Here is a 288,358-nt window from a genome sequence, read left to right as displayed (position 1 = left end):
CAAACTAACTGTCTGTGATGTAGATGGGTAGAAATAATAACTTTATAAATTAACTGTCTGTGATGTAGACAGATAGAAATAATAACTTTACAAACTAACTGTCTGTGATGTAGACGGATAGAAATAATAACTTTATAAACTAACTGTCTGTGATGTAGACGGGTAGAAATAATAACTTTACAAACTAACTGTCTGTGATGTAGACGGGTAGAAATAATAACTTTACAAACTAACTGTCTGTGATGTAGACAGATAGAAATAATAACTTTACAAACTAACTGTCTGTGATGTAGATGGGTAGAAATAATAACTTTATAAATTAACTGTCTGTGATGTAGACAGATAGAAATAATAACTTTACAAACTAACTGTCTGTGATGTAGACAGATAGAAATAATAACTTTACAAACTAACTGTCTGTGATGTAGACAGATAGAAATAATAGCTTTATAAATTAACTGTCTGTGATGTAGACAGATAGAAATAATAACTTTACAAACTAACTGTCTGTGATGTAGACAGATTTAAATAATAACTTTACAAACTAATTATCTGTGATGTAGACGGGTAGAAATAATAACTTTATAAACTAACTGTCTGTGATGTAGACAGATAGAAATAATAACTTTACAAACTAATTATCTGTGATGTAGACGGGTAGAAATAATAACTTTACAAACTAACTGTCTGTGATGTAGATGGGTAGAAATAATAACTTTATAAATTAACTGTCTGTGATGTAGACAGATAGAAATAATAACTTTATAAACTAATTATCTGTGATGTAGACGGGTAGAAATAATAACTTTATAAACTAATTATCTGTGATGTAGACGGGTAGAAATAATAACTTTACAAACTAACTGTCTGTGATGTAGACAGATAGAAATAATAACTTTATAAATTAACTGTCTGTGATGTAGACGGGTAGAAATAATAACTTTACAAACTGTCTGTGATGTAGACAGATAGAAATAACAACTTTATAAATTAACTGTCTGTGATGTAGACAGATAGAAATAATAACTTTACAAACTAACTGTCTGTGATGTAGACAGATAGAAATAATAACTTTACAAACTAACTGTCTGTGATGTAGACAGATAGAAATAATAACTTTACAAACTAACTGTTTGTGATGTAGACAGATAGAAATAATAACTTTACAAACTAACTGTCTGTGATGTAGATGGGTAGAAATAACAACTTTATAAATTAACTGTCTGTGATGTAGACAGATAGAAATAATAACTTTACAAACTAACTGTCTGTGATGTAGACAGATAGAAATAATAACTTTACAAACTAACTGTCTGTGATGTAGACAGATAGAAATAATAACTTTACAAACTAACTGTCTGTGATGTAGACGGGTAGAAATAATAACTTTACAAACTAACTGTCTGTGATGTAGACAGATAGAAATAATAACTTTACAAACTAACTGTCTGTGATGTAGATGGGTAGAAATAACAACTTTATAAATTAACTGTCTGTGATGTAGACAGATAGAAATAATAACTTTACAAACTAACTGTCTGTGATGTAGACAGATAGAAATAATAACTTTACAAACTAACTGTCTGTGATGTAGACAGATAGAAATAATAACTTTACAAACTAACTGTCTGTGATGTAGATGGGTAGAAATAATAACTTTATAAATTAACTGTCTGTGATGTAGACAGATAGAAATGATAACTTTATAAATTAACTGTCTGTGATGTAGACAGTAACAAATAATAACTTTATAAATTAACTGTCTGTGATGTAGACAGATAGAAATAATAACTTTATAAATTAACTGTCTGTGATGTAGACAGGAAGAAATAATAACTTTATAAATTAACTGTCTGTGATGTAGATGGGTAGAAATAATAACTTTACAAACTAACTGTCTGTGATGTAGACAGATAGAAATAATAACTTTATAAATTAACTGTCTGTGATGTAGACAGGTGGAAATAACAACTTTATAAATTAACTGTCTGTGATGTAGACAGATAGAAATAATAGCTTTACAAACTAACTGTCTGTGATGTAGATGGGTAGAAATAATAACTTTATAAATTAACTGTCTGTGATGTAGACAGATAGAAATAATAACTCTACAAACTAACTGTCTGTGATGTAGACAGATAGAAATAATAACTTTACAAACTAACTGTCTGTGATGTAGACGGGTAGAAATAATAACTTTACAAACTAACTGTCTGTGATGTAGACAGATAGAAATAATACCTTTACAAACTAACTGTCTGTGATGTAGATGGGTAGAAATAATAACTTTATAAATTAACTGTCTGTGATGTAGACAGGAAGAAATAATAACTTTACAAACTAACTGTCTGTGATGTAGACAGATAGAAATAATAACTTTATAAATTAACTGTCTGTGATGTAGATGGGTAGAAATAATAACTTTATAAATTAACTGTCTGTGATGTAGACAGATAAAAATAATAACTTTACAAACTAACTGTCTGTGATGCAGACAGATAGAAATAATAACTTTACAAACTAACTGTCTGTGATGTAGATGGGTAGAAATAATAACTTTATAAATTAACTGTCTGTGATGTAGACAGATAGAAATAATAACTTTACAAACTAACTGTCTGTGATGTAGACAGATAGAAATAATAACTTTACAAACTAACTGTCTGTGATGTAGACGGGTAGAAATAATAACTTTACAAACTAACTGTCTGTGATGTAGACAGATAGAAATAATAACTTCACAAACTAACTGTCTGTGATGTAGATGGGTTGAAATAATAACTTTATAAATTAACTGTCTGTAATGTAGACAGATAGAAATAATAACTTTATAAACTAATTATCTGTGATGTAGACGGGTAGAAATAATAACTTTATAAACTAATTATCCGTGATGTAGACGGGTAGAAATAATAACTTTACAAACTAACTGTCTGTGATGTAGACAGATAGAAATAATAACTTTATAAATTAACTGTCTGTGATGTAGACGGGTAGAAATAATAACTTTACAAACTAACTGTCTGTGATGTAGACAGATAGAAATAACAACTTTATAAATTAACTGTCTGTGATGTAGACAGATAGAAATAATAACTTTACAAACTAACTGTCTGTGATGTAGACAGATAGAAATAATAACTTTACAAACTAACTGTCTGTGATGTAGACAGATAGAAATAATAACTTTACAAACTAACTGTCTGTGATGTAGACGGGTAGAAATAATAACTTTACAAACTAACTGTCTGTGATGTAGACAGATAGAAATAATAACTTTACAAACTAACTGTCTGTGATGTAGACAGGTAGAAATAACAACTTTATAAATTAACTGTCTGTGATGTAGACAGATAGAAATAATAACTTTACAAACTAACTGTCTGTGATGTAGATGGGTAGAAATAATAACTTTATAAATTAACTGTCTGTGATGTAGACAGATAGAAATAATAACTTTACAAACTAACTGTCTGTGATGTAGACAGATAGAAATAATAACTTTACAAACTAACTGTCTGTGATGTAGATGGGTAGAAATAATAACTTTATAAATTAACTGTCTGTGATGTAGACAGATAGAAATAATAACTTTACAAACTAACTGTCTGTGATGTAGACAGATAGAAATAATAACTTTACAAACTAACTGTCTGTGATGTAGACGGGTAGAAATAATAACTTTATAAATTAACTGTCTGTGATGTAGACAGATAGAAATAATAACTTTACAAACTAACTGTCTGTGATGTAGACAGATAGAAATAATAACTTTACAAACTAACTGTCTGTGATGTAGATGGGTAGAAATAATAACTTTACAAACTAACTGTCTGTGATGTAGACAGATAGAAATAATAACTTTACAAACTAACTGTCTGTGATGTAGACAGATAGAAATAATAACTTTACAAACTAACTGTCTGTGATGTAGATGGGTAGAAATAATAACTTTATAAATTAACTGTCTGTGATGTAGACAGATAGAAATAATAACTTTACAAACTAACTGTCTGTGATGTAGATGGGTAGAAATAATAACTTTATAAATTAACTGTCTGTGATGTAGACAGATAGAAATAATAACTTTACAAACTAACTGTCTGTGATGTAGACAGATAGAAATAATAACTTTACAAACTAACTGTCTGTGATGTAGACGGGTAGAAATAATAACTTTACAAACTAACTGTCTGTGATGTAGACAGATAGAAATAATAACTTTATAAACTAACTGTCTGTGATGTAGACGGGTAGAAATAATAACTTTACAAACTAACTGTCTGTGATGTAGACAGATAGAAATAATAACTTTACAAACTAACTGTCTGTGATGTAGACAGATAGAAATAATAACTTTACAAACTAACTGTCTGTGATGTAGATGGGTAGAAATAATAACTTTATAAATTAACTGTCTGTGATGTAGACAGATAGAAATAATAACTTTACAAACTAACTGTCTGTGATGTAGACAGATAGAAATAATAACTTTACAAACTAACTGTCTGTGATGTAGACAGATAGAAATAATAACTTTACAAACTAACTGTCTGTGATGTAGATGGGTAGAAATAATAACTTTATAAATTAACTGTCTGTGATGTAGACAGATAGAAATAATAACTTTACAAACTAACTGTCTGTGATGTAGACAGATAGAAATAATAACTTTACAAACTAACTGTCTGTGATGTAGATGGGTAGAAATAATAACTTTATAAATTAACTGTCTGTGATGTAGACAGATAGAAATAATAACTTTATAAACTAACTGTCTGTGATGTAGACGGATAGAAATAATAACTTTATAAACTAACTGTCTGTGATGTAGACGGGTAGAAATAATAACTTTACAAACTAACTGTCTGTGATGTAGACAGATAGAAATAATAACTTTATAAATTAACTGTCTGTGATGTAGACAGATAGAAATAATAACTTTACAAACTAACTGTCTGTGATGTAGACAGATAGAAATAACAACTTTATAAATTAACTGTCTGTGATGTAGACAGATAGAAATAATAACTTTACAAACTAACTGTCTGTGATGTAGACAGATAGAAATAATAACTTTACAAACTAACTGTCTGTGATGTAGACAGATAGAAATAATAACTTTACAAACTAACTGTCTGTGATGTAGATGGGTAGAAATAATAACTTTACAAACTAACTGTTGTGATGTAGACAGATAGAAATAATAACTTTACAAACTAACTGTCTGTGATGTAGATAGGTAGAAATAATAACTTTATAAATTAACTGTCTGTGATGTAGACAGATAGAAATAATAACTTTACAAACTAACTGTCTGTGATGTAGATGGGTAGAAATAATAACTTTATAAATTAACTGTCTGTGATGTAGACAGATAGAAATAATAACTTTATAAATTAACTGTCTGTGATGTAGATGGGTAGAAATAATAACTTTATAAATTAACTGTCTGTGATGTAGACAGATAGAAATAATAACTTTAGAAATTAACTGTCTGTGATGTAGACAGGACGAAATAATAACTTTATAAATTAACTGTCTGTGATGTAGATGGGTAGAAATAATAACTTTACAAACTAACTGTCTGTGATGTAGACAGATAGAAATAATAACTTTACAAATTAACTGTCTGTGATGTAGACAGATAGAAATAATAACTTTACAAACTAACTGTCTGTGATGTAGACAGTAGAAATAATAACTTTATAAATTAACTGTCTGTGATGTAGACAGATAGAAATAATAACTTTATAAACTAACTGTCTGTGATGTAGATGGGTAGAAATAATAACTTTACAAACTAACTGTCTGTGATGTAGACAGATAGAAATAATAACTTTATAAATTAACTGTCTGTGATGTAGACAGATAGAAATAATAACTTTATAAATTAACTGTCTGTGATGTAGACAGTAAGAAATAATAACTTTATAAATTAACTGTCTGTGATGTAGACAGATAGAAATAATAACTTTATAAATTAACTGTCTGTGATGTAGACGGGTAGAAATAATAACTTTACAAACTAACTGTCTGTGATGTAGACAGATAGAAATAATAACTTTACAAACTAACTGTCTGTGATGTAGATGGGTAGAAATAATAACTTTATAAATTAACTGTCTGTAATGTAGACAGATAGAAATAATAACTTTACAAACTAACTGTCTGTGATGTAGACAGATAGAAATAATAACTTTACAAACTAACTGTCTGTGATGTAGATGGGTAGAAATAATAACTTTACAAACTAACTGTCTGTGATGTAGACAGATAGAAATAATAACTTTACAAACTAACTGTCTGTGATGTAGACAGGTAGAAATAATAACTTTACAAACTAACTGTCTGTGATGTAGACAGATAGAAATAATAACTTTACAAACTAACTGTCTGTGATGTAGACAGATAGAAATAATAACTTTACAAACTAACTGTCTGTGATGTAGACAGATAGAAATAATAACTTTACAAACTAACTGTCTGTGATGTAGACAGATAGAAATAACAACTTTATAAATTAACTGTCTGTGATGTAGACAGATAGAAATAATAACTTTACAAACTAACTGTCTGTGATGTAGACAGATAGAAATAATAACTTTACAAACTAACTGTCTGTGATGTAGACAGATAGAAATAATAACTTTACAAACTAACTGTCTGTGATGTAGACAGATAGAAATAATAACTTTACAAACTAACTGTCTGTGATGTAGACAGATAGAAATAATAACTTTACAAACTAACTGTCTGTGATGTAGACGGGTAGAAATAATAACTTTACAAACTAACTGTCTGTGATGTAGACAGATAGAAATAATAACTTTACAAACTAACTGTCTGTGATGTAGATGGGTAGAAATAATAACTTTATAAATTAACTGTCTGTGATGTAGACGGGTAGAAATAATAACTTTACAAACTAACTGTCTGTGATGTAGACAGATAGAAATAATAACTTTATAAATTAACTCTCTGTGATGTAGACAGGTAGAAATAATAACTTTACAAACTAACTGTCTGTGATGTAGACAGATAGAAATAATAACTTTACAAACTAACTGTCTGTGATGTAGACAGATAGAAATAATAACTTTACAAACTAACTGTCTGTGATGTAGACGGGTAGAAATAATAACTTTACAAACTAACTGTCTGTGATGTAGACAGATAGAAATAATAACTTTACAAACTAACTGTCTGTGATGTAGACAGATAGAAATAATAACTTTACAAACTAACTGTCTGTGATGTAGACAGATAGAAATAATAACTTTATAAACTAACTGTCTGTGATGTAGACAGATAGAAATAATAACTTTATAAATTAACTGTCTGTGATGTAGACAGATAGAAATAATAACTTTACAAACTAACTGTCTGTGATGTAGACGGGTAGAAATAATAACTTTATAAATTAACTGTCTGTGATGTAGACAGATAGAAATAATAACTTTACAAACTAACTGTCTGTGATGTAGACAGATAGAAATCATATCGTTATAGGTTGATTGTCTGTGATGTAGGTAGGTGTATGTATATATACGCTACATAGCAAAAAATGTATGGACACCCCTTCTAATTAGTGAGTTCGGCTATTTTAGCCACACCCATTGTTAACAGGTACATAAAATTAAGCATACAGCCATGCAGTCTCCATAGACAAACATTGACAGTAGAGTGGGTCGTACTGAGTAGCTCAGTGACTTTTCATGTGGCACTGTCATAGGATGCCACCTTTATAACAAGTCAGTTTGTCAATATTCTGCCATGCTGGAGTTGCTCCGTTCAACTGTAAGTGCTGATGTTGTGAAGTGGAAATGTCCAGGAGCAACAACAGCTCAGCCACGAAGCGGTAGGCCACACAACCTTACAGAACGCGACCGTCGAGTGCTGAAGCGTGTCAAATTCGTCTCTTCACAGTTGCAACACTCACTACTGAGTTCGAACTTCAGCACTAGAACTGTTCGTCGGGAGCTTCATGAAATGGGTTTCCATGGCTGAGCAGCCGCACACAAGCCTAAGATCATCTTGCGCAATGCCAAGCGTAAAGATCACAGCTATTAGAGTCTGGAGCAGTGGAAACGCTTTCTCTAGAGTGATAAATCACGCTTCACTATCTGGCAGTCTGACGGATGGTTCTGGGTTTGGCGAATGCCAGGAGAACGCTACCTGCCTGAATGCATAGTGCCAACTGTGAAGTTTTGTGGAGGAGGAATAATGGTCTGGGGCTGTTTTTCATGGTTTGGGCTAGGCTCTTTAGTTCCAGTGAAGGGAAATCTTAATGCTACAGCTTACTATGAGATTCTAGAGAGTTATGTTCTTTCAACCTTGTGGCAACAATTTGGGGAAGGCCCTCTTTTTCTTCAGCATAACAATGTCCCCGAGGTTTGCCGAGGTTGGTGTGGAAGAATTTGTGTAGCCTGCACCCCATCGGACATTTTTGGGATGAATTGGAACACCGACTGTGAGCCAGGCCCTCTCGCTCTACAGCAGTGTCCGAATTGGAACGCCGACTGTGAGCCAGGCCCTCTCGCTCTACATCAGTGTCCGACCTCACTGATGCTCTTGTGGCTGAATAGGAGCGATTGGGGAAGCAGCCATGTTTCGAAATCTAGTGAAAGGCCTTCCCTGGAGGCTGTTATAGCAACAAAAGGGGGTACCAACTCCATATTAATGTTCCTGGTTTCGGAATGAGATGTTCAACAAACACATATGAGTGTGATGGTCGGGTGTCCACATACCTTTGGCCATGTAGTGTATGTTAGTTATACGGAAAATAAACATATTTAAATGTCATTGTTTATAGGTTAACTCTCTTGCCACTGGTTGGAAATTTCAATTTTTTCTTTAGAGGCTAGTTAAGTAATTTTACAAGGTCGTTTAACCCACTCATTTACTTAGTTCTTTTTACCATAACAGACTTAAAAGGAATTATTTTAATAATTCGGGTAAATTCCAAAACTTAATATGATATTTTGATGCTTCTCAATTCACACTTACTGTGTCTTTAGGGTCGTTTATATTCAGGGCCGTTTTAAAACACTGAGTGTTATCGGCTTTATATAACTGTTTATAGTAGTGACTCACCAGGAAAACTTTCCATGGAGTCACATTAAGGAAATAAAATATTGTTACGATGTGAACAAAGTAAAACTCTTTAGTGAAGAACAGTTTATTGTAGGTTGTGTGGGAAACAGATGATGCTGCTTATTGTGTATAAACACACACTGGGAGCTGTGATAATATATTTACGTAGAAACGTTTTGTTATTAACTATTATAATTTGACAGAATAATACCATAAGATCTTATATTTCTAGTCTCGTCAACGATATACGTCACTGAAGAAAATTAATAATAAATTCATATTAGAACGTGTCCTTTTTTTAATTTATTTTTTATGTGGGGATTCTATAATTAAATGTGTTCCAGTCCTTTCTATTTACTTGTTAAGCTGACTTCATAATTTCGAACACCAACTCTGTAACAACAGTATTTCATATTAAAGTTCACATATTTCATCCTCACATTTAATTTTTTTCCCTTTATTTTATTAATAAGAAATCCCTGTTGTCATTCTCGCGACAGAATTATAAACAGATTTTGAATATAGGGGTTATTCTGATAGAATAATTATTGAGTGGAAGATGAGCAGGCGCGTTCCTGGAATGTCCATTTTCCCTTCACTGTTGCCTTGTTAGAAGGGTGACGTAAGAAAGATTAAGATGGTTGACCCTTGCTACTAACTTTGTGTTAGTGGGAAGAGCATGGCATGTCAGATACCTGTTAAAAGTTTCCGCTATGTTCGGAATAAGATAACAAACTTATATATTCGTAATAATTTGTTAAAGAATGTTCCAATGAAACTGCTTAGTTCTTTATCCAAACAGTATAACTTTTCTTGCGTTCTCTGGAGATTTTGCGAATACTTTATGCTAAATATAATTTTATGTCTCATGTTTATAATATGATTAAATACAAAGTATTATTACGCGCAAATTCGTAACTACAGAACAAATTGCTTAGTAAAGGGGAAAACACTTGAAAAGTACACTATTTTGAAAAACAACTTATAGCAAAAACATTTGGATTTTATTAAAATTATATGGCGCTCAATCGCGAGTAAAATTACATTATTTCTGTATTAAAAACATCTGGGATATTTCGTTTTCACGTGCTCCATCATTAAACACAATAAACTAGAACAATAAACTTCTCCTTGCTTTATTTTTTTTAATAATCATAAATTTAAGTTTCTGTAATAAGGTTTCGAACTCGGTATCAGTATTTGTATTCTTATATGAAATAAACTGTATCTTATCACAAAGAATAGAGACACACGATACGCTACTCTGATGAACTTTAAAATTTATTTAAGATTTTCTGTATTTAATCGGTTTGATATAAAACTCGAGTTTATTAAAATAGGAAAATATTATTACTCTTAATGGTTACATTGAATGGAATAATTGCGTTAAGTTTCATCATCAGACAAAGTAAACTCAGTATAAATGTAAGTTTCATCATCAGACAAAGTAAACTCGATATAAATGCGTTAAGTTTCATCATCAGACAAAGTAAACTCAGTATAAATGTGTTAAGTTTCATCATCAGACAAAGTAAACTCAGTATAAATGTGTTAAGTTTCATCATCAGACAAAGTAAACTCAGTATAAATGTGTTAAGTTTCATCATGACAAAGTAAACTGAGTATAAATGTGTTAGTTTCGTCATCAGACAAAGTAAACTGAGTATAAATGTGTTAAGTTTCATACTATGACGCTGTTATTAACAGAGAAATTAAATTCAGTCAACTTGAATATTTTTGAGACCTGTATAGTTAAAGTTTTAGAGATACATGTTATTAAACTGATAATTTTATATTTGTTTGTAGTTAAGCACAAAGCTACACAATAAGCTATCTGTGCTGTGCCAAACACGGGTATCGAAACCAGGTTTCTAGTGTTATAAGCCCACATACTTTTCGCTGTGCCAAACACGGGTATCGAAACCAGGTTTCTAGTGTTATAAGCCCACATACTTTTCGCTGTGCCACTGGATCTCACTACATTTAGAAAGAACTATCATATAAAAATGTCGTGCCTTGTTCGTCAGTTAAAGTAACTTACTGAAGTAGGTTTAGTTATGAATTAAACTATTTCATGGCAACTAAGCCCTCGAGGGCTCAGAAATATCATCTAGAAGACGTTAAACAAACACACTCTCGCAACAATTATTATGAACATGTACTGTGGTCGAGATTATGAAATAAATTGATAAACTAATGTGGCTCCATAGAGCACGTGAACACTTTTGCCATGAAAGTTTAATTTTCACTAAAAAATGTAAACATAATGTTTCTCGAATCAAAAGCAAAAAATAAAAAAATAATGACGTCAGTCCTGTGTATTCTAACGTATTATTAATAAATACTCTTTCTTATGTTATTATTATGAAGTAACTAAGCCAAGTCTGGTTACAAAATAATGAATGTTGATGTTAAGAGGCCGTAAAATTAAAATTATTAAAATTGATCCAGGAACTTACGTTTGTGGAGTTGGTGCATTCCCGGAAGTGACGTGCAGTGTTATAAAGTGGGCTAAACATGACTCATAAGTCAGAACAGGTTCAGCTAAAGAAAATTAGACTAGTTGTAATGTAGGAGGACTGGGAGCAAGGACTACAGATGTCCTGGAGATGGTTGACAGTAGGAACACAAGAGAAAAAAAACTAAGGTGAAGTAAAGTTTGGGAGAATGTTCGAAACTATTTTTAATTGGAATACAGTGAAAAAGGGGCAGAAGTGTTATTGAGAAAGTTCTGAAAGTTTTAAAACTTGTTTGGTGTTGGTAAAGTTCTAAACAAAATCCGAAGGTCGCGGGTTCGAATCCCCCTCCCACCAAAAATGCTCGCTCTTTCAGCCGTGGGGGTGTTATAATGTGACCGTCAGTCCCACTATTTTTTGGTAAAAGAGTAACCCAAGAGTTGGCGGTGGGTGGTGATGACTAGCTGCCTTCCCTCTAGTCTTACACTGCTAAATTAGGGACAGCTAGCGCAGATAGCCCTCGAGTAGCTTTGCGCGAAATTCAAACCAAACTTTCTAAACAAAATGTGTTACGTTGAACGTAGTACATGCCATTGTCCACTAGTTGGGCTTTGCAGAGTTCAGACAGTGTCTGGAAAAAAATCTACAAATACCTATTAAGAGAAGAGTTAATTACCATGAGGGCTGATTTGCATAGACAGTAATTACCGCGGAGACTGATTTATATTGACAGTTATTACTATGGAGCATTATCTAAATTAACACATCTGTCAGTAATTATTATGGAAGCTGATTTACATGGACGATAATTACCATGGTTGTTTGACCTACTTGGACACATTGGACAATAATCGCCCTAACGATTGATTTACATGGACGATAATTGCCATGGTGGTTGATTTACGTGAACAGTAATTACCATGGTGGTTCATCTAAATGAACACATTGGACAGAGGAGAGGTGAGCTTTAGACGTATTATGAATAAGTTACTACTGACAAAGACATATTGATTTTTTGTTTGTTTGTTTTTGAATTTCGCACAAAGCTACTCGAGGGCTATCTGTGCTAGCCGTCCCTAATTTAGCAGTGTAAGACTAGAGGGAAGGCAGCTAGTCATCACCACCCACCGCCAACTCTTGGGCTACTCTTTTACCAACGAATAGTGGGATTGACCGTAACATTATAATGCCCCCACGGCTGAAAGGGCGAGCATGTTTGGCGCGACGGGGATGCGAACCCGCGACCCTCAGATTACGAGTCGCACGCCTTAACACGCTTGGCCATGCCGGACCGACAAAGACAGAAGGAAGACGAGGAGGTCATAGAAAAACACCTATGGAACACAGTTGTAGGAACATCAGGAGTCGAAGAGATTACGTATTGGATCGGTGAGAACAGGTGGAAAAAAAAAAAAGTTGTACCAAGGGAAAGTCTCACAGAATAAACTTTTGGTAATGGATTATGCAATAAAAGGCACAGGAAGAATTGTGTTAAAACAAGGTGTTGGGGTCTTAGAGTAACCAGGTATATCATAGGAGCTGTTTGGTAAGATGGTCAGGCAGATTGAATGGTCTTTGCATGTGCATGAGATATGGGGTAATGGATGGTTAAAATATGTATTAGACGTGGTGACCAAAGTTGTGAGAAAAACGATTCTCAAATAAAATTATGACTATGAATAATACTTATATTTTGAAAGTTACTCTGGTGATATTTTATATCTCTGTCTGGAAGAAAAGTAATATTTAATGGCTAATTATTTCGAATAAAAGATTCAAATTATAACCAATCTTTATCAACCAGTTAAAATCAACTTGTGAAAAGTTTACAACATTTGTAATGAACGCACTACAGTTAAAGATTCCGTGATTTTAGACTGTTAGGAAGAAAATCATAAAACCGTCGTAAGACCAATTGAATCGTGAATTATTAACGAGTTATTTAATAATGTTGTTAAAACACTATTAATATGAATATTGCCTTACATTATATGCTGGTCTTCTAATTTGTCCCTTGTGATAATACAGAGTTTGTTTTTTATTATATCTATATCATGTAATGTCTCGTGTAGTCTGATCTATTAATTAGTATTTTATATCGAAATAATATGAAGGTTGTCTTACATTACACTGCATCTCATCAGAATTTTCGGAACAGTATATGCAGTTTGTCTTAGTTGGTTTATATTTATTAAAATAATATGAAGTGTTGTTACGTGAGCATTTCTTATTATGAAATGAAGTATATTTATTATTCTGTTTATTTTAACACATTCTATGTTCACAAATTTTCAAACAATAAGGTTCACGTCACTGCGAGAGCCAAACGTCTCTCTGGTCTTCGTTATGGTTTTATCTTTCTTACTTATTCGAATAGTTATTCATTGATCTTCATTAGTAGTTTAATTAATTATTTTTTCCTTGAATAAATGGTATGTTCATCTCTTTCACCTTGTTCAAGTTTGAAGATTTGTACAATGCTCTGTGAACTTTAATCTATACGAATTATAAGTTCTAAACGAATTTGGGATTTTGTATGAATTTTTTCTTGTAGCAAAGCCACATCGGGCTATCTGCTGTGTTCAGTCAGGGAAATCGAATCCTGATTTTAGTGTTATAAATTCAAAGACTTACCGCTGTCTCAGCAGGGGCCCTTACCGAGTTATGTACATTGTGACGTCATACTTTGTATTTTCTCATTATTAATTCCTTCAGTATTCCTCAGTAGTTGCCCTAATCATTAATAATTGTTAAATTATTGCCGTAATCATTAATAATTGTTTAATTATTGCCATAATCATTAATAATTGTGTAATTATTGTTAAATTATTGACCTAATCATTAATAATTGTGTAATTATTGTTAAATTATTGACCTAATCATTAATAATTGTTAACTTATTGCCCTAATCATTAATAATTGTTTAATTATTGTTAAATTATTGCCCTAATCATAATTGTTTTGCGTCAGTATGATTGAAAAAGCGCTTGAATGGAACTCTCTCCGTGGATGTATTAATCTGTTGCTTAAACTCTTAAGTGTGTTAATTAGGTAGAACAAAACTTGTTCTATTAACTGTTCTAATCATAAGATATTAGACTTTTTATCTTTCGTTTGTAAAGATAACAAACCCATTCTGACTAATGTTCCATCTTCTCTTTGTTATGACGCAGATAGCCTGGTTGCTTTGCGCCATAAAACTCCAAACCAACCAACCAACCAGTCTATTGGTTACAAATAAAGTGAAACACTACAATTTATAAAATATCTAAATTCTGATTTCAGTGTCTCCTACTTCTAATTGCTCTAATCTGTTACTTTTATCACGACTTGCGTTTTCCTTCCTTTATTATTCGTTCTATAAAAACCGATCATTGTCTGAGTTGTTTGATTTTCTTAAAATAAGCCACGGTTATGTAGCGTAAAGCATAGAAATCCTTTCGAATATATATGTGTTTTCCTTCCGTTGAGTACTGTTAAAAGGTAGCAATAAGACTCAATCAACATTATTATATTTTACTTTAAGGTCTTACAAATTATTAGCTCCTCCAGTGCTCTCGTTTGAATAAAGATCAGCTGCTTTTGTTTTATTTCTATTGTATTTCGAAGATTTTACCTCTGGTAGTTCACTGATTGTCTGATGGTTATTTTAAACACAATTCTGTTAAAAGAGAGGAGTGATTCCTAGGGCAATGAACATTGTATTTTGTATTTTTTAAACAGTACGAGCTTATTGTGTTTGGTGCTAATCCAGAGTTCCAAGCTTTCCACACTGTCGAGTCAATATGGCTAAATAAAACGCTATTTTTTATGTTTTTAACAGGTATTTTTGTACAACTTACTTTGTAAGATCATTATCTATGTTCTGTGGTTAAAAGAAAAAGTGCAAATATAAAAGAACGTTGTGACTTGTAAGTGAAACGATAAGTTAATAAAAAAAACTGTTCCTAAAACACTTACTAACTTAAGGTTTTCCGTTCTGGTCTTTCTCTAATAGCGTGTGGTTCTCTTTCTTCTGTGGTCCGCCAGATGGATTAAGGCGTTCGACTCGTAATCCGAGGGTCGCGGATTCGAATCACGGTCGCATCACACATGCTCGCCCTTTCAGCCGTGGGGGCGTTATAATGCGACGGTCAATTCCACCATTCATTGGTAAAAGAGTAGCCCAACAGTTGGCGGTGGGTGTTGATGACTAACTGCCTTATACTGCCAAATTATGAACGGATAGCGTAGATAGCCCTGGAGTAGCTTTGCGCGAAATTCAAAACAAACCATCACACCAAACATGTTCGCACTGTCAGCCGTGCGGGCGTTATAATGTGACGGTCAATCCCACCATTCTTTGGTAAAAGAGTATTTAAGATTTACTCCTGTGTTCGTATTTTCATTACAAGAAATAATGTTTTATTTTTTTCCTATTTTTGAGGATTTCTGACTATCATTTTTACATAAGGTTGAATAATCCAATAATTAAATTTACCTTGCACAATAGTTAACTCTGGTGTATTTAAATTATTATGTAAATAACGAATTTAAAAGAGTACCTTGATTAAATGGTTAGATTCAGGTGCTGAAATTGTAACAAATTCTGGTAAATAGTTTAATATAGTTATTTTTAGTTAATCATACGTGATAATTGTCTAGTTTAAAACGGTTTATATGTGTTTTCGATGGCCCGGCATGGCCAGGTGGGTTAAGGCGTTCTACTCGTAATCCGAGGGTCGCGAGTTCGAATCCCTGTCGCACCAAGTATGCTCGCTTTTTCAGCCGTGGGGGCGTTGTAATGGTGCGGTCAATCCCACTATTCGTTGGTAAAAGAGTAGCCCAAGAGTTGGCGGTGGGTGGTGATGACTGGCTGCCTTCCCTCTAGTCTTACACTGTTAAATTAAAACTGTTTGCGACTTTGTTTGTTTTTAATTTCGCGCAAAGCTACACGAGGGCTATATGCGCTAGCCGTACCTAATTTAGCACAGTAAGACTAGAGGGAAGACAGCTAATCATCACCACCCATCTCCAACTCTGGGCTACTCTTTCAACAACGAATAGTGGGATTGACTGTCACATTATAACGCCCCCACATCTGAAAGGGCCAACATATTTGGTGCGACGGGGGTTCGGACCCGCGACTCTCAGACTTCGAATCTAACGCACATATTGTTAAATGAATGTTATTTTCAGTCGTGTTTGTACTGTGTAAAGGCGTCTCTGCTTCGTGGTTTTAAAGACACCTTACACCGATTATAAAACAGTTGTTTTTGAAGGTATATTACGGGAATTTCAAGTTGAAAAAAAGTTTAATTATATCAAAGCTTGAAACTAGTTACTAGAAGAAGTTGTCGTCAAGTTTATAAAGTAAATAATTAACAAACTTAATTATTCTACAAAGGACAGCTTAACGGACGGTACGACTTTCCACTGTACCTAACAGTCGTGCAGTATTGTAGCGTTACTGATGTATTTATGTAGTGAACTCTAAATTTGAAAAGAAAAGAAAAGAGCATTATTTGACGTCTCTATTATAAATGAATATATCTTCTGAATACATATAACGGAATGTTAAATGAATTTTCCCACGAGAGGAGCCAGTACCATTCGTGAAGCAGGTTTAGAAAGATTCGGTGCCATAAATCCTCTTAACTTAGAAACTGAATGTCAAGGATAGTGTAAATTATAAATACATTGTATCCTAGTCTGTGCTTATTTTGAAAGTAAACACTTTAATTTTATTATATTATGCATATGGAATGTTTCGATTCTCAGATTCATCCAACCTTTAATAACTATAACTGATATAATGTTCATTGTGATGGAAGTAAATATTCCAATTTTATTCGGCAGCCACCATGTGACGTCAGTGTTTCTCCTTATTCAAAGAAAACCTCTCTTAAAAGTTATATTTCTCAAAAATCGAAATATTCTTTATTTCAATTTTATGAGTTTATTGTTCATAACTTAATGTTCTGTTTTTATCACATTTTACAAGAACTTTCCAAATAAGTCCTATCTCTGTGTTTAAAGTTAAACCACTGTTTACAGGAAGTTTCCAAATAAGTCCTATTTATGTGTTTAACGTTACACTACAGTTTACAGGAAGTTTCAAAATAAGCTATATCTGTGTGTTTAACGTTACACTACAGTTTACAGGAAGTTTCAAAATAAGCCGTATCTGTGTGTTTAACGTTACACTACAGTTTACAGGAAGTTTCAAAATAAGCCATATCTGTGTGTTTAACGTTACACTACAGTTTACAGGAAGTTTCAAAATAAGCCATATCTGTGTGTTTAACGTTACACCACAGTTTACAGGAAGTTTCAAAATAAGCCATATCTGTGTGTTTAACGTTACACCACAGTTTACAGGAAGTTTCTAACTAAGATATATATATGTGTTTAATATTATACCACAGGTTTTATAAAAATACCGATGTATAGAATTGATTTAAAATATATATAGAGTGCTCTAGTCAGGTTTCTCTCAACATTATATGCCACTGTTCGAAGGGAAAACATCAGGGAACTTATTTTATTTTTCTATACAAATGTTTTCCAATTTTATTTCGTAGCGCTGTGGCGAGATAGATAGATGGACGTTAAGCGCTTCTAGTTTTCATAAATTACATTCACATTCAGACAGAATATATTTCAGAATTAGTATGGCGAGAAGTAAAAACTACCAGACGATGGTGTGAACAAACGGATCGATTGTAGTATCATACCAAAACTGAAACCTTTCTCTTGACAATGATGTGGTTTTCGTTTGGATCAAGATAGATCGTAAGACTAAACACACTAAGTAATGGTTTGTTTTTATTTTTAATTTATTTCTGAGTATTAAGTTAATTTTAATTCAGTTAGTTTTTACTATCTAGTTTCCTTTACGTGGCCTTTGACCGTAGGATAAACGACAAGTCTGAAAGTTTATAGGCACTTATTAGTTATCTTCAAGATGAAAGAGAGATATAAAAGTAAAACAGGAAAGAAAAGCGTAAAACATTAGCGGAACTGCGAATTTTATGGAAGTGTTTTTCATAGATCTATAGATGTGAGTGGAAGACAGCATGATAAGATGTAGCAACATGAAGAAACATATATGGATGATTGGATGTTACTTGATGAACAACCTTATTTTACAGAGACAAACACTCACCTAAGCTTGTCTACCTAACTAAACATCAAACAAAAAATGACTTTTCTGTATCTTCTACAACTAGCAGCCCCAGGTCTGGGAGGGGGAGAGAACAGTAGCTCATTACCCACAATTTTTGCTTAGCTTGTCTTGCTCGTTAAGGAGTGACTTTAGAGACCTGCCTCCAGCTATTCCTCGTTAATCCACGTGAACATGTCAGGTGCAGGTCTAGTTTGCTAAACTCTTATCAAAAACTGACCTTTACTCATGTCTGTAAACCTATCTTCCCAGTTTCATTTAACTGACTTATGGCACAACAGCATCTAGAGGAACTAAAACGTTTTTCCATGTCCCTAATTCTTGAAGTCATAAACTCGCTGCCTTGCATTGTCTAGTTACATTCAGTTTTTATTCAACTCAAAGTGTACTCTCGCTTAGCCAAAAAAGGTAAATAAATGAACGTTGTGTGAGATTGTTAACACCTCGAATCGTGTTTCACCTCAAAATTAATATAGCATTATAAGAGAGAGTTTTCAACCAGGACAGCAACTTGAGTGGAAGTGGGATAAAAAATAAAATCCCATGTCACAGGCATTTATGGATCACTTATAATCATCACAGACACTTAGAGATCAGTTGTAATCTTCACAGACACTTAGGAATCAGTTCTAATTATCACAGACACTTGAAGATCGGTTATAATCATTACAGACACTTAAGGATCAATTACAATCATCACAGACACTTAGGGATCGATTATAATAATCACGGACACTTAAAGATCAGTTATAATCATCACAGACACTTAGGGATCGGTTATAATCATCACAGACACTTGAGGATCGGTTATAATCATTACAGATACTTAGGGATCAACTACAATCATCACAGACACTTAGTGATCGGTTATAATCATCACGAACACTTAAGGATTGGTTATAATCATCACAGACACTTAGGGATCAACTAAAATCATCACAGACACTTAGTGATCGGTTATATTCATCAGGAACACTTGAGGATTGGTTATACTGATCACAGACACTTGAGAATCGGTTATAGTCATCAATGATTCTCAGCTACTTTCCAACCGTAAGGAAGCCAGCCAAGTAATACCAGTCGCCACAGGGGCTTTGTCTATTTCGAACCGAATAATAGAATTGACCATCACTTCTGTGTGAGAGCGACTTCCGAAATGTATAGTTAAATAATATTTACACAACAAACATTTTGTACACTTGACAAAATTCTTAAACACGATCATATAAAAATCTGAAGTGACTTCTTTACCGTACTTTACCGTACAAACATTACAGTATATCAAGAAAGTGTAACTGTTTGACATTCACAATTAAATAACAATAATAAATCTTCTTCGTACCAAGATGAAAGAAGCTTCACGTTAAATCAGAAACGTAAATGGTCTAGTACCATTAGATTCGTTATATTTCTAAGAATATGATCCTTTTCAACGTAAATGGTTTAGTACCATGAGACTGTCTAGAAATATACAAGTTTTGAGCTTAAGTTATTTACTTTTACCAGTTATATTTGCGGGTTGAAATATTGGACTTTTGAATCTGCATAAATTTCGTAACCCGAGATTGTTAAGCTGTTAGATATAGGCTACTATTAACTATTAACCTTTAATGATCTTATATCATTAGATTTCTATATTATTAGATATAGGTTACGATTAAACTTGAATGATTTGGTATCATTATATTATTATGCTTCTAGATATAGCCACTGTTTCGTACAAAGTGGATATTTCTTAGCTGAATCAAATGTTCTAACAGATATTAGTTTTATTCCAGTACTTTTGTGTTAACCTTAAATGTGTTTGTTTTCTTTCCTTCCTTTGTTTTTCGCTTCGCTTTTCCCTTTCCTTTATTTCATATAGCAAAAAAACAATAACAAAAAGAAACGCTTCAAACAATGACGGAACAAATTATTCACTGTATATATATTTTTTTCTTCATCTTTATCTACTGACGTGATACAACTACCAGTTTTGGATCTAACTTGACATTCTACACAAAGGCTATAATATATCAAAATTTATGAGCTTATACGAGGAAGGTACTCATTTTTACGAAGATTCATACCTGTTTCATCTCTATTGTTACGTTTCGTGTCAGTAGTTTATTACCACGAAATTAAAGTACTGAATAGTATGTGTAGATTTAGAGAGAATTTATTCTAAGATCGTTACTTTAGTTAAATTTAGACAGCTTTTCAGACGGGTCGTATTCAAAAGGGACTAAGAGACTGAATTTATTTATTTTATGGAACACTAGGCGGATGACATCAGATGATTAGTTATATGGAGTCCTGTGTATAGCGTTTTGTTACACTTCTTCGAAAGACATAACCTAATAAAACGTTGCATCTCCCTCTGGTATTGTGAATAACGTTAAGGAGTCGACAAGTATATTTTTTGACCATCCAGTAAAACAATAATACAAACAACTGTGTGGATGGTTCTCTCTCTCTCTTGTCAGTCTAGGGTATGTGATTATATAATAAAGAAATATTGATAAATTCATCTGAAAATACGAGAACTCTTTAATCCAATAAAAAATATTTACTTTGTTGATACTTATATTTAACTTGTTTTTGTTTGTTTTTCAATTTCGCGCAAAGCTACTCGAGGGCTCTCTACGCTAGCTGTCTCTAATTTTGCAGTGTAAGACTAGAGGGAAGGCAGCTAGTCGTCACCACCCACCGCAAACTCTTGGGCTACCCTTTTACCAACGAATAGTGGGATTGACCGTCACATTATAACGTACCCATGACCTAAACACCAATGATAAGAAAATAGACAAAACAAAAACGAAATAGATGCTACGGCAGTTCTGATAGAAAGTGACGTACTAATAGAGCCAAGTATGCCCACGTATCATTTGATTCTAAGACTTACAGTAACTGAGGTGTTATTGAAATAAACTAACAACACTTGAATAACATATTATTTAGTTTTTTGTTAGAAGACAAAATAAGAGAAATTGATAGATACAATGAAAACGCGACAATATGGTATTATTCAAATATTATCTAAGAATGTCATTGATTTTCCTTTACTTACATTTTCCAACAGTATGGTATTATTCAAACATTATCTAAGAAAATTATTCATTTATCTTTACTTACATTATTCCACAATATGGTATTATTCAAATATTATTTAGCAAATTATTGATTCATCGTTACTCACATTTTTCTACAATATAGTATTCTTCAAATATTATGTAAAAAATTTATTGATTTATCTGTAGTTACATTTTCCCACAATATGGTATTATTCAAATATTATTTAAAAAAAGTTATTGATTTTTCTTTAATTAAATTATTGAATAATATGGTATTATTTAAATATTCTCTGACAAAGTTATTGATTTTCTCTACTTTAATTTTTCGACAGAATGGTATTATTCAAATATTACCTGAGAAAGTTATTGATTTATCTTTACTTACATTTTCCAATAATATGGTATTATTCAAATATTATCAATGAAAGTTATTGATTTATCTTTACTTACATTTTTGAACAATATGGTATTATTCAATAATTATCTATGAAACCTGTTGACTTTTCTTTACTTACATTTTCCAACAATATGGTGTTATTCAAATGTTATCTAAGAAAGTTTTTGGCTTTTCCGCAGTTAATTTTTCAACAAGATGGTATAATTTAAATATTACCGAAGAAAGTTATTGATTTTTTTACCCTAATTATTCAACAACATGTTTTTATTCAAATATTTTTCACAACGTTTTTGATTTTTGTTTTTTTACATTTTTGAACAATTTCATGTTATTCAAATATTATCTGAGAAAGTTATTCATTTATCTTTACTTACATTTTCCAACAATATGATATTATTCAGATATTATGTAAAAATTTCTTGATTTATTATTACTTACATTTTCCAACAATTTGGTTTTATTCAAATATTATCTATGAAAGTTATTGATTTTTTTTATTTACATTTTTCCACAATATGGTATTGTTTAAATATTCTCTGACAAAGTTATTGATTTTTCTTTTCTTACTTTTCTCAACAATGTGGTATCATTCAAATATTATCTCACAACGAAATTGATTTTTCTCTACTTACATTTTTCAACAATATGGTATTGTTCAAATATTATCTGAGAAAGTTATTGATTTATTTTTACTTACTTTTTTCAACAGTGTGGTATAATTTAAAATTATCTATGAAAGTTATTGATTTATCTTTAATTACATTTTCCAACTATATGATATTTTTCAAATATTATCTTTGATACTTATTGATTTTTCTTTACTATCATTTTTCAACAATATGATATTATTAATATATTATGTAAGAAGGTCATTGATTTATCTTTCCTGACATTTTCCCACAATATGGTATTATTCAAATATTACCTGAGAAAGTTTTTAATTTTTCTTTACTTACATTTTTCAACAATATGATATTATTCAAATATTTTTGTTTTTTTTGCCTTACACGTTTCAACAATATGGTATTTATCAAATATTACCTGAGAAAGTTTTTAATTTTTCTTTACTTACATTTTTCAACAATATGATATTATTCAAATATTATATAAATATTTATCGATTTATCTTTGCTTACATTTTCCAACATTATTGTATTGTTCAAATATCATCAATGAAAATTATTGATTTTTCTTTTATTTACATTATTCCACAATATGGTATTATTTAAATATTATTTGAAAAAGTGATTGATTTATCTTTACTTACATTTTCCAACAATATGGTATTATTATGGTATTATTCAAATAAGTTATTATTTTTCTTTACTACAGACAATATTATTATTTATCTTTATTTACATTTTCCAACATTATGGTGTTATTAAAATATTATTTATTAAAGTTATTGATTTCTCTTTACTTATATTTATCAAAAATATTATATTATTCAAATATTCTCTGAAAATGTTATTGATTTTTCTTTGATAAAATTTTGAACATTATGGTATAATTTAAATACTATATAAGAAAGTTATTGATTTTTCTTTACTTACATATTTAAACAACATGGTATAATTCAAATATTTTCTTAGAAAGTTACTGATTTCTTTTTACTTACATTTTCAACAATATCATATTATTCAAATATTATCCATGAACGTTATTGATTTTTTACTTACATATTTCAACATTAATTTATTATTCAAATATTATTCTAGAAAGTTATTGATTTTATTTTTCTCACATGTTAAAAAATATAGTAATATTCAAGTATTCTCTGGCAAAGTTATTGATTTTTCTTTACTTACATTTTTCAACAATATGGTATTATTCAAATATTATCTGAAAAATTTATTGATTTATCATCAATTACATTTTCCAACTATATGGTATTACACATATATATTCTGAGGAATTATTGATTTTTCTTTACTTACATTTTCCAATAATATAGTACTTTTCAAATATTATAAATGAAAGTTATTGATTTTTACATACTTTTTTCAACAATACGGTATTATTCAAATATTCTCTGAAAATATTATTCATTTCTTTTTACTTTCATTTTCTTACAATATTGTATTATTCAAATATTATCTATGAAATATATTGATTTTTCTTAACTAACATGTTTCAACAATATTTGAATAATCAAATATTATTCAAAAAATTATTCGTTTTTCTTTACACACATCTTTCAAAAATATAGTATTATTCAATTATTCTTTGACAAAGCTTTTGATTTATTTTTATTTACATTTTCCAACATTATGGTATTATTCAAATATTATCTATGAAAGTTATTAATTTTTTTTCTCATTTTCCCACAATATGGTATTACTCAAATAGTATCTGACAACGTTATTGATTTTTCATTACTTACACTTTTCAACAGTATGGTGTTATTCATATATTATCTGAGAAAGTTATTGATTTATTTTTACTTACATTTTCCAACATTATGGCATTATTCAAATATTATCTATGAAAGTTATTAATTTTTCCTCACTTTCATTTTCCCGCAATATTGTATTCTTCAAATATTATTCAAAAAAGTTATTGATTTTTCTTTACTTTCATTTTCCCATTATATGGTATTATTCAAATATAATCTGAGAAATTTTTTGATTTTTTTTCGTGTACATTTCTAAACAATATGGTATTATTCAAATATTATGTAAAAAATCTTATTGGTTCATCTTTATTTACATTTTCCAACGATATAGTGTTATTAAAATATTATATAAGAAAGTTATAGTTATTATTTTACTTTCAAATTTCAACACTGTTTTATTACTCAAATATTATCTATGAAATTTGTTATTTTTTCTTTACTTACATTTTGCTACAATATGGTATTTCTCAAATATTTTCTGACAAAGTTATTGATTTTGATTTACTTAAATTTTTCAACAATATGGTATTATTCAATATTTTTGACAACATTTTTGATTTTTTTCTTTTCCTTTTTCAACAATATGGTATTATTCAAATATTATCTGAGAAAATTATTAATTTATCACTACTTACATTTTGCAACCATATGATATTATTCAAATATTATAGATAAATTTATTGATTTTTCTTTATTTACATTTTTCAACAATATGGTATTATTCAAATATTATTCATGAAAGTTTTTTTTATTTTTCTTTACTTACATTTTTTTACAATATTGTATTATTCAAATATTCTCTGACAAATTTGTTGATTTTACTTCACTTACATTTTTTACAATAGTTTATTATTCAAATATTATCTAAAAAGTTATTGCTTTTTCTTTCCTTTCATTTTCCCACAATGTGGTATTACTCAAATATATAAAAAATTATTGATTTTTTCTTTACATAAATTTTCCAAAAATATGGTGTTATTCAAATATTATCTGACAACGTTATTGACTTTTCTTTACTTACATTTTTAACAATATGTTATTATTCAAATACTATCTAAGAAATTTTTTGATTTTACTTTAATTACATTTTTTTAACAATATGGTATTTTTCAATTATTATATAAGAAAGTTATTGATATTTATTTACTTACGTATTTCAACTATATTTTATTACTTAAATATTATTTAAGAAAGTTATGAATTTTTCTTTACTTACATTTTTCAACAATATGGTATTATTCAAATATTTTCTGAGAAAATTATTCATTTTTCTTTACATACATTTTCCAATAATATGGTATAATTCAAATATTATCAATGAAAGTTATTGATTTTTCTTTACTTACATTTTCCAATAATATGGTATTATTCAAATATTATCAATGAATGTTATTGATTTTTCTTTACTTACATTTTCCAATAATATGGTATTATTCAAATATTATCAATGAAAGTTATTGATTTTTCTTATTATACATTTTCAAATATATGTTATTATTTAAATATTATCTGAGAAAGTTATTGATTCATTTTACTTTTATTTTTCAGCAATATTGTGTTATTAAAGTATTATATGAGAAAGTTATAGTTATTTTTTTACTTACAATTTTGAACATTATTTTATTACTCCGATATTATCTAACAAAGTTGTGATTTTTTTCTTTACTTACATTTTCCAACAATGTGGTATTATTCAAATACCATCTAAGAAAGTTATTTTAATTTTCTGTTGTTAATTTTTCAACAGTATGGAATTATTCAAATATTATGTAAAAAAATTTATTGATTTATCTTTAATTACATTTTCCAATAATACGGTATTATTCAAATGTTATCTATAAAAGTTATTGATTTTTCTCTATTTCCATATTCCAACAATATTTTATTAGTCAAATATTATCTAAGAAAGATATTGATTTTTTTCACTTTCATTTTCCCACAATAAGGTATTATTCAAATATTATCTAAAAAAGTTATTGATTTTTCTTTACTTACATTTTCCAACAATATGGTATTATTCAAATAATATCTGAGAAAAATTTTATTTATCTTTATTTACATTTTCCAACATTATGGTGTTATTAAAATATTATTTATTAAAGTTATTGATTTCTCTTTACTTATATTTTTCAAAAATATTATATTATTCAAATATTCTCTGAAAATGTTATTGATTTTTCTTTGATAAAATTTTGAACATTATGGTATAATTTAAATACTATATAAGAAAGTTATTGATTTTTCTTTACTTACATATTTAAACAACATGGTATAATTCAAATATTTTCTTAGAAAGTTACTGATTTCTTTTTACTTACATTTTTCAACAATATGATATTATTCAAATATTATCCATGAACGTTATTGATTTTTTACTTACATATTTCAACATTAATTTATTATTCAAATATTATTCAAGAAAGTTATTGATTTTATTTTTCTCACATGTCAAAAAATATAGTAATATTCAAGTATTCTCTGGCAAAGTTATAGATTGTTCTTTACTTACATTTTTCAACAATATGATATTATTCAAATATTTTTGTTTTTTTCGCCTTACACGTTTCAACAATATGGTATTTATCAAATATTACCTGAGAAAGTTTTTAATTTTTCTTTACTTACATTTTTCAACAATATGATATTATTCAAATATTATATAAATATTTATCGATTTATCTTTGCTTACATTTTCCAACATTATTGTATTGTTCAAATATCATCAATGAAAATTATTGATTTTTCTTTTATTTACATTATTCCACAATATGGTATTATTTAAATATTATTTGAAAAAGTGATTGATTTATCTTTACTTACATTTTCCAACAATATGGTATTATTCAAATATTATCTAAAAAAAGTTATTGATTTTTCTTTACTTACATTTTACAGCAATATGTTATTATTCAAACATTATCTAAAAAAAGTTACTGATTTATTTTTACTTGCATTTTACAGCAATATGTTATTATTCAAATATTTTGTCAACGTTTTTGATTTTTCTTTCCTTACATTTTCCAACAATATGATATTACTCAAATATTATCTGTGAAAGTTATTGATTTTTTATTTACATATTTCCACAATATGGTATTGTTTAAATATTATCTGACAAAGTTATTGATTTATCTTTACTTACATTTTCCAACAATATGGTATTATTCAAATGTTATTTATGAAAGTTATTGATTTTTTTACTTACATTTTTCCACAATATGGTATTGTTTAAACATTCTCTCACAAAGTTATTGATTTTTCTTTACTTACTTTTCTCAACAATGTAGTATCATTCAAATATTATCTGACAACATAATTGATTTTTCTCTACTTACATTTTTCAACAATACGGTATTATTCAAATATTATCTGACAAAGTTATTGATTTATTTTTACTTACATTTTTCAAGAGTGTGGTATAATTTAAAATTATCTTTGAAACTTATTGATTTATCGTTAATTATATTTTCCAACTATATGGTATTTTTCAAATATTATCTTTGATACTTATTGATTTTTCTTTCCTATCATTTATCTACAATGTGGTATTATTACTATATTATCTAGGAAAGTCATTGATTTATTTTAACTGTCATTTTCCCACAATATGGCAAATATTATTCAAATATTATCTGAGAAAGTTATTGTTCAAAAATGTAAGAAAAGATAAATCAATAATTTTCTTATGTAATATTTGAATGACACCATATTGTTGGAAGATATAAGTGAAGAAAAATCAATATTGTATTATTCAAATATTATCTAAAAAAGTTACTGATTTATCTTTACTTACATTTTCCCACAATATGGTATTATTCAAATATTATATATGAAAGTTATTATTTTCTCATTACTTACATTTTCCAATAATATGGTTTTATTCAAATATTCTCTAACAAAGTTATTGGTTTTCCTCTACTTAATTGTTTTAGCAATATGTTATTATTCAAATATTATCTGACAACGTTATTGATTTTTCTTTAGACACATCTTTCAAAAATATGGTATTACTCAAATAATCTCTGACAAAGTTATTGATTTATCTTTACTTACATTTTCCAACAATTCGGTTTTATTAAAATATTATCTATGAAAGTGATTGGTTTTTTTATTTACATTGTTACACCATATTGTTGGAAGATATAAGTGAAGAAAAATCAATATTGTATTATTCAAATATTATCTAAAAAAGTTACTGATTTATCTTTACTTACATTTTCCCACAATATGGTATTATTCAAATATTATATATGAAAGTTATTATTTTCTCATTACTTACATTTTCCAATAATATGGTTTTATTCAAATATTCTCTAACAAAGTTATTGGTTTTCCTCTACTTAATTGTTTTAGCAATATGTTATTATTCAAATATTATCTGACAACGTTATTGATTTTTCTTTAGACACATCTTTCAAAAATATGGTATTACTCAAATAATCTCTGACAAAGTTATTGATTTATCTTTACTTACATTTTCCAACAATTCGGTTTTATTAAAATATTATCTATGAAAGTGATTGGTTTTTTTTATTTACATTGTTACACAATATGGTATTGTTTCAATATTATCTGAGAAAGTTATTGATTTATCTTTACTTACACTTTCCAACAATATGGTATTATTCAAAAATTATCTATGAAAGTTATTGATTTATCTTTAATTACATTTTCCAACAATATGGTATTTTTCAAATATTATCTTTGATACTTATTGATTTTTCTTTTCTATTTATTTTCAACAATATGGTATTATTAATATATTATCTAAGAAGGTCATTGATTTATCTTTACTGACATTTTCCCACAATATGGTATTATTCAAATATTATTGATTTTTCTTTACTTACATTTTCCAACAAGATGGTATCATTCAAATATTATCTGAGAAAGTTATTGATTTTTCTTTACTTATATCTTTCAACAATACGGTGTCATTCAAATATAAAATAAGAAAATTATTGATTTATCTTTTCTTACATTTTTGAACAACATTGTATTATTCAAATATTATCTAAAAAAGTTACTGATTTATCTTTACTTACTTTTCCCCACAATATGGTATTATTCAAATATTATATATGAAAGTTATTGGTTTTCCTTTACTTAAGTTTTTTAACAATATGGTATTATTGAAATATTATCTGACAACGTTATTGATTTTTTTTTACTTACATTTTTGAACAATATGTTATTATTCAAATATTTTTGACAACGTTTTAGATTTTTCTCTCCTACACATTTCAACAATATGGTATTTATCAAATATTACCTGAGAAACTTATTGATTTCTCTTTACTTACATTTTCCAACAATATGGTATTATACAAATATTATCTGTGAAAGATATTGATTTTTTTATTTACATATTTCAACAATATTTTATTATTCAAATATTATCTAAGAAAGTTATTATTTTTCTTTACTTACATTTCTGAAGAATATGGTATTATTTAAATCTTCTTTGACAAAGTTATTGATTTTTCTTTCATATTTCAACAACATGGTTTTATTCAAATATTGTCTGAGAAAGTTATTGATTTTTTTTACTTACATTTTCTTACAATATTGTATTATTCAAATATTATCTATGAAATTTATTCATTTTTGTTAACTGACATGTTTCAACAATATTTTAATAATCAAACATTATTCAAAAAAATATTCGTTTTTCTTTACACACATCTTTCAAAAATATAGTATTATTCAATTATTCTCTAACAAAGCTTTTGATTTATTTTTACTTACATATTCCAACATTATGGTATTATTCAAATATTATCTATGAAAGTTATGAATTTTTTTACTCATTTTCCCACAATATGGTATTACTTAAATATTATCTGACAACGTTATTGATTTTTCATTACTTACATTTTTCAACAGTATGGTGTTATTCATATATTATCTGAGAAAGTTATTGATTTATCTTTACTTACATTTTCCAATAATATGGTATTATTCAAATATTATCAATAAAAGTTATTGATTTTTCTTTACTTACATTTTCCAATAATATGGTATTATTCAAATATTATCAATGAAAGTTATTGATGTTTCTTTACTTACGTTTTCCAATAATATTGTATTATTCAAATATTATCAATGAAAGTTATTGATTTTTCTTTACTTACATTTTTCAACAATATGGTATTATTCAAATGCTATCTTAGAGAGTTAACGCTTTGTCTTTACTATTATTTTTCAACAGTATGGTATTATTAAAATATATATAGAGAGAGAGCTATTGATTTTTCTTTACTCACATTTTTCAACAATATGTTATTATTCAAATACTATCTTAGAAAGTTTTTGATTTTTTTACTTACATTTTTCAACAATAGTTTATTATTCAAACATTATTTTAAAAAATTAGTGATTATTTTTATTTACATTTTTTCAACAATATTATTTGATTCTATCATTATTTATAAATTTATTGATTTTTCTTTAGTTATCTTTTTCAACAGTGTGGTATTATTGTAATAAATATATTTAAGAAAGTTATTGATTTTTCTTAACTTACATTTTCCAACAATATGGTATTATTCATATATATATAACTGAGAAAGTTATTGATTTTTCTCTACTTACATTTTTTGCCAAAGACCGCTTATAAAGGTGTAGACACGTCAGTATTAAGATGTATCTCTTAAGAGTGTGTAATTCAAAACTTCAGAGCAGAAATTAAATTCATTGTTTAACTAAGTAGTTATTTATAATTCATACACAAAGTAATCTGTTACCACACTGTATTATCGAAGATTTCCCGTTAAATATTTGTTTATTTTGAATTTCGCGCAAACTACACATGGGCTATCTGCGCAAATGCCCCTAATTTTGCAGTGTAAAACTGGTGGAAGGCATCTAGTCATTACCACCCACCACCAACTCTTGGGCTACTCTTTTACCAACGAATATTTGGATAGGCCCTCACATTATAACGCCCCACCGCTGAAAGAACTAACATGTTTGGTTTCACAGGGATCCGAACCAGCCACCCTTAGATGGAGACCCCATTTATTTTTTTCACTTTTATTGATTATTCTACTATTTATTTCAGAATATCAGGTAATAAATACACAGTAAGTATTATTAATAGCATAGGGAAAACAACAATATAATATTAATATCCATATCAGAAAAGAAGTAACAGATATTCAACCATTTATTTACAATACAAAATAAAAAAATAAAATATAGTATTAAAGTCCTTGATGGTGCATCTTTAGTTTCTGTTATAATACACAACAAGAGTTATGAATGAAGTAATAATCTTACAAAAATAATTTATAATCAGAATGTAAATTATATTTTAGAGAATGTACACTTTTAATCAAAAGAGTCTTGTTCATGTCAGAATATTTACTCAAGCCTTCAGTCTTGTACCATAAGACACAACGTATATCTTTATTATTTTCGAAGTAGAAAAAAATATTTACTTTTAAACTACAAATAATTATTATTCAAATAAGAAGCGAAAAGGAAAAATAAATTTGTAATAACGTAGTTACACAGAAAACAAAATCTGCTTTCCATGACCCAGCATGGCTTGGTGGTTAAGGTACTTGACTCATAATCCGCGGGTTCCGTGTTGGAATCGCTGTAACACCACACATGCTCGCCCTTTCATCCGTGGGGAGCGTTATAAAGTGAGAATCTATCCCACTATTTGTTGGTTAAATAGTAGCCCAATAGCTGACAGTGGGTGATAGTGATTAGCTGCCTTCCCTCTCGTCTTACACCACTAAATTAGGGACGGTTCGTGCAGATAGTCATCGTATATATTTGCGCGAAATTCAAACCACACTATTCTCATATTTGTTATTTTATTTTGTTTAATTATTTCACTTCCAGTTACTTATTGATATTTATTCTTTGCCATTGTTTTTATTATGAAACCACTCATTTATTTGCTTAATTTGCCACATTAATTCTTAAACCAACACATTATTGACTTTATTTTTTTTCTTAGTTTACGAATATCCATTACTAAATTATTTAATTTGTAATTTCTTCTCTTATAAAAACTAATTATTAAATTGGTTCCTTTATTACTTCTTGGCTAATTACAACCCATTATTTAGTTTTCGTTTTCATTTCTTGTCTTAAAATAAGCCATCAGTTAATCAATTAACTTTCCATTCTTTGGCTAATTACAGCTCTATATTTAATTGACTAATTTTTTGTTATTTGCTAATGACAATACATTATCTTATTGCTTAACTTTCTATCCCATAGCTTATGACAACCCTTATTTAATTGTTTTATTTTTAATTAATTAACTTTCCATTCTTTGACTAATTACACTCCATTATTTAATTGTTTCAGTTATAATTTATTCTCTTATGACCTCCCACACATATTTGTCTCTTATGCCATTCCTTCTCTTATGACAATAAGTTATTCAATTATTTTATTGTGTTAAAAGAATCATTTATTTGTTTTTTAATTTTTGCCCCATCTCTTATAACAATTCATTATTTAGTTTCTCTTTTCTTCTAACAATCTATTTACCGAAACATGTGTTTAAGTTTTGTTGTACTCACCACTCTTGTTTCTTTCCTTTCTAATACTTTATGATATAGTTTTCTTAATATTTTACTTTCTAATACAATTTTCCAAGAATTTCTAGTATCCGTGCACCCTCTCACAATAATAATCATTTTTGATACTAAATATTTTACAAGCTTTCTAAGTTCCAAGAAATTAAGCACAAAGTGAAGAGAATCAGTCTTTATTTTCTAAATATAGCTAAGTTGCCCGTAGAACGTAATTTTTTTCCACGTTTAGGTACCAATAAATCGGTTGATACGGATGCTATATAGAGATGTATTTTATTCACATTGATAAATAATAAAAGTGAACTTTAAAATCAATTCAAATTATCGCTTTTCCGATTTCTCGCAAAGAATACAAGTGTATCTCATATTGGCATGAATTTGGATGGATTACTGGATGTTTACTTGTGTTTGCCAATATTTTGGCAAATCTTATAAGGAATGTCCATCGTTTTGGCCCAAATATTTAGTTGTTTTAAAATAAAATTTTCCTTTTCTTCATTTTTTTCTAATTTTTATTTGTGTAATTGTCATTTTAAACTAAAATGAAATACCTTACTTTAATTGCTATTTGTCACTCCATTATGATCACTTTTGTTTCTAAACATAACTTTAGAAATATGAGGAACTTATTGGAAGACGAAATTAAATCTCGGCAGTGAATTTCGATCAAACCTCGGTTGTGCGAGACAACTGACATATTGACAATCATAACACAGACTATCAAACTAGAAATAAAAGTTTATAATAAACCTTACTTATCTGTGCTCAAATCCTGTTTGTGAAAAATAGCTTATGAGTTTACAGTTGTAACAGATAAACTATGGCTAAATCTTAGTGATTGAGTTTACATGTCTGTGAACAATATTTTAAACCATAAGAAAAGTTCAGTTAACTCGTGCGTGTCTGTAAGGTAAATATGGTCAGTGATTAATTCCGGTTCCAGTGGCACAAATAGATACAAGTAGTCAAACTGTTTTATAGATTGGATGCCAGTTCATCACATGTTAACCCAACTTAAGTAGTTGGTATCCAGTTTACAGATAGGTAAATATATATTGCTGAAAAAACGGCTAGGCCGCGCTGGATGGTTAAGGCATTTGACTCGTAATCCAAGGAACCCGGTTCGATTCCCCGTCACATCAAACATGCTCGACCTTTCAACTGCGTTGGTAAAAGAGTAGCCCAAGCGTTGGCGGTCATAACTAGATACCTTCCCTATAGTCTTACAGTAAGCGCAATTTTAAAAAATCTAATCCACCTTGCAACCACTTGATAACGCATACAAAGCGCTAACCATTAGTCTACACCATCGCGGGTAATTTTAACAGAGACAAGGCTGAACTATAAGTATCTATAGTGGGCGATTAGGTGGCTGTGGTAAAGTCGTGGGTGTGTGTGATGACCAATGAGCTGAAACCCCCAAGAAATGGGATAATGAAATAAAAGTGAAGTTTAATACAGTAGAACCTGGATTAAGGGGTACCTCCAAACAATTGTTACCGCCCCAATAAGGGTAGAACTTTTCAGTGTCTTTCTTTTATTTTCACTATTTATATCCAAATTAAATCTGTCAATAACAGGAAACTCCATATTCCGGACTAGGGGCAATGTCTTCAGTCTCGTTTTCTATAAGAGCAATCTATAAGTCCGGTAGTTTGCTGTGGGCACGTTAAAGTTCGTATATTATTGCCCTTTAGAAAGTTATTTTCAAAAGTTTATTTTAAAATTTTACTATTATTCATAACACTTTAAGTACACAAAGTGTTTGTTTCCTGAATAGTTTTTTATTTATTCTTCTACGTTTTAATAACAAAAAACAATTAAAATTCAAGAATTTCTGAATAAAAGTATGTATGGAACACTGACTGTCCAGTAATATTCCTCTTTTCTCTTTTGTTTAGCTGCTTTTATACAAATCACATACATTTCTCGAAGTTTCAACAATGTTCTAGCGCGTTTTCGTGAAAAAAGTGTTGTTAATTCTTACTCTCAAGAATCTTCTACAAATTTCGAGAACAAACGGGACTTGTGCAATACACAGTCTATAATATACGTCATATTCATAAAAAAGAAAACTACACTGAAACAAGCGTAGATATTAAAATAAACGCATTATGATAAATCCGTTACAACTATTTTTCTTTCTGTCAAGAAACCCAACTAAGTCAGATTGTCCAAAATGTTTGTGAGGCTATGATTTTAAATCTCCTAAATGGCCCGGCATGACCAGGTGATTAAAGCACTCGACTCGTAAACTGAAAGTCGCGAGTTCGAATCCCCCTCACACCAAACATAATCGCCCGTTCAGCTGTGGGGCGTTATATTGCGACGGTCAGTCCCATTATTCGTTAGTAAAAGGGTACCCGAAGAGTTGTCGGTGGACGGTGATGACTAGCTGCCTTATCTCTAGTCTTACACTGCTAAATTAGGGACGGCTAGCACAGATCGCCCTCGAGTAACTTTGTGCGAAATTCCACAAACCAAAAAATCCAAACCCTCGTGTAGCTTTGTGCGGAATTCAAAAACAGACAAGCCTTCAAAACCAGATAAACGTTTCCAAGTGCCTCAAAAACCGCTGTTTGTTCTCTTGTCACTGGAGCTGTAAAATTATTTTAAATTATATCGTTTGATGAAATTATCCGATTTTTCGAAGTTTTTGTACATTTTATGAAATATCCACGAAATGTTTTCAAAGTTAATCCATTACCATATCTTATATCACTGAAATTAGTATTCTTATGTTGTATCAGGTTAAAGATTTCTTTAAAGAAGTAATTACTTGAAACAATGTGTTAACTCTAACGAGTTCTTGACAACGTTTTTGTTGTTTTGTTTGTTTTCTGCTGTTTTAACGACGTATTCAGAGTGGGCAAGCAACGTATTTCAAGGAAGTAATTCCTCCATTTCTTCTCAATGAATTGAGATTGAATCTATCGATCCACGCCGTACATTCTTTAACATCGGATCCACTGACCCTAAAAACTTAATGGGTCTTTATCTAGCAAATACTCCATACATATATTTTACACCACGAGCGGAACAAAAGGGAATTATTTAATTTCGAAAGACTCCGGGTCTCAAACCCGAATAATGTCTACAATGATGATAATGAGTTACGAAAATCATGACAACAAACTCTATAAGCTTTTGTGGATGTAATTTTGCTAAATTAGGGACGGCCAGCACAGATAGCCCTCGAGTAGCTTTGTGTGAAATTCAAAACAAACAAACAAACTCCTCCTCTTATCCTGAATGACATCTACTGGTCATATCTGTTCACAACTAGTTTTATAGTTAAGACATTTATTACATTTGTCTATGCGTGGTAAACAGATGTTGATACTTCAAGCAGATAACGTTCTCCATCCATTTTAAGGAGATTTACGTCAAAATTCCTTTGTTTTAATGCACATGTCAAAATTGTGTGGACAATGTACATATGGCTATTCCAGAAACACGTGATCCTTTTTACAATTATTATTATGAAAATGAATAATGTGATATCGTTGCTGAAGAGCTAACATGAATTCTATTATTATATTTTCATAATAATTCCACCTACGTTTCTGATACAGCATTTATCTGGAAAGGATTGATTGCCCGATTTTACGAATCCATTGCCTGGATTTTCGAGACTGTCCCATTCCGACTAAACTTCTTGCCTACATTTTAAAGATGTCTTATCATGATAAAACTACTTATCTAGATTTTATATACTGCCCTTTTGATGAAACTCTTTAGTTTTATAAATAAATAAAGGTGCAATTTACTTCGTCTAAGGTGTTGATTTAAAATTTTAATTATTTATAAGTAAAGACTTCGGACCATGTTACCCAAAGTAAGCACGGTTTGGAGATACGCTTTATAGTAAAGACTTCGGACCATGTCACCCAAAGTAAGCACGGTTTGGAGATACGCTTTATAGTAAAGACTTCGGACCATGTCACGGTTTGGAGATACGCAAAGTAAGCACGGTTTGGAGATACGCTTTATAGTAAAGACTTCGGACCATGTCACCCAAAGTAAGCACGGTTTGGAGATACGCTTTATAGTAAAGACTTCGGACCATGTCACCCAAAGTAAGCACGGTTTGGAGATACGCTTTATAGTAAAGACCATTCGGACCATGTCACCCAAAGTAAGCACGGTTTGGAGATACGCTTTATAGTAAAGACTTCGGACCATGTCACCCAAAGTAAGCACGGTTTGGAGATACGCTTTATAGTAAAGACTTCGGACCATGTCACCCAAAGTAAGCACGGTTTGGAGATACGCTTTAAAGACTTCGGACCATGTCACCCAAAGTAAGCACGGTTTGGAGACTTTATAGTAAAGACGGACCATGTCACCCAAAGTAAGCACGGTTTGGAGATACGCTTTATAGTAAAGACTTCGGACCATGTCACCCAAAGTAAGCACGGTTTGGAGATACGCTTTATAGTAAAGACTTCGGACCATGTCACCCAAAGTAAGCACGGTTTGGAGATACGCTTTATAGTAAAGACTTCGGACCATGTCACCCAAAGTAAGCACGGTTTGAGATACGCTTTATAGTAAAGACTTCGGACCATGTGTCACCCAAAGTAAGCACGGTTTGGAGATACGATAAAGACTTCGGACCATGTCACCCGACGGTTTGGAGAAAGTTACCCATATTGCGTACAGAGGAGAATGTTTTAACTACATTATGGATAATTTATGGTTTCTACTGACATCTGAAAGTTAAAGCAACTTAGAATCTCACTGCTAAAGTTGAATGTGAAATACTTGTCTCTCTCGAACAATAAATACAAAAAAAACATATTGATTATAGTTTATTTATTTACCAGAAGAAGAATTACGTAATTTGTGAATGCTCCCTGTATTATCCAAACTTGGATCGTGTTAAATTTACTTTATTATTGTTTGGTGTATATATGCGGTTGTGTTTGATTAACTGTTATAAATCTTGACCGTATTGTTGTAATAGGTGCTCTGTTATCCATCTGTGCATCATTGGTCAGTGAAAATTGGACTGTAATTACCTGAAACGTGAAAGACTCCATCTGAACGAGTTCAGTCCACACATCTCTAGCTTTTGTTTTTAAGACTCTATTAGAAAAAAAAAAAAACGTTTTCTTTTTCTCATCTAGAATTCTTTTCTAATCTTTCTCGTTTTCTAATTATTTCTTCTTCTTCCAGGATTCAATGTCTACTCAAGCTGTAGTGGGTCTCGTGTTAATTGAATGTTCAGCACCAGCTGAAAACGGGGTTTCTATCGCAGTTGAATTTCCATTTGAGATCAAAACCTTAAAATGTTGGACTTAAATCTCTCAGATAAATTTGGTTTCCAAGAACCAAGATTTCTCACTATTCCACCTTGAATATTTTATATCCAATTTTCTTACAATTATTAAAATCTTTGCGCTTATTTTCTTAAGTATCTAGATGAACTAAGGTTCAAAAATTGGTTGTTTTTTGTATCCATTACCTTGGCAACTATCACAATTATGTCATTTAATAAATGAAACGTAAAGCAAATGAGACATGAGGCAGATATACTTTGGAGTTCTACTATGGTATACTGAGATTTTAAAATAATTTTATAATTATAAACGAGATCTGAACATGTAAACAGTGAAATAAGCTAATGAGACGTATATGAAACATGAATATTCGAGAGAAAATATACGTTGGTTTAGATCCAAAGGTTATTTTTATTAATACACTGAAAGAGTATAATGACTGAAAGATTAAGAAACCGATCTGTATGGAAGTTGAAACATTCAAGAGTGACATAAAAATAAGAACCTTACATTAACAGCAAAATAGAACACAATTCAGAGAAGAGATCCTTTAATTTAGAAGCAACAGAAGTATAGCATGAAAACGTATATCCATATTTTAATTACAATAGGGTTTGATGTCTTAAAACACTGCATCACATGGCGAGTAATATAAAAATAAATCTCCAGCCTAGCTTAATTGTAGCCAACAATTTATTTTTAATTAAATTTATATATTACATAAAATGGGAAAGAAAACCAGCTCTTATGCTTCTAATAAGATTACAACTGTTTCTCGTTTCGCTTGAAGAAACCCCCCACGAACCTACTGCCCTTTAAAGCGTACTATAAATAAGCAAAATGTATTGTTATTCTGTAGGTATAATTATTTTACTGTTTTGCAGTTGAACACTTGACGAAATACGAGCAGTAACAATACTCTGGTTATATAGACGTGAACTAGGTTTAAATATGTCGCCATTTTCTTGCGTCTAATAACCTGAACTAGTTTAGGTGTTTAAATAATGTTTCACGTATTTATATGCAAAAACGGCTCGTTTGGGTTGAGAAAATATTTTACATAGAAGGTCGAAACGTTGTTCGCTCTTCTATGTAAAATATTTTCTCAACCCAAACGAGCCGTTTTTGCATATAAATTTCTCAACAAGTGGGTTTCTCGACATCACTGATTAATGTTTCACGTAATTACATAGTTACATGTTAGTGGGTTAGATGGTTATTCATTTATTTGTTAAATTCTCTGCCTCATGAAAACGTGAATTTCAATAAACAAAAGAAGTCTAATTTATTCTTCGATTCACTTCCATCTGTGAATTGCATCAGTTCTGTAAACTTCGTAGTCGTTTTCGTGATTTCTGAAACTCCTGTATAGAGGGAAGGAAACACGATTTTTCCCTCTAGTTTTATTGTATTTTATCTAGTTTTTAACAATCTGCCATTATTGTGAAATAAGTTTCTAAACAATTTTTTACTCTTTCAATAATTTTAAACTGGAACAATAGTGATGACGTCATCAGAGTTTATCTTTTGTTAATGAATGGTGTTAGGATTGAAGGTTTGTAACGAGAAACGTGAATATTACTCGGCTGACGTAATTATCTTAACTTATTTTATCTGCCGAATGTCTAATTTCGCGAAAAGACTTGGTACTCGAATCTTTATTTTTACCATAACTACGTCCTATTATATTCTGTGTAGTAGTGTTTTAGCTATGTTTATTCTACTCACTACAATAAAAACGTTAGCCATCTAAATGCTTACGAACTTACGTTCGCGTTTTACAGTGCATTGCATCGTCCTATATTTACCCTAGATGAAAACAGCGCCACCTGTGGAAATGTGATATATCAACCTATGAAATGCTACGACGTCTTTGCTGTCATAATAAGGTTCTATATGTAATAAGTAACTGATTCACTGTTATTATTTGATACATATTACAGTTAGTAAATACAATTTCATTCATTAACACTGTGCTCAGTAGAGTACAAGAGAAAATACGTCACGTAGGGGCAGCACTTCCTATGTACGAATGGCTTGGACTGCTCATCCAAATGGTATAGTTCATGCATAACATTACCATGCTGCACAGTGTTTCTTTATAGAACAATGTCTGTGTAATGTGTAAGTTACAAGTGCTGAGAACGTCTGTAATAAAAAGGTTGAATTACTTGTTCTTCTTTCTTCTAATTATTTTTGTTGCATAATAACTAAAAAAAACAAAACAAAGATGTCAACCAGTTTAACTGAGATGACGTAGTTACAGAGAATATCAGTTTTTATCCGTATTATTATCTAGTAGTAATTTTAACAAAATATAATTATGGTGTAAATTGTGTTATCACTATACCTTGAAGTCAGCTTTCCTACAGAGTTTCTTAGAAAAGCTCTTGTATATATTATAGTTAATAAAGTGAATTATTGTCCTCTGATCAATACTGTAATTAAAGTCTTCTGTACGTTACGTTTACTTTTAAAGGTTCCTTTCTCGTTCTACACAAACACACATATTTAGATGTTATTTTGTTTACAGTTAAACATACAAATTCTGTCGGATATTTCTAAAACACTAAAAACTGGATATTCTGATATTAAAAAACGTTGAGGATCGCACAGTATTTTTTTTCCAAATTCATTCCTCAAAGAGAAAAGTTCGGTAAAGCATGTATTCCTGTTCTTTTGAAAGCTACGTAATGGGCAATCTGGACTCTGTCAGCCACGGGGAATATAACCCCGGACTTTACAGATGATTCACTTGGGAACCCTGTTTTTGCATTTATAAGAGCATTTCTAATCTAACCTTTCTGATGAAGACAAAATCAGATGTAGTTATTTTACTTAAAATATTATCTTAACTTTAAAATATTTACAGTTTTTAAGCCGTAACATTATTAAACACAGAGACATAATTAAGTTATGTAAACAAACACTCGTATTAACATTTTAAAATAAGATAATAAAAATATTTTCTATAAGGAAGTTAAACATTTTCAGGTTGTTAAATAATCACGGTTTGTATATAAAAATTGAAGGTTTATTAGTTAAATAACAAAATATCCTAATATCTACTTGTCTATTACAAAAAACAAAATATTAATCATTTCCCAAGATCTGTTTCCTCCAAACATTTAGTTATCTATTCCCAAAATCTTCCTATCTTTTCACAATATCTACTACCTATTTATTCCCATGAACTGCCTGCCTATTCGTAAGATCTAATGATTCCTATATGTGAGATATTCGTAAGATATACCTATTTAATCCCAAAATCTACTTATCTGTTTGTGAGATATAATTAGCTTTTCCCAGTCTATTTTCAATTTCTTAAATACTCCAAGAATAGCTGTATGAGAATAAGTTACAGTGCTTCTGATGTACCAAATAATTATTTTGAATGTTATTCGGTCATTCAATACCTACGGAACGTGATTCAGTTCTTTAAGATGTACTCTTCCTCTATGGCTTCTGTTTTGATTGGCCAGTAGTAAACAGGGACACGTAACACTGTATTTGATATTGTTTAAAAAAAAAAAAACTTACCCTTGGGTGAATATCTAATACTAGAAAATAAGAAAGGATTATGAATATATGAAATTACATATCCGAGGTCTATTGTCCATTTTTCAGCACACAAAGTTACACAAAAATTAGTTTTCAACAAACCATGATACAAATATGTGAAAACGACAGTTGAACGTATATGTCTATATGAATTGGTTTCTGTGTGTGTGTGTGTTTCTCGTATAGCAAAGCCACAAAGGGCTATCTGCTCAGCCCACCGCGGGGAATCGAACCCCTGATTTTAGCGTTGTAAATCCGGAGACATATCGCTGTACTAGCGGGGGGGGCGAATTAATTTCTATGATATTATTAAAGCTTTATGGCAGAAGTACAGCTTTCTTCATTGGTTAAATAATCAAAAGGGAAATATGTATAACATATTTCCGCCTGATATACTGTGTAAACTTAAGAAGTGTTCATTAAGTTATGAGAAACCAGCAGATTCAGAGAAACGGATTTTTTTTTTATTACAAAGTTGTAAAGTACATGAAATTAATTTTCTAATTTTAATTACCAAATTGCCTTCTTTCTAAACTTAAAAATCATAATTTTAAATAATTAGAATGAATTTATTTAAAAAGGAAAAAAACTGATTTGGTTGTGTTAGTTCTTTCCCGCGTATACTGGCAAATATAGAAGTTTGCGATAATCGATATTACAGTGCACAGATAGCAGCAAGACAAGTGTTAGCGTTCCACTATACTTGTGGTAAACCAGCAATGTTTCGGGCCACAAGACAAATGCTGCTCTCTCCACTCGAAATTTCAGCCGCAAGGAAACTGTTGTAATGGCCGTGGCTATTTGATTAGCAAACTGAAAAACTAAGGTTTTGTGTTCGGAGCTCGTCATTATATAATTCGTAGGAGAATAACGAGATATTAAACTAAAAGCAAATGGAGGTCACCGAAAAACACAAATATAATGCTTACACATACAATGTATATAATTACCATTCTATTTTTAACTAACACATTAGGCATAATATTCTAGATTTTCAAATCAGAAAGAAAAAAAAAATATCAAAAATTTCGTAACAAAACAAGTTAATTTCATTTAAGATTTTGTTTACTATTGGGTGGACAGTAGGTGTTGAAACTTCAATGATAATTATATCTATACTTTATCATCATAACGTAAGACCGGCATGGCCAGGTGATTGACATTCGACTAGTAATCTGAATGTCGCAGCTCCGAATCCCCGTCACGCCAAACATCCTCGCCCTTTCAGCCGTGAGGGCGTTATTTTGTGACGGTCAATCCCACTAGTCGTTCGTAAAAGAGTAGCCCAAGAGTTGGCGGTGGGTGGTGATGACTAGCTGTCCAACAGTACTAAATTAGGGACGGCTAGCGCAGATAGCCTTCATGTAGCTTTACGTGATATTAACAAACAAACCAAACCAAATTATTATGCTTCCTATTTCTGACAACACTTAACGAAATACTTTCACTAATGAGCATTTTGTTAAATCCATTATTGAATACTAAGAGAACCAAGTCCGCAGATATACCGCTGTGCCATTGGGATCACCTTTATAAGGAAGGGCCCAAGTAAAATGTACTTAATTAACTATTTGTTTCTTTGTTTGTTTAGAATTAAGCACAAAGTTAGTTTCACAATGGGCTATCTGTTCTTTGCCCATCATAGGTGTCGAAACCCGGTTTTTAGCGGTGTGAGTCTGCAGACATACCGCTGTGCCACTGGGGGGCTTAATTAACTATGCTATTACCACTTTGTTTTGTATGTTGTTGTTTTTTTAAGTTTTGTTCTAAGTTGTTAACTTGCTCTAATCGGAAGTTAATATTGGACCTCCATTCTATTTTTTCCCAATAAATTAATCACTGGCTCAAAAGGAAAGGACCGACTCACGTGTTTCAGATATATATATATATATAGATTTAGTATCATTATTAACTTTTATTAATGTTTAAAATCTAATCCAAACATCTTATAAATATATATTTGCATAGCCATGCAGAGCGTTATCGTTCGGTCTGGAATAATTAGCCAAGGCCTCCTTAAGCCTGGTTCATAATAATATCAGATTTTGTTCTGGATTTAGGGCGTAACTAGTGAGGAAGACACGCACGAACTGTATGCAGTCTGATCAATATTGTTGTAATTGCGTTTATTTCCTCCAATAATTAGCACTTAACAGTTGCTAAGTAGCGTTGGGTTTTAGGCCGCAACCTGACAATACTTGAGAGCTGTCGATTACCTCACGTGCAGTCTGACATTATCCCAAGAAAACCCCAGGGAATTATGATCTTATTTCAACTGAACTCTTTTGAAATAATTTAAAACACCATGTAAAACGACAGTAGAAGTAATTATTATAATTTAGGGCTTAAGACACTTTCGAATTTTTAACTAGGATGTTAAACGTTTCATTTAGGGAAATTAACATTTCCCGAAAAACTTTTAACTCTCAATACTTATTTTAACACCTAATGCTTCTTTAACTCTAAATACTTTTTAACACATAATACTTATTTTAGCCCTAAATATTTTAATCTCTAACACTTATTTTAACTCTAAACACTTTTCAACATCTAATATTTCTTTCACTCTAAACGCTTTTAACATGTTTCTTTCACTTAAATATTTTTAACAGCTAATATTTCTTTTACACACATTAGTCCTTTTAACCTCTAATGATTCTTTTAACTGTAGATATTTTTCACACCCAGTACTTCCTTTAACGACTTTTACTTTTTGTGAATAACTCTTGAGCTATAAAGATTTTAAAATCTAATAAGAGAACAAGAAACAAGGCTTAGTCACTGAAGCCGTGTTTCGTCACCATTGTTACACTTTTCACTTTTCAGTTGATGTGTGCTGACCATAATAATCTCAATTAACTGTAATCTAAATGCTATATTTAAACAAGGCCTAACACTAAACTAAAAAGTATTTGACTATTGCTAGAAAGTATAGCATTTGATAAGTTATTCATTACTTACGATCTCTTTCGTTTTTAAGACACATATTTTCCTAAATCTAGTTATTACCTTATATTTATTGTTAAAGATTTAATGCTTACAATAATAAGTTTCAACGACAATTTTTTTTAGTTCTCACGCGTAACATAGTTTGCTTTGTCTGCCACTAGGTGTCTCTTAGTATATTATTATAAAAAAAGAAGGGAACTGGCAATGTATGTCACATAAAAAATACTGTTTTCTAACTCACTTGAATATTGAAAAAGGGACAACATATAATTTAAAAGAAATAATATAATATATTTTATTCCTAAATGTTCCAATCCACCTATGACTGAAGCGACACTATACGTTACATGGAGAGATCTGGTGAGGAAGATGTATGCAAATATGGATAAAAGTTCGTTTGTTTTGAGTTTGCGCAGACCTACACGAGGGCTATCTGTGCAAGCCATCCCTAATTTAGCAGTATTAGACTAGAGGGACGGAAGCTAACCACCGCCAACGCTGGGGTTACTCTTTTACCAACGAATAGTGAGTTTAACCGTAACGTTATGACACCCCCACGGCTGAAAGGACGAGCATGTTTGGTGTGACGGGGATTCGAACCCGCGACCCTCGGATTATGAGTCGAACGCCTTAACACACCTAACCATGCGGGGCCCAGTGGATTAAAGTAAACAATGGTACTTACTGACTAAACCTCTTATTTCTGCTGATAAATATACCTTCAGACTGTTTTCTGGGATATCTCCTTTCTGTTTTCTCCTCAAAATTCGATTATTTAGAGATCTACGAGAGAAATCTTATAGCCTAACACTGCAAAAAGTGAAAAACGAAAATTTGTGCACAAAGAAAAATAATAAAAAAACACTTCTAAATATTGTGGATATAAATAGGTAGAACACAATAACATTTAAGCTTCATACACCAAAGTGCTGCTAACATAAATAAGAAAAATCATTCGCAGTAACAACACGTGCTTTTGTTAATTTCATTAATTTTTCCGAACACATGAAGTATTTCAAATCAATATCTTCTTTCACTTCGTTTTCTGTAGTGGGAAGAAAGTATTGAATCTTATAGCAAATAATTTTTGAAAGGGGAATTTTAAAATAATAACACACCAGCAAAAACATTGAATCATAAACATTATTGACTTAATTAGAACATTCTTTTATATTTATAGGTTATAAAAAATACGTTTGCATTTCTCAGAGCTGAGCCTTTTCCATTTTTAAGACTGTTTACAGAAATAAAGACCTAATTAGAAATGTTTTGATAATCTAAACTTTCTGTGAATGTTTTAAAATAAGCTTTGGACAATTTAGTTATTCTGTTTTAATTACAAATAAAACTTAAAGAAAAACAAAATTGTTTAAATGGTAGACTGTGTTAAACAACAGAGTTGCAAATTTTATCATTTTTCCACAGACACAAGTTTTGTTTGTTGTTTTGAATTAAGCACAAAGTTTCGCTATAGGTTATCTGTGCTCTGCCCACCACGGGTATCGAAACCCGTAAGTCCGCATACATACCGCTGAACCACTGGGGGGAAACACAAGTTTTCTAAGCTTTCTGGATTGCTATAACAAATTAGTACACGATTTGTGCAGTTATGCTGTTGATATATATTTTTAATTTTTCAGCAGTAATCTTAAAAGCTTTTCATGCTAAAATTGCGGGACTTAAGCTTGCAAAGAGCACAGTGCAGAAAGTCTGTTCTGTAGCCTTGCCCTGAGAAATAAACTACTCGGTTTCTTGAAAACTGTTTGTTTTGTGTTTTTCTCCAAATATGTAAAGGCTGAAATTTTTTTTTTTAGTTAACTTATCTGGAAATAAAAATACAAATTTAAGTACAATGAATTAATTGGCACTCGCTTTGGTTAGGGCGCTCGACTCGCGCGCCATCTGTGGGTTCCAATCCCGTCACCAAACATGCTCGTCCTTTCAGCCGTGGGGTCGTCATAATATGAAGTTAAATCTTACTGTTCTTTAGTAAAAGAGCAGCTCAAGAGTTAACAGAGGCTGGCATTCGCTAGCCGTCTTCCCTATAATCGATGGATGGTGATGACCAGCTGCTTTCCCTGTAGTCTTTTACTGCTTTATTAGGGACTGTTAGCATAGATAACCCTCGTGTAGCCTTGCGTGAAATTGAAAAACAAACAAGCAAACAATCCTCTAGTCTATCATTTCGAGTTTAGGAATCGAAATAACAGATAACCGTGAGGTAGTTTTGTTCGGTATTCAAGAAGGAAGGAAATGCTCGCTTGTTCATCTCTGAAATTAATGAAAGGTTTGGGGTTCGATCCGACTACGGAGGCTACAACGTAATTAACCCATTGTGTAGTTTTGACCTTACATGAATAATGTTATGAAATCAATAAGTTTTTCCTTAGGAAAATAGGTTTTCTGATTTATGTATTATATCGGCTAATATTTAACCACCAGTATGGGAGAACGTGTGTGTTAAAGTTTGAGATTATTGAAACTTTTAACGTGGACAATGCAACACTGTGTTAAAACGCCCCCTATTGGAAGTACTTTCGTCCAATAAAGTGCTGACCTTGACTTTTTTTTAGCCAAAGTTACAAAGGCAGCTTTTGATTGGAGCTATAAAGTTACACAGAACGTCTCGTTAAATATTGAGCCCATAAGTAAAAAGTATATTTATTAACCTATTCACGTGCAATTAAACCACCAACAAAAATCAATAATTTCTTAATAATTTTGAATGATGAAATTAAAAGTACCGGTCGTCCACCCTACTGCTAGTCATCAGAAACTGTGTCCCACCATTTTCATTGTTGTTCCTCATCAGTATCAATCTTCGTGTGGCTAATTCTTTATCAGAAGTAAAACACTGGTGGTTTAAAACTTTTAAATGAACGCATCAGATCCTTCTGTCACGTCACGAATATTGTTCGTGACTTCGAGATATAACAAGTAATTTTTCCATTGAAAATAATACACAACCAGTACAGAAAGATTTATTTTGAAATGAATAGAAATGAAACATAAAGTTAACATAATGAAACACTGTCAGATTAGTGTTACTATTGTTACCTTTGGTTTGCTGCGTCAGAAAGTATTCAAGGATACTACTTTATCATTTTACAACAGATATGTAAGCTTGTTTCTTTATGTATTCAAGGATTGCCTAAACATATTAAAACTATGAATACGTATAATTACCATAAAGATTGCATTGGTCGATTTCCTTGCCTTAGGACTGATTCTGAACTAGAAGATAGTATATTTACCGTGGTCACACTACAATTGGCCCATCTAAACAGAAACATGAGCTATCTTTATATTTTCTGTGAGAAAATAAAGTTAAAACTCCATATTAGCTACATTATTAACTTCAATTGTATCTAATCGAAACGAATAGTTCAATACCTCTTAACTAGTAACTAGAACATCCGAAGAAATCGTGAAAAAACAGCAACATTTTTCCTTTTACTATTATGTAACCAAGAAATTTTTCATTGACTAGGCTTAAGTATGTATCATCAAAAGGTTTTTTTTATTTTTTACAAAAAAGTCACAATAGGGTATCTGCTGCGCCCCCTGGGGTAAATCAAACCCCAAATCTTAGCTTTGTAAGTCTATGGACTTATCACTATTTCACCAGAGGAACGTCATTGAAAGAACTAAACTGAGCTATATTGGAACAAAGACTGCTAGTCACACTGGCCAGGTATCAACTAACAGTGGACTACATAACAAAGGTATAGTGTTTGCTTGACATATTGAAGGCATTAATTAATTCAATGTTCGTGATCTTCCGACAAAAATAAATTTTTTGATGATAAAACAAATATGCGTCATAAAGAAAGATATCACCCCTTAGTGGCACAGAGGTATGTCTGCTGACTTACAACGCTATAATCCGAATTTTGATATCCATGGTGGGCAGAGTACAGATAGATAGATCATTGTATAGCTTCATGCCTAATAATTACAAAGAACAAAAGAAAGATAAACGTTCTATTTCAAATATTTATCGAAACATTTGAATTGTTTGTTTTAAAATAAAAGGTAACAAAAGATTTCCAAAGACCTACAGAGGTCTCTGACCTCAGAAGCAACTCAAGCATCTGCCCGTTTTCATTTGTCAAGTATCACTGAGTGAATAATTGATATAAGTTTTGTGAGCACTCCGTGATAGGAAGGATAAGTTTCCAGAAGCTCAGGATTTCTCTCTTGGGGCTGTTCATGGGGCGTTGTACTAGTTAAAACACATGATTGTGTGAAAGCAATACATATCTATGAACATTATCTTTATCCCAAATAGTAAAAGGAAGTGTAACACTGTGTGATATTTGAAACATTACTGAATTAGAGTAAATATTATTAACTATGATGAATAACGTATTACAATGTGTTTTACCACGGTGGTTATTGTGGGTATGTTATTACAATGTGTTTTACCACGGTGGTTAGTGTGGGTATGTTATTACAATGTGTTTTACCACGTTGAGTTAGTGTGGGTATGTTATTACAATGTATTATACCACGGTGGTTATTATGGGTATGTTATTACAATGTGTTTTACCACGGTGGGTTAGTGTGGGTATGTTATTACAATGTGTTTTACCACGGTGGGTTAGTGTGGGTATGTTACTGCAATGTGTTTTACCACGGTGGGTTAGTGTGGATATGTTATTACAATGTCTTCTACCACGGTGGGTTAGTGTGGGTATGTTATTACAATGTGTTTTACCACGGTGGTTATCTGTTTTGTGGGTATGTTATTACAATGTGTTTTACCACGGTGGTTAGTGTGGGTATGTTATTACAATGTGTTTTACCACGTTGAGTTAGTGTGGGTATGTTATTACAATGTGTTTTACCACGGTGGGTTAATGTGGGTATGTTATTACAATGTGTTTTACCACGGTGGGTTAGTGTGGGTATGTTATTACAATGTGTTTTACCACGGTGGGTTAGTGTGGGTATGTTATTGCAATGTGTTTTACCACGGTGGGTTAGTGTGGATATGTTATTACAATGTGTTTTACCACGGTGGGTTAGTGTGGGTATGTTATTACAATGTGTTTTACCACGGTGGGTTAGTGTGGGTATGTTATTACAATGTATTATACCACGGTGGTTAGTGTGAGTATGTTATTACAATGTTTCTACCACGGTGGATTAGTGTGGGTATGTTATTACAATCTGTTTTACCACGGTGGGTTAGTGTGGGTATGTTATTACAATGTGTTTTACCACGGTGGGTTAGTGTGGGTATGTTATTACAATCTGTTTTACCACGGTGGGTTAGTGTGGATATGTTATTACAATGTCTTCTACCACGGTGGGTTAGTGTGGGTATGTTATTACAATGTGTTTTACCACGGTGGGTTAAAGCGGATATTTTATTATCTTGTCTTTTACCACTGTTGGCTAATGTGAATAATTTATTACCGCCTTTTTACCACGGTGAGTTAATGTGGGTAATTTATAACCAGGTTTCTTACCAAGCTGGGTTACTGTGGGTAATTCATTAGTAAATTTATCACGGTGGTTAATGTAGGTACTTTATTATAATGTCTTTTTCCACAGTAGGTTAATGTGGGTAATTTATTAGTAATTTTACCTTTCTAGATTATTGTAGGTACTTTATTACTAAGTACTTTACCAGGGTGTGTTAATATAGGTACTTTATTACCATATCTTTTACCATAGAAGGTTACTGTGTGTAATATATTAACTTGTTTTTTTGTTTTTTTTACCACGGTGAGTCAATGTGAGTAAATTTTAGTACTTTTACTATCGTGGGTTTTTGTGGGTAATTTATTACCTTGTCTTTTACCACAGTAGGTCACTGTGTGTATTATATTACCATGTTTGTTTTTACTACAGTGGTCCATTGTAAGTAATTTTTAGTACTTTTACCTTGGTGGGTTTCTGGGGTACTTTATTACCATGTCTTTTACCATGATGAGTTTCTCTGAGAACTTGATTACTCTATTTTTTAACACAATTAATTACTTTGAGTTCTTCATTACTATGTCTTTTGCGTTGTCGTACAGATACAGTCATGTGAAAAAGTTAGGACACCCTGTGAAAGCCTGTGTATTTTTGTAACATTTTTGGATATATAGATATTTAATCTCAATTTCAACAATACTGAGAAATTATAGGAATATAACTAAACAATTAAAACTGAAGAAAAGACTTTTCAAGATCTTCTGTAAATGTAATTCTACAAAAATGCATATTATAACTGAGGAAAAAGTTAGGACACCCTACCCCCTAATAGCTAGTGTTACCCCCATTAGCTGAAATAACTGCAGTGAGATGCATTCATCGGTCTGAAGAAAGTTTGCTCCACTCCTTAATGCAGAATTCTTTCAGCTGTAAAATGTTTGAGGGGTTTCTTGCATGTACAGCCTGTTTCAAGTCACCCTACAGCATCTCAATGGAATTAAGATCTGGGCTTTGACTCGGCCATTCCAGGACTCTCAATTTCTTAGTTTTCAGCCAGTCCTTGGTGGATTTACTGGTATGTTTTGGGTCATTGTCGTGTTAAAGGGTCCAGTTCCGCTTCAGCTTTAGTTTTCGTACAGATGGTCTCACATGATCCTCAAGCACCCTCTGATACACAGTAGAATTCATGGTGGTTTCTATGATTGTGAGCTGTCCAGGTCCTGCTGCAGCAAAGTAGCCCCAAACCATGACACTTCCACCTCCATGCTTCACAGTTGGTATGAGGTTTTTTTCCTGAAATACTGTATTTGGTTTACGCCAAACATGTCCTCTATTCTGGTATCCAAATAATTTAATTTTGGACTCATCTGTCCAAAGAACATTATTCCAGAAGTCCTGGTCTTTGACTACATTCTCTCTGGCAAACTTCAGTCTGGCCTTGATGTTTCTCTTAAAAAGCAAAGGTTTCCTCCTTGCACACATCCCATGCAAGTTAAACTTGTGCAGTCTCTTTCTTATTGTAGAGGCATGCACTTTCACATCAACAGTAGCCAGAGCATGCTGTAGGTCCCGTGACGACATGTTAGGGTGTTTGGAGACCTCTTTTAAAATCTTGCGGTCTGCTCTCGGGTTGAACTTGCTTGGACGACCAGACCTGGGCATGTTGGCGGTCGTTTTGAAAGCCCTCCACTTGTTGACTATTTTCCGGACGGTGGAATGGCTAATTTCAAACTCTTTTGGGATCTTTTTAAATCCCTTTCCAGACTCATAAGCTGCTACAATTTTCTTTCTGAAGGCCTCAGACAGCTCTTTTGCTCTCACCATGGTGCTCACTCTCACTTCAACAGTCAAGAGCATACCAAATTAAATGTCTGAGGTTTAAATAGGGCAAGCCTCATTCACAATGCTGAGTAACGATCTTCTAATCATGTGCACCTGGTGAGATACACCTGTGTGTGAGTTGAGCCGTTTTATGTGGGTATAAATGTGGGGGTGTCCTAACTTTATCATCAGTTTGAATATGAATTTTTTACATTTACAGAAGATCTTGAAAAGTCTTTTCTTCAGTTTTAATTGTTTAGTTATATTCCTATAATCACTCAGTATTGTTAAAATTGAGATTAAATATCTATATATCCAAATACACAGGCTTTCATAGGGTGTCCCAACTTTTTCACATGACTGTATAAGGTTGTGTGAGCATTGTTTGTACTGTTTCTCATGTGTACTTTTAAAAGACTAAGGAAATTTCTGTTATATTGCTAAGATACTGTACGTATTAGAAAACAACCATATATTTCCATTGTAAAGCTGTGCAATGAGCGATATTCAATCAGTTCCTAAACAACCATATATTTCCATTGTAAAGCTGTGCAATGAGCGATATTCAATCAGTTCCCAAACAACCATATATCTTCATTGTAAAGCTGTGCAATGAACGATATTCAATCAGTTCCCAAACAACCATATATTTCCATTGTAAAGCTGTGCAAAGAGCGATATTCAATCAGTTCCCAAACAACCATATATTTCCACTGTAAAGCTGTGCAATGAGCGATATTCAATCAGTTCCCAAACAACCATATATTTCCATTGTAAAGCTGTGCAATGAGCGATATTCAATCAGTTCCCAAACAACCATATATTTCCATTGTAAAGCTGTGCAATGAGCGATATTCAATCAGTTCCCAAACAACCATATATTTCCATTGTAAAGTTGTGCAATGAGCGATATTCAATCAGTTCCCAAACAACCATATATTTCCATTGTAAAGCTGTGTAATGAGCGATATTCAATCAGTTCCCAAACAACCATATATTTTTATTGTAAAGCTGTGCAATGAGCGATATTCAATCAGTTCCCAAACAACCATATATTTCCATTGTAAAGCTGTGCAATGAGCGATATTCAATCAGTTCCCAAACAACCATATATTTCCATTGTAAAGCTGTGCAATGAGCGATATTCAATCAGTTCCCAAACAACCATATATTTCCATTGTAAAGCTGTGCAATGAGCGATATTCAATCAGTTCCCTTTCCTTGGTTCTTCTATTTTCAGCTACAGTCTGAAATATAATGAAGACTCGTTCGTCTATTTATGTCATTGGCAGGTTTCTATAATAAAATACCTGACGTTATGATACTGAGGCTCATATAAACCAGTTAGTGGTGTGTTCTGTTACTGAGGCTCATATAAACCAGTTAGTGGTGTGTTCTGTTACTGAGGCTCATATAAACCAGTTAGTGGTGTGTTCTGTTACTGAGGCTCATATAAACCAGTTAGTGGTGTGTTCTGTTACTGAGGCTCATATAAACCAGTTAGTGGTGTGTTCTGTTACTGAGGCTCATATAAACCAGTTAGTGGTGTGTTCTGTTACTGAGGCTCATATAAACCAGTTAGTGGTGTGTTCTGTTACTGAGGCTCATATAAACCAGTTAGTGGTGTGTTCTGTTACTGAGGCTCATATAAACCAGTTAGTGGTGTGTTCTGTTACTGAGGCTCATATAAACCAGTTAGTGGTGTGTTCTGTTACTGAGGCTCATATAAACCAGTTAGTGGTGTGTTCTGTTACTGAGGCTCATATAAACCAGTTAGTGGTGTGTTCTAACTGCGGTCAGTTTTTGTTAGAACTCTGCTGCTAAGTATTTTGTTCTAACAGTTATTGTTGTTTCTCTCTAGCTTCATGTTTCCTGTGGTTAGTTACTGTGAGAACTGTTACTGTATTTTACTAAGTATTTTGTTCTAACAGTTATTGTTGTTTCTCTCTAGCATCATGTTTCCTGTGGTTAGTTACTGTGAGGACTGTTACTATATTTTACTAAGTATTTTGTTCTAACAGTTATTGTTGTTTCTCTCTAGCTTCATGTTTCCTGTGGTTAGTTACTGTGAGAACTGTTACTGTATTTTACTAAGTATTTTGTTCTAACAGTTATTGTTCTTTCTCTCCAGCTTCATGTTTCCTGTGGTTAGTTACTGTGAGAACTGTTACTATATTTTACTAAGTATTTTGTTCTAACAGTTATTGTTGTTTCTGTCTAGCTTCATGTTTCCTGTGGTTAGTTACTGTGAGAACTGTTACTATATTTTACTAAGTATTTTGTTCTAACAGTTATTGTTGTTTCTCTTCAGCTTCATGTTTCCTGTGGTTAGTTACTGTGAGAACTGTTACTATATTTTACTAAGTATTTTGTTCTAACAGTTATTGTTGTTTCTCTCCAGCTTCATGTTTCCTGTGGTTAGTTACTGTGAGAACTGTTACTATATTTTACTAAGTATTTTGTTCTAACAGTTATTGTTGTTTCTGTCTAGCTTCATGTTTCCTGTGATTAGTTACTGTGAGAACTGTTACTATATTTTACTAAGTATTTTGTTCTAACAGTTATTGTTGTTTCTCTCCAGCTTCATGTTTCCTGTGGTTAGTTACTGTGAGAACTGTTACTATATTTTACTAAGTATTTTGTTCTAACAGTTATTGTTGTTTCTGTCTAGCTTCATGTTTCCTGTGGTTAGTTACTGTGAGAACTGTTACTATATTTTACTAAGTATTTTGTTCTAACAGTTATTGTTGTTTCTGTCCAGCTTCATGTTTCCTGTGGTTAGTTACTGTGAGAACTGTTACTATATTTTACTAAGTATTTTCTACTGTTACTAAGTGTTTCAATTGTATAGTTACAGTTAAAGTAGCTACTTACTAAGTTACTATGTTGTCAGTTGTTTCATGAACTCTATTACTGTGTCATTTAAGCGGTCAGTTGCTGTGTAAACTACTATTGCTCGCTTGTCTTTCAGACATTCGATACCTGCTGGTTCTCTGTTTGGTAATGAAAAGATTAAATTTCTGGGTTTCTTGATATCGTAAAATATGACACTAGTATTTACAAAATGATTATTTGAAACACTTAAATAAATATGACAAGAGCGTGTAGCTATATTAGTTGAAAATAATTAAGTTCCAGAAAAACAGAAATCAACACAAAAATTAAGTCATACGTTAAAAATGAACAAAATGAACATATTCACAAAAACAGTTTTCAACTGAATTGATCTAATTAATTATTCATACAATTTAATAATGCATTAACGTGGTTAGTGTAGAAATTGAAAATATTAAGTGTTCTGTGACAGAACTGTTATATGGAATCTACTAGTTTCTATCCGACAGAATAAATATACGTTCAACTCAAAATTAAACTGACTATTCAAAACTTCATAACCACATTACTAAAATATTAACTTTTTATGCAACATGCTCGACCTCCCAGCCATGATAGCGTTATAATGTGACGGTCAATCCCACATTTCGTTAGTAAAATAGTAGCCCAAGAGTTGACAGTGGGTGGTGATGATTAGCTGCCTTCCCTCTAGTTTTTCACTGCTAAAATAGGGACGACTAGCGCAGATAGCCCTCGAGTAGCTTTGCACGAAATCCAAAACAAACCAAACTAAATCTTTAATGTTGGTGATGTAGTTTTGTCGACTGAAACAGTTATGAACACATAAAAAGGGTGAGTGGGTTTCACGACGTATAAACTCAGTATTTTTAACGCCTTTTATCAACTGTAGTATTGACTGCCTTTCTGTGGCATCACTCAACTCTTCGTGGATATAACACACACGTATTCGATCTATTGTAAAGTTTGTAAACGTAAACTTTGTACTATTTTTGAGTTTCGTATGATTTGTAAATTATTTTGTAGCGCTTTAACCTGTTTCCTAATTAATTTCAAAGTTTAAATACAAATTACTTTTTTTAATAATATCTGACCAAACACTAAATAATTTATGCTTGAAAGTTTATAGGTCTTAAATTCTATGTTCGAAACCCACAGCAGCCTATCGTGTAGCTCAGAAAATGATCACGAACAAACAAAGACGCTAAATATTAATGCGAAATTAATTAAAACTCTGCAGTGAAGCCTTGTTTTAATTTATAACAAAGTCGTCGCCCAGATGGCAACAAATATTTCACGAGAAGAATTTTCTTTGTTGGTGGATTTTTTTTTTCTTATCTAAAACCCTCGTGTGATTTGGTTAAGATTACCCGCCTGCTGCTTATTCATAAGCGCCCCAATAGTTCAGCGGTAAATGTGAAGGCTTATAACGCTACAAACCGGGTTTCGATACCTGTAGTCGGGAGAGCTCATCTAACGCACTGTGTAGCTTAACAAAGAGCAAAATCAACAAGTTCTCTATATCACACGCTAAGCATGATGGTTGTTGTTAGCTTCGGTTTCGTTATATTTAACTGGGTGTCATGAAGATTTTTTTGTGTGTGATTAATATAGAACACGTGGTGTCCTGGTTTATTAACTGACTATTCATTCATCACTCAAGGCTATTTTTAAACACTCTCATGAATAGAAGTGCATAGCCTTACAGAGCAAAAGAAAGAACTTAAAACTTTCCAAATAAGCACGTATGTGCTGTTACTTTATTTTTGAAACAGTTTTAGTTATGACCATATTGGACTGATATTTATAGGAATAATTACTATGAAATCGTGTGTATCTATTTCAGCACTAGACTGTCTCACTTTCATGCTATAAATATTTTAGTAAAATATTTATGTAGTTGAATCTTTCAATAAAACAGCTTATATTGCCGAGCTTATAATAGTTATTCCAGACACCTATCATCCATTTTCTTATGTTCTTTTAGATGCATTATGTAGGTTTTAAAAACCTTTGTATCGTTTATTTTAGTTTATTTTGAATTAAGCACAAAGCTACACAATGGGCTATCTGTGCTCTGCCCACCAAGGGTATCGAATCTCGGTTTCTAGCAGTGCAAGTCCTCTTTGTATCGTATCATATATTGAATTCTCTGGACTAGAAATCCGTGGACTTGCTGTTCGAGTACTGTTGGGACAATTGGTGTTCTATAAGTGTGATAGTCTTGTTGTTAGACAAGAGGTAGTCATAGAGTAGGCGGTGGGCGGTGTTTACCACCTACCTTCATGCGTATCAGTTAGTTAAAAATTCGAAAATGACATGAACAGTGTCGGCGGTTAGTGCTGTTTAATACGTACATTCATTTCTATACATTAGTTCGAAATTCGAAACTGGTATGCGCAGAGTTGGTGACGGGCGCTGTTTACTACCTGTCTTTATTTCTATTAGTTTAAAATTCAAAATTAGTTCTGAAAATGATTTCTTGTTAAATTTAGTTCTTTTTTTTTCTTGTTGCTTACGAAAGTTTCACATGAAACCATGAGTCAAACTGCTTGACTTTAGAATCAACCATCTTCTTCCTTGTATTGTTTTATAACGTTTTTATAGTCCACTCGTAAAATATATTCTTGTTAATGTTATGAAGTTAATACGAAACAGTTGGGCGAATTCATGTTAAATATATCTATAAAAAGTTTATCATATATTCGAAAAAAAATATTATTTTAAGATAGTCATTTGTGAAGTGATACTAATACAGCTGTCTCAGCATTCTAATAAAGCATTAGAATAATTATTCATTACATTAACTCTACATTTCTCAGACTAATACTTATAGGTCTATTGAAAACGAAATCCAAATACATCTTTACGTCTTATTCTAGAAGATTCCAGCAATCAATGGTACAGTATTAAAACTACACTTTCGAATGAAAGTTATTTAAAAAGACTTATTTGTGAATTTTGCGCAAAGCTACACTAGGGCTATCTGCCTTGGCCGCCCCTAATTTTGCAGTGTAAGGCTAGAGGGAAGGCGTCTGGTCATCACCACCCACTGCCAACGAGTAGTGGGATTGACCGTATCATTATAACACCCCCACAACGGCTGAGAGGGCAAGTACGTTTGGTGCGAAGGGATTTGAACTTGCCATCCTCAGATTACGAGTCGAGCGCCTTAACCACCTGACCATGCAGGGCCTATTAAGAAAGAACCTCAAAGCAAAAACGAACGTGTAATTCATAAGTAATCACCAGTAAGTAGAATGATATACAAAATGCTTATACTTCTATTATCATTTTGTGTTTAAATTTTGAATTTTGGTAAATTCCATACTTTCCCTAAACGTACGTAGTAATCGTGTAAATATGAACATGGCGGCCATTTCTAGCTGAAAAATGTTATTATCTCTGAATTTTATAGAAAGGGAAATAAGCACTTACACAATACACTTGTCTAACATATCACATATTTCATCAGGGTTACTGATGAAATTATTGTGCTTTATAACCATAACTACAACATAACACGTGTAAAAGTTACAAAACGTTTTGCATTTAGATGAACGCCAGATGTCAGTTTATCTTTACTTATGCTATAAATCTTGTTTTAATTCTTTTCTTATTAAAATATACATAACGAAATGACGCCAAGCTAACTATAGAGGGCAGATAAAACAATGAGTTCGAATGAAAACAGCTGATCAAATTATGACCATTGTCAATTGGTTGTGTTTTGTCAATATATGCAAAATTTACCAGGCTGCTATCCCAAAGCCATGTGATTTTATTTATTTGATTAATAAATAAATTTCTAAGCAATAAGACAAACAAACCGACTTCGTGCCAAATGAGATAAGACACTGGTGGCTCCCTCATGCTTACTTTTATTTTTAAGAAAATATCCTACAATTTAACAAAAAAACAAATTAGTGAAGGAAACAGAAGCTGTACATTTGTTTTACAAAATGGTTTATAAGTTAAATACAAAATGGGTTATTATTACTCTGCTCACCACGAATATCGAAACCCGATTTTTAGTATTATAAGTCCTCAGATATACCGCTGTACCACTGGGAAGGTTATACCCTTCCTTTTTTTTATTATTTATTATTATACCCGCAAGGCTCAGTGGATCCTAAGCAGCTGATCATTTGACCAGTGAATAAAGCAACCCTGTAAACGATGACTTAATTTAGTTTACAGTAATCATTTAGTTTCTAGCATGAATCGGTTGTCAGAAACGTTTTGTGCGATTCAGATTAGAAAAACAAATATAAATGAATCTAATACCCTACCACCAACAACAATTTCACCCCACCTTCCTCAAACGAGCTTGTTTAAATTTTACGGTGATACATTTGGTATTCGTATAAATCTAAGCACACTAATATATACACATATATAAAGGAACCGAATTTTATCCTTCAGTTTTTACAACAGAAAAATAGTTATTCGTACATTTTAAATACATTAGAAAATCCTGATTACATTTAACCTATTTTACATTATTTTAAATCAGCTCTTGAACTCTAACTAAAGATACGTGTCTGGTTTCTCAACTTTAGGATGGCTCCTGAGCTGTCACTGTAGATATATGTAACTTCTTAGCCTGAAGATGACCTAGGAAGGTCGAAACGTTGGTCTCTCCTTATCAATAAAAGTGTTAATACCCATACCAGCCGTTCTGAGATACATTTTTACATCAAGCGGAGTTTTTCGTCATCAAGAATCAAGCCTATCCTCATAACTACATATATTCTCATTTCCTATGCTAAACTGCACTTTTCCTCTTATTTTTTGCATTTTGTTTGTCCTGAGCTTCACCACTGGCTAGTCCTAGTTTGAAACTTCCCTCACAGTTATGTTAATAGTCTTAACAAACAAGCCAGCCCCTAAATTATTTAAATGCAAACCATCCACTCCAAAAAGTTCCCTTCTTACTTTCAACTGATCTCACAAGTCCAACGAGCCAAATTATTCATACTTACATACTAACCTAAGCCTAGCATTTAGCCCTAGTGACCTGCTTATAACTTCATCCTCACAGTTAATTCTAGACAGTAACCCTAACAAAAGTAAACCATTACCTTTTTCTCAAACAACCATTTGTTCTTATCAATTAGCTTCTCTGACTTATATTCCCCAGAATCTCGAGCCCTTACATACACGACAAAAATTGCATTTCTGCTAACACCCTGCTCTATCAGTTATATCCTCCACCTGTGCTCCTGGGTAGCATAGCATGATTCTTTACTCCCTATTTACCCCACAGGCTTGTCCTATCCGGATGCCTCGTCAAGGAATAACCTACAACTTTAACTTCGTTTTCATCCACATATTTCTCTGATCCTTTATTTCCTACCTTCTATTAATAAATAATGCTCATTGCGAAGGTTGAAATTCAACAGTTGTTTTAATACCACATCGAATTATAATATTCAACTACATACTTGTCAGTTCTCACACAGACCGTGTAGCTCTAGTAGGATTTTGTGCTTTTGATCTGCTGAAGATCGAAGACGATTTACAGTGAAACGTTTGCCAAGATGTTTAGTCTAATATTGACACATGAGCTTATTGGAATAAAAGTTAGGGTTACATTTATTAGTATATTTGAAAGACATTCCATTGTATTGCACAATCAAAACCCTCTGTACGTGATGTGTTAGACTGTTACTAAAGCACTATAAATGCAGTTATGACGTAATTATAGTGCAGGAAAATTTGAAGATTCTACCATAGTCAGAGGAATATTATGGCGGATAGATGTCTAGCGAAGTTATTGTTATTAAATTTTAGCTATAGCGACTATCAAAATAACTATATTTGTTAGTAGGTAAAACGGATGTGATCAGCAAACTAAGAGAAATGGCAATTGGCCAGTCTATTAAATACAACAACATCAAACTGTTTCTTAACTGACCATTTCTTTGCACAGTTTTAAGGATTCATATTGTTTATAGGAGGCTACAAAAATTATAACTTACCAAATAAAAAGTAGTCAAAAAGCCACTGATATTAAATCCAAACATTGGAGTTTTTTTTGATAATTACAGTAGTTGAAATTAGAAAAAACTAGACAGTAAAACCACATTAAAGATTGTTGAGTCCTAAGTTCCCACAATATTACAATAAAATTAATAGTTCAACATCTCTTTTGCAATTCACACAAAATTGCAAAGTCTGTTAAACATTCAAATATACTTTAATTTTTTTAAACATTACGTTTTCTTTGCACCCTTTATAATATTGTTTTATCAGGTACAGCAGAAACTAGATCAAACGTGCTAAAAATTAAAAGTAATACAGCTTGGCAACATAATTGAAGACACATCAACTGATTTTTCTTCAAAACGTATTAGCCAGTTGTAATAAAAATGGAAACGATATAGATTTACTCAAAGCTGTGATTGAACTACATAATGTTTAACCTACTTTCATTGTTGTCAAACTTCGAACTTCAAAGTATGATCACACAAAGAATTTTCATATATTTCATAAATAAAAGAAAACGAACTTTCAAATATTCATTGTGATATTTGAAATTAAAATATTAAATTTTTCATTTACTCAAAATATACGAATAATTGCTAGAAATTGGAATAATAGTTAATAAAATAAATATATATTATGAAAAGGAAATGTCATAGCTGTTAAGTTGATAACTAAATCAAAATGGACCAATTAAAATATTCAACAGCAAATTTAAAAAAAAAATGTTTTTTTAAAGATTTGTATTTTCATTGCTTTTGTTCTGTATTTTTATTTGCCTAGTTTTATAATTTTTTATCTCAACGCTAGAGTTTTGTGGCTTGATTTAAGATCTTTGGCCTATTTCTTGTTTATCTAAGGGTGACGGGGATTCGAACTCGCTATTCTCTGATTATGAGTTGAGTGCCTTAACCATGTGACCATGCCGGTCCCGGTGTTTTTTCGAAATTCACTTAGACAATTATGCATATAAAACCTGCTTTGGTTACAACCACTACAAGTGTCTATTCGTATAAATCATATAAAGCAAAACAAATTATAAACCCACGCCAAGAGGTTTCAATTGCATAAATAGTTATCGGTGAACAATTTTTTAAATTAAACACAAAGCTACACAATGGTCTATCTTTTCTCTGCCCACCAAGAGTATCAAAACTCGGTTTTTAGCGTTTTACCTTCCACTGCGTTCCGCTGTGTCACTAGGGGGCGCATTGTTTGACTTTTGACGAAGAAAGAATTTGATGAGATGAAAGGAATTAAGAGAAAGCTAATTGTGTGTCAGTCAAACAATATGGTTTGATGTTTCATTAACTGATTGCTACTGTTTTTTTAATAGTTACTAAACACATAAATGTTTGACTATTCATGATGAAGATAAAAAATAATCATACGATATCATTTCACTAAAGGGCAATTTGAAAATATGAAATAAGTAATTAAACCACTGGTACGAAGTTTTATGTTATGTAGAATAAAACAAACAAAACCAGAACATAAAGTCCCTGTAATTACGATAGAGATTCACTAAATGCAGCAAGGTTCGTACTTGTGATATCGAGCGAAAGACAATAAGTAAATGGCGTATGTATGAAAACAGTTTAATGCTTTTGTCGGAAAAGAGAAAACATGATGTTATTCTAATGACAAGTTTGGCTAAAGTACAATATTAATTACAAGTGAACTAAGATTATTCAGTAGGCAATAGAAAAATGTATTAAAAACTCAAGCAGCCAATTAAAGGTATTGTTTCTGATTTACAATAATATAAAGCGTTATTTCCAGAATACTCAGCTCACATTTGCACTTGCAAAAGAAAGGAAAAAACAAACAAACTCCTCTGATAATGGTTACAGAACACGATTAAATCACCTTATGTTTGCATATTAATTCCACTAATAGCATTTATCCGTTTGTTTGAAATTCATCACAAAGCTGCACATTGGGTCGTAAGTGCTCTGCTCATCAGGAGTATCAAAACACGGTTTCTAGCGGTGTGAATCCGCAGACATTCCGCTGTGCCACTGGGAAGGGTCAGAATTTAAGGATAAAATGTAATGAGGGGGTCTAGTTTAAGTGCTAAAACTATTCCTTGGTAAAAATATCTGGGGCAATCGCTTTAGAGAAACGAGGAGAGGAACGTTTGTATAAGAAACAAAGTAAATGATAGGTTTAATAAACCAGGACGAAATTAATGCTTAACCCCTTTCGTTTTGGTAAGAATCTCTTAGCATATATAGGAAGCAGTAGCAGTCATCGAACCACGTTCATGCTACACGACTCCATAGACGATTTAACTTGTTTGCTGAGAGGTGGGTCCATCCAATTATCCGAAACCAGCAGACGCTACCGTTTAATCCACGGGAAGAATGACAAGGACGTAGAGAGCAAATCCAAACGCCGTTCCATAGATCACTTCCCAGTGGGTTCCAAAGATATGGTCAGATTTGGTGACAATCAGACCAGATATTCGCCAGTTATATTGAAAATACACACACATATGTTTGTCACGTGACGGATCAGATATCAGATTTTGGTTCAACTTACCATTCTGACTACGTTGAAAAAACTTTCAATTTTTTTTCAAAATCATTTATTATCAGATCGTAATTTAGCTTACCTTGTCACCCCCCTCCCAATGGCACAACGGCATGTCTGTGGACTTACAACTGTAAAAACCGTGGTGGGCAGAGCACAGATAGCCCTTTATGTAGCACTGTGCTTAATCACAAATGAACGAACTTTTTCTTTTCCTTCCTGCCCAGTATGCCCAGGTAGTTAAGGCACACGACTCGTAATCCAAGGATCGTGGGTTCGAATGCCGTCACACCAAACATGCTCGCCCTTTCAGCCGTGGGGGCGTTATAATGTACAGTCAATCCCACTATTTGTTGGTAAAAGAGTAGCCCAAGAGTTGACGGTGGGTGGTGTTGACTAGCTGCCTTCCTTCTAGTCTTACAATGCTAAATTAGGGACGGCTAGCGTAGATAGCCCTAGAGTAGCTTTGTGCGAAATTCAAAACAAGCCATACCTTCTCATTCCATTTGTAATAATAATAGAATTTTTTAGTAAATTCCATAGATACATCATGTTATAATCGGAAGGAGAAATTAAAATTACCAGTTCACCTGGAGACAGATAATAATATATTTGAACCGAATTAGTAAAAGTTTCACTACAAAGTAATTATGTGTATCTCGTGACCACCTAAGTTCTTTTGGAAGTTGGGAAAGTTTTTTGTTTTGTATTTCGCGCAAAGCTACACGAGGGCTATCTGCGCTAGCCCCACCTAATTTAGCAGTGTAAGACTAGAGGAAAGGCAGCTAGTCATCACCATTCACCGCCAACTCTTGGGCTACTCTTGTACCAACGAATAGTGGGATTGACCGTCACATTGTAACGCCCCCACGGCTGAAAGGTCGGCGAACATGTTTGGTGCGACCGGGATTCGAACCCGCGACCCTCGGATTGCGAGTCGAACGCCTTGACCCACCTGGCCATGCCGGGCCATAAAACAAGGAAAAGAAATCTAAGTCTATTAAAAATCTATATATTGATCTAGGTATTAAAAAGATCTGCTCTAAAAGGTTTGTTGAAACTTAATAAATATCTGTTTATGTAATCAGTGTTTTGTAATAAGATATTTAAATTGTTTGAAGTCATACTTTCCCCTTTTTATATACTGGGCGTGACCTTGTATGCTGGTCGAAAGGTTCAGGGTTCGAATCGTGACATGACTTTAAACACACTCTTTGCTTTCAGCTTATAACTGTCACGCCCTATATTCCATTATGAGTAGTTTTATAAGCTGTGGATGATTAAGGACTTTTATCTTCCATAAATACGTGAATACTTACGTGTTGTCTAAGTAACGTTCTAATTACTAATATCAACATCAACTCCTCTAACGGCCAAATATATAAAATGTGACTTACCCATCGACGTTATAAGGTAAAACATTATATATTAATTGTTGTTCGTTTTAAAGCAAATCCATATTGAGCTGTCTGGTGGGTTTTCCGCTAGGTATCGAACTTCGGATATTATTGTTGTAAGTTAGTAAATTTACCAGACTTTGCAAAAGAAATAAAGTATAAGAATCCTGAATATACTAAAGAGTATTTGATAAAAAATAGTTGACCAGCTCTCTGGCTCATTAATTAGAGAAATATTTTAAATGTTTTTTTCTGTATATGTTTTAGACAGATGCGTCATACGCTAACAAAATTTTTAATCGTAAAATACGTGACGCATCTTTCTTCCTAAATAAGAAAATCTTTAAATCAATACTTCTATTATTAACTTAGAGAAGATAAGATCAAGTGAACTTGTGTAACTGAGCTGTTATCGTATGCTTTTTACACCACTCTCTCGGTATCCATTACGTCACAGATGTTTTCAGTTCCACTTCTAGTATATCTAGATTACTTCACGTACTTTTACGGCAATAATTATTTCAATTTGTTTCAAATTGCCGTTCGATAGTAATTAACAAGCTCTGTAAATTCTAAAAATAGACACGAATTTTTGTTTCCTCAGCATAACTGATCCTATGCATTCAGTCCACCTCAGGAATCGAGCCCAAAATGTTTGCACTGCAGGTTCGCGAACTTATTTCTGGCTTACCGAGGAAGAAAACAGAACAGTTTTTATTTGTTTGAAATTTCGCGCAAAGCTACACGAGGGCTATCTGCGATAGCCGTCCCTAATTTAGCAGTGTAAGACTAGAGGGAAAGCAGCTAGTCATCACCACCCACCGCCAACTCTTGGGCTACTCTTTTACCAACGAATAGTAGGATTGACCGTCACATTATAACTCCCACATGGCTGAAAGGGCGAGCATTTTTGGTGCGATGGGGATTCAAACCCGGATTACGAGTTGAGTGCCTTAACCATCTGGTCACGCCGGGCCCGATTTGTAAAGTTCCAATGACTTGGATATAAATAAATATTAGATCAATAGACGTGACACGATGCAAAAAATATTGGACATGTGTCATCAAACACTATCGATTATTTATAATGTACAGCGTATCCGTCTTAAACCCATATCGGTTTAATACAAATACACAACAAATACGTTGTGTTTCTGGGTGCCGAAAGTGATACGGGTCAAATGCGAAACGTTTAAAGAAAACAGTCGATAGTATATAGTAGCAGCAATCGGATGTTAGATTTCTCGTACTTTATCTGTACCCCGAAACGTGTCCTTACATCTTATTGTTATCTTTAGCTAGTTCGAAGTTATTTTTACGTTTTGAAAACGAATCTTTGTCTGTAGCCACGCTCAAAAGAGCGTTCTTCGATTTAAATCAATACCAAACCATCTGCAGAGACTGTCGGCTCACGCCTCCACGTTCTCAAGATACAGCAGTAAGACCTTTGCTATTTTCAGCCACAGACCGACTGCCACTTCGGTTTTCCAAATAATGAAATTAATATCGCAAAACTATTGGAATCTTCAGTAAGAGTGCTTATTTACAGAGACGAAGACGCGGACCTCAGTGTAATACTCATCTTATCTTACGCTAAACTACGTAAAAGGTTTAGTAAAAGATGGAGGAAAAATATTAATTATGAATAATGGCAATCTTATTATTTTACAAGAATTAGTCAAAATTAATTAATTAATCAAATGATTCCAATTAATATTATCACATTTCTAGTTATCTCATCCGCTTTAGCCAGATACAGTCAAGTCTTTCCACGCTAAAGATATATATATATATATATCACCTTTGTCACTATTAGTTTATCATGTTGTTTTTCATACTTTTAGTGAAGCAGTTTTCTAACTTCAAGATTTAGATCAGTTCAACCATCTCATTTTTTTTTTATATTTTCGACTGCACTATTACATTTAATCACACTTACGAAGCGTTTTATTCGTGTATACTACTCGATTACTGCACTTTCCACGTTTCCATTATCAGAATTTTCCCTATGGACACTAAGAAACTTTTCACACTTACACTATCAGACATTCTTACACTTCTCCTGTCAGATTACTTCTCTTTCACTATCAGACATATTTGCATTTACACTAAAATATTACTTCACTTTTGTGCTAACAGATTACCTCACATATATGCTTTAGTCGTATATTCGATATCTGCTTATAAAGCAATCTATACAAGCGAAAGTACCCAGCTTTGCTCGGATTATTAGGTTGACATATTCTAAATAACTTAACCTATCTTAGCATCCTGCACATAAATTAGTCTTTAACTCGGAGCGCCCTTTTGTTTATTCGAATGGATCGCAGCCTTTCTGTTTTAATTCTGGAATACGTTACTATTTTTCCATACGGTATTAATTACTGGGTGAAACGGTTCCGTGAAACCTTGTAAGTGTTGTGGATGTTGGTATTGTTTAAAGAAATATAGAAAGTAAAAATATCGATTCAATTTTAAATTTAAATCGCTTCTAAATTAAGTTACTTTCTGTTATGTCATCAACATTTTTAATCCACGAATACACTAAAGTAAGAAATCAACAAATATCATTCCAGTTTTAATGTCTATACATTTCAGTTTATAATTTCAGTAAATAGCCTAACAACAATATTAGATAACGTTTGATTACTTTGACTGCGCTTTTCAGCCTCTATTGGTCAACCTTGATTTCGTTAAATTTATTTCAGGTAACAATGAAATGTTAGGTTAGAGTAAACAATGAAATATGAGGTTAGAGTATACAATGGAGTGGGGGTAGTAGTATTTGCCCCGTCATGTTTGTCTGTCATTTCCATTTATAATACAAAGAACTACTTTTTTCATGTAGTTTGTCGCTAGCTTACCTCATTAGAAACATGCGCACACATTTGCAGGTTTGTTTTTGACTTCTATTTGTAAGATAAGGAGCCTCTTCTTTTCTGTGAGATTTTTCGCTAACTTGTCTTATTAAAAAGACGTGCATGCACACGTGAATAAGTAATAATACTCACATGCACACCCTCAGGTTCCATTTAATATGAGTGCAAAAATTTTAGGTTTTAAGGGTTTTTTCCTTTTGGTGCTGTGACGGCCATACAGACGCGCCCGTTTATTATTATTATAGACTAGCGAAAGTACCATGTTTCGCACTGGTTATTTGATTGATGTATTTTAGTTGACTATGTTCTATTATTAATTATAGGTTGACGAACTTCGCTAAACAGCGTTTTATACTTTGTAATAATAACTTTATTTGGTCGTAATCTGTTACGTTTACATTTTTATTCCATCATTCACTTCGTTTTCATTTGATATTCTTCTTGAGTGTAGAGCCCAGCAAAGCTAGGTACTAAAGATACTAGACTCGTAATCTGACGGTCGCAGGTTCGAATCCCCGTTACACGAAACATGCTCGTGCTTTTAGCCCTGGGGACGTTATAATAGTTGTTGTTGTTAAGCACAGAGGGCTATCTGTGCTTTGCCAAACACAGGTATCGAACCTGGTTTCTAGCAGTATAAATCCACAAACCTACCACTTTGACACTTGGGGAGGGGCAGCTAAATATTATTATACCTTTTGTGATATTTATCTATGAAGTAACAAAACTCAATATATGTATGTATATGTGTATATATATTAGCAATCCTCTTCTGGTACTTATGCCCCTCAATCAGACAGGGGTAAGTCTACTAATTTACAACGCCAAAATCAAAGGTTCTATTTCCCTCAGTGTATACACGCAAACTTATGGTATTCGCAACATATCATATTTAATTGTGGAAGCAGTGTTTCGAACAAAACGTACCTGCAATATATCATTATGTTTTTTTCCATGCGTTACACAATATCCATTTAACACAGGCCTTAAACTTCGCGCAATCAACCTAAAATTCAAATGAATCTATAGCAGAATAATTTAGATATCGATATCACATGAATAGCTCTCTGTCTTAAAAGGATTCGACTTATAATTAGCTGCATTAAGTACATGTTACACATGTGACACATTGCACGTGTTCTGGTGACACTGGAAGCCATGAAATAAACACAAGAATAATATGTTGTAACACTGTCCTTGCCCTCAACGACCTTAGAAACACCAAACACACACACACAGCGTGACCAACTGAAGCTATTTCGTAGAAGATCAATATGGAGGAAGCCTTTGAAGTTTTCGGAGACAGTTCTCCGAGAAACACAGAGTTGACATTTATCAAAAACTATCGTCTCCAGATCTATAACACTCCCATATATCTCATTTGTACCGTATATAAGTCCATGACAAACCAGATTATGTTGCATACTGTATTAAAACCCAACATATTAATGCATGCACAATATTACCTGTAAATATAAGACCCATACTTGGCTGGAGGCCACTTTTGGTCAGGTTTTACCGTTTTCCATATACCTGATTTCTTAACCCACAACATGGTACCACGTGCTAAACATTATCTGTAAGTAAAAGAAAATCCTATTCATGACTTCTAGAACTTAACGAAGGAACAGTGATGAGAATATAAAAATGATAAAACAATTATCAAAACGAATTTTGCTTCATTATGAATGCACTGGAGTGAGAAATGCAGATAAAATAACATTTAGATTACGATGAATGGATTAGACTTAAAGAGAACAGGTAAGCTGTGACATACATCATGATGAATGGGTTGGACTTGAAGAGAACAGGTAAACAATAACATACATCATGATGAATGGGTTGGACTTGAAGAGAACAGGTAAACAATAACATACATCATGATGAATGGGTTGGACTTGAAGAGAACAGGTAAACAATAACATACATTATGATGAATGGGTTGGACTTGAAGAGAACAGGTAAACAATAACATACATCATGATGAATGGGTTGGACTTGAAGAGAACAGGTAAACAATAACATACATCATGATGAATGGGTTGGACTTGAAGAGAACAGGTAAACAATAACATACATCATGATGAATGGGTTGGACTTGAAGAGAACAGGTAAACAATAACATACATTATGATGAATGGGTTGGACTTGAAGAGAACAGGTAAACAATAACATACATCATGATGAATGGGTTGGACTTGAAGAGAACAGGTAAACAATAACATACATCATGATGAATGGGTTGGACTTGAAGAGAACAGGTAAACAATAACATACATTATGATGAATGGGTTGGACTTGAAGAGAACAGGTAAACAATAACATACATCATGATGAATGGGTTGGACTTGAATAGAACAGGTAAACAATAACATACATTATGATGAATGGGTTGGACTTGAATAGAACAGGTAAACAATAACATACATTATGATGAATGGGTTGGACTTAAAGATAACAGGTAAACAATAACATACATTATGATGAATGGGTTGGACTTGAATAGAACAGGTAAACAATAACATACATTATGATGAATGGGTTGGACTTGAAGAGAACAGGTAAACAATAACATACATCATGATGAATGGGTTGGACTTGAATAGAACAGGTAAACAATAACATACATTATGATGAATGGGTTGGACTTGAATAGAACAGGTAAACAATAACATACATTATGATGAATGGGTTGGACTTGAAGAGAACAGGTAAACAATAACATACATTATGATGAATGGGTTGGACTTGAAGAGAACAGGTAAACAATAACATACATTATGATGAATGGGTTGGACTTGAAGAGAACAGGTAAACAATAACATACATTATGATGAATGGGTTGGACTTAAAGAGAACAAGTAACAATGACCTTTACACTTTTAAATTACATGTATATTTATAGGTTTACATATGAGGAGTTAACCTTACACTTTAGTTTCCAACTAAGATTAATAGATGAAGTTGTTTATGAAGTTAAAGAAGTGACTGAACATTGTGAATCTACATTTCAAATATATTGATGAATTCAAAATTTAGCTTTGCTGTGATTTAATACAACGTGTATTTCAAATGAAGAAATTACATTATTATGTAACCTAATATGATCTAATATAACCTAATATATCCAAATTAAAGAAAACTAATTCCGTCAATATGAAAAAACCCGAAAAGAATACTCACTAATTTTTAACCTGTAATGAATTATGGAATAAAAACATTGAAAAACAAACCAAATGAAAACGGGCAAGACAAAAGCCATTTTTGTATCATAAGAAGTTATATCAGACATGAACTAATGAAATTTATGGGTAAACACATTGAGAAATTAATTCGGAATATCACTTAATTGAAATCCAATTTAACTTTCGAAACGTTTTTCAAAGATCTGCTGTTCCTGTAGACATGGTTAGCAATACGTGTTTTCAGCGAAATTTAATATGTTGTTTATCCTGTGTATAAAGGTATTTGTTTATTGTTAGAAAGTCTAATCATTCTTATTTTGAGGTGTTTTGAAGAAATACCAAAAATATAGACATCCGTATTTAACTCAAAACCTAATAACTGTAGTTTGGAAATGAATTCTCAGAGCTTCAAGAAATTAGACACTTACATCGTCAAAACAGATTTAAGAATCAAACCTATAATCGAAACAACAGAATGTAATAAGTGAGAAAAAGGCTTAATAATGGAATACACGTACAACTTTATTAATCTGTTTTGGTGTATCTAAATCAACTTACCAAAACACCGCGTTCCATTCTAGAAGTAGGGAAAAGAACCAGATAACTGACTGTGTTTAAGTGAATCATTTGCTTTTAAAGAGTGAGGGGGAGTATGAAATTAATAATCTAAGCAACAGAAAGATGAAAGGAGAAGGTTAATTGGATAATGTGTAGTGAACAAAAAGATGAAAGGAGAAGGTTAATTGGACAATGTGTAGTGAACAAAAAGATGAAAGGAGAAGGTTAATTGGACAATGTGTAGTGAACAAAAAGATGAAAGGAGAAGGTTAATTGGATAATGTGTAGTGAACAAAAAGATGAAAGGAGAAGGTTAATTGGATAATGTGTAGTGAACAAAAAGATGAAAGGAGAAGGTTAATTGGATAATGTGTAGTGAACAAAAAGATGAAAGGAGAAGGTTAATTGATAATGTGTAGTGAACAAAAAAGATGAAAGGAGAAGGTTAATGGATAATGTGTAGATAACAAAAGATGAAAGGAGAAGGTTAATTGATAATGTGTAGTGAACAAAAGATGAAAGGAGAAGGTTAATTGGATAATGTGTAGTGAACAAAAAAGATGAAAGGAGAAGGTTAATTGATAATGTGTAGTGAACAAAAAAGATGAAAAGGAGAAGGTTAACTGGATAATGTGTAGTGAACAAAAAAAGATGAAAGGAGAAGGTTAATTGATAATGTGTAGTGAACAAAAAAGACGAAAGGAGAAGGTTAATTGATAATGTGTGAAAGAAACAAAAAAGATGAAAGAAGAAGGTTAATTGGATAATGTTTTGAGAAAACAAAAAAAAGATGAAAGAAAGAAGGTTAACTGGATAATGTTTTGAGAACGAAAAGATGAAAGGAGAAGGTTAATTGGATAATGTGTAGTGAACAAAAAGATGAAAGAAGAAGGTTAATTGGATAATGTGTTGAGAACAAAAAGATGAAAGGAGAAGGTTAATTGGACAATGTGTTGAGAACAAAAAAGATGAAAGGAGAAGGTTAATTGATAATGTAGAAAACAAAAAAGATGAAAGGAGAAGGTTAATTGATAATGTGTAGTGAAAAAAAAAAAGATGAAAGAAGAAGGTTAATTGGATAATGTTTTGAGAACAAAAAGATGAAAGAAGAAGGTTAATTGGATAATGTTTTGAGAACAAAAAGATGAAAGAAGAAGGTTAATTGGATAATGTTTTGAGAACAAAAAGATGAAAGGAGAAGGTTAATTGGATAATGTGTAGTGAACAAAAAGATGAAAGAAGAAGGTTAATTGATAATGTGTTGAGAACAAAAGATGAAAGGAGAAGGTTAATTGGACAATGTGTTGAGAACAAAAAGATGAAAGGAGAAGGTTAATTGGATAATGTGTAGAAAACAAAAAGATGAAAGGATAAGGTTAATTGGAGAATGTGTAGTGAATACAATTTTTTGGAATTAATTAGAAATAACAATTCATTTAGGACAAACTCGATGATTCTACACCATTGAAATAGTGACAATAATGCTAATAAATGACAGTTTTAACTCCGTCTTCAGAACAAAGATAAATAAAACATACTTAGTCAAATGTGTAGCATAATAAAGTGAAAACTGTAAATTTAATACATTACCAATATTACTAAATTACTAAATATTTTATATATATGTATATGGTTAAAAAATGTTTAAATACATATAAAACAAAAGCGACCAAAAGAGCGCAGGCAGTTTGAATTCCATCAACAAAGACTGTCGCTCTTGGAACTATGAGGAACCATATTATGTTACGGTGAACCCCACTTTTGTTTGTAAAACAAATGTTATCCAAGTGCTGTTGGTTGACAGGGGTGACTAGCTGTCTTCCCTCTAGTCTATAACATTTAAATTAGGAATTTCTAGAGCAACTAGCCCTCGTTTTAGAAAAATGTTAAATGTTCATGAAACTGCCACAAATAAAGCAAGCAATAGTATTAATTAACACTTAGTTTTATCAGACGTTCTGTACCAGTTCTGGTCACATATTTTGTTCTGATAAGCCCTTGAAAACTGATATTACTGTAATTGAAAGTAATGTGTTTCATACAGATTTACAACGCTAAAATTTGAAGTTCGATTTCCCGCGATGCACAAAATTTAGATAGCTCGTTGTAGAGTTTTGTTTAGAAATATCAGCAGTGATATATGTTCGGTTTTTGTCACTAGGTACAAATTAAGGTATCAATTGTGAAAATCCCATATACTAGATAAATGAATAGACCATAGATAATTAACATAATAAATGCTGTACTTTAAATCTGAGAAGGCACATTAGTGAATTTCGTCATACTGGGCTTCTGGTCAGAAAACATTGTTTTAATTACACCATGTCGTATGTTATAATATTTGACGCTGTGAGTCAGCTGATCAGGAATACAATATAGTAACGCAATAGTATTTATGTAAAAGTAATATTTTATAACTATGTTTATCAAAATTATATTTAGTTATACAACAATATTATCTCAATAAATGTCAACACAGCTACAAACGTGCCAGAAATCCACAAAATAAGGTGAAACAATTACGTAAAATTAAAGTTAAAATCTCAAAAAAAGTCGTTTTGCTTGTTTGCGAAAAAAGTACCTTAATGACAAAATAGGTTACTCACTCCTGATTTTGAACAGACGAACTGTTCATGTTTAAACATAGGACTATTATGTTCCTCCAAGACTGTTTTTACACTGCTCGTGTTTAAACATAGGAGTATTATGTTCCTCCTGGATTGTTTTCACACTGTTCGTGTTTAAACATCGGATTATTATGTTCCTCCAGGATTGTTTTCACACTGTTCATGTTTAAACCTAGAAGTATTATGTTCCTCTAGGATTGTTTTCACACTTTGTGAGGTTCTTGCAATAATGTTTGTTTTAGAATTGGGATTGTTATTTTTCATGTTTTCATAACTTTAACATACGTTAAGATTTTGTCACCCAAATTATTATTTTCTAGTTTCCATCCATTTTTACTTAAATACAGACTTAGTTCCCTTTTCCTTTGTAAATATTGTTAAAAACAAAACAATTTTGAATCAACAACGTAATTAGGAGAATGCGTTAAGTGTTTTGTTTCTTTTTTAATTTTCGCGCAAAGCTACACGAGAACTATCTACGCCAGCCGTCCCTACTGTAGCAATGTAAGACTAGGGGAAAGCCATCTAGTCATCACCACCCACCGCCAACTCTTGGGCTTCTCTTTTACCAAAGAATAGTGGGATTGACCGTCATATTATAATGCTCCCACAGCTTAAAGGGCGAGAATGTTTGGTGGGATGAGGATTCGAACCCGCCACCTTCGGATTACGAGTCGAGTGCCTTAACCACCTGCCCATGCGGGCTGCGTTAAGTATTAGTTATATCTTAAGTAAAGAACAAAGGACAGAATACTTTTAATCTATTTTTGAAATGCAAGTTTCAATATGAATTCCAAAGACCACGAATGTTCTATGAACAGATGTATATTTTGCAGCTATACTCAACCTTTGTATTTAACTTTTGAAAAATTGTAAGTGGAACATGTAATAAGCGTGTAAATTATCACATACCCAAACATGTGATTTCGTTATATTTATGTTTAGATCTGACAACTGACTCCTTCTCTGTCAAACTGCTATGAAGAATGCGAAAAATTATCGTCTTATCCTTTTAAGGTGTCTTCTGTTTGTTTTTTTCCTGCCACATATGTGCATTTCTGATGTGACTAGTTTTATTACGTTTCACACGCTAAATATAGTTCAATGGTTTAAGAAAGTGGTAATTCACATGTGAAAAAAAACACACCATACCCTAAAGACTTATACAGGGAGTGTTTCATCACAGTATCAGATAACTGATAACGATTCTATTAGTCTAGAAGTACATTCGCCTTTTAAGCCTGTTGTCCAATGTTTCAAGGGAAAGCTGTCAAAGCCAGAAGGGTGGCTCTACAGAAACAAAACTATTCCATTAACATTCGTTTGAAGCGTCTTGACAGTGAAAAACAAACTGATTAGATGTATCTTCGAACGAAAAACAAATTCTCAAGACGAGCTTACTTATGAAATATTTATTGCTTAAAACAAACGTACGTAAGAAAGTAATGCACAGAAACATCCTCATCATAGGTTATTTCTTTATGAAATATTTATTGCTTAAAAAAACGTACGTAAAATCATAGTGTACAGTAAACTTCCCAAGAAACGTCTCTTCTTCTTTGTGGAATATTTATTGCTTACACTAAATGAAACGTTAACTGCTTTATAAACACTTGCATAGCAGCTTAGTGTACGTAACTAAAAACAACCACAGTCACTGTCGTTGTGTTTCGTAGAAATAACGGTCTATTCCTTGTATATAAAAAAAAAAAAGCATATATTAACAGATATGTCATGCTCTTCTAATGTATATTCATGGGAAAATATTGGCTTAAATATTACATACCGACATTTGGGGATCTTTTATGTAGTACCTAATATACTTTATTTTCCGAGAACGAAAAGCATTTATTAATAAAAATAATAAAAACATGTATATGTCACGATCCGGGATTTTTTATGAATTTAAATACGACGACGTAAATTCTATTTCACAGTGATAATACAATAGACGGACAGAAGCTTTGGTCACGATTTTCAGCACTGTTACACGCAAAAGAACTGTTGATAAGTTATGATTCTGTTCAGCATGATTGCTATTACTTAACGATATTCAGGAGCGTATTACTAATTATTGGGATTCTTGGCATAGAGAGTGTTGTACTCTCTCACCCTTTTTCGCGTACATATGACATTCATTAAATACGTTTATATTTACAGTTGTTACACTATATATCAAATATTTATCTCTTTCAAGAGGGGAAATCTCCATATTATGTCTTATCTCCTAAAATCAAAACGAGAGACTATTAAGATGTACTAAAATTAGTACGAAATAGAGGGGTAAATTAAAAAAAATATATATATTATTATTATTTATTCATTAATATATCTCTGACGGCAGATATCGAACTAACGCTCAGTGGTGTTCCTTTTTCAAATGTAATAAACGAGTTACGTTCATGATACAAATATTCTGCGGAAATAGTTCTAACGACACGACAAGTTTTCTTACTGACTTTGAAAAGTGGAAAACTTCGCTGTTTTATTTGATAAGAAAAGCGAATTTAGTCGTTCGAAGTTTAAATGTTACTGTTCGGGTCACATGTTAGGACTTGTGTCATTTCTTAAGATTTTGATGTAGCTGTCATTGATGCGGTGAGAAATCAGCATTTGTTTCATTTCTTAACATTTTGATGCGGTTTTCACTGACGTGGTCAAAAGGCAGTGTCTTATTTAGTAAGACTGTAAGTATTGTTATCGGCTTCATAGTGTAGAAATACTGATGTATCTCTTTCTACCAATTCTTTATCAGTTTCACAATATTACGAACGTTGTCGATGCATAAAACCTTTTCATTATTGGTTTACAAAATTCATGTTCGTTTTATCCGTCTTCGCATATTTTCTTTATTTTTCAAATTTGCTTTTCCACTGTCATTATTGTGCAAATATAAAACAGCCCAAGATTTGATGCATCCAAGCTAAACATAAAGCATATTGTGATTATTGCAGAGACGCTGTTAGAGGGGGGGGGGGAGGTTGTTCCGTAGAGATGACTCACAAAATTTTCCTGGACATTTTCAACCATGATCCACAACACGTCACTTATTCCATAAGGACTTCCCTTTAACGTAGTGGATATCTTACGTCAACTATGAGGTCACTGCGGTACTCTGACTCAGTCGAAGTTTGTGGCGCTGTCGTTTCTGAATGGTTTACACTTGTTCATTTTGTTATTTTTTTTTATTCCTTTCCAGTTCCTTGAACGTAAGTGAAACTATCTTGTAAGTTGAGTAATTTCTGTTTAAAGAGCCGTTTTGGTCCTCTAGTAAGAGTTAAGTACGTCTGATATTAAGGGAGAATTTTGTTCACGACTCATGTCCACAGTGCAGCACATCTTGGACAACTCCAGGTCACCATACCTTTTTTTTGTTCTTTGTGTTTGTCTTTCTGGCTGCAACCAGCGCCCTCACTTGTTTGCGTAATCAGAGAGACTAGATGTCAATGGGAACAATTAATCAGTTACCTGGAACGTGGCCGGTAGGCGGCGGGTCGAGCGAACGACCACGCATACAGTACTGAGCGCTGGCTGGTTGACGCTCGTAGAATCAGCAAATGGCAGTAGCTGGCGCACTGTGTGTGGGCGAAAATGAAATAAAATTGACAATAATCGTCCAAGGAGTCGTACGGGCTCTTCACCAAAACAAGTCATTCCAGCCATCCTAGACGAGGCGGGGCAGCAGAAGAAAATCCCATTGTCCCTAGAGCTTTGCACGAGCTACGACGAAGGGATTCCTTGTCCAAGTAGCCGGCGATAACCAGCAGTTTCCGAGTTCCAGAGAAATCGAGCAAGCACTCTTCAGGTGGGCATAGTCTCCTTCCACCTGGTGCCAACGTCACGCACGCGCAAACCTAGCAACAAGAAGCACCTGCTTAGAGTGGTGGCAGTGATGTCTCAGTAAAGAGTTAGCGACAGCCGGAGCTTCACAGCCGTACTTGTCGGCGCGTGTCCCGGACCCCGGCGCTGAGAAATGTTGAGGGCGCCGCTATGGACAGTTCTGCTGCTGGCGTTGTGTGGAGCCTTCCGGCCCACCTGCTCACAGCAACCTGCTGGTGACATTCATCGGCCTCGCACCCCCTTAGCCCTGCTCTCTGAGGCCCCCAGACGACGGAGTCTCGGTGACGTACACCTGATTCAGGGCCGACGGAGGATTGCCAGGTCCTTCCACCCGGAGGTTAACGGGTTACTGTCCCGGCAGGAGAGGCCGTGGTGGGCTGGGGTAATTCCCCCTCGCCAGCCGCGGAACAACAAAGATCCTTCCTCACAAAAAGAAGATGCGTCAATTTCAGCTGCGGTTCGTCACCCCCGAGGCACACGGAAATATGACGTGCCCCAAATTGGTAAGTTTCCGTTAATATTCACTTTTTTTTTCTCACTGAATATTTTTTAAATATGTTATCTCTATTTACACGAAGCAAGTATTGAGGTGACCCGTAGAAATGCTGTTTAACTTGCATATGAGTTTGTTTGTTTGTTTGCGAAATTCGCGCAAGGCCACACGAGGACTGTCTGCGCTAGGCGTCCATAATTTAAGTGTCAGACAAGATGGAAAGCAGCTAGTCATCACCACCCACCGCCAACGAATTGACCGTAACATTATAACACCCCCACGGCTGAAAGGGCGAGCATGTTTGGTGGGACGGGGATTCGAACCTGCGCTCACCACATTACGAGTCGAGCGCCTTAACCACCTGGCCATGCCGGGCCTTACATATGAATTTGAGCAATATAACGTTTAACCTACTAAATATCATCCAATACGCCATTGACAACAATCTACCAAATAAAATGATTGTAAGTTTTTATCCATATTAGTATTCATTTCTCGGTGTCTTCCCGTTTAGTACACGTTCCACTACTTTGGCTTTGTTGTTGAGCTGTTGACATTTGTGCACAGTTTTCGAGAACAATCGTCTATTTCTGTTTCTCTCTATCTCTCTCGACCACTTTTAATGTTGTACGAAAAAGAATGATAATAATTATTTCTTTCCCATTTCGGTTGCACATGTTCATCAAGTGTAATCTAAAGTTCATAGAGTTCGTTACACATATTTTATGCTTCAGATGAAGACTTAGAAGCCGAAACGTTGAGAAAATTGAATAATGCTTGCTGGACCATATATTACATACAAGTAAAAATAAATATAACAACCGTGAAAGAATAAAAAATCTTACATTTTGTTTTGTTTGCTCAACGTTTTAATAAAAATGAAGCATATGTGAAAATTATTTTTGTGCGTTGTACCTATTCACAACGTAAATCTATCTTATTGGGGTTTTATTAATGTAAATTATCTTGTTAAAACACAGCACCCTACCCTCAGTGGCACAGCGGAATGTCTGCGGACTTACAACGTAAGAATGTAGGTTTCGATACCCGTAGTTGTCAGAGCTCATTGTGCTTACTTTCAAACAAATAAGCTGTTGTTGTTTGGTCCGCATGGCCAAGTGGTTAGGGCGCTCGATCTAAGAGTCACGGGTTCGAATCCCGTCACATTAAGCATGCTCTCCCTTTCAGCTATGGCGGCGTTATAGTTTGACAGTCAGTCACATTATTCGTTAATAAAAGAGTAGCCCAAAAGTTGGTGGTGGGTGGTGATGCCTTCTCTCCAATCTTTCACTACTGAATTAGAGACCGCTAGAGCAGATAGCCCCCGTGTAGCTTTGCAAGAAATTCAAAATAAACAAAACACAGCAATGTTATTCAGATATTTGATCTGTTCTGGATGGATGAAATGAAGCAAAATATTCGGAAAAGTTGTTATTATTTATTTACATAACACAAATATATATATATATATATATATAATAAACAAATTATTTTGATTTCTAATTGCCCAATTTTTTTGTATCCAAAAGAAGAGAGTAGATGTAAAGACAATCAATTATGTTAAACTTCAGAGACAATTTGTTAAGTTAGCGAAAAGGCCTAAGTTCACAGAAACTCGAATTCAGGTTTATTTGTATTTTAACTGAAGTGCTGCATATGGATAACTTGAAACACTTAAAAAACATAAAATGGAAATAAAATTAAGTGTACACTAAACCCTGTTCTTTGGTCTACTTAGTTCATGATCTCATTAATAGGAGTTTTCTTTGCACCCGGAAAACTTCTTCTGATAGAACTCAATTTTTTGTGGGGTTTTTTTTCGTCTTTTTTAAATAAAATTATTTTGACCCATTGTGTAAAACGTTCCTAACGGTTATTACGTAAAATGTTAATTAAAAGTAACTTTTTAAGTGAATGTTCCTTGGACCACGTCTTGAGATCTGTATTTTGTTTCATAAAACTTCTCTCACATAAAAATATTCCGTCAAGGTTTTCCAAAGAGCTCGATCTAATGATGCGCGGCAGATCGAGTCGCCAATACCCGATTGTGATCTGTATCCAACCCCGCTACACGGTCCTTGCTTGTTGTTCCGTGTAAAAACATGTGACTCGTTATTAGTGTATACGTAGCGCACGTATCTCTATCGAGAGCTCATGAAACCTTTAAAACTATATAGCGCAGTTCATGTACCCCAACAATGGCTGTGACCCTCGTTACTAGGTCACAGAAGGGGCTTTCTCGTATCACTGATAACGACGTAGTCTAGCAACACGAGACTCTCTCCTCGCGTCACTCATGCGGAAAGCACAGCCCGTTAGCTCTGAGGGCGGAGTATGGAGATATCTCACTGTAGCGTCCATTGACAAGAGGCTGTTACCAGCCGAGGCATGTTATCTGGTATTTCTGGGCCCCCTCGTGCGACCATGCTCTCGCTGGCTTCTTCCCAGCTTCCATTTCATTTACAGAGATGAGCAGATGGGAGAGAAGACCGTGTCATTCATGGGAGGTTTTCTCTACAAAACGTGCTTAAGCATACCAAAGACTAGAAAGTGCTCTAAACCTTAACTCTACCAGTTCCGAAGAATTAAACCTTTTTGTTCACAAACATTAACAAACTTCGAAGAAAAGAAAAAAATAACCTTATCATTACCAAATCAAGTGAAATTCTCTGATAAACTCAATAATGAAGGCTGTGTTTCATTTCATTTTAAGACGTATATCAGTAGTTAAAGAGAAAATCGAATTTAAAAGTTGCTTTTTCTATTTGTTTTTTAACGTTTCTAGCTATGTGTGAATGAAGACTTTCTCAGTCCTCGATTTTACTAGCTATGTGTGAATGAAGACATTCTCAGTCCTCGATTTTACTAGCTATGTGTGAATGAAGACTTTCTCAGTCCTCGATTTTACTAGCTATGTGTGAATGAAGACATTCTCAGTCCTCGATTTTACTAGCTATGTGTGAATGAAGACTTTCTCAGTCCTCGATTTTACTAGCTATGTGTGAATGAAGACATTCTCAGTCCTCGATTTTACTAGCTATGTGTGAATAAAGACTTTCTCAGTCCTCGATTTTACTAGCTATGTGTGAATGGAGACTTTCTCAGTCCTCGATTTTACTAGCTATGTGTGAATGAAGACTTTCTCAGTCCTCGATTTGAATCGTTGCACATCGTACGTTTCTATATTTTTTACGAATATCTAATTCTCCCTCTAGGTTTTTACCTTGTGCATTCTCGGTCATTATTTTACCGTCTTGTATTTTACTGCTTAAAATAAACCTAGGTAACAGCGTAGTGTAGCGGAAAAACAAATTCTCAAGACGAGTTTATCCGTTATGAAACGACTACTAGTTTATCTGTTTTAACATTCTGATAAGTTTCAGGTTGGTAGAAGGTGTTTGCAAAAATATTTATACGAAAATATAGAAATATATTACACGCTTATCAAAACGTATGCTGCTAAAACACACCACGTCTGACGTTCATCTTACGTCATTACGAAGTGTGCTTTTTAAATCTCATCATTTTGCTCGTGAAGTTTGTTTGTTTTTGGAATTTCGCACAAAGCTACTCGAGGGCTATCTGTGCTAGCCGTCCCGAATTTAGCAGTGTAAGACTAGAGGGAAGGCAGCTAGTCATCACCACCCACCGCCAACTCTTCGGCTACTCTTTTACCAACGAATAGTGGGATTGACCGTCACATTAGAACACCCCCACGGCTGGAAGGGCGAGCATGTTTGGCGCGACGCGGGGGCGAACCCGCGACCCTCGGATTACAAGTCGCACGCCTTACGCGCTTGGTCATGCCGGGCCCACTGCTCGTGAATAAATCAAATAAATAAATAAAATCTCTACTCTATTTCTTTATATTGATTATTTCCTTGAGAGGATATTCTGAGGAGGTGATTTTTCTTTTCGAATCACAAATGGTTGTCTGTTTATTTTTTAATCTCGCGCAAAGCTACTCGAGGGCTATCTGCGCTAGCCGTCCCTAATTTACCAGTGTAAGACTAGAGGGAAGATTGCTAGTCATCACCACCCACCGCCAACTCTTGAGCTATTCTTTTACCAATGAATAGTGGGATTGACCGTCACATTATATGCCCCCACCGCTGAAAGAGCAAGAATATTTGTTGTGACGGGGATACGAACCCGTGACCCTCAAGATTACGAGTCGAGTGTCTTAACCACATGGCCATGCCCAGCGATTTCAATTTTAATTTTAATAACTAAGTTCGAAACAATCATTTTACCATAAAGAATGTTTACCACGACCAAAATAAATACATCCAAGAATCACAATCTTGAAAAAAACAACAAAATTTTTATTCGGAAAACGAAGTAATTGTTGAGAGGACATTTTCCAGAACAGCGGCTGATTGGGTTTTACTCTATCTTTGGTTTAAGCCCACAGTACTAACTCAGCTTCGTCTCTTCCATAAACATAACGTTAAAGACGATTTGCAAATCAAATAATCCTCACGTTACTAACCTTAAACTTAATGAACCTACCACTCATAGTTGTTATTCATAATTAAATACGATGTCGTTATGTATATATTATAGCTCGAATCACGACAAAACTACTCCCACATCGTAAGTTACATAATTTTAATAATATGCGAAATAACTTGAATTACATTCCTGAACCGAAATAAATGTGCACGCGCTTCATTTGGGGGAACGTGAATCTAATATTAAAGAGGGCGCCACGACAGAGGCGCATTAATTAGCCTTATAAGCACGTGCCTGGGTATTCGTTTGGTATCTCCGAAAATGGCGTGTTCTTAATTGACTTGTACAGTGAAGTAACACTATAAATTAACCTGCATTAACTTGAGATACAGTTAAAAGAAAAGGCGTTTCTGGTTCTGATGTTTAAAGCATATTTTTCTGTATCAAAAAATTCAAAAAATTTTGCAGAACATTACAAGACCTCTCAAAGTGTATAGAAATAAAGTTAGGTTTTCGAAAAATAATGGAAACCGCATTTAATTACAGTAATTTTGTAATTAGCATTGCTTCGAACTTGTTTGTGACGCTCAGTTCTATCGGTTTCATTGTCTCTCGATGGTACAACATGCAGACATTATAAAAGTTTTCGTTAGTTTTATTGGTGCATCCAATACGAATAGAATTCCATATACGAAATTGTTTTAACATTTTTTATATACAATATTTAATACGGATTTATCTTTGCTTTGAACGTGGCGAAATATCTCATTTAACAAAATAACATCTTTACTATAAACTGCAGTGTTAAAACGAACGAAACCCGTTACAAATATAAGTTTAGTTTTCCTCTAACGACTTTCTCACTATTCAGGGCCTGGCATGGCCTAGCGCGTTAAGGCGTGCGCTTCGTAATCTGAGGGTCGCGGGTTCGCGCCCGAGTCGCATAAACATGCTCGCCCTCCCAGCCGTGTGGGCGTTATAATGTGACGGTCAATCCCACTATTCGTTGGTAAAAGAGTAGCCCAAGAGTTGGCGGTGGGTGGTGATGACTAGCTGCCTTCCCTCTAGTCTTACACTGCTAAATTAGGGACGGCTAGCACAGATAGCCCTCGAGTAGCTTTGTGCGAAATTCCAAAACAAACAAACAAACAAAACAAACTCTCTATTCAGAGACGGTGTTAAAAACATAAGTCACCTATCTCCCTGTACTTATGCGTAAGTTTCGTAATCACGAATAACCTACTCGAAGTAAAAATGTATCTCTGGACAGTTGGTATGGGTATTAACACTTTTACTAATAAAGCAAATAACAACATTTCGACCTGAAAATGACCTAATCTACATTTTTATGTGCAAGTTTGTTGCTGTTTTAAATGAAGGATCTAAAATGGTTCTAAAATGTAAATTTTATTTGTAAATTATCGCATCACTTAACGATTTCCTTATGTTTTTGTTGGTTTGTTTGGTTTTGTTTTTACAGACACGAACAAATAAATAACACACTGTTTTAATGGGAGTAAATTAGGCTTAACTGACAATAGTTAGTGTAATCCAAGATGTCTGCCACTTAAAACAGTGTTGACACCAACCGCCTCAGACATCACGTATAGAAAAATATTCGCGAATTGTTCAAATATTACACTGTATTCATTATTGGGTGTGCTTTATCTCTTACATCATCTGTTTGTCTGACATTTTAGTATAATTAACCTCCAAATGGTTCAGCGGTTACTCTCGCAGCTTACACTGAGTCAAAACACCTGTGGTGGGCAGAGCACAGATAACCAGATGTATAGTCTCGTGCTAACCAAACCAATCAATCAACTGCTTAATGTGCCTACCGATGACACAGCGACATGTCTGACGACTCGTAATGCCAAAAGCGGGTTTCAAGTCCGTGATGGGCAGAACATAAATAGCCAGTTATATAGCGTGGCGCTTTATGACAAATTAACAAAATGATATAACTACTCCACCTTGACATTTAATACTGTGAGGTTGTTTTAACATGTGACTATTATAACGTCAAAGGAATATAACCTTTACAATGGTAAATCATAGACAGCAGTAACTAGGAAGAGGAATAGGTTAAAATTTTAAACCTGAAGCTGGGGGATTCTGGGGACACTTTGAACTGAACGAGTTGTGTAGTATGTCCACCTGAGACACCATTATCGCTAATTTTCTAAACCACACAACTGTCCGATCCTATTCTGTAATCTGCTTCACAAGCAGTGGAATCTTATCAGCTGTTTAAAGTATTATAAACAGATGTTTAACTACTCGTTGGTTTGTTTTGAATTTCGCCCAAAGCTACACGAGGGCTATCTGCGCTAGCCGTCCCTAATTTAGCAGAGACAAGAGAGAAGGCAGCTAGTCATAACCACCCACCGCCAACTCTTGGGCTACTCTTTCACCAACGAATAGTGGGATTGACCGTCACATTATAAAGCTTCCACGACTGAAAGGGCGAGCGTGTTTGGTGTGACGGGATTCGAACCCAGGACCCTCAGATTACGAGTCCAATGCGTTAATCACCTGGTCATGCCAGTTAACTACTTATTTTTTTGTTGTTACTGCACACGTCAACTCTAAATAATTAAAATAAACGTTTTGTGTTTTCCTCAAACCGAATCCTTCTTATCTGAACCGTAAATCAGGGACTAAAGTGATGAAACTGTGTCATGCCCGCTATAATAAGTGTCCATTACGTATATTTGTTTTGAATTTATTATGCTTTTAGTGAAAAGTGTTATCTTTCCTTATAAACAATGATTTTCTATTTGACATCTATTTGTACAATGCTGTTGTGGCATAACTGTACACAAACATCACATCACTATGTGATGAAACGTTCTTATTACTTTGTTGCTTCTCCGCATGCGCTGTTCTCGCTGATTCATCAGGCTTGGATATGATGACTTATTTTTACATGTCGGAGATTGTTCTTGACACTTATGTACAGAATAAAGTGCACTTTCTACTGGAGACGCTTCTTGGAGCCTCAACACATACACAGTTTCCTTCTCTAACTATCCAATTTTACAGAGCTGGGAAGATTTCTTATATAACTTATGAAAAGTAACGTTGTCACTTATTATTTCTCTGCGCTGCTCACCAGTAACAATATCCACTTTTACTCACTTTTGATGAGAGTAGCTACACGTGCTGAACGAATGTCGTTCTCGACATTGTGTTTTACTTTTACAAATGGTTGATCACTTTATATTAAATTTATTTTAGTATGTAAATAAACAAGTCGCGTGACGACCAAATCTGATATAAAACCACGATAGAACGGAACGTATCAGAACTACATTTTGACATATGTTGGTGTTTGTGTGAATACACTAAAAGTGCTTTTGAGAAGGTTTTGTAGCAGTTCTTTCTGATAAAGAACATCCACACAATGAGATCTAATCGAGAATTTAGAATTTTAAAATGTTGCTACTTCTTGAACTTAACTTTGGAAAAGTAACGAATCTGGATCAGCTTGGGACACCAGGACCATCCAGTAAGAGATATAAAACAAACTGTATACCAGTTATAATAAGTCAGGTGTTGTGTTTTGTAACAAGTGAGATCCAATGAACGCAGATATTGGTAGCAAAGGTATATCCTTTTTTAACCCTTAAACGGCGGGCATCATCAATTAATGCTGCTACTTACAATTTTACTGCTGTTTAAGGGTTAAACCAGGTCAACAAAGTATGGATTCACCAAGGTACGGATTTGAGTTGTACCTTTTGTGTGACCATCGCATACATCAAATTGCTATAATATGAAACAAGTATTCATGTTATTTCCTTAAAAAGCATAACTGTCGATTCTCTGGAATCAGCGCCTATGGACTTCTGTACCATAAGGCTGTGGAAGCCATCGTTCTCGGACATTAATTAGATTATGGAAAGCATAAAGTTAGGAGTGGTGTGCTTCAGACATGACAACTTTACGCATAAGACTTTTCGGAAGCAATACTTCCAAGATGCACAGTTGTCGGATAGAATATAACCAGATGACAAGATGGCTGTAATAATGCAGTGAGGTTCCAAAATCGTTTTAATGTAGTGTACTCAACCTCTGTATGTTTGACCCACTTAAAATCAACATATGTTTGCTCAGTCCCACACTCGTTTATTTTATGAACCAAATCTCACACTTGCATGAGTAATTTGGCTGAACAAGAACATTCTGTTCATCCTCCAGCTCCAGACTTGTTTTTTGCATAGTTAAGCCTAAATATGTCTTTTGCCGTTCATTTCCATAAAACAGCATCCTTTCTTTGTTGATATAATATAAAGAATAACGTGTGTTTTTTTCTAGGACTAGCAGTTTAATAACCTTATCGTTTTATTATGGTTTTATACATACATCGTTATGGAACGATTTTCTCGTGAAAAAATTAGGCTTGGCTATAGATTTAGTGTGTCATTCTACACACGCATACACACATATAATTTATATTCCAGTTTTAACGTCGAACAAGAAGAGAAAAGATTTTAAATAATATATGCGTAGTTATTACTAGCAAGTATCTTTTTCGTCAAACTTCAATTCAGAATGGCTGGTATGGGTATTAGCACTTTTACTGATAAAGCAGAGAACAACGTTTTGACCTTCTTAGGTCTTCTTCAGGTTCAACATTGACAGTCAAAAGTAAAGGAAATGTTAATGTGTTAAACATTCCAGCTTACAACAGAAAAAATCTCCAAACGTTAATTTTAAGTTAAAATTGTGTTTGTTTGTTTGTTTGTTTGTTTGTTTTTGGAATTTCGCACAAAGCTACTCGAGGGCTATCTGCGCTAGCCGTCCCTAATTTAGCAGTGTAAGACTAGAGGGAAGGCAGCTAGTCATCACCACCCACCGCCAACTCTTGGGCTACTCTTTTACCAACGAATAGTGGGATTGACCGTCACATTATACGCCCCCACGGCTGGGAGGGCGAGCATTGTGAACTAGTTCAGTTGCAAACAGCACTTAAAATAATCGTCGTGTAATTGTTTACAGATTGACAAGAGACATCGAGGTACGCCTCTGGAGCTTAGTTTGTGAATAACTGTAGACGTTTTGGATGTTGCATTTTTTTAAAGAAAAATTATGATTCGAAAGATAATTAGAGGGAATTAAACTTTCCTATTGTCATAAAAGAAATCAACACAATTACGCCATAGAAGATACCTTCTGTTTAATTATTTTTCATGAGGGATCTGGTTTGGTTTGAATTTTCGCGCAAAGCTACAGAAGAGCTATCTGCGCTAGCAGTCCCTAATTTTGCAGTATAAGACTAGAGAGAAGGCAGCTAATGATCACCACCCACCGCCAAATGTTGGGCTACTCTTTAATCAACGAAAAGTGGGATTGACCGTAACATTATATCGCCTCCACGACTGAAAGGGCGAGCATGTTTGGTGTGGCGGGGATTCGAACCCGCGACTCTCGGTTTACGAGTCGAGTGCCTTAGCCACCTAGCCATGCCCTCGTGAAGGGTCTAACACAAGGTAAAACAATGAATATTTGTTTGTAAAGGCGTAAGTTTAACCTGACAACTTCCAAAACTATAGTTTTAATTACATCTACCATAAGAATACACATTCAAACCATATGTGAACTCTATTTCTTCTTCAGCGAGGCCGTTTAATTTGTTCATATCAGATTATTTCACGTTTGTTTTCAGATGTTTTATTCTCATAGGTGGAATAACCTATTTTCCCTTAGGTATCGTTCAAGCTTTCCGTGAATGGATAATGCAATAACGTTCATGTTAGGTAGGGAATTAATAGAACTATTGAAACTTTGTTGTACGTTTGTATGTACATCTTTGAAATCCCACGAGGTTAATCTTACACAAGAAGTTCGTAAAAATACGAACGAACCCAATTTACATTCCCATCGCTTACTTATCGTCTCTCAAAAAATGCGATCGCTGATTTTAACCACTCACGCTGCAATACTTCCTGCTGTTCTTTCCCACACGACATTAAAAATTTTGTCTCGTGAAATTTCTTGGCACCCACATCATTAATTGTCGTTTTTTAACTTTCTTACTACAGAACTATACTTAGAGTCAAAAGCAAACTATTTTTATCAACTTGTGACACTGGTGACACCTAACGTTTACCATATGTATCCTGCACTCGAAATGGTTATCGACCAAACGATCGCCATAAAGCAACAGTCTTCTACTAAATTATTCCAAAAAGGAATTTTTTTTTATTGTAAACGAACTTTCTCGTGTTGGTTTTCAGGCATTTTTTTTTTCAGTTATGCAACACATTTCAAAATAAAAACAAAAATAAAGTTTACCTGAAACAAAATAAAGATTAAATAGATACCCTTTACCCTATCATTCAAAATAAAAACTTAGAAAACAATATGGAGAGTGGCCTGATAGATAACGTGCCTTTCTGTGGATTCAAGGATCTGTGGTTGGCGTCTCGTCGCATAAAAGGAAAGTTGCGCTCCAAAATTTTGGGGCAGTAAATGTGTCATAAGAGTGATGAACAAATCCCACTATTGGATGAGAGTAGGCCAAGAGAAGGCAGTGAGTGAATTTGATTGGCTGCCTTCCTACTAGTCTACAAGCTCAAAATTAGGAGGTTTCTAAAGCAGATTGGATTTTGTGTAGCTTTGCACGAATATCAGAAGCACACACGCAAAATTAAAATAATATATATAAATAAGATTAAGAACTTAATGCAACCACTGTATTTAAAATATTAAAAAATAAAATAAAACTACAACCATTTTGCTACTAATGCACTTTATTTTTGCAGTGTTTTTCGCACATTTAAAACTGTAATATTTAATATCACGCATTAAAATGTAATTCAAATGTTTCTTCTGTGTGCATGGATAGCTGTGAAATTTCAATATAAAGTATAACTTCCGGTCACAACAATGAGGGCGCCAAAATTATCCACCGTGGACTTCCGTTTTCCTTAATCACAATAAAAGTAATGCAATGCGTCTATGTATAGACCCAACACTATCCCTTCATTTCTTGTCACGTGACTTAGTGAAAATATTGGAAGACTATTCAATACATTACTAAAACATAAGTTTAAAAACACAGCTGGTTATATCGTGACATCACAGACAGAAGACAGGCAGATAGGTTTAGATTTTAAAGTGTGGTAGTTAAATGAATTACTAAATATCTCGCCCTATGATTTTTTTACATCATCAACGGCATTGATACTGTATTTATAAAGATAGTAGAACTATGCTGAAGTGCTCGTGAAAAACCGTCTCTTGCAAGTGCGGCAGATTTACTATCAAAAGTGTTCTTTATAAACGACATCTGCATAGCCTAATCGTTTCTTCTAATCAAATCTTTACTTGAACGCCATTACTAGCTTCGTCCGGTGGGTTAAGGGGTTCGACTCGTTATCTGAGGGTCGTGGGTTCGAATCCCCGTCGCATCAAACATGCTCGCCATTTCAGCCGTGGGGGCGTTATAATGTGACGGTCAATCCCAATATTCGTTGGTAAAAGAGTAGCCCAAGAGTTAACGGTGGGTGGAGATTACAAGCTGCCTTTCTTCTAATTTTACACTGCTAAATTATGAACGGCTAGCGCAGATAGCCCTCGTGTAGCTTTGCGCGAAATTCAAAAAAACAAACATACCTAGCTATGTCCTTGTAGTATGATATTTTACTTGGAGTGATTGTAATACTGAAGAAAACCATCGCTGCGGGTAATCCCACCCTGGATCTAGACGGAAGCCAACAAACTACGGATTAGCGTTCACTTTATTTCGCTACCCTTGTATGGCTGATTCCACTAACCTTCCTTTTCGCAAGGTCATGTGACATGCTTACTTGTCAACAAATTATGGTTCAAGAACCTCTTTCTTTCTTAAGAGAAACTTGTTTTTCTTTCTTTCCGTTTGCATTAAAAACAGAAGTATTTGGATGATCGTGACTAAACCGTGATTTCTTATTTTGATAACTTTGCTACGAAGTTTACAAAACGCTGTGAACGGCCCTTACTAAGGTGAAACACCTCCACCTGTAGGCGTTCTATGAATAAACATAAACTTTCTTTTTCAGAATATGAAGTTAATTTAGGTGTTTCTTTACTGAACGAACCATTCACGTGCTTTTTTGTCCTGACATTTTACTCTAGATTAAAAAGCGTGACGTCATACTAGTGCTCACTTAATATACATTTTATTATTCAATGGAAATTTTTCATAAAATTATATTTTAGAAAACAACATTAAACCTGTTCCTTAGTCTCTAGTTATAAAACTAACATTAAACCTGTTCCTTAGTCTCTAGTTATAAAACTAACATTAAACCTGTTCCTTAGTCTCTAGTTATAAAACTAACATTAAACCTGTTCCTTAGTCTCTAGTTATAAAACTAACATTAAACCTGTTCCTAAGTCTCTAGTTATAAAACTAACATTAAACCTGTTCCTAAGTCTCTAGTTATAAAACTAACATTAAACCTGTTCCTCAGTCTCTAGTTATAAAACTAAAATTAAACCTGTTCCTCAGTCTCTAGTTATAAAACTAACATTAAACCTGTTCCTCAGTCTCTAGTTATAAAACTAACATTAAACCTGTTCCTCAGTCTCTAGTTATAAAACTAACATTAAACCTGTTCCTCAGTCTCTAGTTATAAAACTAACATTAAACCTGTTCCTTAGTCTCTAGTTATAAAACTAACATTAAACCTGTTCCTCAGTCTCTAGTTATAAAACTAGCATTAAACCTGTTCCTTAGTCTCTAGTTATAAAACTAACATTAAACCTGTTCCTCAGTTTTAAAACTTTAAGTTGGTGTACATGCTACTCGATTGCCTCATGTCTTGGCTTTGCAGAGAAACCCTAGAAGTTCTAAAGATATGAAAAAGGCCGAGAAATTGATTATCCAGGTTTGAAGTTCAAAGCACTATTTTTGGACTCCTAAAACAATAACAGATGGCTACATTATGATTAACAAAACAATAAGAGATGGCTCTTTTTGCTGCTTTCCTTGTTGTTATGTGAAAGGCTGTTGTTGAATCAACTTTGTCTGTGGAGAGTCGTCTATTGTTTAACAAACCTTGTCTATGGGTTTGTTGCTTGATAAAAAGCGTCTATTATTTGACAAACCTTGCGTGAAAACCTGCTGTTTAATAACCCTTGTTTTGTGAAAACCTGCTGTTTAATAACCCTTGTTTTGTGAAAACCTGCTGTTTAATAACCCTTGTTTTGTGAAAAGCTGTTGTTTGATAACCCATGTTTTGTGAGTAGCTGCTGTTTGATAACTCTTGTTGTGTGAAAGGCTGTTGTTTGCTAACCCTTCTTGTGCGAAAGTCTATAGTTTGATACCCTTATTGTGTAAATAGCTGTTGTTTGCTAACCCTTGTTGTGTGAATAGCTTTCTTTAATAACCCTTGTTGTGCGAAAGGCTGTTGTTTGCTAACCCTTCTTATGCGAAAGTCTATAGTTTGATACCTTTATTGTGTGAATAGCTGTTGTTTGATAACCCTTGCTGTGTGAATAGCTTTCTTTAATAACCCTTGTTGTGCGAAAGGCTGTTGTTTGCTAACCCTTCTTGTGCGAAAGTCTATAGTTTGATACCCTTATTGTGTAAATAGCTGTTGTTTGCTAACCCTTTTTGTGTGAATAGCTTTCTTTAATAACCCTTGTTGTGCGAAAGGCTGTTGTTTGCTAACCCTTCTTATGCAAAAGTCTATAGTTTGATACCTTTATTGTGTGAATAGCTGTTGCTTGCTAACCCTTGTTGTGTGAATAGCTTTCTTTAATAACTCTTGTTGTGTGAAAAGCTGTTGTTTGATAACCCTTGTTGTGTGAAAAGCTGTTGTTTGATAACCTTTGTTGTGTGAAAGGCTGTTGCTTTATCACAGATGCAAGCAGTAATAAGCGGAACCTTTTACTCACTGCTTTTCTCTTTGTATGCTCTTGAATAATCTCTTGATCAAACAACCGAGGTGACGGCCGAGCTCATCAGTGCGGTATAGATGGCAAGAATAATTAATTGAGTCAGATTAATCTAGATTTCTATTTTAAATGAATCACTGATGCCAAAGGCAAAATTTAGGATTTCTTATAATTGAGATGCTTTCCTAAGCAGCCAGGAACAGGATCCGATATTAAGCCTTTTGTTCACCGTAATCCGCTTATCGTACGGTTTATTCTGCTGAGGTGACGAATTTGACGGTTGGTTCTTGCACCTGTTTACTTTGTATCAATTTTACAAACCTGTCTTTAAAAGAGGCAACAACAGAATTGGTTTAGTAACATCCTTAAGATTCGCTCAATTCTTTTGTTCGCAAAGTTAGGAAAAGCCTTTGATTACAAACCAGCTAACACGTAATCAGATTGGAACATCAGCAAATAACAAATGTCTTCCCATCACACTTTCTGGCGTCGACATCCAATCAGGAGGGACCTTGCAAACAGTACTCAACAGAAACAGTATCGTTTCCTAACTTATTCAGGAGATAAAATTTGAATTGCATAATCAATATGCTAGTTTCTTTAAGACAGTTTTATTTTAAAATATTTTTCCATGTACTCACATAAACAATCGAACTACTCGAGTACATGTTACCCCTAATTTGTTAACGCTACCTCTAATACGCCACCTCTAATACGTTATCGCTACCTAATATACTACTATTATGTTATCGTTACAGGAGAAAAACACGAATCGTGTAAGTAAGAAGTGAATTATTACTATTGTTTAAATAGTAGTTAAAACGTTTTCACTTTACTTTTAGTGATTATCGCTTGGTCTTTGTTTTGAATTAAAGAAACGTGATAGTAGAACATCACTGGTTATTAACAGTTGTGTAGTTAATACATTTTCCTGGAAGAACAAACGAAACGTGGAGGTAGAAACTTACTCAGTCTTTACCAAGGTATGGTTGATACGTTTTTCTAGAACAGTGGTTCCCAACCAGGAATGCGAGATAACATTTTGTTTTGTAGGCCATGTAGGGTTTATGCAACTTTTAGTTTGTTGTAATATTTTTTCTTTTACAAATGTTTCGTTTTTGTTTTTTATCATTAAAAACTAATTATTACAATTTGTTTTGTCCACCTTCACCTTTATTCTTAAATAAATAATTACTGTGAGGGGTGCGAGAACATATTAAAATTTTTTAGAGGCGCGGGGCATAAAAAAGGTTGGGAACCACTGTTCTAGAAAAACAAACGTTTACAATTTGATGTTTAACAGGTTTGTTTTTTATCGGAAGTGAACTGGATAAATTAAGTTGTATGAAGTTTGAAGTTGTATGAACGATAGATCAGGAATTGTTAAACGTTTCTAATACTTAACATATTCAAAAATAAGCTGGCTCTAACCAAACCTTAATTTATTATCACGTTACTTATCAACTTTCAAAACATTTGAAAATTATTGAGGCAAAGAACTTCACTGAAACAGTTTATAATAGAAAACTGTTAGTTACAACTTGTATGTAAGAGCTGGTCCACATTCATGTAGCTGTTTTCTATACTTCAACATGTCTATAATCGCCTAATGTTGTTCGCTCTTTAGACACACGTAAGGTTCGAGATATTCCGCTAAGTGACAACGTACCGTAATCGTACATTTCCAGTTCGAAAAGAATCGTTTATTCCAATTCTAGAGATATTTAAGTCGGTGTTTGATAAGTGGGTGACAATCACGACTTGTAAAAACGTTACTTTAAATGCGCAGTATGCTGTGTGGTTACTTCAATGTATACATGTTCACGGTCTCGAATTTTACATTTAAAAATCAATTTAAATGTGTTTTTTTTTTTATGTTTTGTTACAGAGATAGCACATAGAAATGGAACTGGCCATTGAATTCAACTCAATATTCCGCGAGTTTTTAAGGTGAACCTGAATAGTTTTGTGGTTTTTATAAAGTGAATAATACGTTAAATTGAACAACATCCTTATACAATATGACTTAATAGGTATCAGACTCCAACTTCATACACAACAATAATTTCAGGAAACATGGCTTGTGTTATAATGTTTGTATTAAGCATGGCTTGTATAATAATGTTTGTATTAAGCATGGCTTGTATAATAATGTTTGTATTAAGCATGGCTTGTATAATAATGTTTGTATTAAGCATGGCTTGTGTTATAATGTTTGTATTAAGCATGGCTTGTGTTATAATGTTTGTATTAAGCATGGCTTGTGTTATAATGTTTGTATTAAGCATGGCTTGTGTTATAATGTTTGTATTAAGCATGGCTTGTGTTATAATGTTTGTATTAAGCATGGCTTGTGTTATAATGTTTGTATTACGCATGGCTTGTGTTATAATGTTTGTATTACGCATGGCTTGTGTTATAATGTTTGTATTACGCATGGCTTGTGTTATAATGTTTGTATTACGCATGGCTTGTGTTATAATGTTTGTATTTAGCATGGCTTGTGTTATAATGTTTGATAACTTTTATGTATTCTCCCTTTATTCAAAAATGTCTATACACGATGAAGCCAAAGGTTTCAGCCTTACACAACGTTTTTATAAAGTACTATGTCAAAGGTTTCAGTGTTATACAACGTTCTTATAAAGTACGATGTCAAAGGTTTCAGTGTTATACAACGTTCTCATAAAGTACGATGTCAAAGGTTTCCATTTTACACAACGTTCTTACAAAGTACGATATCAAAGGTTTCCGTTTTACATAACGTTCTTGCAAAGTACGATGCCAAAGGTTTCAGTCTTATACAACGTTCTTACAAAGTACAATGTCAGAGGTTTCAGTTTTACACAACGTTTTTGTAAAGTACGATGCCAAAGGTTTCAGTTTTACACAACGTTCTTGCAAAGTACGATGCCAAAGGTTTCAGTCTTATACAACGTTTTTGTAAAGTACGATGCCAAAGGTTTCAGTTTTACACAACGTTCTTATAAAGTACGATGTCAAAGGTTTCAGTGTTATACAACGTTATTATAAAGTACGATGTCAAAGGTTTCCATTTTACACAACGTTCTTACAAAGTACGATATCAAAGGTTTCCATTTTACACAACGTTCTTACAAAGTACGATATCAAAGGTTTCCGTTTTACACAACGTTCTTACAAAGTACGATGCCAAAGGTTTCAGTCTTATGCAACGTTCTTACAAAGTACGATGCCAAAGGTTTTAGTCTTATGCAACGTTCTTACAAAGTACGATGTCAAAGGTTTTAGTCTTATGCAACGTTCTTACAAAGTACGATGTCAAAGGTTTCAGTCTTATACAACGTTCTTACAAAGTACAATGTCAAAGTTTTCAAGTTGCTAAGCCATGCAGGAAGTATGTTTTGAAAGCCTGGCTCGTATTACGATTCTCAACAGCGTTCTTAGATATTGTCATTTTTATCGAAGATCTAAGCTGAAGAACGAGTGTATCAGGTTTATTTTCCTATCAGTCAATACTACAGTTCCAAAACTTGACAGTTGAATTACTGGTTTTATTGAAGTAAATAAATCCCAGCGTTCACTTGTACCCGTAGTGATCCATTACAAGACAAATCCCACAACAGTTGACGAGAATAGTTTGATAGTTTCTGTGCACATTGATTTGGTCGTTAGAATTACATTGTTAGAGTGGCGCATTTTATTGTTCATGTTTGCCAATAATAAATTCCAAAACCCGTGCTCATTTGTCAAAAGAAAAGTGTAATTCATACTCATTTGAATGACGTGTGCCAGAAGGAAATTTGAAATTTAAGGTCCATAAGTGAATCCCTCATCAATATTATAACATATATAGGTGGACAGTAGATTATCTCGGGGTGTGTGTGTGTTTTTCTTATTGTAAAGCCACGTTCAGCTATCTGCTGTGTCTACCGAGGGGAATCGAACTCCTTATTTTAGCTTTGTAAATCTGAAGACTTACCGCTCTTAGAAGGAATTTATAATTATTAAAATACTATGCATACCGTGTCAACTATATACCAAAGAAAAAACATAGAAAATCACATTAGCTATACAATTAAGTAACAGAAGATACAGTATATTACATTAACTGCATGGTTCAGAAACTGGACACAGAGCACACTTCGTTAATTGTATAATTAAGACACAGAAAATAAAATATATCATGTTAACAATGTAGTTGTGAAAAAATACATAATGTTAGCTACATAATTAAGAATCAGAACACAAAATATGTCATGTTAGATATACAGCTGAAAACAGAGCAAATGAAACATCTCGTTAATTAATACAAGTAAAAACCAAAACACACAGTAATTCACTACGTTAACTATATGATTAACAAACACAACACTGTTCACTACGTTAGCTATGTGATTAACAAACACAACACTGTTCACTAGGTTAACTATATGATTAACAAACACAACACTCTTCACTACGTTAACTATATGATTAACAAACACAACACTCTTCACTACGTTAACTATATGATTAACAAACACAACACTCTTCACTACGTTAACTATATGATTAACAAACACAACACTCTTCACTACGTTAACTATATGATTAACAAACACAACACTCTTCACTACGTTAACTATATGATTAACAAACACAACACTCTTCACTACGTTAACTATATGATTAACAAACACAACACTCTTCACTACGTTAACTATATGATTAACAAACACAACACTCTTCACTACGTTAACTATGTGATTAACAAACACAACACTCTTCACTACGTTAACTATGTGATTAACAAACACAACACTCTTCACTACGTTAACTATGTGATTAACAAACACAACACTCTTCACTACGTTAACTATGTGATTAACAAACACAACACTCTTCACTACGTTAACTATGTGATTAACAAACACAACACTCTTCACTACGTTAACTATGTGATTAACAAACACAACACTCTTCACTACGTTAACTATGTGATTAACAAACACAACACTCTTCACTACGTTAACTATGTGATTAACAAACACAACACTCTTCACTACGTTAACTATGTGATTAACAAACACAACACTGTTCACTATGTTAACTATGTGATTAACAAACACAACACTGTTCACTATGTTAACTATGTGATTAACAAACACAACACTCTTCACTACGTTAACTATGTGATTAACAAACACAACACTCTTCACTACGTTAACTATATGATTAACAAACACAACACAGTTCACTACGTTAACTATATGATTAACAAACACAACACTGTTCACTACGTTAACTATATGATTAACAAACACAACACTGTTCACTACGTTAACTATATGATTAACAAACACAACACTGTTCACTACGTTAACTATGTGATTAACAAACACAACACTGTTCACTATGTTAACTATGTGATTAACAAACACAACACTGTTCACTACGTTAACTATGTGATTAACAAACACAACACTCTTCACTACGTTAACTATGTGATTAACAAACACAACACTCTTCACTACGTTAACTATGTGATTAACAAACACAACACTCTTCACTACGTTAACTATGTGATTAACAAACACAACACTCTTCACTACGTTAACTATGTGATTAACAAACACAACACTCTTCACTACGTTAACTATGTGATTAACAAACACAACACTCTTCACTACGTTAACTATATGATTAACAAACACAACACTGTTAACTAGGTTAACTATATGATTAACAAACACAACACTGTTCACTAGGTTAACTATATGATTAACAAACACAACACTGTTCACTACGTTAACTATATGATTAACAAACACAACACTGTTCACTACGTTAACTATATGATTAACAAACACAACACTGTTCACTACGTTAACTATATGATTAACAAACACAACACTGTTCACTACGTTAACTATATGATTAACAAACACAACACAGTTCACTACGTTAGCTATATGATTAACAAACACAACACTGTTCATTAGGTTAACTATATGATTAACAAACACAACACTGTTCACTACGTTAGCTATATGATTAACAAACACAACACTGTTCACTACGTTAACTATATGATTAACAAACACAACACAGTTCACTACGTTGGCTATATGATTAACAAACACAACACTGTTCACTACGTTAACTATATGATTAACAAACACAACACAGTTCACTACGTTGGCTATATGATTAACAAACACAACACAAATCACTACGTTAGCTATATGATTAACAAACACAACACAAATCACTACGTTAGCTATATGATTAACAAACACAACACAAATCACTACGTTAGCTATATGATTAACAAACACAACACAAATCACTACGTTAGCTATATGATTAACAAACACAACACTGTTCACTACGTTAGCTATATGATTAACAAACACAACACTGTTCACTACGTTAGCTATATGATTAACAAACACAACACAGTTCACTACGTTAGCTATATGATTAACAAACACAACACAAATCACTACGTTAGCTATATGATTAACAAACACAACACAAATCACTACGTTAGCTATATGATTAACAAACACAACACTGTTCACTACGTTAGCTATATGATTAACAAACACAACACAGTTCACTACGTTAGCTATATGATTAACAAACACAACACAAATCACTACGTTAGCTATATGATTAACAAACACAACACAGTTCACTACGTTAGCTATGTGATTAACAAACACAACACAGTTCACTACGTTAGCTATGTGATTAACAAACACAACACAGTTCACTACGTTAACTATGTGATTAACAAACACAACACAGTTCACTACGTTAACTATGTGATTAACAAACACAACACACAGTTCACTGCGTTAACTATGTGATTAACAAACACAACACACAGTCCACTGCGTTAACTATGTGATTAACAAACACAACACACAGTCCACTGCGTTAACTATGTGATTAACAAACACAACACACAGTCCACTGCGTTAACTATGTGATTAACAAACACAACATACTGTTCACTATGTTGATTATAAGATTAAAAAACACAAAACAGTATTCACTACTTTAACTATGTGATTAACAAATACAACGCACAGTTAACTACGTTAACTATGTGATTAACAAACACAACGCACAGTTAACTTCGTTAACTATGTGATTAACAAACACAACGCACAGTTAACTTCGTTAACTATGTGATTAACAAACACAACGCACAGTTAACTTCGTTAACTATGTGATTAACAAACACAACGCACAGTTAACTTCGTTAACTATGTGATTAACAAACACAACGCACAGTTAACTTCGTTAACTATGTGATTAACAAACACAACACACAGTTCACTACCTTAACTATATGATTACAACACACAACACACAGTTCACTGCGTTAATAGTTACAGAACTATTAAGTATGCTACCATATTCAGTTACAATATTATTACGTACACTATACCTAAGTACAGTGTTTAATCATGTTCCTGGAGAAATGTTAAGATAAAACCTGGGAGAAATAATAACTTCGAAAGCTATGGTACAATACGACGTTTAGAATCTTGTGAGAGAGGTAAAAAAATCCCTTTCTGTTGTTTTGTTTTACTGACATGGAACAAAGATATCTTATTCACATGGTAGAAAGTGTTTATTGCTAATGCTAATTCAGTTCCAGTAGTGAATACAAATGTGAAGACTGGATATATTTCTACAGCTTATAGTTCTTAATCCACGCACATACACATTGTAACTTTGACGCGAACCCTCATGCGGTGAGGAAGATCCATGTTCAGGAAGAGAGACTATAAATTGCTAGTGACAAGACAGACTCTAAGCTCGATATAGTCAGCAGTGCTTCTTTATCTTGGAAGCCTTTGACCATTCTTCCAGAATGAAGTGGACCCCCTGTCTGTGCCAAAGAACAGTCTGGAATATCGTGGCACGTGAATCTCGACAGTGGATCATGTGATCGACGAGTATTCTCTATGTGGATCAAGATGCACTCAAATGTATCCAATGGCGCCTTCTGGTTTACTTGTGAATGAGTGAAAGTGTATTGATTAACGGACCGGATCTGACGTTGGTCCATTGACTAAACAGCATCATTCTTATCCGCAGGTCTAAAAAGTAAAAAAAAAAACAACAACAACACTATATTCTGTTCTGGATCTGCAGAATAAAACAAATACAATTAAATTAATTCCTCTTTTAACGCAACTGTAGGATTTTAATCGAATTACCAGAAGGTGGAGAATGTCTTCTGCGGGGGCGCGAAAGATGCAAGCAGAGAGGAATCAGATAAAATATAATAGTTTGTTTTTTGAATTATGCGCAAAGCTACTCAAGGGCTATCTGCGCTAACCGCATCTAATTTAGGAGTGTAAGACTACAAGGAAGGCAGCTAGTCACAACCACCTACCGCCAACTCTTGGGCTACTCTTTTACCAACGAATAGTGGGATTGACCGTAACATAATAACGCCCCACGGCTGAAAGGGCGAGCATGTTTGGTGCGACGGGGATTCGAACCCACGAACCTCGGATTACGACTCTAACGCCTTAACCCATCTGGCCATGCCGGGCCAGAACATAATAACGTAGTAATATTTACACTTTAATAAATAATGTAAAAATTACTCTTGCATGATGGACAGACTACAATATAATAAGAGTTCAAGTTTACCCTTAATATGTTATTTTATTCGCTCGTGTGGGCCGTAATTAAAAACTTATTAATGGAATTCGTTAATTGTGTCTCTTCTAAGTTTGTTAAAGTTTTGTTGATCATTTAGTTTAGTTGGTCAATATTTATGAAATGTTTGTTTTAACAATTTACGTGCTTCCTGTAAACTGTTTGTACTGGTGTAATTAAATTACCACAGGTTGAAGACGTAAATATTTTCTGAACATATTATTCTGTATGAAACACAAACTCCTGATTAAATTTTGACGACAGTCTTTTATAGGTTTTTATATTGATATGGCACTAGGATGAGTTTCTTTTATATGCATTCAGGTGTTTGTAGATATTTTAAACTAACGAGGCAGTTCTCGGATATATTTTAAGTAATTTAAAGTGATATTGAAAATACGTATCATTTTTCGTGATTCGATTCTTTGTTGTAGGATTAGAAAATCGTTAATTCACTTTAAGAAATAACTTAAATATTTCTCCATATTTTAATTTTGCGCATGAAGTTTCCAGTCGTATTCGTTCTTTTTAACGCATAAATATGCGCTTTGCGTGTACAATTACAAAAGCTAGTGTTTTGTGTAGAAATCACTTTATGGTTATCCAGCCAGCACGCGAAATCCAAATTTGACTAAGTTTAATCTTTGTTAAGAGGCAGATTCATTGAGACCTTGATACATGGACAAGTCTTTGATACGATACACACTGTGATTAGATAGTTAATATAAAGTTGATGACATATTTTTTCTTGTAGCTTCATGTTTTGTTTTAATAATTATTTTAAGGAGTTCGAAAATCTTTTATTTTTTTAAGTTTCAGTTTCAGTTGGGTTGAAATTCGTAGCGGTTAGATTTACGTTTTACAGCTTTTAATTTTCTCGTTAAAATAAATAAATCCTGAGCTAATTTTTAACTCGTTCCACTATGGACTCAAGGACTTACGATGCTAACATTCGATTCCTTGAGGTGGAGAGAACGCATATGGACCTATGTATAGCTTTGCGTTAAAACTACAATAAGTGTTATCACAGAAAACACCTGAAACGTCAACTTGATAGCGAATAACAGTTATTTAAATGCAACCTTAAAATATAAATATTAAGCGTAACTGTCTACCTATAACTAGCTGCGAAAGGCAATTGAGTTAGGACGTTGTGGGTTCAAACACCCAAACCTTAACCCTAACCTGATGTTCCTTCGCTTCCTACCACTTTGACATCGACGTCTAGGTCTTGTCTGATAAATGGAGTATTCCAACACTTCTTGTGTGCTATGTCCACAGATTTTATCCGTTATGAGCTTTAATGGTATCAGTAAGAGCTGGAAACGGAAAAAAAATCATTCTGATTTTTGAGTTTCAGTGTACCGTTTTTGATTTATATACTCTTCAAAAAAAAAAACAACGCAAAAGGCAAAATATGAGACAAATTGTTAACAAGTTTATTCCGGGTAGTTCTGTATAACATGTGTGAAACTTTGCACATTCACTGCTGAACATCCAAAGTCTACAAAGGCGAAGTCCACGCTCACTAGTTGAAGTTTAACGTCACTCAACGTCAATAACAAGTATGCCCCCCTGTGAGCATCAATAACTGCTTGGCATCTCCTACCCATGGAAGCGATGAGATGACGAATCACATCCTGTGGAATGGCTGTACACTCAGCCTGCAAAGCTGCTGCAAGCTGAGGTAGAGTCTGCGGTTTGGGTTGTCGCCGTCGCAGACGTCGGTCCAACTTGTCCCAAAGATGTTCGATGGGGTTTAAATTTGGTGATTTGGAGGGTCAGGGAAAAACGTTGATGCTGTGGTGTCTCAAGAAGACAGTGGTGAGTCGGGCTGTGTGAGGACGGGCGTTGTCATGTTGAAAAACGTCGTTGACGTTCACCATGATGGGTTGCACATGGGGCCTAAGAATCTCGTCGACGGTTGCGTACGGTCTGATCGGAAAGTCTACGCAGCCCTGATATGGTTGAGGCAGTAGACGTCGCAGTGGTGGTCCTATCCCGAAGGTGACGTAACCGGATGTTGCGATCTTGTGCGGGCGTGGTCACACGAGGTCTGCCAGATCGTAGACGGTCATGAGTTGATCCATGTTGTTGGTGACGATTCCATCGCCTTGTGATGGTGCTTGGGTGGATATTCACAGCTGTGGAAACATCTGATCGAGATCCGTCTGCTTCCAAGCGACCAATGGCGTTGTTGCGTTGTGCTTCAGTCAGTCTTGGCGTAACTGTATTGCGTGTCGGTGGCTTAACACTGAGCCATGGAAACCGAGAACCCGTCACTTTTATAGGGATTTTGCACATGTTGCACTTGCAGAACATGCAGATCTCTCAAACAAATTTATTGGACACGTATGCGTTTTGGCGAAAAATCCGATGTTTCCTCCGTTTTCAAAGTGCACAACTTTTATTGTTATTTTGGTCTGACAATCAGTGCCTTAACACGTGTAACATCACATACTCTGAGCTTGTAACGTTTTTACATATATTTCTCTTTAAAATAACAAAAATAAACCTATTGCGTTTCTTGTTTTGAAGAGTATATATATATTACATACGCACACATCACACACTCGCATATATAACAATCGAATAGAGATAATAAGTTAGATTTCCAGTACAACACGCCACAGTATTTATGGTAATCAAATGTTCTAAGAATGACGTAGAGATTTGGTTAACACTGATTCTGCCCCGCAGTTGCACAACGGGTAAGTCTGCGGGCTTACAACGTTCAAACTCGGATTTTTAAACAAGTTTCGGGCAGAACACAGATAGTCTCATTGAATTCCTTGAATATAACAACATCCAAAATATTACTGCATAAATATTCTAGCCTTGCACGGCCTAATGATCCAAACTATTACTGTAAAAATATTCTAGCCTCGCATTGCCTAATGATCCAAACTATTACTGTATAAATATTCTAGCCTCGCATGGCCTAATGATCCAACCTATTACTGTATAAATATTCTAGCCTTGCATGGCCTAATGACTAAGATAGTCGATCCGGGTACGTGTTCTCACCCGATCATCGAACATGATTGTCACTTGAGCAATGTGGACATATAACGTGTTCGTCTCTCTCAATGTTTCTCTGTAAATAGTGAAAGAGTAAACCAAGAGTGGACAGTGGACGGTACGTCCAGTCTATCCCTTTAAAATTAACAACGGCTAGCACAGATAGTAGTCGGATAACATCACACATCATTCAACACACAAACCATGGCTAGCACAGATAGTCCTCGGGTAACTTCACACAGCATTCAACACACAAACTATGGCTAGCACAGATAGTCCTCGGGTAACTTCACACAGCATTCAACACACAAACCATGGCTAGCACAGATAGTCCTCGGGTAACTTCACACACCATTCAACACACAAACTATGGCTAGCACAGATAGTCCTCGGGTAACTTCACACAGCATTCAACACACAAACCATGGCTAGCACAGATAGTCCTCGGGTAACTTCACACACCATTCAACACACAAACTATGGCTAGCACAGATGGTCCTCGGGTAACTTCATACACCATTCAACACACAAACCATGGCTAGCACAGATAGTACTCGGATAACATCACACAGCATTCAACACACAAACTATGGCTAGCACAGATAGTCCTCGGGTAACTTCACACAGCATTCAACACACAAACCATGGCTAGCACAGATAGTCCTCGGGTAACTTCACACACCATTCAACACACAAACCATAGCTAGCACAGATAGTCCTCGGGTAACTTCACACACCACTCAACACACAAACCATGGCTAGCACAGATAGTCCTCGGGTAACATCACACAACATTCAACACACAAACCATGGCTAGCACAGATAGTCCTCGGGTAACTTCACACAACATTCAACATACAAACCATAGCTAGCACAGATAGTCCTCGGGTAACTTCACACACCACTCAACACACAAACCATGGCTAGCACAGATAGTCCTCGGGTAACTTCACACAGCATTCAACACACAAACCATGGCTAGCACAGATAGTCCTCGGGTAACTTCACACAACATTCAACACACAAACCATGGCTAGAACAGATAGTCCTCGGGTAACTTCACACAACATTCAACACACAAACCATGGTTAGCACAGATAGTCCTCGGGTAACATCACACAACATTCAACACACAAACCATGGCTATCACAAAGAGTCCTCGGGTAACTTCACACAACATTCAACACACAATCCATGGTTAGCACAGATAGTACTCGGGTAACTTCACACAGCATTCAACACACAAACCATGTGTTACTGAAGAAGGACAAAGCATTATCTGATATACAATAGAACCTTGAAGGTTGTTGAGAACCGCGCCCTTCTTGGAATCGATCAGAGAAGAAAAGTTCAACACTCCTTTTAAACGAAACTCATAAATCGCGTATATTTATTCATTTATTATTCGTACTGACAAATATTTTTAATGTTACTCTCTGATAATCGAAGTTTTTTGATCTGTCGGGATAACTTTTACCACATTGACCAGTTCGTGTTCATGTATAAATGAAAAAGTAAAGAGTAGGTAATATTAGAGAAGATAAAAACAAACGAATAACGTAATGTCAATGATTAGTATATTTCGAGGAAGTTAATACGTCGCGATATACAATCTTATGAAGAAACTTCGTGTTTCAAAAGATTGATTTGAGTATGAACGTTCTGTTATTACAAAATCGGCTATAATATTTAGCTATATCTATGTCAGTTAGTGTATTTTTCTGATGAAACTGTTAACAGCCAGACATGGCCAGATGGGTTAAAACGTTCGACTCCTAATCTGATGGTCGCGGGTTCGAAACCCTATCGCATAAAACATACTCGCCCTTTAAGCCGTGGAGACGTTATAATGTTACGTTCAATCCCACTATTCGTTGGTAAAAGAGTAGCCCAAACGTTTGCGATGAGTAGTGATGACTAGCTGCCTTCCCTCTAGTTTTACGCTGCTAAATAAGGCAGATAGCCCTCGTATAGCTTTGCGTGAAATTCAAAAACAAACAAACTCTTCTTCTCCTCCAAAATTTCCTCCTCTTCGCTAATCCTTCCATTCATGTAAGTTCAAGCTTGCGGAAGTCGAACCCTACATTCTAAACTAAACATATATATACTTGTTCATATCAGTTATTCTGTCAATGTTTTTTCGTAGCACCAATATCATCATTGAAGCTTTCAACCATTCAGATCCAAATACATGTAAGGTAACTGCTGGTTTTAAACTTTCCTTTCATTCAGTTCCAAATGTATATCAGGTAGCTGCTGGTTTTAAACTTTCCTTTCATTTATTTCCAAATGCATGTCAGATAACTGTTGGTTTTAAACTTTCCTTTCATTCAGGTCCAAATACATGTCAGGTAACTGCTGGTTTTAAACTTTGCTTCCTTTCATTTCCAAATACATGTCAGGTAACTGCTGATTTTAAACTTTGCTTCCTTTCATTTCCAAATACATGTCAGGTAACTGCTGGTTTTAAACTTTGATTCCTTTCATTTCTAAATACATGTCAGGTAACTGTTGGTTTCAAACTTTGATTCCTTTCATTTCTAAATACATGTCAGGTAACTGCTGGTTTTAAACTTTGCTTCCTTTCATTTCCAAATACATGTCAGGTAACTGCTGATTTTAAACTTTCCTTTCATTCAGTTCCAAATGCATGTCAGGAAACTGTTGGTTTTACACTTTGCTTCCTTTCATTTCCAAATACATGTCAGGTAACTGCTGATTTTAAACTTTGCTTCCTTTCGTTTCCAAATACATGTCAGGTAACTGCTGATTTTAAACTTTGCTTCCTTTCGTTTCCAAATACATGTCAGGTAACTGCTGGTTTTAAACTTTGCTTTTTTTCGTTTCCAAATACATGTCAGGTAACTGCTGGTTTTAATCTTTGCTTTCATTCAGTTTCCAAATACATGTCAGGTAACTGCTGGTTTTAATCTTTGCTTTCATTCAGTTTCCAAATACATGTCAGGTAACTGCTGGTTTTAATCTTTGCTTTCATTCAGTTCCAAATGCATGTCAGGTAACTGCTGGTTTTAATCTTTGCTTTCATTCAGTTCCAAATGCATGTCAGGTAACTGCTGGTTTTAAACTTTGCTTTCATTCAGTTCCAAATACATGTCAGGTAACTGCTGGTTTTAAACTTTGCTTTCATTCAGTTCCAAATACATGTCAGGTAACTGCTGGTTTTAAACTTTGCTTTCATTCAGTTCCAAATACATGTCAGGTAACTGTTGGGTTTAATCTTTGCTTTCATTCAGTTCCAAATGCATGTCAGGTAACTGCTGGTTTTAAACTTTGCTTTCATTCAGTTCCAAATACATATCAGGTAACTGTTGATTTTAAACTTTGCTTTCATTCATTTCCAAATACATGTCAGGTAACTGCTGGTTTTAAACTTTGCTTTCATTCAGTTCCATATACATGTCAGGTAACTGCTGGTTTTAAACTTTGCTTTCATTCAGTTCCATATACATGTCAGGTAACTGCTGGTTTTAAACTTTGCTTTCATTCATATGCAAATACATGTCAGGTAACTGCTGGTTTTAAACTTTGCTTTCTTTCATATGCAAATGCATGTCCGGTAACTGATATTTTCATGCTAAAATTTGAAGTTTTCGATTTAACAGTTAATTCAGTGAAACAACAGACTTTCACGAGCTAAAAATGTTTACAGTTTACTCGTCTCTAATAACATTAATTTTAGAATAAAGAAACGACACGGAATTTTAGCCACATTTGTTTTTAATTTTAAACGTATTTTACTAAACTCGTCGCAAACTGCGAGTTAAGAGTTTGAATCCCTGTCACCAAACATACTCGCCATTTCAGCAGTGGGGCATTATAACGTTACGGTCAATCCCACTATTCGTTGATAAAAAAGAATAGCTCTTGCGTTGGCGGTGGGTGGTGTTTACCAGCTGCCTTCCCACTAGTCTATCACTGCTAAATTAGGTACGGCCAGAGCAGATAGTTCTCGTGTAGCTTTGCGCGAAATTCAAACCAAACTAGTTTCACGGCACGTTGGTTATATATTCCGGACGTGTTGGTTGCACGAGCTTTAACAGTCTTAAGAAACCCAAATTATTTTCAACATTGCAATTAATACTGGTAATTTTTAAAGGGATTCCCACTGTGCATTTTATTTTAAAAAATACACCTAACTGTTTGATCAGTTATTCGTACCAAGCGTTGTAACAGGTTAAAATACGATGCGATATTTGGACAACACCGGTAATGAACTGTGTAAAACAAGCCTGTAACATGACAATACTTCATTACTATTGTGGTCAACTTTCTTTCAAGTCAGGTTTCCATCCACATCAAGGTTATTAAAGTATTCTTCTGTTTGTTCATGGTTTCCTTAAAACTGACTTGTTTTTCTCCATTTTGTGTCTTAATTAAAACATATGTGACTATAAAATAAAATTAATTTGCCATTAACCATGAGCGTGAGAGTCTGAGTAGTATAGAGGGCTAAACAGAAAAAAAACCAAAAAAAAAAACCCGTCGTTTTATATTTCATTAGGAAGGAATGCCAAACCTCAATAAGTACAGGAAACATCTTTATTATGATAAGTGAAGTAGCAGACAAGGTAAGTTATGATGTATTAAAGGAGCCTCATTACCCAGAGGGAGAAATTCGAGCATACCTTTTTAATTATTGGTTGTATTGTTACCCTAAACAGAGACGTGAACTTAAAAGAATGTGAAATTCTTTCATTCTCATTTCGAGTAATTTACTTTTGATTCGGCTTATTTGTGTTGATAAAAAAACAACACTTTAATATGTTTCATTTTTGTTTTACTTTACTACAGGATGGAAAACGATACGTTCAAACTTCTTGTGTCGAACTGTTATCAAAGTCTTACCCGAGATTGTAAGCCTCATATGTATTGCCATCTAGTGACGGTATCACAGACGTTTTCTGACTAGCTGGGTAAAGGGAAATGAGAAAACAAAATATAAAATATTATTTATTATTAATCTCTAATGTATAAATCTCAAGACAGCAGGTTGAAACACAACTTAACATTACAGCACAGTTTAATTAATATCACCTACTGTAAGTTGTCGAATATTGTTTTGAGAGCATATTATAGTTGTTTTATTAAGAAAAAATATTATATATTGTCGTTGTTGCACGAGACACGAAATTAAGGAGCTAACACACGCTGTTGTTACTTGAGCTCAATAATATATGATTTCATAATGTAAAACTTTTCAGCTGTTTGGGAAAGACAACATTCTTTAGAGCACCCTTCAGAAGAATCAATATAAAATGTGTATATCAAACTAAACAGTTCAACCGTCTGAATTGCGTAATGATGAAAAGGCGTATTAACATGTGTCTGTGTATATTCGTTATACAAAAATGTTGCACTTTACATACAAGTATTTAGATGACAAACTGAATATAAATGCCTGGAGTTAGATTTTTTGTGCGTGTTTGATGTAATATTTTGACTCTCAAACTGCGACACCTAACGGTAGCAGCGGGAAATAATATTTTCCTGTTATTAAGTTTCTACAAGCGCATTCTATACAATATTCTTCAATTAATAAAATATTACCATTCTATCTGAAATGTCCTGAAAGCACCAAAAGTATTTCTTTATTGTATTCCTGTGTTGTTGTTTGTTGTTGTTGTGTGGAAAATGACATTTAATTGTTGTGGCGATGTTTAACAATTAGGATATACATTTTGTATGAAATTAAAACCGGTTCATACGATAAAGTGAATTACCACAATTAATAAGAGTTGTGAAAAGGAATATGAACTAATATACATATTCGATAACTTGTAGAGCTAGTTTTTTCAAACCTCAATAATATTTTGTGCATTAAAATTACATTCATATCTGTAAATTACAAACTAGGTACACATATATATATATGTATATAATTTCTGTTAAACGGCACTGTCAGACTTCCTTTAACATGTAAATGCTTGCAGAAAATAATAATTCCAAAGTAATTCGTGATGGTTTATGGTTTGAGAACACATTTTTTATATGTCTTCCTTCCTGTCTGGACCAAGTCTTGGTCAACTCTCTTTCTTACGACGCCTTGTCTTTATTTTTTATGGTACACTTTTCTTTGCACTACCCTGGCGCCACACAATGGCGACTACTACTATTTGTGGAACGCTAGACTTGGCGCACACACTTAAGTTCGGAGCCCGATGTCGTTCTAATCTATTGATCTATTTTCTGCTGGTGAGAAAAACTGGCGGGACGCCCAGTCGAACCCTCACCTCAACCCTCTTTCTGACGTCACCACGATCACGTTCTCAATGGTTCTTACATGACGTGGTTCGATTATTCATCACCTTCTGTCAGGATAGCGATGTCCCTCTAATGGTGGCAACCACAGGAGTCTGGCTTGCCGCCATATTAGCCGATTCCTATCAACACCCTTTCTACCTCGTCAAATTTTATGTTCTCCTAAAACACCTATCCCCAAAATTTACTGTGTTTGTCTTGATGTAACAAACATCAGTATCAATTACTACTTTTTCTGAAGTATTTCAACCTGGTTAGTTTCACAGTTTGAGCATGAGACATTTAATTCAAACTTTATATACAATCAGGAGTCTGTGAACTGCCTGAATGAAAGCTAGTAAATTACGACTCGTAACATTTCAGTTATTAACGATCCGGACGACTAACGAGCATTACAACAACAAAACATAATGTCAAATTCAGCAACAAATTTTAAAGAAAAATTCTACACAAAACTGCGATACATTTAATGTTCAACACAAAACGTCGCATTTACCGGCCTGGTTTCGTTTGTTTTGAATTTCGCGCAAAGCTACACGAGGGCTAATTTTCCAGTGTAAGACTAGAGGGAAGGCAGCTAGTCATCACCGTCCACCGCCAACTTTTGGACTACTCTTTTACCAGCGAATAGTGGGATCGACCGCACATTATAACGCCCCCACGGCTGAAAAGGGCGAACATGTTTGGTGTGACGGGGATTCGAACCCGCGACCCTCAGCTTACGAGTCGAGTGTCTTAACCACCTGGCCATGCCGAGCCTACCAGCCTGGAAGACCATTAATAAAACGCTTTTCTTCAGTCCAGTTGAGCACGAGAATGAACTGGAAACGCGGCATAAAAAAGAAAATCTCGATTTATTTGCAGTTAAAACAACGAAACGAACGTTTCTCGGGTGTGTTCCTAACTCTGACGTAGTTTTGAGATCATACTTTGTAAAAAATAAAAGAGCCACTGTTTCTACTTTCTCCAAAGTTTCATAGTATTTTTAAAACTCAATTCAAAGTTATAAATTACGGCTGTTCTCTGTGTTCAAAAATCTTTTCATCACTGACAGTACCAGTTAGCAAAATAATGTTGGAATAATGGACCTTATGTTTTCACGCTTAATGCTACGTGATCGAACCTGATAGATTGATTTAACTCACTTGAAGTCAAAGAATTGATCACTGGAAAATAATTGTAATTTGTATAATTTATAACTAAGTACATATATCTTATTCTCACCTCTTAACAAGAAAACATATAATTGGATAAACGTAAGAAATCAATACAGAAACCCAAACGGACAAAAATACAATAAGGTTACGAGGAAATAAGCAAAGTGTAAGCACACAAAATTTAACAAAAATCTTGCTGCATAACGGAAATGCTTAAATTATGTGCACGATAATCGATTTGTACGACTTTTCGCGACCAACGATGCTACGGTTTGTGCAGGCGAGGAATGACGGCCATCTTGTGCAACTCATTTCTTTGAGCGACATCTAGTGGAATTGGCCGGCTGACTCTTCGAGGGAGAAGAATATTTGATGAATACTATTTATTACTGCTATTATTATTATTATTACTGTGGTAAATATCAGTAAAGAATAGACAAATACATAAATAGCTTTTCTGTTCATTGACTTTGAAAAAACCTGGAGTAAGGTTCTATACAGTTGAACCAACTGATCATTGTAGGTTCCATACAGTTGAACCAACTTATTATTGTAGGTTTCATACAGTTGAAAAAAAAAACTGATTATTGTAAGTTTTATATACTTGAACCAACTGATTGTTGTTGGTTCCATACAGTCGAACTAACTGATTATTGTGGATTCCATGTAGCTGAACAGACTGATTATTGTAGGTTCCATGCAGTCTAACAAACTGATCAGTGTAGGTTCCATGTAGTTAAACAAACTGATTATTGTGGGTTCCATATAGCTGAACAAACTGATTATTGTAGGTTCTATTCAGTTGAACAAACTGATTATTGCAGTTTTCTTACAGTTAAATAAATTAATTAGTGTATGTGTCATGTTCCGGTTTCAGTTATGTACCAGGAGTTTATGTTGCGTGTATGCTCTGCTTTACATCTGTGTCACTTCTACGTTACGGCTTTAGTATTTATTATCTATGAATATGTAAATCTTATCTTTGTGACGTAAAAAAATTCCTTTATGAGAGTGACGTATACAAATCTACTTTAGTATACAGAGCAAAAAAGAAAATCAAACTTCCATTTTGTAAAGGAGTGGGTTATAGATCCAGCGATTAAGAAAAAAACTTAAATTTGGAAGGCATTGAATATGTTGTAACGTCCTAAATTTTCCAAACTTCGTAAAGAAACATTTCACGTAGCATAATAAACGACAAACCTTCAATGTGAATTCCAAATATAATTAACACTTCATTAAAAACAAGTGTTTTAAGGAAGCCGGAAATTTGCAGAGCTGATTTAAAGCTTTGGAACAACAAAGACGAATCAAAAGCTGTACCAATATTTTGATGACATCCCATAAAGATAGATAGATAGACAAATTAACAATTCTGTTGAAAATAGTATAGATTTTAGTACTGCGGTTTCTCTAAGTTACAAATTCTATAAGATATATAATAGGATATATTGATTATTTCTAATGAGACTAAAAATACTATAGATTTTTACTCCTGCGGTTTCTCTAAGTTATAAATTCTATACGGTATCTAATGGGATGTATCGATTATTTCTAATGAGACTAAAAATACTATAGATTTTAGTTCTGCGGTTTCTCTAAGTTGCAAATTCTATAAGATATCTAATGGAATGTGTTGATTCTTTCTAATGAAACTAAAATATTTTGTTTTTAATAACAATATTCATCAGAGTTCTAAAACTAAAATACGGTTGTTGAACCCAAGTTTAGATATAAATGTGTTTTTAGATAGTGCTTAAAGTAAACACTAGTTATTGTTTAGTTAGGTGCACGTAATGATTGAATTTGGTCATATTATTCAATGATAAATATTGTTTTTGTAACTGATACATTTGCTTTGAGTAGTAACGGTTTTGTTTTACGTTGTTATTTTGTTATTATTTCACTCTGAGGATTACCCAGTGCAAATAAAGTAAATTTGTCACATTAATTAATTAATTACATCAATTAATCGCGATAATAATTTATATATTTTTAATAGCGTTCGTTCTACTCAGCCTCAGTAGAAAAATAGACTGTTCAAGAAAATGTTGACCCAATATTTTCTGAATCCACCCATAAACAAATACTTTTCGTTTGGATGTTCGTTTTCTCTAATATTTACATTTCTAGCCGTAAAGTACATTTTACAGGGGCTCTATGTAATTAATTACTGGACCAACTTTTTTTATTACGTCACTCAATCTTACATTAATCAATCAAAACTGGAAAACTTGGCTATACAAATCAAGTGAGACATGGGTTATGCTTGGTTAAAGTATCTATTTAGATGTATTTCAACGTCGTCAACTAACTCCTGAATTATATTATCTGGCTTCCGATACGGTATTGTAAAGTTAGAGATTTCTTTAAGTATCGTTGTTTGATTGGTTCATTATTTAGAATTAAGCATGGGTTATCTCTGCTCCGCCAATCACAGGTATCGAAACCAAATTTCTAGCGGTGTGAGCTCACAGACATGCTGCTGTATCACTGGGAGACTCTACATTTAGAAATTTGTTTCCGAGAACAGTTACACGAGTGCAAATTCATCGCTAATTAGTTACGTACTGACTAGTTAGAAACAGTATTTCCTAATTATATATATATATACACACCCACATCTCGCTCTCGTAATTTCTGTTTCTATATCTATTATTTCTATTGTTCTTCCTTTACTTTATTTCTTTATGTGAGACTGGCGAATGGAGGTTAAGACTGACAGGTGGTGTAACTCCACCGCAATGTGGGTCCTAATTCTTCAGTCATCTCCAAAACCTAAGGTTCATTTTATAATACCACGTTATAGTTTGTACCCTGGAATTCTTTCAATTAGTGCAAAAAATCAAATTTCGAGAATTTTGTGACGAGGTTATCAACCCCACCAATTAGATCAAAGTCTTGTTTGAATTTCGCACAAAGCTACTCGAGGGCTATCTGTGCTAGCAGTCCCTAATTTAGCAGTGTAAGACTAGAAAGAAGGCATCACCACCCACCGCCAACTCTTGGGCTACTCTTTTACCAACGAATAGTGGGACTGACGGTCACAATTATAACGCCCACCCGGCTGAAAGGGCGAGCATGTTTGGCGCGACGGGGATGCGAACCCGCGACCCTCAGATTACGAGTCACACGCCTTAACACGCTTGGTCATGCCGGGCCACTAGATCAAAGTCACTAGACTTTCAATTTAAATACGATAATGAAGTTTTTTCTCTCTTCTGTTGGGGAAATGTCGGCTGACAAGTGGTTTCACTTGATAATGATGAAAGATTCTTACAGTTTAATTACTTGTACAGTTTCATTCACTGCTATTCATTGCTTTGTAGTTTCAAAACACATAGTAAAACTAGTATTTACTCATTGCCTTGACTGGTTGTTTATTTAGTTTCCACAAACCGAATATATTAACTGGAGAAACTTTCATTGTTTGTCTCGTAACCAGTGGTTAGTCCCTAATCAACTGCCATCTGTTCGCTTAGGCTTCGTTCAAGTTTAGATAAAACCTTTCCCAGACTAAAAATAATTCTTCTTCGTCCGTTCAACTCATCAGAACCAGAAGAAGAAAAATAAATGAAAAAATATTTCTGTAAAAGATAACTCGAGGCAAAGTAAATTGAATGAAAGTTGAAGAATTCACTCAGCATGATTCAATGGGAAGGTTGACGTATTGTTTGTGAAACATAAAAGATTTGATTTGAGTTGCGCTAGAAACAGAAAATAGCTTCTGGTGCCCTTGCAGTGCCCCAACAGATGGAAGTTTCCTGGATTTGCAAGTTAAAGTATAAATACCCGTAATGTCACGTATGGAATCTTTTATGTTGTGAATCTTTTACTAAACATCAACAATACGCACTTATACCTTAGAAATTATTTGATTTGTGTTGAAAACGAGATTCTTGGTGTTCGTAATATTTGAATTATCTTTCCAGATATTCTATAAGGTTGTGACATCAAGTCTAAGAATGCTCTACAACGTTTTCTAAACCACCATAACAAATAATTTTGTATTTAATTTTAATTAAATTAGAAATGAAGAAAGTTTTCTATGATGTTCGTATTTTGAGAATAGCTGAATGACATCTAGTGACCTTTATGTGAGGACCCTTGCGTAATGAGGTTTGTTTGTTTTCTACAATATGGCAAAGTTGTTTCTTACTACTAGTTCACACTAAATATAAAAGTAAAAATGCTTAACATGAGAAAACAGCTGAAAATAGAGAGTCACCCTAACACGTAGATTAAATACTTTTTAAACGTATGCTGAATTTCCCAGGGTCAAATTTTCTGCATATTTTATCGGTTCATCATTCAAGTTACTACAATTAGAAGGATGCAATATGTCCGACAGTTTGAAAACTGTTCTCTTGACGCTCATAAATCAACATCTTTAGGCTGAATTGAATTTTTATGTATTTTTGAATCTGCAACTTACATACATAATTCATAGCAGGTTGATAAAATATTAGGACAACATGATTGTGCATACAAACTATTAATTAAGGGGCTTGATAATGAATTACAGTTTCCCAAGATAATATCACGTTCTAGTCATTTCTAGTCATTTACCAAGATAATATCACGTAGCAGCCATTTATCAAGATAATATCACGTGGTGGTTACTTATCAAGATAATATCACATAGTGGTCAGTTATCAAGATAATATCACGTAGTGGTCACTTATCAAGATAATATCACGTAGTGGTCACTTATCAAGATAATATCACGTAGTGGTCACTTATCAAGATAATATCACGTAGTGGTTACTTATCAAGATAATATCACATAGTGGTCAGTTATCGTGTCAAGCAAAATAACATTAAGAATAACAAGTTGTTGATGACTTAACATGAAATGAATTAAGTGTTTATAACACCAGAAAAATAGTAGGTAGAAATTGTTCAAGTGAACTCCATACGGTTACAACAATATTATCAAATATATATATTTTAAACTTTTAGATTCAATCCAATGAGGCAGTATTAGTTTTGTACACTAAAATATATTTAATCATGCATTTACCACACGCCATTATATGTAGTTTTTCTCATATGAAAATTCCCGAAAGTGCCACCATCCACTGTTTAATGTCAGTTACGCTGACCCCTGTCATAAGTAAAACAATTCCCGAAAGTGCCACCATCCACTGTTTAATGTCAGTTACGCTGACCCCTGTCATAAGTAAAACAATTCCTGAAGCTGCCACCATTCACTATCAGAAGTAAAAGGTTCTTAAGATGTCACCATTCACTATCGGAAGTAAAAGAACCATTAAAGGGGTCGCCATTTGTTATCAGAAGTCAAACAACTCCCAGAAGCGCCACCTTTCATTATCACAAGTAAAAGTAAGTGAATTAGGGAGTCACTGAATAGGTCTGCAGATTCGTTAAAAACTCTTGAAAATATTTGCAGACAGCTAGTGCAGTTTTCTTATATATTAAGTAAAAGCAAATTTTAGAAAATGAAAAAAAAATAAATCCTTTGTATTTTATTTTGAGCATCAAAGCAGTAAAATCGTTTAATGCTGCTAATAGACATCAAGGAAAGGTGAATGTAACAACGTGATACAACGTTTATTAAGCAACACTAGAGAAGACATAAAACAGATTATCTCAGGATTTAGTTTTGAACATTTAAAAACTTATTAATATTTCTCTACAAAGTATTTTCACGTCCCTTACTAGCGTTATTAAACGCATAAACGCTTAACAAATTACCATTTCATATGTCTCAACTTACACCATGATTCGTATAGCCTCCTGCAATCAAGTTAAGCCTAAGCACTAAGTCAGTTTGGTATTTTTACGTTTAGAGTAAAACTGCATAATCTGTCCCGTTGAAACCACCCTTTTGCTTTATGAGGTTAACACATTATTCGAGTATTTAGTATTACTGGCCACCAGTGTTTTTAAAGAACGAGACGATTGTCGCACAATTAACGTTTTACCGCGCGTGAGAAACGCGTTACATTACCGAACTAATCAGCTTTAAGTTTTGAAACCATTTGATGTCGCTAGCGAGAGAGATAAAATCAACCTGCCTGAAGGATGAATGTGTGTATTGTTGTGTCATACTGTTCATGAATCAGTGTAGTCTGAATCAAGTGTAATGTCATAGCTACATACATGTCTCAATACATAAATGATGTAATACCCGTATGTTCATGACTTGTTGAAAACGAGATTTTTTTAAAAGTAATATTATGCTTAGAACAAAGTTAATAAATTTGTTTGAAACAATCTCTCTCAATCCATAAGTGGGCCTTGAGACACAAGAAAAGGCAAAACGCCAGTTACTGTGACACTCAAAGCAAAGTGGTAATAAACTTATATTCACAAACACAACGTGGCACGTAAAATGATTTGTGTTTGTGCCTTTGCTTGGTCATCACACTGGCTTTGTTATACTAACGTATTTTGTTGGTTTGTGTTCTGCCTTCTCTTGGTCATCACACTGGCTTTGTTATACCAACGTATTTTGTTGGTTTGTGTTCTGCCTTCTCTTGGTCATCACACTGGCTTTGTTATACTAACGTATTTTGTTGGTTTGTGTTCTGCCTTCTCTTAGTCATCACACTGGCTTTGTTATACCAACGTATTTTGTTGGTTTGTGTTCTGCCTTCTCTTGGTCATCACACTGGCTTTGTTATACCAACGTATTTTGTTGGTTTGTGTTCTGCCTTCTCTTGGTCATCACACTGGCTTTGTTATACCAACGTATTTTGTTGGTTTGTGTTCTGCCTTCTCTTGGTCATCACACTGGCTTTGTTATACCAACGTATTTTGTTGGTTTGTGTTCTGCCTTCTCTTGGTCATCACACTGGCTTTGTTATACCAACGTATTTTGTTGGTTTGTGTTCTGCCTTCTCTTGGTCATCACACTGGCTTTGTTATACTAACGTATTTTGTTGGTTTGTGTTCTGCCTTCTCTTAGTCATCACACTGGCTTTGTTATACCAACGTATTTTGTTGGTTTGTGTTCTGCCTTCTCTTGGTCATCACACTGGCTTTGTTATACCAACGTATTTTGTTGGTTTGTGTTCTGCCTTCTCTTGGTCATCACACTGGCTTTGTTATACCAACGTATTTTGTTGGTTTGTGTTCTGCCTTCTCTTGGTCATCACACTGGCTTTGTTATACTAACGTATTTTGTTGGTTTGTGTTCTGCCTTCTCTTGGTCATCACACTGGCTTTGTTATACTAACGTATTTTGTTGGTTTGTGTTCTGCCTTCTCTTGGTCATCACACTTGGTTCATGAAATCAAATGAAATGGAAATTTCATTTAAATACAAATTTATTAGCCTAATATTAATAACCTTTCAAGTTGCTCTGGGGCCTATTAGGCCCCACTTTTCGTAGGAGTGTTAAAGAACACAGAGATAGTCTTAGTGGAAATGTGTGTAAATAAGTTGACTTGACATTCTGTGGCCTCGGGAAACACAATAATGACAAATTAAATTCAGACACTTCTTATTTGACCAGTTTATGGTCTAGAACACTTCGTTCGATGGTACTTTGCTGTTGTCACTTTTAATCTTTAACATAAGTGCAATATGTTTCATAACTATAATCTAACACTTTTCAAAAAATAAATAAAGGTTATTTTTAATAGTAGATACTGCATACGGTTTAAATTATTTATTAAAGTTCAGCTTGCAAGTATCTACTCGAGTATTTAAATTTAAGTTGGTTGTTAAGGCTCAGCTTACAAAAATCTATCCCTAGATCTAGGCTTATTTTGGTTACTGAGTTTCAGCTTACAAGTCTCTCTGTTAAGGCCCCCCGCTTGTACAGCGGTATGTCTCCGGATTTACAACGCTAAAATCAGGGGTTCGATTACCCTCGGTGGGCTGAGCAGATAGCCTTTGTGGCTTTGCTAAAAGAGAAACACACAAACACACACACTCTCTGTTAAGTAGATTTAGGCTTAGGCTGATTACTAAACTTCAGCTCACAAGTATCTACCGATGGATCTAGGCCTAAGTCGGTTACTAAGGTTCAGATTGCAAGTCTATCTGTTAGAAGATTACAGCTGAAAGTACAGAGTGAGCTCATCGCATAAACTGGCTCGAACCTTGAGCCTCGTGATCCATTCTCGCTCGCGCTTACCGCTGTTAAGCTCAACCCTGATTCGAACAAAACGAACTTTAGTCGTAACTTCATTAATCTTCGACAATTCCAGATTAGACTTAATATATTTCTTAACGTAAGCGAGGATAGTGTGTACTACTTTTTAAACCGTATTCTACAATGTTGTGTTTAAATCAATGCAAAGCCTAAGGCTAGCAATGTAGGTATCGTAGATTTCATAAGGCTAGCAATGTAGGTATCGTAGATTTCATAAGGCTAGCAATGTAGGTATCGTAGATTTCATAAGGCTAGCAATGTAGGTATCGTAGATTTCATAAGGCTAACGATATAGGTATCGTAGATTTCATAAGGCTAACGATATAGGTATCGTAGATTTCGTAAGGCTAACGATATAGGTATCGTAGATTTCATAAGGCTAACGATATAGGTATTGTAGATTTCATAAGGCTAACGATATAGATATCGTAGCTTTCATAAGGCTAGCGTTATAGGTATCGTAGATTTCATAAGGCTAGCGATATAGGTATCGTATATTTCATAAGGCTAGCGATATAGGTATCGTATATTTCATAAGGCTAGCGATATAGGTATCGTATATTTCATAAGGCTAGCAATGTAGGTATCGTAGATTTCAATCCTGTCCCCCAACACGTTCGTCTTTTTAGCCTTAGTGTCGTTGACGGTCAATCCAATTGTTCCCAAACGTTGGCGGCGAGTATTGTTGACTAACTGCCTTCCATCTACTCTTTACTTCGGAATTAAAGACAGCTAACGCAGGTAGCCTTCATGTAGCTTTATGCGAAATTCAAAAACTTTAAACCACTTTTCGTGAGGGTCGACATAGAAACGAAACTACATTCGACCGCGACAAATGATGTACTAACATAACGACTCCCAAATGCAGCCTAGCGTGCATGCACTGTACTCACAAAGAATTGATGTACTTTGTAGTAAACATTTGTTAAGTCCACGTACAGTAACAATGCAAACTATGTGTGCTTTTCAACACGAGTAGACCTATTGTTGACAACGGTAGGCTTTGCACGTCACTCCGTTGTGCTTTGTTTACAAGAATGTACGTTACCTGCCAGTGTGGCTCATGCTCCATATAGAAACGTGACGTATGATTCTTGCTAACAATTTGTACACTACAAATTTTATATCCATTATTTATTTTTGAATAATTAAAAAAAAATGATCGTTGTATTAACGTCTAGAGTTAAAAATGTTAGCAAATAAACTGCTGAGAGAGAGGGGGTTGTCGTGTCTAACATCACTGCATTTCAAATGAAACTTTTATTTACCTACAGAATTGTTCATAGTTGTTTTAGTAGGAATATTGAAGAATAACGTAAGAGATGGTAAGTTGAGATCAAAAGCTATTTCTCGTGTGAAGTTCACTATGAGTTTCAAAGGAAATATGGTTTACTGATCTTACGACCTTTTTTCTTCCTTATTTTAAATAAAGACATAATAAATCAACATACATATTAGCCTTTAATAAATGTAAAGTATCGATGCATCAAATCTGTTGCTATATATGTCGTGTGAACTTGAAAAAGAAACCCTCAACACAGTGGCTCAGCGTTTAGTCTACAGACTTACGAAGCTAAACATCTGGTTTCAATACCCGTGGTGAGCAGACCACAAATAACCCATTGTATTGCTTTGTGCTTAATAACAAACAAACTTGAAAAGGTGGAAATTGTCCTCCCACAAGTTTTTATGAGCCTGCTTCCTGGACACAGTAGTGGAAATCTGTCATATCTCTAACCCCCACTGTTTTCTGGAAACAGTGGAAATCTGACAAATCTCTAACCCCCACCCCACCACCACAGTGGCTCAGCATCAGATCCGTACATATACGACGCCAAAAATCGGATTTCACATACTTATTGCACAGGTAGGCCATTGTGCAACCTTTGTATTTAACACCATCTATTGCTTCCACACTGGTAAATTGATTGTATTCGTGAAGAGATGTAAGTCGGGTATGGCTGAGTGGTTAGGGTCGTAGGATGTGGATTAGAAAGCTAGGTTTTTGAGACGTAATTCACTTAAACACATGCAATGCTTTCGATTGCGGACGCGCTGTTTTCCCTCTTGTCATTGGTTCAAAATTGGGTACATTTGCGCTTGGAACATATGGGTCTCCGAGCTAAATTGTGAAGTTCGCATGTTCATAATATGTATTTTCGGATTAGAATTCCAGTTCTTTGTTAAACAGTAATTCAACTATTGGTTACTCTGCAGTTAGCTCTTCTAGATGTAAAATTTCTAGAATGTTCCGAAAGAGGAGTCAGAATTTGTGACAAAATGTTACAACCCAGGTATATTTTCAAAAACATAAATCGAATATTTTTAGTAGAAGATCTGCAGTAAACTTTCACCTCCCACTGAAAATGTTTTACAACCATACTTTCAATGGTGACTTCTTGGAAAGCCACTTACAACTATACTTTCAATGGTGACTTCTTGGAAAGCCACTTACAACTATACTTTCAATGGTGACTTCTTGGAAAGCCACTTACAACTATACCTTCAATGGTGACTTCTTGGAAAGCCACTTACAACTATACTTTCAATGGTGACTTCTTGGAAAGCCACTTACAACTATACTTTCAATGGTGACTTCTTGGAAAGCCACTTACAACTATACTTTCAATGGTGACTTCTTGGAAAGCCACTTACAACTATACTTTCAATGGTGACTTCTTGGAAAGCCACTCTAGGGAAAAGAGTCGCCAATAATTTGATGTCAACTATGTTTCTTTTTCACTTATCCTCGTTTACAGTTTTGCTTTGCTTAAAGTTTGGACTATAAATAATTGTGATCGTACTATTTCTATGTGTGCACATACCTTATTTCATTACTTGGACTTTAGGTTATATTTTTATTATTTTCATTAGAACTACTGAAGATTACGAAAGCACACAATCTGTTTCTTGGGTTCCTTGTGTTAAGCCTAGTGAAGGTTAAGAAAACACGAACACGAGGATAAATTTTTAATAAATTAATATATTTATTAATTATAAATATTAATTGAAATGTCTAATTTCGTCATTGATGTACAACAAATGACCAGTTTTGAATGAGTTATAGTGTTAGGTTATAAGTTATTTTAACTCAAATTCACGTTCTCCGGTCACAAACAGAATATTACGTCTCAGATTCTAATGATCTAACTGGAAAATATATTTAGTTAATTTGTATTCGATTCGGTTTAAAAGTGATATAAATTTTATTTAGACTAAAGCAATTAAATGAATACAATTTGTTTTTTTCACAGTGTTGCCTGTAGTGTCTTTGTACTTAGCATCATGGATTATAGTTCATACATAAAGTGTTTGGAAAGCCTAAATATGAAGCAAGTCTACTTTATCCCTTGATATTCAGAACCTGAAGTTATATATACATTATCTTATAGTTGTTGTTCGAAGTTAGGTACAAAGCTCCACAACGGGCTATCTGTAATTTGCCAACCACGGGTATCAAAACCCGGTGTCTGGCTCTATAAGTCCGCAGATATGTCGCATTACCACTTTAGAGCGTTATATTATAGGCAGTTGCAAGTGTCGAAGATTTTAATAGACGTAATGATATAAAAAAATTATATATGACAACAACTAAATTAAGGACATCGGAGAATATTACAATATAAAACAATAGCTAAATAATAATGTTAGAGGACATTACAATATAAAACAATAGCTAAATAATGATGTCAGAGGACATTACAATATAAAGCAATAGCTAAATAATTATGTCAGAGGACATTACAATATAAAACGACAGATAAACCATGGTGTCAGAGGCGATTACAATATAAAACAATAGCTAAATAATGATGTCAGAGGATATTACAATATAAAACGACAGATAAACAATGGTGTTGGAGGACATTACAATATAAAACAATAGCTAAATAATGATATCAGAGGACATTACAATATAAAACGACAGATAAGCAATGGTGTCAGAGGGCATTACAATATAAAACGACAGTTAAATAACGGTGTCAAAAAACATTACAATTTAGGAGTACAGTTGTTGTTTTTTTCAAGATAGCCCCGGAAGGATACTAAACACGTTTTGAATGATGCAGCCAAGGTCTGGCATTTTATGCATTCCAGAACACAATTTTGTGACAGTTGCGATAAAAATCAAAACCTTGTATGTAAACGCCTCTCCTATTGGTTACCAGCCTGTTAACGCACGGCTAGGTTCCAATGACTAAGAGTGTTCTATAGTGAGGTCTTAGGGTGCCACAGAATATTGAGCTGTGGTGGTTACTCAGGCTGCGGAAGTAAGCCCTGCTTTTTCTCTGAAATTTTCACCGTCCTCATCTCACCACAGCTTCAGAAAGAAAGCAGGCATTATGAAATGAAAGTAAAGGGTGTGAATCGGTCTCCATAATCCGAGCCATGCCAAGGGATTTAGTCGTCGACTGTGTGCGTGGGAAGTTGATGGCAGTTAGTGGCGATCGGAAACGAGCATGAGTAAAGAATGGATTCTATTACGATAGCAGCGTTAGTTTTCTCCATTAGCTCATTGGTTATTCTACTCATCGGCCAAGCGACTGAAGCAGTATTTAGAAGATTCTAAAAGCGTACGCTTTGAGAAGATGACCGTGTATTTTTTTTAGAGGATGTCTGTAGTTTGTTTAAGAAAACCTGCTACTCTGTCTGCTAAAACTACTTTTGCCATTTGTTATGACTTCATGCCTAAAAAGAGATATATTTGCAAACCTACGCTATAGAAAATTTGAACTATTTTGGGAGATTTTTATCTTTAAGAGACTCGAAAACTAAAGTTAGTCAACTATTTAATGCATGGCATATTGATATTTGAACTATAAGTTTGAAGATTATATCTGGATAGGTGGTTGTTTGAGATTACGTGAATAGGTTCTGTCTGTCGAATGAAGGAGTCGTTACAATGAAAAGTGATTAAAATTAGTATTTTCCAGATTATTGCGCTGATATGTCTAGATAAAATAAAAGTAAAACACTTCCGTAGCAGACGACAAGTTTTTGCTAAGTCACAACTAAATCAGGAATGTTTGTTGACACATCACGGTTGGCGAAAGAACAAAAAAAAAACGTTTAAAAACATCTAGATTAACATAAACGTGAAACATTTCTTGTTAAATAGTTCTGATGTATAAGTGTGTCACTCTTGTTGACTTTTTATTGCTTAGATCTAAGTCTACGTATTTTGAAAAACTAGCACATGTGGTCATCACAGTGGAACTCATGTGGCTCCCTCTACCGCTTATTAAACATGCTATGTAATGAAATGGTGATATGTATATATTACTAAAAACTATTTTGTATTATATTGCTACGCATTGAAAATAGTTCTATTTATATATACATATAATACAAGATAGATATAGATATTACTAGAACCTCCTATATTATATATATATATATGTATATACATATATATATAATGTACATTTCTGGAAATACCTGTATATATATATATATACGGATTTCTTCGTTGGAGAACAGTAAAATAGAACGTTTTTACAGAATAGTCGGTTCATGGGTTATTAAGAGAAAATAAACCTAGTCTAATATTACTCCTTAAAGTGATTTTGGTCTTTGACCCCACCTGGCGGCGAAAGCTTGCTTTATTTGTGGCGTCACCTGTTGTTTCGAAATCATATCCGTAACGACAACTGATTTCCTATCGATAGTTGAAAATTATTATTATTATTATTTTCTTTTAATGTTTTCTAATTTGTTCTTGGTTTGGTTTGTTTTGAATTTTGCGCAAAGCTACACGAGGGCTATCTGCACTAGTCGTCCATAATTTAGCAGTGTAAGACTAGAGGGAAGGCAGCTAGTCATCACCACCCACTACCAACTCTTGGATTACTCTTTTACCAACGAATAGTGGGATTGACTGTCACGTTATAACGCCCCCGCGGCTGAAAGGGCAAGAATGTTTGGTGTAACGGGGACTAACTTGTTCTTATTCTCAAGTTTGGTTCGAAAAAGGTCTGTTAAATTATGTGTTTTATTTGTTGTGTCCAGTTGATAACCTCCCGCTGGTAGGGCGATACGTCTACGGATTTACAACGCTAAAATCAGGACTTCGATTCCTCTCGGTGGAATCAGCAAATAGCACGACGTGGCTTGGCTGTAAGAAAACACACACACACACACACACAACTAGTTGATAAAACAAAAGTGAGCCCTTGAGTCCACGCTAGTTTCTGGAAAGAAAAATATTAACATCTTTAGAGCGTGTTTATGAAAGGTTGAAATATTTTTACAATTAAGATTCTATTCACAAATTACTCGTAATTCGAGGTCGCGGGTTCAAATGCCCTTCACACCAAACATGCTCGTCCTTTAAGCCGTGGCGGTGTTATAAAGTGTGGTCAATACCACTGTTTGTTAGTAAAAGAGTAGCCAAGATTTGGTAGTGGGTGGGGATGACTATCCACCTTTCCTCTAGTTTTACACTGCTAAATTAGGGACAGCTAGCGCAGGTAGCTTTGCGCGAAATTCAAAAACAAACCAACTATTCACTAATTATACCATTGTTGCCTTAAGACAACCAGAGTTTTTCCTAAGGACATTTTTTCCAACCTCTCAGTTGCATTTTATCTTCATCGTTTTATGACACATGACATCTTGCTGCACTCCACATATGCAGGCCCAGTAATAACTGATCGAACAAATGAAGAATATTCTAGTAAATACATCTATTTATCAACTCTGGAATAGAATTTTATTATCTTACATATGTTTTCTCTAATATTTATTCGCTTGAGAATACTTGTATAGATGGATTTTCAGCTACAAAATATTTTTACAGGTGCGTAATTTGTGATCAACTGCACGCTAGTAAAAAACAACAAAAACCCTCAGAGGCTGAAGCCTCCACTTAACTTAATGAGTTCGTAGTTATTTCTCAAGTAGATTTTCCAAAATGAATTTATATTAAAAAAATTAAAGTTTACTCCATTTGGCTAAGAAGAAGCCAAAGGTTTTTACCTTTTAATAACTGTTGTTCACCTTTTACAAATCGTCTGTTATTCTGAGAAGTCTCGAGGACAACACGTCAGTAAAGTTTCCAAATGAACTCTTTAACGTATATCGGGATTGGCTGTTATCCTTTCGACATTCTCGTAAAACAGACGATAAAACACGAACACGAACACACATAGACAGGTAGATACATTTGTGTTAGTAAGTGTTGCACTACCTCACACTACTTCTAAATCATTTTTTTTAGATTCCTTGCACATATTTTATAGCAATCGTGATAAACAAATTCATTTAAGTAACTATAACTTACGCACTGAAATATGTCGAAACCATTTCGAATTTTCTCTTTTAGGACTCAGTTTTGTTTAAACACTAGCGTGTAGCCCGTCCAGAATGGCAGGACAAGTACTAACCATCCACACCATAGTATATCTTAACCTCATATTTTATTACTAACTAAAATAAATAATTTTTGTGAATTCAAGTTTGACCAATAAAGAGGCATGAAAGTGCAGTCGAGGCAGTCAAATGTCAGTAAATTCCTTTGTAAGCCAATCAAAACTAATATCATTCATGAAATAAATTCGTGACGTGTTCATAAAACAATTATCAGTAAAAATCAGTTATATTAGCTACTTCTAATATATTGAAAAGAGAGTGCGTGCTGGTGACACAGTGTCCTAACAATGGCTTTTATATCATGTTGCTTAGTAACAACAGTATGACGCAATATTGTTGTTAGTTTAGGTACTGAAAATATAAGATATAATGTATAGTTAACACTACTGGAAAAATATTTGTTGATTTCTTAATTTAGAGTCTCCGTTGATTAAAGAGGTTTGTTTTTATGTAAAACGTTGGTGATATAACAGAAAATAATTTAATTCAGAAACGATTTAGATTTAATATTGAATCAATATTTGTATTTTTATGATAAATTTTATGCACTTAGGTCAAGGCTAGATCCCACGCTACAACTTCACTTCAGGTTTTTTATACCAACACTCACTACACTTATAAGGTTTCACGGCCTCTTGCAGACCCCTGTCATTAAAATCGTAATGGACAGACAGTAATTGAACTATTCTATTTGGATAAATACTTTCTGGCGAACAGGGCACAAATAGCTCATTGTGTAGCTTTGTTATTAATTATAAAACAAACAGACATTCTGGCGTTTATGGTTCCTCCTATTTCGAGAAAACAACCGTGACGTGACGTGTCACACATTCATTGTTATATAGATTAGACTTACTTTAAATGTAATTTTAGAGATATGGTCTCACTGTTAGCGCCGTCCAGATAACCTACTGAGTCGCCCTGCGCTACAAAACAAAACATAATATCATGAAGATGACTTGTAGCCAAAACGATGAGAACAAATATGATCCGGTCATATAGTTTCATTGCTACTTTCGTATCCAAACCAAACTTACATAAAAATATTACGTGTGAGTTATAGGTTGATAACTTTCCACTAACCTGTTTTTTATATATTTGTTGCTTAACCAGTAGAATAATTTTTTTTAAATCATATTAATCAATCTTTACTGCTAACAATTTCAAAACAACTTTAAGAATTTTGACACTATGGGAAGTAGAATACGTAGGTTTTGTTAGTTGGACGATCTGGGATAACACTGACTATTTATTTTGTTGTTAAGTGCAAAGCTGCACGATACTGTGCTGTGCCAAGGTATCAAACACAGTTTATAGCGTTATAAGCCCTCACACTTATCGTTACATTACCGAGATAAGTTCTCCAAAAGGGTCCGACAGTTGCATGGAAGGATCACCTGATTTAACCAGTCGCAACACTATACAGTACTGTGATGTCTGTCAGTCAGTCAGTAGATGCTAAAATAACGTCACATAAGGGAAGTTCAACCTTGCAACTTGGACTGTCGTAACATCAGTAAAATGTGAGCATACCATGTGTCACAAGAATTATACACTTTGTAGACTACTACGCAACAAGACATATTAACACCCAAAGCAAAACAAAAAATCAAAATACTTGTTATTTTTAATTTTGGTTTTATTTACTTTTTAAACAGAACACTTTCAAGGACCTTGGAAGTATATATAGTAATATTGGTAATTTAATAACGTGTAGCCTAGTAATGCCCCCAGTGGCTCAACAGTATGTCGGTGGACTTACAACGCTAAAATTCGGGTTTCGATACCCGTGGTGGGCAGAGCACAGATAGCCTATTGTATAGCTTTGTGCTTAATTTGAAACAACAACATCCTAGTGATTGGCCTACTGGACTATAGATTCGAAGACCCATTTCGCGTCTTTTTGCTGCAAAATCATTCGCCGCACCTCGGAGTAACGTCTACATTATAAAATTAACGTTCCAAAATTCTACTATTTCAGTAGAGTAGTCCAAGAGCGGGCATTGTGTACTATTGACTTTCTTTCCTCTAGTCTCTCGGTTCAGAAAAAGAGTGTTGTTAGCACAGATGACCTTCATGTAGTTTAGCGGGAATATCCGAAACAAATATTTAAACAGTAATGTATTCTGAGTGATGAACAAATGAGGAAAACGTTAGATGTATTCGAATGCAAGAGATAACGTGAAGTTGTTATTTTTGTGTTTTAGTACAAAATCTCTACACTGTACATCGCGAATCTTCAAAGAGACACGTGTAAAGGTTACCTTTTAGATTTTTAATATTTAAAATTCTTAAAGACAAAAAATGGAAAGTTTCTAAGTCTAGTTGCTTTTGTGTTTTTTTCAACGAGTGTCTTCAAATTGAAGACGAAATGAAGTGCTTTAAGTAACTTGAAGGTTTTTTTAAAGTATATGTATGCACTTTCACCAAGAGATAGGTACTTCTAAGTACTTTACTTCATTCTAGGTTCACTAAAAACAAAAGTGAAACCTACCTGAGATCTTTGATGACGTAAATCGCCGAGAGACCTTTCTTTCACATTTCATTCTCTTCAAATACAAATACAAATATTTTTAAATTATTTTACTAATTTCTTCCAGAGGTCTCTCAGAACCAAGAATAAACAAACCGTTGTTTTTCAACTCATACTAAGTGTTCATTATGTTCTAAGTTAACGTTCATAAGGATTTTACAATTACAATGTTCTTAATTATGTTGTGTTCTTCATCGTGTTGTGTGGAGTGTTAACCAAACGTGTCGTGTTATAATATTCTTCATTATGTTGTGTTGAGTGTTAATAAATCGTGTCTTGTTATTATATTCTTAAGTATGTTGTGTTGAGTGTTAATAAATCGTATCTTGTTATTATATTCTTCATTATGTTGTGTTGAGCGCTCTAAATCGTGTCTTGTTATTATATTCTTCATTATGTTGTGTTGAGCGCTCTAAATCGTGTCTTGTTATATTGTTCTTCATTATGTTGAGCGTTATTAAAACGTCTCTTGTTATAAGGTTATTCATTATGCTGTGTTGAGCGTTAATAAAACATATTTTGTTATAAATGATATTCTACATTACATTGTGAACACGAATGAGAATTATGTTGATATAATGTTCTTCAGTGTGTTGTTGGTGATTTTTTAAAATATTTTTTCATATTTAAAATGTAACTTTTAAGTTGCGTGCTCTTTCTTCCTGGAAGACAGATGACCTGAGTAAAATATGAACATATATCTAAGGATGACTAGCTTCCGTTCGGACTTTGATTTTCAGTGTGGAGGGTTTAATAACTGTATTTAGAATCAGAGAGAATAGGTAGTTATAACCACTAGAATCAGAGCAAATAGGTAGTCATAACCACCAGAATTAGTGTGAATGTGTAAATATAATCACCAAAATCCGTGTGAATGTGTAATCATAACCACCAAAATCAGTGTGAATGTGTCGTTATAACCACCAAAATCAGTGTGAATGTGTCGTTATAACCACCAAATCAGTGTGAATGTGTAATCATAACCACCAAAATCAGTGTGAATGTGTAGTTATAACCACCAAAATCATTCTAAATGTGTAGTTATAACCGTTCAAAGGAACGAGTATTTTGAAACATGTCTTTTTCATATTTATGATCTGTATTATATTCAAAATAATCTAGCTATTTGACCAAATATAGTAATTTTTACTCACTAGATGTAAATGCCTTCCAGAACCTATAGGCAAAAAGTAGTTGTTCAGTGGTATAGCATTTCATTCATATGTTCTGATGTGTAGTATCTATGGCAAACTAACTAAATCTATGTGCTTTAGTTACTAAAGAACTGAGTCGCTATTACCACAGGCTAACCCTTGCCTTAACTTTGTTCTAAGGTTTTTGTCTATACAATGAACGCCAAGACAAAAGCAGAAATTAGTGTAACAAGATCGTAACTCAACATCAACTTTCCAGAAGAAACAATACGAATCGAAAACCTCAAAACTAAGAGTTTAGTTTTTTCTAAAAATTGACCAAATAATGAACGTCTTTGCAGAGAGATCTGATAAATTATTTACAACATACGATAAATGAAATGGCTATCGCTTATTATGTATCATCAGGATTGCTTATTTCGACCAAACTTGTTTTAACTGTGAAAGTAGGCTTAGTTACACTGTTAAATGGAGGACAGGCGCAACGTTTAGACAAGAGTTCGTGTTTTTCAAGTTTAAGATTAAAAAGAAACCTGTGAGACTAAAGGCTGTCGACTCAGAGACAGTGATGATATGAATGTCGTTTTTCTAATTTGTGAAATAAGAAACCTAAGAAGTAAGGGAAGAAACAGAACATCAGCGAATTGAATCAACTTATCTTCTTGGCCTCTCAATCAAGAAGACAAGCCAACTCGTGTAACTAACTTCACAGCAGTGAAACCTTCTGCAATATTGGTAAAACAGCTTTTATGTGCGGTTGCTGCCCGTTGCCAAGGCTACAAGTAAACAGTGGCTCTCATTGGGTGTAAGTAATTACCTTCTGTTGGTATACGGACAGAAAACGTTACATTCTGCTGACACAATGAAGGTTTTGTTAAGGTATTGTTCACTACAAAGCAGTGTTATTTTTATGTTATCTATTGTGTTCAGAGATCTGTAAGGAACGTTACGTTTATAAATATATATACATAACTCTGCTTTATACTTGCATGAATATATAATTGAGGTAGTAATGTCATCAAAGTGGCTCCTTTCTCAGGAACATTCTTACACACACTATTAAAATCACAATATAATTTTACACACTAAATTTCTAACAGTCGAAATAAAAAACAAGTATTATATATATACATATATGTTTTATTTTTCCCTTTCATAACGCCCTTTCCTGATGTGAAAAAACATACGCTGGTTTACAGCACTAGATTCAGTTTACACTTCATTTACAGAACTTTCTCAAACCCTCTTCAAGAAAAAAAAATCATAAATTGTTTTAAAAAGTGCTAATTCTGTCAACAAGCCTACATCCCTTTATCTTTCTCTACATATTACTGTGGCAGGATTGTTTTTTTCTTGAATAGTTTCTATTGTCTTGACATTGTAGTGTGTGTGAAACGTTTGGGAATTTATCTTTTTAACTCGTGTTTTAACATCACTATCACATTTCTGTCGTCAACAAACCACATATAATTAAAACACTTTGAACTTGTAACGACACTTGAGGTCATGAAACGTTCCACAGCATAGCTTTTTCGTTTAAGCTGCTTGCTACTGTATTGTAATTTATTTATAGCTTTAGTAAGAGACGAAGTTTTAACTTGTACCGCCACCTATATTCCATATCTAGACTAGTAGTTACTGACGTTCTAATCACAGTAATATAATCATTCACAAGGATATTGAATACCCCCATTATCAATCTTTCAACATGTTGTGGTTCCCCCAGTGACTCAGCAGCATATCTGCGGACTTACAACGCTAAAAACCGGGTTTCGATACCTGTGGTGGGCAGAGCACAGATAGCCCATTGTGTAACTTTGTGCTTAATTTAAAAAGAAACATCTTGTGATGCATGCTTCACTGAAGCCAAGTTTAAAATAACGCCCCAACTTATAATACAGGTTTTGAGTAAATTATAGTAAAATAATTTTAAACAATTAAATCAATAAGTCACGTGAGAATTACTTCTCACAACTTTTTTGTTCGGCTTTCTATGGGTAGTGAGATGGCAAATATATAAATGAATATGAATCAGTTTGGGATACCTGGACCGTTCTAAAAAAGAGCGACAAGTTGTACTCCAGCTTTGGTAAAGAAATTGCGATGTTTAATAACAGTTGGGTATATTCGAACATAAAGATCCATGGTGAAAGTCTTCTGCGTGACCTAGAAAATAGTAGATAGCGTAATTAAGAAGAATTTCTTCTGAAAAAGTAACAATAGTCACCTGTACATAAATTGATTTTACGACATATTTATGTTGTGCGAAATAGCAGGAAGGAGGAGATAGCTTTAGCCATGACAGCTTTACGATGTAACCTTTCGTAAAGGATCTACGTTGCTAGGTTATTGACAAGACACTCGGTCGTCAGATAGGACATGACCGAACATAACGAATTTAAACTCTAATAACATGGTTAGACTCCAACGTCGTTTTAATATAATGTATTCGACCTCTGTATAAAATTCTGTACTCATGTGAGGCGTCTTTCTTCAAATCAAGGCAAATTTTATTTCACACAGAATCGTAAATAGAGCTTTTTAATGTTCATATCACAATTTCAGGTCGCTAGTACGATAATAAAAGTCTTGGAAAGTGACGATTTATTTTATAATACTTTTAACCCTAGAACTACAAGAGTAAACTTGTGATCAATACTAGCACGAGACTTGATAAGTTATTTAATTTTTTTAAGTTCGCTTTGGTCTTTCAAAATACACTGCACGACAATTTGTTTGAATTGTTTTGCTTCCTGAAAAGTTTTTGCTGATTGTGACAGGTACCTGGTGGGTATGCACGAATATAGTTTTGGTTTTGTTTCATCACGTATGAACTCTGAGAAATAACCTGGTGAAAACTGAGATCTCGATGAAACAGTACGTGATGGGCAAATTTGGATGTGATTTTCGTGATCAGCAGCCAAAAATCTATAAGGAAAACCCAACAGTGTTCAAGAAGCAAAAACTTTGTTGTGCAGTGATATATGACACGTGGAAACAATTTAAATTGGATGTTAACAAATGTTTTCAGTAATGGATTAAATTCCGGTATAAAACATGTGGCAAGATCAGGTTTGTAAAATTGTTCAAATATATAATTTTATAATTGGTAACTATCTTAACTTTCTCTCAAACTAACATGGGCACAGCATAGATAGCCCATTTTCTAGCTTTATGCGTAATATCAAATGAACAAAATAAATTTTTCATTTATTTTCAATTAAATTCGAGTAGTGGGCATAACACACATAGCCCGTTTTGTAACTTTATGCGTAATAAACGACCAAATAAACTTTTATCCTGTTGCACCAAATATGCTCGCCCTTTCAGTCGTGGGGGCGTTATAAATCGACGGTCAATTCCACTATTCGTTGGTAAAAGAGTAGCCTAAGAGTTGGCGGTGGGTGGTGATGACTAGCTGTCTTCCCTCTAGTCTTACACTGCTAAATTAAGAACGACTAGCGCAGATAATTCTCGTGTAGCTTTGCGCGAAATTAAAATAAACAAACAAACAATAAACCTTTATTTTACTTTCTCTTGAATTCTTGTGGCGGACACAGCACAGATAGCTCGTTTTGTAGCTTTATGAACAAAATAACCCTTTTTTGTCTCTCTCTCTCTCTTGAATTTACTGTTAGCAGTGCTTAAATAAATGTATATTAATCTATTAAATTGATTCCAAAACATAGTGTAGGAATAGGAAACAACATTTTATATGGTGTATTTCCGATAACATGTGTATATGGAAGGGTATGGTAATTAAATATTTTATGAGTTAAATAAGATAACTGACTTCACGCGTGAATCCTTTATTTGTACCACACGTCTGTATCTTCGAAAATAATTTTCTTTTCTTACCAAACTCTACAAATACTTAATGTATACGTTTAGTCAGAACTCGTTGTTCCACGAATCTAAAATACTCTGAACCTTTTCAAAACTTTTTAACCCTAGTTTTGTGGCTATCGTTATTGTTTCTGATGGCATACAATAAGATTAAGAACCGTAGCGTTACTTTAGATGTTAGGTTTCAGTTGATATAATTATTAAATAACATTATTAATTATACTTTTCATTCTTGAGTAGTTCCCGTCCTTTAGTAATTTATTATAACCTGCACTATGATATATCGATATCCACATCTATCATACACATTGCTACAAAGTCATTCACGTCCGTCTTAGAAGACTGGCCATTGGACGAGTGCGACATTAGTCAAATTTACTAACATAATACATAAACATCGTAGAACGTGTATTATTCTATTGAATTTAGCTGATTTTTAAAATAATTTTCCTTTATTTGCATTCACTTCCTGATAAAGCTAGTTCGAGATTTTTGAAGGTTAGAAAAGTTAATAAAACCTGCTATTCAGCTCTAATGTGACATTCTACCCTCCGCACTAATAATACTACGTTCCACGTGTCTTCCGGTTTTGCGCAACTCTGTTATCTTGGAACCGATTTATAAGAATCTGTACTATTTTTAGGTTGTTTTTTATTCTTTTTCCTTAAAGTATAATAATGATTGTACAGAACTAAGGCTACATAACTTTATTCGAGTCTAAAACGGAAAAGAAAACAAACTCTGGCTTTTATCTTTTCTTTCTAGAAAGAGCTATAAATACGTTCAGTGTTTAGACGTCAATTCGTCAGTTATCTTCAGCCTGTTTGTCTTTTAGGTTAGAGTAGTATTGAAAGTCTCTTTGAGTGTTTTTTTTTTTTCTGGTTGTGTATAGGTCGAAACAAGAAACCTGCCTAACAATACAGCAATCTATGTTCTAGGTAACCTTAAAACTATGTTTGTGAAAATTGTTTAGGCAGGGTATCCATGAAGAAACTTTGTAGAATGGACGGTAACTGTCTGATGTGGAGACACAAGTGTAGAGATCTGAAGACGAAAGGCGGAAGACTTTCGAAACGTCGCCATCTACACTTGTGTCTCCACAACAGACAGTTGCCGTCCATTCTACAAAGTTTTTATCAGTTCTATAATTTACTGACGCCACTAACAACGCATTATTAAGTTTAAAGATATAAGACACTTTAGAATTAGGACATGAAAAGTTACCAGAAATTACAATATAAAATATCGTTTATTAGAATTAAGCACGAAGCTACACAACGGACTATCTGCGTTCTGTCCATCACGGGTATCGAAACCCAGTTTCTAGCGTTGTAAGTCCACAGATATACGGATGTGCCATTGAGGGACACAAAATAGAAATAAACGTCATTTTATATAAGAAAATATCCATTACGTCATTGAGAAAAAACAAACAAAAATCGCACATTGAAATGTAAAACCATTTCTATAAAATACACTTATTTATAAAGTAGGATTTTTAAAAATAAAGCTAACGAGAAAACTAATAAAAATATATAATTCTGTCTATATTCACATGAAACTATATCAGTAATTATTAAGTGAATTCTGTATATTAATAGGCCCAGCATGACCAGGTGGATTAAGGCGTTCGACTCGTAATCCGAGAGTCGCAGGTTCGAATCCTAGTCGTACCAAACATGCTCGTCCTTTCAGCCGTGGAGGCGTTATAATGTAACGGTCAATCCCACTATTCGTTGGTAAAAGAATAGCCCAAAAGATGGCGGTGGGTGGTGATGAATAGTTGCCTTTCAGTGTAAAAAACTACTAAATTAGGGACGGCTAGCGCAGATAGCCTTCGTGTAACTTTGTGCGAAATTCAAAAACAAACAAAAATAAACTGTATATTAATACGTCTTCCACTACTTGAAAACGTTTTGGAAATGAGTAACTTCCAAACTCGTTTTCCATCCCAATATGAAAATATTTTATTTGCTCATATTTATATCTATATATAATTCTCGTCTTCCATTTGATGTTGTAAATGTCGTTCAAAGCACTGAATAAGATTATTTAACAAACGTAATTGGCTAATATCTGTCTGTGTATGGTGAAAGGTAATGTTCCAAACTTACCCATATTTGGCTGCTTTCCAATGAAACCGCAGCTGACCTGGTGGTCAATGTGATGTGTACCTAACTGATGTTTTGTGGGAAATTTTTTTCATTGATCAGTGCGTTATGTGACTTGCTTGGGTTGAAGGTCACATTATTGCTTATGGTCAGTTAACCTAGCGACTAACATGTCGGGTTGCGGATCGGGAAAACACGCTTCACAATTTAGATTTTGGACGCATTATGAAAATGAAAGCAAACCGAATGAAACCCTCAAAGTGGCAGGTGTTACTGGACAGCTTCATTCTCTCTAGTTAGGCCCCGGCATGGCCAGATGGTTAAGGCACTCGACTCGTAATATGAAGGTCGCGGGTTTGAATCTCCTTCGTACCAAACATGCTCGCCCTTTCAGCCGTTTCGGTGTTATAATGTGACGATCGATCCCACTATTCGTTGGTAAAAGAGTAGCCCAAGAGTTGAAGGTGGGTGGTGATGACTAGCTGCCTTCCCTCTAGTCTTACACTGCTAAAATAGGGATGGATAGCGCAGATAACCCTCTAGTAGCATTTTGAACGCGAAATTGATCTACATATATAGTTTTGTTATCATATATTGATAAAATCTCTCCCAGAACGCTTCAGTGTGGAGTGATAATACAAACAGTTTTACCAAATCATTTATGAAGAATAAATGGGTTAAAACATTAACAGCTCCCTCTGACGGTGGGTGGTGATGACTAGCTGCCTTCCCTCTAGTCTTACACTGCTAAAATAGGGATGGCTAGCGCAGATAACCCTCTAGTAGCTTTGCGCGAAATTAAAAAAACAAACAAAATTACACTGAAGAATAAATAATTAAAGCCCTCTAGTAGCTTTGCGCGAAATAAAAAACAAAAAAACAAAATTACACTGAAGAATAAATAATTAAAGCCCTCTAGTAGCTTTGCGCGAAATTAAAAAACAAACAATATTACATTGAAGAATAAATAATTAAAGCCCTCTAGTAAAAAACTGTTAATAATTTCCTTTTTTCTGCTTTTTAGTGGGGAAGTCTGGCTCATAGAATTCGGAGCTTGCGAAACAGGTTCGAATCTATGCGATATCATAAAATCTCCGTATTTTGAGTTAAGATGTGTTTTAAGAATGACAGTCATTTTTCCATTATTGATGGCAAGACACATGCTGAATAGTCGCTTTCCTTCTGGCCACCACACTAGAATTAGGAACGGTAATAGGTACCTTAGTACCTTTATCAAAAATTCAAATACTTTGCCATCGCTATCCTCGTTCGATTAAGTACTTATAATACTAAAATTGCCACAGTGGGAACAGTACAGATAACTCATTGTATTACTTTGTGCACAAAGTAATGGAGAGTTTTGTTTTGTCAAGAGAAATATGTACTTTTGATAGATTGTTTTTAGGAATACATTATTAATTTATTCTCAACACAGCTAAAACGGTTATTACTGTTTATGATAAATCTAAAATAGCTACTTACATCTTTATATATTTTTAGATTTTATCTAAATTTGTATTCTAACGTTTAATAGACTGACATAAAATAAATATGTTAAGAATTTAGATCAGAGGAAAATTCGACAACCATGATTCACAACTATGCTAATAAAACCTCGGTTTCTTAAGTTTGGCATAAGTCGCACGCACCCTTGGTTAACTAAAGGTAAATAAGTCTACCATCGACCGGTATTACTTATGTTTATTTTACTGATTAAATACCATTGGTTTAAATAAATTCCGAAATAGGGAAGAATGCGGACTTCTTATGAACCAAGTTATTTGCTTTGAGACTGACGAAAAGGGTTTTGTCGAGCCCTATGGCTAGTGGCTGCTTGGGAGGAAGCAATGTAACCTCATTGGTTGCTTTGATTTTGAGTGGGTGGAAAGCCGGAGTCCACTGCGGCAAGCGCTCTTGGTTTTCATCTGATGTGTCTGCAACTTATTTTGTTATTATTTTCTATCTCAGTTTTCCCTGGTTCACCAACATCATTTATTTAAATGTAAAGTTTTCTAACATATGGTGCGAATTATCGACAGCCTTAACTATACTACGTATTTCATTGGTGAAATATATCCAAAATTAAATATTACAAAACTAATTTTATTCACATAAAATAAGAACTCTTTGAAGTTTAAAATTTCTAATTTTTTGGAGTGCACACACGTATATAGCTGATTTATATATCAACTCACGTCATTACAATATCACAAAATTGTTCTTGACGCAAGAAGCTTTTCCATGACGGAATACCAGCTCATTTTTAGAACAGTCAATAAATATTTTGTTTTCTTTCGTCCTGAATTTTACCACTGACATCAGTTACATTTGCAACTTCGGTTTTTGTCGTTTGCTGTCATAGTTTCATACAGTTTCAAAGGCCATTAAACCAATTTTATGTATTTTCCATTCATTCCCATTAATTCACATGTACAGGTTTTGGTATCTTTTTTCTTATAAATATTCTAAACTTCTTTAAAAAAACTGCAATTATTTATTAATAATGGAATAGTTTATTTAGTAAGACGTGCAGTCTGTTTTAAAGTGTAGATTATAAAAGAGTTTTCTTGAAGCGCACGCACACCTGTAATCGGGGATTTAAGTAACTCAGATTTTCTAATGGTAGAAACTTGTAGCGCTTCGCTTTTACGTACATCTTCAGAGAAAAGTGGTTAAAATTGCGCGTATTGTGTTACACTGTTAGAAATAATTACACAACACTTTGTATTTCCATATGCACAGTAGAATTCCCGTCGGTATAGGGAAGAGGAACAAAGCACAAGGAGAGAGAGACGAGACGCACTGCAACAAATAAGAGTGTTTCGCAACGCTGGTTTGTCTCGCAGGCAATAACTGTATTTTCGTTAACAGTGTTTCAACGCGGGGCTAAATGTGATCACAGGTAGGCTGTTGAGAGAAGCGAATGGCGCGGGCCAGAGAGCAGTACCAGACCAGAGAGACAAAGCTTAGAATCGATTTCACTCTGCAACACAAAGATTCTTGTTGAAAGATGGCGACCGAGATAAGTGAAAATAAACGAATTTAAGTGAAGAAAAAAGAAGATGGGAAAAGGGTCCTTTCTACAAGCATGATATTAGAGTGTTTATAGAGAAAGGTTCATGGTTGATTTCAAAGATTAATATACATTTTATTGTTAGCGAGATATTTTGATAAGCGAACTCTAGTACAGAAAATGCCACAACTCAATATATGTATATACAGTTATATTCTGTTTTAATTTTCGTTTGTTGCATGGAATAATTTCACTTACTTAACTACGCTAATTTGCAATGCTTTTATGCGATGCCTGGCTAGACATTACTTGGTGATTAGCGTGCGTGGCTACGTATCAGAAGTTTCAAGGCTCTAGCTATGGTATGCCACAGAAGACAGACTGTACTTTCAGCTTCGAGGGTGTTATAACCGTGGCAGTCATTTCTACTGTACGGTCAAGAGAAATCCTATAGGCGGAATGTGCTGCTGGATAGTTGCCTCTGATCAACAATTCAAAATGAAAGCATACTATGCCTTCATTTTGGGGTCTTTAACCTAACTGTCCCCGCATTGCATGAGATACCTCTTACGTTTAAAACACCAACTACTACAAAGGATCCGTTCTAGCTGACTACTGTGGCGCCACGGTCAACTAAAGGTCTCTCGTGTCTGTTTGAAGCTTTTAATTGATTAAATTGAACCACCATTATGAATCTTCTACTCCGTCGATAAATCAGTTTTCGTTTAGTTAGACCAGCTGAGCTGTGCTCTAAAAGTTATAACTATATGTGTTTCAGTCTCAAGTGTTATTATCCTATTATGATCCGACAAAGTAAACAGTAAGTTGATAAGCCTACTTACCAGTTGCTCACTCTTTCGTCAGTAGTTTCAGACAAAGAGTCTCATCTAACCATTGAGATATATATATGATAGTATTGCAATGTACTCTGAAGACATTCGTAAGTCTCGCACCGCTAAAAACGGGGTTTCGATACTCGTTTCTGGCACAGCACAGACAACCCATTACGTATCATCGTCCATAAAAACAAATAAACAAAATACTTAGGCTTAATACTAGATTTATACTTTCATTTATTACAGTTGTTAATTAATTATGACAATATTATCATGGTTAATAACCTGTGAGACCAACTCAGAATAATTATTAATTGGTTATTCATATTATTTTCAATTATTACACATTTATTTCCAACTAATTTTTAGCCTACCTTCTATCACCTTCAGAGAAGTTCTGGGGGAAAACTATTTCTGTTATGGTGCTTGAGGACTGGGATTCGATCCTGGGTGTTCTTGATAGAATGGTTGGCGCATTTTTTTACTTCCTCATTACAAGTTAGACCCATATCACTAATTAAGTGCTTTCAAGAAAAGTATCCAGGTTTCGTTGACTGAGTGTGTGATCGGACAGATGTTGACATCTTTCATAATTCATTTGTTTTGGGCACGGCATGGCCAGGTGGGTTAAGGCGTTCGACTCGTAATCCGAGGGTCGCGAGTTCAAATCCCCGTCGCACTAAACATGCTCGTTCTTTCAGCCGTGGGTGCTTTATAATGTGACGGTCAATCCCACTATTCGTTGGTAAAAGAGTAGCCCAAGAGGTGGCGGTGGGCGGTAATGACTAGCTGCCTTCCCTCTAGTCTTACACTGTTAAATTAGGGACGGCTAGCGCAGATAGACCTCGTGTAGCTTTGCGCAAAATTCAAAAACCAATCAAACAATAATTTATTTTGTGCATACTTCATATCCCTTCTTTAATTTATCATATTGTTTTCTTCTCTGGTATGGTAGGCTATTACAGAAAGGTCGGTGTTGCCGAATTATAATGAGTCTGCTATGTTACTGAATTTTAACTTAATGGGCTTTATTGTGGAATAAAAGCTTGTTTGTTTGTCTCGAAAGCACTAGCCATCCCTTATTTAGCAGTGTAAGACTAGAGAAAAAGTAGCTGGATATCATCACCCACCGCCAATCGTCGGCTACCCTTTTTACCAACGAAGAGTGGAAATGACCGTAACATTATAACGCTCCCACGGCTGAAAAGACGAGCAAGTTTGGTGTGACGGGAACTCAAAGCCGCAACCCTCAACGTAGGAGTCGCTTGCCTTAACCACTTGGCCATGCCGGGCCAGAATACAAGCTTTGGTAAACAAAAATACATAAAGTATCATCCATATTTTGGCTTGATAAATTACAGTTTTGAACAAAAACTCTCGTGAACAGATGTCACGAAAATAGATATACATTTCCGGTGTACACAGTCATGTGAAAAAGTTAAGACACCCTATGAAAGCCTGTATACTTTTGTAATATTTTTGGATATATAGATATTTAATCTCAATTCCAACTATACTGAGAGATTATAGGAATATAACTAAACAATTAAAACTGAAGAAAAGACTTTTCAAGATCTTCTGTAAATGTAATTCTACAAAAATGAATATTCTAACTGAGGAAAAAGTTAGGACACCCTACCCCCTAATAGCTAGTGTTACCCCCATTGGCTGAAATAACTGCAGTGAGACGCTTCTTAGCCATCTACCAGTCTCTGACATCGGTCTGAAGAAAGTTTGCCCCACTTTTCAATGCTGAATTCTGTCAGCTCTGAGATGTTTGAGGGATTTTTTGCATGTACAGCCCGTTTCAGGTCACCCCACAGCATCTCAATGGGATTAAAGCCTGGGCTTTGACTCAGCTATTCCAGGACTCTCCATTTCTTAGCTTTCAGCCAGTAGTTGGTGGATTTACTGGTATGTTTTGGGTCATTGTCGTGTTAAAGGGTCCAGTTCCGCTTCAGCTTTAGTTTTCGTACAGATGGTCTCACATGATCCTCAAGCACCCTCTGATACACAGTAGAATTCATGGTGGATTCTATGATTGTGAGCTGTCCAAGTCCTGATGCAGCAAAGTAGCCCCAAACCATGACACTTCCACCTCCATGTTTCACAGTTGGTATGAGGTTCTTTTCCTGGAATGTTGTATTTGGTTTACGCCAAACATGTCCTCTATTCTGGTATTCAAATAATTTAATTTTGGACTCATCTGTCCAAAGAACATTATTCCAGAAGTCCTGGTCTTTGTCTACATTCTCTCTGGCAAACTTCAGTCTGGCCTTGATGTTTCCTCCTTACACACATCCCATGCAAGTTAAACTTGTGCAGTCTCTGTCTGACTGTAGAGGCATGCACTTTCACATCAACAGTAGCCAGAGCCTGCTGTAGGTCTCGTGATGACATGTTAGGGTGTTTGGAGACCTCTTTTAGCATCTTGCGGTCTGCTCTCGGGGTGAACTTGCTTGGACGATCAGATCTGGACATGTTGGCAGTTGTTTTGAAAGCTTTCCACTTGTTGACTATTTTCCGGACAGTGGAATGGCTAATTTCAAAATATTTTGGGATCTTTCTAAATCCCTTACCAGACTCATAAGCTGCTACAATTTTCTTTCTGAAGGCCTCAGACAGCTCTTTTGCTCTCACCATGGTGCTCACTCTCACTTCAACAATCAGGAACACACGAAACTAAATTTCTGAGGTTTAAATAGGGCAAGCTTCATTCAAAATGCTGAGTAATGATCTTCTAATCACGTACACCTGGTGTGATACACCTGTGTGTGAGTTGAGCCATTTTAAGTGGGAATAAATGTGGAGATGTCCTAACTTTTTCCTTAGTTAGAATATGGACTTTTGTAGAAGTACATTTACAGAAGATCTTGAAAAGTCTTTTCTTCAGTTTTAATTGTTTAGTTATATTCCTATAATCTCTCAGTATTGTTAAAATTGAGATTAAATGCCTATATATCCAAAAAATGTTACAAAAATACACAGGCTTTCATAGGGTGTCCTAACTTTTTCACATGACTGTACATATATATGTTCGTTTAAAGCTGAAAATAGGCTTCATAAAAGACCGTGTTTCGTTATATATGTGTTAGTTTGAAGATGAAAATAGGCTTAATAAACCACCTTGTTTGAAATTAGCAACATTTTCTTAGTATTATTTCTCTTGCGCTGTGTATTTCAAGAGGTTTTTAGACGCCTCACGGGTTAGATTATTTTCACAGGATGTCTTATTTTTATATAAACTCGACTTGAACACCGGATGGAAAGTTTGTTGTTGTTTTTTTCATATATATAAATTCAGTGTGGTCAGCATTTGTCTTTCAACAATATATCTTTATAACTTTTCTTCCCGGCGTTTAATTTGTTAAATTTTTATTGACCTGACGATAAGTTTTTGAACTATTCACTTAAAAAGCATATCGAGCATGTTTTTGTTATTGGAACTGTTTATCTACTTAACCCTAAATTTAAAGCAATTTTTACTCTTATTTATTTTTATTTTTCTGGCGGTTAAAAATTTCCACTCGCAATCAGTAGGTCGCGTGTTTGAATCACCAAATATTCCCGCCCTTTCAGCTAAGGGAGCGTCATAATGCCCGGCTAAATCCTCTGTTCGATGAAATCAGTCTCAAAGTTGACGATGAGTGGTGTTGAATAGCTACTTTCCCTTTGATCTGTTGCTTTTAAATTTGGAACCGATAGCGCGTATTCTTCGAACTAAATTCAATAACAACAAATGAATTTATCTCCTTCTTCCACTTTCCTCACAAAATGTTGTGACAAAGCTTTGTCACAAAATTCACAAGAGGGCAGCACAAACAAAGACCTTGTCTTTATTTATTCATTCTTCGAGAAGTGACTTCCAAATAAAAACAAATTGCTTTCCCGTCACGATGCTGATTAAATCAGATGAGATCTGGTGCAGGTAAACGAAGGACAAGTTCGTAACACGTCTGCATAACAGAGAAAGTAGTCCACAAGACTTGATTAGCACGCCACCGTACAGATTGAGAATGGTGGTTAATGTTATTGTGGCAGCAGTGCTTTCTGGACTTATTAGCTTCTGTGGTTAGCTCCCAGCAGGCCCAGCATGGCCAGGTGTGTTAAGGCGTTCGACTCGTAATATGAGGGTTGCGGGTTCGAATCACCGTTGCACCAAACTTTTTCAGCCGTGGGAGCGTTATAATGTGACGGTCAATCCCACTATTCGTTGATAAAAGAGAAGCCCATGAGTTGGCGGTGGACGGTGATGACTAGCTGTCTTCCCTCTGGTCTTACACTGCTAAATTAGGGACGACTAGCGCAGATAGCACTCGTGTAGATTTGCGCGAAATTCAAAACCAAACAAACAAAAGCTCCTAGCAACTTTTTCTCGAATTATTATTTAAAGAGCGAAAGTGTTGCACGAGTGAATTTTGTCACAGCACACATACAAAGACGAGCAAACATATAGAAAATTGTTTCCCTGAGCTCTGATAAAAAAAAACAACAACAAACAAACAAATAAATAAACTGAAAGTTTCGAACCTACCCCTTTATCAGTTTCTCCCGTCACTAATATAGGCTCCCCCCAGTGACATAGCATTATATCTGAACCTACCCCTTTATCAGTTTCTCCCGTCACTAATATAGGCTCCCCCCAGTGACATAGCATTATATCTGAACCTACCCCTTTATCAGTTTCTCCCGTCACTAATATAGGCTCCCCCCAGTGACATAGCATTATATCTGCAGACTCACACAGCTAGAAATTGGATTTCGATATCTGTGATTGGCAGAGCGCAGATAGCCCATTGTGTAGGTTTGTGCTAAATTCCAAACAGGCTATTAAAACACACTAATACAGGCCCCTTAGTTGTTTGATCTAAGTTATTCGTATACTGATTGATTATAATCAACAATGTGTGTTTTATTAAATATAAAAAAATGCAAGCAATTTGAATATTTTCGGCTATAAAAAGTTAGGAAACGTCAAGAAGTGTTTTTTAGGTAAGTTGTATCTCGTATCACTACGTGTCTGTTAACGTTGCATTTTCGTTGTAACTTTTAGTTTTTGTTTGTTTGTTTTTCATTTTCCTGCTCAACCGCTGGATTTACAACGCTGAAATCAGAGGTTCAATTCCTCTCGGTGGACTTAGCAGATAGCCTGATGTGGCTTTGCTGTGAGAAAACACAACGCAGCCATTTTCCTGCAAGAATCTAAAAACAGAACAACCTCGTAAAAAAGACACCTCAAATGTCTTCAGCGTGAAACTATGTGTTTCTTTATTTATTTCCTGAATTTTGCGCAAAGCGTAGAGAGGACTAACTGTGCTATCCATAATTTTAAAGTAATAATTTAAAGAGAAGGCTGCCAATCAACAGTACTCACCGCCAACTCTTGGGCTACTTTTGTCAGACATAATAGTGGGATTTGACTGTCGCTCTTATAATAAACCCACAGCCCCAAAGTGCGGAGCACGATTGTTTTAAGCGATAACGGGACATAAACCGGAGATCCTAGGACTAAGAATTGGGCATACTAACCACTGGGCGCATTCGGTACCATAGAACGAAACAAGTTTCAGTCTAACAACAGGAAGACATGTAATATAGAACTAAACAAAAATAACAGTTTCGTTTCGAGAAATTTAATCTTTTCTTCTCTGCTGGAGAAGACTCATCTCTACCAACATTTAATCATCTAAAGTTCCACGTGTTTATAAAACGGGCACAACGAAAGTAAAGTGATGACACTGTCAGACTTACCTGATGCAGGTATAAACTCGATGAAGCTTTAGGAAGCAAATGCAGCAGTTTTCGTAGCGTTCTCTAACCTTTCTAAGGCACAAAAAAATTACAAATTTGGCTTTAGTGGAAAGTTTGTTGTGAGTTTGGTATCGTTAATCAAACCTATCAGATAATTGACATGAGATACGTTAGAGAGTCACGAGGTTGGAAACAATCGCGCGCTAGAAAACAAAAGATGTCTCCGGCCATAGAAACTTTGATGAAAGTGTTTACTCAGAAGTACAATAGATCTATAAGAGACCAGCGATTTCATTCCGTTGAAAAGAAAGCTTAAAAAATTTCAGCAAAATGAGAGAGTTATTGGCACTTAGTTCGAGTGAATATATATATATACTGCTATAAAACTCGGTGTCATAAAACATCAGTTGCTGTGACTCGACTACAAAGGGACCTTGTACTATGTGAATAGGAAACTAAGACTGTTTATGTTAATTTAAACTACAGTTCACCAGACGATCACAGAGAAACAAACCTACATCTAACTTTCTTCATCAAATATCTTACATCATCCAGTGTTATTTTACGGATACTTTTAAGCCTAGTTTTAACTGTGACTGGTAAAGTTCCACATTCACCTCGGTTTTTAAATAGTTTATATAAAACAGCATGAAGACAACATGTTTTAAATTACGATTTGTTTCTGTATTGCTGTTGTATCGTTTTCATTCACTTGTAATATTTACTTAAAAGTTGTTGTTCTAATTTCTTGAATGGATATTATTCACTCACAAAAAGAGTGCAATAGCTTTTTTTATTATTTTTATTATCCTTGGTTGAAGTTGGTTCTCTGTTCAAAGAGAACTTAGTTCTGTTAGCTATGTATTTACTACAGTAGATGTGGAAAGGAATCCCACAGCGCATGCCTATTCTGGGATGAAACTTCAAATCATTTTTATTTGATTTCAGTAATACTGAGGCCTATTCTTTCAAGAGAGTTTTATTAATTTCTAAGCCTGATTGTTTCCCAGTTGTCTCTCAACTAATACATTATTTCATTCTCTATGCATACAAAAAACGTTGTCAACATGAGCATGTAGTTTAAACACTGAGCTGAAATCGAAGTTTGATAAAAAGGAATTTATCCTTATTGCACTAATTAATTAATAAACACCTCCAGTTTATGATACTGGATAAAAATATTACAAGGCATTTAATAGTGGGTGAAAACATCTGAACATTTAATATTTTTAAAGTGTTATCGATATAACACTAACAAAAATAAAAACCCAAATTATGAAGATCACTAAACACTGCTGTAAAACGGGCCTGAGTGAAATCCAGCGATGGATACTTCTACAGACAAGTGTTAAACATAATTTAAAGACATATAATACAAATGTCACAAACGTTCCTTGTCACAACGACTAGTTTCAATGTTCTTATAAAGTCTAATTATTTGTCAGCTGCTCTCTTTCTGATTACTTTATACTAATATTAACTCGGTTTTATATCCTACATTTCATTACTTTATACTAATATTAACTAAGTTTTATATCCTACATTTCATTACTTTATACTAATATTAACTAGGTTTTATATCCTACATTTCATTACTTTATACTAATATTAACTAGGTTTTATATACTACATTTCATTACTTTATACTAATATTAACTAGGTTTTATATACTACATTTCATTACTTTATACTAATATTAACTAGGTTTTATATACTACATTTCATTACTTTATACTAATATTAACTAGGTTTTATATACTACATTTCATTACTTTATACTAATAATAACTAGGTTTTATATCCTACATTTCATTACTTTATACTAATATTAACTAGGTTTTATATACTACATTTCATTACTTTATACTAATATTAACTAGGTCTTATATACTACATTTCATTACTTTATACTAATATTAACTAGGTTTTATATACTACATTTCATTACTTTATACTAATATTAACTAGGTTTTATATACTACATTTCATTACTTTATACTAATATTAACTAGGTTTTATATCCTACATTTCATTACTTTATACTAATATTAACTAGGTTTTATATCCTACATTTCATTACTTTATACTAATATTAACTAGGTTTTATATACTACATTTCATTACTTTATACTAATATTAACTAGGTTTTATATACTACATTTCATTACTTTATACTAATATTAACTAGGTTTTATATACTACATTTCATTACTTTATACTAATATTAACTAGGTTTTATATACTACATTTCATTACTTTATACTAATATTAACTAGGTTTTATATCCTACATTTCATTACTTTATACTAATATTAACTAGGTTTTATATCCTACATTTCATTACTTTATACTAATATTAACTAGGTTTTATATCCTACATTTCATTACTTTATACTAATATTAACTAGGTTTTATATACTACATTTCATTACTTTATACTAATATTAACTAGGTTTTATATACTACATTTCATTACTTTATACTAATATTAACTAGGTTTTATATACTACATTTCATTACTTTATACTAATATTAACTAGGTTTTATATACTACATTTCATTACTTTATACTAATATTAACTAGGTTTTATATCCTACATTTCATTACTTTATACTAATATTAACTAGGTTTTATATACTACATTTCATTACTTTATACTAATATTAACTAGGTTTTATATACTACATTTCATTACTTTATACTAATATTAACTAGGTTTTATATACTACATTTCATTACTTTATACTAATATTAACTAGGTTTTATATACTACATTTCATTACTTTATACTAATATTAACTAGGTTTTATATCCTACATTTCATTACTTTATACTAATATTAACTAGGTTTTATATCCTACATTTCATTACTTTATACTAATATTAACTAGGTTTTATATCCTACATTTCATTACTTTATACTAATATTAACTAGGTTTTATATCCTACATTTCATTACTTTATACTAATATTAACTAGGTTTTATATCCTACATTTCATTACTTTATACTAATATTAACTAGGTTTTATATACTACATTTCATTACTTTATACTAATATTAACTAGGTTTTATATACTACATTTCATTACTTTATACTAATATTAACTAGGTTTTATATACTACATTTCATTACTTTATACTAATATTAACTAGGTTTTATATCCTACATTTCATTACTTTATACTAATATTAACTAGGTTTTATATCCTACATTTCATTACTTTATACTAATATTAACTAGGTTTTATATCCTACATTTCATTACTTTATACTAATATTAACTAGGTTTTATATACTACATTTCATTACTTTATACTAATATTAACTAGGTTTTATATCCTACATTTCATTACTTTATACTAATATTAACTAGGTTTTATATCCTACATTTCATTACTTTATACTAATATTAACTAGGTTTTATATCCTACATTTCATTACTTTATACTAATATTAACTAGGTTTTATATACTACATTTCATTACTTTATACTAATATTAACTAGGTTTTATATCCTACATTTCATTACTTTATACTAATATTAACTAGGTTTTATATACTACATTTCATTACTTTATACTAATATTAACTAGGTTTTATATCCTACATTTCATTACTTTATACTAATATTAACTAGGTTTTATATCCTACATTTCATTACTTTATACTAATATTAACTAGGTTTTATATCCTACATTTCATTACTTTATACTAATATTAACTAGGTTTTATATACTACATTTCATTACTTTATACTAATATTAACTAGGTTTTATATCCTACATTTCATTACTTTATACTAATATTAACTAGGTTTTATATACTACATTTCATTACTTTATACTAATATTAACTAGGTTTTATATACTACATTTCATTACTTTATACTAATATTAACTAGGTTTTATATACTACATTTCATTACTTTATACTAATATTAACTAGGTTTTATATACTACATTTCATTACTTTATACTAATATTAACTAGGTTTTATATCCTACATTTCATTACTTTATACTAATATTAACTAGGTTTTATATACTACATTTCATTACTTTATACTAATATTAACTAGGTTTTATATACTACATTTCATTACTTTATACTAATATTAACTAGGTTTTATATACTACATTTCATTACTTTATACTAATATTAACTATTTCATTACTTTATACTAGGTTTTATATACTACATTTCATTTACTTTAATATTAACTAGGTTTTATATACTACATTTCATTACTTTATACTAATATTAACTAGGTTTTATATACTACATTTCATTACTTTATACTAATATTAACTCGGTTTTATATACTACATTTCATTACTTTATACTAATATTAACTAGGTTTTATATACTACATTTCATTACTTTATACTAATATTAACTAGGTTTTATATACTACATTTCATTACTTTATACTAATATTAACTAGGTTTTATATACTACATTTCATTACTTTATACTAATATTAACTAGGTTTTATATACTACATTTCATTACTTTATACTAATATTAACTAGGTTTTATATACTACATTTCATACTGATACGTTTTTTGCTGTTTCTTTTATATCCAAGATTTTGACATGGAGAAGACACAACTGTGGGCATTTGTTATAGTTAGAAATCATGAAAGGTTTCGAACATTAGGTGAAGATACTGATAAATCGAGTTATCTTCTTTTTGTTTTCTGTGAAGTTTAAACATTATTAATACTAATATCATCACAATCTCCAAGTCTCGTTTTTTATTTGTTTTTGGTTTTAACCCGAACAACTCTTTTAGATATGAATGCTCCATGAAGCTCTCCAAGACTGAACTTCCCAAAACCTAGGTTCTCTGGCGTTCTATTTGAATATCTGGATTTTGTTTTTCAAATTCCTGTACTGCACATCATTGCACAATATTATTCATCCATAGTGTTACACATCGACAGTAACCCTTTATTTTTCTTGGATAAAAGGCTACAGGACAGATCCAGATTTTATTGTTTTAGTTGATTTGTTGCAGAACAAAACATTTAAGTTTTCTTTGTTCAAGTTGCTATAAACTTAGCCGCAACACGACATCACGATATTCTCTGTATGCGTTGCTTTACCACCCAGTAAAATCCCAAACTTGGTTTGTACGAAATGTTGCTTTGCTACACAACAGCATTCGAACTTTATTTGTCTGATTTGCTTTACCACACCACAGCATCCAAACTTTGTTTCTCCGATTTGCTTAGCTACACGACAGCATCTAAACTTTGTTTTTCCGGTTTGCTTTGCTACACGACAGCATCTAAACTTTGTTTGCCCGATTTGCTTTGCCAAACACCAGCATCCAAACTTTCTTTATCTGATTTGTTTTGCTACATAACAACACCTAAACTTTGTTTGTCCGAGTTGCTTCGCTACACAACAGCATCCAAACTATGTTTGTCCGACTTGATTCGCCTCGCAACAACATCAGACTTTCATTAGTTTTTTTTTTTCCATAATTTTCTGTGAAAGTGAAAACATCATCATAAACTCAGAAATGAATCAGATGTATCCTGAAAAAAAACCCAACTAAATTACAGTGGCTTGTTTTAGATATTAGAACAAACTACAAAAGAGATATTCGTGCTAGCCCTTCCTGTTTTTGTACTGACAGACAAGAGAGTTTGGTTTGGTTTGTTTTGAATTTCGCGTAAAGCTAGTCAAAGGCTATCTGCGCTAGCCGTCCCTAATTTACCAGTGTAAGACTAGAGGGAAGACAACTAGTGATCACCGCACACCGTTAACTCTCGGGCTTCCCTTTTATCAACGAATAGTGGAACTGACTGTCACATTATAACGCCCCCAAGGCTGAAAGGGCGAGCATGTTTGGTGCGACGAAGATTCGAACCCGCGACCCTCAGATTACGAGTCGAACGCCTTAACCTACCTGGCCATGCTGGGCCAGACAAGAAAGACGGCAGCAACTTAAAATCGCCCACCGCCTATTCTATAGCTACTCATATCAAATGACGGTCTTTGGATGTCATTCGTTCAACGCATTTACTGCTCCACAGTGAGAAATGCGATGTTGTGGAAACGGGATGTAAATCTTCAATTCTCGGATTCAAAGTCCGGCACGCTAACCCCTAAGCAACACCTTATATAATGTATAATAATAAATTAATAGTAATATTCTTACACATCTCCGTCACCTGCTGATACAGAGGTAAGTCTATGGATTTAGAACGCTAAAATCAGAGGTTTGGTTTCCTTTGGTGGACACAGCAGATAGCCTGATGTGGCTTTGCTAAAAGAAAGGAACACAAAAAACAGGTTTACACATCTTTAGCGTGTCTGCTAGGCTTAAAGATATTTCATTCCCGTGTGTCCTTACTGTTGCAAAAATACATTAATTCTTTATCAACAAATTGAAATCTATTTATGCCTACTTACATTTTCTTCTATCGACTTAAATGTCCAGTTTAATAACAACCAGAAAGTTCTACGGAACGAAAACCTTAGTTGTTCTATGTTTTCAGAACGTTGTTAAATAAATAATGGGAAATAAACGAAATAAATTGTGCTAGAAAGGAATTATAGAGGCAACTGTTGCTTATGAAAAGAACAAAAAACATTTGTTCGCATGTGATATAAAGTACATAACGGGATATAAATTTCCGCAATTCGAATTACATCTATCTTGCTCTAAATTTAGAGTTTTTATTATCAACCCTGAACAAGCGTTTGATATTGAAAATTATATATGTATGTGTATATATAAATAATTCAATATTATATCACGATATTGATTTCTGTAGTTAGTGCGTATGTGCTTATTATGGTGCTGCGTAATATCATAGAGTAAATTCTTATCAAGTGTTGAGGTATATTGGTTATTGAAAATGTATTATATATGTCAATAAAGTTTTCACCAGATTTAGACAGTCAACGGATAAATTGTTAACGTTCCAGAAACTAGATGTGATGATGTGATTCGAGAAAGAAGTTGAAAACTTGGATTTTTGGTGCGAACAAAATTATTAAATATTTCTAAAGAATGAACAAGTTTCAAGTGGAATCAAATTAGGATTAGCATCACCTTAGAAACTAAATCACTTTGAATATTCTTTGTTTCATCTATTTCTTTTAGAAACTAAATCGCTTTGAATATTCTTTGTTTCATCTATTTCTTTTAGAAACTAAATCGCTTTGAATATTCTTTGTTTCATTTATTTCTTTTAGAAACTAAATCATTTTGAATATTCTTTGTTTCATTTATTTCTTTTAGAAACTAAATCACTTTGAATATTCTTTGTTTCATCTATTTCTTTTAGAAACTAAATCTCTTTGAATATTCTTTGTTTCATCTATTTCTTTTAGAAACTAAATCGCTTTGAATATTCTTTGTTTCATCTATTTCTTTTAGAAACTAAATCGCTTTGAATATTCTTTGTTTCATCTATTTCTTTTAGAAACTAAATCGCTTTGAATGTTCTTTGTTTCATCTATTTCTTTTAGAAACTAAATCGCTTTGAATGTTCTTTGTTTCATCTATTTCTTTTAGAAACTAAATCGCTTTGAATGTTCTTTGTTTCATCTATTTCTTTTAGAAACTAAATCGCTTTGAATGTTCTTTGTTTCATCTATTTCTTTTAGAAACTAAATCGCCTTGAATGTTCTTTGTTTCATCTATTTCTTTTAGAAACTAAATCGCTTTGAATATTCTTTGTTTCATCTATTTCTTTTAGAAACTAAATCACTTTGAATATTCTTTGTTTCATCTATTTCTTTTAGAAACTAAATCGCTTTGAATGTTCTTTGTTTCATCTATTTCTTTTAGAAACTAAATCGCTTTGAATATTCTTTGTTTCATCTATTTCTTTTAGAAACTAAATCACTTTGAATATTCTTTCTTTCATCTATTTCTTTCCTTTCTCTTTGAGAAGGAGAAATTGAGTGGTTGTTCGCATTAGGAGTTATAACCTCAAACTCAAGATATGGCGACTTTTGTCTTATAACATAAGTAAGTTATAGATTTACTATACTTCTATAAGAATTTTAGGGGCCAGCATATGCTTAAAACTGAATCAGAATAAACAAAGAGCTACGCTTAACACTGTGCAGATCAGACTAGACATAGAGCTACGCTTAACACTGGGCAAAACAGTGGAAACAGAAATCTGTGCCAATAGGAGTGAACGTATTTCTGTCTACCGCTATACAAAAACAACAAAAACTGATAAGTTCGAAGTATTTGTGTTCTTTCCCATTAAATTCCAAAGACCTTTCGAACCAAAAAGAGCAAACTTTAAAGTTTACAAAATTGTAAATGAAAAAATAACAAATTTCGCCTGAGTGTAAAATTTTGTCAGGTAAAATACATTCTTCAATCCCTAATGTTTTCAAGTTCAAATTTAAACCACATTAGCGTTTACTGGTGTTTACATAAGTTCAGATTTAGACATATTATTGTTCACTGGTGATTTTAAGTTCGCATTTAGACCACATGATCGTTCACTAATATTTTCACGTGTTCAGATTAGACCACATTATCATTTCCTGGTGTTTTCAAGTTCAGGTTCAGACCACATAATTTTTCACTAATGTTTTAGCAAGTTCAAATTTAGACCACATTATTTTTCACTAATGTTTTCACACAAGTTCAAATTTAGACCACATCATTTTTCACTAATGTTTTCACAAGTTCAAATTTTGACCACATTATTTTTCACTAATGTTTTCACAAGTTCAGATTTAGACCACATTATTTTTCACTAATGTTTTCACAAGTTCAAATTTTGACCACATTATTTTTCACTAATGTTTTAACAAGTTCAAATTTTGACCACATTATTTTTCACTAATGTTTTCACAAGTTCAAATTTTGACCACATTATTTTTCACTAATGTTTTCACAAGTTCAAATTTTGACCACATTATTTTTCACCAATGTTTTCACAAGTTCAGATTTAGAACACATTATTTTTCACTAATGTTTTCACAAGTTCAAATTTTGACCACATTATTTTTCACTAATGTTTTCACAAGTTCAAATTTTGACCACATTATTTTTCACCAATGTTTTCACAAATTCAAATTTTGACCACATTATTTTTCACTAATGTTTTCACAAGTTCAAATTTTGACCACATTATTTTTCACTAATGTTTTCACAAGTTCAAATTTTGACCACATTATTTTTCACTAATGTTTTCACAAGTTCAGATTTAGACCACATTATTTTTCACTAATGTTTTCACAAGTTCAAATTTTGACCACATTATTTTTCACTAATGTTTTCACAAGTTCAGATTTAGACCACATTATTTTTCACTAATGTTTTAACAAGTTCAAATTTTGACCACATTAGTTTTCACCAATGTTTTCACAAGTTCAAATTTTGACCACATAATTTTTCACTAATGTTTTCACAAGTTCAAATTTTGACCACATTATTTTTCACTAATGTTTTCACAAGTTCTGATTTAGACCACATTATTTTTCACTAATGTTTTCACAAGTTCAGATTTAGACCACATTTTTTTTCACTAATGTTTTCACAAGTTCAGATTTAAACCACATTATTTTTCACTAATGTTTTCACAAGTTCAGATTTAGACCACATTATTTTTCACTAATGTTTTCACAAGTTCAGATTTAAACCACACGATCGTTCTCTAGTATTTTCAAGTTTGATAAGTAAGTTAAGGTTCAATTATTTTTAACACTTGTAGGTTTGTTATACATAATCTTTCATTAGATAGCAGGACTCTAGTTTCACAAATCATTTATTTTAACGAGTCTCTCAGCTTCGTGGTGTTAATTGTCTGTAACCATTTTACGCTAATTATTATGGCTTTTTGTAACCTTGGAGATGGATAAATACGTATGTTTAATTGATAGCATTCGTACGAATAGCAAAACAATGTCGTGATTTCTGTTGTTCTGTTGCCGAAATAACTTCAAGAGACACCATACCTTTCATATATTATTTCATATTGAAATAACTACTGAGAACTTACGTTTGCTAAGACGCAACTTAAATTAGATAAATAAAGTTTGTATTAATTCTAATTCTTCGATGTGAGCGAAGTTCAATTTTATAAGCTAGGCCTAAAGCAATACTCAGCCTTGATCTTTTGCGAGTATATTACACCTAACTAATAATGTTGGAATAGAAGGACTTTTCGAATGTTTCTAGTTAGTTAAGAGATTGTTCTTTTGTCTAGAATAATCTCACTTTAGAGAATCTTTAACGAAATATAAATCTTAAATACGCTGAAAGATAGACTGATGAACACTAGGTTTTATACAAGTAATTAAATTTTCAATGGATAAATAAACAGGCGTAATTTTATTGGAACGCGAAAAGCTTTTTACAAAATAGATCGCTCGTCGTGTCTGTCTAGTATTTGATTTGACAAAAACTCAAACAGTTCTAAAAGGCGGTATCGCATTTCTCCCAGGCAAAAGCGCGTCCTCTAAAAGGGGAACGTCAATTTCAGCTGCCGGAACTGAGGTCTAGGGGTCATAAGGGGGTTGTGCTGTTTGGGAGATGTTTGGCGGGAACGAAGCAAAGAGAATGACACCTAGCACCGAATGTTATACAGGCTTTCAAGCCGTGAAGTAAACCTAATCTCCGGTCGTTTTCGTCTTTTTCCCTCAGATCTGATCGGTAAACTGCAGCTACGTTGCTTGTAAATCGAAGAGCATGTAAACATTACTGTTTCTGTACAACTTTGCTACAGAATTGAGAGTACTTTAGTTAAATGTACAGTCATCCTAAGCCTAATCAATAGCGCCATTAGCCTCCAGTGTATATAATATAAAACTCAACTTAATACTGCATTAACCTAACTCTGTCAATGTGATTAAGTGAGATTAGGAGCTTATGTGTTGCGCGAGTATTGTCGCGCTTCATTTTAAGTTCAAATAAACCAGTTTAAAGATTTGTGACACAAAAAGTTCACAGTTTTGTTCAAAGGGGTTAAAATGTTAGCTAATGTCGACTGCAACAATCGTGTCGTCAATTGTGTCAAATTATACATCCATGGCAAGATAAATTCCATTACAAAGAACGAATATCAATACGACAATAAGAAAATAACTTTTCAAAGCGATAACATGAAACAAATTACAATCTGAAAAATAATAAAGAAAGTTAAATTGATCAAAAATACCAAAAGAAGTAACAAATACAAGAGAAGAATGTTTGGTTTACATCTGGAATGTTGGAACATCGAGCTCGCATTAGTTGATGTATTAAAACGGAAAGCTAAATTTTGTAAATATAGGCTACTTATGTAAATCAGTAATTTACGCACCGTAGAACAAATGTTTTTTCCTCAATAGTAACAACATGTTTTTATATATTTGAGCACAAACAAGCCCAGACAAAAAGGGGTAAATAAGCTAAATACGCTACATGAATTAAAAGGACTCTCAGGGTACAGTTTGTAATGTAGGACATAAAACGTATTTTGGGGATTCTTTTAATTGTTTGTGCTCATTTGTGTTCATTTAAATGTTATTTCTCACAGGTTTGGATTTTCTATTTTTAATGTAGTCCTTCCTTTTCATTTTATTTTGCTTAACTTTAAAATTCTACATATATATTGCTTGACTGTTTCATTATTAATTTTAATACATATCTACACACATTATGTTTTCACTTTTTGTACTTCCTGCATTTCAAAAATTTCTCGACTTTATCTCTCTTCACGATTATTTAGGCTGGGCGGGGCTTGATAGTTGACGTGTCAGGCTGCCATTGGGGATTACTAGGAGGTTTGACACGTGATGCCCTCTACTTTAGGCCTAAGTAGCGTTATAAAAATGACAGTTGGCCTTGTTATTTGGCTGACCATGGGATAATGAGGTAACAGTCATAAATCATAGTATAAATATTAAAATAATCTCTGTGATTTACTGTTTATAAATTTCAAAATATAATTAACTGTTGGATGTTCCTGAAATGATTTATCTTCGAGCAGAGGGTTGGCAGAACTCAGATTTAACAACTGAAACGAAATATACATAACGTTAAACAGAACCCCACGTGCACCAGAATAGGAAAACAGGATAAGCGTATAATTGTATGAACTTATTGTGTTGCGGCGTAATAGTCTCATAAATAAAAATTAATGATAGAGGTTTTCATTTTTTTTTGTTTTTTTAACTTAATCTATAAATTAGTATAACACCATGAAGTAATTATGACGAATGTCTAAATATTTACGTTTTTAATAACCTAAATTATTTCACATTTTATATTTGGAGAAGTGTTGCAAAAGTAATCCAATCACTTTTTACTAACTATAATAAAAAAGAAATACATTTTATACCGTTTAAATGGTCTAGATTTAGGCTTACCGTGTCTTTGTAGTTATCGTGAAATCAACCTTCTATTTACTTTGAGTACACTCAACATGTTGTGTGTAAGTTGTCCCCCAGTGACACAGCGGTATGTCTGCAGACTCGCACTGCTAGAACCGTTTTCGAATACAGATAGCCCCTTGTGTAGCTTTGTGCTTAATTCCAAGCGAAAAAAAAGCGTATCAGTTATTTGAACATTTTTATTCTTAAAATCGAAAAAGATGTTTAGTGGTAATACCATCTCTGATGTGTTATTGTTAACACAATGCAACATAGGGAGAAGAGATAAAAAAGATGTTCAGTGGTAATACCATCTCTGATGTGTTATTGTTCACACAATGCAACACAAAGAGAAGAGATTAAAAAGATGTTCAGTGGTATTACCATCTCTGATGTGTTATTGTTCACACAATGCAACACAGAGAGAAGAGATAAAAAAGATGTTCAGTGGTAATACCATCTCTGATGTGTTATTGTTCACACAATGCAACACAAAGAGAAGAGATCAAAAAGATGTGCAGTGGTAATACCATGTCTGATGTGTTATTGTTCACACAATGCAACACAGAGAGAAGATATAAAAAAGATGTTCAGTGGTAATATCATCTCTGATGTGTTACTGTTCACACAATGCAACACAGAGAGAAGAGATCAAAAAGATGTGCAGTGGTAATACCATGTCTGATGTGTTATTGTTAACACAATGCAACACAGAGAGAAGAGATCAAAAAGATGTTCAGTGGTAATACCATCTCTTATGTGTTATTGTTAACACAATGCAACACAAAGAGAAGAGATTAAAAAGATGTTCAGTGGTAATACCATCTCTGATGTGTTATTGTTCACACAATGCAACACAGAGAGAAGAGATCAAAAAGATGTTCAGTGGTAATACCATCTCTGATGTGTTATTGTTCACACAATGAACACGGAGAGAAGAGATCAAAAAGATGTTCAGTGGTAATACCATCTCTGATGTGTTATTGTTCACACAATGCAACACAGAGAGAAGAGATAAAAAAGATGTTCAGTGGTAATACCATCTCTGATGTGTTACTGTTCACACAATGCAACACAGAGAGAAGATATAAAAAAGATGTTCAGTGGTAATACTATCTCTGATGTGTTACTGTTCACACAATGCAACACAGAGAGAAGAGATCAAAAAGATGTTCAGTGGTAATACCATCTCTGATGTGTTATTGTTAACACAATGCAACACAGAGAGAAGAGATCAAAAAGATGTTCAGTGGTAATACTATCTCTGATGTGTTATTGTTCACACAATGCAACACAAAGAGAAGATATCAAAAAGATGTTTAGTGGTAATACCATCTCTGATGTGTTATTGTTCACACAATGCAACACAGAGAGAAGAGATCAAAAAGATGTTCAGTGGTAATACCATCTCTGATGTGTTATTGTTCACACAATGCAACACAAAGAGAAGAGATTAAAAAGATGTTCAGTGGTAATACTATCTCTGATGTGTTATTGTTCACACAATGCAACACAAAGAGAAGAGATCAAAAAGATGTTCAGTGGTAATACTATCTCTGATGTGTTACTGTTCACACAATGCAACACAGAGAAAAGAGATCAAAGCTCGAAGTTTAGTTATATTTATTCCAGATTTTTCTCCCAACAATAGGCTTTCACATAATGCCTTAAACCCGTGTGTTTATAATATACAGACTTAGGCATATAAATACCTCACAAAAACAAATATTATGACAAACGTAAAAGGCTTACTCGTTAAAAAATATAGTACATGTAATACACGAGGGTGTTAGGGACAAACATTTCCATTCTGACCCTCGTTGGTCTTATAGAAAATAAGGTTTTTAGACTGAGAGTAGATGAAACAAACAAAGTGTGGTGGAGGACCTGTCGCGGATTAAGTGTGTAATAGAACATCTCCGTTACCTCATAGTTTCGTTATACATGTATATAACAATAGAGTGAAAACTCGACATTCGTTCTACGTGATGACATCGCGTTTCACGCCGCGTACCCGTGGCGCGCGTGGTCCTTGATCCTTGTGGTACAGTTTGTGGAAGAGTGCCTAATGAAGTGGGGAGAGCATTGGATAAACATCGCTTCTAGTATCAAGGATGATTGTTAGAGGCCACGCGAATGGCTGCCGTCAGAACTGTAGGTCTGATGGCATATTTAACTGAATCGTATATCTGTGTAATGGAACAAGAGATAACGCGGTAATTATGTCCCCAACGGTTTTACGTAACGCCCTCCTTATGAAAACATTTTTCAGAATTTCACAAAAGAAGGTTAATCGGTAAGAAGTTATAAATATTTCATGGTGTTGTTAGCTTTCAACGTAACTTCTCTTCATAGGAAACGGCCGTTTCTTTCAACGTAACTTGTCTTCATAGAAAACGGCCGTTTCTTTCAACGTAACTTCTCTTCATAGAAAACGGCCGTTTCTTTCAACGTAACTGCTCTTCATAGGAAACGGCCGTTTCTTTTATTTCTTCACCCTCTTCTCTTTTCGTACTCAGTTTCGTGGTTTTAACCGTAACGCAGTATTCTCTAGTCAATAGAGAAAATAGTTTTATTTGAGAGAGAGTTTGAGCCGAACAAACCACGTGCGCGTCATAAATTAACCTAAATAATGTGAGTGATTTCAACGATACAACGTATGCGTTTTCTTGTAGCAAATTTACATCGGGTTAGCTTCTGTGTCTACCGAAAAGAATCGAACCTCTGATTGTAGCGTCGTAAACCGAGAAATTTACCGCTTCCTCACCAAGGAACTTTATCTGTAGGGTCGCTGTGGAATAAATAATCCAATTTTAAATACATATGCGTCTCCAACCGGCGAGTTCGGATCCCCGTTGCACCAAACATGCTCGCCCTTTCAGCCGTGGGGGGCGTTATAATGTGACGGTCAATCCCACTATTCGTTGGTAAAAGAGTAGTCTAAGAGTTGGCGGTGGGTGGTGACGACTAGCTGCCTTCCTTCTAGTCTTACACTGCTAAATTAGGGACGGATAACGCACAAAGCTCTCGTGTAGCTTTGCGCGAAATTCAGAAACAAAGTCTCGACCCGTTCAAATAGAAGCACACTTTTAATTTCTCGTTTTGTAACATTTACAGAAAAAAAAAATTAATATTTGATATTTACATTATAAGACCCAGAAGTGAAAACGTATATTTCTTTTATTCGTCACTTTCTGTTCAAATCACATAAATTTCCGCTCGCTGTTATGGACTTTACAAAAAAAGAATTCTTGGTTCGCTAGAGTGTTGCTTTTTGTGTGGATTTATGGGCAGAAGATAAAAATAAAAACAGCTTTTTACTTGAAGTGAGTTCTAACATCGGTCAATCTTGTTCGTTTATTTCTTTTGATATATTTAATAAATGGCTTCCAAATTTGCTTGTATTCGTTTCTCGATCTAGGAATAAAAAAATATTTGCCTTTCTGTGTAAGATAAGACGGTTTATTTGAGTTTGTACGGAAGGAAACTTTGTAGTAAGCAACGAAACTTTCGGGAACTTATTAGGTTGTTTTGCGGAGTAATTAATAAAAAGAATAAAACATGTCCACTCCAAGTGATACAGCAGTAACTCTGAGATTTATAGCTGTAAAATAGCTTATTGTGTGGCCCGGCATTGGCCAAGCGCATTAAGGCGTTCGACTCGTAATTCGGGGGTTCAAATCCCAATCGCACCAAACATGCTTGCCCTTTCAACCGTGGGGGTATTATAAGTGACTATTCGTTGGCAAAAGAGTAGCCCAAGAGTTGGCGGTGGATGGTGATGACTAGCTGCCTTCCCTCTAGTCTTACACTGCTAAATTAGGGACGGCTAGCGCAGATAGCCCTCGTGTAGCTTTCCTCGAAATTCAAAATAAGTAAGCTTATCGTGTAGCCCTTATTGTATTGTTTCAAAATATTTTTCTGAATGGAATTTTTACATTTTTTTCTACAAGCTGTCTTAATGAAAATGTAAAACAGCTGTAAATTCGATGTCTACAGTGGCTCCTCAGTGTACTGTTATAGAGGGCACCACATGCTAATAAACGCTACCAAGAAGTGAGCTGTGTTGTCTATTACACATTCAACGTAAACCGTGCTTACGTTTGAGAAATCGTTATTAGTAGTGAAATATGTTACCATTGGTTCGAGGTAATGTTCATTTCGCTGGATGTAATTAGTATTGGGATGTTTCTCGTATATTTTAAATGTTACGTGTTTTGTGTCTGTATGCTGTCCTGATAAAAATGACAACACATTTTTAAATGCTGTGAGACTATGAAACATCCAGAAAATTCTGTCTTTAAGGACTTTCTACTTGCAGTTTAGAACCCCAATACTTTTATTGTTTAATAAATGGATTTAATCTGGTTAGCTTGTTTCAGAACCAGAAGGATAGTTAAACAGACAGACAGATAACAGTTATTACGAGGAAATGCACGCATTTTGTGACGTTCGATGGAATATGTTGTTGTTGTTTTTTCTTAAAAATAACAAGCTATTATTTAGTTGTATTCTTTATAAAGTCGAGGAGGGTTCTTCGATAGGATTACGGTGAGTCGCTCTACATATAAAATGGAGAACAAATATTTATTTTAGAAAAACGGAAAAAGTAAAATTGGTATCGACTTTCAAATATTCTAATCATTATATGGGTCATTGGAGGATAAATTTTCAGAGCCGACTTTAGCACGTGAAAGTCTTGAATCAAAGTCACAGACGTAACTTCGTATCAGCTACAGACGTTACAGAAGAGTGAATCTTAAATTAAAGATATATATTTAAATGTGTATTAGATTTAAACGTTAATCAAATATAAATCGTAAAACATATATTCCTTGACATACATTCCTATTAGCCCCAATACCCCTTAAAACTCACGTGATTTACTAGAGGTTTATACAGCAAATTAAAATAACTGTGAATAACTTGATGAATCATTGTTAGGCGTTTACGATATGGATGATTAATACGTCTGGTGTGGTTTGTTCTAAAATAGCTCAAGCTTGTAGTAATACTTTAAACACTGCATTTGATATGCTTCTGATTGAATAACTAGATTTCTCTTGCATGTGTAAGTTTTTAGAAAACGTTACTGTTAACATAACCAAGTTGAATCTGACGGCAAAGTATTGATATAAACTTTCAAGTAATGAGTGTGTGTGTTTTCTCATAGCAAAGCCATATCGGGCTATCTGCTGAGCCCACCGAGAGGAATCGAACCCCTGATTTTAGTGTTGTAAATCCATAGACTTACCGCTCTACTAGCGGAGGACCTCTCAAGTAATACGAATTCCTTAAAATAACACATTGGTTTTATATAATTATATAGAAATATATTTTCATAAATAAGATTATTTTATTTCCTAAATAATCACAAAATGTATTTGCTAACTCAAATACGCGTATTTTTTTATATTATTTTTGTATTAACTTAACGAAACCGGTTTTTAATGGAGAAGGAAATTGGAGAGCATTACGTTATAAGCAGGTTTTGATATAACAACTAACTTCTTACATTTATCATAATGTTTAACAAACTTATAACGCTATATTCCGATGCTCGATTCCCCGCGGTTAAAAAATCGTGTGTAACCTCTCGTGTCGCCCACCGCTAGTACAGCGGTAGGTCTACGGATTTACAATGCTAACATATAAGGTTCAATTCCCCTCGGTGGGCTCAGCAGATAGCCTGATGTGGCTTTGCTATCAGAAAAAAAAAAAACACACAAACGCTGTGTGCCAACAAATATAAACACAACGAGACCAACAAGGTTTTAACATGGTTATATAGCCTTGAAACAACTATGGCTGTAAGGTTGGTTTGCGGGTTTTTTCAGCTAGTTTGGTTTGGTTTGTTTTATATTTCGCGCAAAACTACATGAGGGTTGTCTGCGAGAGTCGTCCTTAACAGTGTAAGACCAGAGGGAAGGCAGCTAGTCATCACCACCTACCGCCAACTCTTGGTCGACTCTTTTACCAACGAATAACGGGATTGGCCGTCAAATTATAACACCCTCACGGCTGAAAGGACGAGCAAGTTTGGTGTAACGGAGATTTGAACCCGCGACCCTCACATTTCGAGTCGAGTGCCCCTTCAGCTGGAAAACACGTTTTAGTATTCATGGTAGTTTGATCACAGGTAGCCCACTATGTAGCTTTGTGCTTAATAACAAAAAAAAAATCAAATGAAATATCAATTATTGTTAAAGTGATTAACTTATAATAATATAATACCATTCCTTGTGCAGTTTTAACTGTTCAATAGATTATTAACCTGCATAAAAAAATACTTTCATTTATAAATCATAAAACGAAAATTAATTGCACATTATTAAAGGCGTAAGTTCAGTATTATAAATGTGGTTTGTTTGTCTAAAGTTAAACACAAAACTACACAATGGACTATCGGTGCTCTGTTTACCAGGGGTAACGAAATCCTGTTTCTAGCGTGTTAAGTCCACAGACATACAGCTGTTCCACTGCGGGGGAAATATAAAGTATATATAGATGAATTTATTTTTATTTGCTTATTACAACATTTCACTTACTTCCACAAGTTTGATTTTGCCCTTCAATATTCACGGCCCCTCAGTGGCTCAGCAGTATGTCTGCGGAGTTACAACGCTAGAAACAGGGTTTCCATACCCGTGGTGGGCAGAGCACAGATAGCCCATTGTGTAGCTTTGTGCTTAATTCAAAAACAAATACAAATACAACAGTCGCGGTTAATTTCAACCTCCCAGTCAGCGTGTTAACAAATTTAGTTGCCCAGCATGGCCAGATGGTTAGGGCGCTCGACTCGTAATTTGAGAGTCACGGGTTCGAATCCCTGTCAAATTAACATGCTCGTCCTTTCAACTGTGAGAGCGTTATTTTGTGAGAGTCAATCCCACTATTCGTTGGCGGTGGGTGGTGATGACTAGTTGCCTTCCCTCTAGTCTTGCATTGTTAAATTAGGAAACAGCTAGCGCAGATAGCCTTCGCCTAGCTTTGGGGGAAACTCAAAAAATAAAAAAAATTGTTTGGAATTAAGCACAAAGCTACACAATGGGCTATCTGTGCTCTGTCCATCACGGGCATTAAAACCCAGTTTCAGCGTTATTGTTTCGCAGACATACCGCTGTGTCACTGGGAGGCATAAAACAAACAACCAGGTGTCGCTGTTATTCCTTTCGTGTTTTTTTTTTTATTTTGTTACTTCTAACTAATAGAATATTCTTAAAGCGAATTACGAAATGCGTAGCCCTTAAACCTAAATCCTCTTTCAGATAATCAAACTATCTACACGGAGCTTCAAATAAAACAATAACAAAACATTACAGTTCAGGGTTCAACACTAATTTGCTGAAAGTGCAGATGAAACGTTTCTTCCTGTTGACCTTTTGCTCAGCCAGTTATGTGTAATTCCGCAGAAAGAACTTGTGCTTATTACCAAATTTAATAATTTCTTATCTGACAGTTATTAATAAACTTTCAACATGAGTCATGGCTACGTACACATTAGCATTAGCATGTAAAAGTCGGGTAATAAAATCAGTAGCTAGTTTTTACCTCTTATTTTCAATTTATTTTATTAAAAAACAACAACATTTGGTTGGTTTCAATGTTTTATTATTTTTTATCATTATTAAAGAATAACTTGGGAGCAGCGACGGATCGTTTGTGTCTTTCTTTCCGTTTATGCGTTTGTTTCTGTTAATAAAATGAGCTTTTAAGGACTGCAATGTCCACGCTGTTTCTCTTTCATGATACAAATTCCCTCTAAGTAACTCTGAACTAGGGCTAACGTCCCAAGAGAAACACTGGCCATTAGCCAGTGTTTATATCATTAAAACACGTTATTTGTAGAAACGACGAAATGAAAGACCTTCTTGATAAAGATCTATCTTTTATTTATTTATCTGTAAAAGAACCGAAACAGGCTCGAGCCTCTATATTGACCATAAGTAAGTTTTGTTACTTTCTAACAAATTCTCCTTTCTCGTTTTTCATTCTTAAGATAAACAAAAGGAACAACTGATTACAGTGTATTTCTAGAAGATAACAAGTTTTATATTTGTACTAGATTTTTCATTATTTCAAAATGAATATTTATCCGTGACAGAAGTTAAAATACGGAAGTCGCTTAGAAACAATATGTATTTAGTTATAATCTCGTTCCCACATGTCAGTTTCATTGAGCGAAACTAAACAGTGGATTCTACTGCCTCAGTTAGTATTAATCATAAATACACCATACATGTTCTACTGTCACAGTTAGTATTAATCATAAATACACCACACATGTTCTACTGCCACAGTTAGTATTAATCATAAATACACCACACATGTTCTATTGCCACGGTTAGTATTAATCATAAATACACCACACATGTTCTACTGTCACAGTTAGTATTAATCATAAATACACCACACATATTCTACTGTCACGGTTAGTATTAATCATAAATACACCACACATGTTCTACTGTCACGGTTAGTATTAATCATATATACACCACACATGTTCTACTGTCACAGTTAGTATTAATCATAAATACACCACACATGTTCTATTGCCACGGTTAGTATTAATCATAAATACACCACACATGTTCTACTGTCACAGTTAGTATTAATCATAAATACACCACACATGTTCTACTGTCACAGTTAGTATTAATCATAAATACACCACACATGTTCTACTGCCACAGTTAGTATTAATCATAAATACACCACACATGTTCTACTGCCACAGTTAGTATTAATCATAAATACACCACACATATTCTACTGTCACGGTTAGTATTAATCATAAATACACCACACATAATCTACTGTCACGGTTAGTATTAATCATAAATACACCACAAATGTTCTACTGCCTCAGTTAGTATTAATCATAAATACACCACACATGTTCTACTGCCAGAGTTAGTATTAATCATAAATACACCACACATGTTCTACTGTCACAGTTAGTATTAATCATAAATACACCACACATGTTCTACTGCCACGGTTAGTATTAATCATAAATACACCACACATGTTCTACTGCCACAGTTAGTATTAATCATAAATACACCACACATGTTCTACTGCCACAGTTAGTATTAATCATAAATACACCACACATGTTCTACTGTCACAGTTAGTATTAATCATAAATACACCACAAATGTTCTACTGCCTCAGTTAGTATTAATCATAAATACACCACACATGTTCTACTGCCTCAGTTAGTATTAATCATAAATACACCACACGACACATGTTCTACTGTCACACGGTTAGTATTAATCATAAATACACCACACATGTTCTACTGCCACAGTTAGTATTAATCATAAATACACCACACATGTTCTACTGCCACAGTTAGTATTAATCATAAATACACCACACATGTTCTACTGCCACGGTTAGTATTAATCATAAATACACCACACATGTTCTACTGTCACGGTTAGTATTAATCATAAATACACCACACATGTTCACACTGTCACGGTTAGTATTAATCATATACATACACCACAGTATGTTCTACTGTCACAGTTAGTATTAATCATAAATACACACACAAATGTTCTACTCAAAAATACACTCACATGTTCTATTGCCACGGTTAGTATTAATATTAATCATAAATACACCACACATGTTCTACTGTCACGGTTAGTATTAATCATAAATACACCACACATGTTCTACTGCCACAGTTAGTATTAATCATAAATACACCACACATGTTCTATTGCCACGGTTAGTATTAATCATAAATACACCACACATGTTCTACTGTCACAGTTAGTATTAATCATAAATACACCACACATATTCTACTGTCACGGTTAGTATTAATCATAAATACAACACACATAATCTACTGTCACGGTTAGCATTAATCATAAATACACCACACATGTTCTACTGCCAGAGTTAGTATTAATCATAAATACACCACACATGTTCTACTGCCACAGTTAGTATTAATCATAAATACACCACACATGTTCTACTGTCACGGTTAGTATTAATCATAAATACACCACAAATGTTCTACTGCCACAGTTAGTATTAATCATAAATACACCACACATGTTCTACTGCCACGGTTAGTATTAATCATAAATACACCACACATGTTCTACTGTCACAGTTAGTATTAATCATAAATACACCACACATGTTCTACTGCCACAGTTAGTATTAATCATAAATACACCACAAATGTTCTACTGCCTCAGTTAGTATTAATCATAAATACACCACACATGTTCTACTGTCACAGTTAGTATTAATCATAAATACACCACACATGTTCTACTGTCACAGTTAGTATTAATCATAAATACACCACACATGTTCTACTGTCACGGTTAGTATTAATCATAAATACACCACACATGTTCTACTGCCACGGTTAGTATTAATCATAAATACACCACACATGTTCTACTGCCACGGTTAGTATTAATCATAAATACACCACAAATGTTCCACTGTCACATTTAGTATTAATCATAAATACACCACACATGTTCTACTGTCACGGTTAGTATTAATCATAAATACACCACACATGTTCTACTGCCACAGTTAGTATTAATCATAAATACACCACACATGTTCTACTGCCACAGTTAGTATTAATCATAAATACACCACACATGTTCTACTGCCACGGTTAGTATTAATCATAAATACACCACACATGTTCTACTGTCACAGTTAGTATTAATCATAAATACACCACACATGTTCTACTGTCACGGTTAGTATTAATCATAAATACACCACACATGTTCTACTGTCACGGTTAGTATTAATCATAAATACACCACACATGTTCTACTGTCACAGTTAGTATTAATCATAAATACACCACACATGTTCTACTGCCACAGTTAGTATTAATCATAAATACACCACACATGTTCTACTGCCACGGTTAGTATTAATCATAAATACACCACACATGTTCTACTGCCAGAGTTAGTATTAATCATAAATACACCACACATGTTCTACTGCCAGAGTTAGTATTAATCATAAATACACCACACATGTTCTACTGCCACAGTTAGTATTAATCATAAATACACCACACATGTTCTACTGCCACAGTTAGTATTAATCATAAATACACCACACATGTTCTACTGTCACGGTTAGTATTAATCATAAATACACCACACATGTTCTACTGTCACAGTTAGTATTAATCATAAATACACCACACATGTTCTACTGCCACGGTTAGTATTAATCATAAATACACCTCACATGTTCTACTGCCACGGTTAGTATTAATCATAAATACACCACACATGTTCTACTGCCACGGTTAGTATTAATCATAAATACACCACACATGTTCTACTGCCACAGTTAGTATTAATCATAAATACACCACACATGTTCTACTGCCTCAGTTAGTATTAATCATAAATACACCACACATGTTCTACTGCCACAGTTAGTATTAATCATAAATACACCACACATGTTCTACTGCCAGAGTTAGTATTAATCATAAATACACCACACATGTTCTACTGCCACAGTTAGTATTAATCATAAATACACCACACATGTTCTACTGCCACAGTTAGTATTAATCATAAATACACCACACATGTTCTACTGCCTCAGTTAGTATTAATCATAAATACACCACACATGTTTTACTGTCACAGTTAGTATTAATCATAAATACACCACACATGTTCTATTGCCACGGTTAGTATTAATCATAAATACACCTCACATGTTCTACTGCCACGGTTAGTGTTAATCATAAATACACCACACATGTTCTACTGCCACGGTTAGTGTTAATCATAAATACACCACACATGTTCTACTGCCACAGTTAGTATTAATCATAAATACACCACACATGTTCTACTGCCACGGTTAGTATTAATCATAAATACACCACACATGTTCTTCTGCCACGGTTCTATTAATCATAAATACACCACACATGTTCTATTGCCACGGTTAGTATTAATCATAAATACACCACAAATGTTCTACTGTCACAGTTAGTATTAATCATAAATACACCACACGTGTTCTATTGCCACGGTTAGTATTAATCATAAATACACCTCACATGTTCTATTGCCACGGTTAGTGTTAATCAAAAATACACCACACATGTTCTATTGCCACGGTTAGTATTAATCATAAATACACCACACATGTTCTACTGTCACAGTTTGTATTAATCATAAATACACCACACATGTTCTACTGTCACGGTTAGTATTAATCATAAATACACCACACATGTTCTATTGCCACGGTTAGTGTTAATCATAAATACACCACACATGTTCTATTGCCACGGTTAGTATTAATCATAAATACACCACACATGTTCTACTCTCACAGTTAGTATTAATCATAAATACACCACACATGTTCTACTGTCACGGTTAGTATTAATCATAAATACACCACACATGTTCTACTGTCACGGTTAGTATTAATCATAAATACACCACACATGTTCTACTGTCACAGTTAGTATTAATCATAAATACACCACACATGTTCTACTGCCACGGTTAGTATTAATCATAAATACACCACAAATGTTCTACTGTCACGGTTAGTATTAATCATAAATACACCACACATGTTCTACTGCCTCAGTTAGTATTAATCATAAATACACCACACATGTTCTACTGTCACGGTTAGTATTAATCATAAATACACCACACATGTTCTACTGCCACGGTTAGTGTTAATCATAAATACACCACACATGTTCTACTGCCACGGTTAGTATTAATCATAAATACACCACACATGTTCTACTGCCACGGTTAGTATTAATCATAAATACACCACACATGTTCTTCTGTCACGGTTTGTATTAATCATAAATACACCACACATTTTCTATTGCCACGGTTAGTGTTAATCATAAATACACCACACATGTTCTACTGCCACGGTTAGTATTAATCATAAATACACCACACATGTTCTATTGCCACGGTTAGTGTTAATCATAAATACACCACACATGTTCTACTGCCACGGTTAGTGTTAATCATAAATACACCACACATGTTCTACTGTCACAGTTAGTATTAATCATAAATACACCACACATGTTCTACTGCCACGGTTTGTATTAATCATAAATACACCACACATGTTCTACTGTCACAGTTAGTATTAATCAAAAATACACCTCACATGTTCTATTGCCACGGTTAGTATTAATCATAAATACACCACACATGTTCTACTGTCACAGTTTGTATTAATCATAAATACACCACACATGTTCTACTGTCACGGTTAGTATTAATCATAAATACACCACACATGTTCTATTGCCACGGTTAGTGTTAATCATAAATACACCACACATGTTCTATTGCCACGGTTAGTATTAATCATAAATACACCACACATGTTCTACTCTCACAGTTAGTATTAATCATAAATACACCACACATGTTCTACTGTCACAGTTAGTATTAATCATAAATACACCACACATGTTCTACACGGTTAGTATTAATCATAAATACACCACACATTAGTATTAATCATAAATACACCACACATGTTCTACTGTCACGGTTAGTATTAATCATAAATACACCACACATGTTCTATTGCCACGGTTAGTGTTAATCATAAATACACCACACATGTTCTATTGCCACGGTTAGTATTAATCATAAATACACCACACATGTTCTACTCTCACAGTTAGTATTAATCATAAATACACCACACATGTTCTACTGTCACAGTTAGTATTAATCATAAATACACCACACATGTTCTACTGTCACGGTTAGTATTAATCATAAATACACCACACATGTTCTACTGCCACGGTTAGTATTAATCATAAATACACAACAAATGTTCTACTGTCACAGTTAGTATTAATCATAAATACACCTCACATGTTCTACTGCCTCAGTTAGTATTAATCATAAATACACCACACATGTTCTACTGTCACGGTTAGTATTAATCATAAATACACCACACATGTTCTACTGCCACGGTTAGTATTAATCATAAATACACCACACATTTTCTATTGCCACGGTTAGTATTAATCATAAATACACCACACATGTTCTACTGCCTCAGTTAGTATTAATTAAAAATACACCACAAATGTTCTACTGTCACGGTTAGTATTAATCATAAATACACCACAAATGTTCTACTGCCTCAGTTAGTATTAATCATAAATACACCTCACATGTTCTATTGCCACGGTTAGTATTAATCATAAATACACCACTCATGTTCTACTGCTACGGTTAATATTAATCATAAATACACCACGCATGTTCTACTGCCACAGTTAGTATTAATCATAAATACACCACACATGTTCTACTGCCTCAGTATTAATCATAAATACACCACACATGTTCTGCTGCCTCAGTTAGTATTAATCATAAATACACCACACATGTTCTACTGCCACAGTTAGTATTAATCATAAATATACCACACATGTTCTACTGTCATGGTTAGTATTAATCATAAATACACCACAAATGTTATGCTATCAGATTCACTATTCTTCATCAGTTAGTTACATGTCCTGCTCCTCTTCAAGGTTAGAGTAAGACTTGATAATGTCCTCAGTTCTCAACCAATTATTGACCCTATTCGTAACTCCATGCTGAAACAAGATTAGGTAACGTTCTACATCTATTAGTTTTTACATGAGTGGAGAAGAAACTGACCGTTAATGTTGTAAGAGAATTTGTTTTAGCCTTCTTGTTGTTTTCAAACTTGCTTTTCAGACAGTGCATCTTATCTGAACCAAATGCTTTATAATGTTACTCACTGTTGGAAGTCTGGTACCTAAGTTACATTAAATTTTGTAAACTGAGTCAGTTTCTCACTACTGTTATTACAGGTTTGTCATTACCTCTCAAAAATAAAACATAAAAAAACACGTAAATGTTTCGTAGTTTTGCTTATATTTTAATTATAATACTGGTATTACATTGATAAACCACTTATCACGTTTTGCGACATATTTTATAACATATTCAATCCACGTGTTTTGTTTATTAAACCGCTGTTACAACTTTAATCTAAACAGGAAAACTTCAAGTTTAGAACAGTTTAATTACATTCATCAAAGCACGTGCTATGTTACATTTTCGTATATGGCACAGGTGTTTGGAGGAGAACAAATAGTGTTAGTGTTATATCTGCAAATTCGTCCATAAGTTTGCTGTTTTGTTTATACAGACTAGCAGGAAACCACGTGATCGTAAGACACGTAGCTACAGAACGTTCCTAAAATAGCACTGATGGATAAAGACGCAGGGCACCACACGCCATACTCAACAAAACCCAATTGGATCATGATTCGAGCCAATTCCATTACAAAGAGGTAGACCCAATCTTGTCTCACTATTGATCTCGGCCGACAAACGAGTTGTAAGTTGTATGAACCTGGAAACAGATATCCTACAATATATTCTAATCGTTCAGAATTCCCAGACTAACTGCCAACAAATACCTAGCCCTCTCATTACCAGTGAAGTACAGAGTTCCAGGTAGATCCGTTAGTTATTGGTGCCTCATATGGTACTTGTTGTTCTTCGTGTCTACAGAAATATATTTCAGGACGGAACATATTTTTTTGTCCGAAACGTAATTCGTTTATGGGCGATCATTATGGTCAGTTGGGAAAAACATTCAGAGAGAGGAGGGTCAGTTGTAAAAAAAAAAACATCGTATGCTTGTGGTTGATTGCTATGGTTACCGTTCGATGGAGAGTGGCTGTTATAATAATTGTTTTCTATATAAATATAGCATTGGGCTGACCTTGTTTTATATTTCTTAATAGCCGCTAACTGATTCGAGCCTTTTTGATAGAAGCGGTGCGCGTGCGTCTAGTAAATTTTCAAAAACTCGATAAATTTTCGTTTGTTTGTAAAAATCGTTATATCAGATATTGTTTTGATTGTTTGTTGCGGTTGCAATTAGTAGAAAAGTTGCGGACGGTTAAATGGCTGTCCCAGTTATAAATGATAGAAATATTGTGGTATAATAATTGGTTTGTTAGGTTGTACATCATAAGGTTTTCGGAGATTAACTGGTTGGTTTTGTTTTATATGATAGAAACATTCTAGAAGATTAAATGCATAGTGTAGACTTAGGTAATATGAGCAATTTGTTGCCAGTATTATGGTTATTAGACACGAAATAACTTGTTACTATGATTATACTAATACTAATACATGTATAATTTAATTAGTTGTTGTACTTACTGTGGTCATGGTATTATTAAGTATAATAGTACTTAATAGTAAGTAGGGATAGGTAAGGATATCAAATAATTTACAGCCATTCAAAATATTTTGATGATATATTATACGCATATATATTAATAATACGCTAAAAAACGTTCGCTTACGTTTCCAGTTTAACAGCTCAAAAATGTCTAAGACAATTTTTTTTTTCCTACCAACCTACTTGATGTCAGCGGGGCTGGTCCCTAGACGGCTCGGACTGTCACTACAAGGTTTCTCCATCTTTCTTGATCAGTTTGCGAATATCGGCTTTTGCTGTTCTGATAAATATATGGTAAGCATATGATGCATGTACTTGCAACCCAATTCAATCCAAAAGATGGCGCTATATATCGATGAATAGCACGCGACACCTTCGCACAAAAAATAAACAAATGAGAGTATTCAAAATTATGAATTTTAAAATGAAGTAGGGAACCTGCTACAAAATCCAGTGTAAAGGAAAATAGCGATCCTTTGTTTGTATTTAACCACAAAGCGACACAATAAACTATATGTGTTCTCCCTACTACCAGTATCGAAACACGGTTTCTAGCGTTGTAGATCCGTAGACCTTGCCACTGAGTGACTGTAGGTGTCGTCGGTTATTTGTAGAATTGCAGTAGGAAGTATCCAAAGTAGAAAAAAAAATACTGCAATGAAATACGCAAACAAATACAAAAAATACAAGTTGGATGATCCAAATCTGCCAACCAAAGTAGAAATTGAAAATGGATTTAAAATCTATCGAACACCGACAGCACTGGGATTGGCCTCCTGGCTAGCGTATCGAGTCACGGATCAGATAGTTCATAGCTCGTGCCTCTACGTTACTAACCACGTTTCGCACTTTCATATGTGAACGCATTACAAGAGTAACAGTCAAATTTATTATTGGATACAAAGGCGCGTAAAGACCTAGCAGTTGTTGTTGCTTCTAACTGGCTAACTTCCCTCTTGTCAAACTTACTGTGAAGTACATGAATCTATGAAAGTATTCTAACCTTGTCGTTTAGCACATGAAGTTCCCTTTATTTTGAAAAAAAAAGTTTAGTATTGTTAGAAACATGCTCCATAAGCCATGTGATTTATGAACAACATGTGCATAAACCACCAAACAATAACATTTACACACTAGCTAATTCTATTACGTAAAATGCAGGTGTCTATTTCGAGTGAACAAATTTAGGTATATCAGAACGGCTGGTATAGGTGTTAACACTTTTACTAATAAAGCAGAGAACAAGGTTTTAGCTCTTTGTTAACCTGAAGATGGCCTGGGAAGGCCGAAACGTTGTTCTCTACTTTATTAGTAAAAGTGTTAATGTCCATACCAGCCGTTCTGAGATACACTTTCATTTCAAGAGGGTTTTTTGTCATCAAGAATCGTGTATACTTAAGTTAATAAATAAAGTGTTTTTTTAATAGAACAACAACTAACCAGACTAGACTTTACTTTTTTCTTTTAATTTTTTTAAGAATCTTTCATTGGGAAATTCTCATATAAATATACTACGAATACTTATATTTTTCAGAAACAAGTTAGCCAATTCATATTAAGTACGTCTCGCTATAGTGTGTTTTGTTGTTGTTTAGCTGGTTGGTGTCTATTTCCTGATGAGATGACACAGGTATAAAATTTTTCTATGTCAGATGCAAGTATATTAGTGTCACAAGTCATGTGGTTCGTAACAATTAATAGAATTTCCTCTTTAAATTAACTTGAAAAAACAAAATGTCCTTTCTCTGAACCAAAGCCCTTTTCTCTCAAAACAAGTTTAAAAATTCAAACTCAGTTGGCGTCTACCAGCTGTCATCAGTGAGAAACAGACGATTAAAGACATTCTAAACGTTCTACTCTGAGCAGGATCAGCACAAGTGTGGAGCTTCGACATGACATCTCGGTGGATTTTGTCTAAACCGGTCATTAAAAGTTCTGTTTTTGGTCAGTTCTTATAACTTTATCACATTCATTCTTCTTATGTGGTCAGTGCTGCAAATATATACTTTACTTAGCACGCTGTGTATTCTGAACATATACTTCCGTTAGCACACCTTGTGCTCCAAAAACATACTTCTGTTACAAACGTGTAGTTCTGTTATAACTCCGTGTGTTGCGAACCTGTACTTCAGTTGCCGCTCTAAGTCCGAACCTGTACTTCAGTTACCGCTCTAAGTCCACGAGATTTTTATAAATTACATATTTGTTGAATTTATTTATTTTTTGAAAATTTCCGAGGATTAAACCTCACTGTCTTTTGTTTTCTGTAACGGTAAACTTATAATATCATAAAGATAAAAATGATAAAAACTATTTTATGCTTCAGATTACGGATCACTAGTATCTGTTCTTTGTTGTTCTAGTTGATCTCAGGTTTTTAAGTATATTGTGATGTCAGTCTTCGAATATTAGCGTCACAATTTGCGTTTCACTATCTGTGAAGAACTAATGACACGGCACTAACGATATACATGACATGAAACTCGATGTACAGCAAGGCTGTAATACTCTACATGACCCAAGTGTAATACTCTACATGACCCAAGAAACCAAATAAAATGTAGAAAACGAAGTCAATTCTGAGAAACGTACCAGACATTACTTGGAGAATCTCGTGGTTATGTTCCTCAAACATACAGCACGTGCTCTTCATTCGATAGCAGCCATTAAGAATAACTTACTGTACATGTGTAAACATAAACCTACTCGTTTGAGAAACATATTGCGATAATGTCGTCTGCTGTAATTCTTGAAACGAAGTAGCTTAACTCATACTAAGTGCGGAAACTTCTAACAGCAAATAAGATATTGGCTGTAAACACAGTACATCTCTTGCTGCGTCTTCCTAGGACTAAATACTAAAGTGTTTATCGTGCGACAAAGTGCAGTATTTCGTAATTAATAACAACTTTGCTTCAGCCAGTACAATACAATAACCCTGAACTAGTAAACAACAATTCCATCTGTCTATTGTAATAACACTCAGTCCTGAAAATCCACGTGCACTTGATTTCAACGGATGTAATGAAAAGGCACGCTTTAGTAACATTTTGTACAACAGTACTAAAAGCTCCCAAAATAAAGGCTCCAGCATGGCCAGGTGGTTAAAGCACTCGATTCGTAATCCGAGGGTCGCAAGTTCAAATCCCCGTCACACCAAGCATGCTCGCCCTTTCAGCCGTGGGGGCGTTATAATGTGACGGTCAATCCAACTATTCTTTAGTAAAATAGTAGCCCAAGAGTTAGCGGTGGATGGTGATGACTAGTTGCTTTCCCTCTGGTCTTACGTTGCTAAATTAGGGATAGCTAGTGCAGATAGCCCTCGAGTAGCTTTACGCGTATTTCAAAACAAAGTAAACTAAAGTTCGCAAGATTGTTATTTCTACGTTTTTGTTGTTTTATCTCTACAATTTGGTATGACAAGGTTAATGTATGATACGAACGTTATATCTACATTTAAATTTACAAGAATGAAAAAGGTTATATGATTAAGATTTACAAAAGCAACTTTAGTTTTAAAACTTGTGTTTGAAAACGAATTTATCAACATGTGTCAATATTTTATTCATGGGCATAAAAATAATCTAATATCTATTCAATAAACGCTAGTTCTCTGATCTATTTTGTCCTACAATTAATTCTAATATGAATCTTTAGAAGATAAGTCTCATTGTTTGTCTTTTTAATACAACTGCGGTTTCTTACACGTTCTCTCTTGTACACAGAATAACCTAGTTGCTGCTGAACTGGCATATAAAGCCAAGAGCTCCATAGGGTATATATTTCATGTATGCCATTAGCCTATTTTCGCTGCTTACTTACTTACTTACTTACGCTGCATACAGAAGTTAATGTAATTTACATAAATCATTTTAATATTAGTGTCCACGTCCAATAATAGATTACTACAGCCATTTCAGGCGCTCTCCCACGTAAATGAGAATACTGTTTTGGATTCGTTAAAACGAGCGTTAATTAACCATGTTACTATTATTGTGTGTATGGCGAAATAGACACTGCTGAAAACCATGACTTTTGATGACCAAATTGAAAATAATTTTCTCGCTAAGGAGTCGAGATAGCAATAATTTGTATTAAAAGTCAAGATTCTATTAGTAATCATGGTACTTTACGATTCAAACCATACTCATAAAATATCACATGATTTCCTTCGACTAATATCATTTCATTACTTTGGCTAATGTAAAAAGCGGAGCATAGAATTTTTAATGTCAAAGCTGCTTAAGCCTACAGTCCGCAGAGAAATGTGCTGTATAGATGGCGCTACCGTCTGCCTGAATAGTGGAGTTGTGGAGATAAATTTTTGCGTCCAGTCGCCGCTGACCTTACGATAACAAAATAGAGCAAACTAATAAAGATACAGTCAGTGCAAATGTTTTGATAAAATAATCTAAATATGATATACTAAACGATCTAAAAAGGCGTGTTCTAAAGATATACACTGAATGGTATTCCTCTAGATACCATTAATTAAACATACTGAATAAACAAGCGTAGTGTAATTTGTTTCAGTAATGATGAAACGTCAGATTAAATATTATATAAATACACTTATTCTGTGGAAAAACTAAAATTTGCCAGGATATGCCCACGGTGTTTCTCAGGTAAGTCTGTAGACTTAAGTCGCTAAAAACCGGGTTTCGATACTCGTGGTGGGTAGAACACAGATAACTTATGAGATAGTTTTGTTCTTAACAAACTAAACCAATAATATCGGTTATTAATATAAGCTAGTCTTATGTATAAATAAACCATTTGTACGTCTAAACGTATTTTGTACGTGAGTTATTCAAAAGTTTTGTTTTTGTGTGTTGTTTTTTTCAATTTCGCGCAGAGCTACATGAGAGCTATCTGTTCCAAATTTAGTAGTGAAAGACAGTTAAATCTTGGGCTATTCTTTTATCAACAAGTAGTGAAATTGCCGGTTACGTTATAACGCCCCCACGGTTGAAAGGACGAGCATATTTGGTGTGATGGGGATTCAAACCTGCGACCCTCAAATTACGAGTCAAGCGCTCCTAACCACGTGGCCATGCCAGGAGATGTTCTAAAAGATGGTCGCGGGTCCGAATCCATGTCACACCAAACATGCTCGCCCTTTCAGCCGTGTTGGCGTTATAATGTAACGGTCAATCCTACTATTCGTTGGTAAAAGAATAGCCCAAGAGTTGGCGGTGGGTGGCGATGACTAGCTGTCTTCCCTCTAGTCTTACACTGCTAAATTAGGGACAGCTAACACAGATAGCCCCCGAATATGTCTGTGCAAACTTTGCACATTGAACGATCAATCAAGGTTGAAGAAATACGCTTCAAGATCTAGGCTTAAAAGACGTTAAAACTCAAGAGTTGCTGAATAGGTTACGTTTCCTACAACGCAAAGGCACTGTGAGCTAAACAGTATTATTAAACAGCTTTATCTGAGAGCCCAAATTTAGTCGAAACATATTAGCAGTACAACACAAATATCTGAATTTGATTTATAGTAGTTTACACTCTAATGGTCTCCTACTTAGAGAAGAACGCAACACGATTACATCGATGGTTAATTCAAACTCTGTTTTCTCTCGGATACAAGAAAGCTAATCTGCTTTATTGACGACGTGGATAAAGCCCTACTACGGAGACTAGTTGGAGGCCTGGCATGGCCAAGCGCGTAAGGCGTGCGACTCGTAATCCGAGGGTCGCGGGTTCGCGCCCGCGTCGCGCTAAATATGCTCGCCCTCCTAGCCGTGGGGACGTATAATGTGACGGTCAATCCCACTATTCGTTGGTAAAAGAGTAGCCCAAGAGTTGGCGGTGGGTGGTGATGACTAGCTGCCTTCCCTCTAGTCTTACACTGCTAAATTCGGGACGGCTAGCACAGATAGCCCTCGAGTAGCTTTGTGCGAAATTCCAAAACAAACAAACAAACAAAAGAGACTAGGTGGTGTTATCTTTGTTAAATACGCGTGATTAGCATTTAGTTTAATGTAACAAGTTTAAAGCAAGTTGCGGGAAAGTAATAGATTCCATTAGCAACTACTCGGAAGTTCAGAAACTTAGCTTTCGCTGTATTTATGTAAAAAACTTTTTCTGGTACAAAGGGGAAAAAACACCACCATAGAAGCAAGTTCAGAGCGCTTGCTAGGGAGCCTTATGTGAACATTTCACCTGTGTCAGTACAGCGGAACAATACTACTGCGTAACTGATCTAAAAAGTAGTTCAGCACTATAAACGATCGTACACTGTTTATTGATTTTGTTCTCTCTAGATATGTATATATAAATATGTATAACCTAAGCCAAACACAATGTGATAGACCACGTGGGCTTCTTTAACCAATGCTTTTAGCCACCTGTCCGACCTAGCATTAAACAGAATATAGGAACATCTTACATATTTAATGTCATCTAGAAAGTTTGTTTACATTAAAATTCGGATTATTTATTAAATGCCTTTTTCCTCGTCGATTGAATTTCGGAAATTTAAAGTTTGTTATAACTGTAAAAGGTTCTATAATTTAGAAATTATAAAACTTATGAACAATACTACAAACTTAATTATTATCCGAAATCTTTCAATGTTCATATAACAATAAGAACCATGGGATAACATGGAAGATCTGATTGACTCCAAGATTTTACAGTTTTTCACACAACGAGAATCTCGTAACAATACTGAAGATCTGATTAATTCCAAGATTTTACAGTTTTTCACACAATAAGAATCTCGTAACAATACTGAAGACCTGATTAATTCCAAGATTTTACAGTTTTTCACACAATAAGAATCTCGTAACAATACTGAAGACCTTATTAATTCCAAGATTTTACAGTTTTTCACACATTAAGAATCTCGTAACAATACTGAAGATCTGATTAATTCCAAGATTTTACAGTTTTTCAAACAATAAGAATCTCGTAACAATACTGAAGATTTGATTAACTCTAAAATTTAACTTCAATAAGAACCTATGAATAATATGAAAAACATGACTACTTTAGTATATTTCAAAGCTTGCCAAAAATATAAATTTAACAAAGATATCAAAAACGTGATTATATTTCGAGATCTTTCGAAGCTTACCGAATAAACGGAAAGCGTTAAAAACCAACGTCGAGCTGCTTGCAAACTATTTCGCTAAAAATATGTGAACCTGGATTAATAATCACATGTCCAGTGAAACGTCTTATAAACTTTAAAACTTCGAGCTTTAAGTTCTCTATTGTGTCTTTTAATTAGATACAAGCTGTAATAAATGTACGTGTTTCTTTCTAATTATTATACATGTAGTTGTTCTTGTTTTGTAGGGTTCGTATGGATTTTAAATGTGAGGTACTTTTTCCGAAAATGTTTACCAAAGTAATACATGTTGAGTGAGAAAAAACAGTATATTATTATATATAAATATACTGCATGTTTTGTTTTGTTTTGTTTTCAGCAAACATAAAATATTAGCAGTTTCCTAAGCATATGAGAGGTCCCTGTAACAATAGGTAACTTTCCATAAGAACTGTCTATACGGTAGCCAGGTTCGTACCAGACCTATAAATAGAGCAGAGCGTATGGTCGATAAACTGTACTTCATTTATAATTAATATCTTCCGTTTCTTGTAGGCCCACCTTTTAGTGTTCACCCATCATTATGATGCTTTAGGTCCCGGATCGAAGCCATTATGACGTAGATAAGATTGGCGTCACTTACTGTATGAATCTAAAATAAAGCTTTACGATTAGTTTGTAGAAGATTTATACGCACGAAAAGTACTTGTACGCGGAGTAATATTTAGGTAAAAATGTAATTTATAATCCTTAAACTTGTCTGTGTTTAATTCTGCTGCTCCAACAACTTGCTAAATAAATCAACATTAATGCAATTGTAGGCTTAAACTTCGTATAAGAAATTGTTCTTTCTAAATATATGCCTCGTAGGTAACGGTATCAATATTATACAACATAAGCAGAGAGACAGTGCAGAAAGCAGGAACCTTTAGACAATTAGGAAATGCTGTCGTGGTATTAAATTAACGAGATTATATAGCGTAACTTATGTTTGTACAGTGGGCTATATTCACAAATATTTCGAATTGCACTCAGTTTACTTTCGTAAATATCTTATTATGCAAAGCGTTATTCAGCCAGATCTGGATAACAAACGTTTCTTGTTTGTAAAGATCTGCTCGACAGTGTTTACTAAGAAGCATCATCTGCTAACACTTGTGTTGTTTAATATTAAATGAAAGCAAGCCATGAATTGCATGTGTTCTATAATCAGCAATCAGCCAAAGAGAAACAAGCTTTGATGTCGTTATATACGTAAGTTTGATAATGAAAAATAATACTAATATCATGTTACTCGTCGTTCCTGGTGACTAGGTAAGCCTAAGAGCTTATACTGTTAAAACGTAGGGTAACGATCCATGCATTGTTCACAGCAGATATACCATTGTGCATGTTTCAGCTCGACAAACATCGCGTTATTACATAGCGAATTAAAAAGTCACTTCAGAAAATATTAATATTCAAGATAAACCAATGCACGTGAAATAAATAAATATCTTTTTTTCTGACTTCTAGTGTTAGAGATCTGGTTTTATAGTGATGTTGTGTTGTAAAAAGACACATTAAGTAACAACCTTTAGAAATAATCACTAGTACCGGTGAGAGAAAAACAAAAAAATATATATATTTACAATATACAGGTTTGGTGCGTCGTCATGGATATAAGATAAAATAGTAATTATTATTTGTTTCAAATTTTTACTAGACAAAAGCTATCAATATATATGACGTAGAGCAGATAAAATGGCAATTACTGGCTTTCTTTCTTGTTTAGTTTTCTTTATCACCCCGATTCTTTAGTACACAAAATATGTTACTTTACATGACAGAGAGCACAGAAACTGGCAACTACTGGCTTTATATTTTGCTCAACGAGTAAAAATAATGATTTATAACGGTAAAAATCAACGTTCGATACACCCTATGGATAAAGCAAATGTTGTAGCTATCCCTATCGATACACCGCTGTTGATGCCTGTTGAACCTTAATTTTCTACTTTCTCACATAACACTAGTTTCTAGAAAGGATGTAAACAAGCAATCACGTGAATAACACCAATGTTATGGAGTTTTAAAAATATCATGACCTTATTTCATATATTTAACCTTATAAGAGATGTTAAACGAGTTTTTCTTAGTATCATTAATTTTACCACTACTGGTTCAACACAGTATGTCAATGGCTTTTTATTTGTATGTGTATCGCTAAAATTCGTTGTTCGATCCCTGTGGCTGAGATATTGCAGTTGGCCTATTGTTTTGCGCCACAACAAGCGGGCAGAGACTATATATACAGACATTTAGGCATTCAGTAGAGTTTCAATCGACTGAAATCTTCGTATAAATATATATACATATATATATATATATGGCCCGGCATGACCAGGTGGTTAAGGTACTCAATTCGTAATCTGAGGGTCGCGGGTTCGAATCCCCGTCAAACCAAACATGCTCGCTCTTTCAGCCGTGGGGGAGTTATAACGTTACGGTCAATCCCACTATTCGTTGGTAAAAAATATGTCGGCGGGTGGTGATGACTACCTGCCTTCCCTCTGGTCTTACACTGCTAAATTACGGACGGATAGTTCAGATAGCTCTCGTGTACCTTTGCGTGAAATTCTAAAGAAACCAAACCAAATATATATACTAACATGTTAAACTACCTTTATTCATAACGTCTTCCCTTGAAGAAAGTAACACAGTTTTCATCTTTCACCTACGGATAAAACAGAATCATGTATGTCGTTGTGTAATTCTACTAGTCTCTTATCTTTATTGAGTACGAAATGTACTCTCCGTTCCTACTATGGATAAAACAGAACCGAAACGGTTGTTGAGTTGCATTGTTCTATCAATGTAACCTAGTGTACTCCATTATGAGACTAAAACTTCATTTTATTTATATGTAAAAACGGCTCGTTTGGGTTGAGAAAATATTTTACATAGAAGAGCGAACAACGTTTCGACCTTCTTCGGTCATCGTCAGGTTCACAAAGAAAGAGGTAACTGACCGGAAGCTGACCACATGTTTGGAAGGGGTTGTGTAACTGATTGTCAGAATGTAGAGGGCGGTGTTAGATATTAAGTGTTCACTGACCACATGTTTGGAAGGGGTTGTATAACTGAGTGTCGGAATGTAGAGGGCGGTGTTAGATGTTAGGTGTTCACTGACCACTTGTTTGGAAGGGGCTATGTAATTGAGTGTCGGAATGTAGAGGGCGGTGTTAGGTGTTCACTGACCACATGTTTGGAAGGGGTTGTGTAACTGAGTGTCGGAATGTAGAGGGCGGTGTTAGGTGTTCACTGACCACATGTTTGGAAGGGGCTGTGTAACTGAGTGTCGGAATGTAGAGGGCGGGCTTAGATGTTAGGTGTTCATTTTCTTTCCCTCACTATTTTTTCTATCAAAACTGTTTTACACTTTTACCGAATTTTATTTATTTATTAAAATGACAGGAAATTGTAAGGTATAAGTAAAGCATGGTTTCCTAAATAACACCAGTAGTTTCGTGTGTGTGATGATCCAAATGAGAAAAAGAACAAAACCTTCTTCATCGGTGTTAAGACATCTGTCAAGCTCCAACCTGTAACGGTGTAACAGGTTTGTTCGTTTTTGAGTTTCGCGCAAAGTTAATCGAGAGCTATCTGCGCTAGCCGTCCTAAATTTAGCAGTGTAAGACTAAAGGGAACGCAGCTGGTCATCACCACCCACCACCAACTCTTGAGCTACTCTTTTACCAACAAATAGTGGAATTGACCGTCACATTATAACGCTCTCATGGCTGAAAGGGCGAGCATGTTTGGTGTAACGGGGATTCGAACCCACGACCCTCAGATTACGAGTCGAGTACCTTAACCACCTGGCTATGCCGTCTAATAGGTTTTCTAAACGTAGCTAGTATCTGTTGTAGAACCTTAAACATAATTTTGTATTCTCCAGTTCTTTCTTCGAAATCATTTCAGCCTGTATTTAATTATTATCTTAATGCCATTTCGACAAAAATTAAAAATTAATATTCTTTAATTAATGAAATTATCATTGTAAGTTATCCGCTATCTCTATGTCTGTATATAAAATAGCAGGAGAAGTTATTAGTTTCAATATACTAGAATTGCGTGTAATATGAGCGGTAAAGTTAAGTGATTATAACGCAAAAATTCTGGGTTCGACCCCTTTGGTAAGCAGGTTGAAGACTGACTGTTGTGCAAACAAAATTATATTATTTCGTTTCGTTTTTGGAGAGAAAAAAATGCTTCTAGCCAAATTCGGCTTAACAGAAATGTGTACAAAATAAAGTAATTAGCTTTTCCTATGTCTCTTTCTACTCGTATATTGCTTGCTTTCCTGGAAATATTGGTTGAGCAAAATGACATTAACTAATGTTGTAGGCATACGAAGCTGTAATAGAGAAGTAGCCTGTGGCTTATGGTAACTAGTTCTTATTCCACTCAAGATAAATACGGCTCAGCCTAGTTGATGAAACTCGATGTAGCAGGTTGTGGATTCTTAAATTCAAGGCTGGACGTCTCCAAGTGTTTGACGTGTCGGGCTGTGGATCGCAGGGTACAAAGTTCTAACCTTATGCATGCCGTTGAGCCCGCTACTATGAATGTATTATAAAAGTGGCAATCGATCCCGTTATCTGTTTCAAAAACCAGACAAAACATTTTTGTGAGCAGATCTCTCGTGCATAACCGTATCCACATTAACACTAACGTAACGAATGGTTAACAAAGTTGTTTGAAATGAAAGAAAAAAACATTTTCTCGCTATTGTTCCATGAATGATTTTAAAACAAACAACAGGACTTATCACTCCTGAGGGTCTTGACTCTATTAAAAACGTAAGGATAATGCGCTCCAATACCATGTCGTTGTTTTTTAGGAAAACCGATCGAATAATTTGTTTACAGAAAGAAAATCGCAAAAGTCAAGTGTATAATGATCGCTATTTGGTAAAAATAATCGAATCACTGAGGACCCTAAATTGCTGCTACATGCTGATGTTTTGTATGCTTGTTTTAAATTTCGCGCACAGCTACACGAGGACTACATGCGCTGTCCGTCTCTAATTTAGCAGTTTAAGACTACAAAGAAGGCAGCTAGTCATCACCACCCACTGCCAACTCTTAGGCAACTCTTTTACCAACGAATAGTGGGACTGACCGACACATATAGCGCCCCCACAAGTGAGAGGGCGAGCATGTTTGGTATGACGGGGGATTCGAACCGGCGACCCTCAGGTTACCAGTCGAGCGCCCTAACTACATGGCCATGCCAGGTAATAGGTTTTCTAAACGTAGCTAGTATCTGTTATAGAGCCTTAAACATAATCATGTATTCTCCAGTTCTTTCTTCGAAGTCATTTTAACTTGTATTTACCTCTTATATTAATGTCATTTCGGCATTAGGTACAACTCGCTTCAGCGTTCAGTGAACGAGTTCTTCTCTCAAGGATTTGAACGACATTCAAATAAACAAATACGTTAACGCTCCCTCTAGCGAAAAAATTATGTTTAATAATGCTCCAAAATCTCCGATTCAACAATCTGTGTTGTATTTATATTTAGGCCCGGCATGGCCAAGCGCGTTAAGGCGTGCGACTCGTAATCCGAATAGTAAAGTGAGAATTAATTTTGTTCTAAGTGTTATAATAACAAAGTGGGAATGTATATTATTTTCTCTTTAAAGAAATTGCACTTGTGTGTATAGTATCCATCCAACCTCCTTCTCCCAAAGCCCCCCGCTAGTACAGCGGTATGTCTACGGATTTACAACGCTAAAATCAGAGGTTCGATTCCCCTCGATAGGCTCAGCAGATAGCCCAATATGGCTTTGCTTTGCTAGAAGAAAACACAAACACCTTCCCCCAAATAGCAGCGTGGTATGACTGCGGACTTACAATGCCAGAAACCGCGCTTCGATACCTTCGGTGGACAGAGCACTTTGTAGGTTGATACTTAATTTCAAACAAAGAAATCCCATTCAAATCATATATCCCTTGAAACACATAACACACGTATTTTATTACATGCATATAAAAATAACCTGAAGGCTTTTTTTTTACCAACCTATTCAAACTCATTCTAAATATATTTATTTTACGTACCTATAACAACTGATTTGAATTTCATTTATTTTGCATATGTGAAGAAAAGTATTTTAAATATATTTATTTAACGTTCTTGCACGAACTGATTTTAGCTACATTAATGTTACACCCTTACACCAACGAATTCTAAATATATTTTTGCGAACTTACACGAACAAATGTCAAAAGCATGTGCAAGAATTTTTTTTTTTCCTTCAAAAATAACTCTTGCCCGGCATGGCCAAGTGGTTAAGGCACCCGTAATCTGAGGGTCGCGGGTTCGAATCCCCGTAGCACCAAAAATGCTCCTCATTTCAACCATGGGGGCGTTATAATGTTACGGTCAATCCCACTATTCGTTGGTAAAAAAGTAGCCCAAGAGTTAGCGGTGAGTGGTGATTACTAGCTGCCTTCCATCTAGTCTTACACTGCTAAATTAGGGACGGCTAGCGTAAATGTCCCTCGCGAAGCTTTGCGCGAAATTCAAAACAAATCAAATCAACAATAGCTCACACAGCTATTATCTATTAGAACATTAACAAGCTTTAACTTTATTCATGTACAAACAAATTAATAATAGTTGTGTCAGTTATTGTTGAGAAAGTGAAAATGGAGAGGAACCTGGTGCTGGATTCGTGAACAACATGAGGAAGAAATCTCCTGATAAGTAACGTTTTATTTACTTGAGCAAGGCTAATTTATATATGAGACGTAAAAGTTTTAACCAGTTTTATTAAGACACTGGGCTTCATGTATATTTAATGATCCAACTTCCATATGCTGCCGGCATGTCACTGAAAACTCGTTGTTGTCTTTTGTTTCGGCACTTCATAATTCATGTGTTTTCTTGCCGCTTTCAGAAACATAAGCAACCCCTTCTCTCGAGACTCAACAAATGTGGTATAGCTTCGATAACAGCGACATCTATCACAGACACAAACAAATGTCAGAGGTCGAGAATATTTGGTATTTGATTTCTTTCCTCATCATTTATTCATGTTCGTGCATTCTAGATAAACAAACTGACAAATTCGTGAATAGATATAAAATAAGTAGATAAAAATGTGTACGTATGCCGTGTTTATACGGTGTTATAATTTATTAATTTTAGGTAATATAAATTTCAATTGAAGATATGAATTTTCGTAAACAGTTAAAATTGCCACTATGCCTATGTTGTTAATATAAGTTCATATTTATATAACTTGCGCATGCACTGTTCATATGTTGATAATTCGTATACTTGAGAAGGATAGTAGACACTTATTACCTATTTTTTTTATTCATTAAAGCAATAGCTTGTCGTTACAGCTGTGAACCGTGACGCCACAGGAAATGTATTACGCATCAGAGTGTATTCCATGTAATTCAACATGCTTTGTGGCTGTGGATAAAGTTATGTCTGGAGCTTTGTCACGGCCCATTCATACAACGAGATTATTAAATGACGTGGAACCAAAGAACACAATATTACGAAATATAAAAGATTTATCGTTTTTCCCCCCTGAAAGATCTAAACAAAAAACAAGAACTTGTAGAACAGAGCGTTTAGGGCAATAAGGACTGTTGAAAACATACGCCGAGCTAATCTGGGCCAGCGTTTACGTTTGCAAAGCGTGAGCTACAGTTAAAAAGATATTATTCCGCCCTCTCCGCCCCCCACAGAAAAGAAATACGTAATGAAAGTAAATGAAGCACATCTTCTGTATTATTACTAAACTTATGATATTCAAGGTTTTGAAGATGATGAATACTTACAGATCAAATCCACAAAGGGCCATTAGAACTGCATTTGAATACTTGACAAAAATGTAACCACAAAGGATTTTCATAATTCCAATATCCTCGGCCATTTTTCTTGTAAAAAAGTGTAACTAAAACCTTACAAGCGTTGCTTGTAAACTTTTATATCCTTAATTATTAACTTCCTAACCTTTCTAGAATATATCAGCAGATTCATCAGAAATGATTCATCAGATATGATTTAATTGAGTTTGTTTATGCATTTCAAGCCAAGAAAACTTTAATTTAATAGATTTATCAACTCCTTCCAACTTTCCATTTCGCTGTCCGTTCCAACATAATAACAAGACTTTAAACTCAGAACCAAACTTGCAAGACTTATAAAATTTTGAATGAATTAACCACATCTGTAGCAATATAGATATCTTAGTAGGGAGTGGACTTCCAATTAAAAGTTTGTCTAATATTTGCACTAATCTTCACCATTGATTCCTATAATTATAAGCAAATTCCACAAGCTGAAAGTGCTCACTGTCAGACGTAACATTACAAAAAGCTTTGATAGCCTTAAACTGATAAAATGGTGAACACTTCGTACGCATGAAATAATTTCATTTGTTAATCATTTGGAGTTCTCAAGTTTAACGACACCTGGAATCCAGAGTGAATATAGATTAAATGGCCGAGTGAGACACATCTATGGTTCAGACATATCTATCCCTAGTTTAGAACTGTTAACCAGGAGAAAGGGCAATCATTCACCTGCAACACCCGTTGTTTACGAAATTACTCTTAACAGAGTAGCTAGAATGACTGTCACAATTATAACGCTATCACGATTGGAAGTGCGGATCATGTTCTTTAGCATATCGGGGCTCAAATATTGGATATATTGATCTACGCTTTTTATTGTTAAATTACCTTTAAACCATTAGTATCGAATCAAAGCCATAGTTTATATTAAAATAAAAATCTACTTTTCCAACATAACACGCTAAACTCAATACCATCTTGAGATATCTCTTAAGAAATCCGTAGATTTTTCTTAACTAGTCTCTGGTTCCAAGTATACATTCCAAGTATAACATAATTATCTATTATGTCGAATAGACTTTGTTTGATGGTTCACGTAACACCGTGCCAGAAATCAAAGCACTAATCTAACCATTCAGTTTCATTGTTGTTTTTTTTTGTTCTTTCAATAATTTTATTTTTAAAAAATCGAACTAATCTATTTGTCGATGGTTGGTTCATCTAGATTAATGATGGCTATCAATGGCTTATCTAGGTTACTGTTGGTTATCATTGGTTTCTCCGAAATAATCACCATCAGATGGTTATCATTGGCTCATCTAAGTTATTGATGGTTATCATTGGCTTATATAAGTTACTTGTGATTATCATTTGTGTACCTAAGTTACTGATGGTTATCATTGGCTTATATAAGTTACTTGTAATTATCATTAGCTCATCTAAGTTACTGATGGTTATCATTGGCTTATCTAAGTTGTGGCGGGTGGTGTTAACTAAGTGCCTCATTTCCGGTCTATCACTAGAACAACTATTACAGAAAACCTTCGTGCAAACTATGTGCTATATTTAACAAACAACGAACATTGCCATTTCAGTGCCACATTCTTGACAGTGTTTTATGTTCTATAGAGTTCAATATTCCAGATAAAACTGTCTTCTAGTCTTTAAATTTCGGAATCTGTCAACAAGCACGTTTTGAAACCGTAGGCAATTTAAAGAGATTGTGATAATAAGCGAAAGACACACAGACCGAAAGTTTAACAAAATGAACTTTTCTTCAATAACCTTAAGAGTTTATTTATAATTTATCTACCAACAATATTTAAAAACGAACTTATTGTAATATACCAATGTCTCTGTTACGTGTATTAAAGGTTGTATAACTGCTTGTTGCAGAGACCACAATCAGGAATGTCGTCCACGAAAAGACATCATGCAGGTAAAGAACAATTTGTGGACTGCATTTCTTTTGTTTTTGTAACAACATCTACTGGTTATTGTGAATATAACTAACTTGACGCTTCCTTCAAAATTTCACAACAGTATATCAGGCAGATGGTGTTCCTTAAAGAAATGCTTAGAGTTTGTGTTTCTGTTGTCCCTATAACACCATCTCTTGGTTATTGTAGATATAACTAACTTGACGCTTCCTTCAAAATTTCACTACAGTATACCAGGCAGATGGTGTTCCTTAAAGAAATGCTTAGAGTTTGTGTTTCTGTTGTCCCTATAACACCATCTCTTGAAAACACCATCTCTTGGTTATTGTAAATATAACTAACTTGACGCTTCCTTCAAAATTTCACTACAGTATATCAGGCAGATGGTGTTCCTTAAAGAAATGCTTAGAGTTTGTGTTTCTGTTGTCCCTATAACACCATCTCTTGGTAACACCATCTCTTGGTTATTGTAAATATAACTAACTTGACGCTTCCTTCAAAATTTCACTACAGTATATCAGGCAGATGGTGTTCCTTAAAGAAATGCTTAGAGTTTGTGTTTCTGTTGTCCCTATAACACCATCTCTTGGTTATTGTAAATATAACTAACATGGCGCTTAAATTAAGATACAATGTTCTTCTGATAGTCTTGATTTTTGGATTATAAAAAAAAAAATCACGTAATTTGTATCAGCTGTTTTGCTATTCTAGCCGTGTAACTCACTACCAACACGTGGGTTGGGAAAAACGACAATGAAGAAGTAATATTCTGGACGTTCTGAGACTCGTTCTTATCAGATTCGTCATCCCGTATGAGACAAATAACGTCAACTTTTATTTAATCCAATTTTAAGTTTAAAATAGGTTATACATGAAATTTTGTTCCATAACTTACTTATTTTTTGTTTTTCATACTTTACTGAAGGTGTTTGAATAAGGTTTAAATGGTGCTTTGTTTAGTGTAACGTGCCACGAATCAGACAGTCCAAGGCTCGATTCGTGATGCCGCTAAACTTACTTAATTGTAATAGTAAACGATATACATGAGATGAGCAATTTCTGTAAAATAATAACAGATTCTTGTATTGTTGTCTTTAATAAAACAACTACCAACTCTCTTACTGTCGCGCTACATGTGAGAATACCAAATTCATTTGTAATAACTAAATGTTTTTGTATTATTATATTTAATAAACACGTTTTTTTCTGGAAACTTAGAAGTTAAGTATTATTTAGAAGTTTGACTAATTAAACATAGTGATTTCTGTAACTCAGTGATGAAATTGAGAGCTTATAACACTAAAATTTTGGGTTCGATATCCACAGTTAGCGAAGCCCAGACAACTCATTTGGTAGCAGTGTGCTTAAAACCAAAGTGAATAAAATAAAAGCATACTGTAATTTGCAACGCTTCCAAGCGTTAACTGAAGAAAAATAGGCTTAGGGCGTAGGGCAAACAGTAGTGTGAATCTTTACCTATTGATTATGGCATTTCCAGGACTTCATTCTGCGCATGCTCCAGATTATCTGCTACTATTCTACCTCATCTCAGAATAAACAGTTTAGAAATGTGACTTAGTATTTAGTGAAAGAAACCCACAGAAGGTTTCATCATATCATATTATAGATGAAGGTATTTAGTGAAAGAAACCGACAGAAGGTTTCATCATATCATATTATGGATGAAGGTATTTAGTAAAAGAAACCGACAGAAGGTTTCATCATATCATATTATAGATGAAGGTATTTAGTAAAAGAAACCCACAGAAGGTTTCATCATATGGATGAAGGTATTTAGTGAAAGAAACCGACAGAAGGTTTCATCATATGGATGAAGGTATTTACGACTCGAGGGCTGTTAACATGAAATGCTCATTTCTCATTTTAGTCGACGAATATCACAGATAGAAATAATAACAAAATTCCACATGATCGATGTTAATACATGAGGTGTATCATCGCTGAAAAGACAGTCGTCTTATTTGGCCATCAATAAAGTCCATTACTCGAAATAACCATATTCCAATTTTAATCCGGTGTTGTTTTTTGAAGCTGAAATCACGTGTATCTATAGAATATCAATATAAACTTTTTTGTTGTTTTTTATGTTGGTATACAAGACGATGAAACGGTCAAAGTTTCTGTGATTCTAGAGTGATTTGACATCAAAAGTATAATCGGGTAATGTCTTATTTGACACTTAAGTAAGCCGAGACAGCAGCGTTTCCCTGAAGGACATAGACGAACTCTTTATATAAGCCTACACTTCAATACAATTAACTCTTTATTTTACCTTTTGCATTCAATGACATGACATTTCTTTCTTGTCACTTCGAAGTTTTTTGTAGCCTTACAGTTGAGGAAGAATGTGAAAAAAACGTAACTCTCACAATTACAAAGATCACGCTTTTGTAAGACAGGATTTTAGAAAATCTAGACATCTGATTTACTGGGGTTTCCTTCGCACAGATCATTGTGTGACATATTTTGCTCAGCCACATCGTTTAAGCTTATTTCTTAACAACAAAAACAAGTGGAAAGTTCAACAGGGATTATTCTGTCCTTTCACAAAAAATGGACTTGAACTAATAAAATAGAAAACCTCTTTGTTACAATAGTATTCCTAAAGCTAGCTGGCTTTCTTGCTTCGACACATTAATACAACGAGGTCTTCTGGTTTTAACTAGAAAAAAATTAACCAGTTATTTTCGTTATAAGATAGAACAACTCACAACTGATTAATAATTTATCACTTTTGGATAACGCATCACTTCGTGGTATAATAAAGCCAGTTTAAAATGTCAAGTTTCTCACACTCTGAAATATACGACGACGCTGATAAAGTGAAAAAAAAAAGCGTATTTATCTGTATAGTGCGCTCCAAGCACGTTTTTAAACTATCAATGATAAAGTTAAGTTTCACGCATAAAAATTAAAAGGTACTCTGTTATCAAATCACAATAACAATTGTTGCAGAAGTACACTTTGTTATCATATTACAATAACCATTGTTTTACAAGTACTGTGGGCCTGATGGTTCCATGTTAACAATGTCGAAAGATTGTTGGTGCGTTCTTTCTATCTCATATTAGCTGTTTGTTAATTTTAAAGTTTGTAAACTTACTGTTCGCAGATTTCGAAACATGTTAGACCACTAACATTTTGTCAGCATAACAAAAATGTAGACCCTACATAACAGATAAATGGCTTAATATCACGGATAACTAGTCCGATTACATGTACAATCAGTAACACAGGTAATTAACCCATTAATAATTCAAGCACAACAGATAAATTTTTCAGAAGCACAAATAAGTAACCCAGTAACACAGCTAACAAACACAATTAACGCACAAAAACAATTCATGCACTACAGGTGATTAGCTCAGAAACACACGCACATTTAATATCAGCACCACAGACAGATACCACTGTAGTACATATAACACATCCAGAACCACAGATAATTAATACAAGCACCACAAATAAATAATTCAGTAGCGTAAACAGAGATTAACTGTTATCTGTATCTGTTTAGGCCATTAGCTGGTTGCTCTCCTTCTGTGTAGCACATCTTAAAATCTGCAGACTTACAACGCAAGACACTGGGTTTTGAAACTCGCGGTGAACAGAGCACAGATAGTCCATTATGTAGCTTTTTGCTTAAGTACAAATAAACCTTTTGGCAAGTAACTTCTAAACTAGTTATGACTGTTAGAGAGCTCTGATGTGGCTATTCATCCTGGGTGTCGCTCATAGTTGTAAATATCGGTACTTATGTGATTTGTGTGTGTGTATGTTGTGTGTTTAGAATTAAGCAGAAAGATACATAATGAGATATCAATGCTCTGCTCACTACAGGTATCGAAACCCGGTTTCTGACGGTAAGTTCGCAGACATACCGCTTTACCATCAGGGGGACTAGACGATCTGCATGTCTCTTTACATAAACCTTTTACCGGTCTTTGGTTAAGACTACTTCTTGGACTGTTTAGTTACAGATCAGTAAACAGACAGCTAAATAAAGAGAAATTGTAAGTAACATAACGTAATGTTTTGAAACAAGATGGCACCTATTGGTCCATCTCATCTGTTTCATCTTCTAAACTAAATTCAAGTAATTAATAAATAATATCTTAAAGCCAGTCCTTATCATTTTTCTTAAACTTACTGCCTCTACAACATCAGAAGGCAACCCATTCCAAAGGCCAACCGCCATGTTAGAAAAAATAAAACTAAGTTTGTTTAAAGTGACTCCTTCCCTGCCAAAACTTGTGCTTGTGTCCGTTGGTCATTATCTCCATAACTTTTGTATGTGTTTTTTTTTTTTCAAGTACTTTGTTCTCGTTATTAGTTTTCATATTCTTTTATTTGTCCTTTGTCGCTGTTCCGTTGTGTGTTACAGCAAATTTTATAAAATATTATTTTGGTGATAGTGCTGCCATCTTTTGTTATTTCATATAAACATCTCTGTAGAAAGTTGAATAATATTTCTGCCTCCAAAGAATTGTTGGCGAAAATCTACCTCAAAACGAAGATTTAACAATATAATAACTGTTGTAGTTTAGAATAAATAAAAAAAAACAGCTGTTTTATTTGAGGCTTATAATTATACTTTTGTATTACGTATATTTTCGTTTTAAGTGTATTTCTTCACTAGTCAGAATGGTTTCGATATATGTAACCATAGTAACAAGACATAAAAGTGACGTGTTAGCAGCAAGAATGTTCTATTTAAATACAATTTTCCAATTAGAAACTGACAATCCATAGGGGACAAAAAAACAAAAATTCCTAAGGTAAACGATTAAATCATGGTTGTAGTTCACTGTTCACTCGTGATATTTGTTTTAGTGTTACTTTATAGTAGTTAACAAAAACTAGGCCTGTTCGATTGGATAACTGCGAATTCAAAGGTCCTTGGTTTGTGTCTCGGTGCCATTGAAACATTGATATCTTTATTTTGAAGCTGTGGATGTGTTATAAGAGTGACGGTCAAATCCAATTACTCAATTGTAATTGCGTAAGCTATCACCGATAGCTCAGGTGTTATCGGTGATTGCTGTCCGTCTTTCACATCGTCAATGGGTCGAAATTAGAGAAAATAACAATTAGGCCTAAAGTAATACGTATAAATATTGAATTTTGGTAAATATTCACTCAAGTAAGTCCGCTCAGTTTAATGATCAACGGTGCAGACTTGTGAGGCACAGTCGTGTTTTTCTTTCATTACAGGATCTAAATATATTTATCCTCATATATTAGCTTCGCTGATAAAGCAATTTCACATAAGTGCGCATGGGGCAATCTGACATGTATAGTTCTAACATGAACACGAACGTAAAGATGAGTACCATATCACAGAAGACTACAGAGGATCATCTGTACAAAACCGTTAAACTGTGGCATATTTAACAATAAAAACATGGTGATTTCATATATTCGAATTAGCTGTACATGCTTTATCTTTTAAACTTCGTGGCTACTTAGAATTTTACTCAAACCTTGCTCTAGTACATTCGCCGTTGGTAATATTCATCCCGTGTAAATTTCTAAGTTAAGCCTGAAAATATGCGGAATACAAACAAGAACAGTAATGTTTAGTTCGCTTGAAATATTCAAAATCAGACTACAGTAAACTCTATAGATCTATTGATATAGTCATGTACGACAATGACTCTACAACCACACTAAATAACTTCAATATTCTTGTTAATTTAAGCCAGAACTGAGAAAAAGAGATGTGATTATTTAACGTTATCTCATCAGCTGCAAGTTCTACTTTCTAATGTCTTAAGAGTTACATTGCGAGCCAATCATAAAGTGTCATACCGGGACAAGTCCTATAAAATATTAAGTCCGATACTATGCCCAGTAAGAGTAGTAACATTAACCCCAAGACTAAAATACCATATGTTTTGTAATATGAACACCTAAAGAACTCACATTGGATGTGATTAAGGACTTTTGAATTAATTGTAGTGTTACTACTTTTTAATCGTAATAGTTGTGTTTCAAAAATTATTCACTTTGAAACAAAATTCGAGATCTTAGTTTTTAAGTAATTTAACAAAAGTCCAAGAATCTCCTCCTCTTTATTCTATTTCTTACTAAATAACTTCAGTTCTAAGTATTTTAACAAGAGTCCAAGAATCTCCCCCTCTTTATTGTATTTCTTACTAAATAGCTTCAGTTCTAGGTATTTTAACAAGAGTCCAAGAATCTCCTCCTCTTTATTGTATTTCTTACTAAATAGCTTCAGTTCTAAGTATTTTAACAAGAGTCCAAGAATCTCCTCCTCTTTATTGTATTTTTACTAAATAACTTCAGTTCTAAGTATTTTAACAAGAGTCCAAGAATCTCCTCCTCTTTATTGTATTTCTTACTAAATAGCTTCAGTTCTAAGTATTTTAACAAGAGTCCAAAAATCTCCTCATCTTTATTGTATTTCTTACTAAATAACTTCATTTCTTAGTATTTTAACAAGAGTCCAAGAATCTCCCCCTCTTTATTGTATTTCTTACTAAATAACTTCAGTTCCAGGATATATTAAGTTGAATGCATATGTCTTTTTCGGCAGATCACATGACAGCAACAAATAAAATGTCTACTTTCTTTAGACACCTCACATATACCATAAATCAAGTTGTGAGGGTATACATGTAAGTAAGTGTTTTTTTTTTTGAGAGAAAGTAGAGAACACGTGATTAGATAATCAAATCATTTAGTAACTGTAACACAAAGTTTACGGTTGCATAAAATTCAATAGTTAATTAAAGTTTTGAACTTTCTAGATCTTCCCCTCTCTGGACTTTCAAATTAAGATTTACTCTTAACACAGGCTTTGCGTCATTGTTATGTAAACAAGAGGGAATATTTCCTTAGTGCAAGAAAACGAAATCCTAAAGCAAAAAATAAAATAAATCCTACATAAATTATAAACGTCACTTTATTTACAAGATGGTCTGATGACGCAGTGTGAAAATCCATTTACTTCTAAGGTAGTGTTATGACCAGTGATGACGAGAAACCCACTTGTTGAGAAATTTATATGCAAAAACGGCTCGTTTGGGCTGAGAAAACACTTTACATAGAAGAGCGAACAACGTTTCGACCTTCTTCGGTCATCGTCAGGTTCACAAAGAAAGAGGTAACTGACCGGAAGCTGACCACATGTTTGAAAGGGGTTGTGTAACTGTGTGTCGAAATGTAGAGGGCGGTATTAGATGTTTGAATATATAATTTTATTTATTATATTAATATAGGTATAAAGGCGTTCCTTTATATTGGTTTATTTTGGGTTTAAGTTGTTGTATAAGTAAGGCTTCTTTAATTTTACGTTTGTTTATGTTTGTTTCTTTATTTAGTATTTGAGTGTTTTCTATGGTTATGTTGTGTTTATTTGACTTGCAGTGTTCGAAAACGTGTGAAGGTGACTTTTTATGTTCTTTGAATCTGGTTTCCATTTTTCTACTTGTTTCTCCAATATAGAAGTCGTGGCAGTTATCACATTGTATTTTATAAATAATGTTGGTGTGGTGTTTGTCAGTGTAGTTTTTACATAGTATAGACCTCAGTTTTGTGCCGGGTTTTGAATAAATTTGGTATTAATTGAATGTCATATTTTGTTACTAATTTTTGCCAAATGTTGGTTATTTGTTTGCTGATGTCGGGAATATATGGTATACAGCAGTATATGGTTTCGTGGTTTTTTTGATTCGTGAGCTGTATTTACTTTAGTTGGTTGATTTTGCTTTCTGTCTAGGTGTGTGCGTATAATGTTTTCTACGGTTTGTGGAGGAAACTTATTGATGTTGGTGAAGTATTGTTTTATTTTGTCTAATTCATCGTTAATTTTATCTGGTGAGCATAGTTTTATGGCTGTGTTTATTTGGTTTCTTAGTATGTTGAGTTTTTGTTTTGTTTCATGTGCTGAGTCCCAAGGAATGTATAGTCCAGTATGGGTGATTTTTCGGTGGATTTCTGTTTGAAATTGTGTATCAGTTCTTGTAATTTTGAGGTTAAGAAATGATATTTGATTGTTTTCTTCCTGTTCACATGTGAAGTTGATGTTGGGATGTATAGAGTTAATGTGATTGAAAAAATTAAGTATGTGTTCTGTAGATTTGAATCCGCGACCGTGTCATCTACATATCTATACCAGTATAGTGGTGGATGTAATGCTGTGTTAATTGCTTGTGTTTCAACTTGTGTCATAAAAATATTGGCTAGAACTGGTGATACTGGGTTGCCCATGCTTAGGCCGTTTGTTTGTATATAGTTTTGGTTGTTGAACATGAAGTTTGTCTTTATCGTGGTGAATTCTATGAGGGTTGCTAACTGGTTACTGGGAATTTCTATAGTTGGGTTAGGGTCTCGGATATAGAGTTCTAAGGCTATCTTGCAGGCTTCAGTGGTTGGAACTTCTGTAAAGAGGATATAACATCGAAACTGGCCATTAAGGCTTTATGATTAAGTTGATTTAGATTAGACTTGAAATTAAAAGAGTCTTTGATAAATGAGCTGGCTGATGTTACATATTTGGAGAATGCCCATGCTATGTATTTACCAAGGTTGTAATTAAACGATTCATATGTGGACATTATTGGTCGTAATGGACAATCTGGTTTATGAGGTTTGGGGATGCCGTATATTTGCGGTGTGCGTGAGTCGGTTTTACGTAGGTAGGAATAAAGTGTTTGTGAAATTGTGTTGGCTTTTTTCATTTGTAGTAGTAACTTGTTCAGTTGCGTCTCGTGTGTCTTTGTTGGATTTGTGTGTATAGGTTTAAATTTGTTCGTGTCTGATAGGATGTTATTCATTTTTTGGATGTATTCATTCGTGTTCATTATGACTATAGCGTTACCTTTATCTGCTTTTAGAATTTTTATGTTTTTGTCTTGTTTTAGGTTTTTTATGCAATTAATGTCTATTTTTGTAAGGTTGTTTTTCAGTTTTCTGTTTTGTGAAATTATGTTGATGGTTTTGTGAGAAAATTCTTTGAAAAAATTCTTTGAAAAAATCGTTTAAGATGTTGTGACGGTCTGATGGTTCAGTGTGAAAATCCATTTACTTATAAGGTAGTGTTATGACAGTCTGATGACTCAGTGTGAAAATTCACTTACTTTTTTAGGAAGTGTTATGATGCTCTGATGGTTCAGTGTGAAAATCCATTTACTTATAAGATAGTGTTATGACGGTCTGATGACTCAGTGTGAAAATTCACTTACTTTTTTAGGAAGTGTTATGATGCTCTGATGGTTCAGTGTGAAAATCCATTTACTTATAAGGTAGTGTTATGACGGTCTGATGGTTCAGTGTGAAACTTCACTTACCTATAAGGTAGTGTTATAGCAGTCTGATGATTCACTGTGAAGATCCTCTTACTTATAAGGTAGTGTAATGAGGGTCTAGTGATTCGTGTGAAGATCCACTTACTTTTTTGGGAAGTATTATGATGGTCTGATGGTTCAGTGTGAAAAACCACTTACTTGTAAGATAGTTTCGTTTGGTTTGTTCTGAATTTCGCGCAGAGCTCCACGACAGCTATTTGTGCTTTGTAAAATAGTATTCTGTTGACCTGATATTTCAGTAATAATAAAGAACGTATGAGGGTTAGATACTCGCGACGTGCACAATGTAAATAACCTATTTTGTTAGGTTTGCGCTAAAAACATCATAAAAACAAAACTTAAAAAGATATATTCGCTACAAACCTTTGTTAATGTTAAATGCACCAAGATGCTATATAAAAACCAAAATTAATGTTGCTACTTTAGTTCCTAATGAATATACGATTTTCTCTGAAATAAACAGATACAAGCTTTTAGAGCCTAGTAAGGGTGTTAAATTGAACTCTGAAACAATAGATGCTAAATGATATAAAGTCTACGTTTGTGCCATTGTATGGTTTTTGTTTTTCATAAAATAATAAAACTGATTCTATGATTTAAGTATATCGTGGTATCAACCTTTAAATAAGTGATTAGTTTGCCCCTCCAAGTCTGAGGGCTTACAACGCTAGAACCCGGATTTCGATATGCGTGGTGGGCAGAGCACAGACAGCCCGTTTGGTAGCTCTGTACTTAACTACAAACAAACTAATTAATTTCATAACCCGACGCCTCCCAATGGCTCAATGGTAAGTCTGTGGACTTACAATGCTCAAATTCTAGTTTCGATACCCGTGGTGGGCGCAGCTTTACGGTTAATGACTAATAAAACACAACCTGAAAGCTTCTATAAGAAATTTTTTCCCAAATGTTTTTGTTTTGTTTATAGAATGAGATAAAAATAGAGTGTTTCTTGCCTATATCAACAAAACAACAAGTTATAAGATTCAATGTTTCATATTTCTCTCAGAACCCTCTCCTTTATAGTTCGAATTGATGACAGTAACTGTCACAATCTTCAAAACAACAAGCTTCTACAAAGGACGGTGAAATCAATGTCAGATCACACTTCTTCTCGAACTTCCCACTTTACGTCTTCTAAGACTACATTAAAGAGATCAAAGACCCGAATCTAATTGAAGTAGCATTGGCTGATCTAAAGTTAATATAGTCAAAGCAATTTTGATAAAATAGGGACACGTTTCGTCATAAACTAATATATATATATATATATATGTATATGTATACACACAGAGACATCTAGTAGTTCAGATCAAAAACTAACAAATTAAACCATCTTATTGAAGAAAACTCATCGAGAATCAGAGAACGTTGAAGTTGTTTCACTAGAAAATTATGAAGTGAGTTCAATACATAAATTGACTCAATAAGAGCTCGTGATTTGTGTAAAATCAATAAAGTATACTTCATAGTGTTTCAAGGTGGAAAGTTAATTTAACCACTCGTTCGAAATCTGACACAAAGAGCCCTCAAGTGGCTCAGCAGTAAGCCTTAAGACTTATAATACTAAAAACCAGGTTTCGATACCCGCAGTATGCACATCGCAAACAGCCAATTGTATAGCCTTGTTCTTAACAACAAACTGACGCAGAGCATGGAAGATGTGTCTGCTAAGTATCAGTTTCAGCGTTTGCAAGAAGGAAGACTTATCATGGTATGTAACTAATAAATATCACACATGCTCAGTGTTCTGGTCCACACATTTTAGGACTGAGAATATTTCTCTATTACTACAATACGTTTGTTATTTATTGTCTCACTTCTACAGCTTCGCCAGAAAATCCATTATAACCGAGCTTCACAAATCCAAGCAGAACAGAATCGAACAGCAAATTGAATTTTGTCGTTGAAATGGTAAAGCGAAATTGCTAGTGTCAGTCGACTAGGTTCTGAATGAAACACAAATTTTTCGTGAGAGACTGGTCTCTCGGGTTTAAACGGACTGAGACAAAAATGCAGGATTTGATTTAATTTTAAAAAATTCACATGCACGTGTATCCTTCACTATCTTCAAAATCTTATATTTTGTTACTTCATAATTTTACTTATTTTATTGCAAAAACAGATATTACAGAAGTGTATTAATAAATCTAACTACCTGTTAGGTTTTGTTTCTTAGGATTTTTAACACCTAAAGTGTGTATAGGTTTTGTTGTAGGAGTTTTTAACACCTAAATCGTACGTAGGTATTGTTGTAGGATTTTAATGCCTAATCCATACACAAGTATTGTTGTAGAATTTTTAACACCTAAATCGAATATAGGTATTGTTGTAGGATTTTAACACCTAAATCGTAAAATGTATTTTTAGTCGATTTTGTTCAACAACTGTAGTGTATATAGGTATTGTCGTAGGATTTTTAACACCTAAATCATACGTAGGTATTGCTGTAGAATTTTAACACCTAAATCGCACGTAGGGTATCAAGGACTTCAACGGCTGTTCACCAAATAGACAACGAAATGAATCACCGTTTCAGAGTTACTTGTTTCTTTCTAGGTGCAGAATAGATCTGTCTTCGAAACAAATTGCATATTATAAAGAGAAATTAAAACTGTCCAAACTTCTAGAATGTGTTATAACTTCCAAACTTCTAGAATGTGTTATAACTTCTGATGTTTACAAACCCAATGCATTCATCAGATGTAACATTAGAAACAATTTTTTGAATCCCACCTGTGTGTAATATTAATATCTTTAACACTATGAAACTCGCCAATTCATGTTCTCGGTGATTTAAAAATAGCCCGCCAATGGCACCACCGTATGTTTGCGAACATAAAACGATAAACACTGGGTTTCGATACCCGTGGTGGGCATAGCACAAATAGCTCATGTGTAGCTTTGTGCTTAACTACAATGCAGTTACTAGAAACGTTATTGGTATTGTGACCTAAATGGCATCTTAAGCAATATGTGGGCTAAAAACCCATGACACAGGGCACAAATTTTGGCCATTCCTAACTTAAACCTACTGATTAGAAGAATGACCAATCACCAACACTCACCGCCTACCCAACTACTCACCACTGGTTTGGTTTGTTCGAGATAGCTGTCCCTAATTTACTAGAGAAAAAGGAGGCAGTTAGTCATCAATCCCACCGCCAACTCTTGGGCCACCCGTTAACCAACCAATAGTAGTATTTACCGTAACATTATAACGCCCTCACAGCTAAAAAGGCGAACATATTTGGTAAGACGGAGATTCGAACTCGCGAGCCGCAGATTGCGAATCGAGTGCCCTAACCATCTGGCCATCCTAAGCCTGCTGTAAACTAAATACTCATAATGTCTCGAAGTGAATAATATGTTCTAAGAACACATTGTTCCTCGAACCCTGAACCATCTAATATGAAACCTGCGCTACAACACTTACGGCCGTAGAAGAGATGTGCCTCATTTAGCTAGTTTAACTGCTTTATAAAACAAGACATTGGAAGTTAAACTAAAATAATCACGACACGAATTAAGAAGAAATTTAATTAAATATCTAAAAAATCGAATTTTTTTTCGCTAAAATAATCGGCAAAAATCAATATATAATTCCATCAGATTAACATGTTGTCTGCCAAGTATTTCAGCTGCTACAATACAACTCTAATGCTTCTTCACTTTGTAACTTTTTTTCGTGACGCCATTTTGGATCAAAAGTGAAACAATTTGTAAGTAGGTCAAATGCATGTATGTTGCTGACATCTAGCGTTGAAGTTAAGTATTATTGAGAACGAATTAGCTCGTCCGTGGCACTGTGTTACCGATCGGCTTGGACGAGTTAACTCGTCTACGGCGCTGAACAGGTTAAAAAAAAGTCATGAAATATTGACATAAGTTACGTAGGCCTCTTTTGATTATGTGGTCTGATATAAAAACTACGTGAATACAATTGTTTGTTTTATTAAGACAATGAAAAAACAACTTGTCTCTGCGGAGACGTAAAAAGTGACACCAGGAATATCCTATCAAAAATATTTAATTTTGAAATTTCTATGGTCAACAATCTTAATACATTTCTTTGCTAAGTAATACATTTTTGTAGTTTTCTGAATTCTTTCTTGGCTGAATGGGCCCGGCATGGCCAAGCGTGTTAAGGCGTGCGACTCGTAATCTGAGGGTCGCGGGTTCGCATCCCCGACGGCTAGCACAGATAGCCCTCGAGTAGCTTTGTGCGCAATTCAAAAACGAACAAACAACCTTCGTTGAAACAGTTACTCATTTCTATTGTTCAGAAGGACATTTAAAAGCTATTGATCTTTCGTATTATATAAATTCCAATATGTTCTCAATGTTTCGCCGCCAAACCCACTCAAGTTTTCAATTAGCGGAATAAATTGGCGTTGTCTCAGTATCAGTTAACTAATACCGTGATTTTAGTTGTTTTGTCTTTCATGGTTCTCTTTGCGTCTCTTGGACTAAATTAATTCATGAAGATCGGTACAATGTTTCTATTGTAGCTAATTCGAGAAATTAACACCGAGCGAGGAGATAACAAAATATACTTCAGGCTGAAGTTTCAGACACTCCTACTAAATCGGAATATTCAGAAATAAACTTATTTGATAGTTTTATAAGATATCTCGCGCTAACCGTCCCTAATTTAGCAGAGTAAGAGTAGAGGGAAGGCAGCTAGTAATCACCACCCAACGCCAACCCTTGGGCTACTCTTTTACCAAGGAATAGTGGGATTGACAGTAACATTATAACGCCCCCACGGCTGAAAGGGTGAGCATGTTTGGTGCGACGAGGATTCGAACCCGTGACCCTCAAATTACGAGTCAAACGCCTTAACCCACCTGGCCATGCCGGGAAGTTTATTCGCTAAATCGTTTTCCTTAATTTTGAGTTTCACACTTGGTATTAACTGAAAGTTCGTTGGTTTCATGAAAGTATTTAATCATTTGTTACGGCGTGTTTTGCTTTATTTGGGTAAAATTAATTAGCGATTTAATAGTTTTAAATCATATTGGTCTTTTGGTCTTTTGATTGTCTTCTCTCACAGATTCTTTATCTCTTGATATTTTCCAAATAAAATATAAGAAATATTTAATTTTATTTGTTGAAATATCCTGTCGTTTACAGACTCGAAATAATTCTTTCTAATTTTATGCTCCGAAAACATCTGTGCGACAATTCATATTAGAATGGTATTGTAATTGATAGGGTTAAGTAAGGCCTAGCTGTGAATCTGTAAATCCATTGTTCGCGTCGTTTAACATCCAAATGAAAAACAAACGGTCTCCAGTTTTTAGAGTGGTGGGTACGTTGTAAATGTTGTTGTTATTTTGAATTAAGCATAAAGCTCCACAATGGGCTATCTGTGTTTTGCCCATCACGGGTATCGAAACCCGGTTTTTGGCGTTGCAAGTCCATAGACGTGCCGCTGAACCACTGGTGAACGTTGTAAGTGTCAAATCCTACTTTTCGTTTATACAGTAGTAATCCAACGGTTGGACACTACTGCTGTAGATTAGCTGCATTTCGTCTGGTCAGTCAGTTTAAAATGAGAGACGAATAGTTCAGATGGCCTTTTGGTAGTTCTTCGAAACAAACAAACATTTAATTTTCTTCATTTCAGGAGACAAACATTTAATTTTCTTCATTTCATGAGTAAGCATTATCTACCAGCTTAGAATAGAATATACAATATACTTAGGCTGCATCTTTGGTAATGTAATTCTAATATATTAACCCAGAACGAAAATATTTAATGTTAATAAATTAAAGCTCTATTTCTTCGTTTGAATAAGTTGGGAACAGATGCTTCAATCTGAATCCACGAACAGATTCTAAGGTTCTGGAGGGCTTACTTTAAATTATTGTCTTAATTCAATAATTAATAGTAGGTACTTAGGCATAAAAAATAATGACACATTTTCGTTTATGTTGCTGATAATACGATTTGTAAAATAACTACGACAATAAGAATATAAATTATATGTTCCATCATTAATAATATTTCAATATATTTTATAATCAATATACAGTCGAATGACACTACGTAACAAAATGTTTAATTTTTCTTGTTCCTGGGCAGAAAGTGTTATTTCCCAATTGCTTATGCCTAAAGTAAATGGAAAAGACCTATTTTTCTCTTCAAACTTTGCTTTTATGACCTGGAGCGTAAAACGAAAACATGATGGGAGACTATATTTGGGGGCAAAAACTACTCGCCTCTAAACATTTTTGTATAACTTTAGTGTAAATAAACGTAAATATTGATTCACACGTCGTTTTATTCAGACCTTATGTAAATGAAAATGTGCAAACTTGCCCGTTTTTACATAGAAAATAGATTAATTTCTAAATTTCATTATCCAGGTCACAAAAGCAAAGTTTGAAGGGAATAATGGCCTTTTTTTGTACTTTTACAACATAAGCAATTAAGAAATAACACATACTATCCAGGAACAAAATTTGTGTTACATAGTGTAATTTAACATTAAATTTGTATTAAATCTCAGAAGGGTAGGAAGAAGATACTTAGGTTCTAAATGTTCAAAATGTTCTAAGTCTCAAACAGTATCTTATATTTTTAAAAGTAAGAGAATCTACTGAAAATGTGACATGATGAATTTTTCTGCTATTCTTTCTTCCAGAGTTTCTAATAGTGTCTGAAATTGAGATTAATTTATTAATTCTTTTATAATAAAAAGTGTATTGGAATTTAACAATATATGATATTCTCTGTTGAGAGTGGCTGGAAGTAATCTGACAGAATTGGAAACTATTGTTGTTGTTTTTCTTGGGTTGTCTTGTTGGTAATGAAAACACACAGCTTCTGCTGTCTGAGGTAAATTGATTTTTAGACAAACAGCATGCTATGTTTAAACTTATAGTTCACAGAGACTTCACTTTTGGGAATAAAAGTTAAAGTAACTTTTCTCTGGAGTGTATCATGAAATTAAGAACATCTATTATGGAAGACATTCAATGGAACTAACCGGCCTTCTTATCTCGGATGTTGGATTATATGTATTGAAGGTCACGAGACATTTTATCTTGCTTGTATATAATAAATATCCCAGGGTATTTTGTCCAGAGTTTCTGTATTGAAAGTAAAGGCATTTTGTCTGCAGTCCATGTACTGAAGTGTTGTTGTTGTTTTTTTTGACTGGATATAACAAAGGTTGTAAAATATTTTATCTGGAATGTATGTATTGAAGTCAAAGAACGTTATGCTTGGTTATAATAAATGTCGTAATGTATTTTTTCTATAGTGTGTGTATAAAAAGTGAGGACCTTACATCTGGAGGGCATGTATTTAAATTACCAGACTTTTTTTTTGGAATACATATAAAATACAAGATGGTGTGTAAAGGTCATATCAAACATCTGTGCTTCAGAATCATGATCGATACTTTTGTGATTAAAAGAGAGCGTGTAATTCATTTTCATTGCTTGTTTTCGGCATTTCAGAATGCCCACCAGCTGAAGATGGGGTTGAACGTTTCGCTTGTCCTACAGCAGACACAATGGGCCGATACCGTTGTATAGATGACCACGTGCTATGTGATGGGTTTATTGACTGTCCTGAAGGCGAAGATGAAGATAGAAGATCCTGCATGTTTTATAAAACGGTAAATTTGGCAATTTAAATAAGTTTTATTGTTTGTTTGTCTTTGTTTTTACTTAGATGAAGCTCGCTCCAGTTTTCAGTGCCACCTAACGACACATTCGATATCGTTGTTGGTTTAAGTTCATATTGTCGACTTTATTGCTGGTTGATGTTTAAAACATGTTGAACATGGATTAAATTAATGTGTTTAATACTTAAAACAATATTGCGATAACAGCTTGACGTGAAAAAATCACAACAATGTAACTCATCTATTCATTAATATAAATTATTTATTAACGAGAACTAATGAGTTCAGCTAATTACAAAGTCATCATTGATGTAACACAAATAAAGTATATTCTCGATATCTATATACTAACAGAGACTAACAGTACATCTGCAGTCTAATTAGCATATTTATTATAAGAGGATTTATAGAATAATATAATTCTATAACAGCCAACGAAATCGATAACTTCAGTTGTCTTAGGCCTAATATTAGTTAAGCCTTTATTAAGTACGGCCTATAATCGATAACGAGATGAATTAATGTTGTAAGTTATGTACGTATTTCGTCTTTAATTCAGTTAGGGCTAAACATTATCGTACTTAATACTATAAATCAAAAAAGTCATAATGTTATTCTACGGCCTAACGTTAGACTTTATTAAAAAATAAAAGCATTTATAAGCTTTTAATATGTTTGTTGTACAAGAGGTCTACTGAACTGTATTTACATTCCAACTTTTGTTAACATCCGTTGAAATTAAATAGCGCGCATGCGCATCTAGAGAGTATGCTGGCGCGTACACTTTCAAGACAGACCAAAACTGAGAAGCATTGTAATAGATTCATATATATAAATAATGTTTTATAATGTCCATAGATTTGCTTTTTGAGACAAGAACTTTTTGAAGTTATTCCTCGTTGCTCTGTTTTTTATTTTTATATTTTTCCTTTTTTTCATATGCCAACTATTGTTTTTATGTCCTGGATTCGTGACCTGAAAGACCCTGTCCGAACCCATTCAGTAACAACTGAAAATTAAGTTGAAGTGATATCTCATTTACACAGTTAAAGTGACTATTCATACCCTTGAAATATTAAAAAAAAACAAAAACTATTTATTTCCTTTACTAGATAAGTTCCAACGCTAGCTAAGGACAGACTTATAACGGAAAAGATCCAATCGACTTTAATGTTTTTGTGAAATTTCCACATAAGAACATGTTTACCACGGCAATGTATATTACTGTTAAAGGTTATTGGTGCTCAAAATCTGATGTTTCTCTGTAATAGTTGGAGTCCAAAACTTAAGTTTTTGTAACACTTTAGTTTGGTGTTACTGGTTCTTCGAGTTCACTAAACTGATGTCAGGGATAATGAGTTTCTGCGTTAGGAAGATAATTCACGAGATCTCGTGCAGCCATGCGGAAAAACTAGGGACTTTATAAAATTTTGAACTAGTTAAAAATAGCCCCGTCAAGAAATGGCATTTCCCGATTTATTACTAAAGCAACACGACAACGTTCGTATGTCAGGATTTCCTGGGGCGATCTCAAATTATTCCACTTAAATCATTGGTTGAAGTAAGGCATCCAGTCCCCCCATTTCGTTTTTCAATCTTCGTATCATTAGATTTCGTGACTTTTTATTTACTTCTGACTGGACGGGTAATGACTGTGTGAAAGAACGCGGACGTTAGAGAGAGGGCACTGGATTTATAATAATCCCTCAACCCTAGAGCAAACCACTGCTATTAAATATCTCGTTACCTGTCACCTTGAGCACTTACTGGATTAAAAAACAATAGACACATAATTAAAATTCTGAAACGTTGAAACTGACTTTTCTGAAACGTCGATTTTGGGTTTTTTTTCTTTTACTTCTCTTTTTTCTGTAAAAACAAAATTTCTGGCGAATTTCTAGTCACCGATGTTACTTTATCTTTAGAAATTCTTAATTGCCATTGAGGTCAGAAATATGACTCAATAAATGTTTTTGTGTAACCAGCAATTTCAACTCACTACTTGAAATGTGGTTTCATTTGAAATTCGGACAAAGTTTCTCAAGGGGTATTTGTGTTAGCCGCCCCTAATTTAGCAGTGATAGATTAGGGGGAAGGGTGGGGAAGCAGCTAGTCAACCTATCCACTGCCAATTTTGGGGCTACTCCTTTACAAATAAATAAGGGGATTAACCGTAATTTTATAACATCCTCAGAGCTGAAAGAGCGAACATTCGGTGACGGGGGAACTCGAGACCCTCAGATTTAGTGTCGAGCGCCCTAACCACAAGGTCATACCAGGTCGTCCTTGAACATTATCAATTTGTTTTGAAGTCAGCTATGTGACGTAATCAGTTAATATTCTGAGGTCGTACTGTAGTCAACCTTACAGTTGAAAATAACGAGTACAAGAAATAATTACACAATTTAGACCCTAATACTAAAATAACATTTCGTGTTAAGACTAAAACATTGTTGTATAGTTGTTTGTTTCTATTGTTGTTATTGCCTGAAGGTAAGCACAAAGCTGAGCAAGGGGCATTCTGTGCTCTGCCCACCACGGGTATCGAAACCCGGTTTCTAGCATTATACGTTCGCGGACAAACCGCTGTACCGCTGCGATTTTGTATTAATACTCTTCTAGTAATTAGTATCAGAGTACGGTTCGAATACACTCCATGTAATCCTCTGTATTTTCTGCTTCTTGGTTTAACGTAACTGGTGGATGTTGTGTTTTTCCTTCCCTTGAATCATCAGTTATAAATTACAACTGGCTCTTCCCCGCCTAAAGTTCCACTCAAAGAATAGAAACAGATATTTCATAATAACTTGTTTCTGTAATTTTTCCGGTACTAATTTATGATTTTTATATGGTATCAAACATGTTGAGTATTTCACAACAGTTTGACAGTCAGTATTATATCAAAGAACACAAAACAGTGAAGCTGGTTTCAAACATTCTTAACTTAATTGTTATCAACCATTAGAACCTTCTGACACACTGATTTTATTTAGTTGAACAATCCTAAAGACTGCGTAGATTCCGTGTGATAATAGAAGGCCTCGATACAAATCATTTTTATGGTTTCCGACTTGAAAGTCTGCACGGAAGTCATCAAATGAACACACCGTCATCCCAACCATTCAGAGTCGTAAAGAAAACAGAATTAGATAAAAGATGGAACAATTGCAGGTTACAAGCCTTCCTATTCATCTTGTATGGTAAATCCATTATCAGCGCGCTGTAATCCTAGTCCGAGGCGCCACCTATACATATTTTTTCTTGCACTTGTTCGGCCTCCTGAGAAATGAAAACTGCTATTAATATTGTGTGAGAGCCAGAATGTAAGACAAAATAAAAGCCTTAGTTAATCAGAACAAAACAAACGTAACTAAACGATATAACTTTACAATAAAATTAAAATAACCATGTGGTTAAGGCGCTTGACTCGTAATCAGAGGGTCGCGGGTTCGATTCCCTGTCACATCAAACATGCTCGCCCTTTCAGTCGTTGGGATGTTATATTGTGACGGTCGATCCCACTATTTTAAGGGAAGAGATGGTCTTCCCTTAGAACAACAATAAATATTCCTTAAGTAGTTTTGCGTGAAATTGAATAAAAACTGATACATCTTGAAAGAAAATAACAAGAACACGATTTAAAAAAACTTCACGAACGTTGAGGGTACGCGATTGTTACCGTCGCTAATCTTACCAGAAAAGATTCGAGCGCTCTCTATGTAGGGATGTTACAATGTGACAATACAAATTTCATGTCCAGTTTATTCTCTGCAGACCATCAGAAGCTAGATATGAAGAACTACCAACATATCTCCGGAGTATATTCCGGTTTTCAGATATCCAAAGCGTCCCAAAGTGAATCGTTTTTGGTTTTTTTTAACTTCGCGTAAAGCTACACGAGAGCCATCTGCGCCGCTATCCGTCTCTAATTTAGTAGTGTGAGACTAGAGAAAAAACAGCTAGTTATCACGGCCCACCACCAACTCTTGGACTACTCTTTTACCAACGAATAGTGGGATTGACGGCTGAAAGGGCGCGCGTTTTTGGTGTGACGGGGATTCGAACCCGCGACCCTCAGATTACAAGTCGAGCGCCCTAACTAACTGGTCATGCTGGGCCCTCCCAAAGTCTAAAACCGACAAAGAGCAGTAACTACAGTTTTGTCATCAATTGATAGAGTAAAACAATTTTATTGTTATACGATCCAAAAAATTTAAAGCTGTGTATACGCTTGAAACCGGGTTTCGATACCCGAGGTGGGCAGAGCACAGATAGCCCACTGTGCAGCTTTGTGCTTAATTCCAAACAACAACAATAACTTGGTATGTCAAGTGAATATCATTGAACAGCGTTTTTCTGCCGTTTAAAAGTAAACGAAAAATCAGAAAACCAAAGAACAAATTACGCTATCGCAACACATAGTATCCATGGAAACGGTTCATGAACAACACATAGTATCCATGGAAACGGCTCATGAAAGTGATAAAAAATAAATGTGCTATTTTAATTATCCTATCAGGATTCATTTCGAAGGTTTACTTTCTTTTCTTCTTGTCGCCTAATGGACTTAAAGTCGAGATTTCGCCTAATGGACTTACCAGGAGTTTATGATCAGCTGTACTAAAACAACAGAGAAGCGTTTTGTTTGTTTGTTTTCTGAATTTCGCGCAGAGCTACTCGAGGGCTATCTGAGCTAGTCATCCCTAATTTAGCAGTGTAAGACTAGAGGGAAGGCAGCTAGTCATCACCACCCAACGCCAACTCTTGGGCTACTCTTTTACCAAGGAATAATGGGATTGACAGTCACATTATAACGCTCCCACGACGGAAAGGGCGAGCATGTTTGGTGCGACGGGTATTCGAACGCGCGACCCTCAAAAACATATTACATTTCTCTACACGTGTATCTAGTTCACGCTCATGAGTTATTGAATAATAGTTTATTTTATTTTCTACAGTCAACAGTTAAGTCATGCTTTTAATAAACAGTGTATTTTCCATCTAGAACTGGTAAGAAAACAAATAACTCATAAAATAGAGGAAGGCCATCACTCCTATACCTACTACTGTGAACCATTGAACCCAAATTATGCCTTACAGCCACTCCTGTACATGCTACTATAAACCAATATACTGTAATTATACTTTTCAGTTATGTACGACATACATACCTAACATGTCCAAAGTAATGAAATGAAATTCCTTTTTCAAGAATGAGAAACAGCAACACACATTAAAATCTATATTTAGTCGTGAAATACTTATCAAGGAAATTAGTTTTATACGTTACAAAACATATAATTCAGATAACGAGGCTTAAATATATCTTTCTTTTTGAAACGGTTAAAATGTCTCTCAGTCGAGTTAACACACATGGTTTTAAGTAAGATCATAATGGACAGGTTTAAACTGAATCACAGCTTCTGAGGCCTTACGTTGTTGTTGTTGTTTTTCAAATGTTTAGGTTTATTTCGTCATACACGTGAGCACGTGTGTGTGCACACTGTATGCATTAATCATACCTCACTTTTCGCTGTTTTTTTTTTTCAACTTCCACGCATTCCTATTCCACCAAGAAGTGACAAAGAGTTGATACACTCAGCAGAACGTCGAACATGTATAACACTTTGAAATACAGCAGAACGTCGAACATGTATAACATTTTGAAATTCAGCAGAACGTCGAACATGTATAACACCTTGAAATTCAGCAGAACGTCGAACATGTATAACACTTTGAAATACAGCAGAACTTCGAACATGTATAACACTTTGAAATACAGCAGAACGTCGAACATGTATAACATTTTGAAATTCAGCAGAACGTCGAACATGTATAACACCTTGAAATTCAGCAGAACGTCGAACATGTATAACACTTTGAAATACAGCAGAACGTCGAACATGTATAACATTTTGAAATTCAGCAGAACGTCGAACATGTATAACACCTTGAAATACAGCAGAACGTCGAACATGTATAACACTTTGAAATACAGCAGAACGTCGAACATGTATAACACTTTGAAATACAGCAGAACGTCGAACATGTATAACACTTTGAAATATTCATATTTTTTATTTAGTGGTCATAAAAAAACAGGGGAGCTAAAGTTTCTTTGCTACAAACTTATCAAACAGAGTTTTACTTCATGTAAACTCTCTCGTTGTTATCCCTCACACGAAATCCTCCTCCGTGGTGGAAACTCCAAGCCCTCAGCTGTAGTCCCCGCCTCGGTGGCTGTAAATTAAATAAGCAAAGTACCCTGTGAATCCAGTGGGACTAAAGGTACTTTGTAGATGTCTCTTGCATATCGACAAACATAAATATTAATGAAATGGTAACGTCAGCAAATAATCCCCGGGGTCATCTTGGTAGCCAGAACCACAACGTCTGGCAATCCTTGTTAAGCTTAGCGTAAAACCCGTATCGGGAGATGGTCTTCCCTTAGAACAACAATCGAATGAAACAAAGCGCTTAAGATGTTGGTGAAGCTGAGTTCTCCCCTGTCTGGTGATTTGATTCCTACGGTAGGCTACTATTATAATGAGGCTTGGTTGAGCTTTTGACAGTCAAATTTAGTTTCTATCCATTTAATATATAACTGACAGCTCAACTAATTATGGACATTTATCTCAATTATAAGAAATATTAAATAAGGACAATAATGTATTCCACTTTAAAATACAATAGTAGAAGAATGCTCCTGGTTAGTTCGCACTTTTCTCTTGAGATATTCTTCGAATGAAATATTGATGTTCCAATAACAAAAAAGCGTCAGTTTTATAAATCTTCCTAAATCCCCAGTTCTGATAAAAGACAATATTCTATCTTTAAACTTATAGTGAATATGAAAAATTAAGCACGTGTGTGTTTATATGATTTTTAATTTTAACAGTAAGACTAAAATAATTATGAATTAATTTTAACAGTAAGACTAAAATAATTATGAATTCATTTGAACAGTAAGACTAAAATAATTATGAATTCATTTGAACAGTAAGACTAAAATAATTATGAATTAATTTGAACAGTAAGACTAAAATAATTATGAATTAATTTTAACAGTAAGACTAAAATAATTATGAATTAATTTGAACAGTAAAACTAAAATAATTATGAATTAAACATCAAATTTGCAGCACACGGTAAGCTTTCGTTTTGTCTTTTGAAATGTTTCATTCAGTTTCAAATTATAAACGTCTTTCAACTTTAACCTCAATTCGCTATGAAAGAAAATAAATGTTTTAATAAAATATATCCTGAGGGTAATACTTTCTATAGAAATCATTGTACATTAACATGAGGTCCTCAATCAATCTTTCAAAGGCCGTTGTGGCCGAACTGTTGCCTATCTCTGAGATTGAGGAGAGAATCCGCTGAACACGCTTTGAACCTTCAGCTGTGAAAACGTTACTAACAGTCAGAACAAATATTTCGCCGAAAACGCCGAACAAATTTATTACGGCTGTGACTACTGTTGGTTGGATTACTTCCCTCTAGTGGATTATTCACGGACAACTGAATAAGAGGAACTTCTAGCCGAACCATTAGGTCACGTGCGCATAATGTGTCACTGAAATTCAAATATATATCGTTATTATCAGTCCAACAGTGTCCACTAAGACCCAAGTCTTCGTCGACGACCCCTCAAAGATATCTTTTACTATTAACAACTAACTTGAGGTAATCTTAAAAATACTTCCGTACTCATAAATACTGCGCTACTAATACTTTTATTCTCACGATCTTTGTGGAATGCTGCATATTGTATAGCCGTACTGGTCCTGCTAAGGTTAAAATTGCGTTTTATATTGTTGGTTGTTCATGCAATAAATACGTAGTAAGAAAGAAATGTGTATCGAAGTAACAATTATTATCAATATTTTATGTATCGATAATTGATAAAAATGTCTTGCGAAACGGTTTTAGGACTACGTCAGAATTTAAGTGTCACTTTCCTAAATAGTTTGGACATAAAAATAAATGAGTTAGTGTTGTTTGTTGGTTTATTAAAAATAGTATCAAAGCTGTTTCACCTTTGTTTCTGTAATCTTAAAGAGATTATTAATTAAACTGCATTTATATAAGAATTAATTTTCTTCTAATGACAGTTTCGTGAATTGCGATATTCCCGATAAATGTGGTACAAGAAAGATTCGCGCACAAAACTCGTTTTCTTTTTGATCAACACTAAACCGTTACATCGGTTGACGAGCAGAGAACAATGCAAGCTGTGGTAAGCTGAACTACACTATAACGTCGATTCACACATAGCTCTTTTTGGCTGAATTAACTGTTTAGACATGAGTAAGGAACAATGTAATCTGTGGTTGGTAACAATAAAACATAATACTGGGTGTTTCGTTCTCTGACAAAATTAAATGTTTAGACATGAGTAAGGAACAATAGAATCAGTGGTTAGTAACAATAAAACATAATACTGGGTGTTTCGTTCTCTGACAAAATTAAATGTTTAGACATGAGTAAGGAACAATAGAATCAGTGATTAGTAACAATAAAACATAATACTGGGTGTTTCGTTCTTTGACAAAATTAAATGTTTAGACATGAGTAAGGAACAATAGAATCAGTGATTAGTAACAATAAAACATAATACTGGGTGTTTCGTTCTCTGACAGAATTAAATGTTTAGTCGCAAACAATAGATAACACAAGTTGTTTTGAGTAGTATCAAACCATAATATTGTATCCGTTGTTCTCTCCGAATGAACTAAACGTTCAGACATACGTAGGGAATAGTAAGGTCTGTTGTGAATGGCAGACATAGTTTCGTTTGTTTAGAATTGAACACAAAGCTGCACAATAGGCTATCTGTGCTCTGCTCACCACGGGTATCTGAACCCTGTTTTTAGCGGTGTGAGTCTGCAGACATACCACTGAGGGAGTAGCAGACATAGTATTGGTGCGATACTCTCTCTTACTGGTGTAAACATTCAGACATGAGTAAGGAACAATACTGTGATTTTTTATATATGCGAGTATGGGCTGCTTGTGTGTTTAATTTTCCGATTTCTATGGAACGAAAAAATTCATTCCAATTAGCTGTCTACGTTCTATGAGTGTTTTTGTTTTTTTCTGTTGTAACTGTTTCCACCTGTGCCCCCCGCTAGTACAGCGGTATGTCTACGGATTTGCAACGCTAAAATTAGGGGTTCGATTCCCACCGGTGGGCTCAGCAGGGAGCCCAATGTGGCTTTACTATAAGAAAGACACACACGTTTCCATCTGCTGCTGATAATTTTTCAACAAATATATTTTTTTGTGTTTAATCAATTATTGAGTACATTAGTGTGACAGTTGTTAAAGAGTCAACAAATGATCCAGACAAATGTCTGAAGTTCAAGATATTTCCTTAATGAACGCAGTGATCAGACATCAAATATTGTCATGACAACAGAAGAAATGTTTGTTTCGTTTCTTTGTAATTTCGCGCAAAGCTACACGAGGACTATCTGCGCTAGTCGTCCTTAACTGAGCAGTGTAAGACTAGAGGGAAGACAGCTAGTCATCACCACCCACCGCCAAACCTTGGGCTGCTCTTTTACCAACGAATAGTGGGATTGACCGTCACATTATAACCCCCCACGTCTGAAAGGGCGAGCATGTTTAGTGCGACCGGGATTCGAACCCGCGATCCTCGGATCACGAGTCGAACGCCTTAACACACTTGGTCATGCCGGGCCCAGATAGAGGGAAGACAGCTTGTTATCACCACTCACCACCAACTCTTGGGCCACTCTTTTACCAACTAATAGTGGGATTGACCATCCCATTATAACACCGCCACAGCTTAAAGGACAAGCACATTTAGTGAGACGGGGATTCGAATCCGCAACCATCAGATTACGAGTGGAGCGTCCTAACCACCTGGCCATGCTGTGGGCCCAATCGTTTGTTTCTTGTGTTTTTAGTCGGACGTAGAGTTGTTACCTCTCCTGTTTACAGTTTGGTACTTTGTAGTAAGTTTTGTTCACTGTTCTCCAGATGACGCATACAGTGTCGAAGCAGATATAAAGATAGAGAATACAGGCATCATGCAACCAAGTGCAGAGCTAAAATACGAAGATATAAGATAGAGACATCAAGTGAGAAACTACAGAATTAATTTTAAAAGGTAGGAAATACAGAGACTGAGTGACTGAGGGCAGAGCTAAAACACAAAGATAAGAATTGCAAGCGTTAAGTGACCGATAGCAGGATTAAAACACAAAGACAAATAAGGCATCGATCGAATAAGCAGAGCTAAAAATAGGAAAGTCTTGTGACCGAAGAACAACAAGAGAAACCTAAATAAAAGACCAGTAAAAAGAAATTCCACCCAGATTCGCGTAAGTTATTAATATTTTTTTTAACCAGGTTATAATCTACTTGTAAAAACACAATGGTATTTCAATCAATAATACTAAGTCATAAATACGTCTATATAAAGTACACAAGGTATATATTTATTTTTATTTTTGTTGCGTAATGACCCTGATCAGATATATATCTATTGTTAACAGCGAGATAAGTTTGTTTGTTTTTTATAGTACACAAATACCACATATATCCACAAAGTTTTCTTTGCTCAGTTTCAGAGCATTTCTACGTCAATAAATATGAGGCTGTCTGTAGATGGGCCGCAGGTGCATTTTCAGCATAGGGGTCGGGGTAGCAAAGCTATCAGTGGAAACAAACCACTTTGCTATGTATACCATTCTATATGTTCCCACTAGTTAGCAATGATCTCTGACTGAGCCTCGCCATTTATCAATGTGACAGGCTTAGCCACAGATCTCATATAGAGACGCATGCTTCGTAACGAAGGAGTAACCAATGAACAGGATTCGTTCCTATAAGTTCCAAAAAGAAAAAACAAACTGTGTTCGGTGTGCTAAAACTTGTTTGTTTATTTGGTTTTTAACTAAAAAAAATATTCAAATTTACTTCTGAGCGCTTCTGAGTGCGCTTCTAAATTAGCTATTGTAAGCTTCTCCACATGATCCAATACTCAGACGAAGTTCAATCAGTTTACTTCTTTGCAGTCAATACCCATTTCTTTTGGGTAAGTATCACAAAAGCGGAAATATATTCAGATTCACCAGCCACGATATTGGCAGTTCTTTTGTTGTTACAATTTATTATATTCTTGTATATCGGTATAAAGATTTTTCTTCCAATACTTTGAATTTTTCTGATACAAGTTTTTTAAAAAAAAAAATCCATATATTTTACAAAGTTTCGCGCCTTCAATTCGTTATTACTGTTTTTACTTCACCAAATACAGCAGTGTTATATGCAAGTTTCATGCAAGATCGGGCGAGCAGGTCTCTCTAACTAATAAAAAGAAATCTAGAAAGCTGTAAGTGTAATACATGTATGTAATGTGTGTTCTATCAACTGGGACAGTACGTGGAACTAAGACAACATTTGTCAAAAAACACTATTAGTGGTTATCTTTGTTTGTATTGTAAAGACTGTTACCGAGTGTTTAGCCAAGTTCTCTTTCTTTGTTCTTGTTCTAAAGACACTGTTAGCGAATGTTTAGCCAGGTTCTCTTTCTTTGTTCTTGTTCTAAAGACACTGTTAGTGAATGTTTAGCCCGGCTTTCGTTCTTTGCTCTTACCCTAAAGACACTGTTAGCGAATGTTTAGCCCGGCTTTCGTTCTTTGTTCTTACCCTAAAGACACTGTTAGTAATGTTTAGCCCGGCTTTCGTTCTTTGTTCTTGTCCTAAAGACACTATTAGTGAATGTTTAGGCCAGCTTTCGTTCTTTGTTCTAAAAAGACCGTTAGCGAATGTTTAGCCCGGCTTTCGTTCTTTGTTCTAAAAAGACCGTTAGCGAATGTTTAGCCCGGCTTTCGTTCTTTGTTCTTGTCCTAAAGGCACTGTTAGTGAATGGTGTATGGAACAGTTTTAACGCGCCACAACAATGTTGACAAAGAATAGTCTGTCTCATATAAATCTTTATCAGAATGTAAATTTATTCTCAATATGCTTAGGATTTTTATGGCTTTGGATTATGTTATCAAAATGAAAGAGGTCAATGAAATATAAACCTTAACCTCACGTATCGTCAAGTCAACCGATTCGTGTACTGGTTATCGTATTTGATCTTCCTCGTTTCATTAAACCTACCATATCCGAAACTTCTTTCTCTTTTAGAAACAATAGAAAAAAGAGCACTTCTTTGATGAAGGTCGTGTTTTAATAAGGTAATTCTAGTTATTGTATCTGAAGAAGACAGACCAGTTTTCTGTCTAAACGAATAGTGTGCTCCATCACCAAAAGACTTTTCCTTATGCTTATAAATGGTTGAATGTCTACCTGTTATGATATCGGGTTAATAACATTTTTTTTGGAAAGTTAAAAAAAATTAAAGAGTTAAAAAAGGAAACAAGACATATCTCTGGACAAAGTGTCATCGTGTTAGGCGAACAAGTCTCAACATGCTAGGCCTACAAATACCAACATGTCAGGCCAACAAGTACCAACATGCTAGGCCTACAAATATCAACATGCTAGGCCAACAAATACCAACATGCTAGGCCTACAAATACCAACATGGTAGGCCAATAATAATCGAAAAAGACCTGCCCTGCGAACAAAATTATTTGATAATCTCAGAAATCACCGACCATGAAAGTATCTCATTGCCTCATATTTCATCCACAGGGGCATCCGTTGTTTATTAGCCAGAATGCTAAGTACTGATGAAACATTTCGCGCCGTTTAACGGCAGTGATTTCAAACATGTATGCGTTTTTTTAAAGAGTTATTAAGGTTTATGTTGCTATCTGCGCTAGCAGTCCCTAATTTAGCAGTGTAAGACTAGAAGGAAGGTAACTAGTAATCACCATCCACCTCAAACTCTTGGACTACTCTTTTACAAACGAATAGTGGGATTGACCGTCACATTTTAACGCCTCCACGGCTGAAAGGGCGAGCATGTTTGATGCGACGGGGATGTGTATATGGTTAACATCTGACTTGATATCAAACTGATATCGGACTTTGTGACGTCCTTAGCTTTCAGTTATACCACATTGCAAAACCTTTTTAAAGTTTTAAGTAATGATTTCCAATAAACTGAAATAATTATTTCAATATTTTTATCACGTTTATAATTTTATGAACTTGTTATTAAATTATAATTTTTTTTTGTTTTTTTTTTTCTTTTTATCATGGTTGAATCTATGTAATAAGAGGTTTTATTTTGTTTTTAAACATCGACTAAGTGTGCGTTAGGCCTCACGAAACGACCTAAAAACGCCCATACAGTACGTGAAGTATGTTATAGTTTGACTGTTAAGGGTCATGGTTGTGTGAATATTTTCTGAGAAGTTCTCGGAGTATGATAACCCAAACAGCCTTGTACTTCTGGCGGAATAAAACATTTGGTGTCATCGCTTTGTCGAAGAATAGCTTTTACATTCTGAGTCTTGTATGGTTTCTAAATCTGCATATAACGCAAGCTACCTTAGACACAACGATATTCGCGTCTACAAAACCGCTTTCGTGCGCGTTCTCGAGCGTGCTGACGTCAACCATTCCTGCCAAGAGCATGAAAACCCGATAATAGTAATCGAACGTAACTAGCTTCTGTAAAACACAGTGCACTAAAGGCAGGGCCAAGTAGTCGATACCGTGTTAAACAAATGTTTGCCTTTTTGTTGTTCAGTTCTCCTGAAGCGAGGCACATGGCGCCCTCTCACGGAGAAACTAGAAGCTTTGATTGGCTGCCATTATATAAAAAATTCTGTATTATGGTTTGAGTTCTCTCACTTAGCTTAGTAAAGCTTGCTTTTTTTTAACCTGTGTGTACAAGAAAACGAAAACTTGAGAAAGTGTACAAACTGGTATTACTTTTGGTCACCTAAATGGGTAGAAAATTGACAAATGTTGAAAATATTTCACACGTGAGTATATATACTTTATACATCAGAGGTGCTAATAGTACAAAATAGGTGTTCATATGTCAAATATATAAAGGTTACTTAGATCTCTCAAACGCGGATAATATTTGTTAGAAATGTGGTGAGCCAACAAAATGTCTTGGTTTCCAGTTTGACCTTAAGAAAACGTTCAAAAATATCCACCAACATAACAGTTTAATTAACATATTACTACAGTACTTTGATGAATGTTCCTACACTTAGTAGTAAGTAATCTTGAAGAAAACCCTCATAATACTTTCTATTATAAATTATTATGATCCTCCATGTTTATCTTATAGTCTTTATGTATGTCTCAAAGACTCGCGTCTTTAATCTGACGCAACACCAATAGTCACCAAGAGTTGTGTCAGTAATTTGACACCCCACCAGTAATCACCAAGTAACCTGATGCAACACCAATAGTTACCAAGCGTTGTGTCATTAATTTGACACGCCACCAGTAATCACCAAGTAACCTGATGCAACACCAGTAGTCACCAAGCGTTGTGTCAGTAATTTGACACCCCGCCAGTAATCACCAAGTAACCTGATGCAACACCAATAGTCACCAAGCGTTGTGTCAGTAATTTGACACCCCACCAGTAATCACCAAGTAACCTGATGCAACACCAATAGTCACCAAGCGTTGTGTCATTAATTTGACACCCCGCCAGTAATCACTAAGTAACCTGATGCAACACCCATAGTCACCAAGCTATTTTAGTAATGTGATGTGACACCCATAGTCACCAAGAGCTATGTCAGTAATGTGATGCGTCACTAATAGTTACGTCAAAAGGGCCTCAATACAAAACATTTACTTGTGTACAAAGAATATTGTATTCCAGGCGATACAGTTAGTTATAACCTAACCCTGTTTAATAATTTAATAAAATCTTATTTTCAGATTAAAAGAGACAGACAAATTCTATACTTCAACAATCAAATTATATTCTGGACATTGGTAGTAAAAGGTTAAATGTTTCTGTAAACTCAATGAATTGTTACTTATTTGGTGCAACATTTCGTGTACTCAAAATAAAATCCTGGTTTCATTACATTAGCTGGGTTGTTAAGCTGGTTGTAAATAGCAACCCCAAGCATTTTGCTCTATGATTCTAGCTCTCTGGTGGATCAGCGGTAAATCTAATGGCTTATAACGCTATAATTCTGATTTCGATGATGAACAGAACATGTAAACCTTCCTCGTGCTTACAAAACTGGTTTCAAAATGGCATCTGTTAGTACTGTCATCTGACGCTATAAGCTTATAATGTTACCAATTTAGAAATGGATTAACAGTTCATAAGTATTGTATATTATTCATTAAATTTCCCTAACATTTTTTATCAGTGCAGTAGTGCTGCCACCTCATGATTTATCGGGTTACCGTATTTAACTTTCTGACATCAAAACTGGATAAATAATTTATGGTTACGTTATTTGTTATATTAAGACTGGCTTGTCTGATATATATACTATTTTTAACAGAAATATATTTCATAAATATTGTAACTTGAGTTATTCCTGCAGTTTGTAGACCAGTTTTAGAAAAAATCTTAAATAACCCAGGAAATGTTACGACCCTCAGAACTGCACTCATATATTTCCTCTAATATTATGTGTATTGTGTTCCATATACAAAAGTAACACGGTGTTGAGTGTTTACCGTACATGATAAAAATATCATATATTTTCGATAGTTAACCATAGTTTCGTTTCTTAGTTTAATGGCCCGGCATGGCCAAGCGTGTTAAGACGTGCGACTCGTCATCTGAGGGTCGCGGCTTCGCATCCCCGTCGCGCTAAACATGCTCGCCCTTTCAGCCGTGGGAGCGTTATAATGTGACGGTCAATCCCACTATTCGTTGGTACAAGAGTAGCCCAAGACTTGGCGGTGGATGGTGATGACTAGCTGCCTTCCCTCTAGTCTTATATTGCTAAATTTGGGACGGCTAGCACAGATAGCCCTCGAGTAGCTTTGTGTGAAATTCAAAAACAAACAAACAAACAAACTTAATTTAATTAATTAATAATATGTTGTTTTAGATTTTAATAAAAACCGGTAACATTCCATTCTAAATTTAAAATTGGATATTCTTTTATTTACGTGGAAATACATAAAATATTCTACTGCACACCAGAATGGATATCATCTTAAGGCCATCCACTACAACACACGTGTTAAAGAGAGTTCTTCATTTTAGGTTTGGTCTGAATTTCGCGCAAAGCTACTCGAAGGCTATTTTGTGCTGGCCTTCCCTAAATTAACAGTGTAAGGCTAGAGGGAAGGCAGCTAGTCATCAACACCCAACGCCAACTATTGGGCTACTCTTTTTACCAACGAATAGTGGGATTGTCCGTCAAATTATAACGTCCGTCAAAGTTCGTGTTGTGGCCCGGCATGACCAGATGGGTTAAGACGTTCGACTCGTAATCTGAGGGACGCGGGTTTGAATCCCCGTCGCACCAAATATGCTCGCTCTTTCAGTCGTGGGGCCATTATAATGTTACGGTCAATCCTATTATTCATTGATAAAAGAGTAGCCCAAGAGTTGGCGGTGGGTGGTGATGACTAGCTGTCTTCTCTCTAGTCTTACACTGCTAAATTAGGGACGACTAGCGCTGATAGCCCTCGTGTAGCTTTGCGCGAAATTCAAAAACAAACCTAACCAATAAATATGAAATTCCTCATGACGTATCTTTCTCACTAGTATTTAGAGTTTGTTGCACATGTGGGTTGTGGTAGAACGCTGGGCCTTCTAATTACCTCTTCTGGCTTTGAAAAACGACAGTTCTGTAAATGAATCGCCGAGTGTTATGATGCATGCGGAAGGGATGACCGTTTTATTTCTGTTGTTAATATGAAATGCACTAAAGAAATTTCCTAATGAAGTAAAAATCATTTTGTAATCCTTATTTTGTATTGTAAGTTACCAATCAACTGGAATGTTTCATTGTGCGTTACTAACATAAGTTAATAACCATTGCCTCCTTTAACCAAATTATAACACAAAACAATCAGAAATGTATTAAATTAATTTTTCACTTCGAAAGAAAAATTACTTTATGATCACAAACTGTTCATGTTACCATTTACCATTAGGACTATGTTATGTTACTGTATGACACTGACTATTGGCACGGACGTGTGTAAAATCCGTTGTTCGATTTCCCCACGTTGGAGAGAGTGAAAATTGTCCTTTGTAGCTTCGGGTTAAACAAATAAAGTTTCTAGATTTACTCAATAAAGGCAAGCGACATACTTTTTTTATTTGTTTCCCCTAAGTAAACTTTCAACATTATGTAATTTATTTTCTGAATTGCGTACTAAATTTCAGAAGTGAAATCACAATTTAAATTTTCCTCAGCGCAAGAAAATTAGATGGAAAGGTTCGATTCTCAAAAATAGATTATCCCTAGGGGTTCCTGAACAACATACTACATTTAAACTTTGATAAGCTTTAAGGCTTAACTTACTAAGATGCTACGTCTTTAAAATTAAGTATAATTATTGAAGCTAGTAGTCCACAAATTTCAATTAAAACAAGCGAAAACGTAATCAAAACAAGCGTTATTGAAATTATTTAATATTGTGTTGGTATTGGTAGTTTAACAACGTATTTATAATGTAAGACCTGGCCATGCCATGTCGCACCAAACATGCTCGCCCTTTCATCCGTTGGAGCGTTATAATCCCACTGTTCGTTGTTAAAAGAGTATACCAAGAGTTGCCAGTGGGGGGGGGGGGTGACTAGCTGCCTTTCCTCTAATCTTACACTGCTAAATTAGGGACTGCTAGCGCAGATAGTCATCTTGTAGCTTTGCGCGAAGTTCAAACAAACCCAAAACTTCTATAGTTATAAATCATTGTTTTTTAAGAACAATCTGGTTAAAATACTGGTTGATCTGGCACATAAGTTAACTTGTAAATATGATTTTTTTTTGTTTCAGAGGGAAATAATAGCACCAAGAATTTTTTACGAAAAATATCTTTTCAATAAACATTATAGGTCAACTTAATTTAAAACTTTTAAACAGTAAGAGTTTTTATACGCCACCTCACGGAAATATGACCAAACATAAAATGTCTTTAGTTTCACCATATTGGGGAAACAGTCTATACTAATCAGAAATCAGTTACGCAAGTTATATCATCGGACGTATCCTCAAGTGGAGATGTCGTGTTTTTAAACTTGTTTATCGGTTACAGAATCTTATTTTTAACTTTCTATGCTAGGCTTTCTGCACAGAAACCTAAACTTCTGTCGGATGCGGCCCGTAGTAACAAGTAGAGTTTGATATGACTAACTAATTATTGACCAGGTTACGAATCCGAGAAATTCATGGTTCGCTTCCCGTTGCCATGAAAATGCCCTCCATACTTTGAGGATGTGGGTGAATTACTAGAATAACAATCTGATAAGTGTATCCAAAGTGTTGCCGGTGAGTTCTGTAGGCTAGCTATTTTCATAAGTATATCCAAAGTGTTGCCGGTGAGTTCTGTAGGCTAGCTATTTTCATAAGTATATCCAAAGTGTTGCCGGTGAGTTCTGTAGGCTAGCTATTTTCATAAGTATATCCAAAGTGTTGCCGGTGAGTTCTGTAGGCTAGCTATTTTCATAAGTATATCCAAAGTGTTGCCAAAGAGTTGCCGGTGAGTTCTGTAGGCTAGCTATTTTCATAAATATATCCAAAGAGTTGCCGGTGAGTTCTGTAGGCTAGCTATTTTCATAAGTATATCCAAAGTGTTGCCGGTGAGTTCTGTAGGCTAGCTATTTTCATAAGTATATCCAAAGTGTTGCCGATGAGTTCTGTAGGCTAGCTATTTTCATAAATATATCCAAAGAGTTGCCGGTGAGTTCTGTAGGCTAGCTATTTTCATAAGTATATCCAAAGTGTTGCCGGTGAGTTCTGTAGGCTAGCTATTTTCATAAGTATATCCAAAGTGTTGCCGGTGAGTTCTGTAGGCTAGCTATTTTCCTTTTGTGTTTCCGTTTGAAATTAGTGATGGACCTTCAGAGATACTTCTTGAGTATATTTTCAAGAAATTCTGAAACATTTGAGTTTTTAACGAATCCTTTCTTTTGCACGGAGTTATGGCCTCTGGTGGTCAGGGCAGTCTACGATTAATTAAAAAGTAGTCCTGAAGATGGTGGTGACAAGCTGCTTTTCCTCTACGCTATCAATGCAAAATTTAGGAGCGTCTAACATTGATAGTCCTCGAGTAACAACAAACGAACGAACAAATAAATCAAATGCAGTTTTAGGCTTAGCCTGACTGACGTCTTGCATATCGTTTCCATTATCTGCTTAAAAGCGTAACGATATCTTTTTTTTTTACCGTTTCTACTAATGATATCTGAAATACGTGCATTCACAAGAGTTCACAATAAATATCTGGAGTTAAATAGTAAGTCAATGCCTTATCTAATGAATTCAGAACAAATAAGGACTAAACACACATCGAGTTAGTTTGATATTCCAAGACTTTACACGAAAAAACCACGAGAACCTTATTCATTGAGAATATTAGGTCAACTTTAAAAGATCGGTAGCATTGCTTCCATTTGTTGATCAGTGGGAAAATTTTATTTTTAGAAAATATAAACTATATTTTAAAAATATAAATATAAAACATAAATAGAAATGAAAACAAGTAACCATAGAAGTTTCTTTCAAGATTGTTTAGTGTGACAAGGGGGAAAGGACTAGTTATTTACGTTTGATTTGTTTTAGAACAAAACCGTATCATAACGTTGTAAGTCCGTAAACTTACCGCTAGGGGAAATTAATGATTTATAATAAATAAGGGCCGTTATCGTTCTTTGAATTTCAAAATATTTATAGTTGCTAACTTCACATTTAAGGTTAATTGTAAAAAGCTATTGCAGTTCTGTTACCCACAATGTAGCCTCTCCAACTCTAAAATCAATCAGTTTTCTGTGCAAAAGTCGAGTTTCTTTTCATTAGCAGAGCATAAAATGGAGACCAGGAGGTAAGGATCAGTTACACATATGAAAGAAAAATAAATTGAATCGTGTTTATTATCAGTCTATTTCTTGGTATAAAACAAGTCAAAGTTTGATTAAACTACGGATCTCTCAGTCAACTGCATCAGTTGAGTAACAACTGTTAAGAAAATAAGGTTCACGCAAGATCCGGAAATCCGAAAAAATTAAAACAGCATGCTTACATGAAACTGTAGGGCTGGAGCTGAGGAGTTATCTGCTAAGGCTCTAGTTATGGACGCAATTACTTTAGTATGGCCACTCTTTATTCATAGCTGTTCGGCCAGGAACGGTCACTTCTGTAAACATTAAACTCAAGTTTCAACTCTTCAACACATCAGTTCACAATCAGAACAGCTTTACTGGGAAGTGATTCTTCTTCACGTTTTCTCCTGTAGTTCTTTTCCTTTGATAACCTACAATATTATTCCTCATTTCACTGTTCATCATCGGTTGATAATCTACAGTGTTATTCCTCATCTCACTGTTCATCATCGGTTGATAATGTACAGTGTTATTCCTCATCTCACTGTTCATCATTGGTTGATAATGTACAGTATTATTCCTCATCTCACTGTTCATCATCGGTTGATAATGTACAGTGTTATTTCTCGTCTCACTGTTCATCATTGGTTGATAATCTACAGTGTTATTCCTCATCTCACTGTTCATCATCGGTTGATAATGTACAGTGTTATTTCTCGTCTCACTGTTCATCATCGGTTGATAATCTACAGATAATCTACATTATTCCTCATCTCACTGTTCATCATTGGTTGATAATCTACAGTGTTATTCCTCATCTCACTGTTCATCATTGGTTGATAATCTACAGTATTATTCCTCATCTCACTGTTCATCATTGGTTGATAATCTACAGTATTATTCCTCGTCTCACTGTTCATCATTGGTTGATAATCTACAGTATTATTCCTCATCTCACTGTTCATCATTGGTTGATAATCTACAGTGTTATTCCTCATCTCACTGTTCATCATTGGTTGATAATCTACAGTGTTATTCCTCATCTCACTGTTCATCATCGGTTGATAATGTACAGTGTTATTCCTCGTCTCACTGTTCATCATCGGTTGATAATCTACAGTGTTATTCCTCATCTCACTGTTCATCATCGGTTGATAATCTACAGTGTTATTCCTCATCTCACTGTTCATCATTGGTTGATAATGTACAGTATTATTCCTCATCTCACTGTTCATCATCGGTTGATAATGTACAGTGTTATTCCTCGTCTCACTGTTCATCATCGGTTGATAATCTACAGTATTATTCCTCGTCTCACTGTTCATCATTGGTTGATAATCTACAGTGTTATTCCTCATCTCACTGTTCATCATTGGTTGATAATCTACAGTATTATTCCTCGTCTCACTGTTCATCATCGGTTGATAATCTATAGTGTTATTCCTCATCTCACTCTTCATCATCGGTTGATAATCTATAGTGTTATTCCTCATCTCACTGTTCATCATCGGTTGATAATCTACAGTGTTATTCCTCATCTCACTGTTCATCATTGGTTGATAATCTACAGTATTATTCTCATCTCACTGTTCATCATTGGTTGATAATCTACAGTATTATTCCTCGTCTCACTGTTCATCATCGGTTGATAATCTATAGTGTTATTCCTCATCTCACTGTTCATCATCGGTTGATAATCTATAGTGTTATTCCTCATCTCACTGTTCATCATCGGTTGATAATCTACAGTGTTATTCCTCATCTCACTGTTCATCATTGGTTGATAATCTACAGTATTATTCCTCATCTCACTGTTCATCATTGGTTGATAATCTACAGTATTATTCCTCGTCTCACTGTTCATCATCGGTTGATAATCTATAGTGTTATTCCTCATCTCACTGTTCATCATTGGTTGATAATCTATAGTGTTATTCCTCATCTCACTGTTCATCATCGGTTGATAATCTACAGTGTTATTCCTCATCTCACTGTTCATCATTGGTTGATAATCTACAGTATTATTCCTCATCTCACTGTTCATCATTGGTTGATAATCTACAGTATTATTCCTCATCTCACTGTTCATCATTGGTTGATAATCTACAGTATTATTCCTCATCTCACTGTTCATCATTGGTTGATAATCTACAGTGTTATTCCTCGTCTCACTGTTCATCATCGGTTGATAATCTACAGTGTTATTCCTCGTCTCACTGTTCATCATCGGTTGATAATCTACAGTGTTATTCCTCGTCTCACTGTTCATCATCGGTTGATAATCTACAGTGTTATTCCTCATATCAATGTTCATCATCATAACCCGACAGATATTTTCAGTATCCTCGTTTGTTTTCTTTATAACATTTTCCTTCTTCTTCAGTCCATTCTTTTCTCTTTAAACAATTTTTGACCAAGTAGAACTGGTCATCTTCATCAGTCCATTCCTTTCTTTGTAAACATTTTTGACCAAGTAGAACTGGTCATCTTCAACAATCCATTCCTTTCTGTGTCAACAGTTTTGACCAAGTAGAATTGGTCATCTTCATCAGTTTATTCCTTTCTCTGCTCTGTAACTATTTTTACAATGTAGAGGTTTTTTAGTTTATCAATCCGAAGTCATTTTACACAGAGAAGTTTCAGGGAATGTATTATGTCAGTACATAGCTACGAAAGAATAGTTGTAGATATCACCGCCCTATGATTTATACAAGTATGGGTTCGAGAGTACCAATAAATGTTCAGAGCAGTAATTTTCGGAAGAATTCATCTGGTTTTCTAGTTTTTATGAAACACAAGAAAGAATCGTATGCTAAACAGATATAAAACAAAACAAATGTCATTATTTGATTAATTCGTCATTCGCGTTTTTAGAGCATTTATAGCATCATGCATCAACGCCAAGAAAACCTCTTCCAGATATAAGTGATACTTAGCCGAGGCAACACTGTCAGTATCGTACCAAAAAGCTGTCAGTTGCTAATGAAAAGGTGTAGTCGTGTAACAATTTGTTTTCATTTTGAAACAACAGGTGGCCGTTTCTCATAACGTCTGTTTTAAGGAATGTCATCAATATATTCATGAAACTATTATAAACCTCATTTCCTGCACGTGCGTGAAAAGACGAAGAGAGTTCACCCCTGATAGATGGAGTACATACGTCTTGTAACATACTTCGAAACTTACGCCTCCATATCCTGGTTCTTCCTTCCAAACAATATGAACTCAATTATTATACGCATATAGACGAGTAGCGTGCTATTTAATGAGTCGTATACGGCATTGGTAAGCCTAAAACTAAGTAATTTATCAAGTTACTCAAGAGTGTTGTTAGATCTGATATTTTTCTAAGCATACAAACCCATAACCTAAAAGGAAGATTCAAATATACATACACTGTATATATACATATATAAAAACACACATGTACACTTTATATATATATATATACATTCACACACAAACACTGAGTATATATATATATATATATATTAACACACAAACACTGTATATATGTATTCACATACAAACACTAAGTATATATATATTAACACACAAACACTGTATATATGTATTCACACACAAACACTGAGTATATATATATTAACACACAAACACTGTATATATGTATTCACACACAAACACTGTATATATGTATTCACACACAAACACTTGATATATATATATTCATACACAACACTGTATATATTCACACACAAATACTGTATATATATATTCACACACAAACACTTGGTATATATATATATATTCACTCACAAACACTATTTTTATGTATATATTCACACAAACACTGTGTATATATATTCACTCATAATCATTTTAAAATATTTACGTTAACTCTTGCGACATTTGAAAATATTTCACTATTAAAGAAACTACTCCAGCCATTAAGGACGGTTTTGTTTTTCTGTCATTGGTGCCATTTGTAATTTCTACTTTTATCGTATGACTCAGATGAAATGTTACGTTTGAAAATTACATAATGGTTAGTTTAACTTCTTTATAATCCATTACATTGTTATTATTTTCAATTTTTTACTGACTTGAAGATTTTCAATTCAACATAAAGTTTATTTTTGAAAACCAAGTAAATTCCCTATTTGAATAAAGTGTTTGTTGGAATACAAAATCTTCAAAACTTTATTCAGCGATGGAATAACAAAAGTGTTTTATTCATTGGAACTTATGCTGATGTCATAAACTCGCTGAATGAATTAGTTAAAAACGCACAACTTTTAGAAAAAAAATATAAGTACTTTAACATGAAAAAACTGAACTCAGAAGTTATTTTTAGTGACATTTAGTCATAAATAATCATTTTCCTTTGAAATATTTCACTGCATTGCATAACCATAAGTAAATACGTAGATTCAATTCCATCCTATCCAATCAGAAACTCATCTCAATTCATTTAGAAAATATTTCATACAAAGACGAATCACGGTGTGACGTTACTATTTATCTATACATTTTAATAGTCAACCTTTCCAATGCAACTCGGCATGGCCACGTGGGTTAAGGCGTGCGACTCGTCATCTGAGGGTCGCGGCTTCGCATCCCCGTCGCGCTGAACATGCTCGCCCTTTCAGCCGTGGGGGCGTTATAATGTGCTGTCAATCCCACTATTCGTTGGTAAAAAAGAAGCCCAAGAGTTGGCGGTGGATGGTGATGACTAGCTGCCTTCCCTCTAGACTTACACGGCTAAATTAGGGAAGGCTAGCGCAGATAGCCCTCGTGTAGCTTTGCGCGAAATTCAAAAACAAACAAACAAACTTTCCAGTGCTTCAAAATTAAATGATTTCATCAAAGAAAAAATACATCCATCGTCTGTAGATAAAACATGCCTCATTGAATGCACGATTTAGACTGGGTACGGTTAATCGTATAGTTTTAGGTCTTTAGTGTTGGGACTACACATCATTACATGTTAGTTCTATCCAATTTAACACCAAAGTTTGCATGACAATAGGGCCGCAAACGCTCTAGTGATTAGTGCACATGTAATGCATTTGAGATTCTGTGGTTCGCGTCTCGTTACAACAAAAATAAAAAATGCACTCTGCACTTTGGACCCTTAAGTGCGTTATAGGAGTGACAATGGCTACTGGAAATTGCCTTGTGTAACGTTTTATCAAAACATAAATATGTTTTATTTGTTTGAAATCTCGTTTAAAAACTCGAAACTTAAACTAAAGGAATTCAATTTTACTCGTCTGCAATATTTTTTATCTTATATATATTTTCGTATCAACTGTGTTTTTTATCAAACAGTTCACGTATCACTAATCTAATTAGTTTGTTTATCGATAAGCGCAAAGCTGCACAGTTGGCTATCTGGGTTTATTTCATCACAAGGATGGCACATCGACCTTAGCGTCATAAACGTTCAAGACTGTCATGGAATCACTTAGCCACAAAATGAAACTAGAATTTTTTCTAACTGAATGATACATTGTACTAACGTGGGCTAACAGCAAGGGCAGATAGCCCGAGACTCGGGCATAACCAATAACACCCGCCATCTTAGGAGCCTTCTCCTACTAATCAAAGTGAATAATGGTAATTGGTAATCACTACAGCAACAAGCTGAGGATATAAAATGGGTTCAATGGGATAACGTCTCGAACCATGAACCTTCAGATAGAAATGACGGAATTTACAGTTGCTTTCTCTCTCGTTTTCCTGTAGACCAAGATGGTGATGTTTGAAGTGAGTTGTTTTTATCAAATAAAAGTTGTGGTTTTCATAAAACTTTCCATGAGTCCTTCCAGGCTTTATTTAATAGTCTTGTTGGCACAGTCAAAACAGTGGTAAAATCTTAAAACAAATGGGAGGTTAAATTAAAAATAAATTAATGACTAACGCCATTATAGTGTGTCAAGTCACAATAATATTGAATAAATAGCAATATTTCAAGTTGAAATGGCACTGTACCAATCAAATAATAGTATAATAGCAAGATTTCAAGTTAAAACAGTGCTGGACCAATCACATCGTAGAGTAACAGCGATGTGTCAGATACCTCAATTTCCCGTTTCTCTCTCTGTTTCTTTATTGTCATTTTGTACTGTAGGACACAAACAATGAAACATAGTAAACTTTTAACACTTGTAATTGAATAGTTTATTTGAAATAAACTACCATTAAACATTTAAGTATTTCTAGCTTGTGTATTTAGTTTATCGATTTGATAAACTGAAACTCGCCCTTCATGTTTACCGAAAGTGGACTCCGATTCTGAGTTCATGATATAAATTATACTGCTTGATACAGATTACGGACTTTTACTTGCTACATGTTTGTTTGTTTGTTTTGATTTTTGCATTTCGCACAAAACTACTCGAGGGCTATCTGCGCTAGCCATCCCAAATGGCCCGGCATGGCCAAGCATGTTAAGGCGTGCGACTCGTAATCTGACGGTCGCGGGTTAGCATCCCCTTCGCGCCAAACATGCTCACCAAAAAACAAACAAACAAACCGTCCCTAATTTAGCAGTGTCAGACGAGAGGGAAGGCAGCTAAAGATCACCACCCACCGCCAAACGTTGGGCTAACCTTTTACCAACGAATAGGGCGATTGATCGTAACATTATAACGCTCCCACGACTGAAAGGGCAAGCATGTTTGGTATGACGGGGATTCGAATCCGCGACCCTCGGATTACGAGTCGAGTGCCTTAACCACCTGGCCATGCCAGGTCTATTTGTTAAATTTAAACTTCAAATTTTTAGAGTTAGGCCTACAAGAAGAAAACATAACTGTTTTTTTTTCTATCAACGAGAAAAATTGCAGGCTTAAGTTAATAGGTATACATCATTATTATAAAATATTACATATATTAAATTACAGTGTCTAAATCAATGGTTATTTCTTAGGACCTAAATGCTTATATATTTTTTATTTTATATGGAGACAAGACAATGAGTTAACAACATGTATAATATCAAATATTTAAGAATTCGGAAAAAAATTAGGTGGGAAAAAAATTGTATGTATCCTAACTATATCATTATATATTTTTTCTGTTATTCTAATAAAAACATTACGTGTTTGAGTACTGTATGCTTTCGTATCTTGGGGGAAACTAGATGGCGTAGTTTTACTTTAATGTTGTTGTTTTAGTGTTTGCCACCTTGGGATATTCTGTTGATTGTAAGCGAATGTAATTTGTGTTCGAATTCTTCTATAAAATAAAAGCACTAAAAAATCGAAAACAGTCATCTCAGAGAACTTCGTAAATTAATGATAAAGAAAGACTTATCTTCATTAAACTAACCAGGCATTGGATAACATATTCAAAATAGCCAATTACCGCTTCCTTGTGGATTCGGAGTTTTGAATATGTTACTTGTTTTTCCGTAAACGATTTTACTGGCTTCTAAGGGACTTCATAATGGAAGTGTTACTAGCAACCATGGTAACAAAAGATGAAATGGAAATGAATTCAGGAAAGTAGGCAGTAATCCGACGTTATAGCCCAGAAAACCAATGCAGTAATAATAAACGAGAAGGCTAGAGAAATAAATATACAAGACAGTAAGTGATTTAGAGATAAGAAAAGTCTGTAAGTTAGTACTTGGCTGAAGCTGAGGAAGTTTTGCAGGAAATCCATTACATCAAATTGTAAAGGAAGAGCTAGTTAATCGGAGAAATCGAATCTTTGTTTAAAGTAATATGATTCACCAAATTATAACCAAAATGGTAATAGAATAAAGACGTGTTGGTTATTAAAATCAAAATCTTATTCTTTGGTATATTTTATGTCATAGTTAATTATTCATAAATAATTTAATTCCAGCGAACAGAATTATTAATTCATGCCAGTCTGATAAACATATTTTGAATTTCTCTAATCTCAGTACTAACAACAATAGTAAGACGTCACTGTTTCTCTGACATTTCATTGGATAGGAGCCTCTCGGACTTATGTGGTACTAAACCAATCAGATTGCAGAATGATATAAATATGTCAAATTATTTCAGTCGAACAATATAACAGTTTCTTTAATCGAATTACCCAGTACAAAAAAAACTGATCTTTATTAATAAAGGTTCTTTTTCTAACTTATTTAAACCAGCTACACAGAATTTGTACGTAAAAATCTGTGGTTCAGAGAGTTTTCATTTTTAGTTGGTGTGTTGTACGTATAAAACTTCCATAATTAGTTCTAATTTAGGTATCTAAAAAGTAAAGCTAACGCAATCGAATGAAATGGACCAAAGAGTTGTTTACCAAACGTGATAAAAGGTATTATGGAACTCGAACCACATCAGTTCTAAGAACCGTCTGCTTAAATTCGGAGATTCGTTTTGAATAGTTCGAATAGAAACAATGTTAATACTATATACAGACACCAAACAACTGTCTGAAAAAGTTTGTAACTCATACCTGAGTGTTAATACTTATGATATAAAAATACCTACACTAACACCTTCATGTTAGAGTTGGGATTCTTATTAGACCAAAATGTTTAGAAGATTTCTGAATTTCAAACCTAAAATTTTTCTGTAATAATACTAAATCCGCCATCTACGTTAAAATATGTTTTACACAGCCATTTGAAAATGTTAACAAGAATGACTGAATAGTAACTAGACTTGGTCTAGTGGTACATGTACAGGATTTGTAACAGCTCAGTATCAGGTGCTTCTAATGCAAACAGCCCTCGTGCACTTGCGTAAGAATCAAAGAAACAAGAAGAAAAGCTTAGCTTATATATATAAGTTAGAACTGACCATAAGCTATGGCGAAAAATCCAGAAACATATTGAATCGAAATGAAAAAACAATCGAACATTAGGTTTAAGCCAGCAGTCTCAGTTTTACAGCCCGGCATAACCAGGTAGTTAGGAGGATGACTAGTCAGAAGCTTCCGCCATCATAAGAGGTTCTTCCATCTATTTACGGTTCGGCATGATCAGGTGGTTAGGAGGATGACTGGTCAGAAACTTCCGTCATCATAAGAGGTTCTTCCATCTTTTAACAGCCCCGCATGGCCAGGTAGTTAGGAGGATGACTAGTCAGAAGCTTCCGCCATCATTACAGGTTCTTCCATCTTTTAACGGCCCCGCATGGCCAGGTAGTTAGAAGGATGGCTAGTCAGAAGCTTCCGCCATCATAAGAGGTTTTTCCATTTTTTAACGGCCCGGCATGATCAGGTGGTTAGGAGGATGACTAGTCAGAAACTTGCGCCATCATTAGAGGTTCTTCCATCTTTTAACGGCCTCGCATGGCCAGGTAGTTAGAAGGATGGCTAGTCAGAAGCTTCCGCCATCATAAGAGGTTCTTCCATCTATTAACCGTCTGGCATGATCAGGTGGTTAGGAGGATGACGAGTCAGAAGCTTCCGCCATCATAAGTGGGTCTTCCATCTTTTAACGGTGCGGCATGATCAGGTGGTTAAGAGGATGACTAATCAGAAACCTTCGCCATCATAAGAGGTTCTTCCATCTATTAACGGTCCGGCATGATCAGGTGGTTAGGAGGATGATTAGTCAGAAACCTTCGCCATCATAAGAGGTTCTTCCATCTATTAACGGTCCGGCATGATCAGGTGGTTAGGAGGATGACTAGTCAGAAGCTTCCGCCATCATAAGTGGGTCTTCCATCTTTTAACAGCCCGGCATGGCCAGGTAGTTAGGGCGCTTGACTCGTAATCTGAGGGTCGCAGGTTCGAATCCCCGTCGCACCAAACATGCTTGGGGGCGTCATAATGTTGCGATCAATCGCACTATTGGTTGGTAAAAGAGTAGCCCAAGAGTTGGCGGTGGGTGGTGATGACTAGCTGCCTTCCCTCTGGTCTTACACTGCTAAATTAGGAACGGCTGGCACAGATAGCCCTCGTGTAGCTTTGCGCGAAGTTCCAAAAAAACAACAACAAAAAATCAATTTTACCGTTGCGAATGAAAGGTTTCGTATGTGGAATGCCAGGCTTAAGTGTGCCAGTAATCTTAATTTTACCGCTTACTAAAGGATTAATATGCTATTAACAGTCAATTGCTAAAAGTGGCAGGCAATGCCTTTATTTACTGCATTATTTATCAAGGCTTAAATAGCCTAGCTATTTTACTAGTTACATATAAATAGCTTGTTAAACTAAAGCTTCCAACTGAAACTGATCTAAAACATATTCATATTATAAAATTACAGACATTACGATAGATGTTTGTAGCTCATGTAACCATGTTGGTTCCTCGTTTCTAGTTTCTTCTCACGTACTAAACCTTAAAAACATTCTAGGCACGAAACGCATACACTCTCACCCTTAGTTCTTCTAGTTTCCTTAACAAGTTCAAAACTTCTGCTGAGAAGATTCGTAACAAAAGAAAGTTCTTAAGCCTACATTTGTGTCTTTTGTGTAGTGACAGATATTACAGTGGAATAGACTGAATGCTTACATACATATATACATATATATTACATTACTCTACCACTCATATCTAAGAGATGGGATTTCATGTGGCTCATGTGCGCATATCTGGACTTGTACCTTGTATTTAATGCTGTAAAATATGGTATGTTTGAGACAGATCATTTTTTGTTCATAAAAGTCTCATGTTTAACCTTGTGAAACTTTTCATTAGGTTTTTTTTAGTTTGGAATTTCGTGCAATGCTAGACAAGGGCTATCTGCACTAGCCGTCCATAATTTAGCAGTGTAAGACTAGAGAGAAGGCAGCAAGTCATCAACACCCACCGCTAACTCTTGGGCTACACTTTTACCAACGAATAATGAGATTTGCCGTAACTTTATAAAGCCCCCAATGCTGAAAGGGCGAGCATGATTTGTGGGACGGGGATTCGAACCCACGACCCTCATATTACGAATCTAGTGCCTTAACTACCTGGCCATACTGGATCTTTTTCTTCAGGAAAGTGTCGTTATTCCATATATATTTTTCAAAGAAGGTTTTCATCTGGTACAACTAAAAAAGAATACGAAATAATTTTACGTCGTCAACAGGACTAGAGACAACGAATTATCAATGACTAACTGAACAGAAGAAAGTAGCTCGAGTTAAAAGGAATGCAAAAATGGCACAGCGACATTACTTTGTAACTTCATTCGTAAGAATGTTTGATTTAAAGGAAATAAAGGCTTTGTTTCAGCACAAAGTTTCACAATAGGCATAAGGATTGTGTCCACGGCAAGGATCTACCTCCACATTTGAGTTTTTTTAAGCTTTCTGCTGAACCATTGAATGAACGGAATATAAAACCTTAATTTGGTATTTTAAGTTCATAAAATAAAATTAAATTGTATTTTTGAAATAATTCTAATACTGTATGTTAACCAATCATCATTATGCTGTATGTTAACCAATCACCACTACGCTGTAGGTCAACCAATCATTATGATGCTGTATGTTAACCAATCATCACTATGCTGTAGGTCAACCAGTCATTATTATGCTGTTGGTTAACCAATTATTAATATGCTGTGGATTGACCAATCAACACTGGAGAAACAAAACGAAAAGTTATTATTGAAAGTAATCCACAATATGAAAACTATAATTTTTATTTTTAAAGACGAAATATGAATATTTTAGTACGTGTATAAACCTTACATGAAGTGACCCAGAAGGTGATGAAAATAATAGACGCGTAAAGAATCAATCCCCTTCAAAGTGTTGCTTATAAATTGTTTGTTTGTTTGTTTTTTTAATTTCGCACAAAGCTACTCGAGAGCTATCTGTGCTAGGCGTCTTTAATTTAGCAGTGTAAGACTAGAGGGAAGGCAGCTAGTCATCACCACCCACCGCCAACTCTTGGGCTACTCTTTTATCAATGAATAATGGGATTGACCATCACATTATAACGCTCCCACGGCTGAAAGGGCGAGCATGTTTGGCGCGACGGGGATGCGAACTTGCGACCCATTGCTTATGGAAGACACTCTAATCAGAAGAAAAAAGGCTTCTCTGTAAGAGGACACATAACAAGTTTGAAGTAAAATTAAGTGTGCTTGAAATATGTTTACTTTACTTCATGTAATTACTTAAATCGATTTTTATATCTCAGTTTAAACACAAGTCAGTTTCATTTTGGTTTGTTATTCATTTAGTATTTAAAGAGGACACATGATGCACTATTTTAAACTTAATAGATGTTGAGGTATATTGGTGTGACCAGATATTGATCGAATTTGTTAAACACATTATTACAACTCTAAACACACAATAACACATACACGTTCGATTTACGTCACAAAAATTACTGGGTTTGCTATTTAGAAAATTGTTACACAAAAGCTTGCAAAATCGTCCAATGGCTTCATTAAACTGAGTGCTTCTTTAGTAAGCCAGGCAGGATGCTGTTCCTTAGTTTGTAATACAAACAATAGTGATACAATTTTTAGACAGTTTGTGCTGAACATTAGATGTTATTATTTATGGTTTTAATAGTCGGTAATAATAACTACGCTTAATTAGTTTTGTTCATACAATTAACTTATGTCCTTCACATCTTTAACTTGAACTGCAGACACGTAGTACTGGTGATTACAATCATTAATTTGCTAACTATATTGATATTTTTCATTTGGAATGACAAATGTTTTCCACTTGTAACCAGATTTTAAAAAAGAAAACTAAAAACCTATACTTACTAAAAGATAACTATGTATTGAAACAAAAGGTTTTGTTTGAATTTCGCGCAAAGCTACACGAGGGCTATCTGCGCTAGCCGTCCCTAATTTAACAGTGTAAGACTAGAGGGAAGGCAGCTAGTGATCATCACCCATCGCCAACTCTTGGGCTACTCTTTTACAAACGAATAGTTGTATTGACCGTCACATTATAACGTCCCCACGTCTGAAGGGGCGAACATGTTTGGTGTAACGGGGATTCGAACCCGCGACCCTCAGATTACGAGTTGAGTTCCTTAACCACCTGGACATGCCGAGCCGAAACAAAAGTTACTTGAATAAACATAAATGTTATTAAAACGATTGCTATTTTCTTAAACAATGTTTTTGTTTCTTTGTTTTGAAAATAATGACAAATCCTTTTTAGTTTCTTCTTACGTGATGGGCTATCCGTGGTGAGCAGATAATAATAGAAATCGTTATGTCTGCAGACCGACACCACTGTGCTACAAGGAAGCTTTACAATGTTATGAAACAATCCTTAAACGTGTTAGCGAATAATCAGGTTGTGATAATTAGTACTGACCTAAAGATCATCTTATTATGCAAGCAAATTGTGATAATTAGTACTGACCTAAAGAGCATCTTATTATGCAAGCAAATTGTGATAATAAGTACTATCCTAAAGAGCATCTTATTATGCAAAAACTTGAACTACCGGTTCCAAAGGTTCAATAGTCAATAGTATCCATCCTTAAATTATAACTACTGACCAAAGGGAGGGTAACCGGTCACGAGCACCCGAATAATCTTAAGCGAACACCGGACCGACTGTCACAATTGTAGCTCCCCCGGAGAGAATTCAACAACACATCGCGACCCGAATTTTGGGTCTTCCAGTCTGCAGACGTACATAAAAAGTTAACTCACGCCCGACTCTTCTCACATTATATTCATATCATTTAAATTATCTCTCTATCTTAGCTAGTTGTCTTCCACGAGATGTATCTGGTTATTTATTTCTTACGGTATACAATCTTGTGTAAAGAACGCTAGAACTAGAAATGAATTTTAAACTTTCTTAATATTTACTCTTACCTTAAGCTTTTTAAAGAGACCCTAAATTTTAAACTTTAAAATATCAGTTACTTCTAATTAGAACTATATAACTGCCCAAAAGTCATTGGCTTTCTGAGATTTTTTAAACTAATATAAGGTAATAGGGACAATTAAAAATGTGCTTTTAACCAAAAATACTTAAAACATAATAAAACGCGGTTTTATCTCTGTTAATAGTAATATTAAAACATAATAAAACGTGATTTTATCTCTGTTAATAGTAATATTAAAACATAATAAAACGTGATTTTATCTCTGTTAATAGTAATATTAAAACATAATAAAACGTGGTTTTATCTCTGTTAATAGTTATATTAAAACATAATGAAACGTGGTTTTATCTCTGTTAATAGTAATATTAAAACATAATAAAACGTGGTTTTATCTCTGTTAATAGTAATATTAAAACATAATAAAACGTGGTTTTATCTCTATTAATAGTGATGTTAAAACATCAAATTTTGCTGTTATTTTATCTATGCTGTTAGCATAGATAGATATCTTATGCTATCCAAATATTCTAGCACAATTTATCTCTGTGTTTTTTCTTCTTCTATTCAGAGATAACGGTTTCGGTTTCCTCACCTCTTCAATTACAGGAAGTTGTTAGTTTGTTTTGAATTTCGCACACAGTTACACGAGGGCTATCTGCGCTAGCCGTCCCGAATTTAACAGTGTAAGACTAGGTATAGTGGGATTGACATTATAACGTCCCTACGGCTGAAAGGGCGAGCACGTTTGGTGTGACGGGGATTCGAACCCGCGACCCTCAGATTACGAGTTGAGTTCCTTAACCACCTGGACATAATTGTCCTATGCAGGTATCCTGCAACCCTCAGATTTCGAGAAGAGTGTTTTAACCACCTGGCCACGCCGAGCCGCCCCTTCTTGTATCTAAATATTGTATTAGCTCTATGTTATGTAAAACAAAGCAAAATAAAACAAAATTACTATTTTAATGCAGCCGATGAGGCGTTATATGTGACGACCAATCCCACTATTATTTGGTAAAAGAGTAGCCCAAGAGTTGGCGGTGGGTGGTGATGACTACCTACCTTCCGTCTAGTCTTACAATGTAAAATTAGGAGCGGCTAGCGCAGATAGCCCTCGTGTACCTTTGCGCGAAATTCAAACCAAACCAAACCAAACCAAGAAGAGATCTATTGGTCCATCTGGGTTGTCCCGTCCTCTGAATTAAATTAAAACTATTAAAAATACAAAAGTCCTTATAGTCCTCCCATATCATTCATATAGTTTTCAAGATTTCTCTTAAACTCACTTAAATTTACTGCTACCATGACTTCCAAAGACATCCCATTCCAAAGGCCAACCACCCTATTTGAAAAGTAAAACTGTCTTACCAAAAAATGACTCCTATACTGTCAAACTTTGCATATGTGTTTCCCAGTTATAATAAGTGTAAAAGAAAAAAGATGATATATTAATCATATCAATTCCTTTAACAATGTTAAACACCTCAATTATGTCCCTCGAAAGCATCTGACGATTGATTGGTTAATAATCTTTATTTGACTTCATCCAATTCCACGAAGAAAACGTCTTCGTAAGGTTAACCGTGTTAGGTCTGTTAGACAGGTCTTGGAAAACATAAGCAATTTCTATTGTCCCAATGCAATGTTGCGTTTAATTAATAACAAAGTCGATCACAAATGAGACACTTCCCCTCACAACTCATCCAAGAAACGTGTAATTTCAAATAAAACTGAAATTGCAACAACGGTTAATCTAAATAGTCAATACTTCTTATGGGCAAACCTTGAGTTGAGGCTAAAGTACCATAATCCTATCATATATCTTCAATGGGTAATTTTTATAGATGTCTGTGCTATTTGCAACTTTCGTATGTTCGGTAAACGTTTTGCAAAATAGGTATTATTTTAGGAAAGCAGTCGTATATTTTGGTTTTATATTAATTCAATGATTCGTGTCCAATTATCCGATAACTTATTGGAAGAAAAATGTTATTGTCATTTTGTGTATCCGTAAAATTTAAATGTAACTACATTTTGATGGGAGTTCAGATTTCCATTTTCTCTGTAACCATATCATTTACTGAACACCCTTTCTTTTATTGCAGAATTACATTTATCAATATGTATTTCTTTTGTTTGTCGCTAGGCGGCAGCATTATCTCTATATATATATATATATATATATATATATATAACTTATGTTATTGGCTGTTGGTAGTGGTTGCCATAGTTACTTGCACCAGCTAGTTAATATAAAGAGCATAATTAAAGGTAAAAGAATCAGTAGGCGTATTTTACCTTACATGGGCAAATGTTTTTTTTTGCTTTGTTTTTTTGAGTTAAAAGAAAAAGGCCGACATAACGAATACTTATTTTATTCTAAAAACGGACATCTTTTATGAGCTCTTCCAATGTTTCCTGACTGATCCTACAAGTAATGTTCTATTTTCACTTAGTATACAATCGGATTATTATTCAGTAACGTAACCAAGCACCATGATGGTCTAGAAATTTGATGAACACAAGCATTTAGGATGAAGTTAAGACATTCATTAGGTCACGCAAGAGAACATACAGTCCATAACCCACAGTCCGTCGGTGTGTGGTGGACATACATTACATTCCAGCTACAAGTGTTCTATTAATAAAACCACCAGGAAGTCGTGTAACCATTCACGTTAACTGGAATTTGTTGTGTGTTAGGTGGTCGTTGTATGAAATGTATTTAAAGTGCAGTCACGAGTCTATAGATTCTGCTTTTGATAATAACGTCTCAGGTGCACAGCTAGAGTCTATATATGGAAACATCAATTTCTCCAACGTATACATCTGCATAGCGTGCATACATGCACCTTTGCTCTAATATACGAATCGAACACTAAATTTTAGTGTTGTAAGCGTGTAAAGTCATCTGAAAGGACCCCTATTTTTTAGACTCTCCTTTTCTTCACTCTAAATTAACCTTCGGGATTCTTCCTGTTTTTTTGATATATCACGTGAAATTCACGTAATACGTCTGGCTGTTGCCAAACACGTATTTAAAAATTAATCAAATAAACATGGAGAATTTTCAAGTAAATTACCTGGAGAGCTTAATGGGTAGCTGGATAATTAAATATCCACAATGATATGTCTGTGATTCCCTATCTTATTAAATACCTTGTAACCTAAAGAAATTTGGTTTATAAAAAAATGTAACAAATTTTGTTTAGAAAACCGATGGCGTCGGACTCTCGTCGATAGTTCTAGAATTAAAATAAATGGCATAGCTTGAAATTTGTGTACTGGTACACCAGTCTATCCTGGTACACCAATTTATCCTAACACACCAATCTATGCTGGTACACCAATCTATCCTAACACACCAATCTATCCTGATACACCGATCTATCCTGGTAAACCAATCTATCCTGGTACATCAATCTACCCTAATACACCAATCTATCCTGATACACCGATCTATCATAACACACCAATCTATTCCAAACACACCAATCTATCCTAACATACCAATCTATTCTGGTGCACCAATCTATCCTAACACACCAATCTATCATGGTACACCAATCTATCCTGATACACCAATCTAATCTAACACACCAATCTATCCTGATACACCCATTTATCCTTGTACACCAATCTATCCTGGTACACGAATCTATCCTTATACACCAATCTATCCTGATACACCCATTTATCCTTGTACACCAATCTATCCTGGTACACGAATCTATCCTTATACACCAATCTATTTTAACACACCAATCTATCCTGATACACCAATCTATCCTTGTACACCAATCTATTTTAACACATCAATCTATCCTTATACACCAATCTACCCTGATAGACCAATCTATCCTGATTCACCAATCTATCCTAACACACTGATCTATTCTGACACACCCATCTATCCTGATACACCCATTTATCCTTGTACACCAATCTATTCTGGTACACGAATCTATCCTAACACACCAATTTGTCCTGGTACACTAATCTATCCTAACACACCAATCTATCCTGGTACACGAATCTATCCTTATACACCAATCTATTCTGGTACACGAATCTATCCTTATACACCAATCTATTCTAACACACCAATCTGTCCTGGTACACCAATCTATCCTAACACACCAATGTACACTGATACACCAATCTATCCTAACACACCGATATATCATAACACACCAATATCCTGGTACACCAATCTATCCTAAAACATCAATCTATCCTTATACAACAATCTACCCTTATAAACCAATGTATCCTCATACACCAATCTACCTAACATACCAATCTACCCTGATACACCAATCTGTCCTAACACACCAATCTACTTTAACACATCAATCTATCCTGATACACCAATCTACGTTGATACACCGATCTATCATAACACACCAATCTATCCAAACACACCAATCTATCCTAACACACCAATCTATCCTGGTACACCAATCTATCCTAACACACCAATCTATCCTGGTACACCAATCTATCCTAACACACCAATCTATCCTGGTACACCAATCTATCCTAACACACCAATCTATTCTGATACACCAATCTATCCTGGTACATCAATGTACCCTAATACACCAATCTACCCTGATACACCGATCTATCATAACACACCAATCTATCCTGGTACACCAATTTATCCTAACATACCAATCTATTCTGGTGCACCAATCTATTCTGGTGCACCAATCTATCCTAACACACCAATCTATACTTGTACACCAATGTACCCTGATACACCAGTTTATCCTCGTACACCACTCTATCCTAACACACCAATCTATTCTGATACACCAATCTATCCTGGTACATCAATGTACCCTAATACACCAATCTACCCTGATACACCGATCTATCATAACACACCAATCTATCCTGGTACACCAATTTATCCTAACATAATCTATCCTGGTATACAAATCTATCCTGGTACACCAATCTATCCTTATACACCGATTTATCCTGGTACACCAATCTACCCTGATACACCAATCTATCCTAACACACCAATCTACCCTGATACACCAATCTATCCTGGTACATCAATCTGTTTGTTTGTTTGTTTTTGGAATTTCGCACAAAGCTACTCGAGGGCTATCTGTGCTAGCCGTCCCTAATTTAGCAGTGTAAGACTAGAGGGAAGGCAGCTAGTCATCACCACCCACCGCCAACTCTTGGGCTAGTCTTTTACCAACGAATAGTGGGATTGACCGTAACATTATAACGCCCCCACGGCTGGGAGGGCGCGCATGCTTGACGCGACTCGGGCGCGAACCCGCGACCCTCTGATTACGAAGCGCACGCCTTAACGCGCTAGGCCCTCTGTACACCAATCTACCCTGATACACCAATCTATCCTGGTACACCAATCTCTTCTAACACACCGATTTATCCTGGTACACCAATCTACCCTAATACACCAATTTATCCTGGTACACCAATCGACCCTGATACACCAATCTATCCTAATACACCAATTTATCCTGGTACACCAATCTATCCTTGTCTTCCAAACGTCAGGTTTGCATCTATTTCTTTCCCCTTCGTTTCGTAATATATTTTTTTCATTCCTGTGTGTACATATTTCTTCTTATATTTTCATGTATTCTGTGCTTATGAGTTCTTATTTTCTAACCACGTGATTAAAATAACCAAGTAAACTAAATAAAAAATAGTAGGTGTTTGTCTTAATATGGAAAAATAAACACGAATGAATTAGTTCAAGAAATGGAGAACTTTGTTCCCAGTAGAGCTTTCCAGATAATTCAAACCTAATATACGAAATTGAAGATGTAATATTAGAAAGCAAACATATAGAAGAGAAATGTGTTCGGAATATTTAGTCTGAATTTATTACTCAAGAGATAACCTAAGCTGTTTGAGGTAACACATCACGCTTTCACATACACGTTTTTATAAAGCTCTGTCAACTTTGTTAACTCATTTTGTACGTATTAAACAGTCTTCGTTCAGTTTGTGTTCATTATTACATATCGCATTTAAGGAACAAATTACGCATTTATACGTTAGTTTAACAAGTGATAGGTAGGAATAGTCTACTTCAGCGATATCTTATTACTGGTTATGACATATAAACTTAACATTATCAACCAAAGCACAAGTAAAATAAATTCTGAAAACTATTTTTAATTCGTTTTTTTTCGTAATAACTGTAATATTTCGAAAACATAAGTCAAAACGTGACAACACTTATGTAATACTAACTTGTTTTTATCATAAAGACTTATTTTTAGCCATGTTGATGGAGCTTTAATGTCCACCCAAGTTGGAACATTGAAAGCTGAAACAACGTATTTTAAGAATTGTTTGACATCAAGTTTCATTATTTCTTCTTCCTATATACTCTCATTGCTTTATAACCGAAACGTTCTCATAATATTAACTTTGAAGACGTATAACCGAAATGTTTATAAAGCATTACAGTTGAAGACGTATAACCGAAACGTTCTCATAATATTAACTTTGAAGACGTATAACCGAAATGTTTATAAAGCATTACAGTTTAAGACGTGTAACCGAAACGTTTACAAAACATTATATTTAAAGAAGTACAACCGAAAAATATTCACAGATTACCTTTGTCCACTCTTTTTAAATAAATATTTACACGTAAGACCACTATTAACTTGAGTTTATGATCTTGTGATCACTTGGAAATTAAAAGTGATTTGAGTGTGTAGTGGTGAGTTTATTATAATTCTGTTAGTACATTAATATACAAACAAGCAAACTTGGGAAGAAAAAGATATACATATCAGATTAAAACTCAACGTTTATTTATACTGAATTAATAATGGATAATAAAAACTACATTAAATAACGAATCCATGAGTCTCAAAATCTATAGTCTAATCTAGGTTTAATTCAACGTCGTCTTAATAAAACTTTTAATGTATTTCATTTGTTTTATCCAAGATTCAGGGATTTGTTTTTTAACTGTGGTAGCAATGTATCCATCTAATCATGTCAGAAGAAGGGTTTGTTTTTAAATTGTCAATAAGTGTGGTAGCTATGTATACACCTAATGATGTCAGAACAGGACTTATTCTTACAACTCTCTTTGCGTCTTATAATTATGTTAATGTCGTATGATAAGATACAGGAATATAGCTATATTAATGTACCACTTTTATCTTATCTTGATTTAAAAAACTGTAAATTAAACACAGAACTGGATTTTTTTGTCACTAAAGTTGAGAAAACTAAATAAATGTGAGGAGGACCAAACATCTAAAAAAATATAACAATAGAACGAGACAACCCTATACTCGAAAAATTTCATGAAGTGCACAAAAATTTCATTATATTTGTAATCTTAAGTACCGTCAGTGAGTCAGTGGTCACTTTACGGACTTACAATGCAAAAATCAAAAGTTCGATTCCTCCCAGTTGGAAGAGTAGATGTGGCCTGTTGTCTGGTTTCACTCCAAGAAATTAGCAACAGTTAACCCTATGTGTTCTTATTGGTACTTAACAAAAGTAGTGGATTTTAGGATTGTTCTATAACTGTGCATCATGAGCTTGAACATGCTTCGTGATAAGAAAAGATATTTCAAGTTTCTAATCTAACGTTCCTTTTTACGAACGTACTGTTTCACAGACAAGTCCGTTTCTTCTTACTCCAATAAATTTTCTAACGCACTTAAGTGTTTTTATTCGCAACAGCATAACTCATTGTAAACACTGTTTGAACGTAAAACAAATTTGTGTCACCAAAAGTCGATAAATATCTGTATACTCGGATCTAACAGCGCCCTCACCCACAGCATTCTCCAATGATTGCTCTGAATAAAGTGAACCTATAACGATTTATCTCAAAGAGCAGAGTTTGTGTTCAGAATGTCAATTTTACTCATAAATTTCTGTAAACGTTCTCTTTGTGTGCGTATATGAGAGAAACGAAATAACACCATGCGATTAAAATAAACATACGAATTCCTGTCAAACGAGAAAAACCTTCACTTGTTTCAACACTCCTTTGTTATTAGTCTACAAATTTCACAAGATGCAACAGCATTCTTCGTTGTGCTGTAAACTAGAACACATAATTTATTGGATATAATAATGAATATAAGTTAACACATGCTCTTTCTTCGGTTTCTTTGCTTAAAAGTAATTTTTGCAGATATCCAGCTATCAACAAATAAACGAGCGATTTCGTACAATCTATTAAAATTATAAACAAATTACTAAACATGGTAAATCTAAGACCCTGTGAGCGAAAGGCGTCTTTCATTGAATACCGAAACTGGTCACACCAGCTAAGATACAAGTACAGTAGTGGTTAATATGCTGTTTTTGTTATCAAACCTGTAATAGTGTGAACTGGCTTAAACTGAAAAAAAAAAAAATCATTTAAAATCAAAATTAGTATAAGTATTAATAATACATTATTATTTGTTTTATTTCAACTGTTCTAGTTCTATTTATATATGTACTTCCATCTTCGCAAGGGTTTTGAGCAAACATTGGCAGAATTTACATTAATGCTTACAGTTTCTCTAATTCTGTTTTTTACGTGTATTTCCGCTTAAAATCTCGTGATCCAGTCGTCATTAAACGGTTTAATTAATCTGGAACGTATTACGAAAGAAAAAAAAAACTCGTTCGATTCAACACATTGATAACATACAGATCTAGCTGATTAGTTTCTGTGCATTCTCGCAAACTTATTCTGGATAATTAGTGACTTTAGAAATCATTTAATAATTCAAATTGTATCATTAGGTTGTGACCTTTGAAAATTCTCTAGTTTCATACTAATTTCATCAGAAAATATAGTTATTTGTCAAACAACACGAACTGTTTGTTTGGTTTGAATTTTGCGCAAAGCTACACCAGTGCTATCTGCGTTAGCCGTCCCTAATTTAGCAGTGTAAGACTAGAAGGAAGACAGCTAGTTATCACCACCCACCGCCAACTCTTGGGCTACTCTTTTACCAACGAATAGTGGGATTGACCATCAAATTATAACGCCCCCACGACTGAAAGAGCGAGCATATTTGGTGCGACGGGGATTCAAACCCGCGTCCCTCAGATTACGAGTCGAACGTCTTAACCCACCTGGCCATGCCGGGCCACAACACGAACTACTTTGTCAATGTGAATATTTTTTCAGACATTATTTCTAATTTATAAGCAGAAAAGCTTTAATAGGATAAGTTAACTAGTTAAAGATGTCCAATAATGCATCTATCATTTTCTGCAAGGTTAATTTTTAAAAAAAGTAAAGTGTTTCTCAGGTGTTTTATTTTGATTTGAATTTCTTACCGAATTTTTATTCTTAAGCAAATACATGACTCAATTAACTGAGACTCGCAGCATTCTCGAGAGTCTTAAACTGAGCAGTTAAATAACGGTTAGAATAGACATACTACTAAGGAGGGCTTATGACGCAACAATTTGAGGTTCGATCCCCGTAGCGGACATATCAGAAACAGTTCATCTTGCATGGTGAATGAACGGCCACTGCCTGTTGTTTAGAAACACAGATGTAGAGGACAACGTTTCGAATGTCTTGTGTCTTTTGTCCTTCAAAACGTTGTCCTTCACATCCGTGTTTCTACAACAGGTCGTCCATTCAACTTAGTTTAAGTATAAATACAACCTTCTAAATAAAAGTTCGATGTGTACTGAATATGAGGAAAATAGAACCGGCTAATATTCGCGTCAGTAGGTCAATATTCGTCCGCTGTTAGCAAAATGCCCTCGTGCAACATATTGACTGTCAGGTGTTGTTTATTTGTTTTTCGAATTTCGTGCTAAGCTACACGAGGGCTATCTGCGAAAGCCGTCCCTAATTTAGTAGTGTAAGAGTAAAGTGAAGGCAGTCAGTCATCATCACCAACGTTTGGGTTACTCTTTCACAAACGAATAGTGGGATTGACCATTGCATTATAACGTCCCCACAGCTGAAAGGGCGAACATGTTTGGTGTGACGGGGATTCGAACCTTCGACCCTCAGGTTACGAGTCGAGCGCTCTTACCACCTAGCCTTGCTGGGCCGACCGTCAGATAGCGACTGCTACAGATCAAGAAGTAATAATAGACACATATCTTTAACCTGCTACTTACATTTCTGGTTTTCTCAGAGACGGTTCACTTGAACGACTCTTCCAGATAAGTGGTCTCCACATGAAACGGTGGAGGAAATGCATCTTACTTTGTTCAGATGTATTGTTGTCTTACAGGAATCAGACCCGGCATGGCCAAGCGTGTTAAGGCGTGCGACTCGTAATCTGAGGGTCGCGGGTTCGCATTCCGGTCGCGCCAAACATGCTCGCCCTTTCAGCCGTGGGGGCGTTATAATATGACGGTCAATCCCATTATTCGTTGGTAAAAGAGTAGCCCAAGAGATGGCGGTGGGTGGTGATGACTGGCTGCCTTCCCTCTAGTCTTACACTGCTAAATTAGGGACGGCCAATACAGATAGTCCTCGAGTAGCTTTGTGCGAAATTTCAAAAACATAAAGAAAAAAAAACTTACAGGAATTAACATTCGTTTTTTTCTTTTTATTTTATTAGCGATAAACCAAAATTTCTTTGGATTTTTAATGTTTTAAAACGGTTTTGATTCAAAGCTTTCGGTTATTCGAGGTCTTCCCCAAAGACTTTTAACCTGTTGATATACTTGCTATTGAGACAATAGTGTGTTTATTGTAATATTCGTTTTATTTCTAAAAAAAAATCTCAGTTTTTATATCTTCTTTCAATGTAAGACGAAGATCATATTTTATAATTCCTACATCGCAGAAAATGAATTCCGAGAACGAGCATTTCGATACCTGCAGTAGTCGGTTATGATGTATTTATATGTTTATGAACCAATATAGAATGTAATGGAACTACTTTAAAATTTTTCTCAAAAGCTTTGTTTAAAAAAAAACTAAAGTTCAAATATTCACAAAAAATAAACCATTAGCTGGATTTCAACAAAGAATAAAAAGAAAAACAAGTGTCAATAAAAAGTAAAAGCCAATAAATCTATTGCCATTCATTGGTTAATTGACAGCAGATAAGAGGCATAACAAAGACCTATGTTCTCCGATTTATAAAGCCAGTAACTTAGTGATTTGTTAAATCACATTATGGGTCTTAGGAAAAGAATAGTACTGAATATTAGTTTAGCAAAAATCTTTGCTGGGTGAATCACGTGCCATTAAATTTTGTAGTATAAAAATTTGGAATTTTAAATGGTGACGTATGTCTTATGATGACACATAGTCACAAGGTCATGTTGGGAAATTTTGCTTTGTAAATAAAATAACCAAGACAAACTCATTACGTCATTCAATACGCTTGTTACTTTAGAATTATAATAGCGATTTAGCTATCTGAAATTATTTTTGGTTTTATCTTAAATACCTGCTGGTTGATTTGTATGTATGTGTTTTTTATAGCAAAGCCACTGAGTCAGTCCACTGAGGGGAATCGAACCCCTGATTTTAGCGTTGTAGGTTGATTTGTGTTTTAAGTTTTTTACGTTGTGTAGTGCATAATTTGTTTTTTAACTAAACTTAATACCTACTTGAATTATGAATGTTTCATAAGTTTGTTGAGTCAATTTTCACACGTATGTTAACAGCATTGTTATTAAATTATCATTTGTTTCGGTGTTTTTCGTTTCATAAATTTGCTTCAAATTTTAATTATATTTTGTGGATTTATAAATATTATTATTTTATTTCATCAAAACATGGTTTCATGGTTTCATGTCGTGTTGTGATTTCCTGTATAGCTTTTTAATACTATTTCTTATGTTGTTGTTTTTTGCAGACAAAAGCACACCTAGATGTTCTGGCGGATGCGTTATTACGATGGGCTAGAGGGCGCTACTAATCGGTGCACAAGAAACGTTCCCTATCGGCGTCCATTGAGACTACTCCATAGCTTCTACGTTGTTATACCTTTTTGTGACTGAGTTTACTCTTTCTGTCCGAAATTATCTTGTTATCCTCCGGTGACCCAGCTCCTACAAACTGTCGTCGCTGACGTCATCAAGAGGGCTTCTACCAATGGACTTGAAGGAGACTTTGCCGCTGCCGACAAACCTTGTTAAGTCTACCTGGTTTCTAAGTTATAGGCGTTGGCTGGGCTCACGTTACTTCTCATTTGCAACTATTTTTATCTTGCAGCTTAAGAAATTAATACAAGACAAGAAAAGGCAGTCTTTGACATACGAGCGATTGATGAAATACAGCTATTTAAACGCATCTTGAAATTCGACAATCGGGACTTTCAATCGCTATCAGTGGAAACATTTTTTGTACTTGTTTTTGACGTTTTTCTTCAAGACTTCTCCGCATAGTAATCTAGTCTTAATAATTTAAACAATATTGTTTTGAGACACGTGACAACACATTCCTTTAGTTGTACATTATTTTAATTTTAAATGACATAGAAGTAAATCAAAATACAGATATTGTCAAATATTCACGGTTATTACTTCGAGTTAGCCCTAAATTGGAGTGAATAGTAAGTTTTGAATCGTAATCAGAAACAGGAGATAGTGTAAGTTTTGAGATGTACAAACAACTGTACGTGTTGACGTGTCTATCATAGTTTTTGACTCTAATCTGTAAAGTCGTGAAAACAATATGGTAATGTTATCTTTAGAGTACCTGATTTATGTATTTATAGTAAAATCTGGTCTATGCTAAATCTAAAGTCTTTTTTTTTTTTGTAGCAGGAGGTGTAGAACTACTTCCAAACAGTTACTGTTGTTGATGTAATGAAATGTGTTGAGGGTGCTCTGTTCGGACCGCTGAATTCAACGTGAACCACATTCCTTTGTAAACAATCTACACAACACAGAATTAAGAGAATGATACTTATAATGTGTTATGATTTTACACTATATAGAGGGCCATTTGCCAAAGTTAAAACCAAAACATTCCATTCTTGGTTCAATTAGAACCCGACCATACTTCCGAATTTACCAAAATAATGCATGTAAACAGTATATTTTAATATTACCTCAAATCGTTTCGTGTCTCCAAAGGTCAAACTCTTATGTCAGAGGTCACATCTTTATGAAACATGTGGAGTTGCTCTGGAAAGCGTTTTTTTTTTAATTTATGATTTTTAACAAGCATGTTTCGAACAAGTAGTAAATCATTGTCTACAGAAATATTGTTTGCAGTCATTTTAAAAGCATGAATTGGTTCTTATTGGTGAGTGAATAGATTATACGAGAATTATTTATGAGCTAAAAATAAACCAAGCATGCGTTTGTGATCAGGAACCTTAAGATAATAATGCAGCTTCTAAGTATCTAAAAGTGATATTAGTGCAAGTAACTACTGAACGATAAAATAAAAACAGGTGAAATAAATTTCGAACTTGAACCACAGAACGAAAAACAAACAACACGAAAAGGCTTCTTGTGACTTTCTTTTCGTGAATCGTAATACGGTTGAAAAACCTCATTGTGTGACAGATACTCTTATCATTTTGTCAAATAATTTTTTTTACCCTTGTTACGATGGATGGATATTGCTTGTGTCCCTTTGATTGGGTGTTAATAGTTTCTGCTATGGATAACGACTTGCAAGAGCTGGCGTTCACCTAGAAATGACCCATGTGTTCATCTTCCCACAGAATGGATAATAACTATTATTATTACCATTATGTGAGACAAAACTATTTTATTCAAATGTGTATGTCAAATGTGCTGTGACAAATGAGAACCAGCCTTCACGCCGTGCAGCTGATATCTTGACGTGTTCCGTGTTCGATGTTAAAATATTTAAGAGTTTTAAAAATATAAACAATAATTGCCAGTTGATGTTAGTCCCCGCTAGATAAATATATATACGTATATATATGCATATATATAGGTATATACAGTGGGTAGGATCCGATATTAAACTAGATGTCACATTTTATGTTCCATTTGGAGCCATATTCAATTCCACTGCATGGATGGCATCCTTAGGTCATGGCATTTCTGCAATCCTTTTTCATTTGTCCCCAATATTTTTTCTCACTTTTCAATTATCTCAGTCTTCTTTAGTGGATTCTACTTTTTGCTGTAGTTTCTTCCTTTGGATACGATATACACGTCGTTGTTTATTTAACTAAATGTTCGCCAAATCTATTAATTCCAAGTATTTATTAACAAAACTTTAATTACCATTTCTCTAATTACATTTCGTCTTAACGAACTCATTTCAAGCATTAAATCTAGTCGGTTTCAGTAAAAGTATTATGCTTTACTTTTACTTTGCTGAATTAACTCACGAAAAACCACTAACTTGAGATTTATTCATAAAGACACCGCGAATTTGCCGCTAGCTGTTCTATCAGTGAATGTATTACACAAGTTTCACATTGCAGTCAGTGGGCTTGTTGCTTGAAGGTAGATACTTGAATCTGTAGTGAAACTTTATCAAATTATATTAAATTAACGACGTAAGACTTAAAAACATGCTTCATTCAAACGAGTACTATCCAATCTTTTTTAAAAACCCTTTTATCAAGCTGTTGCAAATAAAAGTTATCTATTAAAAATCCTTTAAAGTTTCCTACTGAAATTATCTTGTAAACAGGCCCGCTTCTATGTACAAACTGCCTTTTTGTTGTCATATTTATTTTCAGGAAATGAAAAGGAGAGAGCTCAGACATTCTTCCCTTGTAGCCATGATTATTTGTAACCCAAATACTCTGTATTTTTTATATTTTTGATAAGCTTTGGTATCACCAGTAATTTTCCCACTTCTATCTTCTATTTGTAAAGAATTTACGATATAGTTTCTCCTCAAACCTACAAAAATAATCAGATATATTAAAAAACTCTGAGAAACATTTTCTTTAACAGGCAGCTTTGACAAAATGTTTTATGGTGGTTGTTTTTTCATGCAGTTAAACTATTTATCTCAATAATTTATTAATAATGATTAGGATCCTGTATTTTAGAAAAACATAATTTGATTTTTTCATAACAATTTTGTCAGTAATTCTTGGAAATAGATACATTAAAAATAAGGCTTAAATAACCAAAATTTGGTACGTCAGTCTACTAGTTTTACTATACAGTAATTGCTGTGTTTACCGATACGAGAAGTTGGAAGTAAACCCGAATATACAGTTTAGGGATTTTCTCTCTTCTGTTTCTTTACAATTCAGAGTTTTTATAATTTCGTGTTTATTTTTTATTGAGGATTTGTGGCTTGGCATTATTGAAAGTTAACTGAATGAGATACGTGATTAAGCAGCACCATTTCTGTGTTACACGAAACGTTTTGTTTGGAATAGAAGCTGAAGAATCAACCAAACCGTTTTGAACAATGACGTCAGAAAAGCAGCTTTCTGAATTTCACAACAATAAAATTTGTTAAATATTCCTTTAACATGATCTCTTTTCCCATGGTCGGAGCAAGTTACATGAAAACATAAATAGTTTTAAGCAACCACTGCATCGCATAAATGTCACCTTGGGAGAAGCATCTCGGTGAGGCAGATGGTTTCTTCAGCAACAATGTGAGACTAAAAATCGTGAAACAGTTTTGTTAGCAGAAACGGAACAGAATATTTTGATGACTAACAAAAACTGTAATATTAAACTATTAAACTATTTCTTTGTAAGAAAGTACATTTGGGGCTCTAAAGGTTGAACGTGACTTTAGAATGCAGTTTTAAAATGTGCCAACTCTAGAGAAACATGGAGTTGTGAAGTCGAAAGAAGGAATCTGACAAGAAATTTGTTGGTATCCTCTGATATTCAAAGAAATTTCTCTTTGGCTTGGGAAGATCACTTGTTCTTTTGAGTTGTTTTTTTTTGTTTTCGAACAAAAAGAAAGAAAACCTTAAAACCTACCAACCTAATATTTAGTTTTTGGGGCTCTATTCAATGTTGCTTGTACTTCTTTACTCTTTAGATGTATCTCGTGAACGATCTAAACCCCTTGAGAAACACAATCTGGTGACGGGCCTATTCGCGCTAAATAACAGATCGATTTCAAAGCATAATTGAAAACGTATCTCCTTCTTCGACTGCCTGCTAACTGCGATTATCCATCTTATCTTTGTAAATTATTCAGTTGATCAATTTTCGGACATACCATAAACGATTGCATTTAATATTTTATTGATATTAAACTACTTGAGACATTCGTGGTCACTTGTTATTTATTGTAAACTTTTTTGTAAAGGTTTAAATATTATTATTTCATTGTTTTACAAAGAATGTGTGTGGAATTATTCTGTGTAAAAACCTTGCTATATTGTATATTTTGCTGATATGGTAGGAACTTAAGAAAGTGTACATTGAATCAGAAATAAGTTATATGTATATAATTTGAGTAATATCATTTGATTTTCTTACACTACCAGACTGTAGGAATGCCATCCTTTTGTCTTACTCTCTGTCGGGTGCCGAGCTAATAGATGTAAAATAAGATTATACTGTATTTTCAATCGATGAGGAATTAAATATATATTTTCTCTGGCCAAGCAAAACAAAATGCGTCGTTAAATTGTTTTATGTTTCAACAATCACGGACAGCAACAAAAAAACAACCAATATCATAACATACTAAATACCTTAATATTCAAACATACACTAGCTTATAATAACAAGATATATACAATCAGTTGGCTTGATAATTTACTTAAATGGAAAAAAAAAAAAGATTTACCCGATTGATACCTGTTGATAAATCATCTCTATACATGATAACCATTTGCTTGAATAAAAGGCCTTCGTGCGGCTTTGCGCGAAATTCACAACAAACCAAAGCAATTACTTAATTAAACGAACACACTCACGTCATCTATTCATCACAAATAAGATGATAATTGTTGAAACTAAATCAAAGTTAACCTGTTCAGTGCCGTAGACGAGACAACTCGTCCAAGCCGATCGGTAACACAGTGCCACGGACGAGTTATTTCGTTCTCAATAATACCTTACTTCAACGCTAAATGTCAGCACCATACATGCATTTGACCTACTTACATATTGTTTCACTTTCGATCCAAAATGGCGTCACGAAAAAAGTTACAACATGAAGAAGCATTAGAGTTGTATTGTAGCAACTGAAATACTTGGCAGTCAACAGGTTAATCTCTACTAATTTATTCTCATTTCATGAGTTTAGTTTTCGAAATACGTTTGGGAAAAAACTATAATATTAGAATAGAAAAGGTTTGTACTTTATATTGAGCTCATAAATGTATAATATTTGTGTCTATTTTAATATATCAATCAATTCCATATTTTAAAATATTAAAGAAATTGGTAATTCAAAGTTGGGCTAATCTCTTTTCGGAATTAGCAAACAAAAATATCTGAACACACGTTTGGTAATCCAATATTACATTCAAATATAGCTCAATGGCTTACGTGTAATTCTTTTATTTGAATGATAATTGAACTGTTTAATATTTTTCTGTCCTTATACACAGTATTATTTAAATCATAATTTGATCAGTCATTAGTATGGGAATTAAACACGGAATTTTAAAGATTGTAGGCTTTATATTTTACACAAATTAAAGGCATAGCACTGTTCAGATGGGTATATTTCTGTAATTTTGATACAATATGAAATATATATTAACTGGGATGAAATATGCCATCATTTATCGTATGACTGGAAATCATATATTTATATTCAAAACCCAGTTCAACAGAATGGTCTCCCAAATATCTCTAAGTTCTTTTGATCTTGAAATGTGGACGTTTGTTTTACATGAATTTAGAAAATTTCTTAATAACCTTCAGTACTGCTTCGTTGTTACGTTACAAACCAGCTAGAATGAAACCTCCATAATTACTATTCTTGTCACCCGCAGGGACAGCGGTACGTCTACAAATGTACAACACTAAAATCAGGAGTTCGATTTCACTCGGTGGAGTCAGCAGATAGCCCTGTGATATGATCCTTAGGCTAAACGTGGTGTTAAAATGCGCCAAAAATGTATTTGTGAAACTTGCTTTAAACTTACTACTTCGTGTTTTCTTTTCATTTTTAGTGCGTTTTTTGTTAAAATATAGTGATTTAAAACAGCGAATAAAAATGAAAATTTTCAAAATTTAAAATTTACTTATAAGTTAATAAATGTATTTCAGCATCCAAAACCTACAATCAGTTCTAAATGTAGCCATCAGATTTGAAACTTGAACACGAAGTATCAGTATAAATCAGTAAATATAAACCATACAGACTGAGAGACAAGACCAGAATAAAAATAGCTCCTATCACAAATCTCAGATTATACAATCATACAGACTAAGGAACAAGACCAGAATAAAAATAGCTCATATCACAAATCTCAGATTATACAATTATACAGACTAAGGAGCAAGACCAGAATAAAAATAGCTCATATCACAAATCTCAGATTATACAATCATACAGATTGAGAGACAAAACCAAAATAAAACAGCTCCTATTACAAATCTCAGATTATACAATCATACAGATTGAGAGACAAAACCAAAATAAAACAGCTCCTATTACAAATCTCAGATTATAAAATCGTATAGACTGAAGGCAAGATAGAATAAAATAACATCTAACACTAATTCTCAGATTATAAAATAGACTAAATCTAAAAACGTAAATCTTGTAATACGATTTCAACATTGTCTCACCCATTTTAACGTCGTAATAGTTCAAGCTTATTGTCTCACATATGAGAGGCTGGGGTAGCCATGGATTTTCTTGGAAATTTTCATTTAGGCTTCAAAGTTTCAGCTAGAAATGTCAGAAATCAACAATTTCAGCGTTTGAAAACAGTTCTGTAAAACAAGAAACTCAATGTCCTTGAGTGAGTAATTCATTGGTGTGTGTGGAAACTTTTATTTTACTTCATATGAAACTATTTTGTAAGTCTACACTGTAGATGTTCAGACAACTTTGTTCAGTCCACTTGGTGTTGTTTGTTTGTTTGTTTTTTCACAGGGGGTTATCAGAAAAAGGCCGTGTCTAATTTAAATATTTTACTGTTGCAAAGCAGCTAATGAACAGGACCCACCATCAACTCTTATCTGATTGAATAATGGAATTTGACCGTCACCCTTATTACACACCTAGGGACTTATAGTTGAGGCAACATTACGTAAACTGTGCTCAGATCCTCGGATTTACAGTCTAATACACTAAATCTAAGCCACACCTAGCCTTCTCAGTAAAAACAAAAACACATTAAAACAATTTTTAACATACCAAAAATTAATACATTAATGTCTTAACAACTAACTGTAGAATTATAAATTTAAGGTAAAAATACCTATTAAATAAAAACCATAAACATACACATGCCAGTTACACATGTTTTATTTATAGCTACTTCCATTTAGCTTCGTATGTCCTAAGAATTCACAAAACATTTTACAAGTATTTCATAACATGTACCTTATTTCTCCATTACATGACAAATATTGTTACTGAAATACCAGCTCGGTATGTATATTCGATTACACTCTCTATATATTTGCTCCATTAGCACCTCAAGTCCTTATAAGTTATTCATGAGACGACAAATAATTACGGTTATTCGTGATTATACATAAAAGAAAAAGTCCGGAGTTCTTAAAATATAGAAACATATAAGTATATATATGTATGCTTAAGCCTACAGAACGAGTGTTTGCCTTAATGATGGATGTAGATGAGAGCTGTGAGCTGAAAAGGTCCCCTAATGATAAATTCGAAGAACAAACTCGTGTACAAGATCTAAATTTATTCTCCAAATGTTGTGACTTAATAAAGCAACAAGTTTCCTACATGCTTTTCAAAACGTCGAAATGCAGAAAAATATATGTTTGCAGAGTTAATATTCATTGCTTATTGGATTTCTGAAAAAAAAAAATTATATGAAGTACATAAATAACAAAAGATTGTGTGTACCCTATGTACTTACATGTGTGATATATACGTAACCACATTAGCTTTCGTCAATTGTTGTTGTTGTTTTTTTCGCTTTAAGAAGAAAATAGAGTGAACCATGTTATTTTGTCCTGCATAAATTATTGAAGATTCATCGTGCAAATTTCATCTTTTTTTTCGTTTCCTCCATATTTAAGTACGTGTGCCAAAAGTGCTTTAGTTGTATGTACACAAAGGTGGTACTATTTTTAGAGAACCGTTATACGTTATGTTCGATTTTTTTTTTTTTCCTTTTCGGTGAGCTCATAACCTGCTAGAAACCCAATACGCATTCGAAAATAGGTACGCTTGGCTTAAATTGTTTATTATATTAGTTGTTATTGTTGTTCAACTCGCATTCCCTTCCTACTAATGAAAATTAAAAGTTATTAGAAGCTTTTGAAGAAATGTTGATTCGATTTGAATTAGGCATCAGGTTATTCAGCAATTTTCATTTACTTTCTTCTATAAAGCATTTGCTTTAAAGTTTAAGCTTAATTTCGTATATCTAAGCCGAATAAAATATGTTATGTTTTTAGTATTCTGTTTATATCTAAGTCCAATCTTTTCAGTAGAGCATTTATCTTCCAAACACACTTCCCACAAGAGACAAACAGCAAATACCAGTGAGCAAATAAATTCAACTTCAAATACGAATGTGTTTATTCTGTAGTTGAGCACAAAGCCACACAATGGGCAATCTGTGCTCAGACTACCACAGGTACCGATTTCTGGTTTCTAACGTTGTAGTTCGGTAAACACACCACTGTGCCACTGGAGGGAGAGAGGATAACAGAAAACATATACGTACAAAAAATAATAATTATTGATTTCAGTATTACGAATTTTTAGTCATTATATATATAGTTTACAGGCTTTTGGGTCCCACGGTAACTCAGCAATAAGGGCGTTCGACTCGTAATCTATGGGTCGCGGGTTCGAATCGCCGTCACAACAAACATGCTCGCTCTTACAGCCGTGGTGGCGTTATAATGTGACGGTCAATCCCACTACTCGTTGTTAAAATAGTAGCCTGAGATATAGTGGTGGTAGTGATGACAAGCTGCTTTCCATCTAATCTTATACTGCTAAATTGGGGACGGATAGCGATGTAGCCCTTGTGTAGCTTTGCGCAAAATTCAAAAACAAACAAAGCACAGCAGTATACTTGGAGTTTTATAACCCAAAAACTAAAATTTGATCTCAGTTATGGGCATTGTTGAGATACCCCCATTGTTTTGAATTTCGCGCAAAGCTACTCGAGGGCTATCTGCACTATCCGTCCCTAATTTAGCAGTGTAAGAATAAAGGGAAGGCAGATAGTCATCACCACCCATCTCCAACTCTTGGACTACTCTTTTACTAATGAATAGTGGGACTGACCGTAACATTATAACGCCCCCACGGCTGAATGGGCGAGCATGTTTGGCGCGACCGGGATTTCAACCCGCGTCCACCGGATTACGAATGGAACGACTTAACCTACCTGGCCATGCCGGGCCGAGATTTTGCTTAAACAAAGTAGAAAAAAAATTGGTATAAACTAATAAAATTGCCAATAAGTTAATGAACCAGTTTTATTGCATGATATATTTATAAATCTGTGTGAGTCTCTGTGAGTTAGTATGTATGAGTCACTTACACTGTATAAACCAGCGAATCGATAGATATGAAAGAAAGGTTGCATGAGACAGAAAGACTCTACGAAACGTCATACGTCCAAATTACTTCCACTCAGATTTGTTTTAGTACTAATCATGGATCATCCTTATAAGTTACCAAGACACTACAGACAAAATACCTCCAACCTCTAAGTATAAACTACATAAAATGTTGCCTTCTATGTTGCACCCATAACTAGGATCCATCCTCTAATTTTGGTGTTATAACCTATAAAGATACCACTGAACGATTTAAGCTGTAGAAACAGTAACTATGGATATATTGTTGAAAGTTAAGGCTCGAAACCTTCGTCCTCGTACACTATATGGATTATGGAAAGCTTGCACAGAAGATGGGTGTGCTATAAACATGACATCACGAAGTCTCTTTTGGTATTAAAAACCACGCTACAAAGATAACGTCAAGGTGCAAGTTAGTTAGAATGTGTTCAATCTGACGTTGTGACATGGACTATGACGAGGTGGTGAGGTAGTTAGAATGAGTTCAATCTGATGTTGTGACATGGACTATGACGAGGTGGTGAGGTAGTTAGAATGTGTTCAATCTGATGTTGTGACATGGACTATGACGACGTGGTGAGGTAGTTTGAATGTGTTCAATCTGACGTTGTGACATGGACTATGACGAGGTGGTGAGGTAGTTAGAATGAGTTCAATCTGATGTTGTGACATGGACTATGACGAGGTGGTGAGGTAGTTAGAATGAGTTCAATCTGATGTTGTGACATGGACTATGACGAGGTGGTGAGGTAGTTAGAATGAGTTCCATCTGATGTTGTGACATGGACTATGACGACGTGGTGAGGTAGTTAGAATGAGTTTAATCTGATATTGTGACATGGACTATGACGAGGTGGTGAGGTAGTTAGAATGAGTTCCATCTGATGTTGTGACATGGACTATGACGAGGTGGTGAGGTAGTTAGAATGAGTTCCATCTGATGTTGTGACATGGACTACGACGAGGTAGTTAGAATGAGTTCAATCTGATGTTGTGACATGGACTATGACGACGTGGTGAGGTAGTTAGAATGAGTTCCATCTGATGTTGTGACATGGACTATGACGAGGTGGTGAGGTAGTTAGAATGAGTTCAATCTGATGTTGTGACATGGACTATGACGAGGTGGTGAGGTAGTTTGAATGTGTTCAATCTGACGTTGTGACATGGACTATGACGAGGTGGTGAGGTAGTTGGAATGAGTTCAATCTGATGTTGTGACATGGACTATGACGAGGTGGTGAGGTAGTTTGAATGTGTTCAATCTGATGTTATGACATGGACTATGACGAGGTGGTGAGGTAGTTAGAATGAGTTCCATCTGATGTTGTGACATGGACTATGACGAGGTGGTGAGGTAGTTAGAATGAGTTCAATCTGATGTTGTGACATGGACTATGACGAGGTGGTGAGGTAGTTAGAATGAGTTGAATCTGATGTTGTGACATGGACTATGACGAGGTGGTGAGGTAGTTAGAATGAGTTCAATCTGACGTTGTGACATGGACTATGACGAGGTGGTGAGGTAGTTAGAATGAGTCCCATCTGATGTTGTGACATGGACTATGACGAGGTGGTGAGGTAGTTAGAATGAGTTCAATCTGATGTTGTGACATGGACTATGACGAGGTGGTGAGGTAGTTAGAATGAGTTCAATCTGATGTTGTGACATGGACTATGACGAGGTGGTGAGGTAGTTAGAATGAGTTCAATCTGACGTTGTGACATGGACTATGACGAGGTGGTGAGGTAGTTAGAATGAGTCCCATCTGATGTTGTGACATGGACTATGACGAGGTGGTGAGGTAGTTAGAATGAGTCCCATCTGATGTTGTGACATGGACTATGACGAGGTGGTGAGGTAGTTAGAATGAGTTGAATCTGATGTTGTGACATGGACTATGACGAGGTGGTGAGGTAGTTAGAATGAGTTCAATCTGACGTTGTGACATGGACTATGACGAGGTGGTGAGGTAGTTAGAATGAGTCCCATCTGATGTTGTGACATGGACTATGACGAGGTGGTGAGGTAGTTAGAATGAGTTCAATCTGATGTTGTGACATGGACTATGACGAGGTGGTGAGGTAGTTAGAATGAGTTCAATCTGATGTTGTGACATGGACTATGACGAGGTGGTGAGGTAGTTAGAATGAGTTCAATCTGATGTTGTGACATGGACTATGACGAGGTGGTGAGGTAGTTAGAATGAGTTCAATCTGATGTTGTGACATGGACTATGACGAGGTGGTGAGGTAGTTTGAATGTGTTCAATCTGATGTTGTGACATGGACTATGACGAGGTGGTGAGGTAGTTAGAATGAGTTCAATCTGATGTTGTGACATGGACTATGACGAGGTGGTGAGGTAGTTTGAATGTGTTCAATCTGATGTTGTGACATGGACTATGACGAGGTGGTGAGGTAGTTAGAATGAGTTCAATCTGATGTTGTGACATGGACTATGACGAGGTGGTGAGGTAGTTTGAATGAGTTCAATCTGATGTTGTGACATGGACTATGACGAGGTGGTGAGGTAGTTAGAATGAGTTCAATCTGATGTTGTGACATGGACTATGACGAGGTGGTGAGGTAGTTAGAATGAGTTCAATCTGACGTTGTGACATGGACTATGACGAGGTGGTGAGGTAGTTAGAATGAGTTCAATCTGATGTTGTGACATGGACTATGACGAGGTGGTGAGGTAGTTAGAATGAGTTCAATCTGACGTTGTGACATGGACTATGACGAGGTGGTGAGGTAGTTAGAATGAGTTCAATCTGATGTTGTGACATGGACTATGACGAGGTGGTGAGGTAGTTAGAATGAGTTCAATCTGATGTTGTGACATGGACTATGACGAGGTGGTGAGGTAGTTAGAATGAGTTCAATCTGATGTTGTGACATGGACTATGACGAGGTGGTGAGGTAGTTAGAATGTGTTCAATCTGATGTTGTGACATGGACTATGACGAGGTGGTGAGGTAGTTAGAATGAGTTCAATCTGATGTTGTGACATGGACTATGACGAGGTGGTGAGGTAGTTAGAATGAGTTCAATCTGATGTTGTGACATGGACTATGACGAGGTGGTGAGGTAGTTAGAATGAGTTCAATCTGACGTTGTGACATGGACTATGACGAGGTGGTGAGGTAGTTAGAATGAGTTCAATCTGATGTTGTGACATGGACTATGACGAGGTGGTGAGGTAGTTTGAATGTTCAATCTGATGTTGTGACATGGACTATGACGAGGTGGTGAGGTAGTTAGAATGAGTTCAATCTGATGTTGTGACATGGACTATGACGAAGTGGTGAGGTAGTTAGAATGAGTTCAATCTGATGTTGTGACATGGACTATGACGAGGTGGTGAGGTAGTTAGAATGAGTTCAATCTGACGTTGTGACATGGACTATGACGAGGTGGTGAGGTAGTTTGAATGTGTTCAATCTGATGTTGTGACATGGACTATGACGAGGTGGTGAGGTAGTTAGAATGAGTTCAATCTGATGTTGTGACATGGACTATGACGAGGTGGTGAGGTAGTTTGAATTTGTTCAATCTGATGTTGTGACATAGACTATGACGAGGTGGTGAGGTAGTTAGAATGAGTTCAATCTGATGTTGTGACATGGACTATGACGAGGTGGTGAGGTAGTTAGAATGAGTTCAATCTGATGTTGTGACATGGACTATGACGAGGTGGTGAGGTAGTTAGAATGAGTTCAATCTGATGTTGTGACATGGACTATGACGAGGTGGTGAGGTAGTTAGAATGAGTTCAATCTGACGTTGTGACATGGACTATGACAAGGTGGTGAGGTAGTTTGAATGTGTTCAATCTGATGTTGTGACATGGACTATGACGAGGTGGTGAGGTAGTTAGAATGAGTTCCATCTGATGTTGTGACATGGACTATGACAACGTGGTGAGGTAGTTAGAATGAGTTCAATCTGATGTTGTGACATGGACTATGACGAGGTGGTGAGGTAGTTAGAATGAGTTCAATCTGATGTTGTGACATGGACTATGACGAAGTGGTGAGATAGTTAGAATGAGTTCAATCTGATCTTGTGACATGGACTATGACGAGGTGGTGAGGTAGTTAGAATGAGTTCAATCTGATGTTGTGACATGGACTATGACAAGGTGGTGAGGTAGTTTGAATGTGTTCAATCTGATGTTGTGACATGGACTATGACGAGGTGGTGAGGTAGTTAGAATGAGTTCCATCTATGTTGTGACATGGACTATGACAACGTGGTGAGGTAGTTAGAATGATTTCAATCTGATGTTGTGACATGGACTATGACGAGGTGGTGAGGTAGTTAGAATGAGTTCAATCTGATGTTGTGACATGGACTATGACGAAGTGGTGAGGTAGTTAGAATGAGTTCAATCTGATCTTGTGACATGGACTATGACGAGGTGGTGAGGTTGTTAGAATGAGTTCAATCTGATGTTGTGACATGGACTATGACGAGGTGGTGAGGTAGTTAGAATGAGTTCAATCTGATGTTGTGACATGGACTATGACGAAGTGGTGAGGTAGTTAGAATGAGTTCAATCTGATGTTGTGACATGGACTATGACGAGGTGGTGAGGTTGTTAGAATGAGTTCAATCTGATGTTGTGACATGGACTATGACGAGGTGGTGAGGTAGTTTGAATGAGTTCCATCTGATGTTGTGACATGGACTATGACGAAGTGGTGAGGTAGTTAGAATGAGTTCAATCTGATCTTGTGACATGGACTATGACGAGGTGGTGAGGTAGTTAGAATGAGTTCAATCTGATGTTGTGACATGGACTATGACGAAGTGGTGAGGTAGTTAGAATGAGTTCAATCTGATGTTGTGACATGGACTATGACGAGGTGGTGAGGTAGTTTGAATGAGTTCCATCTGATGTTGTGACATGGACTATGACGAGGTGGTGAGGTAGTTTGAATGAGTTCCATCTGATGTTGTGACATGGACTATGACGAGGTGGTGAGGGGTTCTAGAATAGTTTGATGTAAAGTGCTCGAACTGAATAGCACTTCTCGCTTATTAGGATATAAATGTCATTTATTATATTAACTCGTTAAGACAAATTTTGTCAAACCTAATAGTGACTAGGGACAGCTTGTGTATCAGGTGAACAAGGATTTGAAACTGGCTCTAAATAACCTGAGAATCAGGTGAACAAGGATTTGAAACTGTCTCTAAATAACCTGAGAATCAGGTGAACAAGGATTTGAAACTGACTAAAAACAACCTGACGATAAGGTGGTCAAGGGTTTGAAACTTACTAGAAACAAAATGTGAATTAGGTGACAAGAAATTTGAAACTGAATTGAATGGTTGGTTGGTTGACGTTTATTGGCGCACAGCAACTAGGCAATTTGCGCCAAACAATCGGTAAAAAATTAAAATTAAAAGAAAAATTACTAAAATATGTAAAAAAGAAATCACATTAAAACAAAACAAAGGCTAATTTTCTAAATAAAAAATTAAATGGAATTAAAAGGGTCACTGGTCTTTAAAAAATTAAAAACACAACTGAAGTTGACAACATCACCGTCGCCAATAACACTGTCCAGTGTCAGAGGTAAACTCATGGTAAAAACATGTCTAAAGTAGTGCCGTCACTTACTGTCGTGACGATGGCACGACAGTAAATTGTGGACTATTGGGACTTGAGTGTCATAAAGATCGCACATTGGTGCATCAATCCCAGATAAAAGAAAATTTTCAATTAGAAAGACTTGTAACCAATGTGTAGCCAGAACAACTTTCTCCTTCCAATCCGTACGGAAACAAGACTGCCAAATAGTAACAGAAAGTTTGATCTGTAAAAGCTTGTTATCACTTTGCGTGAAGCCAACCTTCGTTACAGGAACGTAATCCGTATAAGAGATAGACACGACTTGGACGGCACCAGAGCAAACCAGTGGTGTCATTGAACTCGTTCTCACGAATGCTGACGTGGCCAGTATCCACAAAAACAGGATACGAGGAAATGATAGAGAAAACTTGGCCAGTCGACGAGAACATTGTGAAAACTAATGTTAAACAGTTCCAGGGCCAGTAGAGAGTTAAGAGAACTGGTATAAATAATATAATTTGTGTGCTCCATCGGTTATACATGATAATCCAGAACAAGAGAGATGGTCAGCAGTGAGCATAGAAACTGTAAAGGGCAGATTGGGTTCAACCACAACAAACCATTGCAGATTCCATAATCACCTGATTTTGAATTATCTGTATCAATTGGTTCAAAAGATGTTTGACAAATAGAAGACCATACTTCCAATGGGAGTATCTGTCTTATTCAGGTGACTCAAAGAAAGGTCACTTTTGGGGGTGGTAATAAACCATGGTGGGATGTATTAACCAGTAGATACAGCAACATCATCCAAGGATAGACCCAATTCAGCTCACTGCACCTAGATACGAAGACCAAAAGGTACAATGGCAAACTGTCTATTCTAAAAATGCATGGTCCACTGAGGAAGAAAACACAACCCCACGTGGGATGCTGTGGTAAGGATCAATATCTTGAAGTATACAGTGAAGACAGTTGCAAATGGCAGAAATGTAGAGGAAGTCCATGAGACACAGTGTACAAACAATGAATGGAGAAGTGTAGAAGGTCCCTGTGCAGAGCTTAAGCCCCTGATCGTGAATAAAATCCAGCATATTCAAAACCAAGGTCCTGACAGAGCCATAGACCAGAGACCCATAGTTCAGTTTTGATCGAATGGGGGCATGGTAGATCTTTAGCATTGAATATCGATCCACTTCCTAAGAGGTGGAAGAGAGGATGTGAAGGATGTTCAGTGCCCTTGGATATTTGATGCGTATCTGCTTGATATATGAAATGAATGTTAGCTTATGGTCAAATATAAACTCCAAGAACGCTGCCTCTGTGACCACAGAAAGCACAGATTCTCTGAGATGGAGCTCAGGATCAGGTTGAATGTCTAGTTCACATCAGAAATGCATGCAAATAGTTTTTGAGAGAGACAGAAAAACCGTTTGCTGTGGTCAACTTCAGTAAACGATTGAGAACACTTTGTAGTTGTCGCTCAATAAACTTCATGCTCGACGACTGACACAAAATGTGGAATTCATTGACACGGAGTCTCTTTGCAACTGTAGGGGAAGTTGTCCAATGATGATATTAATCTTTATAATCAAGATACAGCCCTGAGGAACTTCAAGTTCCTGTGGGAAATAAAGAAAAAGTGTTTAACATGGAATCGCCAGTCCATTAAAAATGTTTAATAAAAATGAGCAAGTGACCATATAAGTGGACATTTCGCAGGATGCGGTACCTCCAAATAGTATCATAAGCTTTCTCAATGTAAAAAAATACAAAAACAAGATGTTGTAATTTGAAAAAGACTGCCCTGATTGATGTTTCAAGTAAAATCAGGTGATTCATGGTGGAGCACTGTCGTTGAAACCCACACTGGGTGGGCGAGAGGAGATTGTTTGATTCGAGTAATCACACAAGATGAACTTTAACCATAATATACTAGACCTTACAGAAACATCTAATTAAAGCAATTTGATGATAGGTTTGAAAGCATCTTGAAATTCTTCCTAGGCTTAGAAAAAGGGAGGACAGTAGCATGGCGCCAAGTTTCAGGAAAAGCATTCTCCTGCCAGATCTGGTTTAAAACGACCAGAAGAAATAGCAAGAGAGGCAGAAGAAAAATGGCGCAGCATCTCGTAGTGAATATCATCAGGTCCAATCAATTTACTGCCAGACTGATGATGAGCAAGCTTAAATTCTACCAGTGTAAAGAAACGATTATAGTCATAGAGACGATTAGCCTGAAAAGAAAGAAGTGATCACTCAACCTAAGTCTAGATGGCTAGAAAGCTGGGGGACAAAGCAAACGTGCTAGATGCACGAGAAACACTTTCGCCAAGTGTATCAGCGATGCTCTGGATATCAGCAACTTTCTGGCCATCATAAACCAAAATCGAAAGGGGGCAAAAGTATAATGCCCACTGACCTTCCAAATCTTGTGACTTTTGAACTAGTGGCAGAAAAGATGATAGTTCTGAACTTAATCCAAGATTCTTCTGACTTTGTCGTCTTACTTCCCGAGCATGTGCACGGACCTATTAAAAAGCGATGCGGTTTGCAATTGTGAGACACCTACAAAAGGTATCGCAGGCCCGTTTTTGAGCTTTCCATGCCATGTGGCAGGCAAAATTCCACCACGGACGAGAATATCTTCAAAAGTATTTCGAGATTTTAAGAATACATCGAGCATTTGCTCGGATAATGCATTCAGTCTCTGCTGCTATGAAGTCATCTATCAATGGATAGCATACAATGGCATGATCGAGTTCTGAGAGAGCAGTGAAAGAGATCCAGTGGGCCTGTTCCAGCTTCCACAGAAGCACGCAGGTCGGGTCGCATCGATCATAATCATTCTCCTTATAAATGGAAGGAAAAGTATCACTGCTCCACAGGTCACTGTCAATAAATGAGAGAAAAGTGAAAGGGATCAGACAGAGAAATCAATACCAGTTAAAGACTGACTAGGTGCATGAAAATAAGTATAAGAACCAGTACTGGAAAGAGAAAGGTTGTGATCTAAGAGCATATACTCTATAGAATGACCCATCCCATCAGTACCACGCAAGAGAGAGTTATGTCCATTAAAATTCCCCAGGATTAAAAGGGATAAAGCAACTGTTCAATTAGAGCATCAAGGTCTAATTAATCATAGGTCTCTTCAGGAGACAGGTAGAAAGAACAAACAGTGATGGTATGACCCAAGGAAACGTATTAGGCTACGGCATCCAAGGGTGTATTGAGTGGCAAAGACAGGGCGGGCACATGCTGATCAACCAGCAGTTCCACCCCTCCATGAACTCGTCTATCACACAACCTGTCATTTCTGTACAAAGAAAACTTCTGAAAGGTGGCTGAATTGTTAGGTTTTGAAAATATTTTTCGTAAAGAAAAGCATACAGGATAATAATAATCAATAATATCTTTAATGTAATCTATATTCGAATGAAAACCTCAACAGCTCCATTGTTTCAATGTGGCAATTTTTATTTAGGTTGTGAACCTTGTGGTTTACGATCATTTTGTTTTTCTTTATCAGAATGAGGTATTTTGATCTTCTCGGATTCTACCCTAAAGCAAATAATTGTTTAACATCTCAGGGCAGAAGAAGATGGACCCGAGGAAACGCCAGAAGCCAGAGCCAAAGGAAATGGACCCAAGCATTCGTTGGAAAGATTGGTGGGTACAGAGATTGGAGTAGACAGTGTCTCGCCCACTCTCTTAACCACAAAGGGCAAAAGACTTTTCACATAGTTGAAGAACGACTCTGTCGGAGGCATGGAAAGATCTATCTGCATTTTTAATGTAGCAGTAGAACAGAGTGCAGGAGCATATGACTGAGATGGAGTGGTGAGCAGTAATTCGATTCTCGATGTAAGAAATGTAGTGAACTATTTCCAAAACGTGTACCTCTTTTTCCTCCACACACTTAGGACAACAACGAAAGTAAGAGGGATTAGAGCCACTACAATTAACACAATAAGGGTCCATTTCACACTCGTAGGCATCATGATCAATGAGTACACATGAAGGAACCATGACACGATGTCTTTGAGTGACTGAGCCGCTGACATTGAAAACATCTGACAGGGTTCAGAATACATGGTCGTGCCTTACAATATAAATAACCTGCCTTGATGGTGGCAGGTGGACACGGTGATGTAAATGTCAAAATTAGGACATTGGTTGGCAGCATAATTCCATCTTTGCGAATGGAGATACGCCTCACTGCAGAAATTCCTTGGGTGGATAAACCAGCGAAGATCTCTGACTCGGTAATGTTCTTCAAATCCCTTTCAACATTAGCTCCTGGTGACGAATTCAAAGCAGCATGGGGAGTAACCTCAATGAGTGTATCCTCATATGCAAGAGGAGTTCACTGTGTTTTGGAGTGAATGTTTCCACTCAGATGTCCCCAGAACGTAGCTTTCTGATTGACTTAGGGGAGACAGCAAGTCCTACTAGTCCCTTCCGAATAAAAAAAGGAGACGTTTGCTCTAAAGAGTTGTCTAAAAGAGGACGTAGTATCAGAAAATGGATTACATGTGTTGAAAAAGTTGAAGATTGTTGTTCAGAATCTTAAAGATGTGGTCGCTTACCAATGGTTTGTTTTTCTTACTATTGTGTATAGATTTTGATTAGAGGATTCATAACAAAGAAATAATGGTTCGGTGCCCTCTGACCCAGTTCACCATAGAGCCCTATGATGGAACGCACTAGAATGCCAATAATGGACATTATAGCAACGCCAGGGTTTTGTGAGCACTATATCCAAACATCACCATCAGACACAATGTCCATAAACACCTGTTGAGCACGTCCAACGCTAGTAGCTTATTGACCTTAGCCCAAGTGAAACAGCCGACTGACCCTAGAGGGGCAGCCACAAGACCGCCCATCTAGAAGAATTCAAGGCCAAAGTGGTGTGTTAGGGTTGGACTCCTCAACCATCAGTATCCTTTCCTACCTTTAATTGGTCGTCACGCACGGCAAATACGTGGCTGGATATTTAGATCTCAAAAGAGGTAAGATGAAAGTGCAGAGCTCTCTCACCACATACAGGAAACCATCACGAGGAGAACCTCACTAGAAACAATTTGTGTATCAGGTGAACAAGGAGCTGAAATTAACAAAGTACAATAAGAAACTCTGGGACGTGTTGTTTGTCGTAATTATATCATTAACACCAATAAAAAAATAAATGATTCTGGCTTTAAGTAAATAACAATATTTTGTGTTTTCATATTTTAGTAGATAATTGTTCTTCAGGTAAATTTGAACATTCCAGTATTTTATGATTAAGCGCATAACATTTCTAAAATTTTGACACAATTAAAATAGAAAAAAGACGTTAGATTCCCAAGGAAACGTGTGCTAGAGAAATCTTATTATGACTGTGTTATGAAATATTATGTGTTATGGTAATATTCCTAGAGTAACCACCAGTGTGTTATATTTTGCTAATAGTTCTTATTTTAAATGTAATCACAGACAGTGTTTATCAAAGCATTATAGCTTCACCAGCAGAGATGCTATTATGAACGTGTTAATTTGACTTGTTTCTTTGCTGGGTTTTACAATAAAGCTGTACGAGATTTATCTGCACGAGCTTCTAGTCCACACAACCATAGCAAATTGTTTGGCTACTGTTGTAAGATCAAATTGTCACTCCTATAACACACCTACCGCTCCAGAGTACGGAGCGTGATTTTTCATTTACTTGTTTCTTACAGACACGAACCATGGCACCCCAGTTACGCAGCCCGACACACTGTGCCATGCTCGGCCCGCCTTCTTTCTAACCCTTATACAAACCCGATCAGTTGAAATAAGTACGTGTATCCTGTATTTTTCATGTTAATAGACGCTTGTTGTTCAAACACATTTAGATATTTGCTGAATAAAAAACTTTGTTATTTTTTAGCAAAAAAAACCTATCGTTCTTAATGTTTGCATTATTTCGATGTACTGGGATTCCACTGGTAGAAAGTGGGTATATATTTCCCGCCAAAAAATAACACCATTAGTAAATGCATATATAAAGCGTAGTAAACCATGTTGGAGGGGGTATATAAATATATATATACGCACGTGGTAACGCTCCCACGTGATTGCAGTCTGTGGCTTTGTGTTGATAATGTGTTCATGAAGCCTAAATCGTGTGATGAAAACAATCTGTACTGTGGTCTTTTATTCTCTCATGAGATTTATTTCATTCTATCATAACTTTTCGACAGATATACCTCATAATTTACGGTTTTATTTTGGCTTCCTTTCACTCAAATCCAATCAACTAGTCGCAAGTATAACACTCAACCTTTCTAATTTTTTTTTTTTTCTTGATACTCCAGAGTTATACTGTGATTTAATAATGTTAGAGGTCACTATGGAGGAACCATTCAACAAGATTTGAACTTCGTACGGAAATTGTATTAGACTCAATGAATCCCGCACGTTTCACGTTTGGCGGAGGTCGTTTTTCTAGTATCATTTTATTGGTATAAATAATACAGTTCCATGATTCGATGCATTTTACTGCGATCATTTATAAACTATGATATCATTGTGCTCGCGGAAATGTAAGAATAGATTAGAAACTTTTACGGCAAGTAAACAAATCATAGATGTCAATTTCATAACACGTGTTTTCTATCTCTGGAAATAAATCAACTATTACTTCGGTCCAATGAAATTATATTAAAAGTCGTATTTCGAGGTTTAAAAAAGTAATTCATTATTAGGCCCGGCATGGCCAGGAGGATTAAGGCGTTCGACTCGTAATCTGAGGGTCGCGGGTTCGAATCTCCGTCGCACCAAACATGATCGCTCTTTCAGCCGTGGGGACGTTATAATATGGCGTTCATTTCAACTATTCGTTGGTAAAAGAGTCGCCCAAGAGTTGGTGGTGGGTGGTGATGACTAGCTGCCTTACCTCTAGTCTTACACTGCTAATTTAGGTACGTCTGGCGTAGATAGCCCTCGTATAGCTTAAGTTAGTCTATTTATCTTGCTATATAAATATGTTTTCTTGTATTGTTTTGATCTGGGCTTTCAGACACAGTATTTGTGTGAAAACATAATAAACTGTAAACAAAATTTAGATCTTTCTTCAATTGAGATCTTTCTTGTTTGTTTGTTTTTTTGACAGGGTCGAACATAATTTTATACACACGTATTAATTACTTGATGGAAAAAGCAATGTATCTTTGTTGTAAGATATGCTAGTCTCACACTGCAAAATTAGGGACGACTAACACAGATAGCCCCCGTTTAGCTTTGCGTGAAATTCAAAAACAAACAATTCATTTTTAAGGCCTATCAACATACCTTATAAACTTATCATTAAAGTTTTAAAACTGTTCTTTATGAACATCTTCTTAGCCTCTTTAACTTTTATAAATTCTGTTACTGTTTGTTTGTTTGTTTTTGGAATTTCGAGCAAATTTACACGAGGGCTATCTGCGATAGATGTCCCTAATTTAGCAGTGTAAGATTGACTGTAACATTATAACGCCCCTATGGCTGAAAGGGCGAGCATGTTTGGTGCGATGGAGATTCGAACCCACGACCCTCAGTTTACGAGCCGAGCTCCTTAACCACCTGGCCATGCCGGGGCCTTCTGTTTCTTTCATTAAATATTTTCCCTTAATATCTTGAAATTAAAGTTTTATACTTTTTCCACCATCATTCTGCCATGTCTATAAAATCCATCTTTACGACTTTGTCAGTGGTACAGCAATATATCTGCGGCTTAAAACATTAGAAACCGGATTTCGATACCCGTGGTGGGCAGAGCATAGGTAGCACTTTATGTAGCTTTGCGCTTAATGACAAACAAACGTCGGCATGTTGTTTGGGCTTAGTCACTCTATGTGTTCGAATAATACAGTTATGACGTGTGTAACACACAAGAATCTTCATTTCTTATTCGTATTTGAAGATGTTAGAAAACGTAAATAAGTATCTTTCTAACTGATTTAGACTTATGTGAAAACAATACTTTAGATTAATTTTAAATTTGTTTCTATGATCTTTAAGTCAGTTAGCACGTGACTTGTTTGCCCCAATGAAGCCGTAATGGCGAAACGTTGGCTTAAATAAAACCGATTATATTTTCAAGGTTAATAAATAGGTCATATTTTATTTGTCTTTCAAAGAACAAATACAGCTCGCCAATTTGTACAGCCCCCCGCTAGTACAGCGGTATTTCTCCGGGTTTACAGCGCTAAAATCAGGGGTTCGATTCCCCTCGGTGGGCTGAGCAGATAGCCCTTTGTGGCTTTGCTATACGAAAAAAAAAAACACACACACACAATTTGTACCACAAACATCTCATAAAGTTTGAATAATTTTGTTTACGTGGCGTCAGAATAATCGTCAATGGAACAAAGCGAAAGAAATGTAATAAAAAAAAAAGATTAACTTTGTTCTTTAAAAATTGAAAATATCGTGTCACAAGTTGAGTCTGTTAATACATACATCAAAGCTTGATCTAACTTTTCAGTGAAGCGTTTCTTTATCTGATATACAGTTTCTGAAATTAGTTTTTAATGATTATTATAATCATTCACCTTTCTATCATGTTAATAAAACTAAAGGCGATTAAGGCGCTCGACTCGTTAGCTGAGGATCGCGGGTTTGAATCCCCGTCACACCAAGCATGCTCGCCCTTTCAGCCGTGGGGGCGTTATAATGTGACGGTCAATCCAACTATTCTTTAGTAAAATAGTAGCCCAAGAGTTGGCGGCGGGTGTTAATGACTAGCTGCCTTCCCTCTAGACTTACACTGCTAAATTAGGGACGGCTAACGCAGATAGCCCTCGTGTAGTTTTGTGTGAAATTCAAAAACAAAGAATATAGCTAAAAAACAAGTGATCTTAATGCAACTCAAGAGTTTATCATGCGAAAAGTAATAAGTTAGGAACAAGTTTTCCATTCAATGTCTCCACCATCCACCCTATCTTTATGTTAATATTGCCTTAAATAATTCCTATTGTATACACTCAGCAGTGCTGATAGATATTCACGGGTTGAAAATAAGTTATAGGACCCTTTTAAAAAATACCTTCAACCAATTTATTTTCTAAACTTTTAAAAAAGAGGACACTAGAATATCGTTGTCTAAAACCAAAACTGTTCTTTGTTCTTTCGGAGGGTTTTCTTGTCTTTTTCTGGTTCTAACAAACTCGGTCTCTCAGATAACGCTTAATACATTTTCTTCATTATCCACAAAGAACCACTGTTGTCCAGTTTTTTCACGGTAGTAAAAACACGTCAGATAAAAGAGTTTGATAAGTTCCATTAAGAACTGATAAAACCCCTGCGCTTACACTGTCAGGATCTGATTTTATCAGGGGTAAACGCTTTGTCAGATAGATCTTTTTGTCCAAAGCACTGTTATTGTTTTTTGTTTCTGTGTCTGTTCTTTTATATGGTTATATTTCCATGAAATCAAGTTCACTTGTTTCATATATATTTTGAGGAGAAATGACGAAGTGTTCCAGAAAAGATTTTCCTTGGTAAACAAAGACCATCCTTCAAACCAAATAGTCATTCAAAATCCCAAGTTAAGACATTCCATCACGTTGTTTCTCACGTACAAGTTTCCATAATTGGCATCCATAAGAGATAAGCACGAGAAGCCTATCTTATCGTTTTTTCTTTAAGCTATTGTTACGTTCAGTTGCTGACTAAATAGATAAGAATTCAGTGGAATTTATCGTCAACGATTATTGTAAAACGAAACTCCTTAACGTTATGACGAAATAAGCAAAACTTACAGTTGATTTTCTTTTTACTTGTGGTGTGTTAAAACGTCGGGAAGTGAAATGAGTGAAACTCCCATAGTTGTTGTCTGAAAAAATGAGCACGGTGTCGTATATTTTAACAGGTAACATGTGTTAACAAATGTTATATTTTATACACTAATGCTTGATATGCATTAACTAATACCATGTGGTATATTTGAATGAATATCAAATGTTATACTTTAATTATTACCATGTGGTATACTATAACTAATACTATGCAGTGCATTTTAATTAATATCAAATGTTATACTGTAACCAACACCATATGGTATATTTTAATTAACATCAAATGTTATACTACAACTAATACCTAGGCCCGGCATGGCCAAGCGTGATAAGGCGAGCGACGCATAATCTGAGGGTCGCGGGTTCACATCACCGTCGCGCCCCGCTCAGCCGTAGGGGCGTTATAATGTTACGGTCAATCCCGCTATTCGTTGATAAAAAAGTAGCCCAAGAGTTGGCGGTGGGTGATGATGACTAGCTGCCTTCCCTCTAGTCTTACACTGCTAAATTAGGGACGGCTAGCACAGATAGCCCTCGAGTAGCTTTGCGCGAAATTCAAAAACAAACAAACAAACAAATGGTTAATTTTCATAAAGTATTAAGTTGAATGTAGTAAATCACAAAAACTTATGCACTTTATTTATAAAAAAAATATATACTAGGCTTCAAATTGCAGAGAAAATTGAGATTATATATGGTATATCAAAAGTAATAGATATGGTTGAAATGGAATGAACTTAAAGCATCTAACTGGAAGTTTTAATATTTTTAAAGCATTTGGAATTTGTGTATAATAACTACTGGAAGTTGATGGATGTGGGAACTATCAAGTAAACAAAATATACATATTTTCGTATTAACTTCAGGTTTAAACGAACAGAAAACTGTGGCGATTTTATAAGTTCACACATGAAGATTTCATTGCAAACAATACATATATATATTAAGTTTTAAAGTATATACAAAACACACTTGAGGAGGTAAATAATGTATGTTATGTAGATATTAAATTAAACCAGGAATGCTGTATGCACACAATTACGTCACAAAAATATTATTTCCCTATTTTAACCACTCACATCACATTCAGTAGTGTTTCGTCTGTCAGTCAATCAGTAGACGCTAAAATGGCGTTACTTAATTGATGCTTAACGTTGCAATTTCTACCATAGTGGCGTCAGTAAAACGTGCGCATGTTATAAATCACCAAAATATTATGTACTCTGTAGGCTACAACACAGCGTGACATATGAAATTCCGAAGCGAGAAATACAAGTATTTTTTATTCTTAACTTTGATTTTATTTACTCTTAAAACAAAACAGTTTAGGGGGCCTTGCTTAAGTACAATTAGTTTTTAAATCAAATAGAGGTTTTCTATGTTGTTCTATAGGTGACTTATTTATTAAAAAGCGTGAATATATTTTAAAAGTTTCGATGATTGATACATTCATACAAATTGAGGGTCCAAAAACAAATTAAAAAACTTAAAATAATTAATAAAAGCTAAATAAACAAATTAACACATTGAAAAGTTTTGCAGGTTTAACACGGTTAGCAAGTCACACGTATATGAGTCATAGAAGAAATATAGTGTTGAAAATCAAGTGATATACGCGTTTTTAATCAGTGTCTTACAAAGTACTAACCGATTACACGTGGCGCCAGGCATCAGATCCCCATGTAACATATTCATGACGTCATATCTACACCATGAGAATGGAGAAAAATAAAATTTTCCCTGACAAGAAACGGAGGCGAAACGGGAAAAACGTGACCACTGTTGCAAATCTACATGCATACAAGATAAAAATTTCGCAAAGTTGGGGATTGCACATCGCATAATAAAATAGTTTCTCCAGTATCATATAAGCAAAAGTTCCATTATAATATTATGATAATACATATAGAACATTTGTAAACTCAGGCCTTTAGCGACAGAAACTAAAAGTTGCGCACGTTTTTACTTAATGTGTTCAGTAGATTCCGGATAAAATCTCTAGGCCCTCCCCTCTGGAAAAGTACATTGTTTTGTTTGGGAAAAGAGGATTATGGGTCCCTTTTAGCTTTTTTTCCGATACAATTTTTAGAGTCCAATCTGCCCCTGAGTGTCTCACAAAATACATAAACAGAGCATTTGCACACTCGGCCTGTAAAAACAACTTGTTTGTTGTTAAACACAAAGCCACACAGTAGTCTATTTATAATGTGTCTACCAGGGTATAAAATCCCGACACTTAGCGTTATAGGCCCTTAGACTTCCGGCTGCGTCACTGTGGTAGTCTATAACAGCAAGAATTTTCAAAACCTTCCTACCCAATTTTACCTGCGTTCAGAGAAAAGGTTTAGTTTTTGAACTTCGCGCAAAGTTACACGAGGGCTATCTGCGGTAGCTGCCTCTAATTTAGCAGACTAGAGGAAAGATAGCTAGCCATAATCACCCACCGCAAACTCTTGTGTTACTCTTCTACCAGGGAATAGTGGGATTGACTGTAATATTATAACTCCCACACAGCTAAAAGGGCGAGCATGTTTAATGTGACGGGAATTCGAGCCCGAAACCCTCAAATTACGAGTCGAGCATCTTAAACACCCGCCATGCCAGGTCCTAGAGAAAGAGAAACTTCGTTCAAAATAACAATGTATTGTAAATCTAGTTAGTTATTACACAATAACATTCACAGTCTACCAATATATAACTAAATGTCCACTCCCGAAAGAATGCCGTTTTAGTAAACAAACACGAAACAGAATGTACCATTATTAATTGGTAAATTTGACCTAAGCAATGTTAAAGAAAGAAATATGTTTTACATCATATTTACAAGATCAAAATCTGAGTCCGTGAGATTGCATCCCGTTCCTAGCTAAGAAATTTGATGAAGATATTCTTAAGGTTGGATTTTTGGAACGCTTTGGCAGGGAACAGCCAAGAAGCAACCACAAATTGTCAATACAGTTCCTGTCCAGCGATTGTTCTGACCAAGATAAAATAGTTATGTCCAACATCAAGTCAACGTTTTGTGGTTAGGTATCTAACCTTGCATGAAAACACTGTCTCGTCTGGTAAGTTGATTACTAATGGAAATTAACCTTAATAAAAACAGTCTCGTCTGGTAAGTTGATTACTGATGGAAATTAACCTTGATAAAAACACTGTCTCGTCTGGTAAGTTGATTACTGATGAAAATTAACCTTTATAAAAACACTGTCTCGTCTGGTAAGTTGATCACTAATGGAAATTAACCTTAATAAAAACACTGTCTCGTCCGGTAAATTGATCACTGATGAAAATTAACCTTAATGAAAACACTGTCTCGTCTGGTAAGTTGATCACTAATGGAAATTAACCTTAATAAAAACACTGTCTAGTCTGGTAAGTTGATCACTAATGGAAATTAACCTTAATAAAAACACTGTCTAGTCTGGTAAGTTGATCACTAATGGAAATTAACCTTAATAAAAACACTGTCTCGTCTGGTAAGTTGATTACTGATGAAAATTAACCTTAATAAAAACACTGTCTAGTCTGGTAAGTTGATCACTGATGGAAATTAACCTTAATAAAAACGCTGTCTCGTCTGGTAAGTTGATCACTAATGGAAATTAACCTTAATAAAAACACTGTCTCGTCCGGTAAGTTGATCACTGATGAAAATTAACCTTAATGAAAACACTGTCTCGTCTGGTAAGTTGATTACTGATGAAAATTAACCTTAATAGAAACACTGTCTAGTCTGGTAAGTTAATTACTGATAGAAATTAATCTTAATAAAAACACTGTCTAGTCCGGTAAGTTGATCACTGATGAAAATTAACCTTAATAAAAACACTGTCTCGTCTGGAAAGTTGATCACTAATGGAAATTAACCTTAATAAAAACACTGTCTCGTCCGGTAAGTTGATCACTGATGAAAATTAACCTTAATGAAAACACTGTCTCGTCTGGTAAGTTGATTACTGATGAAAATTAACCTTAATAAAAACACTGTCTAGTCTGGTAAGTTAATTACTGATAGAAATTAACCTTAATAAAAACACTGTCTAGTCTGGTAAGTTGATTACTGATAGAAATTAACCTTAATAAAAACACTGTCTCGTCTGGTAAGTTGATCACTAATGGAAATTAACCTTAATAAAAACACTGTCTCGTCTGGTAAGTTGATTACTGATGAAAATTAACCTTAATAAAAACACTGTCTAGTCCGGTAAGTTGATCACTGATGAAAATTAACCTTAATAAAAACACTGTCTCGTCTGGTAAGTTGATCACTAATGGAAATTAACCTTAATAAAAACACTGTCTCGTCCGGTAAGTTGATCACTGATGAAAAGTAACCTTAATGAAAACACTGTCTCGTCTGGTAAGTTGATTACTGATGAAAATTAACCTTAATAAAAACACTGTCTAGTCTGGTAAGTTAATTACTGATAGAAATTAACCTTAATAAAAACACTGTCTAGTCTGGTAAGTTGATTACTGATAGAAATTAACCTTAATAAAAACACTGTCTCGTCTGGTAAGTTGATCACTAATGGAAATTAACCTTAATAAAAACACTGTCTAGTCTGGTAAGTTGATTACTGATAGAAATTAACCTTAATATAAACACTGTCTCGTCTGGTAAGTTGATTACTTATGGAAATTAACCTTAATAAAAACACTGTCTCGTCTGGTAAGTTGATTACTGATGGAAATTAACCTTGATAAAAACACTGTCTCGTCTGGTAAGTTGATTACTGATGGAAATTAACCTTGATAAAAACAGTCTCGTCTGGTAAGTTGATTACTGATGGAAATGAACCTTGATAAAAACACTGTCTCGTCTGGTAAGTTGATCACTGATGAAAATTAACCTCAATGAAAACACTGTATAGTCTGGTAAGTTGATTACTGATGGAAATTAACCTTAATAAAAACACTGTCTCGTCTGGTAAGTTGATCACTAATGGAAATTAACCTTAATAAAAACACTGTCTCGTCTGGTAAGTTGATCACTGATGAAAATTAACCTCAATGAAAACACTGTCTAGTCTGGTAAGTTGATTACTGATAGAAATTAACCTTGATAAAAACACTGTCTCGTCTGGTAAGTTGATTACTGATGAAAATTAACCTTTATAAAAACACTGTCTCGTCTGGTAAGTTGATCAATGATGAAAATTAACCTCAATGAAAACACTGTATAGTCTGGTAAGTTGATTACTGATGGAAATTAACCTTAATAAAAACACTGTCTAGTCTGGTAAGTTGATCACTAATGGAAATTAACCTTAATAAAAACACTGTCTCGTCTGGTAAGTTGATTACTGATAGAAATTAACCTTAATAGAAACACTGTCTAGTCCGGTAAGTTGATTACTGATAGAAATTAACCTTAATAAAAACACTGTCTCGTCTGGTAAGTTGATCACTAATGGAAATTAACCTTAATAAAAACACTGTCTAGTCTGGTAAGTTGATTACTGATAGAAATTAACCTTAATATAAACACTATCTCGTCTGGTAAGTTGATTACTGATGGAAATTAACCTTTATAAAAACACTGTCTCGTCTGGTAAGTTGATTACTGATGGAAATTAACCTTGATAAAAACACTGTCTCGTCTGGTAAGTTGATCACTGATGAAAATTAACCTTAATGAAAACACTGTCTCGTCTGGTAAGAAGGTATTGCTCAAAACTGTAATATTTATACTGCCCAAATTATATCACGTTCCATAACAAAAAGATTATGTCGATGTACTTTGTTGTGCTTTCAGAGGATGGTCGCTAAACCCATGTGCATCAACTTCTGCAAGCCTAGAATCGTCAGGATATAATACAGTGTCTCACAAGACAGTAAGGTGTGATGGGCTCAGAAGTTACCACAGCTGTTGGTGTTGATATTGCTTGGAATGAGGGCTAACTTCCATCTGGCACTGGGCCGTAGAAGGCAGTAAAGCCAGTCAGGCCATAATCTGACAACTTTTTCACAGTATGTTTTAAAACTTACTTCTTTTATTTCATAATATTACGTTGTGTGTATGCAGTATTTATAATTAAAATAGCTCATGATTCAATCTAATAGCACTAAATTTTAAAACATTTTTTTAAGATATATGCCTCCAGACTTTTCCTAGAAATACCAATATAGAAATGGTCTTGCAATTTCACAGTTGTTTCCTACGATAATGAAACTACTCTGACATCGTAGACCATACTCCGAAAACAACTTCTAATTATATTGAGTGCACTTGGACCTGTCCTGAAACAGTAGTGATCTGGCAACATAAAGTGTCTGTTCTGTTGATTTTGAGCACAAAAACTGTAGCTTCCCAGGTTGTTAAGGCACTCGACTCGTAAACTTATGGTCGCGGGTTCGAATCCCCGTTACATTAAACATGCTTGTCCTTTCAGCCATAGAGGCATTATAATATGACGGTCAATCCAACCACTCGTTGGTAAAACAGTAGCCTAAGAGTTGGCGGTGGGTGGTGATGACTAGCTGCCTTCCCTCCAGTCTTATAGTACTAAATTAGGGATGGCTAGCGCAGATAGCCCTCACTGTAGTTTTGCGCGAAGTTCAAAACAAAGCCCAACATCACTAGAACTGCATTGTTATCTTATTCACTGTTGAAATCGATACTGTAAATGTCAAGATGATTTCTTGTTGACTTAGGCCTCCTTCCCATCGCCTAACCACACAGCATTGTGAAAATAGTTAATTCCCAAAACTAATAGGCCTAATACTTAACAGTGGCATAGACAATGTTTATCTTAACAACGCCTTTATTGAAATGTATGAAACTACAAAACTCGTGAAAATTCCACTATGTCCCAGGGTGAGACAAAGTGGAATCTACCATAGAGTAAACTGGAATTTCTTTCTTCTCCACAGAACAACAACTATAGTTTAATGTCTTCGAGCCCATAAGCGTTAAATAACAATTCAAAGTTATCATAAATACAAATATTGTCCGTATCACATACTTGGAATTCTCTTCTTTTTTATGCCCCATCCAAAACTTTCATTTTCATTAAATTTGACCGTCCAAAATTTTGTTTATTTTCTTCTTCGTTTTAGAAAATGTTCCATTTTTTACTTTTTCCTGCCAATCACTCAAACCTAAGCAATCTAATCCATATAGAATTCGCATTTGAAATCAATGTCAACGTCATTGGTTCCTGCACATTCCTGATGGGTGCAATCGTCGAAAGTGTCATAAGTGATTCGTGGTTCTCCAGTTTTCGATTCAGAATACAAGTCTGAACAATAAATACAAAGGACATTTCTATTACCTCATGTTCTTTACCTTTAACTCTCTCTTTTCTGGATGGCTTTCCTTTGCCCTTCCTCTTCTGATTTATTTTGCCCTTTCCATGTGTTGCCTCTTCATCAATAACTGGACCTTGGTCAATGCTTTCCTTTTCTTGCCAGCATTGTCTTTCTACTTGTAATTCCTTCAGATAAGGACTGCTAGTCGAAATTATCATACTTCTCTTCCTACTGCACCGTCTAAGTTTACTTTGTTCAACATAGGGTATTTCCATATCTGCTGGCGACACGTGCCCAGAAGTACCCTTTCCTTTGGCAGCTGAATGTGGCAGTCACTAGGCCAGACAATGTTGATGGACTCTATCTTACTGTATTGGATGGACCTCGTGTTGTGGCATTTGACGTTATCATGACAATTTTATTTCGTTTGTTTAAGTGAGTTATGAATTTCCCTCTTTGAGGTATCATTCCCCAGATCAGGTGTAATATTCCTCGGTGCAGGTTTTTTCTGGAGTTTTAGCAGGGGCTAACATATGGTCTGGAAATATATGGGGGTTAAAGGGACATATGCCAATTTTCTTGAAGCTATTGTGAAACATGCAGCCTTTAGATAGACTGTACCAAACAGACCAACGATTTGATAGACGGTCACGACCTTTGTTCCTCAGTAAGACTAGTACTTTTTACTCGTAACAAGTACTCAATAGTCCCATGAAGGTTACGTTAAGGGTTTGAATTCGATGTAAGGAGGGATGACAAGAATATTAACGTTGTTTTCCCATGTCATTTCGATCAAGGTCAAATCCTTCCATGAGTAAAACTGGATCTTCAGATGTTAATGAGGAAAATGATTGAATCGTGTGTGTGCAAATATGGTTGCAATAACAATTTCTGTCATTTCTCCTATTTTAAACAGTGGTCTTACCTTTTTCTTTGTAGAGAAGAGAAGCAATGGTGAAATATAATTTCCCACTGCTTTGTAACAGATTTTAGCAGTCACAAGAGTTTCCCTTTCTGAAAAAACCAGTGCTCGTACTTGTTTTTTTCTCCTTCAGAGAGATTATCTGGGACATCTTATTGGGTATTGTGGTTATGCCAGTTTCATCACTAATTAGTATAAAGCTGGTTGAGAAGTGGTATTTTTCATAGAAATAATTTAAAAGAACAGAAAACTTGGAACAGTTACTTTATTT

At 34.5% G+C, this 288,358-nt stretch overlaps 1 protein-coding gene across 1 annotated transcript; it reads left to right on the top strand.

The window, feature by feature from the left end:
- Window positions 1–77,685: 77,685 nt before the first annotated feature.
- On the top strand, window positions 77,686–259,419 carry LOC143251171 (uncharacterized). The gene is made up of 3 exons (XM_076502572.1): window positions 77,686–78,537; window positions 209,084–209,244; window positions 254,732–259,419. The coding sequence occupies exons 1-3, from the start codon at window positions 78,168–78,170 to the stop codon at window positions 254,792–254,794; spliced, it is 594 nt and encodes a 197-aa protein (XP_076358687.1). The 5' UTR covers window positions 77,686–78,167; the 3' UTR covers window positions 254,795–259,419.
- Window positions 259,420–288,358: the final 28,939 nt, after the last annotated feature.

Source organism: Tachypleus tridentatus, chromosome 5 (genome assembly GCF_004210375.1).
Source record: "Tachypleus tridentatus isolate NWPU-2018 chromosome 5, ASM421037v1, whole genome shotgun sequence".
Classification (NCBI taxonomy): Eukaryota; Metazoa; Arthropoda; class Merostomata; order Xiphosura; family Limulidae; genus Tachypleus; species Tachypleus tridentatus.
Note: the sequence above shows the minus strand (reverse complement) of the source record. Positions and strands in the feature narration are given on the sequence as shown.

What these genes read in the sequence shown, in the direction of transcription:
- LOC143251171 (XM_076502572.1), top strand. Translation starts at nt 78,168, where the DNA reads ATGTTGAGGGCGCCGCTATGGACAGTTCTGCTGCTGGCGTTGTGTGGA. An exon ending in ATATGACGTGCCCCAAATTG is followed by an intron (nt 78,538 to 209,083) that starts GTAAGTTTCCGT and finishes TCGGCATTTCAG; the next exon opens with AATGCCCACCAGCTGAAGAT. An exon ending in CCTGCATGTTTTATAAAACG is followed by an intron (nt 209,245 to 254,731) that starts GTAAATTTGGCA and finishes TGTTTTTTGCAG; the next exon opens with ACAAAAGCACACCTAGATGT.